At 42.5% G+C, this 288,358-nt stretch overlaps 2 protein-coding genes and 1 pseudogene across 4 annotated transcripts; 2 read left to right on the top strand and 1 right to left on the bottom strand.

Moving 5' to 3' along the window:
- Positions 1-26,026: 26,026 nt before the first annotated feature.
- On the bottom strand, positions 26,027-33,252 carry LOC140894802 (stomatin-like protein 2, mitochondrial; annotated as a pseudogene).
- Positions 33,253-55,121: 21,869 nt separating this feature from the next.
- Positions 55,122-250,044, top strand: PDGFD (platelet derived growth factor D). Of its 3 annotated transcripts, none has more exons than XM_073338478.1 (7): positions 55,122-55,792; positions 175,176-175,362; positions 181,795-181,975; positions 205,744-205,803; positions 213,302-213,503; positions 227,434-227,648; positions 246,965-250,044. In XM_073338478.1, the coding sequence occupies exons 1-7, from the start codon at positions 55,669-55,671 to the stop codon at positions 247,097-247,099; spliced, it is 1,104 nt and encodes a 367-aa protein (XP_073194579.1). In that variant the 5' UTR covers positions 55,122-55,668; the 3' UTR covers positions 247,100-250,044. The 3 variants fall into 3 exon arrangements, with proteins under 3 accessions (XP_073194579.1, XP_073194570.1, XP_073194587.1); XM_073338469.1 differs by having other exon boundaries at positions 175,158-175,362; positions 246,965-250,043; XM_073338486.1 differs by lacking the exon at positions 205,744-205,803 and having other exon boundaries at positions 55,123-55,792; positions 175,158-175,362; positions 246,965-250,042.
- Positions 103,765-105,485, top strand: LOC140901216 (myb/SANT-like DNA-binding domain-containing protein 7). Its single transcript, XM_073319681.1, has 2 exons — positions 103,765-104,336; positions 104,925-105,485. The coding sequence occupies exons 1-2, from the start codon at positions 103,778-103,780 to the stop codon at positions 105,008-105,010; spliced, it is 645 nt and encodes a 214-aa protein (XP_073175782.1). The 5' UTR covers positions 103,765-103,777; the 3' UTR covers positions 105,011-105,485.
- Positions 250,045-288,358: the final 38,314 nt, after the last annotated feature.

Below are 288,358 nucleotides of genomic sequence, written 5' to 3'. Positions count from 1 at the left end.
TTTTCCAGGGACTGAGGTGAGGCTGACTGGCCTGTAGTTCCCAGGATCTTCCCGGGATCTAGGGTCTCTGTTGGGCATGCACTGATGCCCTTCCATGTTGGCAGCAGAATGTTACCCTTCAAAGTCTTCCATCTCCCCCATCCTTTTTGTAGGCTTTAGTTTCAATCCAGAGCCTATAGGTCTTGCTGTGTCACACTGCCTCTGGGTCTGGTGTGAGTGATCACCCATCAATTGCAGACACAACTTTCAGCCTAGGACCTGGCTTTGATGTTTTTTCAGTTGTACTTTTGTTCTTTTCTTTTGAGGGTGGACTCTTCTTACTTTGTCATGTTGTTGTCTGCATCTTCAGCCGTTGGGTGTTTACACTTTATTTCATCAGGACAAGCTGGGGCTGGAGGTTGATTCCATCATCCATCCATACCTCATTCACGCATCTAAACTAATAAGATTACAGCAGGGTTTTGCAAAAATGAAGGTTACAGCAAGCTTTTACAAAATGGAGTGAGCATTTTAAAATGGAGTTGGGACAAGTTAAAATGAAGTTTGAATTACACTATGGACAAGTATAAGGAATGGCAAACAGTGAGCAGAAGTTACAATGTTGAAATAGGTTTCAGAGTAACAGCCGTGTTAGTCTGTATTCGCAAAAAGAAAAGGAGTACTTGTGGCACCTTAGAGACTAACCAATTTATTTGAGCATAAGCTTCCGTGAGCTACAGCTCACTTCATTGGATGCATACTGTGGAAAGTGTAGAAGATCTTTTTATATACACACAAAGCGTGAAACAATACCTCCTCCCACCCCCCTCTCCTGCTGGTAATAGCTTATCTAAAGTGATCACTCTCCTTACAATGTGTGTGATAATCAAGTTGGGCCATTTCCAGCACAAATCCAGGTTTTCTCACCCCTCCCCCCCACACACAAACCCACTCTCCTGCTGGTAATAGCTTATCTAAAGTGTTGAAATAGTATAAGTTTCAGCGATTTAAGCAGCAATTGGATTGAAAGTGAAACTCAATTAGCCAGTTATTGGGGTAACCGGTTTTATGAATGAATGTTGTTTCATTCACAAAACTTTGCTTATGAAGTTATATTAATAAAGTGAACAATTAAAAAACAATTTCATTGATCAGTTCTACATCACTCAGTTGTGAATAGGCGGGCATGTAGTTCATAAGGCTGTTTCTATTAAAATGTGGCCTGCTCTATGAAAGTACCAGTGATGTAAAGGTGTGTGTGTATTGCACCCCACCCCAAAAAAATAAAATGAAAGAAGCGCTAAGGTTGCTAAGTCAGGCACTCAAAAATTAGCAATAAGATTGCCTGTGCAACCTTCATTTGACACCCTTGTCTGTATGCATTGACCATGATTAATTACATAATCACATACTATTTTTTTCCACACGATGCCTGTCTCATCCAGTGCACGCTTAGTGAGCAGGTATTCAATAGTTTGTTTTAGCGTCATTGTTCAATGCATGGTCCAAGACCTTATTTATTAGCTGCTGTGATGCTTCCTAGGGCTACCTAGTGTCGTGAGGCACCTCCCTACCACCTTCTGTTAGTGTGAGGAAGCCTCCTTTCTGCCTGCTAGGGGTCAGTCTCATAACTCCACTGTCCAAGGCAACATAAACAATCCCCTCTAGCTCTTCACAGGCCCTCCTGCCTGTACAGGTTAGCGACAAGCACCATCCACCCCCTTAGCCCACCCAGCATCTCCGTGGAATGTCCAGGGCCTGCTCCACTGGACAAACAGTGTTCACAGATCTGCTGCTTCCAAGGACGCAGTGCAGCCCAGCTTACCAGTTACACCTCAGATCGCTGCTCTGCTTAGCACACAGCACTTAGGCACATTTATAGTGAAACCAAGAATAGGTTTATTTTAGCAAAGCCTAGAGAGTCAAAGTAATAGCAAGCAGGAGTACTGGAAACAAATGGTTACAGATGAAATTATAATATGCATTCTGGATCCTACACTTAATTAACACAATATTGTCATGTCTAAGAAAATATTGTTCACCAGTGCTTTACAGGCAGGCTGGCTGTGACCCTTTTCTCATGAGACAAACCATACTGTCAGCTTGCCTCACCAGTGAAAGATTCAGGGAGTCTCTTTGTACCCCCAGATATATCAGAACAATCCTTTGTCTGTATTCATAAACAGAATGCTCTCTGCTGATTGTTCCTTCCTGTGGCTTTCCTCTCTTCTTGATTTCACTTCTTGATTAGCATCTGGCTCAGTATGCAATAGACTGCCCCCTTTGTGAAGTGGAATACACATGACCAGACAGGGAGGTAAGGGTCTGTTATCTCCTGTCTCAAATGAGCATGTCTGAGGCATGTCCCTTTCTGGTCACCTGCCTCACCTTCAAGACCTTAAGAACATCATTTTCAGTATAGAGACATAACTGCTTAAATATTATCCTTACACACATTTCACAATGTTTATGATGACCAGCAGGCTACTGGCTCTTGGTAGAGATCTTACATGCCACCCTTCTGTGAACTAGTATACATATATCTGACTAGGGTTGCCACCATTCTAATGGCTGGTAACTGGACCCCTGAGGCCCTGCCCCGCTCCACCTCTTCCCTCAAGGCCCTGCCTTTTTCTCTGCCATTTTCCCCCAAGGCCTCGCCCCATTGCTTGCAGGGTCTTCACCAGCATGCAGAGGCCACCTTGCTCACAACCTGTGGGCTGCACAGGGCCATGCGCTGCCGCAAGAGCAGCCTGGCCCCGGAGGAGGCCGCTCCTGTGCTGCCTCCTTCCTTCCGTTTAGGGTTGCCACCTTTTACACAGATGATGATAAAAAAAACGGACATCAGGGCTTGTCAAATGACACCTGGAGACACCAGCCAAAACCGGGACTGTCCAGGTGAAAACGAGGCAGATGGCAACCCTCTGTCTGACCCACGGGATCCCTGTAAAACCCTATGCATCCCCTGTTTCCTCTGCCAGTTGGTACTAAGGGGGCCCTGGGCCATATTCACTATTCAAATTATTTCTCTCCAAGTTCCCCCTGAGTCTGGCCTTGCCCCCTTTTGCTCAAATCCCCAGCCCCCTGACTCCTGTCCTTGTCTCCTTCTGTCACTCCCAGTCCCATCCCCATCCTCACCTTTCTGCTCTTCACCCCTTTGCATTCAAGTCAGGATGCTTCCTTCTCCCCATCACTGCCTGGTCTCCAATGGGTGAGAATTGAGACCACAGTGGCCCCCAGCACCTGGGAGGAGTAATTGCAAGTATCGGTTGTTGAGTCCCTGCAGCCCCAGGATGGAGAGCATGCTCAGTGACTCTCTTGGAATAGCACATATGCAGTCCAGGGCTGGAGCATGCTTAGTGCAGATGGAATCTTTGAGCGTAATGCTCCTAGCCTCTAGCAAACCTCTTCTGAGCATGTGTAAACTGCAATTTTCAGAGGCTTATCTCTTGGCCAAATTTAGGAAGATTTTCATGGGGAGAGCAGAAATCACATTCCTGATCCAAGGATAACACTTCTGCCAAATTTCAATCCCCACTTCAAAGCCTGATAGAGCTTCTCAATGAAACAGTTGTATGAATTTATATATGAGAAATATTAGAGGGAAACACTTCAGTGTTACACTTGTGCATTTGACTTCCTTCTTTGGCTTTTTAAAAAAAACTTGCGTAATCAATATGAACAACATTCTTTAGGTGCTGAACAACTTCTTTGCTTCAATTTTCCCATAAAACGGGTAAGATTCAGTTATTTAAAATAGAGTATCACTTAAATAAAACCACACCTGCCATGATTGTCTTAGTAAACGCAAGACAGGTTCTAAAATGTCCATAAATGCTATATATTGTAGCTCGTTCTACATTCAACATTAATACTGAGTATTCCTTTGTACTCTCTTTAAATCTAATATTTTTTTCTGTTGCTTATTCTTATTCTGATCACTTATTTAATTAAGATTCAAGTTCCTTTTCTTTTGGTAACTTCTCTGCCCCAGCTTGTTCAAAAGCAATACTATTGACTCTTTAAAAAGAATCAGTTGATTTCTGGGACTTCCATTGCTGTTATTGATCATGGAGGTCATCTATAGGACTCATTACTAAGGCAAAGCCTGTAGGTCACTACAATACACAGTTAAGCACTGTAAAAACATGGCAGAGTGATAGAAATGAGTGGAATACTTCCAATTTGTCACTTGAAGGGGGTTTTGAGATCTGTCAGAACTTCAGCTTATTCAGCAGTCACTGATTCCAGCGAGAACAGGCCAGCAATTCTCTTTAATACTTGGATGGCCAAGTAAATCCTGTTGCCCCATTGCCTCACTTGCCAATTCTCCCATTGCTTTATTTTCAAGATTACAAGCTATTTGGACCTATTTCATGTACTGTGTATGTATATCTTCCTACTGTATTTTCCACTTCATGCATCTGATGAAGTGGGTTTTACCCCATGAAAGCTTATGCCCAAATACATTTGTTAGTCTCTAAGGTGCCACAAGTACTCCTCATTGTTTTTATTTGGACCTATGTAATTCTAAATTCCTTGACCCTATTTTCCTTTCATGAGGTTTTAGATGTCTGGTTATATTGAACTGGCTAATGTTGTGCATGCGGCAGACCAAAATCAACAAGCAGTTGCTTGGCTCTGACAAGTACCTGGCTTCTTCAAGAGTTTATGGAAATTAAGGATCATTTTACACCTTTGACATCTTTGGTTAGTTTCTGGCACTCTTCTTCAGGGGAACCATTACATACACTCTGCCTGCTCTTTATCACACTGTTAAATGTCAGATTCTATCACCATTACTTGCATTAAATCCACTTGTGCAAATAGCCCCATAGAGGTGGATGTGACTCAAAGTGGCAGAATCTGGCCCAAAAAGACAAACTACCACCTCATTTATAACTTCTTATTCCTCTCCCTAAGTTTTGTTACACTCCTGTGCCAGGCCCTTCAAGCAAATAAACTGACTGAAATTTTCCAATAAAGCTTTGGGCAGGGCCATATAACTGAGACAGCACTTGTGAAAGTCTGCATGCCTTCTACTCTTAGGTATCTGTCTTCAACATCTGACACGGTGCTTATGTATATGCTTTGCACAATAGTGTAATCCAGTAAATTAAGGGTAAGTCTACATTAGCAACTTTTGCCACTATAGCAAAGTCAGTTAGGAGTGTGATTTTGTGTGACCTTTCTATACTAGCAAAACCCCTAGTGTAAACACAGTTATTACTGGCATGAAAATGCATTTTCCAGCATAGTTTATTTCACTCACTGAACCAGTATAAGATACACCAGCAAAAGTACTTTTTGGCAGATATAAACTACGTCCACGCTAGGAAAGTTTGCCAGTATAGCTTTACCAGCAAATCTTTTCTAGTGTAGACCTGGCCAATGGGCTAATAAATTCTGAAATGTCTGAACATGGGCTAGATCCCCTGGGGGTCATAAAGTGAGAGCTGGTAGTTTTCTTTGCATCTGAAGAATCTAGTTTGAAAACGAGTTTAAAAACTAGCTTCTGCAGACATAATATTCTGCTGTATATAGTCTAGATGAAAAGTCATGAGACACTGAGAAGATGAACATGGTCTCAAGTAATGGTCTCAAGTTGCAGTGGGGGAGGTTTAGATTGGATATTAGGATAAACTTTTTCACTAAGAGGGTGGTGAAACACTGGAATGCGTTACCTAGGGAGGTGGTAGAATCTCCTTCCTTAGAGGTTTTTAAGGTCAGGCTTGACAAAGCCCTGGCTGGGATGATTTGACTGGGAATTGGTCCTGCTTCAAGCAGGGGGTTGGACTGGATGGCCTTCTGGGGTCCCTTCCAACCCTGATATTCTATGATCTGCCAGAGTTGGCATCTATATTGTTCTCTGAAACCTTTTGGTCTTTTCTTTGGTATTTAACCAAAACCCTTATTGAAAAGTCTTACAGATTTATATAGAGGTAAAACCAATATAACAGGAGTGGCCAGATGGCAGCTTGCAAGCAGCATGCGGCTCTTTTACAGTTAAAGTGTGGCTCGCAGAGCCCCCACATTCCCCACCTACCAGACTGGGGTGGGGAGCTTGGGTCTTCATCCCTGTGGTAGGGAGGTTGGGCTAGAGTCTTCTGCCCAGTGGGGACAGCAGTCTAAGCCTTCAGCCCTGCAGGAGATGCCTACCAGGGCTCGGGGCTTCAGCCCCGGGGGTCACACCTGCTGGGGCTTCAGTAGGAGTGGGGCTGAAGCCCTGAGCCCCAGCACGTGCCTACTGTGGGGCTGAAGCTCCGAGACCCACCTCCCTACAGGGTAGAAGCCCTAGCCCCAGCACGCTGCCGCAGGGCTGAAGCCCCAAGCCCCACCAGGTGTGCCCAGCTCTTGAACTTCAGAAGATTATAGTATGCAGCTCAGAGGGTCAATAATTTTGGCCACTCCTGCAATATAATATATACTTTAATAATGTTCTATAGAAATTTAATACAAAATGCTAACCTTTTTTAGATTTTGTGGACTTTGAGTTCTAAAAATGGGTTTTGATTCTCTATTAAATTCTGTAGAATGCTCAAAATAAACCTATGAAATAGTTATTTTGTGTTTCAATTCTATATGATTTGTATAAGGAAGTTCAGCATTGGTTATGAAAGTGTAAGTGGATGATCTTAGATTGGTGTGTATATATAGAAGACTCAATCTAGTTATTGATATGTATCCGAGAACCTCATAAACATTAATTTATCCTTGCAACATTCTTGTGAGTTTAAAAAGTATTGTCTCCATTTTATAGATGCAGAACGGAAGCACTAAATGACTTGCCCATAGTCACATAGGAAATGTGTGGCTAAATCATGAATTGGACCCAGATTTCCTGAGCCTCAATCCAGTGTTTTACCCAAAAGATTTCCATTCCCATCAACGGCTGCTTTTAATCACCGTCAACTAGTGTGCAGGAGTGTACCATTTGATTAGAAATACTCTACATTTCAGTACTGTAAATTCATCTCTTTTGCATTGCTATTTATTATCATTATACTTTATGATTATTCAGTAATTTGTGACTATCACAGTGTGGTAGCCTTGGGACTAATGCAGATTACCCGGTAATGAAAAGATATGTGACTAACTTGCAGTAATTAGTGTAGACACAAGCTGGTTAAATTCTTTTCAAGTGCTAAAATGGTGGTCACAGATACAGATGATATGTCTTAAGAGCCTTTGCCTGTATTGCCAGCTGAAAAGAGGAAAGTAAATACAAGAATTAGCAAGAGACCTGGTGGGTCTGAAAGGCTGATAACCATGAGAATTTTCACCTGATCACTAGTGCCAATATAGGAAAACCCATGAGTCTGCTCTGGAAAGCTTCCTGTGACAGTCTAAAATACTAGATCTCTTTAGTTTTGGAAAGAAAAGTTTCATCAATGAAACTAGTACCATGCAATGAAAAGCTAAGATGCACACCCCCGTTCATACATTTCATTTTGGATGAAATATGCTTTGCATACAAAAGACTGCTGAGATGAACCTGTGAAGCTGATCACTTTGTTCAATTGCAAAGCACTTACTTGGGGAATAGGTGCTTTGAACAATAATGTAATCCAGCAAATAAAGCCTTAATGAATTCTGAAATGTATAAACATAATTTAAGCTGGACTTCATGTGAGCTGTTGTATTATAATTAATTACAGATGTCCCCTGATTATAAAGTGAGAGCTGTTTACAAGTTTGCACTTGAAAATTCTAGTGTAAAAACTGCAGGACCCAGATACTATGGGAATGGAGGCCATTTTAAGATAGGCGATGTTGATATTAGAGTTGGAATACGCAGTTTACATAATGTGTTTGAGCATCCACTACTGGTGAGATGGAGTGAATGATCTTATTCTCTTATCAGTGAGCAGCAGATTCACATGGCTATAATGTAGCTGTGGTATTGCATAGAATGCACTTCCATTCTGAATGGTCCTTCACAAGTCTTCTTCCTTTGTCATGAGTCAGTGTGGGAGGATCTAGTCTTCTTAAATCCCTCAAAATGGCATTTTCCAACCTCACTCATGGCCGACCTCATGCTCCACTTCCTTTTACCTCAACTCTGTAAACATTCTGTAGAAGCCTACCTTCTTCTGCATGCTGGAAATGATCCCACCACTTCAGTCATCTTGTCCTCAGCTAGTTGTTAGGATATAGATATTCAGGCCTGTCTGTAAAGGCCTATACTCTAAGAATTTAGGTGTATTCTTATCACTTGGCTAGTGATAGAGGTATAAAAGAAAGAATCAAAATCACTGTCTGCTGGTGTAAGGGCCTTCTCTTACTGTAACAGTCTGAGGCCCTGTTCTTAGGCTAAGGCCTTTGGCTAAGCAGCAGAGGCAGCCATAAGCTGGGAAGCAAACAGTCACATCCTCACATTCCAAACTAGTCACACTGAAATAAGGTGCTATTGGGCTGTTAGGCACTATCAGGACAGGATTGTATTCCTATCACCTCCAGAGAAAGGGAAGTGCCTAGAAAATGTAAAAGGAAACTTAGTTTGATAGCATCCTGTCTGGCAAGAACTCACTTATCAATAGCTGGGATGTGAAATCCTCACTTCTGTATTGTCTTGTCATTATAGTTCCCACTTTGCTGTTGTTTGTCTGTATAATCTCTGTCTGGTTCTGTGATTGTTCCTGTCTGCTGTATAATTAATTTTGCTGGGTGTAAACTAATTAAGGTGGTGGGATATAATTGGTTACATAATCATGTTACAATATGTTAGGATTAGTTAGTTAAATTTCAGGAAAATGATTGGTTAAGGTATAGCTAAGCAGAACTCAAGATTTACTATATAATCTGTAGTCAATGAGGAAGTGACAGGGTGTGGGTGGGGGTGGGCATGTGGGTGTGTGTGATGGGAACAGGGAATGGGGGTAAGAAAATTGGAATCATGTTTTGCTAAAGGGGGAAATGGGAACAGGGAATGGGAGTAAGGAAGTTGGAATCATGTTTGGCTAAGGGTAGGAATGGGAACAGGGACACAGGTGTAAGGCTCTGTGGTGTCAGAGCTGGGAAGGAAGATAAAGAAGGAAACTGGAATCATGCTTGCTGGAAGTTCACCCCAATAAACATTGAATTGTTTGCACCTTTGGACTTCGGGTATTGTTGCTCTCTGTTCATGCGAGAAGGACCAGGGAAGTAAGTGGGTGAAGGAATAAGCCCCCTAACACTAGTGCAAGGCTGAAACTTGTTGGGATTGTTTCAGTGTCTCATCTGTAACAAAATCAAGCCAACGAATGTTAAGAGTATGCCATAACTTTTGATTTTGAAAACTTTCATTTTCTCTCAATTGTTTTTAATAGCCTTTTTTCTGCTCCACCACACTGAAGACTCATATCTTAGCTGTCACACAGACATCTTGCTGCCTAGAGGCTTTAGAAGACCCTGAAATGCCATTGATGCAAAACCAATCCGACTTGTAACTTCTTCAGTTATAGAACTTCCTGCTGTCAACTTACTACCCAAACAAATAAAACTATTCACCGATTTTTTATGTCATTACAAGCTATGTGCAAAGTTGGTAGACCATTCATTTCCATTTTATAGGAGGCATACACAACTTTACTTTTATCACCACTGATCTTAAGTCCCATAGATTGCTGACCAACTATAGCTAATGAAAAGCTGTGAAAATTGCACAATCTCTTCAAACAAGGTAGGTATCATCCACATACTTGAGATCCTCTAAAGATGAGACTTTAAATTTCACACTTTCTAGTTTGGACTCCATCAGTTTTGTCATCAGGTAATCTATTAAAACATTAAATAATGTAGATGAGAGAATTTTTTGGCATCCTCCTGATTCTACAGAAAACCAGTCTGTAATTCAACCATTGACCCTCATACGACTAAATGTACCAGGGCAAAGTTCCTCCACTAGGCACACTAAATCCTCAGTCACCCCATACTGACACAGCAGTAACTACAGTGCTGATCAACACACTGCATCAAAAGCAGTTGCAAAGCCTAGAAACATGATGTTCGCTTACTTTTGTCACTCTCTTGTCATTTTTCTGTAACATTCTGCAAAGCATATATGGCATGGACTGTGGCAAAGCGTATATGTGGCGCTCTCTCAGTTTATGGTTGAGACAGTATTTCAGTTGGTTCAGCAGTATGATTGCAAACACCTTCCCTGGCACTGACAGTAGCATTAGTCCCCTATAATTTGAGCAATCTGATCACTTTCCTTTTTTAAAAAATAGGATGATGCAGCCTCTTTTCTAATCTTCTAGAACATGGCTGCTTCGCCAAACTTTTATGCGGACTAATGTGAAGCCAGGAAACTAAAATCTGGACCTCCAATCTTAAATAGCACTGCTGGAATGCAGTCAAGGCCAGATACTTTATCCCTGCTTGACTGCAAGTATTGCTTCCTTTCCTGTCACTGGCCTGTTTGCTGCTGGGTTCATTTTTGAATGAAGTTATAGTTTACCTCTCGGTGGAGATCTGTTAATTAATTTGCAAAACTGCTTAGGCCAGTGGTTGAGCTGTGCGTCGATATCCTGGCAGTGTTTTCTATTCTTGTCCTTATGTGGTGGAAGCTATGATAATGGACATCCAATTAGGACATTCAGAGTCTCAAATACGCATTTCTGGTCATGTATTTTAGAAGCTTCCTCAGTGTGCTGTGCCATACTCTTCCACTATTGATTATGGTGATTCTGACAGGCACTCTTACCTGCTTGTTGAAGACATTTCTTTTCCTGTACTACTCATTTGCTTGGGTTGGGTAGCATCTTACTCCACAAGTGCTCCTAAAGTAGTACTATTTGTGAATAAGGTATTGGAATCTAGACCTGATTGCCAGAAATCAACTCCTCTCTCCTTCCCTACCACATACCTTGATTTATCCTCTTCCCCACAATCTCCCTCTCCCTTTGCTGCAGCCCCAAAACATTTTCCCCTGCCAGCAAGCATTTGCTGTATAATTTATTTTTCTTTTTAAAAAAATGGCTTGGGTGCCTTCTGAAGTTTCTGCTGTACTCGGATTACACTTCTCCAAAATATTTGTTTTAAATTGACAGATGCAGATTGTAGCAACATGCTTCTTTCACCCCTCCAAGACTTCTGCTGAGACTGGATTTGAACTCTCAGCACTGAGGTGTTGCACAGGTTTGATGACTGAAATGTTTCTCCCTTCCCCCCACCCCCCAGTTTCTCAGGGATAGCTATCAGCCCCCTCGGCCTCTCTTTCAGCACATGCTCAATGTAATCAGTTTAACTTGTGGGTGTTAAGGACATGCCTAAAATGAGAGCTAAACTCTTTTACTGATAACATTATGATTTTTTTTCTCCCCTCGGGGACTAGTGGGCGGCTGGCAGGCTGTGGGGGCAACTCTTGAGCAACTGAGACCCTAGTGCAATTACCACAGTCCTGGCTTGGTCCCGATCTGTGAGCAAAATTATGTTGGTAGAATTAACAAAATTACAAAAAACCTGTTTTTTTCAGGGGGACTGTATCTCTGGAACCCCTGGTCAAATGACCCCAAATTTGGATCACTCATCCTAGCAAGCGCCCCATTAGGCACGCAACATTTCAAGCACTCTGAGTAACTGCAGTTTTTGGAGCACTTAAGAGTCGAATTTGTTGCTATGTATATACACACAGCAGAAATCTGTAAATATGTAGATGTATCTGTACAATGGGTATAAAGGATTTTAGGGATGCATAGCATGACTTCACACTGCACGTATTCTAGCTCATAATCTTTCCCTAGTGTGAACTAGTATGACTGGAAGATATAAAAACATTCATTTTATACTGTCTTCCAACTGGACAAAGGCAAAATAACAAAAGCAAACATACATTTGGCCACATCTGTGAAATTCCGCTAGTGTCCAGATTACTATGGCATAGTCTCCATTGAATGGGATAAGCTAAGGGAAAAACATGAGTTTTACATATACATATTCCCTTTCTTATTGCAGAAAAGATGTCCTGTTCTCAAAGGGAAGTTGCTCCAGAGCAGCAAGCTGATTAAAGAGGTCAATGGAAAGGAAGTAACAGGGCATTGCCCAGATCTGTCAATCTGCTGCTTTACCCAAAAGACTACAGCTCTATGCTGAACTTTCAAGAATCTATTAATTTTTCCTACACCAGATTCAATGAAGCGGGATTGAATATGAAATCAGAGAATGACGTGCATATTTCCCACTGCATAAGAAATATAGGAATTATGGCAAGAGACCACCCTGGCTTAACCAGGAGATTTTCCAAGGTCCAAAACTTAAAAAAGAGGCCTAAAAAAAGTGGAAACTATGTCAAATTACTAAGGATGAATATAAAAATATAACGCTGGTATGTAGGGACAAAATTAGAAAGGCCAAGGCACAAAACGAGATTAAAGACATAATTGAGATAGGGACATAAAGGGTAACAAGAAAACATTCTACAAATACATTAGAAGCAAGAGGAAGACCAAGGACGGGATAGGCCCATTACTCAGTGAAGGGGGGAAACAATAACACAAAATGTGGAAATGGCAGAAGTGCTAAATGACTTTTTTGTTTCAGTTTTCACTAAAAAGATTAGTAGTAAAAAGATAGTAATGATTGGACATCTAACATAGTGAACACAAGTGAAAATAAGATGGAATCAGAGGCTAAAATAGGGAAATAAGTTAAAAATTGCTTAGACAAGTTAGATGTCTTCAAGGTCTGATGAAATACAACCTAGAATACTCAAGGAGCTGACTGAGGACATAGCTGAGCCACCAGAAGATGGGAGAAATTCCAGAGGACTGGAAAAGGGCAAATCTAGTGCCCATCTATAAAGAGGGAAGTAAGGACAACTTGGGAATTACAGACTAGTCAGCTTAATTTCTGTACCTTGAAAGATAATGGAGCAAATAAATAGCAATCAGTTTGCAAACACCTAGAAGATAAGATCATAAATAACACTCAGCATGGATTTGTCAAGAATAAATCATGTTAAACCAATGTAATACCCTTTCTTTGACAGGGTAACAAGCCTTGTGGATGGAGGAAAGCAGCAGCTGTGGTATATCATGACTTTAGTAAGATTTTGATACTGTCTCGCATGACCTCATAAACAAACTAGGGAAATACAACCTAGATGGAGCTACTATAAGGTGGGTGCATAACTGGTTGGAAAACCGTTCCCAGAGAATAGTTATCAGTGGTTCACAGACAAGCTGGAAGAGCATAGTGAGTGGGGTCCCGCAGTGATCAGTTCTGGGTCTGGTTCTGTTCAATATCTTCAACGATTTAGACAATGGGATAGAGAGTACACTTATAAAGTTTTGCAGGATGATACCAAGCTGAGACGGATTGCAAGTGCTTTGGAGGATAGGATTAAAATAAATGATCTGGAGAAATGGTCTGAGGAAAATAGAGTGAAATTCAAGAAGGACATGCAAAGTGTTCGTTCCTAAGTGGAGTAATCAGTTGCACACATACAAAGCGGGAAATGATTGCCTAGGAAGGTATCTGGGGGTCATAAAGGACCACAAGCTAAATATGAGTCACCGGCCGTAACACTGTTGCAAAAAAAGTGAATGTCATTCTGGGATGTATTAGCAGGAGGTTCACTTCCTAGATACTACAGTGCTAATAAGCAATGGTCACATAAACACCACCCTATACCGGAAACCTACTCACTGCTATACTTACCTACATGCCTCCAGCTTTCATCCAGACCACACCACACGATCCATTGTCTACAGCCAAGCTCTAAAATACAATCACATTTGCTCTGATCCCTCAGACAGAGACAAACACCTACAGAATCTCTATCAAGCATTCTTAAAACTGCAATACCCACCTGCTGAAGTGAAGAAACAGACTGACAGAGCCAGAAGGCTACTGAGAAGTCACCTACTACAAGATAGGCCCAACAAAGAAAGTAAAAACGCCACTAGCCATCACCTACAGCCCACAACTAAAATCTCTCCAGTGCATCATCAAGGATGTACAACCTATCCTGAAGGACGACCTCTCACTCTCACAGACCTAGGGAGACAGGCCAGTCCTTGCTTACAGACAGCCCCCCCAACCTGAAGCAAATACTCACCAGCAACTACACACCACACAACAAAAACACCAACCCAGGGACCAAACCCTGCTACAAACCCCAGTGCCAACTCTGTCCACATATCTATTCAAGGGACACCATCATAGGACCTAACCACATCAGCCACACCATCCAGGGCTCGTTCACCTGCACATCTACCAATGTGATATATGCCATCATGTGCCAGCAATGCCCCTCTGCCATGTACATTGGCCAAACCGGACAGTTTCTACGCAAAAGAATAAATGGATACAAATCTGACATCAGGAATCATAACATTCAAAAACCAGTAGGAGAACACTTCAGTCTCTCTGGTCACTCAATAACAGACCTCAAAGTGGCAATTCTTCAACAAAAAAAGATCAAAAACAGACTCCAACGTGAAGCTGCAGAACAGGAATTAATTTGCAAACTGGATACCATCAGATTAGGCCTGAATAAAGACTGGGAGCGGTTGGGTCATTGCAAAACCTAAACTTAATTTCCCCAATACTAATTTCTCTCTACTGTTACTCACACCTTCTTGTCAACTGTCTATAATGGGCCACTCTCTTACCACTTCAAAAGTTATTTCTCCTTCCTTGGTATCCTGCTGTTAATTGATTTATCTTGTTAGACTGACCGAACACTTGGTAAAGCAACCCCCATCCTTTCATGTATTTATACCTGCTCCTATATCTTTTACTTCATACATCTGATGAAGTGGGTTCTCGCCCACAAAAGCTTATGCCCAAATAAATTTGTTAGTCTCTAAGGCCTCCTCGTGTTTTTTTTTTATTAGCAGGAATGTTGTAAGCAACACGAGAAGTAATTCTTCCTCTCTATCCTGTGTTGATTAGGCCTCAACTGGAGTATCATGGCCAGTTCTGGGCACCAGGAAATGTGAACAATTTGGAGAAAATCCAGAGAAGAACAACAAAAATTATTAAAGGTCTAGAAAACATGACTATGAGGGAAGTTTGGAAAAAATAAATGGGTTTGTTTAGTCTGGAAAAAGGAAGACTGATGGGGAAATAACAGTTTTCAAGTACATAAAATATTGTTACAAGGAGGGAGAAAAATTGTTCTCTTTAGCCTCCGATAATAGGACAAGAAGGAATGAGCTTAAGTTGCAGCAAGGGCGGTTTGGGTTGGTCATAAGGAAAAACTTCCTAACTGTCAGGGTGGTTAAGCACTGGAATAAATTGCCTAGGGAGGCTGTGGAATCTCCATCATTAGAGATTTTTAAGAGCAGGTTGGACAAACACCTGTCAGGGATGGTCTAGTTAACACTTAGTCCTGTTGTCAGTGCAGGTGACTGGACTAGGTGATCTCTCAAGGTCCCTTCCAGTCCTATAATTCTATTATTCTATATTATATCTTTGGCCCTAAAGTGTTTGTCATTTTCTATTTCTCTGACTTCCTTCCTAATTCCTTAATTTAGATTATCAATATCCAGATTCCTTAGACTCTCTCAGAAGACTACTTTCTAAGTAGTTACCTCTTTTTGTTTGTTTTTTATTTATAATACAGTAGGACCTAGAGGCCCAACCAAGATCAGGTTCCCATTAGCCTAGGTGTTAGCACAAACTCAGATGGCTAGATCAGTATTTTATGATCTGCTCTGGACAAGGGGCAGCCTAGAAAATAGATTGTGACTCTTTGAGTCACAGTGTGCCTCCCTGTCTACCTTCTTCTCTAATGAGGATATAAGTATGGAACTATGCATTCCGTTTTGGCAGAGAAAATCACATTTTTAAGTTCTATCTTGGACGGCTTGACTTTTTTGGCAAAACTGAGCATGTGTCTCATTTGCTCTTGCCCAAAGGTTCCTCTGCGCAAATGGGACCCATCCAATTTTTCCAAAAAAATTTCCGTCGCATCAGCTCAGGCAAGCGGCAAGTCCAGGCAGCTCAGGCCAGCCCCACGTGGCGGGTCTCGTGCAAACAGTGATGCCAGGCAACTTGGGCGAGCGGTTACTCAGACAGCTCAGGTGAGCAGTAACTCCGTGTGCCATGCAGCTGGTCTGAACTGCCTGGCATCACCACTTACTGGTGTCCCATTTTCATTTAGGGAAATATGGTCAGCCTAGATATAACTGTGTTGGGCCTATACCTGGTGCAGGCCAGCATGCTAGCACAGCTGTGCTGGCTGGCACATTGGGGATGTGCAGCCATGGCTCCAGCCAGTCCCAGCCCCATCTCCACCCCTTTTTGCTATCCTTTCCTCTCACTCTCCCATTCCCCTTCTCTGCAGGGAAGGAGTGGGTCTTCCAGTGTTTTTGTATCGCTTCTAGCAATACAAATAAATAATAACATGCCATCCCTGTGGATTCTGAGCACTAACCAGGAGTATATAAGCATACAAACCGTCAAAAAGACTGCATTCCTCATCCACTGTACCTTGAGAGACTTCAAGCAAAGATCTCCATTCTCCCTTCTACTTTTTCCTACTCTTTGCTGCCACAAGATTATGATTTATGAAGGGAAGAGCAAGACAGCACAACACTAATTTATTGCATTAATAAGTGTCATCCAAATATCATTTTATTCTCCTCAAGCTATTAATCTGGGCCATGAAATTACTTTGCCTGGAAGTTTTTTATCTTGGCTTTTCCACAAGTGCATTGGATCTTACAAAATGGCTTTAGAATTCTATACACAAATGGAGATTTCTCATGGGCTCTCAGTGATGCCGTCCCAAAGTTAATAATTTTCAGTACAAGGACTGAAACTGGCTGTTGATAATGCTTCTTTGTAAAACCGTATTAAATCAGAATTCTCCTCTCCACTCTTATCAGGCCTATAGATACATCCACATACGTAATAGCCTTTTTTGTCTGTGTCTCTGTGTCCCTGTTATTCACTGATTCACAAGTAGTTTGCAGAGGAATTTGGGGTATAATGAAAGAGGGGAAAAAAGGGAAGGATATTGAAGTTGGAATCCTATCATTCAGCACTGAACTATTTACAAAGCAGCAGGGGGGAGAATATAAAGTATGAGAGGCAGGACAGACTGAGAAGAGAAAGGGGAGTGTCTCTGATGTTACAGTCCCACCAACCTGTGATGTTTTTCATCGGTGCCAGCTAATTCCATTTCATTACAGCAATGACACTCTTAGTAGCACGTTTCTAGGGTATCTAGCCATGTGATTTATAATGCTGCCCATGGCATGGAAAAATGACCCCAAATGCCATGCTTGTTTTGTCGTCTTCTTTAAGTATTTCACATCAGGTGATGATATTTGTTTTTCAGCATTATTAAAGTGCTGAGAGGATGGTTATTGGTGGGGGGGGTGGTTATTTTTTATTTGGCCATTTTGCTTGTCATCCATCTTTCTGGAGCTGTGTCATGGATCCATAGCAACCAATTCTTCCTGTCAGCTTACCTTGTAGATCCAGTGCTCGCCAAGAAATCCAGAGCTGAACTCTCCAGTATTCACTTAAAATGTTGTTGGTTTTGGGCCTAGGTTTTTGAAGCAAGCTTTCACTTTATTAGTTCTTTCTGATGAGCAGTTCATTGTGTGGGTCGTTCACAATAAAAACTAGTTTTTGGGTGAGGATTTGCAAAAATGGCAAAACCAATTAAAGCACAGAACTTAGCTCTTTTTCATTATCCAAACACCTAGGATTGTGGGGGGAGGGGGAGCAGGGGAAGGGAGTGAAGGCAGGAAGTGTAAAGACCCTTTTTAACAGGTTCTTACACATCCATATTGTCTATCCATCTGTCTCAAGGTTTTGTATAGCACCCGTTATTGTCCTAAGTATCATATGAAATTCTCTGTGTATTTTCAAAGAAAACTTGGGCCAAACACAATATATCCCTTTAATAACTTTTGTAAGCAACACTTGCTGTTGTGTTACAATACACATGTACATAAAATGGGGATTCCATCATCCTTCCTACTATGAGGGGCAATGGGAAATTAAATGTCTGCAAGGTGAACCTCATAGGAAATTTCTCCCAATTGTAGTTTATTCTGCCCAGGGAACAGAATACAGGGCCCACCCCGAGATGCCAGAGATCTGTCAGTGTTTAGGAAAGACAGCAAGGTCATCTGCATGGAGGCTCTGTGCGACCATGGTGGTTCTGAGTCTGTGAAACATTCTCCACTCACCACTAATCTAGCAACCAGGCAACACTGGAGCCAGGTCTGTAGAAGGTTCTGCAGCCAAAGGCTATGGCCAATCTCAAACATAGACATACTACAGCCACAGGCTGAGCTCTTATCAGGTGCAGGAAGCATGATTTGTTTTCCTCTTCCCTTCCTATATGGCATGCCAATGCTTTCCCTCCGTTTCGTGTTATCCCCCAGTCTGCTGGAGAGGTCTCTACTGCAGTCTAGTGTAGGAGACACCATGTGCAGAATATCCCCTCAACATATAGACCTCAGGGACACAACTGGGTCCTTTGAGATGAAGGCATCTGTAGTGAAAACAGAAGCAAATGTTCAGCGACAGATCCCATGTGTGTTCTGGCCAAAGTCTTCCGTGCATAAATTAACTTCAGTGACTTTGTCCCTTAGCAGAACTCATTCATCACTGAGATGTGAGCAAGTTCCAGATCCATGTATGATGCATGGTTTCTCAACACAGCTGAATGGGTTAACTTCTCTCCAGCTGGTCTCAGCACTAAAAAAAACCCAACAACCTTAAAATAAAGCAAGAACAAAATCTATCTCTGAGAGTGAGTGCAGTGCTCAACACACCACTTAAGCCTCGCACTTGTACTGTGTGGAAGAGTTGCAGGCAAAATAGCGAACCAGCTGAGCGGCGAACAGCAGAGAGGCTAACAGAGGGAGTTTGCCTGGGATCTGTCTGAGAGGAGGTATGCTAAGGGCTGCATTAGGGAGGCTGTGTTGGTGAGTATCTGAGTGTCTGTTGTGGGGACAGTTTGACCCTGTGCTTGACTGGTTGGTTGTTTGAAAAGTGTGATTGGGAGTGCTTTGTTCCTGGTGAGCCTTGAGTGGGCCTGATTGTTATAAAAAGCCAGTCAGCTGCGAACCAGCTGAGCGGTGAGCAGCAGAGGCTAACAGAGGGAGTTTGCCTGGGAGTTCACCCTGGGAGAGCCCACCAAGGCTTACATCTTTCTGGCTTCTCCGAGTAGTTACTACAACTCCTGAGGAAGCTCGTAGAAGGAAGGTAATATGGATGGGGAGTGCTCAGCTGTTGTGACCTGCACTGGATGTGCCATGTTTGTCTTTCTTGCACAGGACAGAAGCGACTTTGTCTGTACAAAGTGCAAGCTGGTCTCCATATTGGAAGAGAAGGTTCAAGGTCTGGAGAAACAAGTATCAACCCTGCGTTGCATAAGAGAAACTGAAAATTTCCTGGACAGATGTCAGGATATGCTTCTACGGGCACAATGTTCTGAAGATTCAGAGCAAGCTGCGCTGCGGGGACAGGAAGATGGTGAAGAAATTTGGCAGCATGTGACCTCCAGAAGAAGAAAGGGGAGCTTCCATGTACCAGCAGCGCAGATACAGGTAAGCAACCGTTTTCAGATTCTCTCCACAGGTACTAATGCAGAGAGTGGACTAGATGATACATCTGAGGGAAGGGAACAGAAGGAGACTCCGCCGATTGGAAGGCATGAGATGCACTGTCCTAGGGTTGGGAGTTCCATGACCACTGCTCCCAAGAGAAGAAGGCGGGTGGTGTCGTCGGGGACTCTCTCCTCAGGGGGACTGAGTCATCTATCTGCCACCCAGATCAGAAAAACTGAGAAGTCTGCTGCTTGCCAGGAGCTAGGATTCACGATGTGACGGAGAGACTGCTGAGACTCATCAAGCCCTCGAATTGCTACCTCTTCCTGCTTCTCCAATGATAATGGGAGCACCAATGATGGGCACCAATGATACTGCCAAGAATGACCCTGAGCGGATCACTGCAGACTACATGGCTCTGGGAAGAACGATAAAGGAGTTTGAGGCTCAAGTGGTGTTTTCATCCATCCTCCCCATAGAAGGAAAAGGCCTGGGTAGAGACCGTCGAATCGTGGAAGTCAACGAATGGCTATGCAGGTGGTGTCGGAGAGAAGGCTTTGGATTCTTTGACCATGGGATGGTGCTCCAAGAAGGAGGAGTGATAGGCAGAGACGGGCTCCACTGAACGAAGAGAGGGAGGAGCATCTTCGGAAGCAGGCTGGCTAACCTAGTGAGGAGGGTTTTAAACTAGGTTCACCGGGGGAAGGAGACCAAAGCCCTGAGGTAAGTGGGGACGTGCGATACCGGGAGGAAGCAAGAGCAGGAGAATGCCAAAGGGGAGGGCTCCTGCCTCATACTAAGAAAGCAGGACAAACAGCAAGTTATCTCAAGTGCCTATAAACAAATGCAAGAAGCCTGGGAAACAAGCAGGGAGAACTGGAAGTGCTGGCACTGTCAAAGAATTATGACGTGATTGGAATAACGGAGACTTGGTGGGGTAACTCACGTGACTGGAGTACTGTCATGGATGGATATAAACTGTTCAGGAAGGACAGGCAGGGCAGAAAAGGTGGTTGCGTTGCATTGTATGTAAGAGAGCAATATGACTGCTCAGAGCTCTGGTATGAAACTGCAGAAAAACCTGACTGTCTCTGGATTAAGTTTAGAAGCATTAGCAACAAGGATGATGTCGTGGTGGGAGTCTGCTATAGACGACTGGATCAGGGGGATGAGATGGACGAGGCTTTCTTCTGTCAACTAATGGAAGTTACTAGATCACAGGACTTGGTTCTCATGGGAGACTTCAATCACCCTGATATCGGCTGGGAGAGCAATACAGCAGTGCACACACAATCCAGGAAGTTTTTGGAAAGTGTAGGGGACAATTTCCTGGTGCAAGTGCTGGAGGAACCAACTAGGGGCAGAGGTCTTCTTGACCTGCTACTCACAAACCGGGAAGAATTAGAAGGGGAAGCAAAAGTGGATGGGAACCTGGGAGGCAGTGACCATGAGATGGTCGAGTTCAGGATCCTGACACAGGGAAGAAAGGAGAGCAGCAGAATACAGACCCTGGACTTCAGAAAAGCAGACTTTGACAACCTCAGGGATCTGATGGGCAGGATCCCCTCGGAGAATAACATGAGGGGGAAAGGAGTTCAGGAGAGCTGGCTGTATTTAAAAGAATCCTTATTGAGGTTACAGGGACAAAGCATCCCGATGTGTAGAAAGAATAGTAAATATGGCAGGCGACCAGCTTGGCTTAACAGTGAAATCCTTGCTAATCTTAAACACAAAAAAGAAGCTTACAAGAAGTGGAAGATTGGACAAATGACCAGGGAAGAGTATAAAAATATTGCTCAGGCATGCCTGAGCAATATCAGGAAGGCCAAATCACACCTGGAGTTGCAGCTAGCAATAGATGTTAAGAGTAACAAGAAGGGTTTCTTCAGGTATGTTAGCAACAAGAAGAAAGCCAAGGAAAGTGTGAGCCCTTCACTGAATGAGGGAGGCAACCTAGTGACAGAGGATGTGGAAAAAGCTAATGTACTGAATGCTTTTTTTGCCTCTGTCTTCATGAACAAGGTCAGCTCCCAGACTACTGCACTGGGCAGCACAACAGGGGGAGGAGGTGACCAGCCCTCTGTGAAGAAAGAAGTGGTTTAGGACTATTTAGAAAAGCTGGACAAGCACAAGTCCATGGGGTCGGATGCGGTGCATCCGAGAGTACTAAAGGAGTTGGCAGATGTGATTGCAGAGCCATTGGCCATTATCTTTGAAAACTCATGGCGATCGGGGGAGGTCCCGGACGACTGGAAAAAGACTAATGTAGTACCCATCTTTAAAAAAGGGAAGAAGGAGGATCCTGGGAACTACAGGCCAGTCAGCCTCACCTCAGTCCCTGGAAAAATCATGGAGCAGGTCCTCAAGGAATCCATTCTGAAGCACTTACAGGAGAGGAAAGTGATCAGGAACAGTCAGCATGGATTCATCAAGGGCAAGTCATGCCTGACTAATCTAATTGCCTTCTGTGATGAGATAACTGGCTCTGAGAATGAGGGGAAAGCAGTGGACGTGTTGTTCCTTGATTTTTGCAAAGCTTTTGACACCGTCTCCCACAGTATTCTTGCCAGTAAGTTAAAGAAGTATAGGATGGATGAATGGACGATAAGGTGCATAGAAAGCTGGCTAGATTGTCGGGCTCAACGGGTAGTGATCAATGACTCCATGTCTAGTTGGCGGTCAGTATCAAGTGGAGTGCCCCAAGGGTCGGATCTTGGGCTGTTTTTGTTCAATATCTTCATTAACGATCTGGAGGATGGCATGGATTGCACCCTCAGCAAGTTCGCAGGTGACACTGAACTGGGAGGAGAGGTAGATACGCTGGAGGGTAGGGATAGGATACAGAGGGACCTAGACAAATTGGAGGATTGGGCCAAAAGAAATCTGATGAGGTTCACCAAGAACTAGTGCAGAGTCCTGCACTTAGGACTGAAGAATCCCATGCACCGCTGCAGACTAGGGACCGAATGGCTAGTCAGCATTTCTGCAGAAAAGGACTTAGGGGTTACAGTGGACGAGAAGCTGGATATGAGTCAACAGTGTGCCCTTGTTGCCAAGAAGGCCAATGGCATTTTGGGATGTATAAGTAGGGGCATTGCCAGCAGATCGAGGGACGTGATTGTTCCCCTCTATTCAACATTGGTGAGGCCTCATCTGGAGTACTGTGTCCAGTTTTGGGCCCCACACTACAAGAAGGATGTGGAAAAACTGGAAAGCGTCCAGCGAAGGGCAACAAAAATGATTAGGGGACTGGAACACAGGACTTATGAGGAGAGGCTGAGGGAACTGGGATTGTTTAGTCTGTGGAAGGGAAGAATGAGGGGGGATTTGATAGCTGCTTTCCACTACCTGAAAGGGGGGTTCAAAGAGGATGGATCTAGATTGTTCTCAGTGGTAGCAGATGACAGAACGAGGAGTAATGGTCTCAAGTTGCAGTGGGGGAGGTTTAGGTTGGATATTAGGAAAAACTTTTTCACTCGGAGGGTGGTGAAACACTGGAATGGGTTACTTAGGGAGGTGGTGGAATCTCCTTCCTTAGAAGTTTTTAAGGTCAGGCTTGACAAAGCCCTGGCTGGGATGATTTAGTTGGGGATTGGTCCTGCTTTGAGCAGGGGGTTGGACTAGATGAATTCCTGAGGTCCTTTCCAACCCTGATATTCTATGATTCTATCCACCTACTGGTGCCTTTGCAGGCCTTGCATGCTGCAGAAGGAGTCTCTGTGCTCACCCCATTGAAGCAGGTACGGCGGGTTCAGTGCTTCAGACCAGGGATGGGCTATGGAATGGGCCTTGGAATCAACGTTTACACTGAAGTGGCCTAAATGCCACATATTAGTGGTATGGAGGGGCTCTGGCTACTGCTCCAGAGTTCATGGTCAGAGATACTGCAGATTTACTCCGTGACTTTAGCGCTGATGGTGGATTTCCCCTCTACAGCCCATGCATACTTCTCCCACACAGAGTCCAGTTAGTATGGCTTTTTATTGCCAGTCTTTGTCTCAAGAGAAGGTGAGCCTGGAGCCCCACTGCATCACACTAATGACACTCAAATAACATACATCTTGGAAGAAGGAATATAAGTCAAATTTACAAGATGGGGGGCCTGTTTCCAGGACTTCAGTGGGGGTAATGGTAGATAACACTCTGAACATGAGCTCCCAGTGTTGTGCTGCAGCAAAGGGGAAGAACACAATCCTTTGATGTATAAGCAGGGGAGTATCAAGTAGGAGTTGGGAGCACTGTTCCCTCTAAGCTGTGCGTGTGTGCGTGCACACACAAATCCTAAACCCCGCGTATGTGGCAAAATGCTGCACGCACAAAAATTTGCACAGAAGAAATTTTTTGCGCACAGGGCCTGTCAAAAATTAGAGGGAACATTGGTTGGAAGGTAGTGTTACCTCTGCATATGGCATTGTTGAGACCATTACTGAAATAGTGTGTCCAGTTTTGGTATCTACATTTCAAAAAGGATGCTGAGAAATTGGAAGGGTTTCAGAATAGAGCTACAAGAATGATTGGCGGTCTGGAAAACATGTTATAGTGAGAAACTTAAGAAGCTCAATCTATGTAATTTATCCAAGAAAAGGTTAAGAGGTGATTTGATGATGGTCTACAAGTACCTGCATGGGGAAGAGATCTCTGATAGCAGATGGGCAGGTCTTTAATCTAACAGAAAAAAGGCTAACAAAATTCAGTGGTTGGAATCTAAAGCACAAATGCAGACTGGAAATAAGGCGCACACATTTAATGGTGAAGTAATTAGCCATTGGAACAACTTACTGAGGCATGTGGTGGTGTCTCTATCACTTCAAGTCTTTACATCAGGACTGGATATCGTTCTAAAAAAATATGCTATAGACCAAACAGAAGGAATTACGAGGTGACTTTCTATGGTCTGTATTATACAGGAGGACAGACTAGGTGTTCATAATAGTCCCTAGTGGCCTTAAAACGTATGAATCTGTGAACTTCACTGAAGGCAGTGGGGTGACACCAGCCTTTAGCTAGTGTAACTTAGCGGAGAATCAGGCCCATATAGCTATATCTGTGCTAGAGCTTAATAGAAGCAAGCCGATGGGTTAGAATATCAATTATTTAAAATAAACTTGCACACAAAAAGGCACCTACCTGATTTACAGATTCACGATAAACAATCCAAGAGGTCATTCACCACTAACTATAGTGTAGCATCCAATACAGAGTCCGCCCTTTGCCCATCACTATGGGCCAAACTGTGGACCCTTTACCCAGTTTGGTGAGGAGTTAGTCACCCATTAATATCAGTGGGACTACCCGTACATCAATGCGAGTAAAGGGCTCACAAGTTACCCCAAGAGTGCAGGTCTTAATACTAAAACAGAAATATCTCAGAACATCTTACTGCAGAATTTTTTTCTTCTGTGTACACCCAGGAAAAAAAACAAGTGTCAGAAATATCTTGTGCAACACTTAGACTAATTATACTAAAGACTCTAATTAGTTGAGTTTGCTCACCTCTCCTGCCAAGACTAGCACCAATGACTGTGTGTGTGTGTGTGTGTGTGTATGTGTAAGATTGGATGATGGGATTTGAAAAATGAAGTGTTAAGGATTGTAATCAGTCACAACATAAATATTAACTTAAACCATGACTGAAAAGAGAGACATTCTGCTGCAATACATATAGGACATCCATAAACTCCACCCATAAACATACTTTCCTTTAACTTTTTTTAATACATCACATGAAAAATCTTGCTGAACTCTTACCAACTGAATTTCAAACTATCCGTCACAGAGCAAACTTTGTCAAACATTTCCCAGCTCCACTGATCTAAAGTCACATTAGATCTATGTCATCTAAAATTGTAGCTTTAACTATAGTAGTAGAATTTCATTCTGTCTGTTAATTAGTCCATAAACTCTTATCTCCCATAGTACGTTTCTCCTGATAAAACTTTCATCCTGGGGGATTTTGACATTCATGTTAATACATGTGATGGATTGTGCATAACTACTACGTTGATCTTTTAAATTTTACTGGAAAAGTCCCATTTGGGAATGAACTGACTAGTTTTTAATCATGAGACAGGGATATTAGATATGTTTCTAACACAAACAATTATATTGCCACTTGAATATTTTATACAGATCATTATTAATGAGTAATATGGCACTTAAAAATAATTAGGACACAAGAGGAAATTAGTTTAGCATGGAAACAAAGCTGATGGCATATTTTCATTGTTGTTGTTTGACTGCAATAGGAATACTGATTTCACTTTTTTTTCTGGTGCCATCTCCTTTATTATATGATTAAATCCAAATAAAAATAAGACCCAAAAGAGGGAGGAGAGACTCTGATTGGGGAGGGCAGCAGGTCATAACCCACATGGCAGGTGCCCTGCAGGGCTCACCCCATGGCAGAATCAGGGGTGCCCACTCCATGACAAGTCATGCCACAGCAGTTTGTTCACAGTGATCCATGCCTTCTGGACTCCTCTGCTAGCTGGAATTCACCTGGTCTGCATTAGACAGCTCTGTGTGGGTGGGGGCAAGTGGGGTCACTTCTGGCTCTTCACAGCTTGTGGTTTGGTCAGGGCACTGTAAATGCCAATGGTCTGCGTGCCCGTGCTGGTGATGTCCCTGGTGTTGGAGTGCTTGGCCAGCTTGGAGAAGGCACTCGCATACTGCTCAGCCACAGCCAGGGAGGCGGCTGCATTGCTATTCTGTTGTGTCAGAGCATCAGCCGGGAGCCAAATAGCTTCTGCTTTGGCCTTGGCCTTGACCAGCATGGCATTGGCCTCCCCAGCAGCTTCTTGATCTGTTCAGCCTTCCCGGCAGCCAGGCTGTGGACCTGCTTCCGCCCCTCTGCCACGTTGACGTCAGATTCCCTGGTCCCCTCTGATTCCACGCTGTCGCCTGTTTCCATCTCTTTGCCTCCACCTGCTTCTGCATTGACTCCTTCCCCTGGGGAGGCAGATGGATGTCCTATATCTCATAGCACAGGCACCAGATAACCAAACAGTCCTGAGGCCTGGTGACTATGAAATTATAGTGACTATGAAATGCTAAGGAGGATTAGAGAGGCTACCAAAATATAGAACTGAATAATAGTGGGAGATTTCAATTATTCCCATATTGACGGGGTACATGTCACCTCAGGACAAAATGCAGAGACAAAATTTCTTGATACTTTAAATGACTGCTTCTTGGAGCATCTGGTACAGGAAAACACAAGGGGAGAGGCAATTCTTGATTTAGTCCTGAATGGAGCACAGGATCTGGTCCAAGAGGTAACTAGAACAGGAAATAGTGACTATAATATAATAACATTTAACATTCTTATGGTGGGAAGAGCACCTCAACAGCCCAACACTGTGGCATTTAATTTCAGAAAGGGGAACTCTGCTAAAATGAGGAGGTTAGTTAAACAGAAATTAAAAGGTACGGGGACGAGAGTGAAATCCCTGCAAGCTGCATGGACACTTTTCAAAGATGCCATAACAAAGGCCCAACTTAAATGTATATCCCAAATTAAAAAAAACACAGTAAAAGAACTAAAAAAGAGCCACCGTGGCTTAACAACCATGTAAAAGAAGCAGTGAGAGATAAAAAGTCATCTTTTAAAAAGTGGAAGTCAAATCCTAGTGAGGTAAATAGAAAGGAGCATAAACGCTGCCAAATTAGGTGTAAAAATGTAATAAAAGCCAAAAAGGAGTTTGAAGAACAGATAAAAAAAAACATTTTGTTATTACCTTTTGAGTTTTTGGCTAAGTACATCAGAAGCAGGAAACCTGCTTAACAACCAGTGGGGCCCTTGGACGATCGAGATACAAAAGGAGCACTTAAAGACAATAAAGTCATTGCTGAGAAACTAAATGAATTCTTTGCTTCAGTCTTCACAGCTGAGGATGTTGGGGAGATTCCCAAACCTGGGCCATTCTTTTTGTAGGTGACAAATCTGAGGAATTGTCACAGATTGAAGTGTCACTAGAGGAGGTTTTGGAATTAATTCAGAGATTTAACACTAACAAGTCCCTGGGACTAGATGGCATTCACCCAAGAGTTCTGAAAGAACTAAAATGTGAAATTGCAGAACTATTAACTATGGTTTATAACCTGTCCTTTAAATCGTCTTCTGTACCCAGTGACTGGAAGATAGCTAATGTAACGCCAATATTTAAAAAAGGTTCTAGAGGTGATCCCGGCAATTACAGACCGGTAAGTCTAACATCAGTACCGGGCAAATTAGTTGAAACAATAGTAAAGAATAAAAAATTATCGGACACATAGAAGAACATAAATTGTTAGGGAAAAGTCAACATGGTTTCTGTAAAGGGAAATCATGTCTTACTAATCTATTACAGTTTTTGAAGGGGTCAACAAACATGTGGACAAGGGGGATCCAGTGGACATAGTGTATTTAGATTTCCAGAAAGCCTTTGACAAGGTCCCTCACCAAAGGCTCTTACATAAATTAAGTTGTCATGGGATAAGAGGGAAGATCCTTTCATGGATTGAGAACTGGTTACAAGACAGGGAACAAAGGGTAGGAATAAATGGTAAATTTTCAGAATGGAGAGGGGTAACTAGTGGTGTTTCCCAAGGGTCAGTTGTAGGACCAATCCTATTCATAAATTCATAAATGATCTGGAGAAAGGGGTAAATAGTGAGGTGGCAAAGTTTCAGACGATACTAAACTGCTCAAGATAGTTAAGATCAAAGCAGACTGTGAAGAACTTCAAAAATCTCACAAAACTAAGTGATTGGGAAACAAAATGGCAAATGAAATTTAATGTGGATAAATGTAAAGTAATGCACATTGGAAAAAATAACCCCAACTATACATACAATATGATGGGGGCTAATTTAGCTACAACTAATCAGGAAAGAGATCTTAGAGTCATTGTGGATAGTTCTCTGAAGACGTCCGCGCAGTGCGCAGCGGCAGTAAAAAAAGAGAACAGGATGTTAGGAATCATTAAAAAAGGGATAGAGAATAAGAGGGAGAATATCTTATTCCCCTTATATAAATTCATGGTACGTCCACATCTTGAATACTGCGTACAGATGTGGTCTCCTCATCTCAAAAAAGATATACTGGCATTAGAAAAGGTTCAGAGAAGGGCTACTAAAATGATTAGGGATTTGGAACGGGTCCCATATGAGGAGAGATTAAAGAGGCTAGGACTTTTCAGCTTGGAAAAAAGGAGACTAAGAGGGGATATGATAGAGGCATATAAAATCATGAGTGGTGTGGAGAAAGTGAATAAGGAAAAGTTATTTACTTGTTCCCATAATATAAGAACTAGGGGCCACCAAATGAAATTAATGGGCAGCACATTTAAAACAAATAAAAGGAAGTTCTTCTTCACAGAGCGCACAGTTAACCTGTGGAACTCCTTTCCTGAGGAGGTTGTGAAGGCTAGGACTATAACAGGGTTTAAACGAGAACTAGATAAATTCATGGAGGTTGAGTCCATTAATGGCTATTAACCAGGATGGGTAAGGAATGGTGTCCCTAGCCTCTATTTGTCAGAGGGTGGAGATGGATGGCAGGAGAGAGATCACTTGATCGTTACCTGTTCAGTTCACTCCCTCTGGGGCACCTGGCATTGGCCACTGTTGGCAGACAGGATACTGGGCTGGATGGACCTTTGGTCTGACCCAGTATGGCCATTCTTATGTTTTTATGGCACCCACAATGCTGGTGTTGAGGGACTCCTGTGCCGCTCCTAGAAGACTTTGTCCAGGGAGATTTTCCCCAGCTCAGACCTCAGGGTGGTCTGGGCCACCTGGGTCACTGCATACTCATAGGATCATCAACTGGCTTGTATTTAACCAGCCTGGCTGGTTTTTTATGGATTTGCCAGTTGCCAGAAAACTAATTTAATCTGCTGGATTTTTTTTTACATGGGTCTAAAGATTTGCATTATTATCGCAATACACTGGGATATCTAATGTTAAACGTTTCTGTGTCCATCTAAAGGTGCTGCAGTGTTCCCACTTTCCACAGTTTAAGTAAGAAAATGATGTTATCCATTTTATCTATATGTGGTCTCTCTCTAGATAGTATAAGTGGCAGCTGAAGGGAGGGAGGGTTGCGGAGTTGCCTTGTAGTTGGGGGTTGAGGTTGTGCCGGGCTTGCTTTGTGGGGTGATGGGTGCTATTTTTTTGCTTTTCAAAGATGGTAACCCTATATACTAAGCATCCTCCACCCCATAACTGGCCTTATAGGGGTCCATGATCCAGAGGAACAGGACACCATCTATCTGCAAGTTGACTTATCCAGCGTGATGGCTAACTGTTCCGGGACATTGATGATATCCCGTACTTGAGGCCCTGCACGTACTGAATCTGATCCAGCAGTGGGATGAAGAAATTCAAACGAGGCTCCAAGATGTGGTGAAATCTGCCCACTTGCTCCACCACCTAGACCTCCTGCTGGGGCATGAAGAGCACGACGGTGTTCGTGGGCAGGCTGGAGGGCAGGGGTCAGCCATGCCCAAGGCCCTAGATGCCAGGAGCTCTGCAGCAGGATGTCATTCAGGTATTTTTAATCCACTCATTGGGTTTTTATCACAGTTAAACAAAGTCTTTTTAAGATAACAGTAAATACCAGCTCTTCCTATTCAGTTTTGCACCACTCCTAGGTTGAAAATATTTAAAAGGGTATGCAAAAATTAAATGAGTAATTGATAAGCTCTTCTAACAAAGTAATAATATTAAAGTACAACACAAACTTCTCTCTACAATATTCCACTTGTTACATTTTCTCTCCAACATGTCTAGAGATGTTGGTGCTTTGATTACTTCCCTGGGTACGTTATTCAATTGCCGGATTGATCTCAGAGTTAGGAATATTTTGCTAATGCCTGATTTGACTTTTTCTGTTTTCTAATTTCATATTTTTAGTTTGCATCTTACACCTTTTGTTCCACCCTGCATGTTCCACCTCTCAAATATTTGTTTTATCCATCTGCTATATGCAACTCAGTCTAGCCAGGACATGATTCAGTAAAGGGTGGTGATACATTTAGAGGACGTCTGCATTTTCTTCCTGCTGTCATGTGGTGGTGGTTCTTTTTTTTTCTTTCTTTTTTTTTTTTTGTGCTACACCCTTAGCTTTATTTTAACTCAGTTTTGTAATTAATTCCAATTAACCAAAGGTATTTCAATATGCAAGCGATCAGAACTCAGTCTTGCTCTCCTGCAAGTCAATGTAAGCTTTGCCATTGATTTAGAGAGAAGTATAGGCAGGATTTTATGTAAAATATGTCAACTGATAATTGTTCATGCAGAAATAACATCTGAATGTAAAGGTTGTGTTTGTTTTCTGTTTTGGTTTTGTTTTTTTTTTATTGTTGTTTGTTTGGTTTTTTGCAAGACAATGTGCATGAATTGTTGGAAAAATATCCTTTAAAAGTACCAAGCTTTCCTCCATCAGTCACCAGTGACTCTTTCCACTCTGACACCAGTTTTCCACCAGTGTAATTCTATGGAAATCAGTTGGTGTTCTAAAAATAAATACATAAATAAAAGAGAGGGAATCAGGCCCAATGTGCATTAGGGGGAAAAAAGAAAAGAAAGAAAAACCCAAGTGTTTTTCCTTACCAGTTATGTCATTGATTTAACGGTGGAACATTTTTTTTTTTTTTTAAGATTGTTATTTTAAGGAAGTAGCTGCCCTATGTTACGCTGCTTACAGAATGAATAGCTTGCTGGTCCAAAATCTGTGCTCCAGTGAGGTGTCCTAGTGCTGTGCTGCCTTCTCAAAAGAACACCAAAGCTGGCATAATTAGCCATAGGGGGATCACTCCAGTGGCTTAGACACAGCAAAGGGGCTTGTGTGCCAGTTCAGTCATTGCTGCTGGGGTACAGCAGCCCACGATCAGGGGAGTGCAAAGGTAATCGTTACCGCTTCAACCTCCTCCCCCCGTGAATGGCACTGTGCACTCCTCAGAAAAGGTGAGGCGCTAACCCTCTGTATTTAAATCTGTAGAGGATGCATATCATAAAATTGATTATTAAAGCATAACAATACATAATGATTTTACAAATAGATTTAGACAGTAGGGGAGAATGCTTTATTAAAACTCAGACTAAGACAGTGCTTAGCAAATACATGTGATCTCAATCAATAAAAGGGGCAAAATTGGTAAAATGGGAACCGTTAAATGGAAAGTAACATGCCACAATAACACCGTTCAAAACAAAAATACCATAGAATACATGTCTGAACTTTAATTTTATTTGTATATATATGTATGTTCACTCTTGGTAAGTAACTCTCTTTCTGACATAATGGATTCCAGCTGAGTATAGAAATCACATAGATACAAACTATTATGCACTAGCACTGTCCTACTATCTGATCATGGGCTTCGAATGAAGAGTTTTTTCCAGGGTTACTATCATTGGAAAGCCCCTGTGACTTAGAGTGATGGTGCTTAAAATTCTGTTCACTCTTCCTCTTTTCTCCTTGATTGTTAACTTCACACAGCAGCAGTGAAAGCTCAGAAGATGTGTTATAAAACAGTCTTCACATTTTTTAAACTTTTTTTTTACTCTTTCGCACTTTACTTGATAACTGTCCCTTCCTAATGAATTCTCATTTGCATGCATACGAATGTTAAAAGTAATTACCAAAAATTGCATCTATTACATTGTCTGGATCCTTTAATAAATGTACAGTATAGGCGGAATTGGCAACTTAGGGCTTGTCTATACTACAGCGGCTTGTTGATTTAAGCTACGCAATTTGAGTTACATTAGTAGTGTAATTCAAATCCATATAGCTTACATCTAATTATAGCGGGATCCACATTATATGCTATGGAGATGGGAGTTGCTCTCCCGCCAACATTGCTTCCATCTCTCATCGAGGTGGAGTTGAGAAATCGATAGGAGAGCACTCTCTCATTGAGTGAGCGTGTCTTCACTAGACCCACAAAATCGATGGCTTTGCATCGATTGCAGCTGTGCCGATTTAGCTCCATAGTGAAGACCAACCCTTAGATTAGTTCTGTTGGAATATAGAGTAAAAGGCTCCAAGTCTTTGGTTCAAATATGGCCAAGTCAGCGGATAAAAGTCATTACCATCTGATGTATGCAGTGTAGTTATAGCTGTGTTTGTCCCAGGATAGTAGAGAGACACGGTAGGTGTGGTAATATCTTTTATTGGACCAACTTCTCATGGTGAGAGAGCCAAGCTTTCAAGCTACACAGAGCTCTTCTTCGGATCTGGGAAAGGTACTCTAAGCATCAAAACTAAATACAAAGTGGAATAGATTGTTCAGCAAAAATAATTAGCACAAATTCTAAGGGACCATTCACGATAGAGTACTCTCCCATCGGGTGACTATGTCTTCACTACACCATTTCATATAGGCCATCTGATGTCTATTCACTGGCCTATATGAAATGTGTTCATGTTTTGAGCCCTGTTTGTTATAGGTGTTCATAAAATAAAAACAGTCACCAGAGTTGGCATTATTTGGCATCCTTATTGGTGATCTGAGCAGAGAGCATAGGGAATACATTGCTAGAAGTCATGATAGGGTTGGTTGAGGTACATTGCAAGTAAGGACTGGGGTTTATTAAGATATCAATGTGGGAAACTGTACTCTGCTGCTGCCCGTGATGTATCTGTCCTGTAGATTAACCGAGTCTCTGGGACTCGGACTCTGACACATGACGTTTCTTTTATACATTCCCTGTTTGTGGCCTCACAAAGTTGCGTTAGCTCCTTGTCCGACTCCTGGCACTGGCCAAGATAGTTATACATCAGTCCAGAAGGAGAAAGCTTGAAAGGGAGGTTATCTGTGATTGTGGAGCCTTACTTTTGGTCTCTCCTTGCCTCAGATCTCTGGGCAGAGTTCCTCTGAGTGCTGTCCACTAATTCGTTGGGCTTCTTTTTGGAGAAGTGGGTGTGTCTGGTGTTCTTCACTCAGTGTCCCAGTGTAGTACCCTCACATTGAACTTTTGACCCCAACCCCTTTCTTGTTTTTATTATTTGTCATCCCATGGAACCTGTTGTTTCTGAGCTCTGCGGCCCCTCCCTCAACTGAGGAGGCTGGCTTTTTGTCCTAGGTGAGCTTAGACTCACCTTCTCAGAATGCAAATAAGCTGACACTTTTCATGAGCACCACTTTTAATTAAACTTTTCAGAACATCCATCAGTACATAATAAAATGACTCACTGAGCTTTCTGAAGATACTATTGTGACATTCCCCTCTGGTGTTATCCAAACTGGTCATCTAATAGGTCACTCCAATCCTTGACTCTGGGAGCCAGCCTTACCCTGCTCTGCTGTGAGAACCCCCACTCCTGGGCTGATCACACACAGCCTCTGGCATGTAAGCTGTTCCTTGGATAGTGCAACGGAATGACACTAGCCAATATCTCTGGTCCCAGACACAGCCCTAGGAACCTCCGTCTTGCAGTGCCCAGTTATGCCTACTGGACACTGCAAGCTTATACGAGTTGGTCAATTTAACAAAGAAATTGATATGTACCAGGCTTGTTATCCCAAGGGGAGTCTCTGACATGCTTCAAACCAAATACACTGCTTCAGGTAGAATAAACAAACAAATTTATTAACTACAAAGATAGATTTTAAGTGTTTATAAATCAAAGCAGAACAAGTCAGATTTAGTCAAATGAAATAAAAGCAAAACACTTTTAAAAAAAAATAAAAAAATAAAAGCAAAAAACAGCCATTCTAAGCTGATCTTAACACTTTTGATGCCCTTACAAACTTAGATGCTTCTCACCACAGACTAGCTGGTTGCCCTTCATCCAGGCTCTCCCCTTTGATCAGCACTTCAGTTACTTGGTGGTGGTGGTGTCTGTAGATGTAGGTGGAAGAGAGAGGAAGAGCATGGCAAACATCTCTCCCTTTTATCGTCCTTTCTTCTCTCTTGGCTTTGCCACCCCCCCACCTCCCGCCTTCAGAGTCAGGTGAGCATTACCTCATCACAGACCCAAACTGACCAAAGGAAAGGGGGTGAGTCACTCGAGAGTCCAACAGATCCTTTGTTGTTGCTTAGGCCAGTGTCCTTTATTCCTGTGAGGCTGGGCTGGGTTTGTCCCATACATGCCCTGATGAAGTGTGAACTTCCCCTCTGCTTCTGGAGAGTTTTTGCCTGGACTTGCTTTAAGTCATGAGGACACATTTTCAGCCTCATAACTATATACATGAAATTACAACCGATAACATTACTATAACATTACCATAACAATGCTCAGTACATCATGAGCCTTCCGAAGACACCCGGCATGACAAACTTTGCATTAGATACCACACAATCATATTATAAGGATGAACATGGGGGTGCTGGGTGTTCCCCTGAGGTACAGAACATCACAGCTACAGAACTACATCAGCTCATCATGTGTTTCAAAATACAGTTTTATTCTACCTTTCTTATTTCTAAAGCCACCCATGGATGTTCTCCAGCCTACCTCATGGACCTTGTTCATCCTCTTCTGTACTCACAAACAATCTGTAGTTTGAGTAAGAGACCTCTCTGGGGCACCGAGAGGCTAAGGGCCAGATTTTTAAAGGTATTTATGTATCTAAAGATGCAGAAAGGCACCTGGTGAAATTTTCAAAAGCACCTAGGAGCCTATTGGCATCTTTAGGCACATAAATACCTTTAAAAATCTGGATCTCCATGACTTATCCTCACTGACTGACTTTCCAAGACTGATTCTGCTCTAATTTAAACCAATGTAAATCTGGAATTAATAGAATTAACTGGTGTAAATGAGAGGAGATGAAGGCTCTCTGGGTTATATTCCAGATCCAAGCCCTTTAGGCTGCATAAGTGGCTTACTATGGTAAGGCCCCTGTACAATTCCTTTAACACAGGCCTTTCAGGAGATGCTGCAGAGAATCTAGCTCTCTGTCTTTATACCCTTGCCTATACCTCCTCATTTCTCTTTCTCCTCTCACAGTTGCTGTGTTCTGCCATTTGTTTTGTGTATATTTTACTATGTAAAAGAAGTGCACCTTCTATATTAGCTGGGCATGTGTCATAAATATAAAGGGAAGGGTAAACACCTTTAAAATCCCTCCTGGCCAGAGGAAAAACCCTTTCACCTGAAAAGGGTTAAGAAGCTAGCATCACCTCGCTGGCAGCTGACCAAAATGACCAATAAGGAAACAATATACTTTCAAAGCTGGAGGGGGGAGAAACAAAGGTTCTCTCTGTCTGTGTTGTTTTTTTGCCAGGAACAGAAAAGGAATGGAGTCTTAGAACTTAGTAAGTTATCTAGCTAGATATGTGTTAGATTCTGTTTGTTTAAATGGCTGATAAAATAAGATGTGTTGAATGGAATGTATATTCCTGTTTTTGTGTCTTTTTGTAACTTAAGGTTTTGCCTAGAGGGATTCTCTACGTCTTGAATCTGATTACCCTGTAAGGTATTTACCATCCTGATTTTACAGAGGTGATTCTTTTACTTTTTCTTCAATTAAAATTCTTCTTTTAAGAACCTGATTGCTTTTTCGTTGTTCTTAAGATCCAAGAATTTGGGTCTGTGTTCACCTATGCAAATTGGTGAGGATTTTTATCAAGCCTTCTCCAGGAAAGGGGGTGTAGGGTTTGGGAGGATTTTAGGGGGAAAGACATTTCCAAGTGGGCTCTTTCCCTGTTATATATCTGTTAGATGCTTGGTGGTGGCAGCAATAAAATCCAAGGCAAAAGGTAAAATAGTTTGTACCTTGGGGAAGTTTTAACCTAAGCTGGTAAAAATAAGCTTACGGGGGTTTTCGTGCAGGTCCCCACATCTGTATCCTAGAGTTCAGAGTGGGGAAGGAACCTTGACATGGTGGAAGAGCTTGTGGGATTAACTTGAAATCATTTTGAGATTTTTTTGAACAAGAAGCACAGATTTTAAAAAGGAATTTTTTTTCCCCTTTGGACTGCTGGAAAGCAGGTTTTCAGCTGAAAGCAGTTAGAGGTTTTTTTTTTTTTTTTTTGGTCTCTGCCTGAGGGCCAGAGCAGAGACAAAAGGGAATTGTCTTTTGTGAGCTGGAGTTTTCTCTACCTAAAGGCAGGGTAATTAACCTCCTGTAGGGAAATTCACAAGTCTTCACAGACCTGAAGAAGTTTTGTTTTTTTTTAACCTAAGAGCAAGTAGAGGAGTTTTCTGTCTATTTGCCTGGAGACAAAGGTGTTTACCCTTCCCTTTATATTTATGACAGCATGGGACTCTATTGTTAGACATGAGACTGCTTGAAATTGACTGTTTAGAAGGAAGCAACATGCTGTGCAGGCCACATGGTTAAATTTGCCAGTGTTTGTAAGGCAGGTGTACATTATTTGTTAATTGAAACCACTGGGCTGAAATTTGCTCTGTCAGTGCCATATGCTAACAATGAGGGGAAGGATGGTTTTGTGTCTAAAACTCAGGCGATCTGGGTTCAATTCCTGGCTCTGTCCCAGATTGCCTTAGCCTAGTCACTTAATCTCCTTGCTTCCCAATCTGTAAAATGGAGATCACACTTCTCTTTGTTATCTTAGCTATTTGTATTGTAATCTCTTTGGGGAAAGAAGGACTACTCCTTTGTGTGTATATATATATGTATAACAATGAATAACAGGCAGAGCGGGATAAATTTTTTGTGGGCCCCGGTGCCCAGACCATGGCTCTGCCTCCTGGTCGTCCACAATCCCCCCTGAAGCCCCACCCTCGCTTGGCCTCTCCCCCCCCCCCCCCGAGGCCCCGCCTGAGCTCTGCCTCAAGGCCCCGCCCCTGCTTGGCCTTTTCACCCCCAAGAGATGACCTGTGCTCCTCCCTGAAGCTCCACCCCCACTAAGCTTCTTCCCCCCTAGGCTTGCACGCTTGCACGGGGGAGGGGACAGAGAAGAACAAGCAGGGGGCAAGAGGGTGGAGAGGAGTGAGCAGTGGGCAAGGCCTCAGGGGAAAGAGGCTGATCAGGGACTGGGCCTCGGAATGGAGCATGGGGGAGCAGGGCTGCGCTCCAGATGGTGAACCCCCTTTTGAGTGTGGGCCTGGCACCACTGCGCCATTGTATACCCAGTACTGATAACAAGACTGCACTCATGATGGCAGCAGGGCCGTGAGGTTGTGACTTTACAGTAACTCTCTATAAAAACTGAAGTAAACTCTGTATGTGCTCCTGTGATATTTTGTGAGAACTGTTAAAGAAAAAATTAAAAAGAGGAAAAGAAATGCATTTGAGACATGAAGATCTGGAAAATCTAGTAGTTTTTCATAGGGTTTTGTCACTGAATTCAATCTTCTGAAAAGTATTCTCTTTTACTCATTAAAACTTCTATTAAGGTTAATAACTTGGTACCTTAACTATACTGTCTAAATTTCTGTATTCTTGCAATCAGTATAGTTCAACCTCCTGAAGTTTATTCAATGTACTTTTTTCTCTCCCCAATCAACTGCAGACAATGAGTCTTGTAGAGAAACCACTCCTTTGTGAGTTAGGTTTGGGTTATTGATCACTGTGGTTATCAGCTGCATTAGAGCTATTTCCTGACTCCGACAGGACGTTCTGGCCCCACTAGTTTCATCATCAGCTCAGATTCACGGAGTCTGTTGATCCAGGTTTCTTCATAAGCATATTAAATCTAGTGAACAATGGAATGTCCAAAATAAATAATAATGACACACAAATTGTCTTGTGCAATCTCTAGAAACAAACAGTGACAGCAAAACACTGTGAAGCCCAAGTGAAATATGACTGCTTTGGAGCATTTCATTTATGGCTCTGCCTAATTATCATAGTATGCAACAAAAGTAATTAAGAATCCAGCAAACATAAATTTAAATCATGTCATGACTACAGATTTTGACAAACATTAGCGTACATAGCTTCCTCCCATAATAAATAGCGCTATATCCCTCAGAGAGAGGAGGGGATTACGTCTACCCTCATTATCTTCCCTGAAGAAGTTAAAACTTATAAGGGCAGGTATACACTACTGCTGCTGGTCAATCTAAGCTATGCAATTTGAGTTATGTTAGTAGCATAACTCAGGTTAACATAGCTTAGATCTACTTACTGCGGGGTCCACGCTACGCTATGTCGAAGGGAGACACTCTGCTGTCGACTCCCCTTACTCTTCTCACTCCGGTGGAGTACCAGAGTCGACAGGAGAGCAATCTGCGGTCAATTTAGTGGGTCTTCACTAGACCCACTAAATCGACCCCTGGTGCATTGATCGCCACAGGGTGGATTCCCCTGGTAAGTGCAGACAAGCCTTCAGTCACATTTATCCCTTGTGTACCTCTCCAGCTCCTTAAGGTCCTCATTCAGCAAGGCACGTAAGTACTTGCCTAACTTTAAGCATGAGAGTCGGCTCACTGATTTCAGTAGGACTACTCCCATGCTTAAAGTTAGGTGCAGGCTTAACTACCTTGCTGAATCACAGCATAAATGAGTTGCTTCACCGTGATTTAGGCATGCTATATCTGAGTGCCACAGAACAGCTGTAAGATCCGCACGTCTTTGGTGGCACTACAGACTTCCTGCCATCTTATGTTCACCTGTTGCATGTAGCATAGAGGTAGAAGAGACTATCTCCAGGAGCAACTTTAACGTCCTTGATGTGATTAGACGTGGTGCAACCAGTCCACTGGTACAAAGGATCAGAGCACTAGTTTGTCCCAATTCTCCATTGCTGTGGTCTGTACCTGACAACTCCTCACCTATCCAGGAGATTTTAAAAATTTGTTTCTTATAAAATTAATAATTATCATGCATTGCATATAATTCATAGTGCCATGAGCATTAATATGTATTTGATACCAAGAGGTTGTTATAATTATTTTTGTAATTTGTAAGAACATTGGTATAAAGCTTTCAGTGGCCTGAGACAGACTCCACTACCCTTCCCACTCCCGTTTGTGATGTATTGAAGACTGTACTGAAACTGTGATCTAGAACTAGATAAGTTAATGGAGGATAGGTCTATCAATGGCTATTAGCCAGGATGGGCAGGGATGGTGTCCCTAACTTCTTTTTGACAGAAGCTGGGAATGGGCGACCGGGGATGGATCACTTGATGGTTACCTATTCTGTTCATTCCCTCTGGGGCACCCAGCATTGGCCACTGTTGGGAGTCAGGATACTGGGCTAGATGGACCTTTGGTCTGACCCAGTATGGACATTCTTATGTTCTTATCTATCACTTTACATTCTCTGGGGTTTTCCTGATCCTGCTTGCAGGCCAGGGGCTCTGTAGGGAAGCATGCAATCAGGGCCTGGCAGAGTCAGTTTGTAGACAGAAAGCCTAGAGTAAGTTGGGGTGAGTTGTGCCTCTCTGTGTTTAGTACTTAGTATTAGTATCTGCTTTGTCTCTCTCTGTTTTGGGGTTCTTGTGTGTTATTGTTCTGAAAGTATGAGATTAGGTAGCTATACCCTGGGGACAGAATAGATCATGCATAGCAGCATTATGTTCACCTGTTGTGCATAATAATGCTGTTACCATGAGAGTGAAAGTCAAGTAATTTGTAATGTCACCTGAAGGCTGGAATAGAATTTCAGCCTATAGCAGAGTTTTGCTATATTCTCTTTCTTCAGCTGCTGACTTATTTGCTTTGCTCTAATACTGCTGATCTGCCCTTTCTCTTTTCCCCTTCAACTGTACTGCCTTTCTATTTATCCCTTGTCCTTTGGAACTCAATCTACCTAGCAGTGCTTAGATATCAGGTTTGTAGGTGACTTTCAAATACTAGAGATTGTACAGGGTTTGAGTCACACTTAGTAGTGAACAGGTCATCTTTTCCCTTGCACTTAGTTTTTAAAATGCTAAATCGAGGATTTATAAACCTGGTTTAATTCATACTTGTTGTGAGTGGTTGTAGGACAGAGTGGCCAAATGGTGCATTCGGATGGTTAATTCAGATGGACTTCAAGGGTTTGGACCTCCATGACTCAAGCAGAAGATTAAAATCCACACTGGAACATTTGGCTTTAGGGCTAATATATATCTATTAAGGTGAATAAATAACACCAACCTGCCTCCTAAGCTTGTAGAGTAAGATAATGTTGTACAGTGCTATTTAGGTGCTAAATATTCTGATACTACACAAAGGATGGTTCAGTGGTTAGGGTAGTCGCCTGGGATGTGGGAGACCTGCTTTGCCACCACTTTCCTGTGTGATCTTGGGCAAGGTGTTTAGTCTCCCTGTGCCTCAGGTCCTCCATCTGTAGAATGGAGACGCTTGCACTTTCCTATCGCAGAGACATTGCGGAGATACACACATTAAAAATATTGTGAGATGCTCAGGTACTATGGTAATGTATTAGTACCTTAGTGAGATACATATTGTATTATTACTAATATTTGGTTTGTGATTATTTTCTTCAATATTGATAACAGGGAGAAAGCACAGCTCATGTTTGCAATGCACTTACCCATATATAGAACCCAGTGATCTTTGCATAATGATTAAAAACCAATATAATGGTAGTCTTCAAATACAGGCAAATGGTGTTGGCTGTAGTACATTCAGTTAATAATCCTTTTAGTGGATGGAATTACTACGCCAGCCTCTATATGTAAATTCTTCAGTACTTAAAATCCTAAAAACACTTCTGGACCCATACATCAAAATAATACTATTATCAAAATAATTATTGTGAACATCATGAAAGTTCAAAGAATAAAGCATTAAGGTCGTGCACTTAAGCAAATCATAGCATCATAGAATCGAAGGACTGAAAGGGAGGTTTAGAGGTTATCTAGTTCAGTCTCCTGCACTCATGGCAGGACTGAGTATTACCTAGACCATCCCTAACAGAAGTTTGTCCAACCGGCTCTTAAAAATCCCCAATGATGAAGATTCCACAACCTCCCTAGGCAATTTGTTCCAGAGCTTAACTACCCTGACAGTTAGGAAGTTTTTCCTAATGTCCATCCTAAACTGCCCTTCTGCAATTTAAGCCCACTGCTTCCTGTCCTATCCTCAGAGGTTGAGGAAAAGAATTTTTCTCCCTTCTCCTTGTAACAACCTTTTACGTACTTGAGAACTGTTATCGTGTCCCCTCTTGGTCTTCTCTTCTCAAGACTAAACAAACCTAATTTTTTTCATTCTTCCCTCATAGGTCATGATTTCTAGATCTTTATTTGTTTATATTCATCCTTTGTAATTTGACCTAGTTTCCACTTTTTGTAGGACTCTTTTTTGAATTTCAGATCATTGAAGATCTCCTGGTTAAGTCAGGATGGTCTCTTGCCATACTTCCTATCTTTCCTATGCAGTGGGATAGTCTGCTCTTGTGCCCATAATAATGTCTCTATGAAACTGCCAACTGTCTTCAGTTGTTTTCCCCCTTAAACTTGCTTCCCATGGGATCTTTACCTATCAACTTCCTGAGTTTGCTAAAGTCTGCCTTCTTGAAATCCATTATCTTTATTGTACTGTTTTCCCTCCTACCATTCCTTAGAATCATGAACTTTACCATTTCATGATCACTTTCACCTAAGCTGCCTTCCACTTTCAAATTCTCAACCAGTTCCTCCCTATGTGTCAAAATCAAATCTAGAACAGCCTCTCCCCAGTAGCTTTCTCCACCTTCTGAAATAAAAAAAATTCTCCAATACATTCCAAGAATGTGTTGGATAATCTGGGCCCTGCTATGTTGTTTTCCCAACGGATGTCTGGGTAGTTGAAGTCCCCCATCACTACCAAGTCCTTTGCTTTGGATGCTTTTGTTAGTTGTTTAAAAAAGAGCCTCATCCACCTCTTCTTCCTAGTTAGGTGTAGTAGACCCCCTACCATGACATCGTCCATGTTTTTAACGTCTCTTATCCTTACCCAGAAATTTTCAACAAGTCTGACTCCTATTTCCATCTCAACCTCAGTCCAAGTGTATACATTTTTACTATATAAAAGGCAACACCTCCTCCTTTCCCTCTGCCTGTCTTTCCTGAGCAAGTTGTATCCTATACTAATATTCCAGTCACGTGTATTATCCCACTGTCTGTCATGCCAACTTCATAGTTGTGTTTTATTAACTAGCATTTCAAGTTCTTCCTGCTTATTCCCCATGCTTCTTGCATTAGTATACAGATATTTAAGATTCTGATTTGATTTCCCACCTATGTTCTCTCTTGTCTCTCTCTTATCCCTGCTACAATGGCCCATGCTCCCCCCCCCCCCGATTCTGACCCTTCTCCCAGTTATCCATGTTTTTGACTTACCTGTGGGCGTTTTTCCCCTGCCCCGTCAAACCTAGTTTAAAGCCCTCCTCACCACAGTTTCCAACTTTCATGCAGTCAATAAGCACCCTGACTTTCACAATAAGCCAAAAATCAAGCTAATCCCATTTCAAGGCCAAAACAAGCCAGTCCCTAAGAACCCCAACACTCTGTGACTAGATTCCCCTGGCATGCAGTCTGGGACTGTGGTGGGTCCGCTGTGCACCCTTGACTCTCTCCCACCCCTTGCCCCTGCTTGCTCTCCCTTGTCCCTGCTTTCCGGGAGCCGATCAAAAAAAAAAAAATCAACAAGCTACAAGCCAAAAACTAGCCAACAAGCGACTCACAAGCCGATTAAGCCAAAAACAAGCCCAATTTCTGCATTTTTTTTCACAGGTTTGGCATGTCTGCTCCTCACTATGTTGGTCAGTCTGTATCCAAATATGCTCTTCCCTTTCCATAATAGGTGGACCCCATCTCTGTTTAGCAGTTCTTCTTCCTGGAACAGCATCCCGTGGTCAAGGAAGTAGAAGCCCTCCTGGAAACACCATCCTTGCAGCCAGGCATTCACAGGATGCATCTTTCTCTGCCTGGGCCCCTATCCTTGACCGGAAGGATCAAATAGAATACCACCTGCGCTCCAAACTCCTTCACCCATACTCCCAGAGCCCTGTAGTCACTTCTGCTCTGCTCAAGGTCACACCTCGCAGCATCATTAGTGCCACATGGATGAGTAGCACAGGGTAGCAGTCAGGGGCTGGATGATCCTTGACAATCCCTCTGTAAGTCTCGGATATGGGCCCCTGGCAGACAGCATACCTCCTGGGATGCCATGTCAGGCTGACAGATGGGTGCCTCCACCCCCTTCAGAAGAGAGTCACTAACCACCACTACCCTACGTTTCCTCCTGGGAGTGGTGGCTGCGATCCTCCCAGTCTTGGGGGTATGTGGCTTCTCCTCCTCCTCCTCATTGCTCATTACCAGGGCAGCATAATGGTTCTTCATCACTGTGGTGGGTGGGTTGGGAGTAGGGGTGGAGCACTGCCTGCTGCCCAAAGTAACCAGCATCCAGTGTCCTCCCTGTGCCATGTCCTCCTCCCCTGCGGTATGACAGCAGTCCTTTCTACCTGGATAGCTTCCTCAGCCTTGGACATCTCCATATGAATACTCTCAATGAATTCCTTGTGGACACAGGTGCTCCGCAGCCTAGCCACTTCTTCCTGTGGCTCTCCCACATGCTTTCTGAGATATACCGCCAGTGGACTCCTTTCCCACACTGGACAGTCCCCCCAGCCCAGCTTGCTAAGAGTGGGAAATGCAGTCTGCAAATCCACGCCAGAATCTGGGTAGAGGCATCCAGGGTCATGGTCTCTGTCTGGATCTGGGTGCCAGTGGAGGAGGCGGGAGCAGTGTTGGTACTGGCGATTCGGCTTTACTAATGATAGCAGTTATATTATGACTCCCTCTCACAAACGCCCTCTCAAACTTCCCTGTTTACAGTCCCCTTCCTGGTCACTTAGCCTCTGGCTTTTAAGGCCTTCTCTCCTATAGTCAGCCCTCATTAATCACACAAAGAAAAGGAGGACTTCTGGCACCTTAGAGACTAACCAATTTATTTGAGCATGAGCTTTCGTGAGCTACAGCTCACTTCATCGGGTGCAGACCGTGGAAACTGCAGAAGACATTATATACACAGAGACCATGAAACAATACCTCCTCCCACCCCACTCTCCTGCTGGTAATAGCTTATCTAAAGTGATCATCAAGTTGGGCCATTTCCAGCACAAATCCAGGTTTTCTCACCCTCCGCCCCCCCCCACACAAACTCACTCTCCTGCTGGTAATAGCCCATCCAAAGTGACCACTCTCCTTACAATGTGTATGATAATCAAGGTGGGCCATTTCCAGCACAAATCCAGGTTTTCTCACCCCCCCATCCCCTTTTTTCAAAAAAACACACACACAAAAACTCACTCTCCTGCTGGTAATAGCTTATCCAAACTGACCACTCTCCTTACATTGTGCATGACAATCAAGGAGGGCCATTTCCAGCATAAATCCAAGTTTAACCAGAATGTCGGGGGGGGGGAGCCTATTTCCCCTTGTTTTTTTTCTACCCCCCCCCGACGTTCTGGTTAAACTTGGATTTGTGCTGGAAATGGCCCACCTTGATTATCTTGCACATTGTAGGGAGAGTGGTCGCTTTGGATAAGCTATTACCAGCAGGAGAGTGAGTTTTTGTGTGTGTGTTTTTTTGAAAAAAGGGGGTGGGGGGGTGAGAAAACCTGTATTTGTGCTGGAAATGGCCATCTTGATTTTCATACACATTGTGAGGAGAGTGGTCACTTTGGATAAGCTATTACCAGCAGGAGAGTGAGTTTGTGTGTGGGGGGGCGGAGGGTGAGAAAACCTGGATTTGTGCTGGAAATGGCCCAACTTGATGATCACTTTAGATAAGCTATTACCAGCAGGAGAGTGGGGTGGGAGGAGGTATTGTTTCATGGTCTCTGTGTATATAATGTCTTCTGCAGTTTCCACGGTCTGCACCCGATGAAGTGAGCTGTAGCTCACGAAAGCTCATGCTCAAATAAATTGGTTAGTCGCTAAGGTGCCACAAGTACTCCTTTTCTTTTTGCGAATACAGACTAACACGGCTGTTACTCTGAAACCTGAAATTAATCACACAGTGGGAGGGTGATCACAAGGCTGATTGAGGTTGATCAAAGATGATCCAGGGAACAAAGGCTCAAACAGTCCCCAAATACTCAATCCCAATTGACCCTGACACTTTAAATAACCTGAAAGAGAAAGAAAAACACAAAAAGCCAAAAACCAAAGAGCCAAACAAATTCACTCACCCCAAGATTAGTACTCGGCACCTTGTTTGTTCAAGATTAGTATTCCTCCCCCTCTCAAACTCCCCTGTTTGCTAGCTAAAGTCTGCACTGATTCAGCATTGCATTTAAACACGTGCCTAACTCTAAGCATGTGGTTAAGTCTCACTGACTTCAAGTTAAGTATTTGCCCGACTTTAAGCAATGGCTAAGTGCTGTGCTGCATAGGGATAGATGTCTGAATCGGCCTAATGGCCTGATAAAGCTTACTGAAATCAATGGAAGCATTGACAGGAAAAACACAGGAAATTAAATATATCTGACTTTGTCTTGGTAAGTGATTGTAATAGAATTCTATACTTCTTTTTCAGTAGAACATTGTTGATTTTGTAGACCAGTGTAGCAAAGAACAATTATTTTTCCAATTCACATGGATTCTTTAGAGAAGTAGTCATCTTGCAAGAGGTGACAGATGAAGAGAAAGTTGTACCTTGTACATACAATCAAGTAAAGCTGCAACTCAGGGATTTTCTGTTGCCTAGGGACAGCTTTTGTCCTGTAAACTAAAAAGGAGTGAGATACATTAAGAGCCTTATAATGAAGATAAAAATGTAATTCTTTCTAATATAAAGCCAGCTACAATGCAAGTACATTAAATCCCCATTATAAATCATCTTTGTTACAGCCCATTTTACAGCAATCAGAAAGCTTCTCTTTCTTGGATGGAAACATAATGAGGGTGCAATGTTTCAATTGCAAATCACATTCTTTTCTTTTATGAATCAAATGGAGGAAAATATATAAAGTAAAATGCAAAGAACATTGAAGACACTAGAAGAAAGTCTTAGATGGCGGAAAGATCACTGAAGTACTAACTGGGAGTAAAATATATGAAACCTTTAAATTTCAGCTGATTAAGTAGATGAATGCAATGGGACAGCTATCTCAAGTGAAGAGTGAGCGAAAACATTAGAAAGGCTGAATGTTAATATCTGAATATTTGAAAGGCTTGTCCTAGCAGTTTACAGCACAAACTTGAGGGATGAAGGGGCAACATTCAAAGGCTAAGAATGCCATCTCTCAGCACTAAAAGAGCAAAGGAATAAGGAGAAGTCAAAGGATGACAGTAGTTGGATGCAAGCCAGTCACATAAAGATATCAGCACAGAATACTAGAAGAGACTGGCGAACATCCCAAATCAATGAAAGGAGATTACTGCAGCATGGGCAATATACTTATCTTCTGAAACCTAAAATGTAGATAACACAGCTTAAGAGCAGCTAAATGGAAATGAAGGGAAATTTAGGAAATGGAAAAAAATAAGGACATTTGAATTGTAAAATCATGGATGGAGTTGATCAAAAAGGCAAGTGCAATGCAGCCTGATACATTGTGTTTGACACTGTTATGTGAAATATACAGGTTCTCAAATTGCCATTTATAGATTTTGTGTCTAAGAAAGTAACTCAGAGGGTGTGGTACATATTGAAAACATCTGGATCTGCAACTCAAATAGACTGAGGATTACAGTATTCATGAAAACCTACATAATGGTGTAATTCCCCAAGAGAATAATCTACTGGAGCTGTGAAATATTCTTACCAAACCATGCATGTCTAACATCTGGATATGCATTTTTTTAATGTCTAGTGCATACTGGAGACTAACCAAAAACCGCAGAAAAACCTGTGTGTCCATGAATCCATTCTGCTCCTTACTAATCCCAATGACACTTCCGTCACTATTTCAATAAATAAAAGTGTTTTGGAGTAAAATCAGCAAGTCACTACTTCACATTCTTGGAGGGGATAATTATCACATAGGGTATCTTAAAACTAAGGCTAAAGTAGCCTATAAATGCAGTACTTGATAGTCCAACATACATTAATAATGAATTCTACATATATGGGCTATAATGAGTGGCCAGTGGTCATGCTGGGACTAGGGGTGAGAATCCAGGTCAGCACAAGGGCAGTAGAGCAAAGGGATTCCTGTTAAAATAGCCTACAGTTTATCTGATGGTGAATAATTCATTTAAATGTTTGGGATTCAATCCTTTAAGCCATAACTTCTTCCACTGAAAATATAGATTCAATCTCATCCCAGTTTATTTCTTCCCTTTCCTATCTTTTAACCCATTACTGATCCATGAGAGGAACTTCCTTCTTATCCCATGACTGATCATTCCTAATTACACTAGACACTAGTGCCCTACCTAGACAAGTCACCAAACCTACTTGTGTTACTTGCACAGTGCAAAGGGAGTTTAAAATGGCCACAGCTTGCCTCTGCTAAATTCCTCCTGTGTAAAGGGAATTGCCACTGGTATAAAGCAAGAGGAGATGGCTCTCCTGCATCCTCCACCAGCTTTGGTGCCTGACTCTGCTGCCTCCTCCACTGAAGCTGCTTTGCCCAATGTAAGGAGTGGGGAAGGGGCAAGTCTCGGTGTGTCGGGGGGAATGGGAGAGACGTGTAGGGTGGCTGAGCAAGGCTCTGCTATAAAATTACAGAATTGTAGGGTCTGGAAGGGACCTTAAGTGGTGATCTGATCCATCCCCCTGTACTGAGGCAGATTAAATACACCTAGATCATCCTTGATAAGTGTTTGTCCAACCTGTTCTTAGAAACCTCCAGTGACACAAACCTTCCTCAGTAACCTGCTGTGGTTGATTCCTTGCTGGCATAATATCTATGAGGGATCTTGGCCAGCATGGTAAATTTAAGGATGCAGCTCTAATGCATACTGAGACTCAGTAAGCCATGATCACTCCCTTTCAGTCCCTCCCTGTCTCTGCTGTGCCCAGGCTCTGAGAATTGAGTCCTTAATTTTTGTTTCTCAATTTTTTCATCTGTAAAATGGGGATAATAATACTGTTTTGTTTATCTTCTTACAGGAATACCCAGCCCATGGCCCTCTGATTAGTATGAAGCTTGCAACTGCAATTTCCTGACCTTCTCATTTGTCAACTTGGAAAAGATTACAGGAAACACATCACAACATACATTTAGGCTAATTGCCAGACCTGCAGAGCTATAGATGAGCATGCTCACTAGGCCAGCTGTGAGGGAGGGATTTTGACTGGGGAAGAAAGGGGGTCAATATTGCAGCAACATCAAGCAAGATGCCACACTTTGCATATACAATTTGTTTAAAAAAATTACATGCTGCAGATAATCTATTGCACAAGTAGTACGAAGCGCTAGGTGTGTAGAAGTCCAGTTCCTCTCCCGTCAGCGGTTAATGTGGTATGTGTGATATGGAATTGCCCAGGGAAATCTAAGACACAGAGAAATTAAGCAACTTTGACAGGACCTATGGTCTAATGGATTAGAATTTGGATTGGGTTTTAGTTCAGTTACTGATACTGATGTGCTTTGTGACCTTGGGCCTTTATCCTGCATTCCCCTATCTGTAAAATGGGACATTAACAAACACTTACCTAGCATATAGGCATGAGGCTGTGAGGATTAGTCCATTTTTGTAAAATGCTTTGAAAATGTAATGTACATATTATGCGCTAAAGGAGAAGAGAACTAAGGCTTGGGAGAGAAGTATACAGGACCATAGAACCTGGACTGGTTGAGAGTTTCTTAAGTTGTTACAGGCCTGGCTGGTAGAATCACCTGTGGTTAAGCCTGTTTGACACTTCCTGTTATACTACCCTGTTTTTAGTTGTTTATAACTTTGCCAAACCATTTGGGCTGGAATTTTCTATGCTGGGTATCTGGCTCAGGTTGTTTTTTCTTTATTTATAATTTCAGCCAAAACATCTGCAAGAATGAGGCTAGGGGAAAATATATTGTTTCACTCATATTCAAAAATTCTTGAGACCTTTTCTTTGTACAGCTCTAGCACTCTTATTCTTTGGAACAGGGACTTGAAATTTGGCAGGAGAGTAACCTTTGTGTTAGGGATGTGTCCTTTGCCATCCCTTTGAAAATCTCCCCAAATCTGGCCAAGTTATGAGCCTTTGAAAAATTACAGTTAGCACCTGCTCAGTAGAAACGTCTTTGACTTTAAATATTGTATCTCCAAAGTGTCCATCCCCTCTGAGCATTCATGAGGCTCCCACAGCTCCTAGAATAGACCAGACTATGCATGTGCCATTCCAACAGAGCAACTGTGTTAAAAGAACATTATTAAGGTTGCAAACTCAAGCACTTAGAATTTTGGAAGTGCCATAATTAAAGTTTCCTATGCAACCTTAATTCGGTCCCCTTGCCTTTGTGCATTATAAGACCATCTTTAATTACATGATTACATGCTATTTTTTCCACATGACCCTTACCTCATTCAGTGCAAGGCCTATATTAGTTGTGGTAAGGGGTGGGCGTAGGGACACCCTAGAGTAAAGGCCTGCCACCTCAGTCAAAAGGAGGGACCACAAGGCCCAGAAACCAACTGAGTACTTGGGACAACAAATGTGAAAACGGGTGTAAATGAAGGCCAAAGGTCAGAATTGGTACCAGATGGGAACACAAGCAGAGAACATCAGACCTCTGTGAAGGAGTCCAAGGCACCTATGAATGCTGCCCAGAGGAACTCTGCTTGGAGATGTGAGACAACAAGGGACAGGAAATAGGCCCCACAGTCACAGAGTATCTCCCCATCTTGGCCAGCACCAAGAGGTAGTTGATGAGGCGGTCTCCATACTTTGTGGACCCACCAATGGGGTGTGCAAAAATGAACAATTGAGGAGAAAAGTGCCTCCAGAACCTCAACAAGAGGTGCAGCCTGGTGCACTATAGGTAAGTGTGCATCAGAATTTCCCTTTTAATGCAGAATGGGCAAGTGTCAGGAAACTCTGTGAACACATCCATGCTCAAGGCTCCGTGGAGTAGCCACCAACTGATATCCTTGGCAGGCTGTGGGACCTTGGGTTCGCCACCCTCAAGAGGTGGCAAGAGATCCCACCACTTAGTATGGGGGCAGGACCTGAGGGAGAGGAAGTGGATGGTATGGAGCACAAATGTGATGAGGTGTGGTTCAGAGATGGACTGGCTGGACTTAGGTTGTGCATTGCAGTGAAGTTGACTTAGGTGATGCATTGGAGGTAGTTAGGGGCTCACGGTACAGGGACCTGATGGCCAGTACCCACTTGAGAGAAGAAAGAGAAGCAGAGATAAGGCTGCCCTTACCTGCTGGAGCACACAATGGTGAATGCATGGTGTGGCAACCCCATGCACTGAGCACGTGCCATGGGGTCCACCCACACCCTCCGACCATAGTCCAGGAGGTCTCCAACTCTGGTGATGTTGGCCAGGACCAATCTTTGGGGCTCTGAGGTGGCCTCCACCATCTGCACAACCAGGCATGAATTATGTAGCAGGGGTTCAGCGAGGCAATTTCCCCTCTCAGCAGCTGCAACTGGCCTATTTGCCAAGACAAGCTTCCAGGTCCTGAGGAAGTCCTGATGGGAGACTCTCAGCTCATAGAGATCTCACGGGAGACCCCTTCACTTAATGCACAGGATGGACCTGCTCTGGGGATGGAGCAGGGTAGGGTAGTGAAGGAAGTTGTTGTTCATAGGACCCTGCTTCATTGGTTGCAGGAGTTGGAATATGTACAGGGAATGAGACAGGTACTTGCAGGAGGAGAAAGGGCAGTCTCATGGTTAAAACAATCCAGTGCTGCCCTGGAAAACTCAAGCCTATGTGCCACAAAGTTCCTATCTGATGTTGGGCAAGTCACTTAAACCAAACTTTTCACAGGTGATCAGTAATTGTGCCCCCCTCACTTTCTGGGTACCTGTCTTGAGAAACACTGGATTCTGATTTGCAGAAGTGCTGAGCACTCACAGCTGCAATTGAAGTAAATGGGAGCTATGCTTTAAACATATTGTAGTAGGGTCCTAATGGGGCTAACTGGGTTACCCAGTGTATAGGGGATGGGGCCATACTCCATCCCTTCCCACTACCTGTTTGTCAGTGGAAGGAACTCCCACACTTTGATGTGATGCAGGTGGGTAAAGCAGCAAATTCCCAAGCCTGCAGTCCTGTCAGTAAAGTGTTATTTTTGTTGCACTGAGTGGTCCCTTTACAAGACATATAACATACTAGATAATGCTAAGTACTCTGAGAAATCAGATCCTAGATGTCTCAGATGGGGCAACCAAAATTAATGGAAATTGTTGACCTTAATCACTTCCTGCCTCAGTTCCCCATCTACAAAATAGACATAATAATACCCCTCACCTACCAGGTGTTGTGAAGATACATTTAATGTTTATGAAGTGGTTGGGTACTATAGTGAGGAGTGCTATACAAAAGCCCATGAGGAAATGAATAACTCTGTCTTGAGAGCAGGGTTTGAATAGTGTACAGTAAATAAGGCCAGGCACCACATATTGAAAAATGAGGATAAAACAAAATATGCGATAACTGCTCATTAAGTGAGAATTATCTATCCTCTGCACTGAATGAGGCAGGGGTCCTATGAAAATATAGTATGTGATCATGTAACTAAAAACTGTATCAAAATACATATACACAACGGGCTGAACTAAAGTTGTTCCAGTCACCTTAATGCTAACATCTCCTAACTTTTGAATGCTGTACTTTGCAACCTTAATGTGTTTTTAACATAGTTTTTGTGTGTGTGTTGGTGTGTGTGTGTGTTTAGTAAAAGATAAGATGAGAAGAAGAGTCAAGAGAATTTTTTGTCAGAAGCATTTGCAGCAGATACAATGATTTTTAAAAAAGGATAGAGAATGGAGCTTTACAATTCTGCTGGAGGGGATGATTTTGAGGCGTACCAGGTTTGAAATGTTTAATTTCTTCATGGAGCCATAGGCTCAAATCTAGAAAGGGTTGGCTCAGTCCTTCATCATCAAGGTAGGTACATTAAATTCCAAATAAAGAACCTTGTGAGCTTCTCTTTGTGGTCATTAAAATGTCTGTAATGATTTGTATAAGCAAACACAGGGCTTGATTTGGGTAAAATTACTCTCTTTCTCGCTCTTGCTCAATATGCTGTTTGGCTCTTACCCTTCAGGCCACTGCTGTTCAGTATTTAATTAAGAAAATGCTTCAGTATGAAGGAGCTAAATAAATGAAAAGTATTTTTACTGTACACTCTACTTAATGGGAACATAATTAATATGGCTGTCTTGTTGGGTTGTCCCCCGCAGAACTGAGATAGCTAGATAGTGCAAGGTTATTAGCACAGTATTAGCATAAATTCTGCTTAAAAGGTAAGTATTTAACTAGTGCCAGTTTGTTAACTGATGTATAACAACGTGTTATGTTGTGTGTGGAATTGTGAACTCCACTCTGCGGTATGGTCTAGTGGATAGGAAACTGAAGTGGGAGATAGGAGACCTGGCTCTATTCCCAAATATGCTACTGACCTGATGTGTGACCTTGGGCACGTCACTTCATCTCTCTGTGTCTCTGTTTGCCTTCTGTTTCCCTTCACATCCTCTGTCTGTCTTATCTATTTGTAAGCACTTTCGGTGGTGGCTATATCTTACGGTGTGTTTGTACAAGGCAGCCTTTAGGCACTACAGTAATACAAGTAATAATTGCAGTACACAAAGTAGAGTCTTCAACTCTGAGGCATCTGAAAGCTACAAATGAGATAATTTTAAAGCTAAAATCCTAGACAACATTCTCAAATACTCCTATTTTAAAGCTGATCTTAAAAAAAACCCATACCTGGCTGATTTTAAGTATTTATAACTTGAAAATAATTGACTTGCTACACCCTTGCCTTGGTTTATGCATGACTTAAAAAGCCAGTCAATTCTGAACATTCTGTTGTAGGTATTGTACCGTAACTGACTGCATAAGATAATCTTGTTTGTTTTATATGTGTTAAATTGACAAATTGTTGATGGTGAGGATGATGTAAACAGAGAGCTATTTCAAGGCATAAGCACCTGGGGGTGGAGTTTAAGATAAGTTTTCAGCTTTATCTCTATTTTTATTGCTTGAGTGCTTGACTTAACATCTTGTAAGCCCTGTGGCCTGAAGCCTACAAGAGAACGGAGGTAATTCTCTCTGATGGTATCTGCTGGAGAGCAAGGGGAGTTGACTGAGTGAGGCAGTACCTCCTTTAAATATCAACTGCAGGTAGTTTGTGGACATTGGGGGATAATTGGATTAAGTTTTGTATTTGGGACACTTATTTTTTAGCATACCCTGTTGGGAACCCACATGGGCAAAGCCTGGACAATGACTGGTATGAGATCACCTGATGAGAACTGATGTTTGCTGAGGTTGGGTAAAAGGTCCTGGACAGAGCTAAGGGGCAAAAGGAAAGAAGCTGCATTTTCCTGGCTTGGTGCTGGTAAAAGAGCTTTAGGTAGAAGAGACTCTGAGGGGTTTCTAAGACTACTGATTGTCTTGTATCAGAGAGAGCAGAGTAAAAAGCTGTAAATGCTTTATGTGGCCAGACCTTGCCAGAGATTGCAGTTGTCTAGCCCGTGGCAAACAAAGGTCAGAGACCAGGAGCAGTTCCAATCACCTGAGCAGCAGGCAGAGCATTGCAACAGTTGGTCCAGCCATAGCAGGCAAAGCAAAGTGGAAGGTGGATTCACCCCCAGGACATAGCTTCCAGCAGGTGAGCAGAAAAATGATAGCAGAGGAATTCAGAGCAATAGTCTATGTCAGCCTAGCAACTCTGGTGAGGCCTCGCTGTCCCAGCTGTTGAAATGCCGACAAGCTAGCAGGACAGGTGGTAGAGCCCCAGAACTTCCATTCTAGGAAACAGGTTTCAGAGTAACAGCCGTGTTAGTCTGTATTCGCAAAAAGAAAAGGAGTACTTGTGGCACCTTAGAGACTAGCTAATTTATTTGAGCATAAGCTTTCGTGAGCTACAGCTCACTTCCCTGATTTTCCTGGAACCACAAGCTGTGAGTGAGGAAGTTGGGGACCCACAAACTGAGAGTGGGAGGATGGGAGACTGAACAAATTGAATCAGCCATTCAGGGTCCAAATGTTTGGGACTGTGACTTATGCACCCTGAGGTATACGGTGGTGGAAGGTGTTAAACCGTAAATATTTGTCCCAGTTCAAACTGGTCTTCCCCTTTTCTCCACTCCCTTCCCCCAAAGTTCATTTGTTTTAAACCTCTGTGCTTGCAAGTGGGTACAGATTTGCTAGGCCAAGTAATCCCAGGGTGCCAGATTACTGGGTAGTGGGGCTTGATTAAAAAAAAAAAGACGAGGAGACTCCCCTAAACTAAGGACCCTACCCTTGTTACTGCAGGGGCACTGGCAGAAGGGTTGCCATCCACCTTCCCAGCCAGGCAGCCATGGGCACTCAGAGGGTGGGCGCCTGGCGCTGACCCCTCACCCGTGGCACAGCGGGAGGGTGCTCTGTGCCCACCAGGGGACGCTGCGGGGCAGCCGGGGGGGGACACACTTCGAATCCTGCCCCGTGCCCATGAGGACAGGCGAGAGTAGCTCGGCCGCCAGACGACCCCGTGAGCCGCAGGCACGAGCTGGCTGGAGCCGCCACCCCGATCCCCTCAGGCGCCCCCCGGCCGCAGCTGGCCCCACCTCTCCACCCCGCCTGGCCCGCCACGCTGCCTTTCCCTGGTCAGTGCCACTCCCGCCCCTGCCCTGCCCCCCAAGGCCAGAGCCGCCGCCTCCTCCTCCCCCCCCCCCCCGGAGGAGCCGCCGCCGTGTTCTTCCTCCCGAATGAGACGGCAGGAGCCCGCGCCCTCCAGACATGCTGTGCGCTGCCCGCGCCTGCAGCGCTGCACGGGGGGCTGCCGAGCCTGCAGGCACCAGCTGCCGCCGCCGCTGAGCCGCCACTTCAGCAGGAACAGGCAGCCCCAAGGCCGGGGAGAGTCCGTGTCTCCGGGCTCGGCTCGGCTCAGCCCGCCTGCTTGGAGCCCCGCTGCAGCAGCGGCACCTTGTGATCGCCTGCCGAGTTAGGGGCACCTCGCCAGCCTCTGCTGCTGCTGGGGTGTGGGCTCGCCCTGTCCTTCCCCTTTCCCTATCACCTGCCGCGCTCGGAAGGCAGCGATCCCCAGCAGAAAGTTCAGCAATGCAGGAAGTGTGGGGGCAGCTCGGAGAGTAGCTCAGGGGCTTTTGACTCAGCATCCAAAAACAAAACAAAACCCCACCCCACCCCATAGGGGGAAAGAGGTGAGGGGGGGGGGGCTTCCTTGGAGGAGGGAGCCGGGTTTCTTTGGGCAGATACGGTCCCCCTCACAGCGGATCCCAATGCAACTGTCCGTCCGCCTCCTTCTCTACGTTGTAGTCTGTGCAAACTTTTGCAGCCGTCAGGGCACCTCTGCCCAGAGCGGATCTATAAAAGCCTTGCGATCCTCTAATCTCAAGCGAGATGGTAAGTGGCTCTCTTGTTTCTTATCACTAGCATTTACAGGACTCAGACAAACCCAGCGGCGATCCCCCCCCCCGCTCCCCTCCATCACCTGCCCCGTTCGCTTTCAGACGTACACCTACTGGGAGCCCTGTCTCTGTACGCTGTACCTAGTGCATTGCGTGGATAGCTTACTAGGGTTTAATGTACATTACTGAGCCTAACCCTATGCATAGCTTGGCTTGGTAGAGAGAACGAACATCTCTCCAGGCGGAGGTGTTGGACTAAGAGATGAGAGTTGTCCTATCCGCTCTTCCCCCTCCTCTCCCCATGCTGTTTGAGTGTGACGCTCCCACTGCAGCATTTTGTAACCACCTGTAATTCCTCGTGTCCCGGGACGCCCAGGAACAACTGAGGGAAGGGAAAGAAAAGAACCGCTGCAAACTTCTCAGCGTAACTTCAGGGGGCTTTCCAAGGGCTCACTGGCTCAGGGGACTTGCACTGTTAGTTTTGTATGTTCCACCCTCTGACTTGTCTCTAGATTGTAAACTCTCCGGAGTAGAAACCTTGCATTCTTTGCTGTGTAGAACACCCAGCCTATATTGGGTGCTGCTGAAGACAAACAATAATTCTAGTCTGAGTTTTTGCTTCTTTCTGTGTCAATGGCATTAGCTGATTCAATGACCCTAAGCTACCTAAAGCTGACTGGCTCTTCTTCAAAACCCCTGCCTTGGGGTGGTCTGATTTTTATAAACACTTAGATGAGAAGACTTGAATAGTTTGATTTTAAGATTTTCTTGTTGGATGGTTTTGTTTATTTTTGAACCATGCAGCTGAAGGAGTGGCTCCTGTTTAATAGACTCTCCTGTAAGATTGCCACACCCAAGTTGTGTGTGTCTGTGGCTTTTTCCTTTGAGAGGGGGACAAGGAAGATAAGGGAGGGAGAATGCAACAAGCAGCAAATGAAACCCAAACCCCAACTGTGAATACAACTAGTGCTATTATTGCTGCTTCAGGGGTTTCCAGCTGCAAACAGCTGTGGCACACCTCTCCACAGCTGCTATTTGCTGCTGAAGCCCTTAAGGCAGTAGCATCTCTAAAAGGTTTTGGGAAAAGGCAGGGCTGTATCAAGCGTCCCATTGTGGGACTTTTCTTATGCAGTCCCCCCTCCGCCCCCCGTAATGGATTCCTTCAAATTAGTTGCTTTTTTTAAAGTGGCTCCAGCCCCAAGCACTCGTTACCCATTCTTTTTCTAGAGGCCACTTGTGCAACCAGGGAATGGTGGCAGCAGCTTTTTCCAGAAGTCTGTAGTTACAACCCTTGGAAGATGTGCCCCGCCCTATGTGTCCACAGTATCATAGTGAGACACTTGATCCCCAACTAGCTGCCCCTTCTTCCAGTGATCTGGTTGAAGGTGGTAATAATGTGCATCTATCAAGAAAAGCAGCTGCTCCTTCTGAAGGTGCTCATGTGACTCTAGAGTCATCAAGTGATGAATGTTCATAGGAGTGTGCCACTGAAGGGAATTTAGTGAACCCTGCTGGTTTGTAATAAAAAGATAATAATGGCAAAATCTCCTGGTTTGGGAAAGGTAGTTAGTTTCCTGACTGGGATGCCACAGTCTTTTGGACTGTTGCCTCTCATGTAGTTTTGAGTATGAAGTCCTGCTTTTAAACATTCCATTCTAGCTTCTTGCTGATAGAAATCCAAGAATGCAGGCAGACAGTTCTTTCTAAAAAAAAAAAAAAAATGAACAGAAGTTAAGATGACAACCTCTTTCAGTTGGCTGAATTCTTTATAGGCTGATCTTTAATATTCATTTTCTAATATGTCCAAGATCATGCTTTTTTATGTGTTAGTTTTTATTTTTCGTTGTGTCTTGAAGTGAAGTCAAGTTTTACTCAATTTAGGGAAATATTCAGTTTTGACTTGGGGCCATAAACCTGGTAATCTTTTGTATCCATCAGATGGTCACCATAAGAAGCCCTAGAGAAAAGTTTAGGCCTCTTCTGTAGAGCTAGGAAAATGGGTCCCAGAGGAGGAAAAAAGCATATAACTGAAACTATTTCTATCCCTGAAATCTAATGCACTCATTCATGTGTCCTTTTATTAAAAATAGTGTGTTTATAATAAAGACACACACCCAATGATTTCACTGAAACTGTTGATCTTTTTATTAAGCTTCATATTCTTTTTGTCTGCTCATTTCTCATCTTAAAAAGTATAGAATGGCCAACTATCGCTGAACTGTGCTAACAAGGCAGCTTACTTATTCAACTCACACCCCAAACAGCATCTTCAGGGGAACTCCCTGAGATAATTTACCTAAAACCTCTTAAAATAATCCTCTTTTCACATGGACAATAGGTGGAGTTTAGTGACTGATGGTATGCCGCTCGTTTTCTCCCAAGCTTATGATCAGCTTGAGAATAGATCATTTTTCCCCAAGTGAAAAAACCCTGTATAGGTTGGCACTGCCACTGTTTCTCATCTTGGGAATTTCCGAGGGAAGAAATAGTGTGTGTGAAAAGATTAGGAAATTGCTTTCCGGTCAATTTGGATGACTTGACTTGAAGATTAATCTTGGTACCTGTAAGGCTGGCTCCCATTGAAGTCAATGAGTCTGTTAATTGACTTCAATGTGAGTGGGCTCTTTTTTGAAAGCACTAAGTGTATATAAAGTTGCATGTTTATGATTGTAGCCTACTGGCCAGCCCTGCACAGGTGCGGAGGGGTGGGAGAGCACAAGGAATCTCTCTCTCCCTTGTGCACCCACACAAAAGCCAGACACAATTGTAGACTGCTCCTCCTTGGTATTCCTGCAGGGGTTACCTACATGAGTAGTGGTAAGAAGGGAATGGCCAGTAGAGATGTCCATAGAGGGGGAGTTCACACTGTGTCTTTTACAGGGTGTGACTGCAACTATGTGCCCCTATAGTCTGAAAAGCTCCAGGACATGCTGTTCTTCCACAAGGCACAATGCATCCTGGTGCTGCTGCTGGGGTAGGGCAGCTGTGTGCGCCCCTTCCTCCCCCCACACCCCAACAAGCAGGCCAGTGACTAATAGGCCAGATTGTACTCAAATGTTTATCAACAGAATTATTGCTTGAGCTTGTTAACTAAGCTCCTGTTTATGAAGCCAAAGGACATGAGTTACATTCCAAATGGATGCAATTAGCTGACAAGCATGGTGGCTGTCTGTAAGTCGCTACAAATATTTTTGTGTGCTGTTTTATTTTTTTAACTTGGTTTGGTCTGAAGTGGTGCTATGCAATAGCATTATAGATCTGTGGTTTGCACAGCTGAACTGAAGGTGGGCAGTATTTATTTTTCTCTGCAAATAATTTCATGAGTGATAACTATGAAGCACATGGTTACATTGGTGTTAAAAATGTTGCAATGCTGCTTTTCAAAGTACACCACAGAGACAAAACCTAAGGCAATATAATGCCCAGGGTAGACCATTTTGATGTTGTAGAATTAGAGATATCTAGACAGGAATCTAGGTCTTTTGATGTTTGAAAAAAATCCAGATTGGAGGTTGCTAGACCACTGACAACCTGTGCTTTTATTTGTTTGTTTAAACAAAAACCCCCTACATCCTTTGGATTACAGTTGTCAGTGACCTCAAGCAGAATGGACTAGCAATATTGAATGTGCCTAGTTATAATATGGAGACTCAATGTATCTTTTTACCAAAGAGGTTTGCTTTGGTCCAGTGCAAGATTCCAGAGTGTCTTCTTTTAGCCTGAAAGAAGTCAGCTTATGTGTAAATTGCTCTTAGCTAAGTCTGAGGTGGATTTCGACAAAAACAAATAGATGAAGGGCAGCACTTAACATTTTTGGAAATTGAATAACTATCAATCCAAACCAGACAGTGCTTCCTGCTAAGGATGTTAAGAATATAAAAGACCTATTTAAAGGCCACATCCTTGTGACTCCTTTGTCCTCTTGAAAGGACAGGTGTTGATGACTCGGCGGCCCAGTTTAGCAAAAATCATTTTTATTTATTTATTTTTAAATTACAGTAGTTTGGGGTTGCCTACACTAGTTATTGTGCACCTGGTGATATTTATTTAACATGTTGCTAGACTCTTCATAGACAATCCATTGAAGATAGAAATTGACACATGGTGGGCTTTCAGGACTGGACCTTTATCTTCTCTTCTTCAGTTTCCCCATCTGTAGTGTACAGATATTACCACCCACCTAGCACAGCTATAGTGTGCTTTTTGTAAAGGGATTTAAAGATTAAATGTGCTAAATAATAATACTTAGTACCTATTTATTACTTTGTAATATATATGTCTCACAACTACAGGTTGCTTACTCCCAGATTGTTGCTATTTCTCTGGACTTAGCGTAGGGTGACCAGACAGCAACTATGAAAAATCAGGACAGGGGGTGGGGGGAGTAATAGGTGCCTATATAAGACAAAGCCCCAAATATCAGGACTGTACCTATAAAATCGGGACATCTGGTCACCCTAACTTAGGGAGACCAACCATCCTGAATGTATGTGTGTGTGGGGGAAAGATGGTCTCAAAAATGCAGAGTTCAAGTCCTGGCGCCGAGTTGAATGACTCCAGGACAGCATTTGTCCTGGCTTCCTTGCAGCACTGCTCCATGCCTGTCCGAGGTTCAGGGGTGGCGCCAGCCTCTTCTGGGTGGAACGGGCTGAGTTGGGCCTTAGCTCCCCCTCACCATGAGGTCCTGCCCTTCCTCCTCTTCCCCTGAGGTCCCACTCCCTAGCCAGGCCAGAAGCCTGAGTCAGGCCAAGGTAAGAGCGGCCCAGGGAGCCCAGGCCACCGTGGGGAGCCCCAAACCCTCCACCTGTCCTGGGGGGAGGAAGGGGATAGACATTGGCTGGGGGCTGCTCTTGGGCACCCAGCACCCCACCCAGAGCAGGTGGAGGGTCCGGGGCTCCCCATAGCAGCCTGAGGGCTCCCTTGGTTTCTCTTACCATGGCCCAGATCCAGCAACTGGTCTGGCTAGGGGGCAGGGCCTCAGGGAGAAGAAAAGGCTGAAGGGGTGTGTGTGTGACATTCCCCTGGTGTTATCTGGACTGGTGATCTGTTAGGTCACTCCAATCCTCGACTCTTGGAGCCAGCCTTACCCTGCTCTGCTGTGAGAACCCCCACTCCTGGGCTGTTCAAGCAGAGCCTCTGGCATGTAAGCTGCTAGAATTGTGCAATCAACTGACACTAGCCAATATCTCCGGTTCCAGACACAACCAATGTTCCCTCTAATTTTTGACAGGCCAAGTGCACAAAAAATTTCTTCTGTGCAAATTGTTATGCTTCTGTGCAAATTTTTGTGCGTGCAGTGTTTTGCCATGTACAAGGGGTTTAGGATCTGTGTGCTCGCTTACACATGCATAGCTTAGAGAATAGTGGCACAACCTTAACAACCTCAGTCTTGAAGCATCCAGCGGGCATAACATATAAGCTTGCAGTGTCCAGAGTTTGTCAATTTAACAAAGAAATTGATATGCACCAGGCTTGTTATCCCAAGGGAAATCTCTGACATGCTTCAAACCAAATGCACTGTTTCAGATAGAATAAAAAAAAATTAACTATAAAAGATATAAGAAAAGGAGTACTTGTGGCACCTTAGAGACTAACCAATTTATTTTAGCATGAGCTTTCATGAGCTACAGCTCATGCTCAAATAAATTGGTTAGTCTCTAAGGTGCCGCAAGTACTCCTTTTCTTTTTGCGAATACAGACTAGCACGGCTGTTACTCTGAAACCTATAAAAGATATAGTCACTTAAAATCTAAGTCAAAGCACAATAAGTCAGATTTGGTCAAATGAAATAAAAGCAAACGCATTCTAAGCTGCTCAGTTCCCTTACAAACTTAGATGCTTCTCACCACAGACTGGCTAGTTGCCCTTCAGCCAGGCTCTCCCCTTTGATCAGCGCTTCAGTCACTTGGAGGTATTGTCTGTGTAGATGGAGGTGGGAGAGAGAGGAAGAGCATGGCAAACCTCTCTCCCTTTTACCATGTTATTTCTTCTCTCTTGGCTTTGCTCCTCACCCCTTTCAGGATCAGGTGAGCATTACCTCATCGTAATCCCAAACTGACCAAAGGAAAGTGGGTGATTCACTCGAGTCCAACAGAGCCTTTGTTGCTGCCTATGCCAGTGTCCTTTATTCCTGTGAGACTGGGCTGGGTTTGTCCCATACATGCCCCAGTGAGGTGTGAACTGCCCCTCTGCTCTTGGAGAGTTTTTGCCTAGGCTTGTTTTAAGCCATGAGGACACATTTTCAGCATCATAACTATATACATGAGATTACAACCTACAACAACAATGCTCAGTGCATCATGAGCCTTTTGAAGACACTGGACATGACTAACTTTGCACTGGATACCACACAATCATATTATAAGGATGAACATGGGGGTGCAGGGTGTTCCCTTGAGGTACAGAACATCACAGTGGGGACTCAGGGAAGAGGAGGGGCAGGGACAGGGCCACAGAGGGAGGTGGGGCTCCTGCATATGTCCCACTTTTGCCTTTTCAAAAGGTGGTCACCCTCCCTGAACTCTTTCCTACTTCCCTTCTCTATCTTCTGGCCCCCTCCTCTTTGTTTACCAGCCCAAAGTCCCTCCTCCTAGGGAGTAAGTCTGACTGCTCCCTTTCCTGGGCTTCTTACCAGACACCGTAGCCTCAAACACACCTCTTTTCTTCCAGGGAGAGATTGCTTCCCTGCTGTACCCATATTGTCTCAGCTTCATACCTTTATATACATCCCACCTGCTCCTTCCTGGCTGAACTCTCTCTTCCATTAGGCTTTATTGAGCCCTGGCTCTCCTCCAGGTGTGGCGTTTCAAGTTAATTGACCTAATTTAACCTCCTCTGCATTTTATGGGGTGAACACCCCATCACAGCATGTAACAGAAATTTAAGTGTATCTAATTATCTGTTATGAGAAAACATTTTTAAAGGTGCTTTCAATGTCAATATGTGTATCAGATATTAAATACCAAAGTTTAAAGAAGATACAGACAAACCAGAATGGAACAGAGCAACCTATTGTTCAACCGTTTCAATAAGATAATAGGCTTGGGGCATGGCATCAGATTCTGCTGTCATATATGCTGGCGTAAACTGGAATGTTTAGTGTAGTTGAGAGAAGACTCAATCTAGTACATTTCATTGAGTATTTATGTAATGAAAGTTTAGGTGTAATGTACACTGTATGCATCATGTCATAACTACTTTTTAAAGGACCCTGATAATATGAAATCTAAGTTGTTAAAAAGAAGAAAAAGGGAAAAAAGAGCTAAAAGTAGTTTCAAGTACTTTCTTCACTTATCCCTGAGATCCACTGAGCAATCTTGTGGCTTTTAGAAAAAAATATTTGTCTAAATATCAATTTTAAGGTTTCAGAGTAGCAGCCGTGTTAGTTTGTATCCGGAAAAAGAAAAGAAGTACTTGTGGCACCTTAGAGACTAACCAATTTATTTGAGCATAAGCTTTCGTGAGCTACAGCTCACTTCATCGGATGTAGTGAGCTGTAGCTCACAAAAGAATATGCTCAAATAAATTTGTTAGTCTCTAAGGTGCCACAAGCACTCTTTTTATCAATTTTAAGAATCTTAGCCATTACCTGTAATAATAATAAAACATTAAACTCAGGTATAACTTGTTTGTCAGTTGCTGGTGTCTCTACCTACATAATTAACTGTTTGGGCTAAAGAACAAGGGAAATTACAGGGAAATCATAACTCTGACTCAGCAGCAGTCAATATGATGGAGTTCTTCAAAGAGCCTGCAAATGTGTTTTCTCAAATAGATTTATAGCACATAGTGGGAAGATATTTCCACTGGAGACTTTCCAAATGGTGTCTGAATTACAGTACTTCTAACTGTTAAAACATATTGAATGATATTATTGGTAATAACCTTAAAAACTGACTTTGAAAACCTGCTCATTGTTTTTTTTTTTTTTAGTTAATAGAAATTGAACTTCATTGTTTTTAAATTCTAAAATGATGGCTTTTTTGGCCCAAATCCTGCCCTTCGAGAATGTTCTGTAAGTGACCTGTGAAGAGACATAAATGGGAAAATCACAGGGAATTATTAAGACCCTGATCTCACAAAGGCATTCATGTACTTATCTTTCATCATATTAGAACCCAGTGAGCCAGATATACTATGGATCTGTGACAATGAATCTATGAAAACATACACCAGCAGAGGATCTGGTCCACTGAAACTAATTGCATTCTTGAAGTTAAGCCTGTGTATGAATGTTTGCAGGATCAGTACCTGCATTTTTATATTCTATAGCATGTAAATGAGGCGGGAGGAAAGCGGGAAGGGTAAGAATAAGTGTTATGGTGGTTTACAAAAAATAGTATTGAAGTTAGAACAAAACTGCAGTTCTGTTCTTTCAGAGAGCAGCAAAAACTTAGGAATAACGTTTTTGAAAGCTCCAGTGGAAAACTGAATCGTATGATAAATATTTGTTTTGAACTATTCAAAGCAGTTGTCATCCTGTTTGCATGGTTATATGCTCTTATTGGCACTGGAACTTAAGGTATTTGAGTTGAAAGTAAAATTTATTTTTAAAGAAGTTGCTTGACAACTTTCCAGGTTGCAAGTGGCAAAAATGGAGACTGCACTTTGATGTTTAAAACATTATTTGGTGAAAAAACTGATATTTGTTTAAAACAAGAAGGAATTTACAGTAAAAGAGGGAGTCCAAGACAAGTAATCTTGCAGTGAAATAATACACACATTCAGGACATTGCACTGCTGGCTCATTTTACCAGGCCAAACATAAACCTTACCTAAAAGGAACAAAACTGCAAAAATACATATTACTTATACAGTAAAAAGTCTCTTCAGGGATTGGATTTTCATCTCACTAATAATATATGTACAAAAGGTGCAGTAGAGTATTTATCATGCTGTTGAATTTTCATATTTATGGTGGAATTAGCTATACAAAAATGCATTATACATAACTGCAGCAAACCAGAGTACAAGAAAATTCCCATTCATAACAAATGAAATTCCTAATACTTAGATTTTAAATTCTTCCGTGGATGCACCGTATCTCCATACTTTTCTGTAGAGTACATTGTGCTGTAGGTGAGACCCTCAGCAAAGGTCCCACATGGGGCCTATACACCATTTAAATCTTAAGTGGGACTTAAGAGGTGCACTGGCTCTGTGCTGGCCCTCTGCAAAGCCAGGAATCTCACACCTTATGTGTTTAAAAAAAAAACAACAAAACCTAACATTTTAGCATAGAAACAAGTTAAAGTAGATTGGTTAAACTGCATCACACAAAGATCCCCCTACTTAAAATCTAGCCATCAGAGTGTAAATAAGAGCTTTATTCCCCCACGTTGTGACAGAATTTTCTGAGGAAGGGACTGTGATGGTGCCCCCCATAAGGCTTTATGGAAATATACTTATGAAAGTATCTATGACATAACTAGAATGTGTTTTATGCTACATATGCCATGTAACATATCTCTGTAAAGGTTATGATCTACTGAGTCTATTAATCCTATTTGTATGCACCTATCATTTTTGTATTCGAAGTTATGAATATTGGCTGCATACTTGTTCGATTCTGAGTAGATTTTAGTGAAGCAGTTGGTCAGCTTCCTGAGAAAAGACTGTTCTCAGTAAGTGCCCAATCAAGAAGCCCTTAAGCCAACAATGAACTTGGAGATGCCAATTCACATCTGGGCTTTCCCAGGAAAGTGGCTTGGTTGGTAAGGAACTTAGTCATGCATGGACATGTGACTTGCCCCGGTGACTCCAAAACTCCATTTTGTAGCTGGACTTTGCATAGGAGAGAGGAGGAGGTCTCTACCCACAAGAGAGAGTCTATTTAAGAACATGGGAGACCCCTCCGTTTTGTCTTCAGCTGGCTAAAGAGAGAACCTCTCCACCCCCAAAGATACCTGAAAGAAACTGGAACAAAGGACAGTAACTGCAAGGGGTGTGAGTGATTGCTGGACCCAGACTAGAAGGAGATTAGTCTGTAAAAGAAAGCTTACTGGAACTGGTGAGGTTTTTATCTGTATTCAGTTTTATTACCGTACTAGATATAGACTTGCATGTTTTATTTTATTTTGCTTGGTAATTCACTTTGTTCTGTCTGTTACTATTTGGAATCACTTAAATCCTACTTTCTGTATTTAATAAAATCACTTTTTTTTTTTTTTTTACTCTGCACGTGTCCTTGTTGAACCTCATCAGATTTCTTTTGGCCCAATCCTCTAATTTGTCTAGGTCCCTCTGTATCCTATCCCTACCCTCCAGCGAATCTACCTCTCCTCCCAGTTTAGTGTCATCTGCAAACTTGCTGAGGGTGCAATCCACACCATCCTCCAGATCATTTATGAAGATACTGAACAAAACCGGCCCCAGGACCGACCCTTGGGGCACTCCACTTGATACCAGCTGCCACCTAGACATGGAGCCATTGATCACTATCCATTGAGCCCGACAAACTAGCTAGCTTTCTATCCACCTTATAGTCCATTCTTCCAGCCCATACTTCTTTAACTTGCTGGCAAGAATACTATGAGAGACTGTGTCAAAAGCTTTGCAAAAGTCAAGGAACAACATGTCCACTGCTTTCCCCTCATCCACAGAGCCAGTTATCTCGTCAAAGAAGGCAATTAGATTAGTCAGGCATGACTTGCCTTTGGTGAATCCATGCTGACTGTTCTTGATCACTTTCCTCTCCTCTAAGTGCTTCAGAATTGATTCCTTGAGGACTTGCTCCATGATTTTTCCAGGGACTGAGGTGAGGCTGACTGGCCTGTAGTTCCCAGGATCATCCTCCTTCCCTTTTTTAAAGATGGGCACTACATTAGCCTTTTTCCAGTTGTCCGGGACTTCCCCCGATCGCCATGAGTTTTCAAAGATAATGGCCAATGGCTCTGCAATTACATCCGCCAACTCCTTTAGCACTCTCAGATACACTGCATCTGGCCCCATGGACTTGTGCTCGTCAAGCTTTTCTAATTAGTCCTAAACCACTTCTTTCTCCACAGAGGGCTGGTCATCTCCTCCCCATGCTGTGCTGCTCAGAGCAGCAGTCTGGGAGCTCACCTTGTTCGTGAAGACAGAGGCAAAAAAAGCATTGAGTACATTAGCTTTTTCCACATCCTCTGTCACTAGGTTGCCTCCCTCATTCAGTGAGGGGCCCACACATTCCTTGGCTTTCTTCTTGTTGCTAACATACCTGAAGAAACCCTTCTTGTTACTCTTAACATCTTTTGCTAGCTGCAACTCCAGGTGTGATTTGGCCTTCTTGATTTCACTCCTGCATGCCCGAACAATATTTTTATACTCTTCCCTGGTCATTTGTCCAATCTTCCACTTCTTGTAAGCTTCTTTTTTGTGTTTAAGATCAGCAAGGATTTCACTGTTAAGCCAAGCTGGTCGCCCGCCATGTTTACTATTCTTTCTAGACATCGGGATGGTTTGTCCCTGTAACCTCAATAAGGATTCAGTACTTCAGCTGCATTCCCAGCTGATAACTGTAAGACAGGAGAAAAACCAAGGCCATTAGGGTAAATAACTGTTCCAAAGGCACTCTGGAGGATGAAGATGACAGAGAGTATCCTTCCCCTCCCCATGTCCATCAAGTCACCCTCCCTAATAGGAATAAGTGATGTGTAGAGTGGCAGTCCACTCTCCTCCAAAGTTACAGTAACCCCTCTCGTCTCAACTCAGAGGAGCACAAGGGTTGCTGGTGGTGGGGGAGCTGTATTGCGAGGGGTAAAGTATGAAAAAGAGCCATATCTCAGCATATATCCTGACACAGTTTTGCACAGTAAATGAGTCCCTTGGTTTCTAGATGCCTGTCTGAAAGTTGATTTCTTTTTGGTTGGTGGGTGGAATTAAAATGGCCAAAGAAACCAGCAAAAGCTTCCATCCTGGTGCCTGTTCCTTTGCATGTGTCTGGAGTCCGGTTGTATCCTGTAGCATAAAGAAATTCAAGAATGCAGCAAGGAACACATCACATTGCCTTATATAGACTGGATTAGATTTATAGGCTTTTAAATAAATACTTAAAGAGATTTTGTAAGAACTTGAATTCCGTCTCCTTTCACCTACCTACTAGGATCTCAGGTCAATATTTTCCCCACAAGCCTTAGTGAAACAAACGCAGCTCCCGACATTTCATTTTTGAAATGTCAACAACTCTCACCGGAGAAATATAGAACTCTGAATGCAGGTCTTGTCAGGTAAATTACCTTTCAGGTTACTTAAAAAGCTGATGATCAGAATATTGGCTGTGTAAAAAGTGTTGCCTTATTTCTCATGAACTGAGAGAGAGAGAAATGAATCGTACATATTTACTGTGCTTTTGCAGTGGAGTAGTTTAAAATTCAAGTATAAATTATTGTTTGGAAAAATGTAACTTTTTAGCGTTTTATTTTCAAAAAGGTGCCACTGGCAGGCTGGCCAGACCCGAACAAGCAACTAACTATCCAGTTTCCCTCTTATGGCAGTGACTGTGCTACCACAGCCCAACAGCAACTGCTTCTATTTTTCTTACCTTACCCTGGGGTGGAAGTTAACCCATTTCCTTCATTTGTTCCTGATGAATATAATTTTTTAACTGGGCTGCATATGTTTATGATCTAAAACAAAGTCTGGGCTCAGGATTGCTATTTTCAGGGACAAACTATCATGAACGCTGCACTATTATCCCCTTTATTACTGTGGTGGTTTTTATGTCACTTTAAAAATCCTGTTGGTCCCAATTAAAATGGAAAGTCAGGCGCCTGACTCTGAATATCAGAATCTAGGCAACTCTATAGTTGATTGTGGCTGAAGAGTGTTAACATCCGGTGTTCATTAGCCCATATGAAGTGAATAATCTCATCAGGTTTGGACAAGGATTGACCGGGGATGATGAAAGAACTGCTAGGAAGTGATCCATTCAAATCTATATAGAGGCATTAGCTGGGTTTTTATAAGGGAGCTTCCACTACCCTTGTTGTTTCTGATATGCACACCCGTGACTCCATCCATATCCATAGCGGGTACTGTTAGAGTTAACATTCAGCAACAGTTAACTATACAATGGTGTAGGGGATACCAAAGTTTTTCTTTCTTATATTTAGGCACTGTTTTTTGTAACAGCCAGTAATTATTGACTTATGAAGACCACTCTAACCCTAAAGAAGTAAATATGTTGAGGATCGAAGTCTTCTATTTCCAGCATTCTCAATCTAGTACCTTTCCAATCTCTGTATTCACTTTATTGAAGACAAACGGATTTCTTCTGATAACTTGCAGCCAATTATTTTTCTTACAGGCAAAATTCTGATTGTAACCACAAAAATCTGGAAGACATTTTAGCCACAGAAGCATTTTAATTAAAATGTCTGTAAAGATTATTAGATATTGCCAAAGGGACGGTATCAGAATGAAATCTAGTTCGTTTCATAAACTAAGTTAAAAATACTTTCAGTAACCAATGAAACAGACTATACACAAAATGCTGTTAGATGAATGAAGTAAACAAACTGACATAATTAGATAAATTTATATTTAATTTGTTTCAGTTATGGTCATTTTAGTTGTTTCTTGTAACAATTCAGAGATAACTAATAATTTTAATTTGTTAGTGGCTCTTTACAGGGTAACTGTCTGATTGTTTAGTCCTAGAATGTAGGTTTTGATTTATAAATTAGTTTTTTAAAGCATATCATGAACAAAAATTGTGATCATTTGTTAAAAAGAGAAATGCATAAATTCATAGATTCTAAGGCCAGAAGGGACCACTGTGATCATCTAGTCCAGTGGTTCCCAAACTTATTCCGCCGCTTGTGCGGGGAAAGCCTCTGGCAGGCCGGGCCAGGTTGTTTACCTGCCATGTCTGCAGGTTCGGCCGATCGTGGCTCCCAGTGGGCACGGTTCGCTGCTCCAGGCCAATGGGAGCTGCTGGAAGCGGCGCAGGCTGAGGGACATACTGGCCGCCTCTTCCAGCAGCTCCCATTGGCCTGGAGCAGCGAACCGTGGCCACTCGGAGCCGCGATTGGCCGAACCTGCAGACATGGCAGGTAAACAAACCAGCCCAACCCGCCAGGGGGTTCCCTGCACAAGTGATGGAACAAGTTTGGGAACTACTGATCTAGACAGACCTTCTGTATAACACACACCATAAAACTTCCCCAGAATAATTCCTATATCTATTAGAAAAACATCCAGTGCTGATTTAAAAATTATCAGCAATCAAGAATCTACCACAACCCTTGGTAAATTGTTCCAATGGTTAATTATCCTCACTCTGAAAACTTTATGCCTTATTTCCAATCTGAATTTGTTTCGCTTCAACTTCCAGCTGTTGGATCCTGTTAGACCTTTCTCTGTTAGATGGAGGAACACATTATTAAATATTTGTTCCCCATGGAAATACTTACAGACTGTAATCAAGCCACCCATTAAGCTTCTGTTTGTTAAGCTAAATAGACTGAGCTCTTTGAGTCTCACTGTAAGACATGTTTTCTAATCCTTTAATCATTCTTGTGATTCTTCTCTGAACCCACTCTAGTTTATCAACTTCCTTCTTGAATTTTGGTCACCAGAATTTTCACTAACTGGACAATTGGCTCCTTGAAGTGATGCTCATTTCTCAAGGTGCAGCAAGGCCCTATGGCTGCTCCGCTTCTTGGGCCTCTGCCTTAATGTGGAAAAGTCTACATTCATATCCACACAACAAATAGACTTCATCGGGGCTACTCTGGAGTCCATTACCACCCAAGTATACTTTCCCATAGACAAATTTGCCATGATGTCTAGCTTCATTTCTACAGTAAAAATGAACCCTCAAACCACATGGACGGCTTGCCTGCCACTTCTGAGTCATATGACAGCCTATACATTTGTAACACACCCTTAGCAAGACTACACTCCTGGTGTCTTCAAGCCTGGCTGAGAACTGTTTACACATTCCCCCTCCCACCACAATAAACACAGTCTATCCAAGTGGGTGTCCACACTTCAGAGGGTCTTTAGCTCCCTCAATTGGTGGAAAGATCCTGAAAAGATGTGTGTGGGAGTTCCATTCTCAGAGCCTCCCTCCACAGGGATCTTCACCACAGATGCCTCCCAGCTAGCTTGGGGTGCACACTTTAGGACTTCATAGATTGGGGCAAACGGATCCCGCAGGAGGGAACCTTTAAAATCAACATATTAGAGCTCAGAGCTTTCCATCACACTTTCCATCGCTTTCTACTCCATAGCAGGGGCCACCCAATCAGAATAATGCTAGACATCAGAACAGCAATATATTATCTCAGTTGACAAGGCAGAGTAAGATCCTAGTCCGTATGTGAAGAATCCATAAGACTTTGGAACGGATGCATATCTCACTGCATACTGATCTCAGCTGTTTATCTACCAGGACTGGAGAGCACAGTAGTGGACTCCCTCAGTCCGCATTTCTACCTCAGCCACAAGTGAGAGCTGAATGAAGAGATATTCTGAAGGGGTATGTCTTACTTGGAGCTAGATCTCTTTGTGACACCATCCAGAATCTTCAGCAGTACATGCTGGATGGTGTCACAAAGAGATCTAGCTCCAGATGACTCCAGATGCTAGCTCCAGATGACTCCAGATGCTAAAGTAAGACATACCCCTCCAGATTTCCACTCCAGCCTCTCAGCACATCACCTCAGGGTTTGGCTAATAGGTGGCTTTCTGGCATCAAACAGGACTGCTCTCCAGAGGTACACACAGTACTGCCTAACTAGGAAAACCTAGTTACAGAAGTGGAAAGGTTTTCAAGTTTGATACAGTACCTCCACTCAAGTCTTTCCCATCTTATATTCTCAATTATCTACTGAATTTAAAATCCACAAGATTGTTTCTCAGCTCAGAGTTCTCAGTCATTGTTCACCTGTCTGCTATGACAACCCCTGTTGAAGGTTTTTCCAGTCTTTGCTCATGAGGATTTGCACCATGAGGATTATTAAGGGCCTGTTCAACCTTTCTTACTCCTGATAAAGAACCTACTCCACCATGATGCACCACCTCATGGTGCAAACACGATAATATCATCCAGATAGCACTGAACTCCATGTTGATTCTTCAGAATCAATGACATAATTTTTTGAAAGGCACTTGGGGCAGATGTGAGACCGTATGGAGCATGTTTAAAACAGAATAGTCCTTCGTGTGTAATAAATGCTGTGAGGTCTCTGCTATCTTCATGCAACATAACCAGGTGGTATGCGCTCTGCAAGTCAAGAATAGAAAACATTTGAGCTCCACAGAGTTCTGCAAATACTTCTTCTGTGTGAGGAAGAGGATGGCTGTCAATCACAACAGCTTTATTTGGCTCCCTTAAGTCCACACAAAGGCGAATGCCTCCACCCTTCTTCTGTGTCACTACTATAGGTGAAACCCATTCTGAGGAGTTAATCTCTTCAATAATGTCCTCTTGAACAAGTTTTCTAAGTTCCTCTGAAACAGCTTCCATGGCTGAAAATGGTACGCGCCTTAACTTCTGTCGTACAGGCATCACATTATTCCGCATTTTAACTTTATGCAGAAATCCATAAGCACAGCCGAGTTTCTTCTCAACTTGGTGTTGGGTCCCAGCTAAAACTGGTGTATGTACCACAAGCGTGCTTTGCTGAAGAAGATCAATTTGTCCATTAACTACCCTGAGATTTAAAGCAGCCAATAAATCTCTGCCAAGGATAGGAGTGCTTTTGTGGACAATGTAGAACTCTGCAATTACACAGCAATCACCAAAAGTAACTGTTACTGGCAGGCAACCATGTACTGGAATATGGTTTTTCAAATAGCACACCAAATGAAGTTTGGGTTCAGTAAGAGGCACATCTTTAAAGTAATGCAAATAGATGGAATCAGGTAGTATAGATACTGCTGAGCCAGTGTCCAACATTAGCTGAATAGAGTGTGGTTTGCCCGAGGGTATGGCGGAAATGTTTACAGTGCACTTTATTCGTTCTGCAGTATGTGCAGTAGTGATTTTGTCCACACTCAGGACAGTAACATCTGGTATTGTAACTGCATGCACCTGTTGATTGAACTGGGTACTGCGACATACTTTAGCAAAATGCCCAATCTTTTCGCAATGATTGCACCGAGCTACTTTTGCCAAACATCCTGTGTAGCTTGCAAGGTGTTGTGGGGATCCACAGCGAAAACCTCCTTTTACTGTATTTTGAATTTGCTGATTTGGTGGTTTTTCATTAGTTTTCTTTTTGCAATTGTGTGTCTGCAGTGGTAGTGAACTTTTTTGCAAAGGAGTCACAGCCTGGACTGTGCCTCCTTTATCCATGCTCATTATTTTAGCTTCAGCTGTAGCTGGCTCAATCTGAGTAGCAATGGTGATTGCTTTTTCTAGTGTAAGTTGTGGTTCTAGAAGTAAACGTTCTCTTACATGAAGCATGGTTGTTTTCTCAATGAGCTGGTCTCTAATCATCTCATCTCCCATATTCCCAAAGTCACAAATTACAATCAGACTCCTCAGGGAAGCAATATACTGCATTATAGTTTCCCCTGGTTTCTGCTCATGCTGGTGAAATCTGTAGCGATTAGCTACTACGTTAACTTTTGGTACAAAAAAATTCTTTAATGCAGTGAGTGCAGTCTCATATTTATCATCTGCAAGGGGAAAAGTGTAAAATATACACTGCCCTTCTGCTCCAAGGCAGTGGATTAGCAGAGCACGCTTTCTTACTTCAGAAATCTTTGTAGCACTGTTTGCAAGCAGATAAGTCTCAAACATATGGATCCAGGCAGTAAAAGCAATTGGAGGCTCACCTGGGCTTTGCAGAAAGGGTGCAGGTGGGTTCAGAGGCAGAAGATCCATCCTTGTTGCCAAAGTGTTGTATCAACCAGGCAAGGTACTAACAAGCTTCAACAGGACTTTATTTTCAAAGTGGAAACCTCTTTACCAAGCTGCTGCTGCACCCTCTGTAGCTTTTTCCCAGCCTTTCAACTCCTCCCCCTACTTCCTGTTTCCTGTCCTTTCAGACTCCCAACAGCCAATGTTCCCAATTCTAATAATTACAAGCAACTTCTAAACACCACATCTATTCATGTGTACCATTTGTGGACAACCTCACTGCGGAGCTCCTGCACATTACGGGTAACTTCATTAATCCTTTCCACAAACTCAAAAGGTCCTTCCCATGATTTCTGCATTTTGTGCTTTTTCATTGGGTTTAACAAATAATACTAAATCCCCCTAAATACTAAATCCTGATCTTTCACAGGGATTTTGCTGTAATATTCTGGCTGCAAAAAAATTACAGTCTAAGGCAGAAGGCATAGCAGATTGCATAGTTGTTGTAGATGCAGGAGAGCTCTGGGTGGCTTCTCACTGCCACTGCTAAGTGGTGATCCATGGCCCACTGAAGAAAATAGCAAGACTCCAATTGACTTTTGTGGACTCTGGATCAGCCCTTAAGAACTGGGGCCACAACTTAACGTTAGTAAACATTTTCTGATTAACATCGTATTTGATTCCCCTGGCCTTCCCATTCATTGAGGACTGGACCTTTTGCATGTTTATAAAATAACATGATTAATTGATCTGTCTTATTTCTTACTAAAAACAGTGGGAGGGGCAGTCGCCCTGAGATAATGCTGGCTCTCATACTGCAGCGATGGAGGATAAGCAGTTAGTCATCCTGTACATCAGTTTTCATTTTTACAGTGCACAAAGACAGACCCTCTGAATACACACTCAATGTTTCTATATGTTCTTAGCAAGACTTGGAATTTTGCAGTGTATAACTTAGCGTGTTTGTTTATAATCTTTGTAAAAGGATTTACTGTATTTGTGACCTATTTAAGGAGAGTGCAACTGCTGTTCACCTTGTGCTAATGACTAGTAAATGAAATGCTAATTTACTTTGCAGCTTTGTGCTGCAAAAGCTCAGCTATTCAAATACTTTAATTAGCACCTAGTTTGCACACTAGACTGAATAACTGCTCTAGTCTGACAACTTTTAGACATCTTTACTGGGAGCCAGCTAATTAAAATGAAGCTGCTAGTGTCCCTGTAGTTAAAGTGGTGTCCATGTTTTCAATATTAACCTGTGTTTTCAGAGAGTTTGTGCCCCGGGGTTTGTGAATCACATTTGACTGATCTGTAGAGATGAGAGATCAAATGGTTTGGCATGTAACTGGTTAACCTGCTTAAATGTATATGGTTACCTAATCCCCTCCATGGTGTAGAGTGGAGGGGAACAAAACAGAAAAGCACCCAGACATGTGGGAGCAGTGCTTTCGTGGTGTGCTCCTTCCTAATCTCCATGATGGGATAGCCCTCCATGAAAAAAAAATATGGTGAGGTATGTGTGATTCCTGAAGCGATGAGAGAGAGCAGCTGTGTGACAGTGTTGCCCATAAATCTATTGAGCTCATCCAGCCAGTGCTGCCTTACTTAGGTTGCCCCTCCCATTACAGAAATACCCCATGAGGTTGTTTAGGTCAGATGTGGGTGGTCAGCATTAGCAGTCATGCTGCCATTCATACGGTGGTCAGAAGAGGGGTGGGGTGGGGTAGGGTAGGGGAGGAGGTTGGGATCCATTGTGGGGGCACAGGGCCACTCTGGAAACATTCCCGGGCCTCCAGGACTCTCTTGGACCCTGTACAGAGGTCTCAGAGCAAAGACCTCCCACACTTCCCATTACAGAGGGTAAATTCTGCCATCCCAACAGTTCTTTGAAGAAGTAAGTCCAGGAGAGAGGACTTGCGGAGATTCCTGGCCCATGTGATGTTTTGTCTTGTGCAGAGGACAGTATGCCAATTGACTGGCAATAAAATACAATAGGATGTTGTTTGGTTTTGGTTTTATATGCTTTTGCACACACTTTCCAATTTGTAACCCACCCACCAACAATGTTTGTGTTTTGTTGTTTTGGCTATCTCTGAGAGAAAAAAGTGCAACTAATCATATTTTTGCCTCTTTTTCTGTTTTGAAAGTTATTAAAATCCTTATTTATAAGGTACTATGGGCAAAATCCTGTTCCCACTGAAGTCAGTGGGAATTTCGCTATTTACTTTAATGTTACTAGGTTTTTTACTCTAAATAAGGACACAGTATTATTATTTATTCATTGTATCGCCAGTATTCCTTCCTAATAAATTGATAACCCAAACTGACATTCAACTCTATTTAAGTAAATGGGGCCTCATTTAAAATTCTGCCATCAGAACCACACAGTTTTGCATTGTGGTCCTATAACCCAGTATATAAATTTTGTTCAAAACATCAGATTATTCTATTAGAGGTAACTTTAAAGTGGGTTATGAATTTTTCACTGCAATTCTGGCTCTGTCTGGGCATGTACCTTTTTATGACTATAAATAAGGTTATTCTCAGTACCATTGTCAAACAGTATTAGTGCATGGGAGTGTTTTCTCTTCAGTCCTTTGCAATTTTGAAGAATTGCTATCATGTTCTTGGTAAAATTAATAGATAGTGTTGGGACCATTCATTTACACTTATATCCAGAGAAAAGGACCATTTTGAGAGCTGAGGTCTAATGCATGGTGTCGGGGGTTTGTATGTTACAGAACAATCTGTGCCCAGACCTTTATAATATCCCTGTATTTTTATTCTAGAGACCAGACCTTCAGTTGGTGTAAATTGCAGTAGCTCCACTGAAGTCAATGGAATGACCTCAATTTGTGTCAGCTGAAGATCTGGCCCAGATGGAATTTTGGAGCCCTGAGCGGATGCAAAATTTATATGCACATCCAATCCGGGATCTGCAAACGTGGTCCGTGGATATCCGCAAATTTGCAGGGCTCCACGGATTTTATTTACTTAATCTTTTGAAGTTTTCTGTAGGCCTTGGGTTTTTTTTTAAATAAAAAAAAAAACCCATAAAGCTTTTTGCACACTGAGGGCTCAGTCTTGCTTGCATTGATATCAATGGGAGTTTGCTATTGGCATTATTCAGCATTGTCAACCCCAAGGGTTAAAAAATCAGGAACCCCCATATTATTACAATAATAAATTGATTGTTTTGTTTTGTTGAATTCCTGTCTGGCTTTTAAGCCTTTAGGGTTCACATTTTGAAGCTCTTCTCCACAACAGGGCTAAAACTTTTTTTAAAATGAATGTTGAGATTCCCATAGAATCATATGCCTCCAGGAGCTGGGACTTCAAGAAGAATATCTAATATTTAATTCACAATTAAAATTGGGGAGAGTTTGCAACACCATTAATGGGAGCAGGATTAGGTCCATATTTTTGTCGATACACATACAGACACACACACACAGTAGTTAGAATATCATATGTAGTGCAATATACTGTACTCTAGGCAATTTTATATGTGTACCGTATGAATCTGACATTTAGATGTATCACCACTGGCAGCTGCTGCAGACCTTGCAGAGGCATTAGCCTCTGATTCTGTGCAAGAAGATTTTGGCAAGAACTGTAGTCCTTGTATGAATTGCTTGTAGGGAGATAGCACTTGATGGTAGATAGAAGGTATGTAATAATGAAAGCTGAGCCAGAAGTCGCCGTGGAGGTTGCTCTACAGTAGAGAATGAATCTTGACCCCAAAATGGGAAAACATGTTGTTTGGCTGATTTTTGAGAATTGTTCCTCAACATCAAAACAATTAAATGCTTTATCGGGATATTAGTGTAAATCATGTGGTTACTTCACTTTTAAACCCTTTGCAGTCATTTTAACTTTTGAGTCTTTATGTGTCTTTGTCTTGTACATAGAATATCAGGGTTGGAAGGGACCTCAGGAGGTCATCTAGTCCAACCCCCTGCTCAAAGCAGGACCAATCCCCAACTAAATCATCTCAACCAGGGCTTTGTCAAGCCTGACCTTAAAAACTTCTAAGGAAGGAGATTCCACCACCTCCCTAGGTAATGCATTCCAGTGTTTCACCACCCTTCTAGTGAAAAAGTTTTTCCTAATATCCAACCTAAACCTCCCCCTCTGCAACTTGAGACCATTACTCCTTGTTCTATATCTGCTACCACTGAGAACAGTCTAGATCCATCCTCTTTGGAACCCCCTTTCAGGTAGTGGGAAGCAGCTATCAAATCCCCCCCTCATTCTTCTCTTCTGCAGACTAAACAATCCCAGTTCCCTCAGCCTCTCCTCATAAGTCCTGTGTTCCAGTCCCCTAATCATTTTTGTTGCCCTCCGCTGGACTCTTTCCAATTTTTCCACAATTTTTCTACAATCCTTCTTGTAGTGTGGGGCCCAAAACTGGACACAGTACTCCAGTTGAGGCCTCACCAATGTTGAATAGAGGGGAACAATCACGTCCCTCGATCTGCTGGCAATGCCCCTACTTATACATCCCAAAATGCCATTGGCCTTCTTGGCAACAAGGGCACACTGTTTACTCATATCCAGCTTCTTGTCCACTGTAACCCCGAGGTCCTTTTCTGCAGAACTGCTGACTAGCCATTCGGTCCCTAGTCTGTAGCGGTGCATGTGATTCTTCCGTCCTAAGTGCAGGACTCTGCACTTGTCCTTGTTGAACCTCATCAGATTTCTTTTGGCCCAGTCCTCTAATTTGTCTAGGGCCCTCTGTATCCTATCCCTACCCTCCAGCGTATCTACCTCTCCTCCCAGTTTAGTGTCATCTGCAAACTTACTGAGGGTGCAATCCACACCATCCTCCAGATCATTAACGAAGATATTGAACAAAACCGGCCCCAGGACCGACCCTTGGGGCACTCCACTTGATACCAGCTGCCAACTAGACATGGAGCCATTGATCATTACCCATTGAGCCTGACAATCTAGCCAACTTTCTATCCACCTTCTAGTGCATTCATCCAGCCCATACTTCTTTAACTTGCTGGCAAGAATACTATGGGAGACCGTGTCAAAAGCTTTGCTAAAGTCAAGGAACAACACATCCACTGCTTTCCCCTCATCCACAGAGCCAGTTATCTCGTCATAGAAGGCAATTAGATTAGTCAGGCATGACTTTCCCTTGGTGAATCCATGCTGACTGTTCCTGATCACTTTCCTCTCCTCTAAGTGCTTCAGAATTGATTCCTTGAGGACCTGCTCTATGATTTTTCCAGGGACTGAGGTGAGGCTGACTGGCCTGTAGTTCCCAGCTTAATCCTTTTGCAATTCCTCTCCCCCACCCTCTGATTAGTCCCATTGAACCCTAATACCATCACCAGGGTCCAAGCCTGCCAGGAGCTACACACAGGTAGACCACTGCTCCTGCACAGAGATCATTGTAAGTTCTGCATCAGCTGCAGAGATGAAGTCAGTGGGCAGAATCAGACCCTAGTTCCTTGCTTTTCAGATGCCTATGGCCTTTGAAAATATCACCCTGGGGCTGCAATTGCTCTCAGGCCACAGGATGGAAAAGATACTGAAAAATAATATATGGTGGCATCACCCCTCAGTAGTGAGTGTGTGGAAAGCAAGTGAAACTCTATGGTAGCTTTGCAGACAGCATGCTGGGTAGAGCAAGACCCCCTATCAAGGTTCCTCCCCCACTCTGAAGTTACCTTTAGCTTCTTAACCCTTTACTGGTGAGAGGAGCTTTCCCCTGGCCAGGAGGGATTTCAAAGGGGTTTACCCTTCCCTTTATATTTATGACACCCCCCATGGCAGACATGGATATCATAAGGTTTAAAAAAAGGAAATACAGCACCAGGTACCCTTCTGCCTGTGACTGTTGGGGCCTTTCAACACATATTTCGGTGCCTAGAGCAGAGGTTCTCAAACTCCATTCAGGTGGTCTGCGGATAGTTCCCTCTAAGGTGCACGCCTGGGCGGCCACACACAAGAGAAACCCCCTTCCTTCCCAGCCCCAGCGTAGGGGCTGCCACGGTGGGGGAGAGAGGGCACCTCCATCGCATTAGAAAGGTAAGACTACTGATATTAAAATGTCAGGTTTCAGAGTAGCAGCCGTGTTAGTCTGTATTCGCAAAAAGCAAAGGAGTACTTTTGGCACCTTAGAGACTAACAAATTTATGCTCAAATTAATATGTTAGTCTCTAAGGTGCCACAACAAAATTATTTGAGCATAAATTTGTTATTAGTCTCTAAGGTGCCAAAAGTACTCCTTTTTCTTTTTGATATTAAAATGAGTTGTGTGCTTTTATTTGTAGAATAAAAAAAGTTAATTATTATTAAGTTCTTTTTTATATAGCACTTTTATCCAAAGTGCTTTACAATAGTTAGCAAATGGTACAAACAACATTTGGAAAGATCATTAAGTGGTCCTCCGAGACCCTCAGCAATTTTCAAGTGGGCCACGAAAAAAAAGTTTGAAAACCACGGGCCTAGAGCAATAAGATTGTTTACCTTGGCAGGTCACCTTTCCATCCTACTCTTGCAGGACATCACTATCCTTTGGGAGGAACTCTCGATAAAAACATTACTTAGGCCTGAAACCTGCAAGAAACTTTTGCGTAGGCAGGTGGGCCTCTGCATTTTCCCAGAGCCCCATAGACTTCAGTGGGGCTCTGTGAGAGTGCAGGGAGCATCTATGCAGAGCTCCTTCCTTACCAAATCCAGACTTTATTGAGGACTGTTTTCTACAGGCCAAGCAGTAACGCTCAGAATCTAATTCAGAGATGAACATCGTAAGAGCGGAATCCACAACTTCCTCCTGGATTTTTTTGAATAATCACTAATAACCTTTATGCCAAACATTACATGATTACTGTAAAAAGGTGCATTTTGTGGTTGTTGCCACACACAGTATTATTGGGTAACTTTGCAGAAATGACGAGGAGTCCGGTGACACCTTAAAGACTAACAGATTTATTTGGGCATAAGCTTTCGTGGGTAAAAAAAAACACTTCTTACTACGAAAGCTTACGTCCAAATAAATCTGTTAGTCTTTAAGGTGTCACCGGACTTTTCGTTGTTTTCGTGGATACAGACTAACACGGCTACCCCTCTGATACTTGCAGACATGAATTCAGCAAAGGCACTAAAAATGGGTCTGCCGTGCTTGCCTGTGTGTTTGTAAAGCATCTAGTCGGCAGCCTTTCGGAAGTGGTTGCCAAGTCTTCATTTATTCACTCTAATTTAAGGTTTTGTGTGCCAGTAATACATTTTAACGTTTTTAGAAGGTCTCTGTCTATAAGTCTATAATATATAAGTAAACTATTGTTGTATGTAAAGTAAATAAGGTTTTAAAGTGTTTAAGAAGCTTCATTTAAAATTAAATTAAAATGCAGAGCCCCCCAGACCGGTGGCCAGGACCCAGGCAGTGTGAGTGCCATTGAAAATCAGCTCATGTGCCACCTTTGGCACGCGTGCCATAGGTTGCCTATCCCTGATCTAGCACCTACCGACACTGCTCCTCAGTGGGGCCTTTGGACACTCCCATAATCATATAATAAATCATTATAATAATCCAAGTGGTCACTATATTCTGAACTTTACAAAGGGGGTAGGTTGTATTACAACATTATGAATGGCATTTTCCAAAGCTCTCAGCATTGGCTTAACTCTGTTCCCATTGAAGTGGGTGGTAATAACACCCATTGGTCTAAACAGGAGCTGAAGGTTTTTGGAAATCCCACGCTGTTTTTTTTCATTTTCTAAGGAATTACGAGCACTTTAGAGCAGTGGAACTTGGAACCACAAAACAAGAAGAGAGAAAGAGTGATAGGCAAAAAGGTAAGCCCATCATGAAAAGAAGAATGAATAATAATAATAACTATTAAAAAAAGACATTAAAGAAAGTAAAGGCCTAGAGAGTGCTCTAATGATCTGTGTCGTAATGATCTGTTGGCACAACTGGAGATCAAAGACGAATATCGAAGCTTTGCGAATAATAGCAGTAAGCATACAAGTCCCATTTGAAAGTAGATCATATACATAAACAAGCCCACATTACATATATCATAGATAACAGTAAACATATGGGAGGAGTTGAGGAATAAATCAAATTATGGATGCCAGGCAGAAATATGTGTTTTGGTATGAAAAACAGGAGTCTATGAGATCTATTTTGCATTGCTCAATAACTCTGTTGGATATAAAAAGCTACATCTGGAAAACTGTTGTTGTTTTTGGACATCTAGATGTGTTGCTTCTGGTTGATGTGCTCGAGGGCAAGAAAAACTAGCATAGCTCTCCTAAGCACAGTCACAAAGAGACATCTTATTCCGAGAAGAGTAACTCACTACTGTTCTTTACCTCTTTACCCCTTTCCTCAGAACTATTTGAATTAAATAGGAATGAACAAAGCCTTTCCCCCAAACATTCCAAACAAACAGTATTGTAAATAGTTTGATTAAAAAGCAGTTCTCATCTGAAAGTTGTGGTTTAAAAAACAAAAATATCCCAAATCCAGCAAATTCAAAGTCAAGGTTACACTTAAAAAAGAAGCATAGGGAAGTATGGGAACTTATAAGACAGGAACCTTAACTCTGTTTTGGAGGGTGGGGAGCCATCTCTTTATTTGTGTAAACAAATTGTACTTTAGAAATATGAAATAAATATCTGTGAACATAAAGCTATAGAAAAAGCCAGGAAAAAGAGCAAGATAAATAACTAAGATGAAGAGAGGAACTTCCATATAAGAAGAGATTGAAAAAGCCTAACAAATGGGAATATAAAGAATAAGAGGGATATGCAAAATGTTGCATGATATAAAAAGCTAAACTGAATTGTTCTTTTTACCCCCTTCCGGAATTAGGGTGACCAGATGTCTCGATTTTATAGGGACAGTCCCAATATTTGGGCCTTTTTCTTATATAGGTGCCCCCACCCCAGTCCCGATTTTTCACGCTTGCTATCTGGTCACCCTATCCGGAATACAAGATAGAACCTGATTTAACTGAAAAGCAACATCCTTATAGAGATAACAGTAAATATTTCTTTACACAATGCATTAGCTTACAAAACTTTAAGTTTCAGGATTTTAGGGCCTGATTCATAACCCGCTAAAGTCCAAGCAAGTCTTTCCAATTCAATCAGGCCATAAGTGAGGCAAATAATTCAGTACAATTTTATAAATCATTAGTCCCTACTGGGTTTGTTCCTGGGCCCATTAAAGACCAGGTCAATACTCCTATTGACTTCAGTATTGCAGAATTGATCTCCATATGAACAATGGAAACTGCAGTTACTGTTTCCAGGGCTGTGAATCCTGGTGCTTCAGAAATATAAATTAATCACCAGCTGGGTCAGCAAGAATTTCCCCCTTTGATATATAATATTGTGCAATCACTCATATGCATTATGGGAGTTCCGAGCCCTCCTCTGAAGATCCTGATGCAGGCACTGTGAAGAGACAGTATACCAAACTAAATGATGGATTGGTCTGTTCCAGCAGTTCCTAGTAAAAATATAAACCAACAATAATAAAAATCCCTTTGAGGCTTTGATTGTTGGACTTGAATTAATCAGAAAAACAAATGCAGCTGGATACAGTGTATTGAAGATAATGGGCTGTACATCAGTAAATGCAGTGGTTATTTGTCCTCGCCTTTGAATAGTATTCATTCTTTCATTGAATAAACCTTTGTTTGATCTAATCTTAACTGAAAGATACTGACATTCGTACTCTTCTGTGTGAATAGCACTGCAGTGTATGGTAGAGCTGATTTAGAAAAGGGAAGTTAAAATAATAACCATTTTCACATTAATATTACTCTGCATCTTCAAAGCCCTCTGCGAACATTAGCTACTTAATAAGCTAATAAAGCCAAGCTTCTCATCTCTACTCTCAACTCTCTCTGTAAGTTCCCTTGACAACTTCATCAGGCTCACAACTTTTGGATCACTTTCTGTTTCTTCTTATGGGCTTGATCCTTCAAGGTTTCTGGCCCAGGTTCAGCAAGGCATGTAAGCATGACTTTTAATCATGTGAGTGAGCCCATGTGTGAGTCAGCTCAGCATCTGGCAGGATCAAGCCTTTTCTCTCTAGGTTCTGTGGCCCTTTGTCTGTTACCTAAACTACTATAACCTTCTCTTTAAGAGCTTGATTGCCTCTTGATTGATCTCTTCCTGCTCCAGTCCATTCCGTACACAACAGCCAAAATGATCTTCCTCGTTTGTCCTGCAGACCCATTCTGTCCCTCTTCTCTCTTCCCAGTACTTCAAGCTCTCATGCCTTCTTTTCAAGGCTTTGCACTTTACCACACCAGCATGCATCTTTTCTCCTCTCTTCCTACAACCTTCTTTGAATAATATTACAATAGCGTGTTTCAAGCATATTATAGACAAGGCACTAAAGAACCAAATTAAAGCTCACCCAGTGTTGGCATATAACAACAGACGTCTGTTTGTGTGTGTAAGGCTAGGTGAGCAAGTGGATTGAAAGTTGGTCTCATCGCTACATACAGAACCACATCTGCCCTTTCCACGTAATACTTTGTAGAAAGTGGAAGTAATATTAAAATCCCTATGGTCCTAATCCTGTGTATCCCACCAGGCTAGTTAGTTGCCTGAGACCATGAGGGTTTTAGAGATTTTTTGAAATTCTTTCCAGTCCTGAAACGTCAATCTTGAAAATTTTCACAAACCAATAATCCTAAACAATTTTGGAGCAAGTCAGTCAGAACATTTTGTTTTGATTTAGAGCTAAAAGTCTGAAACAAAGTCATTTCAAATAAAAAAAACAAAAACCAAAAAACCCCAAACATTTTTGTTTAGAAAATGTTGAAAAAGAACTTTTTGACCATTTCAAAACTTTTTTTCAAAAAAATTTCAAATCAGGATTTTGTTGAAATTGACCCCTTCTTACAAACAGATTTTGTTTTGACTAATCAGCCTTCCCTGATTTTAAAAAAAAGTGTTTCATCAGAAAGTCCTATGCATGTGCATAAGCCCAATTGACTTCTTTGGATGTTAGACTCATTTTTATGTATTACCCTCAATAGTGATACTGTCCTAAATGTGGCACTTCGTAAGTTAACATCGGCAAACCATGGTTGTCAGGGTTGAATCTGGGACCTCTGAAGCTTAGTGCTTGAGTCTCTACTACATGAGCTAAAAGCCAGGTGGCTTTTAGCTCACGCTGTAGCAGACTCCTCAATCTCTGGCTGGGCTCGGTGCTGCCAGTAGTGGACAGAGCGCCACACCAAGCAGACGGGTTATATAAGCACTGGCATGATTTTAATAATTATAACAGCAATGTTACATAATCCTCTTGATCAATTTTGCTATGTTTTTCCCTGTGAAAGCAGGATTAAGCCACAATCATTCCAACACACTGTGGATTTTTCCTGATTTTTTTCCTGTGTACATATGTGCACACTGTGAGCTAGAATTTGACCTCATATGTTTGTCTGAATCAATTGCCTGTAGGCAAAACTCTGTTCAGTGAATTACAGCTCCCAAGATGTATTGTCAAGTAGTCATGCTCAGCAGATCACAGTATATGCAGCTACTTGTCACTGCCTAGAGACAGAGAGGAGAAGTAGAGACTCTACAGGTGAGAGCTACATGTTCATGCAGGATTGAAATGTGACCCACATTTACATTTGTTCAGTATAACCTAATATATTTGGTATTTAAATGTTTGGTTTTTTTATTGAGAAATTTCTTGTAAGGCAAGAATGCATACAGGCTAATAACATTCATAGGCTGTGTAATAAATAAAACATGAATAATCTTGTATATTGGAAGAGTCTTCCAAACTTCTTCATCTTAAATTTAAACCTGTTTCCCCTTCATATGTCCAGATTGCTTTCAGTGAAGTCCCAGTGCCCCATTCACCAGAGCATTACTCCAGTTTTATGCCAGTGTAATTCCATTGAAATCATTGCAGTTATGCTGGTATAAAACTGAAATCACGTAGTGGTGAATCAGGCCCATAATGCTAACTTTGACATTCCAAGCAATTTCATGGGAACAGAATTACGATGTTGTCATAAGCACAGGATTGCTCACCCTGGGGAAGTCGTTTTGTGAGAGATAAGGTCTTAGGGCTGGTCTACATTATAGAAGTAGGTCGATGTACTGCAGTTTACATTGGCCTAACTCTGTAAGTGTTAACAATAAAATGTTGCTCCCACCAGTGTAACTCGCCCACTTTGCTAACTTAATAACTCCACCGCCGCGAGAGGTGTAGTGCTTAGGTCGATGTAGTTAGCATGACACAGTGTCAGTGTAGACTCTGCACTGCTTACATGGTCTGTTGCTGCCTTTCTGAAAATGTGCCACAGTGCCCCACACAGACGGTTAAATCAGTGCAAGCGCTCCTAGTGAGGAAGCATACTGCTGACACACGAAGCACAGTGTGCACATGCAAAGACAATTCAATAACTGTGGTATTGTACATTGACATAACTTAATTCAACTTGATTTTGTAGTGTAAACTTGTCCTTACTCAGATTTTAAGGCCAGGAGGACCTGTTATGGTCAGCTAGTCTGACCTGTTGTATTGCACAAACCATCAAATGTAACCAAGTGATTGCTTCATCAAGCCCATAATTTCTGCTTGAGCTAGAGTATTTTTTTAATCCAATTTTGATGTAAAGACGTCAAGTGGAGGAGAATCTGCCACATCTGCTGGTAAGTTGTTCCAGTGGTTAATTACCCTCCTTGTTAAATATTTACATCTTATTTCCAGTCTGAATTTGCATAGCTTCATCTTTGAGCCTTGGGAGCTTGTGATGCTCAGATATTTATATTTGCAATAATAGCAGAGGAAACAGATGAAGAGTACTGGCTAAGAACATTTCTTTTAATGTTTGCACTATTGCAAACTCTCAACCTTCCTTTAAGTGTAATTAGGTGCAGTTGAACTTTTAAATGTAGGCCAACCTAAGTAGATTTTCTCAGTTATGTGACTAAGCATAATTCAGAATTTTAAAGACAATCTTGCATTTAATTAAGACATAATATAGCATATTGGGGCCATATCCAAACTCAAAGCAAAGTATGATGTAGTAGTGTAGGATTTGATTTCTTGCTCCCTGCAACGTTACCCCAGCACAGGGTTTCCCTTATATAGAAATTTTCTCCCAGCATGCCTTCCTGGGGCTGGACTTTTAAATTTGGCTGGGCCAAGCAGCTGTGATGCAGAGGTGGTTATTTTGCAATTGGCAAAGCCTCTCTCTTCCCCACCTGATAAGTAGCTGTTATCAGCTGTTCCCCTGATTTCGCCTCCCCCCTTTCTTATAGCTGAAAAGATTTTCAAACAAAACTCAAGGGTAGTGATCTCTTGCAATTTACAACTTTCCACTCCCCAACATCACATATCTATTATAGAGCAGCCACAGATCTACAATATCTATTGCACCGCAAGCATTAGGAGAAAGTGGGACCAAGATATGGGTGAGCAGATCATTTGTATTTAGGTCCCTGTTTCTTCCTCTTACTTCAAGCTCTGCTCTACAGGTTCTGATTGTGGAGTGGCTGCACAGTCCCTCCTTCCCTCCTCTTCCTTACCCAAGCTGGCCATCCTGAGGATCTGGAGTGGAACCACTTTATAATGGTTTATAAGGACCTTAAGAGTCCCTGACTCCTGCTTTATAGGGAGTGTGAAGTGGAGTCAAAGGAAATATTTTTTTTGGGGGGGGGAGTCAATTGGAAATAGTTGTTTTTAATGAGACATTTAAAGAACAAGCTATAGATCCAGAAATAGCTAATGGCTCCGGAAGAATCCTACAATGCTGTGTTTAAAACTGTGCCATTTTTTAAAATGAATTCCTCTGGTATAGCTTGCAGGGGTGGCAATTTTTGTCCCCGGAGAACATTTCTGACATTGCTATCATGCAGGTGACATGATAAAACTTTGGCAGAGGTCTCTGTGTGTATTTATGATAAGTGTGTGTTCTGCAGTTCTGGAAAATGTTAGCATGTGTTGTCAATTAGTGGTTACAGGAGAAATGCTACTTTTAAAGCATGCCAAAAAAGAATGAAAAATAGAAAATGATATATTCTTGTTTACAGGGAGATATAATGAAATTCAGACATTTGCAGAGATTACTGAGGCACAGGATCAGATGGCTGAAGGAGCTGTCTTCCAGCTGTTCAGTCACCCATTACGAAAATTATATGTCCCAATGAAAGGGTGCAAAATTAGTAATACCATGCCTCTGATCCAGATCTTCACAGCTATGTATTAAGTGCCCTGTGACCATTATTACTCCATAGGACTGGATTTTGTTTGTTTATTCACTGTATCATATAGCACCCCATAATGTTTAAATCTTTCTAGATGTTCATTTAAATAAACAACTTCTGTATTTTTGTCTTGATAATGGACTCTTTCTTGATCTAACAGAATTAGTACTTTAACAAAAGAAAATGATCTGACCATACAATTGGAAGTAAAGAAGAATGGCCAGTTATCATGCCTTCCTGCTGGTTTCATTCACTCTGAGGGAACGCTATCTGTGCTTGCATAGGTACAGAGAGCCCTCTGATGGCAGAACTGGTGCTGAGCTGCAGCACAAAAGGGAGGGCAGCAGGTTTAGGTGGAGAGCCCCTCTACATGACGGAGCCCATCCCAAGAGATATGTCCTGTCACAGCACGACACACAGGGAAGATTTAAGGCCCTGTAGTCTGGAGGAGATTATTCCTTCCAGCTTGTCTCCTACTTGAGTTATTTGGACTGGAGTCTGGAGAAGAGATTTTAGCCTGTATTCCTTTTTTTGTTGACTTTCTCTTCTGGGAGATTGGTGTGCCAGATTTGATCCTGCTCTGAGGAATTTACAGCCCAAGCTGGACATCACCCACAGGGAAAAAAAATCATAAGAGTTGAAGGGTGATCTGGAAAGGATGAAAGTTATGATGAGATGATAATTCATTTTATTGTATCTTGTTATTAAAGAGTAGTTTTAAAATTCTTCTAAGTTCATATATTTGATCTATAATAGTAAAGTCCACATTAGGGCACTGAGGATGTGTTAGAGTGGAATAGAATTTGGAATTTTATCCAGCTCCTTGCAAAGGACTAAGTTGCACAGCCAAGATAAAAAATACCTGTGGTGTTGTGTCCTCCCGCCCAAGTCTTTCCCCTATAAATTAGCAGATTTGAAGACCAGAGTGGACTCCTGTGTCAGACATCTTGCAGAATGCAGGTGGTAAAATATAACCCAGTAACAGAATGTAAGTCTGGTGTGCTCTTTTAATTCACACAGTTATAATGTAACATTGTCAAGATCAGGGTGAAGACATGGGCAGTAAGTGGTGGAAAGGAGGTCTCTGAGGCTGAGAAGGTGAACTGAGTTAGTGAGTGTAGATTGAGAAGCAATGTACAGGAGGTCATACTAGTCATTAGTTGATCACAATGGTCCCTGCTGATCTTAAAGTCTGGGTGTAGCTTAGTGGATAGAGCACTAGACTGGGCCTCGGGAGACTTTGGTTCAATTTCTAGCTTAGCTACTGGTTCTCAGGGTGGCCTTGGGCAAGTCACTTCACTGCCTTCTGCCTCAGTTTTTCCAGCTGTAAAATGGAGGTAATATCACTTTGTAAAGTGCTTTGAGCTCTGCAGATGAAAAGTGCTATATAAGAGCTAGGTATATGCATACATTCCCAGGGCAGAAGACCGTTGTGATGATCATCTAGTAAGACCTGCTATATAACACTTCCTCAGAATAATTCCTAGAGCATGTCTTTTAGGAAAATCATCCAGTCTTGGAGTTAAAAATTGCCAGGGATGGAGAATCCACCACAACTCTTGGTAACTTGCTCCAATAATTAATTACTCCAAGGGGATGGGGAGTGCTGAGGCGCTCCTTCTCCTACTTGGGCTATGCTGGGAGGTAGCCCTGCCACAGAGATCTTGTTGATGGGCCCTGTGCTCCATGGCTTGCCTGTTTCCTGGAGCCCCATTGTGGAGTCTGCATTTTAGACATATGTACTGTACCGAAAATTAACACATGCTATGAAGCAACCTCCCCATGCCCCCTCCATGCCTTACCTAAATGCCGCCCCTGCATTCTACTGTACATGAACGTATTTATTGCTAGGTAAAAATTTGTGCTAGTAATTTCCACTAGTGGCAACATTCATTAAAAAGCCATGGGCAAGATTCTGAAATCGAGTGGCACTGTGGTGGTGTATAGGGACTGTAATTTCATCATAAACTGCCAGCAGAGCATGCCCTGGTGTAGGAGGAACACTCTGTGCTTCTGTTTGGCTCTCCTTCTTTGGTAGGGAGGTGTTGGGAGCAGGAAGAGGGGATAGTGGAGCTCCATTAAAGACTTTATGCCAGTGGTGTAGCTTAGAGCTGACTGGAAGCAGATCTAAATGGGGACTATGGGTCCTCGGGTGCAGGAAGAACTTACCCCATATCTAGGGGTACTCATCTGAGGTAGCGCCGAGTTATGCAGCGTCAGATAATGGTTATGCAGCTCCATTTCCTCAATGACATTTCGGCCATCTGACCACTCCTTTTCTTTTGCACAAAGGAGGAGTTGTAATTGTAAACAGGGAATCATCATTAAACAGGTGTGTTTCTCATGGGGTCCTGTGGCAATCAGTTCTTGGCCTTGTGCTATTTGACATTTTTACTAATGACCCAGAAGAAAACATAAAAGCATCACTAATAAAGTTTGCGGATGACACAAAAATAGGGGGAGTGGTAAATAATGAAGAGGACAGGTCACTGGATCGGCAATCTGGATCCCTTGGTAAACTCAGTGGAAGCAAAAAATGTGTGTTTTCATACAGCTAACTGTAAACATCAAGGAACAAAAACTGTAGGCCATACTTACAGGCTGGGGACTCTGTCATGGGAAGCAGTGTCTTTGAAAAATATTTGGGGATCGTTTTGGATAATCAGCTGAACATGAGTTCTCCGGGCAATGCTGTGGCCAAAAGGGCTAATGTGATCCTTGGATGCATAAACAAGGGAATATTGAGTAGGAGTAGAGAGGTTATTTTATCTCTGTATTTGGCACTGATGTGTTCAGTTCTGGTGCCCACAATTCAAGAAGGATGTTGATAAATTGGAGCGGGTTCAGAGAAGAGCCATGAGAATGGTGAAAGGATTAGAAAACATGTCTTATAGTGATAGACTCAAGGAGCTCAGTATGTTGGTTTTAACAAAGAGAAGGCTAAGGGGGTGACTTGACTACAGTCTGAAGTATCTACATGGGAAACAACTATTTAATAACAGGCTCTTTAATCTAGCAGAGAAAGGTATAACACAGTCCAGGGCTGGGAAGTTGAAGCTAGACAAATTCAGACTGGGAATGAAGTGTAAAAGTTTTAACAGTGAGAGCAATTAACCATTAGAACTTATTAAGGGTCATGAAGGATTCTCCAAAAAGAAAAGGAGTACTTGTGGCACCTTAGAGACTAACCAACTTATTTGAGCATGAGCTTTCGTGAGCTACAGCTCACTTCCTCACTTCGAAGGATTCTCCATCACTGACAATTTTTTAATTCAGAATTAGATATATTTCTAAAAGATATGCTCCAAGAATTATTTTTTGGAAGTTCTGTGGTCTGTGTTATCCAGAAGGGCAGACTAGATGATCACAGTGGTCCCTTCTGGCCTTAGAATCTATGGATCTTGGACAGAATTTTAATACCTCTGGGATAAATGTGAGCTTATCTGTTTAATTCTTATTGATTTCCTGTTGCTGCTTGTAGCACAATAGTGCTACTAGCTTGGGCACATTGTTTTTCTCAGCAATAAACTGTGTGATAAACTACCAGGACTTTTGTCTCTTAATTTGTCTGGCAGATATGTTAAAGCCTCTTATACATTATTACTTTAATTAGTTGAATTAAAAATGTTGGTAGAAAGAAGTTACATGAAGAAGATGGATAGCAAAGCTATTTTATGTTTGACACACAAAGAAAATCTAGTACCCAGTATGGGGGGAGGAGGGAGAATTAAGTCTGTTTGACACTTGGATGGTCTCTGTCAGTTATTTTTAATACCATATTTTGTTACACACTTTCACAGCCTTGTCTCCCCTAGATACACATGGCTAATTCCCACTAACTTTAATAGGAGTTACATATACACACAGAAGAAGACAGCTTCCTAGGGTGCACTGTGTAGTCACTTTGATTGACAGATTAGCACTGTAATGGACTCTCCTGTAATGAATCCCTCTGGCAGGAAATGGAAGATGCCATTCACTTTTGCAAGTGCAGCAGTGTGTTGGCTGTGGGATAGTCTCTTCCTCATACTTAAAATTCCTGGGAGGATTGACTTGAGTTACTTGGGAGCACTAAGGACATGTTCCCAAGGTCCTGCCTTAGTTTTTAGTATTCAGTCCTTTAAGCTAGCGAGAGTTTTCCTGAGGGCAAGAATGCGCCTGCCTGCTCTGCAGGTACACAAGTTTGGGTGGGTAGGGTTGCCAACTTTCGAACTGCAGAAAACTGAACACCCTTGCCCTGCCCCTTCTCCAAGGCCCCATCCCCACTCATTCCATCCCCCCTCCCTCCGTCGCTCACTCTCTCCCACGCTCGCTCACTCATTTTCACCGGGCTGGGGCCGAGTGGTTCGGAGTGTGCAGGAGGTGAGGGCTCCATCTGGAGGTGCGGGCTGGGGATGGGAGGTTTGGAGTGTCTGAGGGGGCTGGGGCTGGGGCAGGGGGTGCGGGCTCCGGGAGAGAGTTTGGTTGCGGGAGGGAGCTCAGGGCAGGGAGCTGTGGTGCAGGCAGGTGCAGGCTCTGGGAGGGAGTTTAGGTGCAGGAGGGACCTCAGGGCTGGGGTAGGGGGTTGGAGTGCGGGAGGGGAGGAAGGGTGTGGGCTCCGGGCAGCTTACCTCAGGTGGCTCCTAGGAAGGCCGGCATGTCCCTCCAGCTCTATGCGCTGCCCCCACCTGCAGGCATCACCCCTTCAGCTCCCATTGGCCGCGGTTCCCAGCCAATGGGAGCTGCGGAACTGGCGCTCAGGGCAGGGGCACCACACGGAGCCCTGTGGCTGCCCCTACACCTAAGAGCTGGAGGGACATGTCACTACTTCTGGGAGCCACACGGAGCTGGGTAGGGAGCCTGGCTGTGCCGCCAACTGGACTTTTTAACAGCCCAGTCAGCAGCCCGGTCAGTGGTCAAAAATCAGAGGTCAAAAACTAGACACCTGGCAACCCTATGGGGCCTCTACTTACAGCCCTGCATAGCAGCCATGCATAACAGCAGTGTCTGCTTCTCTGCTAGTACTTCTGAGGGTGCAAGACAACCCAAAAGGGACATGAAGGAGGCAGGCCTTGGACCTGTCCCAACTCCACACGGTTTCATAGGGAAACCTGCTGAACCCATTGAAAGGCTACAGCAGTGGAGGAAAAGCAGCATCAACAGACCATCCAGCTCTTCATGAACCCCAGTAGGCAACAGTATGAGAACCTCAAATATAATCCATCTAATTTGAACCCTCTATGGAATACTCATTCAACTTTTAATAGAAAATTAGATGGATGGGTCAAACAACAATAGAAAGGTGGCATTTCTATTAAATTCTATAGATTTTTAGAGTAATTCCTATTGAAATCTTAAATTTCTATATATCTTGAAGGTAAAATACTTATTCTATAGGATTATCAATCTAATCTATACTGTTTCTATGGGACACTGGTTTCCATAGTGCTAGAGATATCCTATCACACCACCCCCAATGACTCCCCTCCCTCCTCCTCCAAGGACTAAATTCTGCCTTAGGACAATGACTGTAACTGAAGCCAATAACAGATTTCAGAGTAGGAGCCGTGTTAGTCTGTATCCGTAAAGGGAAAAGGAATACTTGTGGCACCTTAGAGACTACACATTTATTAGAGCATAAGCTTTAATGAGCTACAGCTCACTTCATCGGATGCATATAGTGGAAAATATAGTGGGGAGATTTTATATACACAGAGAACATGAAACAATGGGTGTTACCATACACACTGTAACAAGAGTGATCAGGAAAGGTGAGCTATTACCAGCAGGAGAGCACAGGGGGAGGAGCCTTTTGTAGTGATAATCAAGGTGGGCTTTTTCCAGCACTTTACAAGAACAGCAGGAGGAGAAATAAACAAGGGCATATAGTTTTACTTTGTGTAATGACCCATCCACTCCCAGTCTTTATCCAAGCCTAAATTAATTGTATCCAATTTGCAAATTAATTCCAATTCAGCAGTCTCTCCTTGGAGTCTGATTTTGAAGTTTTTTTGTTGAAGAATTGCCACTTTTAGGTCTGTAATCGAGTGACCAGAGAGATTGAAGTGTTCTCCGACTGGTTTTTGAATGTTCTAATTCTTGATGTCTGATTTGTGTCCATTTATTCTTTTACGTAGAGACTGTCCAGTTTGACCAACGTACATGGCAGAGGGGAATTGCTGGCACATGATGGCATATATCACATTGGTAGATGTGCAGGTGAATGAGCCTCTGATAGTGTGGCTGATGTGATTAGGCGCTATGATGGTGTCCCCTGAATAGATATGTGGACACCGTTGGCAACGGGCTTTGTTGCAAGGATAGGTTCCTGGGTTAGTGGTTCTGTTGTGTGGTGTGTGGTTGCTGGTGAGTATTTGCTTCAGGTTGGGGGGCTGTCGGTAAACAAGGACTGGCCTGTCTCCCAAGATCTGTGAGAGTGATGGGTCGTCCTTCAGGATAGGTTGTAGAACCTTGATGATGCGTTGGAGAGGTTTTAGTTGGGGGGCTGAAGGTGATGGCTAGTGGTGTTCTGTTATTTTTTTTGTTGGCCCTGTCCTGTAGTTGGTAACTTCTGGGTACTCTTCCGGCTCTGTCAATCTGTTTCTTCACTTCAGCAGGTGGGTATTTTAGTTGTAAGATGCCACAAGTACTCCTTTTCTTTTTTTGAAGCTAATAAGAGATTGATGATCTTATCCCAGGGTAGGATTTGGACTCGAGAGAGATTGCTGTGATTAACTGTCCTGCTGAAAAGACACTCTGAATGTTCCAAAGGGATGGCTCTATACCTTCCAAAAAGGCAGTTAAAGCACTGGAATGTTGGGTGTGTTTCTAATATAATTTGTGTTTAAGATATACACAGGCCCACCCTTGAAGAAGAAAACTGCATTAACAGAGCAGCTAACTCCTAGTTCGCATGAGGGAGGCGACGTGTTTCAGTGGGAGTGAGAACTAGTGACTGGTCTCAGTCCCACCATCGGTTTGGCATAGGCGGAGCTTCAATGTGGACATGTTCATGTTGCCATTTAGTGACAGAAGCCTGTTGTTTTAAATTATTTTTGTGGACCACTGTACATCCACACCGGCATTTACAAAGCCATATGGTAAGATAGTCCCTGCCCTGAAGAACGCCCTGATTATATCAGTGAATAAAAACCCTGAGACCATTACCCAAGTGTGAATGTTTCCCTGTTAACTCTTCTAGAGATTTCTGTCATTGTAGTACTTACAATGACTGGAATTTTTAACCAGCAGAGCCACACAAATTGGAAAAATTATTAATCTTCTGTCAGTAATAGAAATAATTATTCTCTCATTATGAGTGGAATGAATAATTCCTAATATTAGCAACTGGTCCTAGTTACATAAAGTAGCTCAATTTGAAGAGCTGTCTGTCAAGTAATTTGAGGGCCATAGCCAATGAACCAACGCAACTATCAGGCATGCATTAGAATCGGTCTGTCAGCCCTGTCTTTTCAGCATACAGTACAATGTCTCTGAGAAATGTTAGAGTAGTGAATGAAATGTGAATCAGTTTGAGGATATACATGTCAAGCTTCCCCAGTGATGATACTTTATCTCTCTTGTGCAGTAACACGGCAGAGCTAAAAAATGACTACATAACCGATTGTAGGGGTGAATCTTTTTTTTCCTCCAGATTGTCTACCGGGGGTAATAAAGAACTTGTGGTATTTTAAATTTACTGGTTTAAGTGTGCTAAGACAAAATAAATATAACACCATCCTGATCTTTAAAAGAAGACTGTTTTAAACTGATTTACTTTTTACTTACATACACATGATTTTTTATGTGTATAGGCATTTTTGTTATAACTACCGTTTACAGAATCAAACCCTGCTTCTGCAGAGAGCAGTTCAACAGAATGTTGAATTATTCCTGCCTATTGTTTTCTGTTTTTAGCTGTAATATATCAACCCACAATTCTTAACAATTACAAGGCACTTTCCATTTTCAAAGTGCTGTACCAACTTAACCTAAGCACTTCCCAACACTCCTGTGAGGTAGGCAAGTAAGCAGTACTGTTCCCATGCTATAGACAGGGAAATAAAGGTAAAGAGGCCCATCGCCAATAGCCACAGTTCAAATCAGTGACAGACAAAATTATGATGCCCGTGAGAAATGCGTTGTCAATAATATCTTGATATTCTTGGGAGTTCTTGCTTCCATCGTGGTTTTCCAGTGCATCCTTTCTTCTCTGTATTTGTCTGTTAGGCCAGATGCTACAAAGACTTGTGAACATGCTGAACATTATGTTCTGTGAGTGGCTCCATTGTCTTCAGCAGGACTACTCAAAATGCATATAATTGAACAAGTGCCCAGTTCTTTGCAGGAACAGGGGCTTCATTTGCAAGCTCTTTAGAATAGACTTTTTTTTTGTGGTCTTGTGCAGCACTGAGTACCTCAGCATGCTAAACAAATAACGGTATTACTGATCCTATTGCTAGTCTTTGTAAAAACTTGGGTTCCTGTTTCCCACCCCAATTTAATTGTTTCATTTACTAGTTGTATTTTGTCAGTTTTAGTATCTGAGCTTGTGGGAAATGGGGCTGTCTCTTACTACGTGTCTCTGAGCACCTAGCTCTGGAGTGCTAGTCCTGCCTTGTGTGACTCTCGTTCTTTTGCACAAAAAACCACACAGCCACTTCTACAGGGCTGTATTCCCTCCTCCCCCACGCATGTGTGTGCGCATGCACACGCCAGACCCTGTGGCGGCCTCTCCGTGTGGTCAGGGTTTTGTTGAATTTGAGGGTGGAGGCCAGAGGAAAGGAGTGGGTAGGAGGAGGACAAGAGGCTGTACATTATCCCCAGGCTTCACGGGGACTATTCAGAAAAGCATAATACAGTCTGGGACTGTTACATTGTCTAGGTAGTCCTTGCCCCTCTACCTTTAGGTCCAGGGGTAGCTGTGGCCAAGGGGCATCCCTGGTAGGGCAACTCCACTGGAGGCTGGCTGGCAGAATGATGATGGTTAGGGCCAGTGCAGAAGCAAAAGTCGTGGTCTTAAGGGGTCTCCTGAGATCCCTGCTGATCCTTGCAGACCTGTCTTGTTTGTCAGTGACCCCAGGGTCAAGCTCCACTGCCCCAATGGGATGGATTTTCCATGGACTTTTCCACAGGCATGGATGATTTGGGCCAATAGTTAGAACCCAGAAGTTCCTGGTTTTCGGACCCATGCACAACCCACCATAGCTGCAAGTCACTGCTGTATTTTCTGCATCGTCTGCAATATTTATAAATAACTTCAGCTTACCTCTGTGATGTACATTGAATATTTCCTGGCTTTAAAGTGTCCAGTCTTGGATGGAGCCGAAGAAAATGGACAGCGCAGTTTTCCTGGTGGTATACGCTAATTCACGGAAGCTGCTACTGTGTCAGCACATCCTGCAGAGCAAGAACGGATCTGTGAATAATTCAGTACATTATAGGAAGAGTGTGCCATAATATAGGGAGTTTTTTCAGCCACTGGGTCTCCTTCATTCCTGGTGGGGGGAGGGGTCGGGGGGGACATGTGTACCACAGGCTGATACATTGCTGCTACTTCTTATGTTTGCACTTGGTGTTTGCAGTATTACTCTCTTCCCACTTTTATCCGGCATTCTTTCATCTTGCAGTACACTGTATCTCATGATCAGCTGACGATCGTGGGCGTTGGTCATCAGAAACAACCAGGCGGCCTAAACCTGTCTGAAAAAGCTGTGCTGGGAAAACAATTGTTGAATGAGTTCCGTGGATTGAACAAGACTATAACCTGGATCAAGGGCAGAGGGAGAAGGATTGAAATAGTGAATTTCCTTTCTGCTTCCCATCTCCACCATTTTGTCTTTTACCAGACAGTAGGGTTGCCAGGCGTTTGGTTTTCGACTGGAACACCCAGTCTAAAAGGGACGCTGGTGGCTCCAGTCGGCACCGCCAAGTGAGCCCTTAAAAGTCCAGTCGGCAGCGCAGCAGGGGGCTGGGGCTAAGGCAGGCTCCCTGCCTGCCCTAGCTTTGCATGGCTCCTGGAAGCAGCCGCCCGGTACTTGCAGCCCCTAGGCGCATGGGCAGCCAGGGAGGCTCTATGCGCGTCCCCTGCCCCGAGTGCCGGCTCCACAGGTCCCATTGGCTGGGAACCTTGACCAGTGGAAGGTGCGGGGGCGGCACCCTGCGGGCACAGGGGCAGCACCTGCGGGCACAAGGGCAGCGCATGGAGCCACTGTAAGCGCCGCCGGGACCCCGCACCCCTCTGAACACCCCAACACCCTGCCCCAGCCCTGAGCCTCCTCCTGCACCCCAACCCCCTGCTCCAGCCTGGTGAAAGTGAGTGAGGGTCGGGGAGAGTGAGTGATGGATGGAGGGGAGAGGGAGTGAGTGCGGGGAGGGAGCGAGTGGGGGCAGGGACTTGGAGGAGTGGTGGGTTGGTGGGGGAGGCCCTCGGGGCAGGGACAGGGGTGGTCGGTTTTGGGTGCAATTAGAAAGTTGGCAACCCTACCAGACAGCTTCAACCAGCCTTCCATCCTCCTAGGTGCAAAATGTACCTAACCCCGACCCACACTCTGTACGCTGCTCCGGCAGCCCATAGGTACCATAAAAGAGGTGCAGTGGGCCTGGTGATAATTTCCCTCACACAGGCGCACCATAAAGTGAATATAAGTGGCCTCACCTTATCCCTTCACAGGCCTGAGCTTGGGGAGCTTGATAGGGGCCAGAGAGGATGGAATGGGGGCATTCCTGCCTGTGGGCTGCACCCTGGCCAGGAGTCTTGGCCATAGCACAGCCCATATACAGCCATAGGAAAGATGCCCTAAATTAGAGCAGAGCATGGGGACTTTTCTTGCTTACCACGGGGGCTGTTTTAGTCCCTGTAGCAGCCCTAAGTTTGTGTAGGAAACAATCCTTCATTGGCAGAGCCCTGCTGGCTGGCCCAACAGGTCTTTATTTTCTATTTATTCTAAAAACCAAATTCCTTTTGTGGTCTTAAATGGATGTTTGTTTTGAGGAAGGAAAAGGAGGACAGGACAATGGGCCTAGGCCACAGACCCGTTGTGTCTTCTATCCTACTTAGGAAGAATTGCTAAAGCAGGGCTAGTTGTGTGACACAGGTTACAGAAATGAATCTTTCTGATCAATAAGGCTCATTGAACTAATGCGTATTGAGTTCACCTCTTTGTTCAGTGTTGTTGTTTTTACAGTAATTGTGTTTAGCTCTGCTTTTTTCAGTATTGTATTGTTAAGATGTTTCTTTGCATCTTCCCTCTGACTGTTGAGAAATATTCTTGATGATCTTTCTTTGTCCAGTGTTAAAATGAGCAGTTGCCAAAACTCTCATGTCAAGTTTGCTTAGCCACAAGAACACTAACTGTACATTCCTGATGTCTCTGAAAGTTCAGATCTCTCCACCTTTGTCCCATCTCAAAGCTCTTGTGCTTGCTGCTCAGCATTGCAAGAGAGTATGCGCCAGACCCAAACCTTGCTGGGGGCTGGCAAGCTTTCTTCTGGTGGCTGGATCTACAATCTCTGCCTGTCTACATGCTGGAGCTCAGTGAGATTGAGCATACAGGGAACAGTACTGGTGTGGATGGTGGATTTCCTTTGGGCTGACGAGTTTTTGGAGTTTTTAAAAATAACATACCATTTGCACTTTCTGATCTCAGGATGACACCAGATAGTTGCAGTGAGTCAAGTTATAGAAGTAGGCAGGCAGAATGGTGGGCATGTGCCAATAGCAAAACAATATAATTTTTCCTGTTGTACTGCCTCTGCCAAAATGTGTTAGGTGTTGATTTTTATAAAGGCCTCTTGTCTGTTAAGCACACAAGAAAGGTGAAAGTAAGGGTGATCACAAGATCAGTCACCAGGCTGGAGGGTCACTCCAGCTGAAAGGTAGCAATTTGAATAAGATCCACAAACAGAGAGGACTGTCGGCTTAGGGTGCCTAGCCCAACCCTTCATGTATAACCATTTGTTGTTCCCAAAAGAATATATTTTACAAGTAAATGTAAGTTTTTCATAACTTCCCTGAAGCAAGAGCTGCTTCAAGCCTAACTTAGTGGTTGTAGCAAATAGCGTGTTTTGAATTTTTGTTTACATAGATTTTTTTTAAGTGTATTTACATTGCAGCCCACAATCTGATAGGCACTTTCCAACCACCTCTGTCGAAAGAGCTCATAGCCTGAAAAGATGAGAATAATTACCCTGGGATATTTATTTTTCTACTGTACTGACATTTGGGGCCCAGTCCTGCCACACTTTAATCAGGTGACTAGTAGCCTTCATTCCATGCAGTCACTGGGATTTCTCACCTGAAATGCATTCCCATTACAATCAGTAGGATTTCTCACACGAATAAGGGCTCATAGAAACAAGTGGCCTCAGGATTATATTATTTCCCATTTACCATCAAGAGTGTGTGTTTTACAAGGATCAGGTCCTGCAGTACAAAAATATCAGTGCAGGTGGTGGAGTGGATCAGCTGTTCAGCAATGAAAGAACAGCCCTTGAAGAGTGCTTCACAATGAGAAAACAAAAGAAAACAAGTTTTTTTGCATACCTAGAAACAAACCTAGCCATCTGGGATAGTCCTCAGTTCTGTAACTACTGGGTGTAAGATACAGCTTTCACAAAGGGCTTCTCCTCTTCTATCAAGTGGCTGTCACCCCCTGGCACTCTCAATGGGTCTTCACCAATACGTTGTTGTTGCTCTGCCTTCAAACATTTGTGTTAACTCCTTGTTTGTTAGCAGTATGGACTCTGCATGATGCTATAGTCAAAGCTTGGCTATCCCCTTGTAGAGAGGAAGGCCAGTGGTTAGGGCTAGTGTGGGGCTTGGGAGACCTGGGTTCAATTCCTTGCTCTGCTATGGATTTCCTGTGTGACCTTGCCCAAGTCACTTAGTTTCTCTGTGTAAAATACAATTCCCTACCTCACAAGGATGTTGTGAGGAAATGCTTTAAAAGATTGAGAGATACTATATACTGATGGCCTTATTAGTTCCTAAGATGGATAACCAAATTTCTTGTTTTGTTTAATAAATGGAAGGATCTCCTATCTGAATCTGTTGCAGAAATGTTTATTTTTCAATTAATGTGTGTTATAGTTTAAGGAGTAAATAATTTAAATATGTTTGTTTGTTTATAATATTTTTTGTTGACAGTGGGATAAAAAGAGATCTTTACAACATGCCTGAAGGTTTGTTTTATTCTCTTTTTCAAGATGTTTTGTTCTGGTTTGCACACAAGATGAATTCATAGGTGTCTTGTCTTTTTCCCTAGCAAAAGTTAATATTGCATTAATGAGTAATTGCACACAAGAGGAAATTAGGCCTAATGTGGATGTTTATGCAAAATCCATCTTCTGAATCACAGAAGGAAAATCTTAATTTAATTCATACCTAAACTTCGGAATCCACCATTTTAGAAAATGGCCTCTAAATGTATCACGAGGCTGTCATTTATAAAAGAGAACAATATTTCCCCTCTTAATAGAACACACACTCTGTAAGTCATTTTAGCACATGGTGAAGAGGAGTTGTAGATTGTACCAATGTCTGTTGGTCCCACTTAGCAAAACTTTAGTAGACCTAAGGTATTAACCCATTATGCCCTGGTGGATCTGGGGTGTTATAGCCGGAGGCAAATGTGAGTGGTGAAACTGGGACACTAAACTAATAAAATCAATATCAATCTGTATTTAAAAATACAGAGATATACATTACAGTGATCATGAAGGAAGGTCAAATGTCTGAAATGTGTGTGTTGTATTATGTGGCACTAACTTGCACTGTTACAATTGAGAATCTGACTGTGTTTCCTACATTTGTAAAAGGGGTGCTCTGGTTTAAAGGCTCTTGTATATCTTTGCATGATTTAAGCATATATATATATATTTTCTTAATCTAGAATCCTGCTATTTAAATAGTTAAATTACATTTAAAAATGAGCCATCTTCTGCCATAGAATACACCCAGATAATTCCCAGTGATGGCTGTGTAGCAGCTAGGACAGTGGACCCTCAAGCTGATTGATGCCTTGCGTGCTACTGGAATCCAATGAACAATAATAAGTCAATGGGTGCCAAGCATGTGCATCAAAAAAACAAAGTCTGCTTCAATATCAATTGCCTGTGAGCTTCCTCTTCTTTCCTGGCCAAAAGCCTAAAGGAGGTTTGAGCTTTAGATGGAGCTTTATGTCACCAGAGGAGTGATCCTCTTTCTCCACCTGCCCCAAATTAAAATCCGTGGTAGATTTCAGCGTGGATAAAAATCAATGATTTTTTTTTAAATGAAAAAAATTGGATTTTTTTTTTATAAAAAGTTTTTTGAGGGAAAAAACCTATCTAAAGATACATTATAGCTCAAAGATATCTCATCATGGAATAGGGGTTATAAATTCTAATTCTATAGTATGAGGCAATATATTCATGTAATGTTTAAGAAAAGTTTTGTAAATGAGTTCCAACAGTTCATGGATTAGGGACCCAATCTTATGGGGTTCCACAGGCTTCTGTATAAATTATTTAGGTTAATCTTTCTATCTACCCAGTGGGACTCAATGCTCAGTCTAGGAGATACCATCAGAGATACTTAGTTTTGCAGTTCTCAAACTGTGAATTTGTGTCTCCAGAGGTAACATGCTTGTTAACAACAAAAATGTTTTTCAATACATAAATAATAGCGGTGAGAAACAACAGACCTCAACTTTATTGTCCCTCTGCAAATTTGTGTACACAGAGTCAATCCCTTACCCCCTCTAAAAGTGCAAAGTTTCAAAAAGTTCAAAGAATAGAAGATTGTTGGGGGTAGAATAGGTCTGACAAGGAGAAGAAGTCTGGAGATAAATGTGAGAAGCTTTTATACCAATAAAATAAAAACCAACCAACCAAACAAAAATAATCCAGAATTTTTTCCTATTCTTCTGATTTTGACTGCCCTGCTGCAGCCACAATTTAAAAACATTTTAAATTTTGTAAAGCATTGAGTTACCTTTTAATGGTTAAATGCCAAATCCCAAAGCCAAACAACACTAATCACCTGTGTCTAGCAAAAAGGTCTGTCAGTTTTGGAACTTTGAATTAAACAGTCAAATGGATTTTTAGTGGCATTATTTAAAACAAAAACAAAACCAAATTGGTCCTTAGAACTTTACATATTCACACACACACAGATAGATACATACACATTTTCTTTTCCTTAACATCCCTTCAACACTGCTCTGTTTTTTATATCTTACATTCCCTTTATACATTTTAGGCAGTTAAGTTCCAATAGAACCCCCTTATGTTCTTTTAGCAGATTTGACTAAATTGTCCATAGTCAAATGATTTCAGATAGTTTATTTTTGCCTGGCTTATTTACACACACTCCTTTGGAAAAGGGCCTATTTTTTCTTCAGAATGGCTGTAAAGAAACCAAGAATTCTCTTTCTCTAACACGTTTCCTTTTCAACATTTTCACAAAGTTTAACTGCTTAATTCCCTCCAGCCTCTGCAGAGTTAACTTTTCACACTTTTCTCTTCATAATTGTGCCTGGGAGTGCCATACATAGGACCTTCTCCCCCTTCATCCGCTCTAATGGCTGCTAGTTGTTCAGTGGCAAAGCCCAATTTTTGTCTCAGCCCTGGTCTACACTAGGACTTTAGGTCGAATTTAGCAGCATTAAATCGATGTAAACCTGCACCCGTCCACACGATGAAGCCCTTTATTTCGATTTAAAGGGCTCTTAAAATCGATTTCCTTACTCCACCCCTGACAAGTGGATTAGCGCTTAAATCGGCCTTGCCGGCTCAAATTTGGGGTACTGTGGACACAATTCGACGGTATTGGCCTCCGGGAGCTATCCCAGAGTGCTCCACTGTGACCGCTCTCTACAGCACTCTCAACTCAGATGACTGGCCAGGTAGACAGGAAAAGAACCGCAAACTTTTGAATCTCATTTCCTGTTTGGCCACCGTGGCAAGCTGCAGGTGACCATGCAGAGCTCATCAGCAGAGGTGACCATGATGGAGTCCCAGAATCGCAAAAGAGCTCCAGCATGGACCAAACGGGAGGTACGGGATCTGCTCGCTGTTTGGGGAGAGGAATCCGTGCTATCAGAACTCCGTTCCAGTTTTCGAAATGCCAAAACCTTTGTCAAAATCTCCCAGGGCATGAAGGACAGAGGCCATAACAGGGACCCGAAGCAGTGCCGTGTGAAAATGAAGGAGCTGAGGCAAGCCTACCAGAAAACCAGAGAGGCGAACGGCCGCTCCGGGTCAGAGCCCCAAACATGCCGCTTCTATGATGAGCTGCATGCCATTTTAGGGAGTTCAGCCACCACTACCCCAGCCCTGTTGTTTGACTCCTTCAATGGAGATGGAGGCAATACGGAAGCAGGTTTTGGGGACGAAGAAGATGATGATGATGATGATGAGGTTGTAGATAGCTCGCAGCAAGCAAGCGGAGAAACCGGTTTTCCCGACAGCCAGGAACTGTTTCTCACCCTGGACCTGGAGCCAGTACCCCCCGAACCCACCCAAGGCTGCCTCCTGGACGCAGCAGGCGGAGAAGGGACCTCTGGTGAGTGTACCTTTTAAAATACTATACATGGTTTAAAAGCAAGCATGTGAAAGGATTACTTTGCCCTGGCATTCGCGGTTCTCCTAGATGTACTCCCAAAGCCTTTGCAAAAGGTTTCTGGGGAGGGCAGCCTTATTGCGTCCTTCATGGTAGGACACTTTACCACTCCAGGCCAGTAACACGTACTCGGGAATCATTGTAGAACAAAGCATTGCAGTGTATGTTTGCTGGCATTCAAACAACATCCGTTCTTTATCTCTCTGTGTTATCCTCAGGAGAGTGAGATATAATTCATGGTCACCTGGTTGAAATAGAGTGCTTTTCTTCAGGGGACACTCAGAGGAGCCCATTCCTGCTGGGCTGTTTGCCTGTGGCTAAACAGAAATGTTCCCCGCTGTTAGCCACAGGGAGGGGGGAAGGTTGAGGGGGTAGCCACGCGGTGGGGGGAGGAAAAATGCGACCTTGTAATGAAAGCACATGTGCTATGTATGTAATGTTAACAGCAAGGTTTACCCTGAAAGAGTGTAGCCACTGTTTTATAAAATGTGTCTTTTTAAATACCGCTGTCCCTTTTTTTTTCTCCACCAGCTGCATGTGTGTCAATGATCACAGGATCTTCTCCTTCCCAGAGGCTAGTGAAGCTTAGAAAGAAAAAAAAAATGCACTCGCGATGAAATGTTCTCCGAGCTCATGCTGTCCTCCCACACTGACAGAGCACAGACGAATGCGTGGAGGCAAATAATGTCAGAGAACAGGAAAGCACAAAATGACGGGGAGGAGAGGTGGCGGGCTGAAGACAGGGCTGAAGCTCAAATGTGGCGGCAGCGTGATGAGAGGAGGCAGGATTCAATGCTGAGGCTGCTGGAGGACCAAACCAGTATGCTCCAGTGTATGGTTGAGCTGCAGCAAAGGCAGCTGGAGCACAGACTGCCACTACGGCCCCTGTGTAACCAACCGCCCTCCTCCCCAAGTTCCATAGCCTCCACACCCAGACACCCAAGAACGCAGTGTGGGGGCCTACAGCCACTCCACCACAGAGGATTGCCCAAAAAAAAGAAGGCTGTCATTCAATAAATTTTAAAGTTGTAAACTTTTAAAGTGCTGTGCTTAAAGTGCTGTGTGGCATTTTCCTTCCCTCCTCCACCACCCCTCCTCGGCTACCTTGGTAGTCATCCCCCTGTTTGTGTGATGAATGAATAAAGAATGCATGAATGTGAAGCAACAATGACTTTATTGCCTCTGCAAGCGGTGATTGAAGGGAGGAGGGGAGGGTGGTTAGCTTACAGGGAAGTAGAGTGAACCAAGGGGCGGGGGGTTTCATCAAGGAGAAACAAACAAAACTTTCACACCGTAGCCTGGCCAGTCATGAAACTGGTTTTCAAAGCTTCTCTGATGCGTACCGCGCTCTCCTATGCTCTTCTAACCGCCCTGGTGTCTGGCTGCGCGTAACCAGCAGCCAAGCGATTTGCCTCAACCTCCCACCCCGCCATAAACATCTCCCTCTTACTCTCACAGATATTGTGGAGCACACAGCAAGCAGTAATAACAGTGGGAATATTGGTTTTGCTGAGGTCTAAGCGAGTCAGTAAACTGCGCCAGCGCGCCTTTAAACGTCCAAATGCACATTCTACCACCATTCTGCACTTGCTCAGCCTGTAGTTGAACAGCTCCTGACTATTGTCCAGGCTGCCTGTGTACGGCTTCATGAGCCATGGCATTAAGGGGTAGGCTGGGTCCCCAAGGATACATATAGGCATTTCAACATCCCCAACAGTTATTTTCTGGTCTGGGAATAAAGTCCCTTCCTGCAGCTTTTGAAACAGACCAGAGTTCCTGAAGATGCAAGCATCATGTACCTTTCCCGGCCATCCCACGTTGATGTTGGTGAAACGTCCCTTGTGATCCACCAGAGCTTGCAGCACTATCGAAAAGTACCCCTTGCGGTTTATGTACTCGGCGGCTTGGTGCTCCGGTGCCAAGATAGGGATATAGGTTCCGTCTATGGCCCACCACAGTTAGGGAATCCCATTGCAGCAAAGACATCCACTATGTCCTGCACATTTCCGAGGGTCACTACCCTTGATATCAGCAGATCTTTGATTGCGTGAGCTACTTGCATCACAGCAGCCCCCACAGTAGATTTGCCCACTCCAAATTGATTCCCAACTGACCGGTAGCTGTCTGGCGTTGCAAGCTTCCATAGGGCTATCGCCACTCGCTTCTCAACTGTGAGGGCTGCTCTCATCTTGGTATTCATGCGCCTCAGGGCAGGGAAAAGCAAGTCACAAAGTTCCATGAAAGTGCCCTTACGCATGCGAAAGTTTCGCAGCCACTGGGAATCGTCCCAGACCTGCAACACTATGCGGTCCCACCAATCTGTGCTTGTTTCCCGAGCCCAGAATCGGCATTCCACAGCATGAACCTGCCCCATTAGCACCATGATGCATTCATTGGCAGGGCCCATGCTTTCAGAGAAATCTGTGTCCATGTCCTGATCACTCATGTGACCGCGCTGACGTCGCCTCCTTGCCCGATATCGCTTTGCCAGGTTCTGGTGCTGCATATACTGCTGGATAATGCGTGTGGTGTTTAATGTGCTCCTAATTGCCAAAGTGAGCTGAGCGGCCTCCATGCTTGCCTTGGTATGGCGTCCACACAGAAAAAAGGCGCGGAATGATTGTCTGCCATTGGTCTGACGGAGGGAGGGGCGACTGAGGACACGGCTTACAGGGTTGGCTTCAGGGAGCTAAAATCAACAAAGGGGGTGTCTTTACATCAAGGAGTATTTCAGGCAGGACTTCACGGAGGGTTCCAATAAGAAATGGTGCACCTAAGTTATTGTTCTTATTGGAACAAGGAGGTTAGCCTGGCCTCTGATTGATACATGGCTAGATTTACCTCGCTGCACCTTCTCTGTGAGTGACTGCAGTGTGACCTAGAGGAATGAGTCCCCTAGACAGGGGAGGAGGCAAATGAGTACAAAACAAATCTGGTCTATTTCTTGTTTTGATCCACTCCATCTATCTTTTACATCTTTGGCTGGCAGCAGATGGTGCAGAAGGACTGCATGCCATCCACATCTCATGGCTGCTCGGCAGAAGATGGTGCAGTATGACTGCTAGCCATCCTCATCTCTTGCCTGCCTGGCAGAAGATGGTACAGTACGACTGCTAGCAATCCGTATCGCCTGCCTGCTCACCATAAGACGGTTCAATAGGACTGACTGCAGGACTAAAGAGAATGACCTGGTCAATTCACTCCAGATTTAGTCCCTGCGCCCATGTGTGGCCAGGCGCTCCCAGCCGACGTGGCCAGGAGCACCTCGGACATGACGATGACGGCTACCAGTCGTACTGTACCGTCTGCTGCCACAAGGCAAGGGGTTGCTGCTACTGTGTAGCAATGCCGTACCGCGTCTGCCAGCACCCAGGAGACATAGGGTGACAGTTACCTGAGTGGGCTCCATGCTTGCCGTGGTATGGCGTCTGCACAGGTAACTCAGGAAAAAAGGCGCGAAACGATTGTCTGCCCTTTCTTTCATGGAGGGAGGGAAGGGGGGCCTGATGATATGTACCCAGAACCACCCGCGACAATGTTTTAGCCCCATCAGGCATTGGGATCTCAACCCAGAATTCCAATGGGCAGCGGAGACTGCGGGAACTGTGGGATAGCTACCCACAGTGCAACGCTCTGGAAGTCAACTCTAGCCTCGGTACTGTGGAAGCACTCCGCCGAGTTAATGCACTTAATGCACTTAGAGCATTTTCTGTGGGGACACACACACTCGAATATATAAAACCGATTTCTAAAAAAACGACTTCTATAAATTCAACCTTATTCCGTAGTGTAGACATACCCTCAGACTCTTAATTAGTGACTCACAATGACTATGATTTGCAGGTGCTCTGCCCTGCTTCAAGGTTAATTTCTTTACCATTTTTTCAGAGGCTTTAGCTTGGTCTGCCAGGAATCTTTCTCTCTCTCTGCATTCCTGCAGTGCCTCTTTCACTATTTCCAGCTGACTCTGGGTATTTGTAACCAGCACCTTCCAATTGTCTGCTCCCTTTTCCGTTTGGTTTAGCTTTTCCTGTAAAGATGCTTTTTCCTCTTTACATGAAGACAAGTGGAGGTAGGAATCATTACATGCCTCCCATAACAATCAAATTGCTGCTGCAGCTCTTTTGGTAGCACTGGAAGGTTTGTATATGAGGACATGCTGAGCCGATCTATCCTCTAGGTCTGAAATAGTGCAGATATCAGCTAGGGCTTGTTTAGTCCAAGGACTGTGCCCAGATTTTAGAAGGATTTGTTTAAAAGGTGTAATTTCTTTAACAAAAGGAAAGGTTGGAGTTCCTTCTGACTCCATTCCTTCCTCTGGTACTGGCTTACTCTGTTTTCTTTTAAACATCTGAACACGAGTATTTCAATCTCTTTGTCACTCCTGGTATTACTCAGCGAGTGACAGCCTAGATTCTGAAATTGTAGCTTATCAAATTTCCTCGTCACACCTGGCACAGGTCAGCGAGTGACACAGCCTAGATTCTCTGATCCTGCTACTCCTTGTTCCAGCAAGCAGCACTGCCTGACCCTTAAGCCTTCTTGTTGTCCCTGGTGCTTCAGTGAACAATAGGACTTGGATTCTGTAATCATATCTTAGTAATATGAGCTCTGTATATTTTACCTCTGCCTCCTGGAGGCCAGAAGGCTGGTTAACCAAATAGAAATGCTGAACTCAATAGAGCTGGCGGTGTGCACACCAATATTTACAATAACTGAGGTTTTTTACCAATATTCCCCCTTTTGCAATTCTCCACCAAAATATTATACCAATAAAATAAAAACGAGCAGGATCTTATCAAAGGGGGAAAAGCAAACTGCCACATTTATTGTGAATACAGAAAGAATCATAGTAAGTAGTTAGAAAAGGAGTACTTGTGGCACCTTAGAGACTATCAAATTTATTTGAGCATAAGCTTTCGTGAGCTACAGCCAATGAAGTGAGCACCTCCCTGATCATTCATTTATTATCCACACCAAGCATCCATCCACATCCATCCTCTATCTCTATTTTAATCACAATTGTTAACAAAGCGAGATAAATACAACAAAAGGGCGGGGAGTTTCTGTGTGCTGTTTCTGTTGTTACAAAGTATCGCTTTGAGTCTCTCTCTCTCTCTCTCTCTCTCTCTGAGTAATGACAGGTTTCAGAGTAGCAGCCGTGTTAGTCTGTATCCACAAAAAGAAAAGGAGTACTTGTGGCACCTTAGAGACTAACAAATTTATTTGAGCATAAGCTTTCGTGAGCTACAGCTCACTTCATGGCATGCATGTATTATATTAGGTATGCATCTGATGAAGTGAGCTGTAGCTCACGAAAGCTTATGCTCAAATAAATTTGTTAGTCCATAAGATGCCACAAATACTCCTTTTCTTTCTGTGTGAGTAGTTTGTTGTTACAAAGTATTGCTTTGAGAACAGACTCTGTCTTAGGATGTACTAACACAATTAGCAGCCAAAAACCAAGAGACCTCCCTCTTAATTAGTAATACCCTGGAATTTAAACTATGAGGAATCAAACTCATTTGTGATTTTAATACAGAACTTCTTTAATATGATCCAACAAAGCAAGGGACATATGCTTGTTTTGTTAAAATATTATATGTTTGCTGTTGAAAAAAAATCCAGAATATGTAATGTTGTTGGTTTAGGTAAATAAAACAATTTAAATGTCTGTCCGGTAATGTTGTCCTCCTACAGCATGACAAGAAAATCCTCCAAATATTAATGATTAACCTGTTGAATTGGAGATATTTATGAAGTCATTGGGAGGTGAACTATCTACTTCAATTACCTTTGGTAAATGACATAACCAACCAATCCTTCATTTTCTGATATAGCTGTAAAACTAATCTGAAAAATTTTCAAAATAAATCACTGTTTAAAATGTATAGTGTGTACCCTCTAAAAATGAAACCTACATCTATCTCTGAGTTGTGAAGAATATGTATTAAGGTTATAAGACCCAACAAGAATGCACTTTTATGTAGAAAACCATGATTAAATCGAGTCTTCCTGACTAGTGATTTAAATCAATTTGATTTAAATCAAATCCACCCTGGTGGATTTTGCTCCACACTAATTCTCTGCTATCTACAGATCCTGTCAGGATGGCAAGTAGGACCCAGAAGAGGTTCTGATTCAATTCATTTTACAGGTTTGTCTTTTGTTTGGTAAGGGAGGAAGTTAGGGTCTTCAAAGCCCACTGTTCCAAAGACCTGCACTGACCAGGGGCAAAAACTGCTATTCTATTTATAACTGGCTTTCAGCTAAACATGAAGTCTAAAATATACAGGATTCAGGTCCCAGCTCTCACAAATTTTGTTTGAACTTTGACTTTGGTCTCTGTGTGTCTCCATCTGTAAAATGGAGATGACAATACTGTACTTCCCTACCTCTTGGGGTTTTGTGAAGCTATTAAAGATTGTGAGGTGCTAAGGTATTACTGTAATGGTGTTCATATAAATACCGTAGATAAATAGTTAAGTTCAGACTGGATTTTTATCCTCCGGTCTAAGGGCAAAATTCTCCTATTCAGTCCATGCTCTCATATCCAGTATTCTGCACTGATTCCACATACTCCCACTGACAGCAATAAAAAATTTGGTGTGTGGAATAAGTGTATACTGTGCTATGGGCTGTAGAGAATTATGCCCCAGGATGAAATACTTTTTTTCCTGAAAACTGGAGTGGGTGACAGGTTACTTGGAACCAATAGTAAACTTGAATAGAAACTATTTTTCGTATAAGGGTTTCCTCTCTTTCTTTTTTCGTTTATTGAAAAACGATGGGCAAACTTTTCCCAGAAAGCAGGAATGTTTTTATGGCCACAATGCCAAACAATGCAATAATTCTTTTCCGGTGCTGCGTTATATATTGTGGGTTCAGGGATGGGAAAATGGAGCCAGGGCTAGCCAAGTGCATGTAGAGCTAAAATTCTCAGAATGCACCTCAAACCTTTACCCCCAGTTTACAGATCCTCACCGTAGATCTATTTATGGAGTTCTTGGCAAGTGTCATCTCTATGGGCTTGTAGGGAGCCTGAATTAAGCCAAAAACACTTCTGTCCTGTGCCAATTTTTCCCTCCCTCAACTTTTCTGGTGTACCCGTAGCTGCTAATGCCAGCCAGAGTCTGGCTGGATCAGGTCCCTGGACTCTGTTTCACACCAGAGCCCCCAAAAGGAAGTTGATTTTTGTTTTCTTGCAATTTTTATTCATATATAAATACAACACACCTCCAATTATTAAAAATTTGCAATAGATAATGTTTACAGTATTTTTGGTGTTACAAGTCTTTGGTGTTACAATGCTTATTTTAGATCAATGACATCTGAATACAGTAGAACCTCAGAGTCACGAACTGACCAGTCAACCACTCACCTCATTTGGAGCTGCAAGTACGCAATCAGGCAGCAGCTGAGACAAAGGGAAAAAAAGCAAATACAGTACAGTACTGTGTTAAATGTAAACTACTAAAAAATAAAGGGAGAGCAGCATTTTTCTTTGCATAGTAAAGTTTCAAAGCTGTATTAAGTAAATGTTCAGTTGTAAACTTTTGAAAGAACAACCATAATGTTTTGTTCAGAGTTACAAATATTTCAGAGTTACGAACAACCTCCATTCCCAAGGTGCTCATAACTCTGAGGTTCCACTGTACATGACACATGCCATGGTATTGTTGTTTAATAACAGGCACTGCTGCAAGTCCAGACCAGTTTTGAACCACTTGAAAAGTAAAATGACTCATATCTTTATTATTTTTGGGATTTTGGTATGAACTTAGCACATTATAGGATAAGGTCATGAAATTCCAGTGCTCCAAGTTAAGTTTCATTCTTCTATTTGAATCTTCGGAACAGATGAAACAGCACAAAGAAGCAAAAACATTCTGCAGTTTGTACTTGGTCATGTCGTTGATCTTAGTTTAGCTGGTAATTGGCTTTAATGCACTGAATATTTCCTACTTTTGTTCTTCAATCTCACGTTATCCTCAATATTACAGTATTTATCACCCAAAATTTCACTCTTACTCTTTTGGGGCACAGCAGTTGAGAACTTTATATTGAACCAGTATATCATTTCCTCATTGATGCTTTAAAGAAAAAAAGAAAAACAAAAGCTGAATACGGTTTATGGGAGAAGATAATTCATCGTTTTCTCTGAATTCCAACACACAAATCCTCAGCTATTTTAAAAAAGTCATATAATTAATTACATCAGTCCATAACAAGCAATTATTACAATGTTAAAGGAATACTATCAGCTTAAAATATTTATTTTGATAAAATGACCTAACTTTCATTACTGACAACCTCTTAGATTTTTAAGGTTTCAGAGTAACAGCCGTGTTAGTCTGTATTCGCAAAAAGAAAAGGAGTACTTGTGGCACCTTAGAGACTAACCAATTTATTTGAGCATGAGCTTTCGTGAGCTACAGCTCACGAAAGCTCATGCTCAAATAAATTGGTTAGTCTCTAAGGTGCCACAAGTACTCCTTTTCTTTTTAGATTTTTAAGCCTAAAATAATCTTTAAAACATATATTTGCTGCATATGTTATTTCATTTCATTGCATTTTGCATTTCTGTCAGATTGAACTGACTAGAAAGAATAAGTGAAACAGATCAGTCTAGTCATCAGTCCAATTTCTGGTTCTTGGGCACTGAATAGCGTTATTATGCTTGTGTTTCCGACACATGAAAGGAAAGGTTAATAAGGTGCAGAATTTCACTATAGGAAAAAGTAAAAGCTATTTTGTACTTGGAGCCTAAAGTAGGAGCATAATAAATAAACAAACTGTCACAAAAACACACCTGGATTGTTATCAGACCTCCTAAACTCTGAATACACTCACAAACAACCTCTATTTTTGTTGGTAAATATCAAAAGTGCCTTAGGGCTAAGATTTTGTATACAACACTGCAGGTTTGAATTATAAGCCACTGAAATGTGTGTGTTTGTGTTTGCTCATGTGTGTATGTGTCAGGGGGTGGAGTTAATGAAATTGCTAGTTGACCTTTGAATACAGCAGCATTAGTGATTGCCTCTGTAATAATCATACTCTCCTGTATTATGCGAGAGTGGAAATTGCAGCATTACAGATTAGTTCTAATTTTATGCATGTGCTTGTTTAGCAGCAGTCCATCACTGAAGTGCATGTTGTCTATTTGTTTAGGTCTTTAAATAGCTAGTAGAGCTCATGTTGTATTTGATGCCATATAATGTTCAATGCTGTCTGGACAGATTATGCCCTTGTAGTGTGTGGAGATGTGGATCCATGCAGCAACCAGGTACAACTGCAGTCTTTGTGCCCCCAGAGGGGTACAGACTGTTCAAGGTTAGTGGTCCCAGTAGTGCTGACTTACCCAGAGATGTTTGGGTCTGTAGGCATGTGGGACTCATCCCTGCCGCTCCTCCTGCTGGTGTCCTGGGAATTAGCTCTACTTCCAGCCTTGGAACATGCTCTGCAGGCCGGTGTCCTGCTTACGCCGGGCCCCTATGTCCCTCCCAGACCTGTTGCCCCTTGTACGCTGGGGTGCTGCCCCCTGGCAGTAACCCCTCACTTGCAGGGTCTCCCCACCCAGGGGAACCCCTACCCCCTATCCCTACCATACCTCCATCTTTGGCTACTGCCCAGTCACTATCTAGCCACCGTTCACTGGGGCTGACTGCAGTATATAAGCCACTCATCACAGGCAAGGAAGGGGGGTTTGGACCTGCTGCCTTTGCCTACCCGTGGGCTGCCCCCTGCAACCCCAGTACCTAACTGGCCTTCATCTATGCCACAGCCTGGGGGGTTTCCAAGCTGGAGCTCCCCAGCTCCCTTGGCCTTCCCCCAGCCCTGCTCCACCCTAGGCACATGGTTAGGCTCCCCAGCAGCCAGGCCCTTCTCTCTCTACAGGCAGAGAGAGTCTGTTTGGACTCCTGGCTCGCAGCCTCCTATAGGGCCAGCTGGGCCAGATTGGGGCATAGCCCCAGCTGTTGCTGCCTTCCCCAATCAGCCCAGGCTTCTTATCCCCAGCCACAGCCCTCTCTGGGGCTGTTCTAAGCTCCTCTGGGCAGGAGCGGGTGTCTACCCTGCCATAGGGTCATTGTTCAGATGCAGGAGTGTGGCACACAGTGCTCTTTGTCACAGGATGGTACCATGGTTGTGTTCCCCGCTGTTCTCTTGGAGATGTTCTGGTGGTACATTGCATGTCTTTGGAAAACTGTTGATTTTGGACTGACAGTAAATCAAGTGTGTTTGTGAAATTCTGAATATGATTGTGAGGATGGGGGGAGGATATTATGACCCTCTGAAATACATCAGGTTAAGGGAAGGCTGTGAGTGGATTTGACAAGGGGTCTGGACAGGTTCAGAGCATCAGGCCAGAGAGATGAATGGACTGAGGGGGCTAAGACGAATGGTGCAGAGCTTAGAGAAGGAAATTTCAAAGCAGGTGTAATAAGATCAGGTCATGACCAAGGGATCTGAATTTTGAGGAACTCGACAAAAATAGCAGGATTTAGCATTGATGAGAGAAAAAGAAATGAAGAGGCCACTTCGTGTGAGGGAGGGTAATAAATACTTCATTGTGCTCAGGGGTTCATAATGGAAGAGAGGCGTCTTTGAATCTGCCCCAAATAGGGTGACCAGATGTCTCCTTTTTAAAGGGACAGTCCCATTTTTCTTATATAGGCACCTATTACCCCCACCCCCTGTCCCATTTTTTCACATCATCTGGTCATTTTTCACTACCATCTGGTCACCCTAGCCCCAAATTAATAATGATTAAAGTTACTATTACCTGATGCCTTATTAGCAACCTTTATGAAGACTATTCCATGTCTGTGCCATAGATTAGCATTGTCACCGTTGTTGACAGCCTCAGCTGAGAGGCCAAGGACTGAATGGCATAAATAATGAATTACTTCTCCACTGCAGAAGTGATCTCAACAGATCCATGAGCCTCTGTGTTAACAGAATAACATGGACGATGTTTGCACTGCTGGCCCTTGTCTGTGGACTATACTGCGAATAAACAGATTATCTCATTGTCCATGTTTTAATCTTTCACCGTCTACAAGGACTAGATCCACTTTTTTTTACGCTTTTTAAAGGAAAAAACAGTTCTTCAATTTTTATCATTTATTTCTTTAAATTCCAGATTATGCCTCTTCTCAGTTTGTCATTGTATCCAGTCTTCTCTGGCTTTGCCTATCGTCTGTAAATTCTTAGGCACAGAGGCTGTCTTTATTTTTGTGTCTGATATGGTATTGAGCACACAGTTGGCATTTAACTGAAAATAGCATACAGGTTAGAAAGGGGAAAGAAGCATGTGTTTTGTTCTACGTTAGAGTTAAACTAAGGAAAAGCACTTGCGTAGGAAACAAGTAGATAAAGCAGATTTACTTGTCAGGAGATTTCACACTAATATGGTGATTGAGATTGTCAGATACAAACTCCCTAATTTCAGAATTCTACATAGAGTGCTGAAATTTACATTTAATAAATCTTTTAGCAGAGGAAAAACCAACTTACAGTAATGCCATAGGCAGTTTTTAATTATTTGTATTGCAGTAACTCCTGGAAGCCCCAGTCATGGACCAGGACACCATTGTGATAGGCGGTGCAAAAATACAAAACAGACCGTGCCCCAAGGAGCTTACAATTACTGACTATGCAGTGCATTAGTGCATGCGTGTGTGTGGGGAGCAGAAACCCACATCTGAGCGGACCTGGGGGAAGAGAAGGGAATTAACTTTTTAAAAAGTGAAATAGAATGGTTTATCATAGCAGTTACGTAGCCAGGGTTGTTCCTGATCATGTAAGGCAGTTTTTGTCCTCTAGTCTGTAGCCATAAGCAGCAAGTGGGTTTTGGTTTTTGGTTTTTTATATTGCTTCAGTTTGATGATGCTTCAACTTGAAAGCTTCAGCTTTTGACCCTGCACCAAAGCAGAAACCTTTATCTTTAAAATTTCAGGCTGCTGAAACTGGATAAAATATGTGCAGCCTGGTGTTTACATGAACTAGGAGCTTAAATCTCATTTTCAGAAGTGGCTGAGGCTCCTATGTGCCTAAGCCATTTTTGAAAATGGGACTTGGGCTCCTAAATCACTTAAGTACATATTAAATTGTTTCCTGTTGGTTGGAGTTCAGGATTTTGTCTCTGCTTCTATGCATACAAAATTATGCACCTACAAACTTGCACTTTGGAAATGCAAACACCTTTGGGACAGATTTTGAAAAGACTTCAGTGGGGCCAGGATTTCACTCCTGGGTTTTAATTCCATCATTGCCATTGACTTGCTGTGTGACCTTGGGCAAGTCACTTCACCTCTTTGTCTCACTTTCCGCATCTGTAAATTGGGGTAATGATATCTACACACGTTGTGAAGTGCTGGGGGATCCATGGAAGAAAAATGTTATGTAGGCTTTAAGTACTACATATATTTATCACTGGCAGGCTTACTACAGGAGGAAAAGATGGGTTCTTCTGGCTGATTTTGGATACCTGTTGAGAGCTTTCCTTCCCTTCCTGATTGCTGGGTTATTTTTATAGTGAGTAGGTATAGTTATCAAGAGACATTGCTTTTCTCTTCATCTCAATTGCTGCCTTCTGCTACGGAACTGATAGCCAAGCAGAACTCAGTATCCTTGTTCTGTGGCTCCTACCAGTTATTCCCTAGCTGACTGGCATTCCACGACTGCTAGGGATGTAATACTTCCCCTGTGGGGGAGAAAATATTCTCTGCAACTGTGGATCCTAGGAGACTAGCAGTGCTTATATGGGGCAACAATTGCAGAAGATATTTACTTCTCAATCAGACCTTGCGCTGCTATCAGATACACACATTTTTAGTCGGCTTTCTTTCATAGCCAGTCACTCAACCCTTTCCAAGAAACTGTTTGTGATCATGGAAACATAAGTCAAGTTGAGAAGAGCAGGTGGTCAGCTCACTTCAGATCCAGTAGGGAAGTTAGATTTGTGGATCAGTCCTTTTAGCAAAGCTGGATTTAAGATTTTCAATTTGCCCCTATCTTTGAGACTGCTGCAAATTTCAGCCTGAATAGCACCCCTTATGGAAACAGTATGGATTGATTAGTAGTTTCTGTATATGCTTCCAAATACGGTACAGCATATCCATAAATATATCTACAACAAATAAATGTAATAGCTGGGTTCATAATGCATTCTCAAGATACTCACTATTGAATCAATACAATTTCTTTCCATATTTTAATATGAAATTGGACCTGTTTTATGTAGTGTGCGTGGCACATACTTTGCATGTGTGAGCACAGTCAATGTGACCAAGCATTTAAAAATTAACCTAAGAGGAGGGGAGATTGACTGTAAATGTGTTACTAAAAGTCCCTGCACAAGTTAGTTCCCTCTTCTTTCCTATTTGTAGGACTAAATTAAAGTCTAGGATGTTCAAATACATTCACATTACAGAGTAAGCACACTTTAAGAGTGCACCAAGGAAGTAGTATCCCCGTATTTTACTACACCCAAAATGGCATTGAATCATTTCAGCTTGTGAGTGTAGGTGCATAGGAAGGAACATGTAGGTTTGGAGATGGTGCATGCATAAACTTGGCTGGCCAAACCCATGGATCCATATGTGCACTCATGTTATATTTTTGTCACACCTGGATAGATGAGCTGCATGCCAAATACCGGAAGGTGCTGGTGGGAAATTAAGCACTGTATCACAGTTGTGCTAGCAACAAGGCCTTTAGTGCACTGGTGTCATTTAGGAAGAATTCATGATATGCACTTGCCAGTTACATGCATACTCTAAATATCAGGTCCCATTAAAGTATTTCAGGTTGGACACTGAAAATCACTAGACTCTCTTGAAAATCTTGCACAACGGTTTTTATACCATGACATTCTCTCCTATTATAGGTGATAGTACTTGTGTGCTTACTGGGTACCTGGTACCCATGACTAAGAGAGAGAGAGAGTGTGTATGTGAGTATGTGTGTGTATGGTACTATTCAGTGGGTCATGTATCTTTTCTTTTTTCCTACATACTGGATTGTTACCCATTGTTGAAAACGCTCAGACTTTTGTTCCGTTCTAGTATTATGAGTTTAGATCACCTCTTTGGCATTGTTTATGCTTGTGACTTGCCTTTTCTGTCCATCTCCTACTCGCTGTGTTCAATATAGGCTGTTATTTGACTGATGCTTGCCTTTGAAAAGCCACAGTCCACTACATATGCGCAGACAGACATCGATAATGCAGATTGCTGAGTTTGAGTTTGATGATGCCTTTGCCACTTTTATTTTCACCTCCTTTTTAGACTATGCACTCTTTTCCAAAGACAAATCAGTGTTTGGCCTCTTAGCTCTTTGGAAAATGCCAGTGGTGATATAAGCAGTTCCTTGCTGTCAGTATGTCAATTCTCAGTTGGCTAGTGCAGCAATAGATTAAAAACTTAAGTGGGTGGAAAAACAGGTTTAATTAATTAAGATCGGTCATAATTATTGCTAACGTTACTTTTCTCCAAGGACACGAATAGTCTCCCATTAATATGCTGTATTAGATTGAAAAAGACTTAATTTCTCCAAAAGAGAAAGATAATTATATATAAAATGTTAACCAGTAATTGTCCAGTTAGATATTTCTCTGAGGAAAAGAGGGAGTTAACTTTTGGCCAGCACTGTACATAAGTCATGGCATGCACTAAATAACACTGGTCATAATCCTGCTTTTGTTCATACCCATCCAATCCTATGGACTTCAGTGGGACAGCATGGAAGTATCTGAGGACAGCGTTTGTTCCATGGAACGTTGAACTTTTGTTTTCTTACACATACAGAGATCAGCCCACAGTATGGCGCTGAACCTGTATGTTATAGAAACCCACACAATAAAAGTATTTGCCTGTCACAAAAAGCATTTTCACGACTGTCTAAACTTTTGATTAAAAGCCTTTTACACCGTCATATTAGTTTTCTGTCTCCAGGGGCTACAGAGAGTTGAAAATCTGATATCTTCTAGAAAATTAAGCTCCTGCCTTCATCTTCAATATTGCTTTCTGCATCTGTGTCACTCCTTCTGGTGAGTGCTTGCTAGGAATGCTTTACTTGAGGTATTTATAACACTGTTTATCCTTAAAGATGTATTATTTTTGAAGACTAAACCTTTTGTGGTAAAGCTCTCCTTTTTATCTCACTTTTATGATCCATCTGTACCTGTCAGGTATGAGACATTTGACATGGCAATAATCTACTGTAATGAAAGCAGACTTGCAAAAGGGTTTAATTTATTGCAGATGTATTCAAGTTTTTTAGGTTTCAGAGTAACAGCCGTGTTAGTCTGTAGTCTCAAAAAGAAAAGGAGTAAAAGAAAAGGAGTACTTGTGGCACCTTAGAGACTAACCAATTTATTTGAGCATAAGCTTTCGTGAGCTACAGCTCACTTCATCGGATGCATACTGTGGAAAATACAGAAGATGTTTATATACATACAAATCATGAAAAAATGGGTGTTTACCACTACAAAAGGTTTTCTCTGCCCCTACCCCACTCTCCTGCTGGTAGTAGCTTATCTAAAGTGATCACTCTCCTTACAATGTGTATGATAATCAAGGTGGGCCATTTCCAGCACAAATCCAGGGTTTAACAAGAACATCAGAGGAAGGGGGGGGGGGGGGGGTTGGAAAAAACAAGGGGAAATAGGTTACCTTGCATAATGACAGTCTCTATTCAAGCCTAAGTTAATTGTATCCAATTTGCAAATGAATTCCAATTCAATAGTCTCTCCCTGCAGTCTGGTTTTGAAGTTTTTCTGTTGTAATATCGCAACTTTCATATCTGTAATCACGTGACGAGAGAGATTGAAGTGTTCGCCGGCTGGTTTATGAATGTTATAATTCTTGACATCTGATTTGTGTCCATTTATTCTTTTACGTAGAGACTGTCCAGTTTGACCAATGTACATGGCAGAGGGGCATTGCTGGCACATGATGGCATATATCACATTGGTAGATGTGCAGGTGAACGAGCCTCTGATAGTGTGGCTGATGTTATTAGGCCCTGTGATGGTGTCCCCTGAATAGATATGTGGGCACAGTTGGCAATGGGCTTTGTTGCAAGGATAGGTTCCTTATGCAAGGTAACCTATTTCCCCTTGTTTTTTCCTACCCCCCCCCCCGACGTTCTTGTTAAACCCTGAATTTGTGCTGGAAATGGCCCACCTTGATTATCATACACATTGTAAGGAGAGTGATCACTTTCTGCAGATGTGCTGCAGATTAGTAGGTTGTCTAGCTGATGATTTCAGTCTGCATTGGCTGACGCTAGGAGAGCACATTTTGTTTTGGTGGGGGCTTCTTTTTCTTTTTCCATTTTGCACAGTACCGCAGAAATAAGTTGTTCAAATGCAAGCAACTCCCCATCACTGGCAGCTCAAACATGTTCTGATGCTAAAGAAAAAGGAAGAAAGCCAGATTTAGGGCACAGGTGTACAGTGGTACCCAGAGAGCCATGCTGTGGTCATCCATCATGCTGGCTATGAACAGTCCCCTATTGATTCAAAGAAATGTCTCCCTCCACATGAGAAACCTTCAGTAGGTGTCAGGTGAGAGTCCACAGGGCAGCAATTATCTTAGCTACTTTAGGAGTCCTAACCTTTAGTCACAGGGTTGAGATTAAAAATTCAACATTTACCAATAGTTACCACACAGTAATGTCTGACATAGTAGAGTTGTTTCCTTTCTCGGCATGGATTTATATAAGGGCAATAAGATATTCTCTGTTTTATTCTCTATCCCTTTTTTAATGATTCCTAACATCCCGTTTGCTTTTTTGACTGCCGCTGCACACTGTGTGGACATCTTCAGAGAACTATCCACAATGACTCCAAGATCTTTCTCTTGATTAGTTGTAGCTCAATTAGCCCCCATCATATTGTATGTATAGTTGGGGTTATTTTTTCTGTCTCCAGGGGCTACAGAGAGTAGAAAATTAAGCTCCTGCCTTCATCTTCTATATTGCTTTCTGCATCTGTGTCACTCCCTTTGGTGAGTGCTTGCTAGGAATGCTTTACTTGAGGTATTTATGGTTGGGGTTATTTATTACTTTACATTTATCCACATTAAATTTCATTTGCCATTTTGTTGCCCAATCACTTAGTTTTGTGAGATCTTTTGAAGTTCTTCACAGTCTGCTTTGGTCTTAACTATCTTGAGCAGGTTAATATCATTTGCAAACTTTGCCACCTCACTGTTTACCCCTTTCTCCAGATAATTTATGAATAAGTTGAATAGGATTGGTCCTAGGACTGACCCTTGGGGAACGCCACTAGTTACCCCTCTCCGTTCTGAAAATTTACCATTTATTCCTACCCTTTGTTCCTGTCTTTTAACCGGTTCTCAATCCATGAAAGGATCTTCCCTCTTATCCATGACAACTTAATTTATGTAAGAGCCTTTGGTGAGGGACCTTGTCAAAGGCTTTCTGGAAGTCTAAGTACCCTATGTCCACTGGATCCCCCTTGTCCACGTTTGTTGACCCCCTCAAAGAACTGTAATAGATTAGTAAGACATGATTTCCCTTTACAGAAACCATGTTGACTTTTGTGCAACAATTTATGTTCTTCTATGTGTCTAACAATTTTATTCTTTACTATTGTTTCAACTAATTTTCCCGGTACTGACATTAGACTTACCGGTCTGTAATTGCCGGGATCACCTCTAGAGCCCTTCTTAAATATTGGCGTTACATTAGCTATCTTCCACTCATTGGGTACAGTAGCTGATTTAAAGGACAGGTTACAAACCAAAGTTAATAGTTCCGCAATTTCATATTTTAGTTCTTTCAGAACTCTTGGGTGAATGCCATCTGGTCCAGGTGGCTTGTTACTGTTAAGGTGCTCAATTAATTCCAAAACCTCCTCTAGTGACACTTCAATCTGTGACAATTCCTCAGATTTGTCACCTACAAAAGACGGCTCAGGTTTGGGAATCTCCCTAACATCCTCAGCTGTGAAGACTGAAGCAAAGAATTCATTTAGTTTCTCTGCGATGACTTTATTGTCTTTAAGTGCTCCTTTTGTATCTCGATCTTCCAGTCCCCTTTGCTGAGGCAGGACCAAGTAAACCTAGACCAGGGATCGGCAACCTTTGACATGCAGCCCATCAGGGAAATACGCTGGCGGGCTGGGACGCTTTGTTTACCTGCAACATCCGCAGGTTCGGCTGACTGCAGCTTCCACTGGCCGCGGTTCACCCTTTCCAGGCCAATGGGGGCTGCGGGAAACATGGTGGGCTGAGAGATGTGCTGGCCACTGCCTCCCGCAGCCCTCATTGGCCTGGAACAGCGAACTACGGCTAGTGGGAGCTGCGATCTTCCGAACCTGCAGACGCTGCAGATAAACAAACTGCCCCAGCCCACGAGTGGATTTCCCTGACAGGCCGCATGCCAAAGGTTGCCGATCCCTGACCTAGACCATCCCTGACAGGTGTTTGTCCAACCTGTTTTTAAAAACCTCCAGTGATGGGGATTCCACAGTTTCCCTTGGGAGCCTATTTCAGAGCTGATAGTTGGAAAGTTTTTCCTAATGTCTAACCTAAATCTCCGTGGCGGCAGATTAAGCCAATTACTTTTTGTCCTACCTCCAGTCGACATGGAGAACAATTGATCATCATCCTCTTTATTGGCATTAACATATTAGACTACTATCAAGTCCCCTCCTTTTTCTTCTTTTCTCAAGACTAAACATACCCAGTTGTTTTAATCTATCCTCAGAGGTCACGTTTTCTAAACTTTTCATAATTTTTGTTGCTCTTCTCTGGACTGATCCAATGCACTTTCCTCTACATCTGCAGTCCCATATTTGTTTGTTAGACAGTCATAAATAGTTTAGGATCATCATAATAAAAAAATAGAGCTTTTCTCTTTCAAAATAATCTGTAGCTGGCCGGGAATAAAACTGCCATCTCAGCAGCAATGATAGAAAAAACTGCCTTTAAAGATCAGAAATACATCTCTCTAGGTGTCAACTGGCATGCGATATTTGGGAATATATATTCCCTGAAATACACTGGGTGTTCACATGCAACATAGGAATATAGTTTATTCTTCCTATTATTCTAGCTTTCCTGTGACTGGGTGTGAAATCCATCTTCTCTGCTGCTGTCATGTTTCTAGCTCAGGAATTGCTGTAGATGCATGCACAACAGCACTTAGACATTTTTAGAAATTATTTTGTTTTCTCTTTTAGTTTTTCTTCCAAGCCCCATGTGTCTTTCTTATGCTAAGGTCTTTCCTGTTGTGAACATGAACTCTAAGGATTATGCTCACGTTGTGACCAAGTAATGCCACAAGCTCAGTTGTGACCTTCAGTTTCACCAAGTACACTCATCATTTTGGAAAGCAAAACATTACTTTATGAGCCATGAATGTAGTGGTAAACACAATCTTTGGGTGATTCTGAAACCCTTCCCCTCCCCCCGCCCCCAGTACAGAAAACAAAGGAGAAACACATTTCACTATTTTTATCACATTTTACCATTTTTTGTTGAGAAACATTCTGTAAATCTGTAGATTCGTCTGTCTCTGTGGATACAGCCTTCAGCGAGAGACAATGCAGAACAGCCTTTGGGCAGTGAGGAATGGGTTTCCATAGCTATATCTCTTTCCATGCATTCTGGCTCCTGTTTTCTATGGATTACTTCAGACCATTCAGTAGTGAACTGACTTGCAAGCCATAAAACTGCTTGCAAAAAATTACTCACATGACAACCAAGACTTAGGTAAATGCACATAAAAGACAAAAACAGATTTATAAGTAGAGGAATTGCCTTTTATATCCAACATGGTTCAGAATGATAGATTTGCAGCATTACATGGGACAAACAGGTAAAATTATGGTTATATATATTCGGAAGAGATTGTTCTGGGTAAGGGGTTAAACTTAAAAAATGCAAGTATTTTATATGATGTAGCTGTTTGCTGAAGGAGAGAATAGCGTCCCCTCTGTGGTGGCTCTGTATGTTACAATGGTCTTTTAGCTTCTTTAATACTCTTTCTGAAAGCTCTTGTAGTATAAAAAGTTCCCACACTGCTTGTATCATAATGAAACTGAGGTAGACCACAGAGAACTGATCATTCTTTTTTATTCCAAACAAGGAAATGTTTGCATAATAAAACTACGTGATTATTCAGGTAATCATACATGTATTACTTAAACTGTAGAAAGGAAAGACACTGAAAGTTAAGGGCACCTTAATGCTCTCACTCTGCCCATTTGTGCTTGTATAATGAAGCATAAACAATGCAGAACGTCCTAGTCATGTTTAGAATCTCCGTCAAATCATAGACATGAGGTAATGAGAAACTGTAGTGGGACATTTCCTGCATTGACAGAATCAGGAATATTAGAGATCCAGGTGATGGAACTAGGGGTGCGCAGCAAGCCCCAGCTTGAAGTGGTTTCCATCATATACAGGGTTTACAGTTTTTCTCATTGGCTTTCAGCACCCCCACTAAAAAATTGTTCCAACGTCACTGTTAGAGATGGGAAAGAATGGTTATCTAGTCCTTTGCCATACCATTGCAGGATTGTTCCAGGTGATATACTTTTCCCTCATCACTCTTGAAAGAGTCTATACATTGCTGTTTATCTTTAATTGTATTTGCCAGGCTCTCTCCATATGTTTTAAAAGATTAGAATCACATTTTCCTTAAACTGTGAGCCGTGGCTCCCCCAAAGAGCCATGAATGTTTGAAGAAAAAAAATAAATCAGTATGCCCCTTTCTGTTTTTTTCTAATAAAGAGACTGTTAAGCTAGGCTTAAAAATCACCTCCTCTGGGTCTGGGTCTCATGCTGCAGCTGCTGGGGCTGGGAGCCTCTCTGTGCCCTCCAATCCTACAGGAGGTTGTAGTGTTAATTTAGATTAAATAAATGGGCCCAAAGAGTCAAAGGCATTAGCATGACCCTGTCACTGTCCAACCTTAAACAATGTAAAAAAAGTTTGGGGTTTGGTATAGAGAGACCTCAGCCTGCTTAGTACAAGGGCAAACACACCATTAAATATTCTTTTAATCTTTCGTAGAAGGTATACAGAAAAAGAAGGAAAAACAATTCAAGCATTTGAAATGTAAAATAGTAAGTAGGGCATTCATTTTAACAACATCCTTTGTTTTCTTTCCCTTTACCTGTAGAGAGTTTTCAGAAGGCACCCCCACCCCTCCACGTGGCAGTCTTTTAGATTGTTTCAATGTTTTTTTCACATTATTTCAATACAGCACAAATGTAGTGCTGTCGGGCCAGATATTTCAAAATATTGAGGCACCTAAAGATGCGCATTGGCACCTAGAAGGATTTTCAAAAGCACTTAACTGTCATTTATTTCAGCAGGAGTTAGGTGTCTATCTGCATTTTTAGGCACCTTTGAAAATTTGGACCATAATATATGAGTGCTAATGAAACACTGACAAACCCTAAACCATAGAAGCACTGCATGTCAATATTAGATTAACTAATATCATGACATAAAGTCCTGTTGCTCATGGAATGCCACTATGGGGTTTTTTTTGGCAATTAATAATTTTCAGACCAAGTGAGATCAGTTGGCAATAAGTTTAAATACAGAATATCTTTTTGCTTCTCTTTTACTGTGTCTGGCCATCTGTTTAATCTTAACTGCATGCAACTATTCCTGCCCAAAACTAAACACACAAAATTTAACTTTCTGTTTTTCTAATAATGTTCTTCAATGTCAATCAAAGGTTCCAGACCATTATTAGAAAGCATACAATCCTTAGCATAAAGCAACACGAGGCAGAATTACAAATGAGGACATTTACATGAAAAATATGCAATAGGTAATAACTCCATTAATTTAATTGTTTCCAACAATATATAATTGATTTGGAGGTCACAAAGCTATTACGAGTTTGGAAAGCTTGTTGAGTGAATTCTGTATTTGGCACCTGCATATTAATGCTTTTAACACATTGAGGGAGTGACACTGAATTATGTTTCAAAATAAGATGTGGAGCTGGACACGGGGGAGAATAACTTTAAGAAAGCAGCTTCAGGATTCTGAGCTGAAAAGCCGGAAAGGTGTTGCATCTCTCTTCTCAGTATTTCTTTTACACTTCTCTTGATGTATGTTATGGAAGAAGAATGACACTGTTATCTCCTTTGCTTTATTCTTCTAGTCCTATTCCCCACCCTTGCATCCATCCCTCTCATGGAACCTACTTGTGCATCATAAGCTCATAACATTGAGGTTTTTGTATGAAAACATGAAAGCAGAATTTGGTGATGTTGCATAAAAATGTCATCATTTTGAGTCAGGAACCTCCATATCGATCCCACACCACAATGTGGCGATGTTTCATGGGTACAAAAGGTTACATTGTTACCAGTGAGTATCCCATAAGTACTATTTTAGCCCTGATTAATTGAAAAAATCCCTGCAACCTCAGGAAAAGTTGCAAACTGCACAACTTACATCATACTCAACATCTTAAGATCTTGAGAGGGGGCAGCATAAACCCTTATTGAACCTTCATTATTATGCCATTGTCCTTGAAGCTGATTAGAATTGCTTAGAGCTCAGGATAAGCTTCATGGTTGTTAACCATTGGTGAATTATTTTTAAATATCTGATAAATACCCTGGCAGTTCAGGTATGAGGCTACAGAGGTCAAGTACATACATAGAGGGGGCCGGTATGGAAAAGTGGTGTGTAGTTCCTGTAAAATGCCTATTGACTGTTATGGGGGTTGAAGGCACTTAGCACCTCCCATGAAGAGATTAGCACCATTCATGCCTGGACCCTGAGTGATTTAATATTTTAAAGGTCAATGAAACACAGTGGTAAAAATCTAAATATAACAAATTGACAGATATTTTTCAGTCCTTTCCAGTTGGCACCCTGCTGTTGTAGACAGGTCTCTGTTCTGCACTGAGACCATTGCTGTGGATCTCTGAGCCCTGGCTAAGTCACGTTGGATTCTATGGGACTCTGGAAGAGTCTTTGCCCCTCCATTTCTCTGACTTCCCTGCTCAGAGAATCAGCAGAATTAGGGGGACTCTGAAGCCAGTCCCGTCTCTGAATTCCACATACGCTCTACCCCAACCACACACACACACACACACACACATTCACACCCTAAAAGGGATCATTCCATGAAAAATCTGCAGAGTGATTGTCATGGAATAGTCTATCCCCTTAGCCACCTCATCTTGTATGAGTTTCTGTACAGTTGGGGAAATCTGGGGTCAATTCCTGATAGTTTCAGGAACAAGTTAAGTATTTAAAATCTGCCTTTGCACACTCAATCAAGGTTAACTCCCTCATCCTATGTCAGGATCATCTAACATGGACCTCTGGGCCCCAAATGTCTGCCACTGAATTATGGTTGTTTTTGTTTTTTAAGGCTGCAATGCCAAAGCATTCATCTACAGATTCAGACTTAAGAGGGCATAAACGTTCATATTGATTGACTCATGGTCTCCATGTCTAATATGGCAATTTCTACCTATTTCCTTTTATGAAAAGTTGCTTAGAAATCTATTTGATGCTAGCAGTTCAGAAAATGAGGCAAGTTGTACTTGAGAATACCACTTCAAAGGGTTTATTGATTTGGGGGGCTAATTGAACGTTTCATTAAGGGCCTTCAGTGAGATTCTTCCTTCAGTAATCTATTGATATATAAGGCTCTAAAAAGGCAAAATGTCTTCTTTTTAAATGATTGACCTTCTAGGGCAAAAGTGTCAGTAACTGAGGAGTTTGAAATCCACAGAGTAGGTTGAGGCATGTTCTAGTCAAGTTTTTCAGAATGTAGGTTTTAATGATGTTGCAAGAAGCAAAATGTTTGATATAGTATTGTGTCAGTTAGATCTAACTTACTTGAGATTAGATAAAATAATCCTTTTTTATTTGTGTGTGTACTTCAATCAATTCACTGGGAAGACAGAATCTTACAGTTTTTGGTATGCCTTTAATGTGGGTTGTTAGTCTTTAAAAAGCAACGCTGGCCAGAGCATTTATTTCTGAGATCATGGGGATATTTTGTTTTAGCACCATCATAGGACCCAGCCACACCGTCAGGGGTTCATTCACCTGCACATCTACTAATGTGATATATGCCGTCATGTGCCAGCAATGCACCTCTGCTATGTACATTTGCCAAACCAGACAGTCTCTATGTAAAAGGATAAATGGACACAAATCAGACATCAGGAATGGTAACGTACAAAAGCCAGTAGGAGAACACTTCAATCTTGCTGGACATTCAACAACAGATTTAAAAGTAGCCTGCCTTCAACAAAAAAACTTCAAAAACAGACTTCAAAGAGAAACTGCAGAGCTACAATTCATTTGCAAACTTAACACCATCAATTTGGACTGGAATAGGGACAGGGAATGGCTGGCACATTACAAAAGCAATTTTCCCTCTCTTGGCATTGACACCTCCTCATCAGTTATTGGGAGTGGACCACATTCACCCTGACTGAATTGGCCTTCTACATTGGTTCTCCACTTGGAAAGTTACTCCTTTCTCTTCATGTGCCCATATATATTTGTCTGTATCTGTAATTTTCAGTCCATGCATCTGAAGAAGTGGGTTCTTTACCCATGAAAGCTTATGCCCAAATAAATCTGTTAGTCTTTAAGTGCCACCAGACTCCTCGTTGTTTTAGTGAAACTGAGGTTTACTGACATTTACCAATAAAAATTAAATCCTTCCAAGCCTACACATAAAAGTGTGTTTGTGTATGTCAGTGCACATGCATGGTCTGGTAAAAGGGTTATATTTGCTCAAGTATGAAACAGCTGGATTATTCACCAGTGTTGAGCCATGACTAAATTATGCAGTCATCCCAAAGGAGTATGGATAAAATCAGTGAAACACCTCACACCATCAGGTATTCTCTATATGACAGATGGCACAGGAAGGCTATTACAGAGACATTTATAGAGCTTTAAAAATGGTATTGGATTGTTTATTATATCCCTTTGTCTGTAAAGGTAGGCTCCATTTATTACCTTAGGCTGGATTCATCCTCTTAGATCCATGCATGGAGGGGACAGTCTATACACTGACCTCCCCACTCCTCCCCACTCAGCTGCCACATGAGGTCCATTCCAACACCATAGAGCATTCCCAGAAAAGATCATTAACCTGCGTGCACAACCTGGGAGTCTCTGGTACAACTGCAGCCACGGGGAGTCCTTGTTAGCCCAGTTCTTTGAAGGTACATGACAGATGCAGTTTGGACATGATTTTGGAATTAAGATTTCTGCAATTTGTTATACACAGACCGCCACTATACCTGTGGACATATGTGATGGATGTTTGTGCATATTGTAGGCAGGGCGGATAGTACTGCCTGTTAATGTTGCCCAATATTTCCCATTACAAGACCCTGCTTTCAGTTGCTTATAACTTTGCCAAACTTTAAATGAGGCTGAGCAGGCTTTTCCTTGCAATTGCAGCATAGAGCTACTGTGGGCTGTGCAGGGCCAGACACTGAAAAGAAGGAGATTTGTCTCTTGTATGCGCTCTCTCTCTCTCTCTCTCCCTCACTCACTCACTCAGTGACACACACACACAGCATGGAGGAGGAAATGGCCTGATTAAATGCAAAGGGCTAAGAGATGGACTTAATGGGGGTGGGAGGAAGGTGGGGGGAGTAGATTGGGACAAGGAGCCTAAGAGCAGGGGAGACACATGACTAGGACTGGAGCCTGCTGGGGAGAAAAGAGGAAGACTAATAGTGGGAGCCAGGAGAGAGGACGATTCATAGATTTTTTTGAAAGGCCCAAAGGGACCATTTAATAATCTAGTCCGATTTTAGAGGAGACTTGGACTGTCTGGGCAAGGAGACTGGGGGATGGGAATGGAAATGGGAGGTAGGAGAGAACTGGGAACCTCCCAGTGAGTGGGGGGAGACTGAGATTGGATGAGGACTCAGCAGAGAAGACTAGGACTTGGTGGACAAGGACACTAGGACTGAGAACTAATGGGTGTAGGGGAAGGGAGACAGATTTAATGAGGAGTCAGGGTGACGGGGGAGAACTGGGACTGGCTGGGTAAAGAAACTGGGACAAGGAATGGGGGACTGGATAAGGGGCACAGGGATGGAGACTGGGACAGGGAGCCAGTGGAGATGGGGAATATGGTTTAGGGGTGGGGGAGGCAACTAGATGCTGAGGGAGGATGGTGGAAAGAGAGACAGGATGAAGAGCCTGGAGATCAGGACTGGCTGGGCAAGGTGACTGGGGACAAGGAACCAGAAGTGTGGGGAGAGATTGGGATTGAGACTGGGGTAAGACTAGGACTGCAAAGGCAACCTTAATTCTGGCATTTCCTAGCTTGACTTTGAGGCCTCAATATATTAATTTGTAGGTATGCATGAATCTTACAGAGCAAATAGATATATATGTGTAAACACACAAATACATACACACACACAGTCATCTACCTCAGACATATCTCAACATATCCTACATCACACAATCTTCAGACACAGATGCATCTCTCTACACAGATGCAACCTGGGGCCTGACTGAACTGCACATTTAAACTTGTGTGAGTGTACACAAAGACTGGACACATGGCATTCACATTTGTCTTTGTTAAATAAGGGAAAAGAAGTCAACTTTTGTTGCAGTCCCACAGCAGCACCAAATGGTGGCACAGAATTTGCTAATTTGCTAACAGAATTTTATTCTCTTCAGCCTCTTTATTTATTTCTCTATAAACTGTTTGGGTTTTGTTTCCTTGTAATCATAGAAGATTAGGGTTGGAAGAGACCTCATGAGGTCATCTAGTCCAACCCACTGCTCAAAGCAGGACCAACCCCAACTAAATCATCCCAGCCAGGACAAGGCAAGGACAAGGGTAAGCTTGCAAAATCTAAATATGTGCTTTTGAGCTAAGACAAGCAATCAAACCTCAAGCAGCCTGTATTCTTTGAAAACGGAGGCAGAAACAACCTCCTTCGACCAATCCCATAAAATTCTCTGTGGTGTTGAACCACAGAGCACAATAGTAGAGGGTGTTAAATCTGTGGGAGGAGGAATGAGTTTTGTGCCTTTGATTTTGAGTTAGTATAATAAGCACGCACAAAATACTGTCCTGGAAAGGAAGAATAAATAGAGTCTGATTCCCCTCCTCCTCCCCCCCAGCTAGAAAGGGAAAAACATTCTTGAGTTAGTTTCATCTGACTTGGTGCCTTTGGCTGAAACTTTTAATGCAAGCCTTTCTCTTTAAAATGCAGATGAGGAGCTATCCTGATGCCTGAGCGATAGAGTATCAGCTGCTGTGTGGGGAAACCAGATAAGAAGCTAAGCCCCTTTTCTCACATAAAGCAGGCAAGGGCTGTGCTTGTTAGAGAGGTGATGTTCTTGGCCTGCTACTAGGAAAAGCTTGCTAAGAGTTGCATTAAGTCATGGCACTTGTCTGCCCTGTTAGCTTTGAGGTCAGGTTCTGCCATGCATTTCGCAGCATGAATTCATGGAAGAAGCAAAATATACTAGAATTAAGAGGTCAGTGAAAGCCTTTTGACCCCTGCTCTCATGAGGGCTGGTCATTGAGGGAATGATCCCTAGAGATAAGTATCCTTAGGTGTTCTTCCACCAAGCTGCCTAGGATCATAGTGTCTGTCCTAGTGCTGAATTAGTTTGGGTCACTTACCTAAAAAAAAGTCTTGCCCTAAGTCTTCAGTGAAGTCACAAACCAGGACCTCATTGTGCGATGCACTGGAAAAACACAGAACAAAAAGAAAAGGAGTACTTGTGGCACCTTAGAGACTAACCAATTTATTTGAGCATGAGCTTTCGTGAGCTGACGAAAGCTCATGCTCAAATAAATTGGTTAGTCTCTAAGGTGCCACAAGTACTCCTTTTCTTTTTGCGAATACAGACTAACACGGCTGTTACTCTGAAACAGAACAAAAAGGCAATGCCCCAAAGAGCTTACAATCTATGGGTAAGACAAGAGACAACAGATAGGTACAGACTGATTGATGGGGACAGTTCAGTGGGACAATTTCAGAAGAATGATAGGCACAGGCTGCCTAACCATTGGCAAGTGTTTTGTTGGCATCACAACAGAGGAGAGTTAAGGAGAGATCTTAAAGAGGACAATGAGGTAGCTTTGCAGATGTTCACAGGGAGTACCTCTCAGGTGTGAGGGACAGTACGGAGGCTGTCATCATTGACCAACTGGAGGTAGGGTCAACATCTTGATGGCATATAGAGGATGATAGGTAGGGTGTGCATAGGCTGTAAAGGGTCTTGATAGCGAAGACAAGTAGCTTATGTTTGAAGCAATGAAGAAAAGGGAGCCAGTGAAGTGATGCAAAGAGGGGGGGGGCATGGTCAATGCAATTGGCTGTAGGAAAATGATCTTTGCAACAGCATTCTGAATGGATATGAGCAGGGAAAGATTGCATTTTTCATGGACAGAGATAATGAGAGCCTGGATGAGTGTGATGCTTCCCGGGGTGCCCAGAGTTCTGAGGCATTTCGCTACCATCTGTCCTTAGCGTGAGGAAGCCTCATCTGTATCTGCCACGGATCAGCTTCCTGGCTGCAGGTGGGACAAGTACTCCCTTCTCAGCCTTCGTGGGCTCTGCTCTCCCTCCCTCTGCAGGCGAGTGATAGGCACACACCATCCCCTGAGCCCCCAAACATCCCCTTGGAGTGCTCAACCCCTGATCCTCTGAACACACAGATTCTCTACTTCCAAAGGAGTAGCACACACCAGCTTACAGATTTACCTCAGGATCACTGCTCTGCTTAACACACAGCACTTAGATAGGTTTATAATCAAAATGATAAGTTTATTATCAAAGAAGAGAGATTCAAATGATAGTAAGAAAGAATATTGGAAACAAATGATTACATGTAAAATACAACCATAACACACATTCTGAGGCCTAAACTTAACACACAGGACATTACTATGCCTCCTATGTTATAGCTTACCCCAAGTCCTTTCTTCAGAGATTTTTCTTGGGGTTCCTTTGTCTTTGTAAATCCTTGGACCTACACCTGGCCCAGATAGCAAATGCAGCCTGTCCCCAAGTATGCCCATTGTTTTTATGCTGATTGAGTTGGCCCAGAGACACACAATACACAATGACAGGTTTCAGAGTAACAGCTGTGTTAGTCTGTATTCGCAAAAAGAAAAGGAGTACTTGTGGCACCTTAGGGACTAACCAATTTATTTGCGCATAAGCTTTCGTGAGCTTATGTAGATCACGAAAGCTTATGCTCAAATAAATTGGTTAGTCCCTAAGGTGCCACAAGTACTCCTTTTCTTTTGACAATACACAATGGTGTGCAGAGAGATAAGTGTTGATTATCCCCTTCCTGCCTAGAATCTGTTTATCACCTTCTGGTGACCTGTCTAAACTTACATACTTTAAAAACATCGTTTTCAGTATACATACAGAACTCCACATCTGCGCATACGTTTCACAATGATTGTCATGACATGTGATTTCATTAAAGACTTTACATGACCCCTTTTGGTGAACCCAGGGGATCCCTGTAATCCTATATACCTGTGTGCCCTCTGCCAGTGGGTATCAGGAAATCCTTGGGTCACAGCAAGAGGCTTAGTGTTGTGGATGGCGAGAAAGGGCTAAATCTTACAGATGTTATGCAGAAAGAATTGGCAAGAGTTAGACACACCTGGATATGAGGGTCTAGAGAAAGGGCTGAGTCAAAGATAAGCAAGTGGGAGGATGGTGGTCGAGGACAGTGACTGAGAAAGGGTGGGAGGGGCTATCTAAATATATATATATTCTCCAGATCAGTATATTTTGTGCTACTGAGTGACAAAATATGGCTATCAAATACCAATTGGCCCTTTCGCTTCATTAAGTTTATAGTCTGAATTTGGATCCTTTTCTTCACTCTGACATATATTCTAGCTAGCTCTTTCATTTGTATTTAATAAGTACCAATCCAGTCCTCTGGGTGCTGTGCAAAGCATTTAAAACAGGACAACTCAGTAGCTGAAACAATGACAAGCGCACATTTCCAACCCAACCCTACAGCCCATGTCAAGGTTCCTCCCCCACTCTGAACTCTAGGGTACAGATGTGGGGACCTGCATGAAAAACCTCCTAAGCTTATCTTTACCAGCTTAGGTCAAAACTTCCCCAAGGTACAAAATATTACCCCTTGGACAGGCCGCTACCACCACCAAACTAATACTGGTTACTGGGGAAGAGCTGTTTGGACGCGTCCTTCCCCCCAAAATACTTCCCAAAACCTTGCACCCCACTTCCTGGACAAGGTTTGGTAAAAAGCCTCACCAATTTGCCTAGGTGACTACAGACCCAGACCCTTGGATCTTAAGAACAATGAACAATCCTCCCAACACTTGCACCCCCCCTTTCCTGGGAAATGTTGGATAAAAAGCCTCACCAATTTGCATAGGTGACCACAAACCCAAACCCTTGGATCTGAGAACAATGAAAAAGCATTCAGTGTTTTACAAGAAGACTTTTAATAAAAAATAGAAGTAAATAGAAATAAAGAAATCCCCCCTGTAAAATCAGGATGGTATATATCTTACAGGGTAATTAGATTCAAAAACATAGAGAACCCCTCTAGGCAAAACCTTAAGTTACAAAAAAGATACACAGACAGAAATAGTTATTCTATTCAGCACAATTCTTTTCTCAGCCATTTAAAGAAATCATAATCTAACACATACCTAGCTAGATTACTTACTAAAAGTTCTAAGACTCCATTCCTGTTCTGTCCCCGGCCAAGACTACAGACAGACACACAAACCCTTTGTTTCTCTCCCTCCTCCCAGCTTTTGAAAGTATCTTGTCTCCTCATTGGTCATTTTGGTCAGGTGCCAGCGAGGTTACCTTTAGCTTCTTAACCCTTTACAGGTGAGAGGAGCTTTCCCCTGGCCAGGAGGGATTTCAAAGGGGTTTACCCTTCCCTTTATATTTATGACACGCCCCCCAAATCTCAGCTAGGGTGAAACACTGGCTGGGATTTCTTCCTGGAGCTCTAGGAAAACAGAGTTAATAAGACACATGCATCTCTAAATATACTACCAAGTACATAAAGACTAACAATATTTTCCACATCTCAAGGACGATTTTAACCAGTTGATTCTGGGAAACTTTCACGGGAGAGTGCATCAGCCACTTTGTTAGAAGCTCCTGAGATGTGTTGGATGTCGAAATCAAAATCTTGGAGAGCTAAACTCCACCGAAGAAGTTTTCTGTTAGTTTCTTTGACGGTGTGAAGCCACTTTAGTGCAGCATGGTCGGTTTGCAGGTGGAAACGCCGTCCCCAAACATATGGGCGTAGCTTTTCCAGAGCGTAGACAATGGCATAACATTCTTTTTCAGTGACTGACCAGTTGCTTTCCCTCTCAGACAGTTTTTTGCTGAGAAACACTACAGGGTGGAATTCTTGATCAGGTCCTTTCTGCATTAAAACTGCTCCCACACCACGCTCGGATGCATCTGTGGTTACTAGGAACGGTTTGTCAAAGTCTGGGGCCCTTAGTATAGGGTCAGACATGAGTGTCGCTTTAAGCTTGTTAAAGGCCTTCTGACACTTTCCGGTCCACTGAACAGCATTTGGCTGTTTCTTTTTGGTTAGGTCTGTCAGTGGGGCAGCGATTTGGCTGTAGTGCGGTACAAATCATCTGTAATAACCGGCCAAGCCTAAGAAGGATTGAACCTGTTTCTTTGACTTTGGGACAGGCCACTTTTGGATAGCATCCACTTTGGCCTGTAGGGGGCTGATAGTTCCTTGACCCACCTGGTGTCCAAGGTAAGTCACTCTGTTTAGGCCTATTTGACACTTCTTAGCCTTAACAGTTAGTCCTGCCTCCCTTATGCGCTCAAGGACTTTTTGTAGATGTTCCAGGTGGTCTGCCCAGGAATCCGAAAATATGGCCACATCGTCAAGGTAGGCGACTGCATATTCTCCTAATCCCGCTAGGAGACCATCTACAAGTCTTTGGAAAGTGGCGGGTGCATTTCGCAGCCCGAAAGGGAGTACATTAAATTCATACAGCCCGAGATGTGTGATGAAGGCTGACCTTTCCTTGGCAGATTCATCTAGCGGTACCTGCCAGTACCCCTTGGTTAAGTCCAAGGTAGAGATGAACTGGGCCCTTCCCAGTTTCTCTAATAGTTCATCTGTGCGTGGCATGGGATAGTTGTCTGGGCGAGTTACAGCATTTAGCTTACGGTAGTCCACGCAAAAACGTATTTCCCCATCTGGTTTGGGAACTAGAACCACTGGAGATGCCCATGCACTTTCAGAGGGGCGGATTACACCCATCTGTAACATATCCTGGATCTCCCGTTCTATAGCAGTTTTAGCTTGAGGAGACACCCGGTAAGGTTGGACCCTAATTGGGTGAGCATTACCTGTGTCAATGGAGTGGTATGCCCGTTCAGTCAGTCCTGGGGTGGCTGAGAACGTTGGCGCGTAGCTAGTGCACAGCTCCTGGATCTGCTGTCGCTGCATACGCCCAAGGGTCATGGAGAGGTTCACCTCTTCCACACCACCAGCACATTTCCCTTCATAATAGACACCTTCAGGCCACTCAGCGTCGTCTCCTCCCTGGGCTGTAAACTGACAAACCTTTAATTCTCTGGAATAAAAGGGCTTTAGAGAATTAATATGATACACCTTAGGCTTTCGGTTGGAGGTGGGGAATGCTATGAGATAATTAACAGCTCCCAGGCGCTCCTGGACCACGAATGGCCCTTCCCACGATGCTTCCATTTTATGGGCCTGGAGCGCCTTTAAGACCATGACCTGGTCTCCTACTTTGAAGGAACGCTCTCTGGCATGTTTATCATACCAGGCTTTTTGCTCTTTTTGAGCATCCTGTAAGTTTTCTCTAGCAAGGGCTAAAGAGGTTCGGAGGGTGTTTTGTAGGTTGGTTACAAAGTCCAGAATGTTAGTTCCTGGAGAAGGTGTAAATCCCTCCCATTGCTGCTTCACCAACTGCAATGGCCCCTTAACCTCACGGCCATATACAAGTTCAAATGGGGAAAACCCTAAACTGGGATGTGGTACAGCTCTGTAGGCAAAGAGCAACTGCTGCAATACTAGGTCCCAATCATTGGAGTGCTCATTTACGAATTTACGTATCATGGCCCCCAAAGTTCCATTAAACTTCTCCACCATGCCATTTGTTTGATGATGGTAAGGAGTGGCAACCAAGTGATTTACCCCATGAGCTTCCCAAAGGTTTTTCATAGTTCCTGCCAGGAAATTAGTCCCTGCATCTGTGAGGATGTCGGAGGGCCAACCTACCCTGGCAAAAATGTCTGCTAGTGCCTGGCACACACTTTTAGCCCTGGTGTTGCTTAGAGCTACTGCTTCCGGCCATCGGGTGGCAAAATCCATGAAAGTCAGTATGTACTGCTTTCCTCTGGGTGTCTTTTTCGGAAAAGGACCCAGAATATCCACAGCTACTCGCTGAAATGGAACTTCAATGATGGGGAGTGGCTGGAGAGGAGCTTTGACCTGGTCTTGGGGTTTTCCCACTCTTTGGCACACCTCACAAGACTGGACATAGGTAGAAACATCCTTGCCCATTCCCTCCCAGTGGAATGACCCCCCCAAACGGTCTTTGGTCCTGTTCACCCCAGCATGGCCACTAGGGTGATCATGGGCTAAGCTCAAGAGCTTGGCCCGGTATTTAGTTGGAACTACCAACTGTCTCTGAGGATGCCAGTCTTCCTGGTGTCCCCCAGAAAGAGTTTCCTTGTATAAAAGTCCTCTTTCTACAACAAACCTGGATCTATTAGAAGAGCTGAGAGGCGGTGGGTTGCTCCGTGCCGCCGTCCAAGCTCTCTGGAGGCTTTCATCTGCTTCCTGTTCGGTCTGGAACTGTTCCCTTGATGCTGGAGACATCAGTTCCTCATGGGATTGTGGACCTAGGCTTGGTCCCTCTGGAAGCGATATAGGGGATGGAGCTGTTTCTGTTGACTGTGAACCGCTCTCCGCTGGTGCACTATGTTGGGATTCAGGCTCCGGCTGAGCCTCTTGTGTAGGGTTATCGGCTGCTGCCAGTTCAGGTTCGGTGGGGCCCTCTGGTGTTGAGGTTGCAAGTACTGGATTCAGTGCTGACACGGGGTCTGGTGTTGGTTGTTTGGCTGGTTCCGGTTCTGGGACTGGTTCCGTCTGGGTCTCTGGGACTGGATCCACTACTGCTGTTGCAGACATTGGCCTGGGGTCCAGGTCCATCACCTCTGACTGGGTCCTGATAGAAGTTTCCGGAACAGAGCTAGGCCTCACGGCTTGTTTAGCCTGGTTGCGGGTGACCATTCCCACCCTCTTGGCCTGCTTCACATGATTGGCCAAGTCTTCCCCCAACAGCATGGGGATGGGATAATCATCATAGACTGCAAAAGTCCACATTCCTGACCAGCCCTTGTACTGGACAGGCAACTTGGCTGTAGGCAAATTGAAAGAGTTGGACTTGAAGGGTTGAATCGTCACTTGGATCTCTGGGTTGATTAAATTGGGGTCCACTAAGGAAGCATGGATAGCTGACACTTGTGCTCCGGTGTCCCTCCACGCGGTGACCTTCTTCCCACCCACACTCAGTTTCCCTCCGCTCCAAGGGTATCTGGGAGGTATCTGGGCCTGTGGACCTCTGGTGTGATTCCGGTGCAATGAACTGTAATCTGTTGGGGTTCTTGGGGCAGTTGGCCTTTACATGCCCCAGCTCGTTACATTTAAAACATCGTCCAGCTGACGGGTCACCGGGGCGAGGAGGGTTGCTGGAGAACGGGGTGGTGGGACGATAAGGGGTCTGGAGGGTTCTTTGGGAGGTAGGTGGGGCTTTGGGCGGCCCCCGGTAATAGGGTGTGGTCTGGGGTGGTCCCTTCTGGTCTCCGCTCCAACTGCGACCAGTTTTCTTCTTCTCTGCCACCTCCACCCATCTGGCTCCAATCTCTCCTGCCTCAATTACAGTTTTGGGTTTCCCATCTAGGATGTATCTTTCTATTTCCTCAGGAACACCCTCTAAGAATTGTTCCATTTGCATTAGGAAGGGCAAATTTACTGGAGATTCAACACTTGCTCCTGATATCCAGGCATCCCAATGTTTTACAATGTGGTAGCCATGTCGGGTAAATGACATGTCTGGTTTCCACCTTAGGGCTCTGAACCTCCGACGAGACTGCTCGGGTGTTATCCCCATTCTGACTCTCGCCTTGGATTTAAACAGTTCATACTTGTTCATGTGTTCTTTAGGCATTTCAGCTGCCACCTCAGCTAAGGGTCCACTGAGCTGCGGCCTCAGCTCTACCATGTAGTGGTCAGTAGAGATGTTGTACCCAAGGCAGGCCCTTTCGAAGTTTTCTAAGAAGGCCTCAGTATCATCACCTGCCTTGTAGGTGGGGAACTTTCTGGGATGGGAAGTGGTACCTGGAGAAGGATTGCTAGGGTTTGTTGGTATATTCTGCTGGGCCTTTATCCTCTCCATCTCCTCCACATGCTTCCTCTCTTTTTCCTTCTCCTCCTCCACATGCTTCCTCTCTTTTTCCCTCTCCTCCTCCACATGCTTCCTTGCCTCCATTTCCCTCTTGTGGGCAGCCTCTTGGTGTTGTTCTGCCTCCCTTTCTTGTTCCTTCTTCAGCTGCATGAGTTCTATCTGTCTTTCATGTTCCCTTTGTTTTTCCTCAGCCTGAAATTTGGCTAATTCCAGCTGTAGTCGAGCTGAGGATTTGGCCATTCTAACCTCTCTGTTTTTAACTAACTTTACACCCGAGGTTTAGAAATAAACAAACAAAACTTGGCTGTAAAATTTTGCTGTGCTGGAATAGAATACCTATTCTCTGATAGTGATTGTCAGCCTACAGAAAAAGACAATTCCCTTGTCTCTGCTCTGGGCCCAAATTAAAGCAAAAAACCTCCAACTACTTGGAAACCTGCTTACCCAGCCCAAAGAAGAAAAAAATTTCTTTTCAAACCTGTGCTCCTTGTAAAACAAAAAAAAAAAAAAATCAAAATCCTAAAAAAAAAACCCTGCCACTTTTGTCTCCAGGCAAATGGGTAGAGCACACACCCCCTATTTACTTTTAGGAAGAAAAGAAAAAAAAAAAAAAAACCTCTGGGTTGGAAGACTGTGAATTTCCCTGCAGGAGTTAAGTACCCTGCCTCCAGGCAAAGAAAATCTGCAATTCACAAGATAATCCCCTTTTGTCTCTGCTTGGCCACAAAGCAGAGAGAAACCAAGCTGCTTTCAGTTTCAAAGCTGCCTTCTGGACTTCCTAAAAATTCCTTTTTAAAATCTGTATTTCTAGTTCAAAAAATCTCAACTGGATCTCAAAATGATTTCAGGTTAATCCCACCACTGTGCCACCATGTCAAGGTTCCTCCCCCACTCTGAACTCTAGGGTACAGATGTGGGGACCTGCATGAAAAACCTCCTAAGCTTATCTTTACCAGCTTAGGTCAAAACTTCCCCAAGGTACAAAATATTACCCCTTGGACAGGCCGCTACCACCACCAAACTAATACTGGTTACTGGGGAAGAGCTGTTTGGACGCGTCCTTCCCCCCAAAATACTTCCCAAAACCTTGCACCCCACTTCCTGGACAAGGTTTGGTAAAAAGCCTCACCAATTTGCCTAGGTGACTACAGACCCAGACCCTTGGATCTTAAGAACAATGAACAATCCTCCCAACACTTGCACCCCCCCTTTCCTGGGAAATGTTGGATAAAAAGCCTCACCAATTTGCATAGGTGACCACAAACCCAAACCCTTGGATCTGAGAACAATGAAAAAGCATTCAGTGTTTTACAAGAAGACTTTTAATAAAAAATAGAAGTAAATAGAAATAAAGAAATCCCCCCTGTAAAATCAGGATGGTATATATCTTACAGGGTAATTAGATTCAAAAACATAGAGAACCCCTCTAGGCAAAACCTTAAGTTACAAAAAAGATACACAGACAGAAATAGTTATTCTATTCAGCACAATTCTTTTCTCAGCCATTTAAAGAAATCATAATCTAACACATACCTAGCTAGATTACTTACTAAAAGTTCTAAGACTCCATTCCTGTTCTGTCCCCGGCCAAGACTACAGACAGACACACAAACCCTTTGTTTCTCTCCCTCCTCCCAGCTTTTGAAAGTATCTTGTCTCCTCATTGGTCATTTTGGTCAGGTGCCAGCGAGGTTACCTTTAGCTTCTTAACCCTTTACAGGTGAGAGGAGCTTTCCCCTGGCCAGGAGGGATTTCAAAGGGGTTTACCCTTCCCTTTATATTTATGACAGCCCACAACAAGTTATTTGCACAGTTTTATTGCCCAAAAGAGACACTCATGCTTCACATCCCAACATTTCCCATACATCAAAATCCAGCTCTTCAATCAGCTACTCTCTTTACAGTTTATGCCCCTACCCTTTCTGTACCTTGTGTCATGGATATGTGTGTTTGACAGTGCACATTTAGAAACAGTAGAATGCATGAAAAAAGTCAACAGCTGCCAATCATTTCTAGTTAATTCCTCTTTGAATTATTCAGGAAAGCTGTGATGTCTCCCATACCACTCTGTAATAGTGGCAAATGCTGATTTACTAATGGCTACCATTGTATTAGGCTGAGGGAGACAGTGTATAGATTAAACTGAATCACCATTGCAAACAGAGTGAGATTTGATGATTTCCCCATGTTAAAACATTCATTTTTCTCTGACTCCAAATATCCTACACTTCTTTGTGAAGTCACTGATTGTAATCTCTCCTTTACAATGTGTATATCAGGTAAGCAGGTGCTTTGTGCAGTATTGTTTTGGAGTTGTCACATAGGTAAGCAGTTCAGCATACTGTCGACAGCCATGTTTCTTCAGTTAGGCTATAAAACGGATCTGACTTGACAGCCACTTAAAGCAGGTAACCTGTGCCGCTTTGTTTATACCTAATCAAATATTTATGACCAGCACGAGGTATTCAGAGCTATTAGATTGCTCATCCACATAGCTAACTGGCTGCCAATTAAAATGAAGCTTTGATCACCACAAATAAGGTAATGTCTTGGTTTTTTTAAACAAATCCAAAGACTTACAGTGCAGCGAGTCTTGTCTTTGTAGTTTTACAAGGGTGTTTAACATGGATGGGTGACACAGACTGCTCTCATAATAGATTAACGTTTTGTGGTATGTGTGGATGTTAATATGCTTGATTTGCCTAAGTGCCTAAGATGAAAGGCTAAAGTTAATGTTCCTTCTTCTGTATGCATACGTGTATGAATAGTATCGCACACAATCACGACTGCCTTCCCTGCTCCCATGGCTGGAAGGGGGCATAAGGTGCCTCCTAACTCCCTGCACAGGTTCCCAGCATTGCTGTTTCATGTGTTCAGCTGTAGCTGGGTGGAGGAGAGCTGCACTCATGGGGCTATTACGTCTATTGCTGTGCAGAAGGCTGGGGAATGGGTGGGGAATGGGCTCCAGGGTCATCCCCAGCGTGGCAGCCAACACAGCTTTCGAGGGGGAAGCAGTCCTAGCCAGATATAAGGCTGGCACAGCTTATTTCCACAACCACAGAGCGAAGAGGCAGCAAGGACCAAATTATGACTGTCCATGATCTGCTCCTGGGATGACACAACTGTACACTACTCCTTACAGGTCACAGTGACTTCACAATCTAGCCCTGAATAAGGTACCATTAGCAATGGGGAATTTCCACATCCCTGACAACCATAACGGTGGTCACAAAATAAAAAAAAAACTGGAACATGTTTGCTTTTAAGGCATCTCTAAAATGGCTATGTGAAGGATAAAGCTTGCAGTATTGAATTCTTCCCTTACAGTAAAGCAGGACAGTTAAAATTGCTGTACACACTTGTGGAATCTTAAAACTCCACCTCTCTCCTTTTCCCTGAGAGGTGAATTTCATTGAACAGCCCGTTCTTCAGCATAATTAGAATGTTAAGACATGGGATTGGAGGCTGAAATGTTATCCAGTTTTCTCCAGTACAATTCTTAAGTCATGTTCTTTTTTTGTGTTCCATCAAAACAACTTTGTCTTATTAAAATCTTGACATGGACCCTCGTCCCTGGAACAAGAAGGAACCAGGGAATGAATCCTAATCTGCTCCTGGGGCAGGACAGCCACATACAGCCCCTTATGCAGGGCACTTTGTAACATTGCCATTTAGCCCTCTTTCATATCTTTTGACACAATAAAATGCTTGCAAATAAATACATCCATGTTAGAAGGTGATTGGTGCAAGTAATGTATGAGTTTCAGAAATCATTTATGGACAAGGCGTTTAGGCCCCAATTCAGCATGTTAGTAGTTGCCTTGAAGGTTTTCAAAAAACCTTAAGTCACTTCTGAAAATGGCAGTTAGGCACTTTTGAAAATGTTAACCTTCGTCATGCATTGTCAAAAATATGAAGTATTGAAAAAGAACTGAAGAAGAGAACCACTCTTTTAAAAAAACAAAAAAAAAAAAAACTCTATTCCACATTCTGTTCCTGATCTCATATCTTTTGATTTAGATTTCTTCAGAATATTAAAGGGGCAACAACCCAGATCCCAAATCATTTATTATGGGAACTTGATTATCCTTTGCAAACTGTAAGGAAAGGCGAGAGTGCTGATGGCTGTTGGAAATCCTGGAAAGTCTTGGCATATTCCTTTTGTGGGAGGGAGAGAGGAGGCCATCTGCCCTGCAATAGAACTTATATCAAGTTTCTAAATCTGAGGTGTGAATTTCATTTTCAGTTAAACACCATTTTAAAATGAACGTTCATTGAATGGCAGAAAGTGAACCTGCAGCTTTTCTTATTTATATGTTGCTGCATGATTGCTGCGAGTGCTGCTGCTTTAAGACACATTCCAGATAATGCAAACCCCTACACTGCTGCTACCAAATTGGCAACATTAGGGTATTGGTCAGCACCAAATCTTATCCTATCTTATTTCATATTGCAGTTCCTATACTGCTTCCTTAAGTTGCATCCCACTTTTCTGAGTTTTCTGAGACTGGGCTCCATGCACATGGGTGCTTTATCATGCCCTGTGATGGAAAACATGTGATTACATTTTGTTATTCTCAATGTTTAGGCCTGTACAAATGGACGTTCTTCATCATTTACAAGCATGAGCTGTTTCTAGTGCACAATATCCAGCAAGCAGAATAAATTGTTATAATTGCCCATCAGTTTATTTTATATCTGTAAAAGCATATTGCAGGAGTCATGACTGGTGCCATAATGAATGGTGACAGGTAATCAACTTGTAGTGTGTCAGTCACACACAAATAAATGCTTTGCAGGAAACACTGACCTTGGATTAAATCAAAGGGTAGAAGCTGATTGCTTAGCCGTATGTTAACTTCTGGGTAGATAGTCACTGGAAATAAACTCAGTCACGAATTTTCCCCACCTCACCTCTCCTCCCCATCCAGTATTTGGCTGATTTGCAAAACAGACTGTCTGAATTAAAAGCTATGTTAAAACCCCTGTCTTGTACACCCTATGCAATCCTCCACTCCAGGAGCCTTTGGCCATCCTGCCTCCTCTCCATCTCAGAGTGGATTCCTGTAGCTGTGCAAAGTCCCACTTTCCCTACTTCCAATCTCCACATGCTCACCAAGAAAATTAGAGAATGAAAAATTCATACATATAACTTTGAAGAAGAAAAATGCAGTAGTAACTTTGTTGTGGAATTTCTGTCAGTTTTCCTCACTATATTATGGAGTGTCTCTAGGAATTCTAACCCATGAGCACAGCCCATACTCCTAATTGCTAGTTAAGTTAAATCAAGCATGGAGGTGTTATGTCCATTGCTGTTTGACCTATGAAGACTTCCCTACACAAAGGCAAGGTACCTTGCCACCTTCCCGTCAACTGGGTTTTGATTAGCACGAGAAACTCTAAGTAGTTATCACCCTATTTCTGACCTTAACTCTTTGGGGAAAAGAAACAGTAAGGTTTTAGCCAAGCAACTTTAGTGTAATCTAGACTCTTCAGATTTTCCTCATCCATTTCAGTTAGGCTTTCGACCAGAGTATGGCACTGAGACTGTGTTGTAGGAGAGCTTCTCCTATCGGTGTAGGTACTCCTCGAGAAGCCCTCCCAACCATCGACGTAGCCCTTAGGGCTTAGGTCAGTATAACTACATTGCTCAGGGGCATGGATTTTCCACAACGCTGAGCAACAGTGAATGGGGTGGGCCATGGCCACATCACTTTTACCGGGGGCGGGAGGGGAGGAGGCGGAGAGGAGGGTCTTGGGGGTGGAGAGGCAGCGCACAAGTGGGAGCGAGTGGGGGCAGGGCCTTAGAGAGAAGGGGTGGGACGAGGGTGGAGCCTTGGGGAGAAAGGCTGGTGCGAGGGCGGGGACTCAGGGAGAAAAGGTGATGTGAGGGCGTGGGCTTGAGGGGAAGAGGCGGCATGGGGGTGAGGCCAACATACGGGCGCCAGTGGGCCTCCAGCCCCCGCTTTTAGGGAGCTTCCATTGCTCTGACAATTCTACCAACATAAGTTTGTAGTGTAGGTCAGGGCTGAATCATACAATATCAGGTTTGGAAGGGACCTCAGGAGGTCATCTAGTCCAACCCCCTGATCAAAGCAGGACCAATCCCCAACTAAATTATCCCAGCCAGGGCTTTGTCAAGCCTGACCTTAAAAACTTTTAAGGAAGGAGATTCCACCACCTCCCTAGGAAACGCATCTGGGATGGTGGAGTAGGTTGTGGGGGAAGGAGTGCTGGCATAGCGCACCAGTAACTAAATTCCAATAGATACATGTACAGATTTGAAGCCAATAGCTCCGTATACGTGTATATTACATGATTTTATACATTGATGTAACATTTTCAAACCTGAGTGCCTCAAGATGCCTACATGGAGACAGTGAGGCCTCATGGATAGAGCACTGGACTGGGACTCAGGAGACATGTCTTCCATTCCTGGCTCTGCCATTGGCCTTGTAGGTGAACTTGGGCAAGTCACTTCCCTCCTTATACCTTAGTTTCCCCTCTGTAAAATGGGGATAATGATAGTGACTTCCTGTGTAAAGTGCTTTGAGATCTACTGCTGAAAAGTGCTGTATTAGGGAGGGGGGCAGAGGTAACTTTCTGTGGCCTATGGTAGTATCTAGAGTATCTTCAGTGCAAGTCAGAATAAGACCTTGGGGCCATTCTGCCAACCCTGCTTTTTGGTGTGTGCTCTGGCTACTCGCCCTCTTCTCCTCAACCTGCCACCAAAACATCCTTTCTGACAGAAGAGAGGGGAAAGGCTGGGAGTTGGGATTATGGAGCTGACTGTGACAATTTTGCACCACCAGGGATCCCTTTTCACCAGGAATGTGCCTGAGCTCCACAAAGCAACCAGAAGAGGGGCTGAGGGCATAGTCCTATCATTTCATTTAATGCTGACATGTAATAAGCCATTTCTCAACATATACATTCAGGCAAGTGCTTCTCTTCTTTCTTTCTTTTCTTGCATATTTTTAAAGGAAATTTGGAAGTCCAAAGAAGAAAAAAAGCAGTTGCAAAAGTGAACATTATTTCTGAAAGCTACTTTCTGATGTGAAAAATACCGAAATAATTCAAATTTTAAAAATCCAAGTTTAATGCCATTATTTTTCTTCCTTTATGGGTTTTCCAAAATTAGCTATTAAAAACCATGTAAGACTATAAATAATGATTGATGTAAACGATTGAGTCAGTATATTTGAGTTAAAATACACCTTTACAAAAGACTTGTTAGTCTCTCTCTCTCTTTCCCCTTTACATCCCGCCCTCCCCACTAGTTTTCTCAGAAATAGGGAGTCATTTTTCAACCTCCCTTCAAAGGAATTGAAACTACCGAACAGTCAATAGCATCAGTACTAATGCCACTGCTAGAATGTATTTATTTCTTCAACTTTTTAAGCATTTGCTGCTACTGCTGCTGCTGCAGAATGACACAGATTACTGAACAATAGCAAGATAATATGAGAATTTAAATCTCTCAGGATATTAAAAATATTAGAGTTCTTGTGGCTTTAAAATGGAATAGTGTTAGTGGGATATGTTCAACTCCTTTGATGTTGAAATAATGGCTTTTATAGCTGTTTCAAATAACATTAAACAGAAACGATAGCTTAGTTCAAATCTTGGCTGTTGGTAAAAATGCACTTTCTGGTACCCCTGCCCATCACTGCCACTCCAGTACTCCTGTAGAAGGAGGTTCCCTACCTTCTAGATCTCAGGAAGCCTGTGCATGATTCACTGTCACGTTTTTGATTTTGTATTTAATACTTCTCCTTGTGTGAAATAGCTTCTTGGGGCCTTTTCCAAAATTCATGGTAGTCTGTCCATTGACTTCAATGGATTTTGGATTAGATGCGTAGAACGTTGAAAACACAATGACTTTCCCAACCAATTGTTTTCCTTTTCCATTTGGGCAAATATTGATTTTCTCATTTCCTCTTCTGTGCTGAAAGGAGCTTGGATTAACATGACTGCTTTTGTTCAAGGAGAGCTTCAACACAGCGTTCAGGGAGTCATTCTAGAGCAGTGATACTCACACCTCAGTGATTCAGGAGCCAAATTAGTGATCCACATTACCCAAAAGAGCCACAGTAGTGTGAATTCATTGTTTCATTTACTATAGTATTATACGTTCATATTTAAATTGTATGACAGGGGAAGTGACTGACCAAGTATTATTATTTAATCAACTAATATTGGTTAATAACATAGTAAAAGCATCCTGATTGGTTAATAATTAAATTACACTGTTTTAATATTATGAGCCTCAGAGAGCCACAGCAGACACATTAAAGAGCCACTTGCAGCTTGCAAGCCTCCGTCTGAATGTCACGGTTCTAGAGCATCTCTGCAACAGCATCACAGCTGCCAGGATAGCTTTGCAAATTATATTTGTTCATGGTTGCTGAGGAGCAACCAAAAAAAAAATAACAATTCAGTTTCTGTTTCCTTGAAAAATAGGGTCCGGACCTCAAATTCTTTCTCAGTCCATGCTCAGGAGAGAAATCTACCATTTAAGTCTCATTTAACTAGAATTTCAATCCGCACTTCCACTCTGCGAATGATGCCAGTTTTCATTGCCCATTGGTTCAGTTTTTGTTCCAACACATTTGTGCTTTTTTCCCATGCTGACCTTTATGCATGGAAGGAGCCCCCAAAAAACCAGCAAAACCACTACAGAGCCCTTCTTAAAACTCACAGGTGTCATGATATCTACAAGATGCTGACTAGTTCCTCAGCGGTGGGAGGGTGGGGGGGTTCTGTGACTGCTGTTTATAATATTAAACATGGTTGTTTCTAGGGTGACCAGATGTCTCTATTTTTTAGGGACAGTACTGATATTCGGGGCTTTATCTTATATAGGTGCCTGTTATTCCCCACCCCGTCCCGATTTTTTACATTTGCTATCTGATCAACCTAGTTGTTTCACTGTTACCTTGTCCACTCTCCTTCCCTTCCATTTGCTTTCTTCATCTGTTATCTCTTGTTGGATGCCAAGATTTAAGCTCTTTGTGGCAGGGACTTATGTGTGTGCAGCACCTTGCACAATGTGGGCCTTGGACCCTCACTGGGGCCTCTAGACGCTACTGCAACACAAATATTTTAAGATCATCTCAGGGATAAGGGGGGGCTGCAGTGGCAGGCAGCTATCATCATTCCCCTTGAAGGCTGCCTCCAAGCCATAGGGGACTGCTTCATTTACAACCCTGTGGATCCCCCAGTAGCAGCCATGGATCTCCTTACACTGCACAGGAGACACCAACACAAGTTACTCTTCCGCTCCTCTGAGGAAAATCTAGCAGGCTGCATCAGCAGCTGTCACACCATACACTGGTGGCACTCAAAGTAGGAGCATGCTTATGGTGATTGCTACCAGGGATCCTGTGGCTATAACCATCCAGGTTCCATTGCCAGTGATGCAGGAGTGACAGCCACCAGCAGAAAATGTTTAAATGCTAAATAAGTACCTGAAACATTTAAAGAGCCACTATTCAAGAAAGGTTTCAGAGTAGCAGCCATGTTAGTCTGTATTCGCAAAAAGAAAAGGAGTACTTGTGGCACCTTAGAATGCATCTGATGAAGTGAGCTGTAGCTCACGAAAGCTTATGCTCAAATAAATTTGTTAGTCTCTAAGGTGCCACAAGTCCTCCTTTTCTTTATTCAAGAAAGGTTTTAGTTCTCCTCTTAGCCTAGCTTTACATAGGCATGATGACTTCATTCATGTCAATGGAGTTACTTCTGATTTAGAGCAGTGCGTGAGATTAGAAGCAGAAAATACCTTACTTTAAAAATTAAATTTGAGTCCTAAAACAACCTGACAGTGTCCCTTTATGGTGATTCAAGCTGGGTGCTAAAATCTTGTCCATATCTCTTTTAATTGTTCCAAGCAGAGTAATATTGAGAACTGTGATACCTGTCAGTACAGTCACAGAAAAGTTCGGGGGAGGGGGAGAGTTGTATAGCAGACTGGGTATGTTAATTAGTGTTGTAAAACCCCATAATTACAGATTAAATCTTCCCCAACCACAAAAGTTGGGGTAGAGGGAGAAAACAAAATCCATAACAAATACAAAATGGAGGCCCAATCCTGCTCCTATTTAAATTACTGGGACTTCAGTGGAACTAAGATCATGTCGTAAGAGAGAGGTTGCATTGACATCTTCTGCTCTCAGACTCACTTGTACTTGGCTGGTGTTGTTTTATCATCATCAAAGCCTTCCTTCTGAAAGTGCATGAACCATAGGAGACCTTTTGTAATGATCAGTTTTCTTATTAACAGTGGAGAGATCTGGTACAAAGGGTGTCAGAGCAGGGGAGCCTCTCCTGATAGTTAACACCTCTCTTAATTATTTTTTTTCACTCTTTTTTCTTCCTTCACTAGCCTCCTGTTTGGGGAATTCTCCTGTGCTGTCAGTTTCTGTCTTTTAACTGTAAGCCCACATCTGTTTTCTTTTTATTCAAGCTGGTGATGGTAGAGATGGGGACAGTAACGATAAATTCGTGACTTCCCCTGATAAGCTGTTCCAATGATTAATTTCTTCAGCTGTTAAGGGTGTGTCTTAACTCTCATTTGAATTTTCATTCTCGAAAATTTCTTCTCTTCAGATTGTAACCTCTACGGGCAAGAGCTGTCACTTACTACAGTACCTTTGTTCAGCACCTTGCACAATAGGGCCCTGAACTTAGTAGGGAATACTAGGGGCTATAATGCTACTACTACTAATAATAATAATAACTTCCAGCTCAAAACACTTCTATGACTGTAGAAGTTCACATTTTTTTAGAGAGAGCAAGGCAATTGTCTGTCTTTTCTGCTGCTGTTTGAATTTGGAGAGTAATAACACCATACCTCTTGCCTTCCACTAATTTATGGTAACTTCAAAATGTCTTGATAGTCTTTGCCAGTCACTCCCTTTGTTTCTTACAGAAAACACAATCTGCAAATCAAGAGTGGCATTATATTGTGGTAGAAAACCATTCTTTATCAACACCCTCCGCTCCAATAACCAGTATGCCCAGCTATTTAGTCCTTATCTTGAGCAGAAATGGTGAATTCTTACATACGCCTTGCACATTCTTCAAATGCTGTTTAAACAGCAATATAAAATCTCTCTTTCCCATTGACTAGCCTGTCTCCATTTCTTCTCGTCTGTTTCCTTACTAAGGCTTTGGAAATGCCAAGAATTTTATTTTATTTTTATTTTGTTTATTTAATTTAAAGTCTGCAGTTGGCCTAACTTTTTAGCATCCCCTTTTCATTATTCCTGTTAACAATGTGCAATTTGGGAAATAACTCTTCTGAAGTCATTCTTCTTGAGTTGCCCTGGAATTTCTTGATAAATTGTTTTGTTACATGTAGACGGATAATTCTGCATCTAGCGGTAAGCAACAATCTGTATGTAGGGAATGTGGAGAGCTCCACACATATCTAATTAATCCATAGACCCCCTAATGACTAGTTAGCATTCCTTTAATGACTGCTGTTGTGGGTATTGTTCTTTGAGGGCATATGGAAATGTTTTGTAGATCACTCCAGAGAAAAAAGCAGCAACTCACCCAAGAATCTCCAGTTACCAAACCCAAAGATGAATTTTGGACTTAAACCTATTTGTATCTTAAACTACTCCTCAAACACAGCACTTCATCATGGCAATAGCATTCAAGAAATAACATTGCTTTAAAAAAAGAGTGGGGAGGGGGAGCATAAGTGGTATGAAAAGAATCCTAAAGTAATTCTCTAATCTGGGAAATGATTCACTTTACGTGTAAATATGAAATGGTGATTTCAGCATTGACATTCGGGTTCTGCCTAATGCCATGGGGAGCTTTGTTCAAAAGAAAGCTGTGAACAGAAAAAAAGAATAACAGGCATTGTAATGCCCTTGTTTGAGTATATACTGGTAAAAGATCAAATGTTTCCTTCTGTGTACATGAGTAGTGGGAAACACAAAACCTTAGTTACTAGTCTACTGAGCGCTGGCTGGCTCAGCAGTCTGCTCATCTCCCTGCCTCAACCCCACCCTATAGCTCCAGTGAAGTCAGTTGAGTTATACCAATTTACACCTGTTAGTGATCTGGCATTGTGTTTGAATAATGGGAACTTCTCCAAGGTGTGATGGGCAAAATTTTCAAAAGGCCTCATTCTGTCTTTCAAAAGTGACTTAGGCACTCAGGAGTTTATGTCCCTGGGTTGATTTTTATTTCAATGAGACAAGCTCCTAAGTCACTTTTGAAAATGGGACTTAGACTCCTCTTCAGTTATGTGCCAGTGGTGCCCCTCTACCATGTGCATTGGCCGGGCCAGACAGTCTCTGCACAGAAGAATAGGTGGACGCAGGTCTGATCGAGAATTATGGCATTCAGAGACCAGTGGGAGAGCACTTTGGTCTCCCTGGAGACTCAGTGCCAGACTTAGAAGTGGCAATTCTTCAACAGGGAAACTTTGGGGGCGGGCTCCAGTGGGAAACTACAGAACTGGAGTTGGTTTGCAGGCTGGACACCATCAAATTGGGCCTGAATGGAGACTGGATGAGTCATTGCAGGAATTGATTTTTCCCCCTGCTGGTGTTTGCACCTTCTTGTCAGCTATTTGGGATGGGCCACCCTGACTACATTGAACTCATTGGCACTGCAGAGGTGATTTTTCCTCCCTTCTTGTTGGCTGTTGAGGGTGGCCCACTTCCACCTTGGTTGAGTTGGCTTGTTGGCACTGGTCCCCCGCTGGGTGGGGTGGCGCTCATCTTTTCATATGCTGTGTGTTTATACCTCTCTATTGTATTTTCCACTCCATGCATCTGATGAAGTGGGTTTTAGCCCATGGAAACTTATGCCCAAATAAATTTGTTAGTCTCTAAGGTGCCACAAGGACTCCTAGTTGTTTTTGCGGATACAGGCTAACACAGCTTCCACTCTGAAACCTGTCTTAATCCAATGAGTTTGCACATTAGCATATCTCATTTATGTCTCATGGGGCATTTACTCTTCCTTTTCTCTCCCATATTTCTTCTGCTCCTATGGTTTTTCCCACTTCTCCCTTTTTATCTTCTTGAAGTAGCTCCATTTAAATCCATGAGGGTACGCTGATTTACACAAGCAGAGGATCTGATCCCAGATTGTTTTCCTTCCGTATGTGTGAGAGAGGTTTCACTTTACTTGTCTTATTTGAGTTTATTATCATCTTTAGATATCTTAGACAATTGATTCAGGGGCATTTCAATTTTATTTCTTAGGAGGGTTTGATGGTTATTGCTTCTTCACTACTTTAATGCTGTTTTGGAAAAACAAATTGCCCATTGCTATGGGTTTACTGAAGCTTTTTTTTTCTTTTTTTTTTTAAGAGTGAATTCTCTATATCTACTAAAAAAATCTTTTAATAATTTTCAAGTTTCTCTTTAAGCAAAATAACCATGTAGAAACTTCCATGGTTGGAACTGAGGGGTAATTGTGGGGTCTGCTGCAGTTTCTTTATATTAAAATATGATAAGTAAAAAAGCTTGGCTGCTAGTACAGGTACTAACACTGGACAAAAGTCACTGCTGATCCTGCCCCCAACTCCTAGCAGATATGTGATCTAAGGATTTCTGACATGCCAGTGGAACCTCAGAACTTCAAAGGAACACCACCACATTCCACCAAAGCATCAGAGAAGTAAATATGCATAGGGATGGGGAAATGGAAGTTTCTCATTCTGAAATATTGATTGCACATGTTTTAGGAACCTTTGTTAATGCAGTTATACCTTCGCAAAGTATTTAAGGATCTAAAGATTCTGAGAGAAGTGCTTATAAGATCCTTAGAGCTGTCTTGTATGTGCTTAAGGTGGGAAGAGATAACAAAGGGGCTATATATGCAATTGCTTCCAAAGCCGTTATCCTTGAGGACAGTGCCATGTTCCCAGCAGTGCTGGGGGAACATGGACCTAACCAGCCCCAGTTTTACCCTTTTACAAGGTGCAGGGTGTGCTCCCATTGCTCTCGTCCAGTAACCTCATCTGGAGCTGCTCGGGCTGAATGCTGCCCCAGATCATGTGCACTGAAAGGACAAGGACTGGGATAGCTACAGATCCAGAGGGAAGGGTGAGTTGTGCCATTCTCTAACCATCTTGCACTCATAACCAGCCCCTGGAGTCTGCATGGAAGCATGGCCTTCATGCATACCTGCATAACCTTTTGTGGTTACTTGGCTTCCCCTACTAAGACAAGCAGTGTTTAAGGAAATGGTTGAGCCTGTGAATCAGTATTTCTAACAGAGTGAGATTTTGTGACATAGTGAACTTGTTTTAATAACAAATCAAAATTGACGGTTTGAGGAACATGGAATCTGTCTTAAGATGAAGAGCACCCAGGAAATATAAGATGGGCCACTTAAATAAATCATTAGATAAGGCAGCAAACTGCTATGGCTGTAGTGCAGAGCTGAGTAAATAAAACACTACTTATAACTGACTTTAGTAGCACACAGTGTAGCTGTTATTTACTGAAGATGTCGGTTATTTAATTATAGTTTATACTAGAAGATATTCAAGGTCATAGTTGTGGTACTTTCTTAATTACAGTCTAAGCTTTAAAAAACCAGGACATTTCACCCTAGGGAACCATCCCCCTCTCCCAAAAATGGCTGTTGCCACTTTCATTAATTAATTAATGCTCAAATAAATTTGTTAGTCTCTAAGGTGCCACAAGTACTCCTTTTCTTTTTGCGAATACAGACTAACACGGCTGCTACTCTGAAACCTTTAATTAAGTGAGCACTCTAGGCTATCTGCTGCAGAGATGGGTGTCAGTCTCTCAATCAAGGAAGGTTCAAGCTTTTCTTCTCCTGACAATTGCTGTTCCATAGTTTGCATTGTTGACTATCAGGGGGCACAGAATCAGCTTTGCAGGAAGGACAAAAGCTGGTTAGAAGTGCAAGTAAAAAGTTCTTCCAAATGTTGCCCAATAAATAAGCAAACCAGAAAAATATGATTTGACACCAGATCTGTTGTAAATCCTTTTTTCATATGTGGGCTGCCAAGCTGCATCAGTTGCTTTTCTTTCTTGTGTCAAACACGTGAACTTTTCTTTCCTCTGTGGGCAAGGGTTCAATCTGGCAAGAATAAACTGTCTTGTAGCTGTTATTTTCCTAACTTTAATGCAATAAAGAACCTTTTTTATTATTCCTCATATTTTTTGCTGGAAATTTTTTTTGACCAAAATATAGTTGTAGGTAGTATGGAGGTAAGTGTATTTTTTTCTCAGCACAATATCTGGTAATATCTGGCCCAAGGTTACTGAGGCTTCATTAAGGCTTCATTATAAGAAGCGATGGGCCAACACTAAATATTTAACTTAGTGAAGTATAACCTTAGATGCCATTAAAACATGGACAAGTAATGAAATAAATCGATCCACTGGGTAATCCAAAGCGTGTGAAGCTAGTGTTATGTATTTAAAGTAATTGCCTGAAAAAATATCTTCACGTGAAATGGAGAAGTATATCCCTGTTTGGCTTCAGCTTCACTGCTGTTGCAAGGAGACAGAATGAGATGAGGAGAGAGAGTACTGCTTCTTAACTGTTCATTGGACTCTTTCACTCTCTTAATCTCTCTCCACTTAATCCACTTCTCAGCCCCCTATTTCAAATAACTGATGTATGGTGTGGTACTGAAATGTTAAACATGCTGTTCTGCCTATCTAGAACGCAAGGGGCCTGATTCATTACCACTCTATTCTAATTTTACACACTGGCTGTACTGCTGTGAAACTGGAATAAGGCAGTAGTGGAAAAGGCCCATTTATCTCAGCTGTATTCATCACCACTCTAGTCTGGGGGAGAGAGAATTCCACTTACTGTGAATATATTTATTTCTCCCTCAGCCAGTCCTTACCTATATAATTTAAGTCAGATACATTTTGAGATTAATGTCTTAATTCTGTAGACTCTTCTCTCCCATCTGTAGACATTTCATTATAAAAAATTAGGCTTCCATCAATAGAGGTTCACAGAACTTAACTCTGGAAGAGACTATTGTGATCATCTAGGCCAGGAGTTTCTCAACCTTTTTCTTTCTGAGGCTCCCAACATGATATAAAAACTCTACCGCCCATCTGTGCCACAACAACTGGTTTCTGGATATAAAAGCCAGGGCCGGCATTAGGGGGTAGCAAGCAGGGCAATTGCCTGAGGCCCCATGCCACAGGGGCCCCTTCAATCTAAATTGCTCAGTCTTTGGCTTCAGCCCCAGGGTGGCATGACTCAGGGCCCCAAGTTTCAGCCCATGTGAGTCTAATGCTGGCCCTGCTTGGAGGACTCCCTGAAACCTGCTCGTGGCCCCCCAGGGAGCCCCAGACCCCTGATTGAGAACCATTGATCTAGGCTGCAGAACCTCACCCACCCACTACAGTCAGTTTGTTTGGTTAGATAGCCGTGCTCCATTGGAAATCGTAACACAGGAACATACTAACAGCGTCTGCTGTTGATGTTTAATATTTCTGTAGTCTTTTGTGTGTTCTGAAATCTTCAGAAAAGAAATATGCTATTTCATGATCCTACTCACAGGATCCAGAGAGAATCTTTGCCTGCTCTTGACAAAAATTAATCATTGTAATTGTGCAATGTCTTCCTTGTCAAACCTTGCTGAATTTGCAGTCAAAGGACAACTCTAAAGCTTGGTTCTATTTTCCAGTGTGATTGCACCAGTTTTACTTTTAAAAACGAGAGTGCATGACAGTGAAGAATTACTTAATTACTTGTTGACTGCCAACAGTGTGCTCAGCTCTGTGAAGAACATAAAGGTAGATTATTGTCCATTCCCCAAGGACCCTTAGCAGACTTGAGTCCTCAATACAGTTTCCCTCACACAGGTTGTCAATGGGCTTTCATCTTCCCATGCAATATCTCTTAAGGTGTTCATACATAAGCATAATAAGGCCTCAATTTTGATTGGAGCTTGTAAAGGGAACTCAGCACCCAAGTCCACATATAGGTGACACTGGCATTCACAAAACCACTGCAGAGCTGCCACCTAATTCTCTAGGTACCTAAAATCCCTACACACTGTGACGGGGCAAGGCCATAGAAAAGGAGTGGGAGATAGATATATTAGCTCCAGGCTAAACAAATCCCTGAAACCAGGATAAGTGAAATGGCAGCTGCTCCAGGTCAATTAAGACACCTGGGACCAATTAAGAACTTTCTAGAAGGCAGGGAGAACGCTAGGTTGATTGGGGCACCTGAAGCCAATCAGGGGCTGGCTGAAACTAGTTAAAAGCCTCCCAGTTAGTCAGGTGGGTGTGCATGGGGGGGAGGGATAGCTCAGTGGTTTGAGCATTGGCCTGCTAAACCCAGGGTTGTGAGTTCAATCCTTGAGGGGGCCATTTAAGGATCTGGGGCAAAAATTGGGGATTGGTCCTGCTTTGAGCAGGGGGTTGGACTAGATGATCTCCTGAGGTCCCTTCCAACCCTGATATTCTATGATTCATGTCAAGAGCTGTGGGAGGAAGTTGCGCTGTTGGAGAGACTGAGTAGTACACACCATATCAGGCACAAGGAAGGAGGCCCTGAGGTAAGGGTGAAGTGGAGCTTGAGGAAGTGAGGGCTGCTGTGGGGGAAGTAGCCCAGGGAATTGTACATGTCATGTTTCTGAAAGGTCAGCTACCATAGCTGATACTATTAGGGTCCCTGGGCTGGAGCCCGGAGTAGAGGGGTGGGCCTGGGCTCCCCCCTGATCTTTGCTCTCTGATTAATCACTGAGACTGGGAGACAACAGAGACTGTGCAAGGAAGGATAAGTTCTCCTCACCTCCCTCGCTGGCTTATGATGAAAATGGCTCAGTAGACTGTGACCCTGGTCTCTAGAGAGAGAAGGGTTACGTGGAGGGTCACAGTGAGCCTCTGAGGCTAGCAAAGTCCGCCAGGAAACACAGGACCCACAGAGGGAAGGACAGAGCTTTGTCACAACACTTAAGTTTCTACTTTTATAGTCCCCAAGGCACCTAATTTTCAACACCTGGGCACGTGCACAGCTGCCTAAATCCTGACACTACCAAACTGCTCAGCAGCAGCACCTAACTCACTCCTAAGCCCTAGCAGGATTCATAAACTAGGTGTTCCCCTGCCTGTTTTTCCTTTGGCCCCAGTCTGACCCTGAGCATGCCTGTAATGGAAGGAGGCAGCAATCGTGAACCTCCTTTAACTCAGTGCTTAGCGCATTCACCTTAGATATAGGTGTTCAACCTGTGTTCAATTCTCCCTCTGCCTGATATGGAGAAGGGGTTTGCTGGGGTCTTCCACTTCTAATAGACTACCCTAACTATTGAGCTATGGGGTATGCTCAGCTACATATCTCCCCTATTGAAGCTGTTCCCATTTTGATAAATAAATATTCATTGTGTCAAAGAGTAAGAGTCAGAATGACTCTGTAGTCTGGTGGTTTGGGGCTCTCGTCTAGGAGATGGAAGACCCAGGTTCCAGTTCCCCTGCTTCAATTAATATTTAATTATTTATACACAGCTTCAACCAGAGAGACTTAGACTACCCCATAGCCCATTGGTTGGCTAGTATTCACCTGGGAGGTTGGAGACCCAAGTTCAATCTCTTCTCCACCTCAGGTGGAACGGGGGTGTGAATCCAGGTCTTCCTCATCCTGGGTAAGGGCTTGGGCCCTACCCCTCTCATTGGCATTTCCGAGTTGCTGATTTAGGCAGGCTCAGCTGCTGACTTTTTGTGAATCCTGTTCCTAGGCACATAACTCTTCCCATGCATTGTACAGGGAGCCTGGGTGCCTGACTCAGGGTTGTGAAATCCAGTATGAGGCAGGGTGCCTGTGTGTTGTAGTGCCTAAGTACTACTGTAGTACAATTAATAATTATGCCTTCCTGGGTGGAACTGATTGGCTCAAGCAGGCAGAGAATGTGGGTAATAAGGCATCAGTTGTGGGGTAGGGCAGTTGAAGACAATAATACATTTGTCTTTTTGATCCCACATTTACATGCACATATATATGTCTCTTCATTGCTTTGGTCACCTCTCAAGAATTGTGTATAGCTCCGTAAAAATGCCTTAGAGCAAAGCCTCCTTTGAAATTAAAAACCAATAATTCATGCAAAATACAGCACGACATCACATATAACAAATTCCACTGTCTGAAACTAAATCAGATGAAAAACATATTTCCCTGTGCTGATCCTCAACTCCTTTGTTACAGACACTTCACAGCAGTAACCATTTCATATTTATAAAGTCCTGTGTCGATTATGTTTCTACAGTTATATTGTGCTATACTTGTGGTAGTGGAATCTTTGGGCAGGATTAGAGTTCATTTCCGCCTTTGTTTGCTGAGGGGGTTAAGACTGAGGCTTCGCACAGGAGACACCATCATAATTAGTTCCCCAGACTTTTCTTATTTTTGTTTAAATAGCCCCCACATAGTCTAAAAGAATATTTGGATCAGTGTCCTCTTGGAAAAGATTCGAGCAGATGTTTTCACAGAAATAGCTGTGCCAAGTAGTGAGATTGCAGACTAAAACACTACCTTGTGTGCTGTGCTGATCCGCGCCAAAGTTTACTTCCTGGCTGCTGCTTCATATATATCATCAGTGATGTGAACAAGACCCTTCCCTGTTTTACTCATACCAAGTATAGCTTAGTTCTGAGGTACAGGGCTAAGGAAAGCTGCGGAAGAGCCTTTGGTGCAAGAAACACAATAAGAAAAGTCAGCTGCCACTAAGCATTTTATGAATGTACCTGGAACCGTCGTCAGATTGCAGTATCCGCCCACATGGCAGCTCCGGGGCGTTTTGATTCCAAACCTCTAGAGAAAGTTGGTGTACTTATAGGAATCATACTCTGCATTTACAGTATTTAGCACTTTTAATATTCACCTCTTAAGATGCTTAACACAAATTGGGTAAGTTGTGGTGCAGAAAGAATAAAGGCCAGATTTTTAAAGGTCTTTAGGCACTTAAAGATACTAATGGGCACCTAGTGGGATTTTCAAAAGTGCCTAAGCGTCTGTGGACACCTAAATACCTTTGAAAATTTGGCCCCAAGTGACTATCTCATAGTCCTAAAGCAAGTCAGTGACAGATTTGGGAAGAGAAAACCAATTCTGTTGACTCCCAGACTGGGACATCCTTGTTAGTAGTCTTTCCATTGTTGAGAGCCATCTCAATTTACTTCTATAGGCTTTGGATCAAGTCCGTAAATATTGATGATAGGGAAAAGAAACTGGACACTTAAAACCATTGAAAAAGCACTGAATGAGAAAATTACCTTGATTCCTCTTGTGAAATAGCCCCTGTTTTCACCAACTCCTGATCTAACCTATAACCTTACATGTTGTAATCTTTATGTCTGACTGCTACAATATATTTAACATGAGAAGCCATTTCCCCTCTTTAATAATATTCATTTTCCTTGGACTGATATTCTTCCTTTAAAAAAATTCAGATCTTGTTTATTCCTAGGAGTGCTTGAGTATGAATCAGTTTTTAATACAACATCTAAAAACAAATTTTAATTTTAAGATCATTTGGCCACAACAGACTTCAGAGGCAAAATAGTCCTAGGGTAATAAAATCTTGTGAAATGATGAAGAAAAACAAAGAAGAAAATGTTATCTTTGAATCAAGAGCTATAAAGGAGACCCCTGCAATTGCCTGCTTATCTGAAGCAACTGCGTGCCAAGGAAAAATTAGAGACCTTCGGACTGCATACTGTACTTTTTTTCTGCTACAAAGCAGTATGGGCCAAGATCTAATACCCATACCCATGCTGTGAGTAATACTTGAATAAGTGGCATCACAACATCAGTGGAACCGTACATGTGAGTAACTGCTGGGGAAATGGCTGTAGAACCTGTGCCACTCCATCCACAATGACAAAATGAAATGCAGCCTTCAGCCCTCTGATTTTTCCCTTGTAGGCTATTACCTCCAGTAGGCAGTTATTCATCAGTTTCATTTATATCCTCTCTATATCAAGATAACCATTTCCTTCTTTATTTTTCCCTGCATAACTTCTCAAGATTATATAACCCTAGAACTACTTTGCTTCATCCCTCCGGTACCAATGAGTAAGTGCTTCTCAACGTCGTAAGGGTTACACAGTCTGATTTCTTTTTCATAACTCCTTCTGAAATCCCAAGTGCAGTGTGTGCTGCATTCACCATTGGTGTGAGAATCCAATAAAGAGATGTATTACAACATTATCACTTGTTAAAGTACTGAGGAGGAAAGGCGACTTTCACCAAATTAAAATACCAGAAGGCTTTTTATATATTGGCCTAATCTGTATATTCGTGTATTTTCTTTTTTTATAGGTGCTTTCTGGTTTAGAAGTGAACAGGTGCTCAGCCTGTTTCTTCGTGTAGAGTAGAAACCAAACAAAGGCATGGAATGAAATTCACTGTGAAAAGCAAACATGCTAGAGAGTTCAAAACCTGTGTAAAAATAAGTAAAAGCTGTTTTTTACTCACTTGTTTGAGCAGGTTACACATGAATGTCCCCTGACCGCCACATCACATAGAAGAAATAAGCAAGAGTCTAAAGCTTTACCTTCCTGAATTCTGTACCAGGCTGCACTTTATTCTGAGAATGCATCTCTTACTACTGTATTAGGGCAGGGTTTTCAAAATGCAGATAAGAAGAGGGTGGCTATTCCAGTGTGCAGATAGTATTAAATTAGAATAAAATGGTGCTTCTTATACCAAGGAGCACTGTAACAAGTTGTCGCTGTGACTCATATGCTCAGACTTCCTTATCAATTACCCACTTAATAGTCTCATAAATGGTAGCTGCTGAGATCCTCTTAAATTGTAGATTGGAATTAGTAATTCCAAGACTCGTGGAGCATCACTGCACAAAAGCACATACAGATTACTAATATGCATGGTGGCTTTGGAATTGAATTTTAGATCACTTTTTCTCTCCGCTGTTCACCAGCACCTGTGGTTCAGGAATTTATTTCTTTTAACAGCAGTTTAATTTTTTGTTTCTCTGGTATATCAAATGTACAACATGAACCAACTTCTTCCCTCAGAGACATGCGTATAAATCCCATGGAATTCAGAAGGTGGTGTGTGTGTGTGTATCTAAGTATTGAATATGGCCTAGTGTGCACAAAGCACTGGCTTTCGATAATACCTTAGTTATAGCATAAATAATACTTTGGAATGTGTGACATTCTATACCTTGGGGGAGCGTCCTGGAACCCCCATATTCCTCATTTTAATATAATCGTGATCTTACCTTACAGGGCATGCTCTATATGTATCAGGGGAAAGGTTATGATATGCTGAAAGTCATTTAGAATCATAGAATATCAGGGTTGGAAGGGACCTCAGGAGGTCATCTAGTCCAACCCCCTGCTCAAAAGCAGGACCCATCCCCAATTAAATCATCCCAGCCAGGGCTTTGTCAAGCCTGACCTTAAAAACTTCAAAGGAAGGAGATTCCACCACCTCCCTAGGCAACGCATTCCAGTGTTTCACCACCCTTCTGGTGAAAAAGTTTTTCCTAATATCTAACCTAAACCTCCCCCACTGCAACTTGAGACCATTACTCCTTGTCCTGTCCTCTTCCACCACTGAGAATAGTCTAGAACCATCCTCTCTGGAACCACCTCTCAGGTAGTTGAAAGCAGCTATCAAATCCCCCCTCATTCTTCTCTTCCGCAGACTAAACAATCCCAGTTCCCTCAGCCTCTCGTCATAAGTCCTGTGTTCCAGACCCCTAATCATTTTTGTTGCCCTTTGCTGGACTCTTTCCAATTTATCCACATCCTTCTTGTAGTGTGGGGCCCAAAACTGGACACAGTACTCCAGATGAGGCCTCACCAATGTCGAATAGAGGGGGACGATCACGTCCCTCGATCTGCTCGCTATGCCCCTACTTATACATCCCAAAATGCCATTGGCCTTCTTGGCAACAAGGGCACACTGCTGACTCATATCCAGCTTCTCGTCCACTGTCACCCCTAGGTCCTTTTCCGCAGAACTGCTGCCTAGCCATTCGGTCCCTCGTCTGTAGCGGTGCATTGGATTCTTCCATCCTAAGTGCAGGACCCTGCACTTATCCTTATTGAACCTCATCAGATTTCTTTTGGCCCAATCCTCCAATTTGTCTAGGTCCCTCTGTATCCTATCCCTACCCTCCAGCATATCTACCACTCCTCCCAGTTTAGTATCATCCGCAAATTTGCTGAGAGTGCAATCCACACCATCCTCCAGATCATTTATGAAGATATTGAACAAAACCGGCCCCAGGACCGACCCCTGGGGCACTCCACTTGACACCGACTGCCAACTAGACATGGAGCCATTGATCACTACCCGTTGAGCCCGACAATCTAGCCAACTTTCTACCCACCTTATAGTGCATTCATCCATCCCATACTTCTTTAACTTGCTGACAAGAATACTGAGGGAGACCGTGTCAAAAGCTTTGCTAAAGTCAAGAAACAATACATCCACTGCTTTCCCTTCATCCACAGAACCAGTAATCTCATCATAGAAGGCGATTAGATTAGTCAGGCATGACCTTCCCTTGGTGAATCCATGCTGACTGTTCCTGATCACTTTCCTCTCATGTAAGTGCTTCAGGATTGATTCTTTGAGGACCTTCTCCATGATTTTTCCGGGGACTGAAGTGAGGCTGACCGGCCTGTAGTTCCCAGGATCCTCCTTCTTCCCTTTTTTAAAGATTGGCACTACATTAGCCTTTTTCCAGTCATCCGGGACTTCCCCCGATCGCCATGAGTTTTCAAAGGTAATGGCCAATGGCTCTGCAATCACAGCCGCCAGTTCCTTTAGCACTCTCGGATGCAACTTGTCCGGCCCCATGGACTTGTGCACATCCAGCTTTTCTAAATAGTCCCTAACCACCTCTTTCTCCACAGAGGGCTGGCCATCTATTCCCCATGCCCAGCACAACAGTCTGGGACCTGACCTTGTTCGTGAAGACAGAAGCAAAAAAAGCATGGAGTACATTAGCTTTTTCCACATCCTCTGTCACTAGGTTGCCTCCCTCATTCATTAAGGGGCCCACACTTTCCTTGTCTTTCTTCTTGTTGCGAACATACCTGAAGAAACCCTTCTTGTTACTCTTAACATCTCTCGCTAGCTGCAGCTCCAGATGCGATTTGGCCCTCCTAATTTCATTCCTACATGCCCGAGCAATATTTTTATACTCTATCCATATATGTGTATCATTAATGCATATAAAGTTATGAGAATTGTGTTGTCTGGTGGTCACTAAAACATACTGTAAGTTGGGGAATCAGCCAGATATTAGCTCCCCAGAGGCAACAGCAAGGAAAGTAACCAACACCTGGGTGGGGTATCAATCAATCCATCCACAACCATTGTCCAGCAAGGAAGCTACAATGCAATGACTCACCCACATGAGGCCACACTATAGGAATTGCTCAACCTTGCCTGGAGACTCAGCAATGTACCCAGACATGCCTAGTCTTGTGTTTTCCAAGCACATGGACTGAGGTTATAAAACAGACACAGAGGCCATATGCTGGACTCTTCTCCTGCCCCCACCTATGCTGCAAGCAACTAAGACACTGAGAAGAAGACAAGACTCCAACATAGAAGATTGGCCCAGGTTTAAGGAACAAACCTGTATATTAAGGACTGCAATATCCAGTGGGGTAAGAAAAATTGCTTAATCTAGATGTTACCCAGTCTCAGAGGGTTGAGAGTTTAGACTGCATGCTTATATTTTATTTCTTTTGGTAAATAACTCTGACTTTTTGACTATCAATTAACATCACTTAAAATCTATCTTTTATAGTCAATACATTTGTTAATCTGCTCAGGTTTTGCAAAGGCTGGTGTATATCCACTTTCCATTGTTGAAGTGGTGAACCAATTAATAAATTTTCACTGCCTATCTTGAGCTGAGCAAGATAGTATATTCCTGAGGTACAGTGCTGGGAGCTGGGTGGGATTCGGCTCTGGTGCCTTTCTCTGTGTGATTCATGAGTGGTTTAGGAAGCATTTATGCAATCTAACTGGGTGTGTGGGGCTCCACATGCTGTTGTGCTGAGTGATCACTGCGCCTGGAGGGGCTTGCTGCTTGTCACTAACAAGGCATTGTGAGAGACAGCCCAGGCTGGAGAGAGTTCAGGGGGCACAGTGGTCCCACAGTCCCAGGCTGAACCCGGGGGAACCCATCACAGAATGCATACACCCTCCTTCACCCTCATGAAAAAAACGGCCAGTCCTTGCCGACCAGCTGGGTAACAGACAAATTGAGATGCCTATTTGGGACCTAAGCCAAAGTCATTGGGAATCTTTTTCCATTTACTCCAATGGGCTTTGGATCCAACCCTTAGTGTCTGTATGGATGAGCTTACCTGATAAGTGGCATATACGGTGCTTTTAAAATGTCACTCTTTCATTTAGGACCTAATCCAGTAAACCGCTTAAGTACATGTTTGACTGTACAGAGGTGAGTAATTCCAGTGAAATGAATGGGACTACGCAAGTGTTTAAAGTTAAGCAGTACTTTCACTCAGTTTACTCATTGATCTGAGCCATACGTTCTGACTGCAGAGTGGCTGTTTCCTTAGCTTAATGATGAAGTATGCTGTACATGGGTGCCAACCTCAGGGCAGACTGTCAAGAAACAGCACATGAATCCCAAACTGGTTGTGTGTTCTATACTTAGATTTCACCAACCAAGTAACAAGTGTAACAAGTGTGAACTCCTCAGACACTAGAACAGCCTTAATGGGAAGCCACAGACAGTCCCCTCACATACTCGGAATTCTGTCTTGCCACGCAGGCAAGCCTGCCTCTGTGATAGATTATCCCTTACACCCAAAAAATCACAACAATATTCAGGTAATTTCCAGTCCCAGTCACTTAAGCCAAGTCAAGTGGGTTTCATAGAATATCAGAGTTGGAAGGGACCTCAGGAGATCATCTAGTCCAACCCCCTGCTCAAAGCAGGCACAATCCCCAATTTTTTTTTCCCCCCAGATCCCTAAATGGCCCCCTCAGGGATTGAACTCACAACCATGGGTTTAGCAGGCCAATGCTCAAACCACTGAGCTATCCCCAGTGCACCCCAGATCTCTCAGCAAACGCAACACTTGTAGCCAATCCTATAATAAATTAACTAAAGGTTTATTAACGAAGAAAAGAAATGAGAGTCATTTACAAGATTAAAGCAGGTAAACATACACACACAAATGAGATACAGTCTTGGGTTCTAAAAAATGATAGTAGCTGCTTTAAATGCAAGCTTTATATGTCCTGTAGGGCTTACCCAAGCTAAACATCAGGGGAGCCCCTTATGCTTAGAAATCTTTGCCCCTCAGATTTCAAGCAGCATTGGGATAATAGTTTCTCCTTAACAGGCATTTTTCTTCCCTTCGCCAGCATTCAAGCTGTGATGGGATGAGGGCTTGTGCACATATCCTCTTCAGGGGTGCAGAGGAAGCAATTAGCAAAGTCTTTTGTCCACAATGGTTTGTCTGATGTCTGTGGACCTTTTTTTGTTGTGGAGGAGATAACACCTCTTGTGATAAAGTAGCATACTTGGTAATGCTTGTCCCCTGACTGTGAGGGGTTTACAATCTTAGCAAACATTTTGATAATTACAAAGCAAACATTTAAACATTACTCTTATAACGTGATACAGACATTATAAGTAGGATTGACACATGCAGCATCCTACAAGAATTCCATAAAGTCTAAAGCCTAAACAGATTCTTATAACTCCAATACCTATTTCAACAACACTAACACACAGGTGACCTAGACTGGTTTCCAGCTATGCATTTGTCAGTGGTCAGTGAGGCCCAGGGGCTTGGCATGAGCTGACACCTGGTCTGCCGCTGTCACAGATATGACTGTACTACTTCTAGCCTGGTAAATGGCTTGTTCTTTTTGTTCCACTTAAGAGGATCCAGGTTCTTTCAGTACCAAGATCTCATATGGCTACAGAGCCCAATTCTGCTTTCAATGAAATACTTTGCCATTGACTTCAGTGGGAGCAGTGTTGTACTCCTTTGCATGTGCCTTTTGCCTTTAAATGACAAAAAGATTATTAGGAGCAGCAGCACCATATGATATCCTTCTCCTCATTAGAGCACAGAAATGTAATGTGTTTATTGGCTATGATTCTTTTTAGTGTTTATAGTAACGAAAAAGTAACCATGTATTTTAAACAAGGCAAATGATTCTGCAGTATTGCACCTCTTCCCAGAAAGCTGTGACCAAGTATGAAATATGCAATTTTGACCATGAAATCTGTCATCTTTCCCTCTGATTTTCATATAGCCTTACGGATAATAAATAAAATTCCTGCTTTTTACAAGGGGGAATCTAGGAAAAATAAATGGACAACAGAAAGAGCTGCCATAATTACAGTTTGTTTGGCATGTCTGTGACCCAGGTGAACTGATTCATGGCCTGGATTCAAAACCACTTTTCTGTTCTTTACTTACTACTTTGTGGTTTCAACTATTTAAATCAGGCTAATTTTCAGCTCAGGGAACTGAAGAGTCATTATTCTCCAAAAATGTTATCTTTCATGTGTTTAAAAACTGGTAACAAAATACTGTGTTTTGCCAGATGGAACAGTGGTGGGGCAAGGAAGATAAATACAGTAGACCCTCAGAGTTACGAACACACTGGGAATGGAGGTTGTTCATAGCTCTGAACAAAATATTATGGTTGTTCTTTCAAAAGTTTACAACTGAACATTGACTTAATACAGCTTTGAAACTTTACTATGCAGAAGAAAAATGCTGATTTTAATCTTAATCTTTAATCTTTAATCTTATCTTAATTTAAATGAAACAAGCACAGAAACAGTTTCCTTACCTTGTCAATTGTTTTAAATTTCCCTTTAGTTTTTTAGTAGTTTACATTTAACAGAGTACTGCTTTTTAAAAAAAAATATTTATTTTTATTTTTATCTTTTGGTTTCCTCTGCTTGATTGTGTACTTCCAGTTCCAGATGAGGTGTATGGTTGACAGGTCAGTTCGTAACTCTGGTGTTTGTAACTCTGAAGTTCTACTCTATCTGGAAAACCACCACATGAGAACACCAAACTATTTTTCTAAAATAAAACAATCTAAGAAACATTAGAGACATGAAGTATGTTCTTTGCTACTGGCTATGTTCTTATACAAAATCTTCTGCTGAGTTCTTCATCTTAATGAAATACTTGATGTTCTTTGTTCTGAAGATGCCCAAAAGTTGATGTCAGAGTTAGCTGTAATTATCTTCTTTGTCTTTGTCTTCTTATTATTATTATTTTATTTTATTTTTCTTGAAGGAATTCACTTTTGGGTGATAGTCCTAAGGGTAAAAACACTTTTGTGGTAGGAACATTGCTCCATGTGATTTGAAGCTGCTTTAGCAAGGCTCCTCAAATTAAAATGCAAATAAGTCTTTAAAGAAATGAAAATCTTTGTGTTTCCATATCTCGCTGCTTGTACAGCATGGGGTGGAAGAGCATGTGAAAGCTGGGTAGGAAAAATAGTGAAGAAGGGCAAGATTGTCAGAAGTACTCATCACCCACAAAAAAGACTAGATTATCATAAAAACTCAGCCAGACTTACAGAAGTGTTTAGCATCTGGCATCTCCCGTAGAGAACAATGGGTGCTGAATAGTGCTGTGTGAATAACTGATTTTTCCATTCACTGGCTGAACCAAAAAATGGCAGGGGTGTGGGAATTGTTTCGGGCAGAATACATGTTTTATTTGAGCCAAAACAAAATGTTTCATTTGGTTTTGAGTTTTTTAACCTTTCTTCAATAAAATCAAAGTAAATTTTGAAACTAAAATTTGTTTTACATTGAAATATTTTGTGTTTTTTTTCTTACTGTAACAGTTCAGCACAAATTTACGTAACATATCAGTAGACCTGACTACATTTTTCAATGAAAAGGTTTTGTCCAAAAAATGTTGTCCCGCTCTAATGCTGAGCACTTTTGAAAATCGAGCCATTTTGTTTAGATACCTAAACAGGAGCAGAACTCTCTTGAACTTTTGACTCAGCATGTACATTAATACTTTTAAAGATGATTGTTGGAAGAGAACTGGGAGAGAAAAAAAACTTATTGAACTTCTCAGCTAAATCAAACACAGAATAAGCTGCTTCCCATTCATTTCCCAGTCTGTCCCCCTTGTTTTTCGCAAAAAGAAAAGGAGTACTTGTGGCACCTTAGAGACTAACCAATTTATTTGAGCATAAGCTTTTGTGAGCTACAGCTCACTTCATCGGATGCATACTGTGGAAAGTGTAGAAGATCTTTTTATACACACAAAGCATGAAAAAATACCTCTCCCACCCCACTCTCCTGCTGGTAATAGCTTATCTAAAGTGATCACTCTCCTTACAATGTGTATGATAATCAAGTTGGGCCATTTCCAGCACAAATCCAGGTTTTCTCACCCCCCCACACACAAACCCACTCTCCTGCTGGTAATAGCTTATCTAAAGTGACCACTCTCCTTACAATGTGTATGATGATCGAGGTGGGCCATTTCCAGCACCAATCCAGGGTTTAACAAGAACGTCGGGGGGGGGGGTAGGAAAAAACAAGGGGAAATAGGTTACCTTGCATAATGACTTAGCCACTCCCAGTCTCTATTCAAGCCTAAGTTAATTTGTATCCAATTTGCAAATGAATTCCAATTCAACAGTTTCTCGCTGGAGTCCAGACAGGAGAGTGGGGTGGGGGGAGGTATTTTTTCATGCTTTGTGTGTATAAAAAGATCTTCTACACTTTCCACAGTATGCATCGGATGAAGTGAGCTGTAGCTCACGAAAGGTTATGCTCATATAAATTGGTTAGTCTCTAAAGTGCCACAAGTACTCCTTTTCTTTTTGCGAATACAGACTAACACAGCTGTTACTCTGAAACCCCTTGTTTTTGCAACTCTATAGATTTCATCCATCCTACCTGGTCTCTCTGTGCTCCCCATCCTACTCATCTAATAATAGCCTCTCGTCTTTCTTATCAGATAGGGAAGTTTATGTGCAATAATTTCTCTATAGTTCCTGCCATCTTGAATAGCCTCCCTTTTTTGCAATTTCTTTAATGACCTCTGAGTTTTGTCAAATTATTTTATTCACAGTGAAATGCCTTTATATACTTTTTAGTAATTCTGCCATATGGTATATTAACCCCACTGTTGTCTTTTATTTGCTCCCAGAAAGCATTGTGGAATACAGTTTGCTTGACAATCACTACACAAAATAAAATTGCATTGCATTAACGCATGATGTTGAACAATTTAGAGATTTTTGGGTGAAAAGAGGGTGTTTGAGTCTATTCCAATGCCCACCTCTTCAGGGTGGACTTATTTAAATCACCAAGTGGAAAGCCTTGATTTAAATCATTGATAGTAATCAGCTTTTCCATTTGTATTTTAGGTTTTTTTTTAAAGAAAGGTGCATTCTTATTAGTTGATATAACCATTAAAATGTTGATTTACAGCTAAATAGAGCCTAGATTACTAGATTTTATACTAGATTTGGTGCATCTTTTTGCTGCCTAGGAGGCTACACTATTACTATATTTATTTAAGCAATTCTATAGCTTAATATTTTCAGATTCTTATTAATTGTATGTTTTTACTGTGTTAGAAAATGATATATTGCTTATTTACTACATGATAAACTTTTTGCTCATGATTTGAGTAAAACTGCATTAGAATGGTAACTGGAATGTAATTGAATACACAAAATAGCATATACAATTTATTTTTTTAAACAAAACAACCTTAAATATTTTGGATACATAAACTCCTCAAACCTTGTTTCACATTTACTGATAAATTATTTCCTAAACAGAGGGAATAAGTGTCATCAGTGAATTAAACTAAGTGAAACTAATTATTTCAGGTCGATCTGGGAGGATTTTCACATATACCTAAGCGAAAGTGACTGGCACTTCAATTCCTGCTCTCCTAGGTCTCTTGTAAATGAGACAACAGTCTCCTAAGTTACTTAGGCTGTCTTTAATGAAAGATTTCTCTTACTGTAACTGTTTAAATGATATATTTTATTCTAAACTCTGTTTTATAGGGAAAATAATTAATAAATCATAAAGATTATCTAAATCTTTATCTCTAGGAACATGCCAAATATATTGAAAAAACATTTTAAAATGTTAAAATTCATAAATACCTAATAATACTTTACCTTCGAACAGGAAATCTTCACCAAGGATGTTTGATTACACGGAGAATAATAAATTTTAGAAGGCCATCAGTAAAAACATAATTGATAAGTACTCCCACAACAAACTAACATGTCAATTACATTTTGAACACAAATATTTTGAAATTCATAAGTAATCCACCCAAAACATAAATTTATGACAATAATCTAAATGATTGTTAACTAGCTGAGTAAGATATGGTGGGAAAACCATAAGAATGGTGCAAAAATAAGTTTACCGACCAGGTTGATCCAGATTTTTCAGACATGTCCAAATCATCTTCAGAGTCTTTGACTTCTGAGGATTATTTTTCATAATGTTGTTTCATTCTGACAATGAATCCTTGCATTTCTTTGTTGCATTGTTTACATTTGGCCCATGTTCCTTTTTTATCCAGAAGACAGGGTTTTCTTGAAAATATTCCCAAGTAGGGTCTTTTTTACAACCTGCAGCCATGGCATTTTTCTTCCTCCAGTTCCCAGGTGTTGCAGTCAACACTAGAGGCTGCTCTCTGAAGTATGTTATCCATTCTTCCCACAGTGTCCTGCTTTGACACCAGTGTTGCTCTTTTCTGGTTGCACACTCTTCTCCTTCTTCCTTGTTTTTCAACTCTCCCAACCTCACCTCCTCCAGAAAAATTAAAGAACTAACAACAATCCCAGACTTGTGCTCATGTAACCAACGTGAGCTATTTTATTTAGTTAGAGGCAGAAGGAGGCAGTTGAGAAATTAAGGGATTTCTGTTTGTATCTCTGTTACACATGAAAGGAGACAGAACAAGGCCATTTACTCGAAGTGTCCAAAACCATCCAGAAGCAAGGGCTGGTAGTTACTAAGCAGATCAGTGTTTTTCCCTGAGCTGGAGAGTAAAGTTTCCATCATGGGTGGAGTCCTAAATATTCATAATTTGAGAACTGAGCCAATCAGCACTCAAGTAGGGAGAAGCTGTAAAATAGGAATATGAGATCACCCAGGTGGGCTCAGTGAATGATTCTGTTGAGATACATGATGGTGTCTCCTGGAGTCAGAGGCCAGGCCCCAAAACCTGTGATGACTTTGCCGGTATCTTACACCCAGTAGCACAGTCTCCTGGGTTCCCCACAGGATCAAGCCCTTAATACAGGGCTTATTGTGCCATATTTATAAAGCTTGACCTCAAAAGTTAGGTGTTCCCCCCCCCAATTCTTTTTTATATAGAAAAGCAGCCTTTAACCAAAGTTTTAGATACAGGATCAGTCATGTATTCAGCATATTCATTTTTTATTTAAAAGTTTTAAGAGATTATAATAAGTTTAGGCCTTAACATATGTTGTATTAAATTCAGATTTCATTTTAGGTTTCTTTTTTAAAAAAGAAAAAACTTATTATAATTTAATAACAAAATAAACACTCCAATTTAAATAAAAAATCCACTTTTTATTTTATTGTTTAAATAATGGATTTGTATGCATCCTGCATCCCTTTGTCCTGGACTAATATTTCTTTCTGCCATTCTCTCCCACGTGAATGGTACTTGATTGGTACGGGTGCCCCTGCTGTTTCCGGGTAGTCCTATGTTTACCTTCTTCTAAAGGCTTCATCACTTAAGCTTTGTGTATCGCTGCACAAGTTGTAAGACAATGTGACTAGTTTGCACACATCGCCCCAGCAGTTTCCTTAGTGCCCATCAGCCTGATGAGTCGTAAGTGGCAAACCTCCAAAGGCTCAGTTTGGATTGGATTGGATAAGCACCTCCAGGTTTCAGAGCCTCTCTAAACCAGTGATTCTCAAGCTATCTGACGTGGGGGACCGGCAATTTGTTTTTCCAGTGTGTGTGCAGACCGGCAGCCGATGGCTCACGGACCGGCACCGGTTCGTGGACCACCACTTTGAGTAGCACTGCTCTAAACCACTTAATTCTGCAAAAGGATGTTGAAAGTACCATGAGAGATCAGCAACATTCAGTCTTTGCTCCAGCCATTAAGCAAGGTAGCACATGGGGTTGTAACATAGTGTATGGGAGAGGGAGTCAGAAGAGTTAGTCCAACTATTTCAAAGCTCAAAAAGTGTTCAGTTCAAACTTCAGGTGATGGTTTTGAGTGGGTCCCTAGTGAAGAGTAGCAGACCCGGTGTTTATAACCAACTGGAGTTTCCTGCTTTGTACATGCACATGTGATTCAGAAGTTTGACCTGGATATTGCAGAGTTCCATCAGACATTTGTGTTTCAGTGCTGACTTACTCAAGTGTGGTTGATTTTCTGGCAGAACATCCCAGGCTTCAGGTTAAATAAAAAGAATGCAAGCAAGCCTATCTTCTGTGGAGTGGATGAATGTTAGCAACATATCTTTCTCAGCTGGGGGAAAAGGCAGACTAGTTAAAGCAAAGGACAGTTGTTTCCAACGTACTGTGAAGCCCGATTAAAATATATTGCCTCTGACATTCTAATCACAGCAAGTGAGAACTGCGGTGTAAACCTATGTAAAGATTGACTAGAGAAGGGAACATTTCAACTAGGAGCATGGACAGTGCTGGGTCAGCAATTAAATGTGATCTGTTAACAAGGGAATTACACTTCTTCATTATAGCCAGTGCTTTGCTGTGCTAGAAAAAGTACAAACACACCCAAATGTAGGTTGAATTCTGCCATCCTTAATCTAGTAAAACTCTTGTTGATTTTAATGGAAGTTTTGCTTAACTCAGAATTGCAGAATTTGGGCCCTATTTTTTTAAGATGAAAACTTTCCACTAACCATTTAATGTTATCCTTTTTACTGGCTGATTAGGACTCAGTCCTGCAACGTGCTAAGCACTGTTTGGCAGTACTGAACAATCCAAATTCTATTTACTCCAATAGGAGTTGACAATGCTCAACATTTCAGAGTGCTCCGTGCATTGCTGATTCAAGTCCTTATTTACTTGAAAAGTGTGAGTTGGGGGAGATGCGGGGAGAACAGTTCATCTTGAAGATTGTTTGAGTAAAGCATTTTTATAATAGTTATACCAGCAACCCAGGCTTGTATAAGTTTCAGATTGTTTTGCACCTAGAGTTATTCACTTCTCAGAAGAGTAGGTGATGAACTATTAAAATGTTTCCGTTTACTGTATGCAGCTTGGTATTTACAGTCATGAGCCAATGAAAAGCAACCTAAGGAAAAACAAAAAAAGATTTTCTTACCATGGAGTTTGCACCATTTCTTTTAGTTCCTGTTTTTCTTGGGTATCCTACAAAATTCCCCTTTTCCCCAAGAGCTCAGAAGTATTCAGTCAAACATGAAGTTGTTCTGTAAAAGAAGGGGAAAAAATAACTTTGGTTGCTGATATATGGACAATGTCTGGTGGTTCTTACATTTTTTTCTTGTCACTTTATACTGCAGATCATCTCTTTGTGCCATAGACCCCCACATTGCCCTGCAGCACACCAATATTTGTGGGGTGGGGAAGGATTTGCTATTAATAACTCTTTTAGAGAATTGTTTTCATACCATGGATTTCCTGTTTTTTGTACTTGGAGCTTGTCTACATGGTACGTTAGTGTGCACCAACTGGGGCATAAATTCTGCTGCGCACCACTGTGTCATGCACTAACTGTCCGTGTGGACCCTACTGGTGCACACTAAAAGTTTCATTAGTGCATTGATGTGACACTGTTTGAAATGGGACACACACATGCATGTTCACAGCCTTATTATTATTTCTGTCTTTCAGGGGGGATCTACCCCCTGATTCTTTCAAATTCTGCTTACAAAATTTGGGAATCAGGTTTTGTTTCCATCTTTGCCTCTGTCTTTCTCCCCTAGTTGTGAGATGTAAATTCTGCCTTAAGAGCAAAATGGTGGGAGATAGAGAATGTAAATAAAACATATAGATAGATTAGATATAATCATAACACAGAGATTATATGTAGATGGATGTTACTATTTCTGTTCTGAGTCAGGCCAGGGACTGTTCTTTACATTAATGGGAAACATGATTGTGCTTCCCTATTTAAACAACAGCTGCCATTAAACCCTGCTCCTTAGACACCTCCTATGTAAATAATGCTTGTTGTGTTGTTAAACTGTTGTTTTTTTGCCTTCCTGTATGTGGAGCATCATACTAATTTCTACAAGTTGTGACTACTAACAGAGAGCAATCACCTCACAGACTTGTACCGAAAAGAAGAGATCATCAGTGTCGGAGGAAATGGCTGCATCCACAGTCCTCGCTTCCCAAGTAGCTACCCAAGGAACCTGTTACTGACATGGCGGCTGCTCTCGACAGGGAATACAAGGATACAGCTGGCCTTTGATAATCAGTTTGGATTGGAGGAGCCAGAAAATGATATCTGCAGGTGAGAGAAAAGCTATCCAGAGAGCTAATCATGTCATTTTAAAAATCAGCTGACCAAATGTCTTGCATGGTGCTTTGGAGGGGTCCATTAGGGATTCCGTTTCAGATTAACGAGATATCTGGCTACCAACACTACAAACCAAACTCTCTGAATAAACTTACCTGCATCAGGCTTGAACTGTTTCCTGTGAATTGAAGTCCTCGCCTGGTATTTTAAATGCAGCACACTCGAGTCTTAGGCACTGCTGGCTCCCTGCACAAATGCTAAAAGAATGGGGTTTTGCCCACTGTAACTAAGGACAATGGATGTTTCTTTTTTCAGTTATGCGAAACACATTTTTCTTCAGTATGTCAGTTTAGAAAGCTGGGTATTTGCTGCGAGGGAAGAGGCAGACAGGGAAGAGCAGGGGTAGGGGAACAGTGTGCTGTGCTCTGGGAATTATATGGCCAGAATGATTGACTGGCTGTTAGCTCTCTTTAATTATTATTTGCATCTCCGTATAATTTGTTCTAGGTGGTTGAAATATAGCTCCAGAGTCAGCGGTATACTCTGTCTGCTTTGTACCACTGTGGTGATGCAAAGCAGCTATAAGCTCAGTTGACGGGGCTGGTTAGACCAGGTTTATAGCTTTTCATCACCAGAACATACAGTTGAATTTGGCCGATAATTAATAAAATAAACTAATACAAATGTTTCTGATGTTCATGTTTTTGTTGTTCAGGGTGTATTTAGTGTGGGAGGGAAGGCCTCAAGCCTTCCCAGACACTTTCCAGGGCACATCTTCAGAAGCCAGATTGCTGTGCAGCAGTATTGGCACTCTGTCTGACTGTTATTACTTATCGCTACACCTAACCAGAAAACCTGTGTTGTTTTCTTTCTACTCCCACCCGCTTTCATGTCTTCTCCCAGCATCTTATTCAGTTAATTTGCATTTAGAGGCTTTGGTGAGTCTGTGTGGTTTTATTATTATTTTTCAATTGGTAATGTTCTGCATTACCAATGAACTGAGAGAACCATTCCAGTCAGTTTGTTTTTCAGTTAATGACAAAAGAATGCAGACTCAACCTGGCCATCCTTCTCTGTATGTTTATGATCTTGGCAGCTTTTACTCTGCTCTGTCATTGTTGGTGTGAGAGCAATTACAGTGTAATAATAGTTACCTTCTAGGACCTCAGAGGCTATGCCGGAATGCAGAGACTAATGCCCATGGAAACGGCCTGTTAACATTTTACATAGAGTATAAACTATGGCTGACCTTAAATCATTTCAACCTTGAAACGTGGATCTAATTTACTGTGGAAAAGGATGAAATGTTCTCTTGTAAAGGGCTATTAAAGGTGATGACATGGTGAGGGGAAGTCAAGTCATTATCGACATACTGGATTTTGACCATGGCTGCGGAGAATCTGTCTGCTTTCAAAAGCTACAAATTTATGAAGCAGAGAAGCAAAAACCTTCCAGAATATGTAGTGCCTATAAATGCTGAGAAAATATCCCATTCTTTATAGAAATACAACCTTGCCCTGTAAGGCTTTTATTTACATGATATTACTACTAGAATGAGGAAGCTCCCAGGGTATTACTTGGAATGACTTCCAAGCTTGTTAAAGACCCTTTGGTAAGTAACATACAATATTACTTTACCACTCTGGAGAAATTTTTTTTTGGGGGGGGAGGGTATCTGATTTTGTCCTCAGTTTTACTGTCAGATGCTCTCTCTGGCCCTACTTCACCAAAACATCCAAGCACATTCTTACATTAAAGCATGTGCCTAAAGTTAAACACATACTTATGTGCTTTGCTGAATGGACAGCTGAATCGGGGCCTCTGCTCCTTAGCCTCCTTTCTCCTGCTTTGGCCCTTACTCTTTTCCCCAAAAAGAAAAGGAGTACTTGTGGCACCTTAGAGACTAACCAATTTATTTGAGCATAAGCTTTCGTAAGCTACAGCTCACTTCATTGGATGCATTCAGTGGAAAATACAGTGGGGAGATTTATATACATAGAGAACATGAAACAATGGGTATTACCATACACATTGTAAGGAGAGTGATCACTTAAGGTGAGCTATTACCAGCAGGAGAGCGGGGGGGGAACCTTTTGTAATGATAATTAAGGTGGGCCATTTCCAGCAGTTGACAAGAACGTCTGAGGAACAATGGGGAGTCGGAGGGGGGAATAAACAAGGGGAAATAGTTTTACTTTGTGTAATGACCCATCCACTCCCAGTCTCTATTCAAGCCTAAGTTAATTGTATCCAGTTTGCAAATTAATTCCAATTCAGCAGTCTCTCGTTGGAGTCTGTTTTTGAAGTTTTTTTGTTGAAGAATTGCCGCTTTTAGGTCTGTAATCGAGTGACCAAAGAGATTGAAGTGTTCTCCAACTGGTTTTTGAATGTTATAATTCTTGACGTCTGATTTGTGTCCATTCATTCTTTTATGTAGAGACTGTCCAGTTTGACCAATGTACATGGCAGAAGGGCATTGCTGGCACATGATGGCATATATCACATTGGTAGATGTGCAGGTGAACGTGCCTCTGATAGTGTGGCTGATGTGACTAGGCCCTATGATGGTGTCCCCTGAATAGATATGTTAGCCACGGGCTTTGTTGCAAGGATAGGTTCCTGGGTTAGTTGGTTCTGTTGTGTGGTGTGTAACAAAGTCCGTTGCCAACTGTGTCCATAATCAAAAAGGCTGACAAAGGAGGTGCTGTTGTCATCATGAATAGGTCGGAATATGAACAAGAGGCTTCTAGGCAGCTCTCCAACACCACTTTCTACAAGTGATTACCCTCTGATCCCACTGAGGGTTACCAAAAGAAACTATACCATTTTCTCAAGAAACTCCCTGAAAAAGCACAAGAACAAATCCGCATAGACACACCCCTGGAACCCTGGTCTGGGGTATTCTATCTGCTACCCAAGATCCATAAACCTGGAAATCCTGGGCGCCCCATCATCTCAGGCATTGCCACCCTGACAGCAGGATTGTCTGGCTATGTAGACTCCCTCCTCAGGCCCTACACTACCAGCACTCCCAGCTATCTTCGAGACACCACTGATTTCCTGAGGAAACTACAGTCCATTGATGATCTTCCTGAAAACATCATCCTGGCCACTATGGATGTAGAAGCCCTCTACACCAACATTCCACACAAAGATGGACTGCAAGCCGTCAGGAACAGTATCCCCGATAATGTCATGGCAAACCTCGTGGCTGACCTTTGTGACTTTGTCCTCACCCATAACTATTTCACATTTGGGGACAATGTATACCTTCAAATCAGCAGCACTGCTACGAGTACCCGCATAGCCCCACAGTATGTCAACATTTTTACGGCTGACTTAGAACAACACTTCCTCAGCTCTCGTCCCCTAATGCCCCTACTCTACTTGCACTACACTGATGACATCTTCATCATCTGGACCCATGGAAAAGAAGCCCTTGAGGAATTCCACCATGATTTCAACAATTTCCATCCCACCATCAACCTCAGCCTTGTCCAGTCCACACAAGAGATCCACTTCCTGGACACTATGGTGCTAATAAGCGATGGTGACATAAACACCACTCTACACCGGAAACCTACTGACCACTATTCCTACCTACATGCCTCCAGCTTTCACCCAGACCACACCACACGATCCATTGTCTACAGCCAAGCTCTACGATCCAACTGGATTTGCTCCAACCCCTCAGACAGAGACAAACACCTACAAGATCTCTATCAAGCATTCTTACAAATGCAATACCCACCTGCTGAAGTGAGGAAACAGATTGACAGAGCCAGAAGAGTACCCAGAAGTCACCTACTACAGGACAGGCCCAACAAAGAAAATAACAGAATGCCACTAGCCATCACCTTCAGCCCCCAACTAAAACCTCTCCAGCGCATCATCAAGGATCTATAACTTATCCTGAAGGACGACCCATCACTCTCACAGATCTTGGGAGACAGGCCAGTCCTTGCTTACAGACAGCCCCCCAACCTGAAGCAAATACTCGCCAGCAACCACACACCACACAACAGAACCACTAACCCAGGAACCTATCCTTGCAACAAAGCCCGTTGCCAACTGTGCCCACATATCTATTCGGGGACACCATCACAGGGCCTAATAACATCAGCCACACTATCAGAGGCACGTTCACCTGCACATCTACCAATGTGATATATGCCATCATGTGCCAGCAATGCCCCTCTGCCATGTACATTGGTCAAACTGGACAGTCTCTACGTAAAAGAATAAATGGACAAAAATCAGATGTCAAGAATTAGAACATTCAAAAACCAGTTGGACAACACTTCAGTCTCTTTGGTCGCTCGATTAGAGACCTAAAAGCGGCAATTCTTCAACAAAAAAACTTCAAAAACAGACTCCAACGAGAGACTACTGAATTGGAATTAATTTGCAAACTGGATACAATTAACTTAGGCTTGAATAGAGACTGGGAGTGGATGGGTCATTACACAAAGTAAAACTATTTCCCCTTTTTTTGTTCCCCCCACCCACCTCCCACGGTTCTTCAGACATTCTTGTCAGCTGCTGGAAATGGCCCACCTTGATTATCACTACAAAAGGTTCCCGCCCACCCCGCTCTCCTGCTGGTAATAGCTCACCTTAAGTGATCACTCTCCTTACAGTGTGTATGGTAACACCCATTGTTTCATGTTCTCTGTGTATATAAATCTCCCCACTGTATTTTCCACTGAATGCATCCGATGAAGTGAGCTGTAGCTCACGAAAGCTTATGCTCAGATAAATTGGTTAGTCTCTAAGGTGCCAAAAGTACTCCTTTTCTTTTTGCAAATACAAACTAACACGGCTGCTACTCTGAATCCTTTCCCCAGAAATCTCCTGGTTGTTTACTTTCACATTTTTCATTTATGTTACTAATTTTAAGTTACTTACTATGAAATTTAAATGGGCTTGAAACTCATTTGGGGCTGGGAGCTGAAAAGGTGAACTTTTTTACTTAAGGTTTCAGAGTAGCAGCCGTGTTAGTCTGTATTCGCAAAAAGAAAAGGAGTACTTGTGGCACCTTAGAGGCTAACAAATTTATTAGAGCATAAGCTTTCGTGAGTACTCCTTTTCTCTTTTTACTTAACTGTTTGATTTAATCTTAATCTGCTGTGCTGTAGTTTGAACCCATTGCCTCTTGTCCTACTCTCTGTGGCAAGAGGGGACAACTTTTCTCCATCTTTCTATGGCAGCCTTTCAAGTATCTGAAGACCGCTATCGCTCATAAACATCCTCTTCGCTCTCTTCACTAGACCTCACTGTCTTCCTTGTCTCCGGCTTTCTGCCACAGGCTGAATGGAACACTTGGGGCGTGACCCAGCTGCATTGAAATCAATTGTTGAAATATCATTGTTGTCAGTAAGCTTTGGATCAGGACTTTGATTGCTGCCCTTTTGTCATCCACAGGAAGACTATGGAAAACTCAATAAACTGTACAAGCTACTGACAAAAATATATGAACAGTCTGATCCTACTATAGCTATATGTAACCTATGTCAGTGATTCTCAAACTTCATTGCACTGCGACCCCCTGCTGCCAACAAAAAATACTGCATGACCCTAGGCGGGGTGGGCTGGAGCCCGAGCCCCATCGCCCTGGGCTGAACCCCTTGGGCTTTGACTTCAGCCCTGGGTGGCTGGGCTCAAGCTTTGTCTTCAGCCCAGACTCCAGTGAGTCTAATGCTGGCCCCGGCAACCCCATTAAAATGGGGTCACAACTCACTTTGGGGTCCCGTCTCACAGTTTGAGAACCTCTGACCTATGCTAACACAGTGTGGCTCTTTGTTTCCCTCTAGTGGCTAGACTATGTATAGAGGTTTATGAGTCAATGGACTTAGTTAGCTCAAGCAATGGAGGTCACGGGTTCAGTCCCTGCAGATGACCTAACTAGGGGGCGTCATTACATATACAGCCTAAATTCCCTGTGTCAGTTAAGGTAATCATCCCAAAATGCCTCATTGCTGTAACTACTATCTTGATCTAGTTTATGTCTGCCCAAAATCAAAATTGTTCTGTTCCTTAAATAATATTGTGTTAAATTTACAGGCTGTTTACTAGCTATATAAAACAAATGTGGTATGGTTATTTTATAGCAAGGAAAAATGTCTGTAAAGGCATCCTCATTGCAGCATGGTAGGGAATGCTGTACGCTTTCACTCCCAACAGCTAAAAAACCCGACAAACAACAATACATACCACCACCCTACGTATTTAATATTCTTAGAAAGTAACTTTGAGCTCAACATATCATGCACTATGCTAGTATTTTCACCATCTGTAATTTTTAATCAAGTGTTTCATAGTGGAAACCAATGTACATTTGACCAATTTTTTGAGCAGTGTTCCTGTGTAGCAGCAGCAGCAGCTTTATGTAATGAGAATTTATTAAATTATCAAACTGATCTGCAGGTATGACTTCGTGGAGGTGGAAGATCTATCTGAAACTAGCACAGTTATCCGAGGACGGTGGTGTGGTCACAAGGAAATTCCTCCAAGAATAACATCCAAAACAAACCAAATAAAGATAACCTTCAAATCCGATGACTATTTTGTGGCTAAACCTGGATTCAAGATTTATTATTCCCTTGTGGTAAGTAACTTAACTACTTAGTTGATACAAAACATTCCAGAGTGTGAAAGAACAGCAATACTTGGAGACTGGATGACATAGCTAACTACAGCTAATCACAACATTAATTAACTGTAAATACTTTCCTTCCAGCAAACTACATAAGGCATAGATAAAAGCAGTTTTGACATCCTGTTATTAAATATAAACTAAAGACAAGTCCATCACAAGACTTACACTAATAATATGTTTCAGAAACACTAACACTTTCTGCACTGAGGCTGCAATTCCAATGTACTGACAAACACCACAGCAATGACAGTTGAAATAGTTGCTGTTTAAACTCCATTTTGATTCTCATTTGACATCAAAGAAAAGTACTGTCAGGAGGTTTTGACTGATTCTAAGCAAGAAGTCAGGACTTTAACACACATGGGTCAGTCGGTCCTAAGAAATAGGCGAGCGCCGTTCCGAAGGGACAGGCGATGGCCTCTGTTTCCCTCAGCCGATCGAAAGGGAGTTGGGTTCAGATCCCCGAATCCGGAGTGGTGGAGATGGACGCCACGAGGCATCCGGTCCGGTAACACAACCAATCCCAGAGAAGCTGGCGGGAGCCCCGGGGAGAGTTCTCTTGTGTGTTAAGGTTCAAACTGTTGTTATAAGCTCTATCGTTCTTTGTATTATGTAGTGGTATTGTCATTGCAGAACACACCGACTTGATGAGATGAAAGCCCTCTGTTTTTAAAGAAGCAGGAATATTAATTAGTCTAAGTAGATTTTGAAACAAATGTGTTTTCAATGTATTGCCCTCAATAATATTATAATCCTTTGGGTGCAATATAGCTGAACAGAGGTGAGTTTTGCAATCAGGTGGCAACTTACTATCCTGACGTCATTATGTTTTCATATCCTTCACAATCCAGATTTCTTTTATTCAATCCAGTGTTATGTATTCAGGCTTTCTTATTCCTGTTAGCAATAAGGTTAAACTTGTCCTAGGAAAAATCCACTATTTACACCATTTCACTTCAGCTAATGGCTTTTGTGTGAGCGTATACTATTGTACACTGAGCCCATTCCATGCCTAAATATGGGAGATATATTGCAAATTCAGAGCCAGATGCTGCTTCCGTGTATTTAAACACTGGGCCTACTCATGGAGTAAAACACTACTCCATGTGAGTAAGGATGACAAGAATCTGGAGCTTGATTTGAACGTAATCTAGCAAGGCTAACATTTATGTTGTTGCAGTCCATGGAGTACCACAATGCATAAACATTTAAGCAGTGAAGCAGCCCCTTTTACATCATGTGTATTTAATATTTCCGGAAAACCTCTGTTACAATTAGATAGCTTTACATAGCGACTATGTATAGTTCATATAGGACACCTGGGTTTTGAGAAAATGAACATTATCATTCAAGCAGAGGATATTCCGCACTAGAAAGCTCGAAGTGTAGTTACTATACCTAATGCTTAGAGTGAGCAAACAGAATGTTGTGCCGTTTAGCTAGTATATGTGAGAGAATATTCTCCTAACACACTCTTAAAATGAAATGTTCTTTTTCTCAGAAGAGAGAAATCTGTAGGGGACAGGTGGTAGTCATGAGGATGAAATGGCTTTAGCTGCTGCTCAAAGTTTAAATTGTCCATTTGAAGATCCATAGGATTAATAGTCAGCAGACTCAGCCCTTAGTTGGTAGTCTTCACAGTCTCTCAGGACTGAGTACGTACAATGGATATACTGCACGCTGCTGACCCCTGAAGGTTGAACTCAGCATGCATTTGCAGGCAGCAAGTTAGAAAATATTATTGGACCATGCATAAACATATGATGCATCAGATGAAATAAAAAATATTTAAATTGCTTTTTTCTTTGCTCCACGGCCATTTCCATCATTAGGCTATTTTTGGAACTTCCTTGGGAAACCTTTCTGGTAACAAATGCGCACAACTTTATTTAAAAAAAACAACCCATGGACACTAGTTAAATTAATTTCAACTGGTGCATATAAGCTTGTTTGTCAGTTCACCACTCTGCGTGTGGCACATATTGAGGCACTGCAATGCATATATTGTTCAACAAGAACAAAGAGCTATGTTTGTTATCACCTCTTCTAGTACATTCCAACTGTGCTCTCCTTCCATTCTTCCCATTTGAAGAAACAAAAAAATAGCCATAAACAGGAAGGGGTCATGTTTACAAACAGGGTTTTGAAATGCAACTACTAAAGTTGCACCTATGCATATGGACATGCTCACGTAAAATGAGTCATTATACATAAACAGGTACTTAGGCATGTAAAGGCCCAGTTTGTGCACAGATGTTGCATGGTCACACTGCAAAACTATTATTGCAGTGCAATTGCCAGCTCAACACAGGCACCTCTTTCTCCCTATATTTTCTTATAAAACCTCCTTTTTCTTCAAGCTTCGCAGGCCTAGAGCACAAGCATCAAACCAGTCTAGATATCACCCGTGCCAGCTGTTATCCATGAGCTGGATTTAGCCTGCAAAATTGTTTGAAAAGCCTCCTTTCTTGATCTTCTTTTCCACTGTGTGGTTGGTTTTTGAAAGGATTTTTAGGTGGTGGTGGGGAGGGGATGTTGCTTCACTTATTTCCCTTAAAAATATAAATGCCCTGGTCCATGCTTAAGCGCATGCATACCTCTGGGGAATCCTTAGGCTCATCTGACTCCCATATTTTGTATAATTAAATTACTGCAAGTGTATAGTATTTGCATTGAAAATGAAGCACTAAACCTTCAGCCGTTATACCTGTCTTAACTTCAATAGAACTACTTCCAGTGAAGGATCTGACTCATAGTTATATTGAGTTGAGTAAGCATTAGGTACACACAATCAGGCACAATGTGATGTAGGGAGTTAAAATGAAAAATCACATTGCTACACATGCAAGAAATCCCCACTCACGTAAGTAGTTTCATACATACCAGTAGGACTGCTTGTGGAAATGAGCAGAATCGGGCCCTGAATTTTAAAAACATACTATCATGAATGTATAAAGTAATAATCAGGAAGTAGTCCATGAACAAATGCCAACAAAATTAAAAGTGGATGCTTTAAATTAAAATTCTCAATCTTGTATCTGATTTTGATTAAATGGGATAATTAGAAAATGTTTAATTCCAGCTGATAATTGAAGTCATTATTTTTGGCTTGTCTGTTTTACAAGAGGCGTATATCCGTTATATATTGACATTAATACATTGTTACTGTATACCCTAACTGGCCTCTAAATTCAATGCATATTTGGGAACTTTGATTTTAAGTATTACTGGCGACAAATGTTCCAACAAAGCTAGAAAATGTATTGAAAAAGGAAAGTCAACAGAGTAAGGCATCAAAACAAATTCTATTTTTATTTTAATTTTTGTTCTGCTCTTCTCTATAACACCATTCAAGAAATGTGAAAATTCAGGGGTTTTATACAGTTTTCATTTTTTGTGGCTAACATTGCAAAATAAATCTGATGTACCCCATTGTTAATGAGGAGTAACTCCACTGAAGTCTATGGAATTATACCAATATAAAACTGAATAGGGTGTCGCTACACCATATCCAAAGTGGTTTTTGTTTGTTTTAAATGAAACTTCTTTCAAGGAAGAGTCCAATAGAATTTCACAGAAACGAGAAATTTTGACCCATCCTAGGGAATTTGATAGAGAATTATATTCTTCCTAGTAATACAAGATACACACTCCCTGTCTGATTATCTAGTAATAACACTAGTCAAAAAACAGAAAGAAAAATCACAGACTTGTTCATGAAAATTAATTGCTGGTTTTTGTCAGATTTTTGATCAATTCTGATTAGAAGACAAATGGAGCCCAAATGCTGGATTTAAACAGTTCGGCTCTGTCCCATTAAGACTTTCAAAGAAACACCAACAAACTAAGCATATTTAGGTCATGTCTATGCTTACTGGGGAACCACGCTGTTGTGATCGATGCAGCGGGGGGTCAATTTAGTGGCTCTAGTGAAGACCTGCTAAATCAACCACAGAGTGCTCTCTGGTCAACTCCAGTACTCCACCAGAATGAGAGGAGTAAGGTAAGTCAACAGGAGAGCGTCTCCTGTCGACACAGAGTGTTGTAGGCATTGCATTAAGTCGACCTAAGTTACTTTAACTCCAGCTGGAGTAGGGTAACTTAGGTCGACTCACCCCAGTAGTGTAGACAAGGCCTCAGAAAACAAAACAAGGTCCTGATGCTGCCACTCCTACTCAAACAAATGTCTCTCTGTCAAATGATTAGTCACATTATCTATCTTCTGTGGATCTAATCATGCAAATGATGATTGCAGGATCGGGCTGCAAGGTGTTTAATTAAAGTAGTAATAACTGTCATCAATAACAATTTCCTTAAAATGTTTAACATGAAAGCAAAACAATTTGCTTATCTTAGTTGGCTAGCAGTGCAAATACAGATTCAAAGATTTTGAGCCCAGAAGAGACCTCATTAGCTTGTCCTCCTATATTTCACAGGTAATAGAATTTCATTAGATCAAATGCAAATTGAACCAATTTCTGTGTAGGGCTGTGTGAATATTTGTCCTCTCTGCTTTGGTTTAAGTTGTTACTTTTTTTTTCAGGACAGACACTTCATTGATGTCTTCAAGACAAAATAGGTTGTCTGGAAACCTACATAATATGTTGCATGTGAAAATATATATGATAATAGTGTGAAGTTATTTTCAATGCTTTTAAAATCCAAAGAAGGAATCTCAGTAGATTTTTTTGGGAAGGTGAGAGGGTGAGTGATTTTGGTTTTGTTAATGAAATGATCAGAAATGAGATAAATCACATTACAGGGATGTGAGATATTATATATATTACACACACACTTATCACTCATGCTCCTGATCATTTTTCACTGATTAAGTTTTGATTTCCCATGTATGCTAGCCAGGATGGATATTTTCATAAACACTGTACAACAAAAAAACAAATACTTCATGTGATGAAACTCCTGTTTCCTTGAGATGCTGGCAGATAACCAACATCTGTGTTCTTGTCTAGAGTGCATCGCCCTTGTATAAAATTGTCAACAAGGGGATCAGCTTTCTAGGGGACAAAGAGGGGAGAAATTAAGTTCTTTCTAATTACATAAGACCAACCCAAAGGCTTTAAAATTCCTTCCCCATTTATATGTAAACAAAGGATTTGGGAGATTATATGTGGTCATTTTGTTTAGGAGCATTTGTAACATTAAAAAGAAGCATTTAAAAAAGTACTAAGTGGTGTATACTCTTCGTGAAAAGCAAAGAATAAATCTCACACAAGGAAAAGGTTTTCAAATCTCTGTTTGCATGTTAAAAGAAACAGACTGCTCACTCAGTTAATGTTGCACTGACTTCGGCTAACTTCTACCTCTCTTGTACAGGAAGTGGGTTTTCTCTTCATAAGTGCAGAGGCTGAGACTCTGCAGTTCTAAATTCCATTCCTCAGTTTATCTTCTTCATAAGAGTGTTATGAAGAGAGTGAGGTTTTATGGCATATAGGCGCAAAGAAAACCTTTCAGATGTACAAAGCAGCACAGGAGAAAGCACAAAAGAATTGGGCAAAGGAAGCAAAAGTGAGAGTTGTGTAACCAGGATAAGTTGGCTGGAGTCATATGGGTGAACAGTGTCCAAGGTCTGGACTAGAGTTATGGCAGTAGGGCTAGAGACAAATTCATAGATTGATAAAGTTTTAAGGCCAGAAAGGACCATTACATCACTTAGTCTGACCTCCTGTACATCGCAGGCCACAAAATTTCACCCAATTTATGGATGGAAACAGCTTGGCAGTGAAGGTGAACAGAGCCAGCTATAGGTCTAGGCCTACCCAGGCTGCTGAGCACTTACAGCCTGGTCATCCCTGTAACAGCTCTTGTCAAGCTGTCCCTTGTCCTGTTTCAAGAGTCTGCCCCATTAATGGCCCCCCCACCTCAACAGAACTGCCAGTCACTGTCACTGAGTTGGTGCTCCCTCTGCCCCTAGAAAGTTTTGCTAGGGGGATAGCCTAGATGTAGCACCAACCCTTGGGCTAAAGAAGAGAGGAGAATCTCTTAGTTGGGGATTGGTCCTGCTCTGAGCAGGGGGTTGGACTAGATGACCTCCTGAGGTCCCTTCCAATCCTGATATTCTATGATCTGTCTGTAGCTCTGTCTCCATAGTATCTAAGTGCTTCCCATGTAAACTAGGTCTGCTTGACAGATTCACAAGTGGACTACATGAGTCTTCAGCTGTCCTTCTTTCATCAGTATAGGAGGTACATCTTGGGATGTATATATGGAGTCTTCTGTTTTCTTCTTCCTTCCCTGCATTGTTTTGATTCTGTTGGGAAAGGTCCTCTGAGTGAAGGGTTCTGCAGCAAGGCCAGAAGTGGTCATGCTCTGAATTAGTGTGACCTACTTGGGACGCTCATTCCACAACTAAATCCTCTTCAGCTCATCTCAGGATGATTTGTGTCCAGCCTCTTGTGCCGCATCATTCCAGGGACATGCAGGTGTCTTGGTGGCCCATAGTTGGATATGGGGACCATAGATATAGCTGGACTCTGATTTGATGATGACCTTGAAGGTCAGGATTAAGGCCTCCCACAGACAGCAGAAGAAGACTGGAGGTCTTGGAGGTCATGGAGAAGCAGCCAGCCCCATTCTGAAGAAGCTGGATCCCCTTCTCTGCTTATTCCTGCAGTCCCAGATACAGTGAATTATAGCAATATAGTCTTGTTATCACTGAGGTGTGGTCTCTCTCCAGTCACAAAAGTCTTTTAGTGCCACTAGAATTCTCCCTATGATGATTTTAAACCTGGTTACGAGTCAAAGATGACACTGAGGTTGGGGGAGGATGGAGGAATTATGTACTGTGGTGGAAAGCGAAGTGTGCTGAGAGGAGTTGAGGGGAAAGACATGAACAGGTCTGATTTTGCTGCTGGAAACAGAAGGGTTGTAGTGATACAGTCACAGATGTGACCACAAAGAGACAGATCAGGGGAGGACAGATTAACATGAGAGTCACTGGCCTAGAAATTATTTTTAAAGCAAGAAGATTAAGGCACCCCAGGGTAAGAAAGGGGCAAAATAGGAAGAAGAGGGAGCCAACAATGGAGGCTGGTGAGAGCAACACAGTGTGAAAGAGGAGGAAATGGAACCACCTATGGAGATGCTAATGGAGTGGTCAGAGGCAGGAGAAAAACCGTACAAGCAAAGAGACACAAAAACTCAGAGGAGATAAAGTTGAGGAGGAGGATTTGATTGACTGTGTCAAACTCAACACAAGACTGAGAAAGATGAGGATGGAGAAAAGGCCTGTGGGGCTTGGCCAAGAAAAAGATCATCTGTCACCTTTGTATCTCAGTGAAGCTGAGTGGGCAGCATCCAAGTTGCAGAGGACAGAATAGCAGTAAGTTTTGGAGTAGTCACCGTTGTTAAGGAGCATGGTAATAAAGGGATGGAGAGATGTGCCAAGGCAGCGGGCAGGAAGAATAAAGGGTGCAGGTTTAGGAAAGTTAGTGACATGCTTGAAGGCAGTGGGGACAAGAAGCAGGTGACCAGTTCAGTGTAGGTGTTTTCCTGGCAAGATCTCTACCTGATGGGAAGCATGGGAATTAGGAGGGCTGGGTTTTTGGAGAGTATCAAAGGTGGTGAAGAGGCAGGGGGGTGGGGGTTGTAGGTGTGGCAGTCAGTCACGGAGCGGGGGAGGAGGGAAATATAAAGCTTTTGGCAAGGTGGGTGGAAGAGCTGAAGGAGAGGACAAATAGACAACAGTTGTAGACATCTGTCAGACTTCCACTGGCAACATCATAGTTTTCACCTAAAAATAAATTTGAGTTTTCCCAGCTGCAGAAAGTGTGTACATGGTGACTCTGTTGTTGACTGAACAGAGTGGTGAAGAGTGGGCCCTTTTCCGTCATCATTCCCTGGTGCTTTGACTGCTTAGTTCACATTTGACTCACTTACCGTACAGTGTTGTCTACCTGTTTTCCCACAACAACAATCCTAATTGTGTCAGATTCCTGTTGAAAGTCTTCTTTATTGAGTTAAAGGTAGGGAAGGCATCATGTATGGTGCCTAATGGATTCACACCACTATAAGACTCTGGGACTCTGGGTAAAGGAATGGCAAGAATTCTGGTGCATGATGGTACTGTTTAGCCCTTACTATATACAGCACTTTGCATCATCCAAAGATTAGACAGACATTAATTATGAGCTCAAGTACACTACAATAATAAATAATAGAACGTAGCAACTCTTTAAAGGAATTGGTCAATAAGATGCATTAACAACTTTAGATTTTAAAGAACCAGAGTTCTCTGCTGGTAGCACCTACTGGTTGTGATAGTTAACTAAGAAGTTTATTGTGTATGTGATTTAAAGGTAAAAGAGGGCATGCTTGCTTTTCTAAAAGATTGAGGTAACTTATAGCCACAAGCAGGAAAATAGAAGAAGGGCTAACACACTACCAGGAGTGTATATGATATACATTGGCATCCAAGAAACGTGTATTTATTATTTTTTGCAGAAGTTCCCCGAGGCCTTATTCAGGGTTGAAGTCCACTTTTTTCTGGGTGCTGTACAAAGAAAAAGTCCTCCTCTGCCTCAAAGAATTTACAGATAGAGCCCTGCAAATCCACCTGTATCCGCTTTACATCTGCGGTTAGCCTGGCCATGATAAGAGCCTGGCGGGCAGCTGCGGGGAGCCGTGGCAGGCCCTCCACATGCCCTGGGTGGGGGCCCGAGCAGCCCCCAGACAGCTCCACAGGTCACCATGCAGCAGTGACCGGTGGCGCCAGAACAGGAGGCCTCGCCTGTCCACTTTTCACAGGGGTGAACCCCTCTCCCTTCCCCTCTTCTTCCTACCCGAGGCCCCACCCCCTTTCCCACTGGCCAGGCCAGCATGGATCCCAGCCGGGGAGCTGTGGGGAAGCTGTGGCAGACCCTCCACCTGCCCACAATGCGGGGGGGGGGGGGAGGAGGCTGAGTACAGCTCCCAGCTGTGTCCCTTCCCCCCAGGGGGTCCACGACTCCACACTGGCTTCCCACAGCTGCCTGCGCGACTCTCCCCGACCCTGCTCTGGCGGGGGGGGGGGGGGAAGGGGGGTGGTGCCTCGGAGTCTCAGCCCGGACACGGTAAGTAGAGCCCTGCAAATCCACAGATATCTGCAGACAACTTTTGCAGATCACGGATCAGATGCAGATACACATTTTTGTATCCATGCAGGGCTCTTTTTTATAGTCATGTTAGTAATGAGACACAACAAAGGGTATAGAACACAAGCATGGGGAGACAAGGGCATTTGTGCATACCAAAGATGCATAAATCTGGATAAATAAATAGCCATTGGAGCAGGGGGATTGGATCTGTGGGGTGGGGTGCTCTAATCACCAAGATGTATAGCAACCTCATGCCTATGTGCACTCTCTCTTTGGCCCAATGACTTGACTCTAATTACTTGGCCACAGTCAAACAGCTGCCACAGAGACTGAGGGAGCCCTACATCAAAATACCCCATAACCCAGTGGTTAGAAGTGGCAGATCCCTGTTCAAATCTATGTGTAAATTTGGGATTTAGATGCCTAAAGTGGCAGCTAGGTGCCTAAATCCTTTTATTAATCTAGCCCTATGTAAATTCTGTACAGAGAAGAGAAGGAACTCCATCTGGCTCCTTAAGGTTACTTCTGCTTGACAGATTTCTGCAGGAGATGACTGGTGAATGTAGACATATGTTGGACCCCCAACCTCCCTTTAAAACCATATTGAAAAACTTGTGAAAAGCCTTCACAGCAGGCTAGGTTATTGATGTCTTTTAAATGAAAACAAGACCTGTATGTCTTTCCAGTCTTGCAGAGAGGTGGGCCTCTGAGGCTCGACTTCCAGTTTTGAATTACACCAACATTATTTATTCCACTACATGTCAATGTTACCTTATAAAGGCTGACACAGACTTCTAGAGTGTTTATCTCAGGCTTGTACTTCAGTATCCATTTCATACTCAGAATTGCTACAAAGTGGTGTGTTGTCATTCTTTGGAATCTAGAAAAACATCTCTGCATGAGGTAAAATGTGGGTATGATGGTTTCCAGAATACATTGTTTAGAGAATAAATTATCACCTTATTTCTCGTAACAGATATAACTCAAAAATACGTATAGCCTTTGATTAAATAATAGTCCATGTTTTGAGAGTCGTTTTAGCTTAGTTTTTTGTGTTTTGTTGTTCTGTTATAGCACAGCTGCAGACAATCGTAAAATCTAACAATTTTTAAAAGCTCTCAGGTCATCTAGTCCATCTTTCTCCAAGTGCAGGAATGGCCTTTATTTATTGTACATTTATTAGTGTTTTGTCCAGTAAAGCTTTAAATATGCCAAGTAGAGATGAAGACACAGACTAATAAATCACACTGTCAGAAAGAATTTTTGCCTTGAAAGCCTTAATTTTCCCTGTTCTAATGTCATCCCATTCCTTGCTATTATACCTCCTTCCATTATAATAAAGAATTCTCTTTTTCTCATTGGTGTTTAAATCCTTCAGATATTGTAGAGTATCTTTGGGTCCCCAACCCCTTAGTTATCTCTTATTCAGGTAATAATGTCCATATTTAGCTTTTTAACTTTGCACATAGATCAGTCCCTACAACCGCCTCACCATTTTTGTTGCTCTTCTCTGAACTCCCAAATTACCCTCCCCACACGATTCCATTGTCTTTCTAGAAGTGAGGTGAGCTGAATCCAAAGATTCAAGTGAGATCGCACCAATTCCGTATAGGGAGACAGTATTGCCTCTGCTTCTGCATATTAAACTCAAAATTACACTGGCCCCTTCTACTGCCAGAAAACACTAGAAACGTATCTAATTTGCTTTCCACTGTCATCTTAGGGAAAGTTTACACTGCATGTGGAGGTGTGTTTGCAGCTTGGGTTAACATACCAATGTTATCTTTAATCTAGCTCGAGTGACAAAAAATAGCAACAAAGACACAACAGCACAGGCTGTAAGAGCATGTCTACACTGCCCCACTATTAGGACTAGAGGGGTGTATTGCAGTAGAGGCACGAACTTAATGGTCCTCTTTGAAGAGGACTACATTAGTATGAACTCTGGACCTTTAAGCTTGTGCCTGCAATGTCCACATAGGGGAGTTACAGTACAGCACCTCGGTGTGCACTGCTATTAACACCCCCTTACTCTAAACTGCAGGGCAGTGTAGACATGCCCTCAGCCCTACAGCTTCCAGGTTTTTCTTTCCCTTGGAATACCTGAGCCTGGAATGTATTAGCTTTCACATTTTCAGGATGAATCTTACTGTGGTATTTCTGACCATCTTTTTAATCTCTCTGTGTCCTCAGTGGTGTTCACAGCTCCTCCGAATGTAATATAATCTGAAAATGTTGTTCTTGTACTTCTTACTCCATTTTCTGGAAATAAATAAGGCTGGTCATAAAATTTACGGCTAAATGAAATCATACCCTATCGTACCCTAGCACTGACGCTTGTGCTACTCCACTAAACACTGCCTCGCGGCTGAATGCTTCGCTCTTTGCCATAACCCTTTGTGAGCCTTCCCTCCTCTGCTTTTGAATCCACATGACAGTGTTTGTAACCAGGCTGAACTGAATTATTTTTGAAATAAGTTTTTATGAGATGCTGTTACAAATGCTCTGTTAGAACAGAGCTATATCACATTTCCTGCTCTCCCTTCAGATCCACTAATTTTATAATTCCAACAAAAACACAATCCAGTTTGTCTGGGCTATATTCTCATTGTCTGTGAGAAGAACTTGGATTGATTAATAATTAAAGCCTTGATCTGGTAAGTCACTCTGCATAGGCACAGGAGTAGGCCCATACAAAAGTCGCCTGCAGGATCAGGGCCTAAAAATGTTGTTGTTGTTTAGAGCTGAGGAGTCCATGTACATGTTGTTATTCAGCGGTATCCAATGTGGATGTGGATGTCTCTCTCTTCTCTGACCTAGGGATGTCCTTGCAAACAAGATTAATTCATCTTAATGGCTTTTGCTTGATGAACTATTTTGAATATATAAAACAGTGCTATATGGGAAGAGAGAAACTGGTTTTCAAGGTCACGTTATTCTGTGCTGCCGGTGCAATAGACTATGGCTGTTGTTCCCAGCTGTAGAAATGCTCATTTTTAATCAGTGCTTGTTTCCCAATGTGTTTCAGTGTATACATGATGAGAAGCATTTCTTGCAATAAGAGTTTCCATATGACTGAAAAACTCAGTACAGCATTTCTCTCTTCTCACACCCTTGACTCCAGGCAAATTGCACATCGCTTTCCCCAACGAGGCCCCACCCTTGCAAACAAACACACACTTCACTTTACTCCTGTGAGTAGTCTCATGTTTGCAGGAGCGGGGCCCTAGTGGAGAAGTGCATGGGTCCTGATTGTTGGATTGACTGCATGTGGGTTCATGTTGCGTCTTGGTGTCAGTAAATTCTACAAAAGCTCTTATGTGGATGTTACTCACTTAGACCCAGATCCACAAAGGATCCATTGATTTCAAAGGAAGTGAAGATCCTAAATACCTTTGTGGATCTGGGCCTTAGTTATTCTCTTTCCACTCTCTGCCATCATCCTGAATGACAGAGTTAATACCACTGATGAGCTGAGTGGACCCATTTAACATCTTGTCCTTTTAAAGGAGAATCTCTGTTTTCTTTTTTAAGTTAAAATAAAACTAACAGTCTCTAGCCCTTTTCCTTGTGAAAATAGTCTTGAAATGTAGGGCCAGATCTTCTGCTGGTATAAATCAGAATAGCTCTGCTGTCTTCACTGGAGCCATGGTAATTTACACCAACTGTCTTGTGTGTTTGTCTTTTGTATGGCAACTTGAAAAGTAACATTAAAGGTCAACATCTGAGCTTACCAGCTGCTCAGTTGCTTCCAGTGACATGAAATGAATAAAGGCTGTCCCTCCAGAGAAGGGTCTTAGAGAGCAGAGGTTCACTAGATGTTGCATGTTTGGATGTCTTCTCCACATTCATATAATGGGCTGTCTTTCATTTCCCATTTGTGTAGGAATTGCAATGCCTATGTGAGGTTCAGATGTGGTTTGCTGTGATCCATGTCTTACGTGTCATCGTGAAGCCAAGTGGTTGTTCTTTAGGATCCATAATCAGGTCTTGGTTCTTGGCCCCACTGTTTTCCCACAGTGTCTGTCACTTGTCTTTTGGTGAAAGTCCTGAAATTTTGACAGCTAACCAGAAGGGGTTCCTGAACTTAAGGCAGGAGTTGGAGATCTTTGTAGATGAGCAAGTCTGGGTTTGTTATATGGTCATATTCTTGTATTGTGTCTGCTTGTCTTTGGAGGGATGGTGGTATGATACGCACAAAGATGGGGAGCCAGACCGTTGGTGTTGACTGCAGCACTCCTGTGACTCTCAGAGCAGTGTTCAATTGCATGTTGATAAGTTTCCAATCTATGCTACCTGCCCATAAGAGCCTGCAATATTCTGTTGCTGAGAAGACAAGGGCCAAGGCTGTCCACAAGGAAAATCTGCTCCCCACCTGATCCTGGTTATTTTGTGAATGTTTTAGGTGCTATCAGAATGGGTAGTGTTATATGCATTTACGGCTGAGTGCTTCCTGTCCTATAAGGGTGCATAATGTAAACAAGGCCCTGCATAATCATTTTACATATGTGAATAACAGTCAGATAGGCAGCGCCTATCCATCATGTTTTAGCTTATGACATCCATTCCCTTTTCTATAAACATGTGAATTCATAAGGAAAAATCAGCATTACTAAACCTCTGAGAAGAAAAGGCACTCAGGTCAGGTAATGCAAGGCAGCAAAAAATAGGACACTCCACTCCCCGTACATGTAATTTATCTCCATCACAAATGTGTGAAAGTAAACTGTCTGCCTTCTCACCTTAGCAGTAGCTTTTAGTGCTTGCACTGCTGGCTCAGTGCTGGTTCAAGTACATTTTCCAGGTGCATTAAGAAATAGATTAAAAACATGGAAATTTCTTATATTGCTAACTCCGTGATATCCAGGGGCTAGCACAAATGTGGGCTTTCTGCTTCGGCAGTGCCTATTTACTAGAGGTTCTCAGCCTGAACAAAGAAGGGCGTGGGGAAGGTAAGTTACATTAAAACAAATCAAAGTTAAAAACAAAAATGACCAGCTACAGCCTGAATGTAGTTAAAAAAACACAGGTGCTCAGTAAAAACTCAAAACTTAGGGCCAGGTAGTGAAAGGTTGCTGCCTGAAGATGCAGAGAGCCGCCTCCTCCCCATGTTCCCTTCCTTTAGTCTCCATGCAGGGACAGCCACAATGGCAGACCTTGCACTCACCTGAGCACAGTGACTGCTTCTCTCCAGCACAGCCATGGGAGATGGATGGAGACAGAGATGTGACCCCACCCACCCCTGCACCACAAAGGGGAGGGCATGCTACCGCCCCTTAAGGGGTGTGGAATAACAGCTGTGCTCCCGCAGTGTGCCTGGTTGCTCTGTGAGATACAGTACCTAAGAGCCATAATGCTTCTTAGAGCTCCTCATTAGACAATATGGTATCCCTAGTGCTGCAGAGAGCAGAGCTATCACCTCCCTGGTCTATGATGTGGTATCTGTGTGTATGCAGTGGCTTTTTGTGCCACTGTATCACACTGCAAACTAGCATCAAGTTTTTCCTTTGTTATTACCCCCAGCCTTTGTTTGGCATTAGTTCTTTGAATTTCCCCCTACCATTGAGTACAGTTTCTGGTTCTGATTCTTTTTTCTCCATTTACATTTTTTTAAATGGAACCTTGTAAACAAATTTGAAAAGGATAGAGACAAATGTTGTTTCTATGTCATCTGTATCAGTTATAGGAATCTTAAGTGTTACTTGTAACAATAGTAGGTAAAAACCAGAAGTTTGAAAAGTTTTAACATGAGTAATAATTTGTGGAAACACATAAAACTGGTGCTGAAAACTAAGTTGCTTTTTTCTCTTCTCTAATTATTAGGCTGATGTCAGGTTAAAATAATCCAAATAAGCAATATTCTTCACTGTTTGCACTAAATCAGCAGCTTTTGATCCCATTAGTAAACTAAAAAGCTGGCAGAAGATGATGCTTGTATTCTGCAAAATTGTGATTCTTGGGGGTTTTGGTGGTTGTTGTTTTTTCTATTGTTATTATCATAGAAAGTTTATATAGCATTTTTAGTCATCCTTAAAAGGGCCACATCTCCCAGTCAAAGTGGTAGGGTGAACAAAGTGTTTTGCTTTGCATTATCCCTCTGAACATGACACATGCTTCTGAGGCATGTTTACTGCAAAATTAAATGGAATCTCTTGGGACTCAAAACAAATGGAACCTTCAAAAGAAATCAATAGCTGGGGTTGCGGTTGGAGCAGCTAATGTCCCTCAGCAGTATATTTTTACATTGTATCCCAGCATTAGAGCTAAATCTGCTTAGATTCAATTAAAGCATTTTCCCCACCTTGTGTTTCATCCAAATCTCAGCTCAGCATTTACTGAGTACATCAGAGCACTTAATAAATCATCCTAATGAGAAAACAGAGAATTTGGAATATTAAATATACATATCTTATATTTGTAAGTGATTTTTATGTTTTATTTTCCACAGTATGTGGAATGTGCTTAAATTTCCTAGAAACAAGGGTGCAGGAATAATAATCTTGTTTCCTTTAATTTTTTCCCCTGCGTAACCCTAATTACAGGACCACTCAGTACGGGCACACTTTGGAATGAGTCACACCAAGGGTAATACTAGCTTAACTACACACGCTGTCATTGCTTTCTGTTAATTTGAAGGACTTCTTTGCCCACCTGGGCACTGTTGGGCTAGTAAATTGTCAACTGTTTGTTGTGGGCGGGTTGGGGAGGGGACTCCAATTTTGCTCAGGGCAGCTTCTCCTATTACCGAGGAAGCTGCCTCCAAACACTGTCAGTCAGCATAACAGAAGTTCACCAGAGACCTCTCAATGGCATTGGATTCTGCATTAAGAATGAGATTCCGACTCCTGGGGTCAGTGTGTTCAAGCAGGGAGAATTGGTGTTACAAAGCCACCTTCTCCACCACCGTTAGTACACAGCTTTGAACTCCTGCAGCAGAACTCATGCCCGTAAGCATCCATTCATCACAGAGCCCAGTATAGTGCTGAAATCTGCATCTCAGTTAAAAATGACCTCAGAGTGACAGCTGAATATTTACATTTAATGCTGTTGATTTACATTTTTTTCACAGTCATTTAACTTGGTGGCATGCACCCGAGTGCTTGATATTAGCAAACTGACCCTTATAGACCCAGGGCTGAGGATGGACATATTTTATAAATTGAACATAATTAAACCTAATGCAACAGTTTGTACATCATACCACTAAAGATTCTTGTGCCTCTCACATCGCTACATGCATCAGATGGGGAAGCTCAACAGCAGCTTAATGTTAGCTGGCATCTTGTTTTTCAAAGGCAGAGCTGTTGCCTTATATGGGATAAAATGTTATCCTGCTTTTAAGATGGTTCATTTAAATGTCAAGTGTTATGTGTCTTGGGCTTTCTTATAACATACCTATACCCTTCACCCCATCGCCATTATTCCAATAACAGGGGAATGAATAAGAGGAGTATTGACTAGTCTAGCCCAGTATCCTGTTTTCTGACAGTGGCCAATGCCCAGGAGCCCCAGAGGGAATGAACAGAACAGGTAATCATCAAGTGATCCATCCCCTGTCACCCATTCCCAGCTTCTGGCAAACAGAAGCTAGGGACACCATTCCTGCCCATCCTAGCTAATAGCCATTGAGACACATCAAATAGACACATCAAGCTGAGATTGACTTAAATCATAATTATAGTTGAAAACTTTAGTCTTCTTCTATAGAGTTTGGAATCTCAGACTTACTATTCTATTATAAAAAGTGAGTATGTCAGCACTGATCAGAAGTGATTCTGTAGGTCATTTCACACACGTATTAACATAGCCAGAATTGATTATAGGATCTATTCGACATTGGTGAGGCCTCATCTGGAGTACTGTGTCCAGTTTTGGGCCCCACACTTCAAGAAGGATGTGGATAAATTGGAGAGAGTCCAGCGAAGGGCAACAAAAATGATTAGGGGACTGGAACACATGACGTATGAGGAGAGGCTGAGGGAGCTGGGATTGTTTAGCCTGCAGAAGAGAAGAATGAGGGGGGATTTGATAGCTGCTTTCAACTACCTGAAAGGGGGTTCCAAAGAGGATGGCTCTAGACTGTTCTCAATGGTAGCAGATGACAGAACGAGGAGTAATGGTCTCAAGTTGCAGTGGGGGAGGTTTAGATTGGATATTAGGAAAAACTTTTTCACTAAGAGGGTGGTGAAACACTGGAATGAGTTACCTAGGGAGGTGGTAGAATCTCCTTCCTTAGAGGTTTTTAAGGTCAGGCTTGACAAAGCCCTGGCTGGGATGATTTAACTGGGAATTGGTCCTGCTTTGAGCAGGGGGTTGGACTAGATGACCTTCTGGGGTCCCTTCCAACCCTGATATTCTGTGATTCTATGATTCTATGATTCTAGCTACTGATATCTAGTGGCAGCTGGGCTTCAGGAACTCAATGTATGTCGGTCTTAAAGGGCAAGATTAATAATATCAGATTTGGGGTCAGGTACTTCTTGGTAAATTCTGTAGGGTTTTAGAGTATTTTCTGTAGAATTGTATTGGGTTCATCCTTGTTAAATTCTATAGGACTTTTCCACAGGGTCTCTACTAACACTGCCAATCTTGAGGTACCAACTCCGTAATGCTAACCCACTGTTTTTCTCTATCCATGAGGGCAATCAATGAAAGGAAGTCCTCATATCCCCTTCCTGCCTTTCAAATGTTTACTGCTTATTTTTATTGCTGCTGTTCTAATGAGTGCAGGAATATCTGGAAATGAACCTATCAACCCTCCTTATCAATAACCTTCTTTCTACATTTATAAGACACTCAAGAGTGCTCATTCAATCAGATTGATTGATTAGCCATGCATTATGATATTTTCTTTCGACAGATACATTATCTAATGGAAGGGAGCATCCAGTGGAAGATACCATTATACTTTTAAGGGGGTGATAAAAAGGGGGTTTTTTTAAATGTACCGCTAACTTTAATGGCCTGATCCAAAGTGCAATGATAGCAGTGGGCTTTGTATTAGGCCCTAAATCTGTAATTTGATTCCCAAATTCTGGGAAACCTTCTGGAAATCAGGTAGTAGGTACATCCATTCTGTTACTTACTCATGGAGATGATTTGCAGCTGCAGAATGGCAGGTCCGGTTTTATCATCCAAGTTGAGGCTTGTTTGAAAATGTGGGCAAGCAGCAAACTCAATCATAAATTCATGGAGTTTGAGGCCAGAGAGACTTGTGATAATTTATTCTGTCCTCCTGCAAAACACAAGTTATGGAATTTCGCCCAGGGATTCCTGCATCAAGTCTATAACTTGTGGTTTAACTAGAGCATATAATTGAAGAAAGGTATCCAAACTATGATTTGAAGATTGCAAGCAATGAAGAATTTACCATATTCCTTGGTAATCTGTAATCTGTTTCAGTGGTTAATTATCCTCACTGTTAAAATATGTACTTTATTTCCCATTTGAACTTTGCTGACTTCAGTTTACAGCCACTTTCTATGCATTTGTAAGCTAAAGAGCCTTCTAGTATCAGATGTCCCCTTGTGTAGACAATTATGGCTCATGATCAAGTCACCGCTTAACCTTCCCCTAAGAGTCACAGAGTCATAGTATTTCAGGCCAGAAGGGACCACCAGATCATCTAATCTGACCTCCTATACGTCTCAGGCCACCAACACCACGCATCCCCCACACACTGATCCCAACAATTGAAATTACAGCCCACAGAATACTAGGTATTACAGCCCACAGAATACTGATCTATTATGTGCCACAGGCAGAGAATAGGAGGGACCGAGGTTTACCAATGCCCAACAGTGACCTCCTTTAGTTTTACATTGCAAGGCATGATTTCCAGATGACAAACTATTCTTGTAGCTCTTCTCTGAACCTTCCCTGATTTTTCAGCATCTTGTTTATCGTGTGGCTACCAGAACAGGACAGAGTAGTAGTCTCTTCCCTGCTGTATACAGAGGTAATACAGCTTCTCTGTTCCTACTCAATATCTTATTTTATGGAAGTCAACATCTATTAATAAATACAGCAGGGATTAGAAAGTGAAAACACACTATGTGATGAATTGAAATTATGGTAAGTGCTCAAATTTACAGGCAGCTTCTAATTTATGCCTGTGTCATTTCTATTCATCTTCAAAACCAAAGTTGCTGTATGCTACAATACTTCCTGAAAAATTATCATGAAACAGCCCAAGTGCACAAGTGTGAGTATTTATCACAGTATTTCTTTAACGGAGTTGTAGCTTTTCTAATGCTTCTTGCTTGATATAACACTGTTCTTTCCATTTTTGTATTATTTTACTAAAATACCTGTCACTTTATTATATGATGATTACTGGGTTCACTTTTCTGTAAGCATATCAGCACTGATGCCAATTATGGGGGAGGGGAGAGAAGGGGGAAATAAAACCTAGTCTCGCCACAATTTGTGCCTGGAATATTAATGTTTAGTAGGGTAACTTCTATTGTGAGAATCTGGCTGCAGGAAGTTCTTCCATAATCTGATCCAATCTGTCTGTAAACAGGTAATATTCCCACCTTACATTTACTTCCTTGCCTTTATTCACTTAAATATTAACAGAACTTAAAATATTTTTCCTTATGGTTTGCTGTTTCAAGGGTTTTCCATGTAGGGCCTCCTCTGTCCCAATCCCTACTTCTGTATGTCATAGTAAGATGTTCCAACTACTTTTATGCTCCTAGACTAGAACTGATTGGACATTCCTTTTCTAATCTCTGATGAGTCAGAAAAATCATCTCTGACATCAGGATAATTCTACGCAGTCCATTTTATGATGTGTCTAAGACATTTATCACTCTGGCACCTGAGCACAAATAGGGCTCAACTTTTTCTGCTTCTCCATATACCTGACTTCGTTTTTTCCTTTTTTTTTTCCTTTTCTTTTCTCTCTTCCTCTGCCCTCTCACTTAGAATGACCATGGGAGGCGATGACTCTTCTGGGAGAGGGGATTATTAGAGAGGTGGGTCTTATGTTTAGCTATGTCAGGCTCAGGCTCTCCAAGATCTTCTGGTCCTTCCACCCCTGGGATATTTTCCCTGTACCTTGATCCTGAGAGTATCACCCTGGGTTTTACTGGCTGTATCATATCTGTGGAATGTGATCATCTTGGTGGTTTGTGGAAGGATAGGCAACTTTTGACTGAGGCTGGTCAAGTCCATTCGGGGCCCTGAAGATTGGGAGTAGGAGCTTTAATTCAATCAGAAAGGTCCAAATTTTTACCTCCCTATTTTTCCAATATTAAGTACAAATATAGTTTGGGTTTTTTTTAAACAAATGTTTGTTTATTGTTGCTTGAAAATAATGTCTGCAAAATAGCCAGAAGCCTAGTACTCATGTGCAAACCCTACAAAAGCAAACCAGCATGAGCTCATCGGATAGTATGTAGTACCTAAATGTGATACCTAAACATATCTCTCAGATGTCCATGGGATGTTATGAATACAGAAGGCAAAGGAGAAAAGAAACTACTTTGATGTCATTCCTTTAAATAATGGGGAGCTGGAGCCAATAGATTATAATTAACTCAAACCTGTGTTTGGGTTGAAAGCTCTTTAGAAGCCAGGAATGGCTGCAGGTGCTTTAAGGAGTGGTGGAACAAAGCCATCTAGCAATGAATGGTTTATACTGTGTTTTAGTAGATGAAGTATAATCACCAAAACAAAATGTGCAGTCAGTGAGATCCAAGAAACAGGTGGTGCACCTAATCATCTCAATAGCTTGGCAACAGCTATCTCAAAAAAATCACCGTTTCCTTATCTCTAATATTAGGTAACATAAGAGAGTAGAGTCATTTCAAGCATAAGAAGGTATCATGTCTGTAGTCTCTTCTGAACAGTTGAGAATACAAATTGTCCCTGTGTTAATTTAATGCTTCAGAACTCAATGCCACTTCTCTTGGGAGTACAGAAGGGTAATTAATGACAGAGGCGGGAGTTGGTTGCAAAGTTCTGAAACTGACAAATGTTATCAGGGGATCTGTGGGCCTGTTGAATTAGTTCCTAGGTAACATCAAAGTGAGATTATTAACTCGAGCTGGATGAACAATTTCAAAGTAATTTGGCAAATGTCGTCCTTTTTCCTGTGTTATTTGTGAACTGATTATAGCATTTGCTGTTTACAACAATAGATACATAATTTGTGCAAATAAATTGTCTGTGGATTGTTTGCAAATTGTCCACTTTAAATATTCATAGTTGGATATCTACAATTTCATTTGCCACCTAAATGACATTGTATAGTTTGTGTTCTCCAATTGGATAACCTAAAATTTATAACCCAGAAGGTACCTAAAGAAATCATTGTGGTTTTGATGATCTCAGGTAGAGGGTGAACTGAGGGAAAGAAGCACTTCAGGAAGAGAGGAAGAGAGAGTGAAAGCTTTGAATAAGCAAGCTTGTGAATTTTTGGACATTTAATATTTTTACTGTGCTCTTTAGCAAAATGTAGAGTATTATATTTAGCTATGCATGTGGACTCCGGATTTGAAAATAGCTAGGTTCCTTCCTGACTGTGGAAGAGAGAAAGCTATGACAGATTTATTAATGGTCTAGCAGGCTTTACGTTCAATTGTCTCCTGTCACATTCATGCCACGTTATTGTGTGTGTGTGTGCACCTGTGTGAGCCTACTTGCAATTGAAGTCAATATAGCAACGCTGATTTAAACCAGAGAAGAATCTGGTCCTCCAGTATCACCCTGTATTGACTACCAAATTAAAAAAAATTGTAGGGCAGAGGTCCCCAACCTTTCTGTGGGAATAGCACATTCCTATTCCGAAAAGACTGTGGTGGGCTCCAGACACCCCTCTGCCTAAATGCCGCCGAGAAACGGCAACGCTTCTCGGAAGCATTTCAGCGGGCGGTTCTCTGATGGCCGTGCTCAGCGGTGGCATTTCAGCAGCGCAGCATCCTGTGAGCGCATACAACTGTCCCGGCGGGCGCCATTGCGCCCGCGGGCACCACATTGGGGACCCCTGTTGTAGGGCATATTTTCAATTGGTGTAAATTGGTATCGCTGAGGATCTGGCCTGCAGTTTAAATGCATTTATCATGAAGTTCTGTTATTAGGACTGATTTATATACTTTGCACAAGCTGAATATCAGGCTGTGTTTGTGTTTCAAAATCTTTATATAGATTCATAGATTCTAGAGATCCATAGATTCTAATGCCAGAAGGGACCACTGTGATCATCTCGTTTGACCTCTGTACAGCACTATAGACCACAGAGCTTCCCTCAAATAATTCCTAGAGCATATCTTTAGCAAAACATCGAATTATGATTTTAAAATTGTCAGTGATGGAGAACCACCATGATCCTTAGTAAATGGTTGCAATAGTTAATTACTTTCACTGTTAAAAATGTATACCAGCCTCAATTTGAATAGTTTCAGCTTTGCCATTGGATTGTGTTATACCTTTCTCTGCTAGACTAAAGAGCCCATTTTTAAATATTTGATCTCCATTTAAATACTTAGACTATAATCAAGTCACCCCTTAACCTTTTCTTTGTTAAGCAAAATAGATTGAGCTCCTGGAATTTATCACTATAAGGCAGGTTTTCTAATGCTTTATCATTCTCGTGGCTCTTCTCTGAACTCTCTCCAGAGGGTTCCAATTTATCAAAGGCTAATGCATCGAAAGATCACATTCACTCTTTTGGCCACAGCATCACATTGGGAGCTCATGTTCAGCTGATTATCTACCACAACCCCCAAACCTTTTTCAGAGTCACTGCTTCCCAGGAAATAGTTCCTCATCATGCAAGTATGGCCTACATTCTTTGTTCCAAGAGGTATACATTTACATTTAGCCATATTAAAATGCATATTGCTTGCTCGCACATAGTTTACCAACCAATCCAGATTGCTCTGAATCAGAGACCTGGCCTCTTCAATTATTTTGCTCGGGACCAATGTCAGGCTGACTGGCCTACAATTACCTTGGTCACCCTGTTTACCCTTTTAAAAAATTGGCACAATTTTCTGTCCTTCAGACAACTTTCGTCCAGTCTTCTGGAACTTCTCCAGTGCTCCAAGATTTATTGAATATTGACATTATACAACCTTCATTTCTTGGTCTTTTAATGCTTCTAGTTGGAATAAATAATTTTTTAACTGGAAATGGACAGGACTGTCATGGAGCCAAATAATTCCTCAGTGTTATTAGATTTGTTTCAAACTGGCCTGTCCACCATTAAATAATTGTTTCCTATTACTGTGCAGACGTCCAGGCTATATTCCATCTGGAAGTGCCTTTTTTTTTTTTTTTTGGTGATAATGGTATTTCTAATATAAATGGCTTGTTCCCATAATGTTTGAAACAAGTATTGTTATCATTATTACTATTATTTAATATTTATATTACAATAGCACCTAAAGTCCTTAATCCCATTTTGCTAGGGGCTGTACAAACATAGAATACATAACTATCCCTGCCCCAAGAGCGAATTCATAAGGGATGGAGAAGAAAAGCAGAGATCTCTTCTATGGAAGAGGTTTCAAAAGGATGAAGGACACAGAACACTGAGACAGTGTTTAAGGTCTGGTAGTTAACTTTAGGACATTGCCATGACTATGATTTTTCCTATGGGTTTTTCCCCTTTAGGATGATTTCCAGCCTGCAGCATCAGAAACCAACTGGGAGTCAGTCACAAGCTCTGTCTCAGTAAGTAGCTTGTTACTATTTTGCCCATGAAAGGATTGGTAGAATGGCTTTCAGTCCGATGTAAATGCATCTGCACAGGGGAATCACTGCTTGACCTGTAAGCAGGAGATTAACTGAGACGTGTTCTTCAAACTCATTCTAGACTGTCAATAATTTTTAGGGAGCAGAGGGTGGAAGGCAAGAAATGTCAGCAGCTATTTTAACCACATAGGATGGCCAGTGCGTAAATACTTAGCACTTTCAAACTGAATCTTCCCAACAAAAGAATTCCTTTACATTTTGAGCTATAAAGTGTCTTGGTCTAAACACATGAGCATATTTTGCAATAATTAGCATTAAAGGCAAGCCGGTAGGAGAATGGATTAACTTTTTTGAATGTTCATTATTGAAGATTTTTTGTATCACCAGCAATTTAAATTAAATCTTAATTCGACACTTCATTTCATGTAACTAAATATGACTTTTTAAAAAAGAAAACCCAATTAAAAATCTCCCCATTCCTTCACTTTACTTGATTTATGTCACAGACAAAAAATCAGCTCCTGGCAGCATTTTTAGGCAAAACTTAGGGTGCGTCTACCACTGCAATTAAACATCCACGGATAGCCCAGGTTAGCTGACTGAGGTTTGCGGTGCTCCAGCTGGGGGGCTGTTCAATTGCAATGTAGACATTCGGGCTCAGGCTGGAGCCCGAGCTCTGAAACCCTCTCGAACGCAGATGTTTAATTGCCATGTAAACATACTCTTAGACTCTGGGACCACACCATGTGGGAGAGTAATGCAGGCATCAAACTTGGTAATGGTACAGTCCCTCTGCCATATGTTGCGTTGTCCAGTCCCACACTCTCTGTGTGTATTCACTTGACAACTCCTTTTATATAACAAGTAGCAAGACAGATAGTGATCGGAGTGGAACTGACCTGTTAGGTCAAAGCTTGGAACACACTGGATGATGATGAAACTGTTACAATACTTATCCTTCACAGTAAAATGCTTTGAGATCCTTGGATTAAATCTGCTGTATGAGTCCTAATTCTGAGTAATAGTATTATCAAGGGTCTGGCTCTAGTAAACATATTAGAGGTTACCATGCAGAGGATATTAGGCTGGTATTTGGTAAATCATGTTCTCCTTCTATGATCACTCTTTTTCCTCCTCCTAACATGTTTAGTTTTGTTTTTTAAAAAAAAGCTTTGTGCATTTTTATCGGACACAATATGTCATTTGAAAAAATGGGAAATTGTCTTTGAAAATGGAAGAGAAAAGCTCCCTCATCAGGTAGCTGTGATCCTAAGATCAAATTACACTGAAAACATTGTCACAGTGATTGCCCTCACCATAGTAAAGTGCCAAAGATGTAAAATAATAATCAACAGCCCTTTTCCTCTGGAAAGCCCTTCACCAGATTGTTATTTCTATTTGTTGTATTTGCTTATGTGGCCCTTAACACCATAGTATCAGAGCACTTCAGAATTATTATAACTGTTTATCATCTCAGCACTCCTATGGGGTAGGGAAGCATTATCCCCATTTTACAGATGGGAAGCCTGTGGCTGAGCCAGAAGCTGAGCCCAGGTCTCTTGGTCCAGTTCAGTGCCACAGCTACTAGACACTCGTTCCTTCCCCACAGAGCACACCACAGTTAGGCAATAAGAATCAATAACCTTATTTCATAGCTAGGGAAACGGAGGCGGAGAAGATGAGCAATTTGCCCATGACCACAGAGTCAGGGCGAGACCTCAGGGATGCCTAATTCTTCAGCATAAAGAGGTTCACAATTCTACTGTGCATCTTCAGTCAGCATGGTAGGGCAGAACTTTAACCTGTCAATCATGGGCATAGTTATACTTTGCTCCTACCAGCCTAAAGACCCACTGTAAGATCTTGCAAGAAAAAAAAAACATTTGGGCAAGCACATATGCATTTTCCTGTTCCCAGGTTTGAGCTCAAATCACTGAACCACACTTCATGCTTTTCCTCATGAGGTTTAGAGCAGCACATCCGCCATCTACCTCTAGCCTAAAGTGCTGGAGCCCATGAATAACCCCAGAATGAGATCTTTCCCCCAGCAGAGCCATTATGTCCAGTCCCCATGTCTTGTGGTTTAGTATATCATGATACAATACATGAAATACAGAAAGATTTCATCATCACTAATAAAATAGCAAGTATCAGAGGGGTAGCCATGTTAGTCTGGATCTGTAAAAGCGGCAAAGAGTCCTGTGGCACCTTATAGACGCATTGGACCATAAGCTTTCATGGGTGAATACCCATTTCGTCGGATGCATTTGATAGAATAGCAATGAATCATAATGGAGACCAAATGAACTAATGGTCTGGTTCGGATTAGAAAAGAGCTGCCAGTGTGTCTTATGAAACTCACAATATGTTTCAGAGTAGCAGCCATGTTAGTCTGTATCCGCAAAAAGAACAGGAGTAGTTGTGGCACCTTAGAGACTAACAAATTTATTAGAGCATAAGCTTTCGTGGGCCACAGGCCACTTCATCGGATGCATAGAATGGAACATATAGTAAGAAGATATATATATACATACAGAGAAGGTAGAAGTTGCCATACAAACTGTGAGAGACTAATTAGTTAAGATGAGCTATTATCAGCAGGAGAAAAAAACTTCCAACGTATCTGTATGTATATATATATATCTTCTTACTATATATATTCCATTCTATGCATCTGATGAAGTGGGCTGTAGCCCACGAAAGCTTATGCACTAATAAATTTGTTAGTCTCTAAGGTGCCACAAGTACTCCTGTTCTTTTCACAATATGTTGACTGTTTAAGTAACTAACAAGAAGGATAACTCTGAGCCCCCCCCTCACATTGTAATGTTCTTCTATGTCCTCTCTCAGTCACAGAAGCCAGATGGCACAAGCTTTTCATAAATCTAATAATTAGCTCTTGGCAGGACAAAACAGAGGCAGCTTTAAAGTTACTTTTGGGTCTGTCACATGATATAGCTGCCAATAGGTTATCTGAGCTACAATAATTCCTCTGCGTTGCCTATTGCTCTGAGAAAGTTGGGCTTTTTGTGTATGTGTGAACTGAGTTGAACTCCTTATAAAGTCCTGAGTAGAGATTTTAAAACCCAAGAAAGTGTGAATTCCCCCTGCTTTTATTGGTTTGACATATCCTGCAAATCCACAATCTGACCTGCAAGGCTCTCACAAAATGTAAGAAAATGTATGGCTAAACACATACAAACAGCACAATTCTCATCTAAATCTCGTACGTGTGCCTTTCTGAATAGAGCCCCTGACCTTTTTGCATAAAAAGTACTGGCTGCTCCTACTTGAGCTAAGGGATATAGTCTATTAATTCCATTAGCAGTCCATTAAGTCCATGAGAGTGTCTATATCCACTTTGCGGACCAGCCTCTAGAGGACAACAAGATCATATATACTTGAGTAGGTTTGATGTTCCTCCAGTGGAAGGCATGGGAATAGAAGGCAGTCGATTTGCAATTCTGCTACTTATGCCGCACCCTCACGTCTTTCTCCCTATCCCCCTTCCCTTTGTTCTTTGATGGGAATTTAGGAACTGATTTTCTCTTTTGCTATAATTACAAACCAGTCACTAGCCTCACTGATTTCTCTGTATAGTGGGTTCCTAGTGATAATTTAGTGTGTTTCTTTTTTTACCATAAAAGATTATGTAAGCACTGTACATGACGACTGTGATTAGAACACCGAATTTCATATAGCATTGTTTTATGTATCAGCACTTTATTCAGCTTACTGATGTGAGATATTTTGTTCTCATGGGGGTCCGATTCCCATCTTTTTGGCAATGTTTTTATTCCAAGGCACTTAGAAGTCAATAGAGGTTCTTTGCTGCGTGTCTTCCTTTTAATGAGTCATGAATTTTTAGAGCCGTCTGCATTGTGCCTCATTTAACACTGGATTGTAGAAGGGTTATGAAAGTGGGCCCACTGAAACTTATTTGTGATGGGTTCTGTGTTAAAGGCTTAATAATTTCCAGGCCAATACTGTTTAAAAAAGATCCTTTATTTCACATGTATGTGAAAAGACAGACGTTAGTAACACAACCCCCATTCTCATCTCCCCATGTAGTTATGATAATTAGCAAACTGCAGTCTTCTTTTCATGTCAGCACTGTATTATGATATTTTTATTTTTTCTTTCTCGTGTCAGATAATCTGGAAGGTCCATATTTGTAGCAAATTATATACAGTAAAATATCAAGGACTCTAAAGACTATGGCAACATTTTCTGGTGAAGACAAAGTTATATTTAAGTAGACTGGATTTTTAGTAAAACTAAACAGTTTTACTCAGGTTAATAGGCCACTGAGTCCAGTGGGACTACTCACCGGAGCAGTGCAACTTGCATAGATTTATAGAGTTACACGTGGAAGCATTTGCAGGATCAGGCTAAAATCGACCTTCTGGTGGGGAATTCAAGTGCTGTATGTCTCTGTGGGTATGTCTGTGCTGTAATCGTGGGATGTGATTGTAGCTTGAGTAGACATACCTGAGCTAGCTTGGATACTAGAGCTGTGAAGCCATGGCAATGCCGGTTTTATTCAATATCTTCATAAATGATCTGGAGGATGGTGTGGATTGCACTCTCAGCAAATTTGCGGATGATACTAAACTGGGAGGAGTGGTAGATACGCTGGAGGGGAGGGATAGGATACAGAAGGACCTAGACCAATTGGAAGATTGGGCCAAAAGGAATCTGATGAGGTTCAATAAGGATAAGTGCAGGGTCCTGCACTTAGGACGGAAGAACCCAATGCACAGCTACAGACTAGGGACCGAATGGCTAGGCAGCAGTTCTGCGGAAAAGGACCTAGGGGTGACAGTGGACGAGAAGCTGGATATGAGTCAGCAGTGTGCCCTTGTTGCCAAGAAGGCCAATGGCATTTTGGGATGTATAAGTAGGGGCATAGCGAGCAGATCGAGGGACGTGATCGTTCCCCTCTATTCGACATTGGTGAGGCCTCATCTGGAGTACTGTGTCCAGTTTTGGGCCCCACACTTCAAGAAGGATGTGGATAAATTGGAGAGAGTCCAGCGAAGGGCAACAAAAATGATTAGGGGACTGGAACACATGACTTATGAGGAGAGGCTGAGGGAGCTGGGATTGTTTAGCCTGCAGAAGAGAAGAATGAGGGGGGGATTTGATAGCTGCTTTCAACTACCTGAAAGGGGGTTCCAAAGAGGATGGCTCTAGACTGTTCTCAATGGTAGCAGATGACAGAACGAGGAGTAATGGTCTCAAGTTGCAGTGGGGGAGGTTTAGATTGGATATTAGGAAAAACTTTTTCACTAAGAGGGTGGTGAAACACTGGAATGCGTTACCTAGGGAGGTGGTAGAATCTCCTTCCTTAGAGGTTTTTAAGGTCAGGCTTGACAAAGCCCTGGCTGGGATGATTTAACTGGGAATTGGTCCTGCTTTGAGCAGGGGGTTGGACTAGATGACCTTCTGGGGTCCCTTCCAACCCTGATATTCTATGATTCTATGACTTCAGCATGGGCCATACAAGCCCACCTGGAACCATGGGTAATTGCTCGTGTGGCTAGCCTGCACTGAAATGCACACTACTGTGGATTCACTGCTCTGGGACCTGAACTAGCTTTAATCAGGTATGTCTATTCAAGCTGCAATCACGCCCCATGATTGCAGTATAGACATACCCTTTAGAGGACAGAGGGATTCTTTTCTTTCATTTTTCTGTCAATTTCAGTGTTTTAACTGAGAAAATAAAAGTCTGAGTTTTCCTGAATTTATATCCTGTGCTGTTATACATTGTCAGCAGGTGATTTAGTATGTCTTTAGAGAATGACACATCTGCAATCAGTTCTTTCTTGAGTATATTTTACACAGAAATTAGGAAATTTGAGGGTAGTTTGGGGGGAAGATGATATTAGGATATTGAATATTTGGGAATTGAAATTAGGACTTTAGAAATTTTGCTACAGTAAAAGTAAAACTCTTCTCTATAAATGCACATTAGTTATTAAAGGTCAGTTCTATCCTTAGAGGTGACTTAACTCCAACTGAACTCAATAGATGTGTATGCATCTAAGGCTGTGGTGTGCAACCTGTGGCCCATGGACCACATGCAGCCCGTCAGGATAAGCTGATTGCGGGCCACAAGATATTTTGCGAACGTTGACCATCCGCAGGCACAGGCCCCTGCAGCTCCCAGTGGTCACGGTTTGCCATTCCCGGCCAATGGGAGCTGTGGTTGTCCACCACTGATCTAAGGCCTTGTCTACATGTGTCATTCAGGAAACCTAAGGCAAATCAATTTAAGGTGCAAAGTCAGTGCACGTTAATTGAAGTGGTATGGTGACCCCCATGTGGATGCTCTCATTCAGGAGAGAACTGAGGCCATTTTACTCCTGGTGAGTGAGAGCATCCACATGGGATTTAATTTATGTGCATTGACTTCACACCCTCAGTTGATTTGCCTTAGCTTTCCTGATAGTCCCCCACATAGACATGGTCTATGGGTAGTATATGTTCCTAAATGCTTAGAAATATTAATCCCTCTTTGATGTGTGTGTTTCACCACTTACATTGTGTAGACCCTTACATTACAGTTTTCTAATTTCCTTCAGTATTTTTTTTCCAAATTCTGGTTTATAAACATTTGAAAACCAGAGTTAATTCTTCATTTCAAAGGGCCAAACCTTGAAGTCTTTGTTTAGGCCTTGCTTATGTTAACGCTCCAAGAAGAGGAAAGATTGTCCGTGGTTAGAGTATTAGCTTGAGCCTTGGGATAGATTCCTTGCTTTGCTGCAGACTTCCTGTGTGACCTTGGGAGAGTTGCCTTGGTCTCTTTGTGCCTTAATTCCTTATTGTACAGTGGGGATCTACCTCACAGGGGTGCTGTGAGGATAAATACCTTTAAAGCCTGTGAAGCACTCAAATGCTATGGTAATGAGTGTCATATATCTGTAGATACTTCAATGAGATTTTTGTCTCCATGCAAACTGAGGAAAGGACTACACCTTTTAGGTACTGCCTTACTTTGGGGGCAAGAGAAAAGCAGCTCGTGCCACACCCTGTATAGGAACATAACATACATGCTGGCTGGTGTGAAGGGCAGGATGTAGCTCTGCCTTCTTCCCACCCTTACTGGCCCCCTTTGGAATGGCTAGCACTGTCCAGCAGCATTAGACCGGCTCACTCCTCCATTCACCTGGCAGCACCTGTCCTTGCTTGGAAAGGTGGGCAGTGCTTTTCTCCCTGGCCTCCTGGCACAGCATGCCGGGGCATGAAGCCATCTGGCTCAGTGCAAGGAGCTCAAAAGATGGTCGAGGGTGATTAACAATACCAGGAGTAAGGTCACTGTGTCAAAAGACAGAATCTCAGTCCAATTTGGGGTCTTGCCTGGATTTTCTGTGTGAGTCAGCTGTGAGAAAAATCTCTCTGTAACTATTGACAGTTGTATTGAGTGGTGCTGTAATTTTTCAAAGTACACTGAGCTGTATGTCACTCTTAGGGGGTATCCTATCCCTCTCCATCAGTGACCGACCCTACCCTCACTGCGGAAGCACTAGACCAGACCATCGCTGGATTTGACACCGTGGAGGAGCTGCTCAAATACTTTAATCCTGAATCGTGGCAAGAAGATCTCGAAAATCTGTACACAGACACTGGACATCATTATCGAGGCAGGAGCTACCGTGACAGAAAGTCCAAAGGTAGGAAGAGACACTGTACATGTTCTTAATTCCAGGTGTTTGCTGTACACTTCTCACAAATGCCCTTTGATTGCTTATCAAGTTCAGATTCAGATACCATTACCCATGCCGGAATCAATGGGACTAACTGCAGAGCAAGGAATTACCCAGCACAACTAAGGATAGGAGAATTTGGAACCTTAATCATTTTCAGTCTGTTTGATTAAGCTGGCTTCAGCCTGTTAATATTCACAAATGAAAACACAGGCACCTGAAATTATGTATGTTAAGGACAGATGGTTTTCAACTTCACCCTAAAGTATTATTTTGCATGTAAGGCATAGGATTCCTAAACTCTCACATGCCTTTAAACATCCTGTTTTAGGATTGTTCTGTGTTGAGTGGGGGATAATTACTTCTATCACATTGTACTTAGGGAAGCATCTGGCACAAACACCTGTATGTGCAGCTGTTTTTTGTTTGGTTGGTTTTTTTCAGATGTGAACATCTGATCGATTTCCATTATGTAGATGGGGAACATTATCATGGTTTAGCATTTTTAACTGTAGTATAACAAAGTATCATAGAATCATAGAATATCAGAGTTGGAAGGGACCTCAGGAGGTCATCTAGTCCAACCCCCTAAAGTGTGCATCTCTGGATTATGTGTCTCTTCTTCCCCCTCCCTCCCCCCCCCCGCCCTCTTTGGTACAATCCATCCATCAAATGCTAAAGTAAAAGAATGTTAAGTTAATGACACAAACTAATAATGATGAGGATGCACTGAATAGAAGGTCCAGCCATGACCTTGAAGAAATAAGCACAATGCTGCCCACTGAAATAGTACTGTTTGGTGGAGGAGGTATCTTGAGAGTCTAGCTCAGTTCTTCTAAGTGGTCATCGCTGTAGATTTTAACAGCTAATCTACTGAAACGTTTAACTCAGATTATGAATTTTCTTAGTACTCTTATCCTACATTACATATTCAGTATACATGTATTCTTATGTGTTTTGCTGAATATTTTTCTTAAATAATTAGCAAATTATGGGTCTGATTCTGCAAGCCCTTCAACCTATGGAATTCCCATTTAATTGCAGTTTGTGCAAGGAGAGACATGAGTTTTTTCTGATTTTTTTTTTTTTAGGGTCAGCACTGAAAATAATATTTGCAATTAAACTTCAGCAGCTGAGACCTTAGTACAATTTGATTTGAAACTGGACACATATAGGCCTTCATTTTCAAAAGTGACTGACCATTATGGTAACCTCAATTTTTGCCTGCCCAACTTTAAAGGAGCCTGTCTTTTAGAAAGTGCTTAGCAGCAACCCTCTGAAAACCAGGCTGCTTTAAGGCACCCCAAAATGTAAGCAACCAAAACCACTACAATTTTTTGGAAATGTAGGCCACATTTCTTTTGTTTAGTTTGTATTAAATGCTGGGACCAATCTGATCACATTTGGAGGCCAGTGAAACATAATCAGCTATGTGTCTCCTATTCCCAGACTGGAGTCAGCGCTGACGGAAATGTACACAAAAGACAAAAAGGAGCTGATTTGATTTTAATAGAGGCTGACAGGAGACCCTGATCTCTTACTGAGTTTTCTATCCAGATTTCACGTGAGTCTCAGATTAAATCTGATCCCAGTGCAAATGTACTGTATCTAAAGCAATGTATGCTGTGTTTTATCCATTCTGATCAGATTGGCTCCCAATACTGATCCGACCTTTCTGGTTGTCTGCAGGAAATCTGGATTAATTAGGGTTTCTCCACTGAGTACAATGGAATTCAACTCTTTGGCCTAGCAAACTGCTATGAAAAAGTAAAGCGTTTGCCAATGTATTTCTTAATTCAGGATGTTTTTGTTAGCGCAATGAGCAAAAAGTGTTGTCGTTTTTTTCTCCTCCTTTCTTCCAACAAAAGAATGGTTCTCTGCTACAAACACTATACATTTCACTCCAAAATGATTATATTCATTATAAACCTGGTGTGACACTTTCTCAGGGTGCCCAAGACTAGGTCACCATGTTATCCTCCTCTCTCTGCCCCACAATGAGAGGGAGTCTTTCTTGTAGTAGCCAGATGTCAGCTCCCTGACACTGCCTGCCCTTCAGCCACTCCAGCGCTCTGCTCAAGGCTCTCCCAGCCCCTGCTTGATCTACTCTAGTCCCTGAACTCCCAGAAGTGTCCGTGTCATGCGGTGAACCACTGATTGCTAGACTGGCACCTCCTCCTGATACGCTTGGGATTAGCTTGCGGCCAATGTCCCCCTGTCTACGGTTTGTACACTGCCACTTTGTCTCTGCTGTCCACTCGCAGCCCCTCTCTCAGCTCCAGGAACTGCAATGTCCTCTGCATGGCACGGCCCTCTGGCCATGTCACTATCCATGTTCCCCCCTTCCAGGAGAGGTGGGCTCCTCACTAGTCCTAGGCAGTCTTCCCACTCACTGCCTTGGTGCCACTCAGCCAGTGGCTGGTAGGGGAACCCAGGCCTGCCCTCTTCTCCGGGTTCCAGCCCAGGCATCTTTAGCTCAGCTGTCTGGGCCTTCTCTCTCTGGCCTCACTGTTCTATTCCTGGGCTTCTTCCTACCACTGGTTCCCTTCTCTTCCTGGGCCTACCAGTTCCTAAGCCTCTTCCCAGGGAGTTACTTCAGTCTGCAGTCTCCACTCACTCCTCCCTTTCTCCTGGGAGTGTCTGCTGTCTCGCTGCAGCCCATTTTCCTTTCAGCTGCAGGGTTTTATAGGCCCTGCCTATTCCTGCCCAACTGGGCCTCCTTAACCAGCTGCCTAATGAGTTAATTGGCCCACTTGGCCCGCATTAAACCCTGCAGGGTGAGTGTGGGGTAGTCACCCCCTATAGCAGGGGTGGCCAACCTGATTCTGAGAAGGAACCAGAATTTACCAATGAACATTGCCAAAGAGCCACAGTAATATGTCAGCAACCCCCCATCCGCTACCCTCCTCCAGCCCCCAGCGCCTTCCGCCCACCAGCAGCCCTGCCAATCAACACCTCCCTCTCCCTCCCCACACCTCCCACCTGCTGTAATCAGCTGTTTTGCAGTGTGCAGGAGGCTCTGATGGGGATGGGGGAGGAGCGAGGGCATGGCAGGCTCAGGGAAAGGGGCAAGGGTCTTGGGGAAAGGGGTGGCCTGGTGGCAGGACCTGGGGCAGAGCAGGGGGTTGAGCAGTGAGCCCCCACAGCACATTGGAAAGTTAGCATCTGTAGCTCCAGCCTCGGAGTCGACACCTATGCAATGAGCTGCATATTAACTTCTGAAGAGCCGGATGTGGCTCCGGAGCCATAGGTTAACCACCCCTGCACTATAGTATCTAGCCCCTGTCACTAGACACTCGCAGAAATTGCCAGGTGAGCTGTCCCCAAAGAGCCAGTATATGCAGCTTGACTGGTACAACTCAGAATCAGGTTATTTATAACAACACATCACTGTAATCTACTTACAGCAAAAACAAAAATAAGGTTATTAATAAAGGTTGAGATTTAAGAGAGTTAGTAAGGATAAGAAGTGGAAACAGAACTGGTTACACATATAAAATAAAACATAAAATGCAATCCTAGATCTACATTTATTAATATTCCTATTTTATAAAGTAGATTTTCTCCCAAGGATTCAGTCTTTGACAGAGCTGCTGGTTTTCAGTGAAAACCAGTATCTAAGTTTTCATGAATATCCCCATGCTTTAGAAGGGTTTTCCTCAGTAAATGGATGACAAATGTCTTTTTGTTTCTCCTTATATTTTCCCAGACTCATTGTTTTGACACCCAAAGGATAACCCCCAAGGTTCTTTGGTTCCCCTACTTCTGTGTTTCCGTATACAAACGGACTTCCATTATGTTGACTTACCACAATGCTTAATTTACATATTACAGAGAGTTATACGTGTCATCTCCTGTGTGGGAGAAATCTGTTTGTCTGGTTGAGTTTTAACATACAGATTTAATACATTTAATACTTATACACAACTTCCTAAATTACATCCATATATACATCTCGCAAAGATTATGATGATCAATGTGATCTAAGCTTTTAATAGATACCTTATGCTATATTTTTTTTTATCAAATACCAGCATGTTGGGCTGTAGTGAGTTTGTCAGGTATGATAGGCATTGCTGTTACGGAACAGCGAACTCTTTGCCAGTTGGCATTGAGGGGGTTCTTAGGGACACACCAGGGCTAATAAGAAATGCTCAGACTTGAAATGTGACAGGAATACAGCCATGTTACATGTTGAAATCTGATTAGAGAATGGCTTCAAATAAAATCCTTTAAATTAGGAATATATTAGGGCTTCCAAACAAAGGCTCTGTGGAACACTAAGGAATATTTATAGGCATTGTAGTAACCTTGCAGCCGAAAGAATAGATTATATCACCATTTACATGCTTTCTCGGCTTCCAGGTTGGGTTTTATCCTTTGTTCTTGTTTAAAACTGCCCTGAGGCAGATTAGCACAATTTGATATAATCCCTGTGTATCTCTCATAGCATTTGCATAACATGTCACGTAAAATATGTAAATAAATTGCTAATGACTTCACTGTTATCCTACCCCCTGTGCATACCAAATGGTTCCAGGGAATTGAGTTCAGTGCAGTGTTGCTAGATTTTCAGTCCTAATAACAGGACCCACATGGTAAATGACACTTTAAATATAATATTTTTAGAGTTGGCAATCAATACAGATTGAAAGAAGTACAATACAGAGAAGAAGTAATACAAATACTGTAATTCCTTCAATGAACTTTTAAAGGTTGGGCTACCCTATATTAAATTTGTATATCTGACAACTGCAATCCATACACCAAATCTGATCTCACAGCACTCTTTATTTATTTATACTATTTATGTGAGATATCGGTATAAGGTGTATATCTCTAAAAATTGCATTCATTGTTTGAAATTTGATACTGTGTATATGTGCTACTGTTTACAGTTCACTACTCATTACATAATCTCAAAGAAATCAAATCTAGTGGAAGTTTTTTGGGTATAATATTTGCATTTTCAAAATCCATAAGTCATGCCCCAGGTAAAAACTCTATAAAAATATCTGGCACTTCCTCTGCAAAGAAATATAACAAGTAAATACTAGAAACAATCTTCGCTGTGATTTTTAAAAAAATGTGAAAGGTTTGATAGAGCTATATCTTAAAACAGGAAACTCGAAGCATATGAATATCCAGCCTTGAAGTTACCCTAAGTTATTATGAAGAGACGGTTGTAGAATATAGAGTAGATCAGTAGCAAAATAATTTTCTGTATATTTGCAATAATATTTCATGGTTGACCTCAATTTCATAATAATTGGGCCATGTTTAATAGACAGGTTCCTAGAGTGGTTATCACAACTAGCCCATTATTTCATAATTACTTTAGTACTGTAGCAGTGGATATAAAAAAAGAAGAGCCATCCTGTGCAAAGGAGGGGGTACTTCTAGACAAAGCATGTGTTCTCTATCATTACACAGCACTGAACTTTTGTCACTTAATCTCTTATCTATATCTTTATATTTAAAAAATCCTTACTAAGTATTATGTATATATGAAAATTGCTTCAGAAGTGAAAAAAAAAACCTTGCTTTACAGCAAAAGTATTGACTTTGAATTGGCCTTAGATACAAAGATCTAGGAAGAAGGTAGGCTTAAGCTATTTCTCAAAACAGAAGTAGATGCAAAAGTCTAGGGAAGATGTGTAGAGAAAGGGTTCAGCTTTAAAAAGAAATTCTAATTCACAAATAATCTCAGTGAACAGGAACATACATTCTGGCATTGGAGGAGTCTGCACAGGCCTGAGCCCCCACACTTTTTCTCTTTGCTTATTTGATTTTGGGACAATCATATGCAAAAAGCCTTTGGCTATCAGAAGAAATTAATCAGGTAGGACATTCCTGAGATAACATCTGTCTACACTGACAGCTTTACAAGTTACATAAATTAACAAACCAGGCTCTGCTCTGAAGGGGAGAAAGAGAAAGAAGCACAGGGACCACAAGACTGGATGGAATTTTCCCAACGTATATGAAGAAATGGCCAAATGAATATATCAATTCCCAAAATTTGGGCAGTTCACTGTGCATATAACCACAGCTTCTATTTATCATTAATTAAAATTATTTAGCAAGAAATTAAAATGTGAAGTGAAGAATTTCATTTCTCAGGGGTTTGCAAACAGTCGCCAATAAATTACCGCAAACATCCATGTATTCTTCCTTGAAAGGTTCTGGGATAGTCGCCAGCAAGTTACAGTGCATCAGACATTAAATACAAACAGCACAAATTCAAAATGCCTCTGCTTTAATGGCAAATGTGTATACTCTGAGTTCATGACATATCACCTCAAATAACTGCTAATTATCTAAATGCACGCATCCTACGGTAAGCCCTGACAAACAGAATAGCCTTGGCCTTGGCTACACTTGCGAGTTACAGCGCAAAAAAGGAGCCCCGGGCGCACTAGCTCACTTCCCGTCCACACTGGCAAGGCACGTAGAGCGCTCTGACTCTGCGGCTACAGCGCTGCTGGTACTCCACCTCGGCGAGTGGAATAATGTTTGCTCCGCCCCTGCTGGAGCACCGCAGTGCCAGTGTGGATGAGGTGTTGCTTTACTGCGCTCTGATTAGCCTCCGGAAACATCCCATAATCCCCTTAAGTCAAGTGGCCACTCATTTCATTGTTTTGAACTCGCTGTCAGAATGCAGATATGCCCTTTGAAAGCTCAGTTTCTGGGAGCCAGCTGCTTATCTGCCCTGAGACAAAGCAACCATTAGTGTGGAATGTTGTGTGTGTGAGAGAGAGAGGTGGGGGGGAGAGGGTGGTCTGTTTCTGTCTGAACTTACTTACAAGACAGCATGCTGAAATGCTCTCAGGCCCCCCAAAAACCCACTCTCTCTCCCCCCACATACACACAACACACTCCTTGTCACACTCCACCCCATTGCAGCCACTTGCATGCTGGGATAGCTACCACAATGCACTGCTCTTTGTGGCTGTTGCAAGAGCTGCTAATGTGGCCACGCCAGTGCGCTTGTAGCTGTCAGTGTGGACAGACTGCAGCGCTTTCCCTACTACGCTCTACGAAGACAGGGTTAACTCAAAGCGCTCTACATCTGCAAGTGTAGCCATACCCTTAGTAAGGAATTACTTTATCTGTACTTTGCAAAGTGCCTAATCATTTCATAATATAACTGAGGCCCAGTGATTATGCATACTCTTCCCCACTGTGGCAAATGGGATATTTCCTGTCATCGGTGCCAACTCCATGGGTGCTGTGGGGCTGGAGCACCCACAGGAAAAAAAAAAGTGTGCTCAGCACTCACCGACCACAGCTGTTCAGGCAGCTGCCACCAATCAGCTGATTGGTGGCTGGGAGGGATGCGTTTGGGGGAGGGCAGAGAGCAGGGAGCCGCGGTAGGGTGGGGCCTCGGGGATGGGGCTAGAGCAGGGCAGGAAGAGGCGAGCGATGGCGGAGGGAGGGCAGGAAGAGGTGAAGTGAGGGTGGAAACTCAGGGGAAGGGGTGGAGCGGGAGCAGGAAGAGGCGGAGCGAGGGCATGGCTTTGGGGGAGGGGGCGGAGTTTGGGCAGGGCCTTGGGGTGGAGTACCCCCACGGAAAAAGAAAACTCAGCGCCTATGTTTCCTGTTACTCTGTGTGAAGTTACTGAGGACACTTAGAGCAAGCTGCACGGCAACAGAAAGCTTTTCTTGTGAACCTTTTTTAAAGGCTGGTGAAGCCTGTGACGTCATATTTACCACTGGCGTGGCGCTGAATCCATTTTCAACAGCGATGGGTTGGGCCTGTTCATACTGCTTGACCCACTCTCTGGATGTAATTGGTGTCCCAGCTTGTAATAGGAACATGTATTGTGAACCTTTGTTCCCGTGGACAGCTATAATCCCTCTGAAATTTCTGCTCTCTCAAACTCTCTGTATCGGAGAGTTTTATCTGGAAACTGTGAGTAAAGTGGAAATCCAGATGCAGCATCCTTTTCTTCCAGTTGCCACTAAAAGATTTAATAAATCTTAAAGTTCTCAAATATACTTCATTTACATTGAACGAAGCAGTTAGTGTCACTGGATTAAAAATGTAAAAGACAATATCTGTTACTATTAGACATTTATTGAGGATTTACAACTGTGGGCCAGCTCTTTAGTTGGGGTAAAACAGAATAACTTCATTGAGACCAATGGAATTATGTTAGTTTACACCAATGGATGATTTGGCTCTGTTAAGTAAATATAGAGCTGAATCCTCAGCAACTTAAGAGTAGCTTCTGTGCTGTTGAAAATTGTGGTGGCTTATTGTGCCTCACATACACACCTGTGGGCTACATTCACAAAGGGAGTTAGGTTCCTAAATCCGAGAATCAGGCATCAGTGGTTTTCACAAAACCATGCACTCGGCTGCCGCCGAACCCTGTGTGTGCCTAAACTCAATCAGTGCCCAAGTTTTTTCAGTGAAAATTCCCTGTCTGCCTCCGTGTCTGCGTCTGAGCATGCGCAATGCTGCCTCACTGTAGGCATCTGGATGCCTAAGCCACAGAGTGATTCACAAACTGGGGAAGACTGGTATTCCTCTACCTAACTCACTTGTGGGGCCAGATCCATTAGCTATGCTCGGGGGAAGGGGACCTTCCTCATAACTTTTAGCCCAGTAGTTCAGGTATTCACCTGGAAAGTTGTTCTGCTTTGGATTAAGAAAAAGGGTTTTGGGCCAGAAAGAGTGAGCATATATGTATGAGAATGACTTTATTTATAGTTGGTGGTTGTGGGAGAGGCAGGATCCAGTCCTCCTGCACTAGTAACTAATTATTTATCCACAGGGGAACAACTTCAACAGGAGAGACTGAGGTAGCCCCACATCAGAATATCTATAGCCCAGAGGTTAGGGCACTCACCTGAGAGGTGGCAGATCTCCCGTCAGGTGGAGAGAGTTTACTTGAACTGCCAGGGATCTCTCACATCCTAAGTGAGTGCCCTAACCACTGGATTAAGAGTTCTCAGGAGGTGGTGGCAGCAGTGGCAAGAAATTCCCTAGGTGCCAGACTCCACCAGAGGATTCACAGCTGAATTCCTTGACAAGCTTTAGGACACACCCCTCTCTTTGGCATTTCCCATTGGCTAGTTTCGGTTGGGAGGGGCCTAGTGTTCTGGCTTTTGTGAATCACATTCTTAGGCACTTATCGCCCTCCATTTATTGTATAGAAACCTTGAGTGCCTAACACAGGCTTTGTGAATCCCAGTGATTTTTCTAGACACCTAAAAGTTAGGCATGGTGACACTGCTCACCGCCACACCTATGTCTCTTTGTGAATCTAGCCCTGTATGTCAAGGGAACCTGGATTTTAGGAATTGAAATGTTGGTCCATTAATGCAATGCAGTGTTCAGGTGCAAACACTGGTGTACGTACTGACACCTGCAAAATACTTGCTAACACTTTTCAATAATCTACTACCCGCATGTGTGCAAGTATGCTTGCACACAAACATATGTTCAGCCACTAAAATTAGGTGTGTGAGTGTTGGAATTTTTAGCCCAACAAGTGCACATTAGTGCACTCACGACAGGAGGTCAGAAGAAATGTCTTTCTAACTGATTGAACTATGAACTTGGATGAGTCACTCAATTTCCATGCACCCCAGTTCCCCAGCTACACAATGGGGAAACTAGCACTTTCCCACCTCACAGGGATGTCGTGAGGGTAACATGCTACAGTGATGGGGCCATATCAGTACCTACACCAGAATGTTTAAATAATAATAATAAAAAAAATGCGTAACAAGATCCTCCTTGGATTTGAAAACGGACTGTGGCTAGCAGCAGAGGTCTCTCTTCCCAGGTCCTTGTGACTCATACGAACAAGGCCCTTTTCAACTTAGCAGCAATAATAGCCTATGACCCCTGATTCAATAAAATATCCCTGTTCAGGATGGCATTTAATCACATGCTTAATTTTAAACAGTGCTTAAATCTGACTGAAATCAATGTTTCAAGTTAAGCACATATTTAAGAGCTGCCCTCAGTAGGAATGGATTTAAGTAGGTGCTTAAATTGGGGGGTCTAATGCTTTATTTCCAAGCTTACCGCTCTGTTGTAGTCTTCAATGTCTCCCTTTGCTTATAAAATGAAAAGGAGTACTAGTGGCACCTTAGAGACTAACTAATAAATTTGTGAGTCTCTAAGGTGCTGCAAGTACTCCTTTTCTTTTTACGGATACAGATTAACACGGCTGCTACTCTGAAACCTGTCCTTATAAAATTAATGCCATGGGCAAAAATTCTGTAATAATGTTTTGAAGCTATTTGCAGCCCATCTGAAGAACCTTTTAGTTCCAGTTTTAAAGTAAGGACCCCAGTGGTTTCAATCCCTTGATAGGGAAAGCACCAGGATTTCACACTAAGACTCAGTTACCTTTTAGTCACAGCAATGAAATGATGCATGAAGCTGTCTGTACTGTAAGATCTCATTGTTATATGAATGAGGAAAAGAATTGGCTCCAGAAAGTAAAACAATTCTGAGACAAAAGAAAAGCTCAGATCTGGGCTTTCTGGAGAGGGAGTTCTTTAGAGAACTTTCTTTCTTTTGCTACTGATTTACAAATGGTGTTTTACAGTCACTTAACCAGTGGGAGCAGTTCTTGTGTATCTCTGTGATAGGATCAGAATGTGGCATTTCTGTTAAGAGCATGTATGTTGCCTGCTCAGTTTGTCCCACCTTGCTAGGGTAGAATCCAAAATGAACTTCAGTATTATTTCTAGGTGTCATTTGTAGTGGGTGAACTGTACGCTTCTTAATCCCCTTATATCTGGACTGTGATTACAAAAGTATGAGATTCAGAAGTGCTGAGCATTTGCAATGCTAAATGAAATCAGTAGGTGCTTAGCACTATGGAAAAATCTAGGTGCGGATCCAAAGCATCTTTGTGCATGCATCTTGGAATATTCCTCATATTTTTCCCCAGTGGCTAATGCTAGAAAAATATAGTTAACTAAAATCTATTATTTCATCAATTAATTTAGAGTTCTTTATAAATTTACCCATCCAAAGCTGTGGGCAGATGCCTTTGCTATAAATAACCAGTCCTATCACTTTGCATCATTGTCATTAAACTACAACCCCCCGGAAATACCCAAGAATGCAATTATTCCACTACACCCTCCCATTAACTCAGCACTATCTCCCCTTTCTCTCCATGGTCCCTAGCTCAGAAAAAGCCTGAGAGAAAAGGCCTTCTAAAGTTTTAAAGGAAACCAAATCAAGGCTGTGGCAGGTCAGTGGGCGAAGTACACTCCAGAATTGAAGACCCTTATGGAGAATGCCTGGGCCTTTAAACCAGGGATCTTAAGACCTTTGGCTAGTTGTGGCTGCCACAATGTGACTCATGTAATATGCTGTCGTCCTTAATAAGTGGGCAGCCTCATTCTCCATCAGCTGCTGTCTGAATGTTAAGACATAATCCCATGATGAACTCATTACAGTAATAATCCAGACTAGCTCAATGTAGCCCCGCAGCAGTGGCAAATGCTGTGCCCCAGGAGAGATTTGACCAACGTGGAGGAAAGTTGGTGCGTCTACTGCCATACTCCCTGTGAGCGCCAGCAGAGGTGGGTGCCTTTAAAGGATAGATGCTCTACGGGTGGAGGCCAAATGGGTGTTGCAGTGAGTCAGCTCATTCTCTGGATGCCCCCTCCCCTGCCAGCTCATCCTCTGTTAGAACTGTGATGGCCAGCTGGGTGTGCCCTGTTAAAGAGTGGGATATGGGTGCACTGCGCTGCAGCAAGCCCTCTCTAGGTGAATGACCCATTGCTGGCAGCCCTGTGACCTGCATTATGTCAGCAGATGTCCCTGAAGCCCAGCGCTGAATCAACCATTGTGTATTTTATTCTAAATTCATCTACAGATATCCCATTCACAAATGCCACCCTAATGTCTTAAGATAACATTAAATAATCCATGCAAGACTGTTTCCCTCCTTATATTTTAAGAGTTTAGACTCCAGCACTGTAGAGATATTCTAACACACGTGTTGGATAGCATGGGTCGGCACCATACAAGCTTCCCCATTCCACACCTTCATTGCAGCTCACATCTATCCAGCCCATTCCAACCTTATAGTACTTGTTCCAGAATTCTCCACCTTGGATTGATGTAGTACAGTATATTGATGCACTAGGCCTTCCCCCACACACCCCCCGGAGATGCCACTGATAATGACTATAAAATCTGCACCATCTCCATTTGGTCAGTTTTTCTGATTGCCAGTTGGTTAAAGTAATGGTGAACAAACTAAGCTTTGCTTGATCTTTAAACAAAGCTGAGTGTGGAAAGTGCTGATGGGAATTATGGGAGCTGGGGGCAGAGGGAACCTTCTTCCCTATGAAAAAAATTAGCCTCTGGGAACCAGAGTGAGAGGGAGTGGATTTGAAGAGTGACAAGAGAGAACAAAATATTGTCTGTTGAAACAAAGAAATCAATATTTTTTTATTCTTCTGAGAACTAGCTATGTGCATTTGGAGTGTATTTTCCTCTCAATGCATGCGTGTACTGGTAACTCCCAATGATTTCGTGCTTCTCTCCAGAGGAAGCTATGCACCTTCTTTGTAGGGATACTAACTCTCTTGAGAGAACAGCTGAGCTTTCATGGTGAGATGATTTTCGTGGTATCACAACTGTTAAAACATGTCCAAAATCCTGACTTATCTGCTAACTTTCCCCCAACTGGGTTAACACATTGCATGAAATATGAACTAGACTTGATTGTGTCCACTGGTGCTAATGTCATTTACATAGCCACTGTGCATATGTATCTTGGATAAATAAATATTTCAAAGCCACAATTTAAAGGTGCATGCTATTTACCAGTCACTGCTTCCCCCGCAGATTGTGTAAATCAGTGCTAATGCAGTGGCTTGGTGGCTTCTCCAGTGCAAATTGTGACTCATTCTCAAGGTATAGATTTTACATTTTATCAATTAGAAATTAATTTACAATGCATTTTAATGTGTCTTTTCCTACAAGCTACAATTTTCAGTTCAGAGATTAAACTCTTGCTTGACACAGGGAAGCTGCAAAATTGTATTAGTCAGCTCCCTCCATCTATCAATATATTATTCAACTTTTCATCAACAAATTGAGGGGCAGAATCCAACAGAAAAGATGAAAAACTAAAAAAAGAACTTCCAAAACTAAAATAGGTAATTTTTAGTCCTCTCTTTTTTAATTATAAAATTGGCTTTAGGGAATTTTTATAATATTGTATGGATTTTATAACCATGAATTATAATTATTCTTCAAACCACTGTTGACTGTGTTTTTATATCAGATGACTCACCACAATGAAAAACCTGTGCATGGAAATTTCAGTGAAATAAGAGTATTTGACAAACATTTTAAATTATATTTAGACTTTGATATTATATTTTTAGTGGTATTACAGTAGCAACTATATGTCCTAACTCAAATTGTGGCTGCATTGTGCTAAGTGCTGTATAAATACATAATAAGAGACAATCCCTGTCTCAGAACATTTACATCTAAAAAGACAAGACAAATGGTGGGAGAGGAAACAGAGGCACAGAGCAATGAAGAGACTTTCCTCAAGTCACACAGCAGGTCAGTGACAGAGCAGGGAATAGAACCCGGTCTCCTGACTTCCATCCCAGTGCTTTACCCACTAGGACTCTGATCCAGCATCATTAAAGTCAATGGGTGTTTTGCCGTGGGCTTCAGTGCAACAGAATCAGGGCTGAGATTACCATGTGCAATCACATAAAAACTGGGTTCCTAATATTTACCTTTAAAGAAATCACACTGACAATTTATTTTCTGAATGATGCTGCAGGTGCACAACCCTGTGTTATAACTTCCCATGCAAGAGAGCAATTCACTCTAAGACACTTCCTACTCAACCTTACAGAGTCCGCTTTTGCTTTGCAGTTGACCTGGACAGACTGAATGATGACGTGAAACGTTACAGCTGCACTCCAAGGAACTACTCTGTCAATTTACGGGAGGAACTGAAGCTGACAAACGTCGTGTTCTTTCCCCGCTGCTTCCTGGTCCAGCGCTGTGGGGGGAATTGTGGCTGTGGAACAGTGAACTGGAGATCCTGCACCTGCACAGCAGGGAAAACAGTAAAGAAATATCATGAGGTATTTCATTCTTATGTGTCGTCTTTGTGATTGCTCTGTGGGTTCCATGCTAAAGCAGACTCGGAAATACTATTCCCAGAGCTGTGTGTGCTGCCATTGGTGATTATGGTGGTGCTTTCTACAGCAGAGGTGGGCACACTATGGCCCGCGGACCACATCTGGCCTGCAGGACCGGCCTGCCCGGCCCTTGAGCTCGGCCCCGGCCCCTCCCCCGCTGCCCCCCCTTCCCTGCAGCCTCAGCGCGGGAGGGGGCTGCACTGCGGGGGCGGGGAGAGCAGGAAGGGAGGCTCACCCACAGCCTTAGGAGAGCAGGCGGGTGGTGCGGGTGGCGGGAGCGCGGTGAACGCGGGCAGAGGACTCAGGAGGAGCACCAGGCAGCCACGCAGCCGGCTGGAGAGAAGCGGCACTTTGCAGGGAAAACCACCGCTTCTCTCCGGCTGCCCCTGCTCCTCCTGGCTCCTCTGCCCATGTTCGCAGGGCCACATTCTGAAAGGGGCTTTAGAGTGGAGGTTGGATAGGGGGTGGGGTCCCGGGGGGCCTGACAGGGGGCGGGGGTGTGGATGGGGTTGGGGCAGTCAGGGAGCGGTGGGGGGTTGGATACTGGGTGGGGTTGTGGGGGAGCGGTTAGGGGCAGGAGGTCCCAGGAGGGGATGGTCAGAGGACAAGGAATAGAGGGGTTGGTGCATTGGGGGTTCTCAGGGTGGAGAGTCAGGGGGCGGGAAGTGGGAGGGGGCAGATAGGGTTAGGGTTTGGGGAAGTCACAGCCTTCCCTACCCAGCCCTCCATACCGTTTCGCAACCCTGATGTGGCCCTCAGGCCAAAAAGTTTGCCCACCCCTCTTCTACAGCGTTAAGGATCGGCAAACTCCTCTGAAGTAATTTAAAACTGCATGTGAGATACAATAAGGCTCACTGTTTGGGGGCAACATGGTTGGTGAAATGTACCCTGAAATTGACACTTGCACACAATGGCAATGAGTGCAGTATTAATGCCTAGATGGGCAGAAAAACAAATAGGAGCTTTCTAAGTTCTACCTAAGTCACTAGGGAGCATGGCTAAGAAAAATACCTTATTCCATAGAAAAGAGCAAGGATCAGTGACACAGCCCAAGCAGAGATGTACTAATATAAGTGCAAGGAATGGCAAGGCATTATTTATATATTTAACACATATTAATAGCCTCTTATTCAAAGATGCTGAGCCCCCTCAGTCCCCAGTAAAATGAGTTGCAGCTAGAAATGTTCAGCAACTCTGAAAATCAGGCTATAAATGTATGTCAAACATATATAGACACAATCTAAGGTTATAGCATGTATATATGTCTAATACAATATACAGCACCCGCACTGAGAGGTAATGTACTGTAGTGTAGAACAGCCTCCCCTGTATTCACTTGGGCCGTGTCTATATTAAAAGGTGCACTAGTTGTGTTAGCACACCAAACAGAATTCATCTAAAATTATATAAGCTCAGTTTAAATTGATTTTAAGCATCCATAAAGGCCTTTGCTTTTAAAAACTATTTTAGTTAAACCAGTGTAACTTTTAACATAGATAAAGCCTTAGGCTTTCTGAGACCCACACACACCAATTCTATTGATCTGCAAGGGAGCCTAATTTGGTATAAATTTTATGCTAAGGGTTTCAAAAACAGCATAAGAAGATGCAAATTTCAGTAGGGTTGCAGCTGCCCTTTCTTACACCTTCCTGGTAATTACTTTTCTTGCCGCATTCCTCTGTGCTGCCCCCTGGCTGTGTGAATTGTGAATTACACCAATTTAGACTCAGTGAACCGAATTTAGAAGTGGTGATTAAGCAGGGTTGGGGAGGTGAGTTACATGTTGGAAAGTGAGTGGGACTCTATATAAGTCGCAGGAAATCTAGAAGAAGTCCCAGGAGGCTCTGATCCTGCAATTGGATTTCTCCGGGCTCCATGCAGGTGCACAAGCCCACTCTCCTGGATCAGATTGCAAGATCGGGGCCTAAACTGGTGTGACATAGCCACTGAGAGGGCCAGAAAAAGGTGTATGTTATACCAGTGCAAACTCCTTCTAAGCTCATTGGGACTTTCTAGTATAGGGAGAGGGGGCTGCTTTTCTCACAGCATAATTCTGTCTAACTGCTTTTCACCTTGCCGTGCCTGCCTCGCTTAAGACCACAACTGGATAGGACAAACTAAGCACCTTTGACTCGACTGCAGGATTCTTCCTTTCCAATTCCCCTGCATATCAGAGGCTTTTGATTCTTTTTGTCCTATCTTTTTCCCACTCAGCCATTTTGTGTGCGGCAGCATTTGTCCCATAAGAACAAAACTCACCGTATTCATTTTTTATTAATTTGAGTCACAAGTGGGGGGGGTGTTTAAAAATCAACAAGGAAAGAACACTTTATATTCAAGCTTCCAAGAGAGTATTTACAGCAACAGAGTGAAAAATATCATTGAAAGTTATCGCCCGTTGAAACAACCCTAAGTAGCCATGTGCCATGTTGAGTTCATGCCAGACACCACACTCACCTGTAAGAGTTTGTTTTCCTACTTTGTTTAGGTCACAAATGAAAAGGAGTTTGATGGACTCTTAATCTGGAGAGGGTGCTTGCTCACATCACAAAACCAGCTCAGTAGAGGCTGAGGGCTGGAATACCAGGTGGTTGTTGGAGGTCAAGACCTAGGTGCGTAGGCAGAGTTTGTGGGAAAGCAGGTGCTGTATCTTGCCGTAGTCAGCACCATTACTCACTTTCTTAGGCACAAGGTCTTTCCACAAATTTATTGCAAAGTACAGTTGGCTTCAATTCAGCTGCTATAAAGAACTGGAGCCTAGTTAAAATTGTACCAGTTTTTAAGAAAGATACATGGGATGACCCTGGTATAATTACAGATCAGAGAACCTTATCTCAAGGCTGGGTAAATTAATTGAAAAAATAATTTGGATAAAATAATTGAAAAAATGTCTACTAGCGTTATAATACCCCTAGATTAATATGAGCTGATAAAAAGAAGCCAGTATGGCTTATATAAAAATATTTATGTGACACCAGAACTTTGTATAACAGTTTAGAGAGAAATTTAAAAGATAGGCTCCTCCCTTCTAAGAGTTTACAATCTACACGACACGATCTGTCATGGATTAGAAACTGGTTAAGAGATAGACAGCAAAGAGTAGGAATAAATGGGCAATTTTCAACATAGAAGGAGGCTAACTTTAAGTTTTCCCAAGCTTTCAGGCTGGGTGTTATTTAATGTGCAGTATTTATTATTGATCTGGAAGTCGGCGAACTATGAGGTGGCACAATTTGCAGATAATACAAAATTATTTAAGTGAGTCAAGATTAGAGAAGACTGTGAGGAATTTCAGAGGTACTTAACATAATGGCTGATGAAATGTAGTGTAGACAAATGCCAGGCAGTGCATGTTAGAAGGAACAATGTGTCACAATGCCAGAAAAAAAAGATTGAAGGCCAATTTCTGACCTGACATGCAACTCCATGCACGGAATGAAAGTCAGAGGAGAATTTGGCCCCAGGTATCATTGTGGACAGCTTAATGAAAACACTTTCTCAATACCATGGTGGTAAAAAAAGCAAACAATACTTTACACTATGACAGGTTTCAGAGTAGCAGCCGTGTTAGTCTGTATTCGCAAAAAGAAAAGGAGTACTTGTGGCATCTTAGAGACTAACCAATTTATTTGAGCATAAGCTAGCTGTAGCTCACGAAAGCTTATGCTCAAATAAATGTGTTAGTCTCTAAGGTGCCACAAGTACTCCTTTTCTTTTTGCGAATACTTTACACTGTGTGAATAGAGAGTGTCAGAGAATAACACAGAAAATGTTAATCATCCCATTAAATAAATGTGTGGTTCATCCTCATCTGGAGTACTGCATTCAGTTTTGATCATTAAGTCTGAGAAGAATATGGCAGAAATAGAAAAGATCCAGAGAAGGGCAACAAATGGAAAACTTCTGTATGAGGAGAGATTGAAAGGCTTAGAACTGTTTAGAGAGGAGACAAGAGAGGATATGGTGGACGTATATAAAATTAATGAATGGTACAAAGAAGGGATATAAGGCCCTCCGATTTTACCTTTTTTCCTTTACAAAAAAACAAGGGGAGACTCAGTGAAGAGAAAGGCAAAACATTTAAAAATATAAATGACAAAAATGATTTTTTGCACAACAAACCTATAAAAACTACCCCAAAATATTATTGTAGCAGATGGCATAGAAGGATTCAGTGAGGATTAGACACACAGATATGAACTTCAGTCAAATCAACGTCAGGACATAAGACAACTATGGACAGCAGTTAGGAAGAAACTTCCCCCATAAGCATGCTATTGAATAATTGGTCATCATTGGGCATTTTGATGCATCTGGTACTGTTGTGATGGAATATTAGCCTAATAAAATAATGGAGAGACAAGGTGGGTGAGGTAATGTCTTTTATTAGACCAACTTCTGTTGGTGAAAGAGACAAGCTTTCGAGCTACACAGAGCTCTTCTTCATGTCCTGGGACCAACACAGCTACCAAAATATTGCAGATAATTAAACATTGGTCATAATCAGTTTGACAATGCCTATGTTCCCCAAAAACTTTACTCACTAAATTCAGAGTTCATATTTTCCCTTTTTCATTAATTTATTCCACTGTGCTTTTTGTCTGGCAGACCAGTATGGGTTAAAGACAGTGTTTCAGCTTTGAATGACCTGGCTTTTCTAAATATAAATTTAAATGTATCCCTTAGGGATGAATTAACAGCACAAAGAGCAGTGATTTAGCCATATGCCTCCCACTAACATTAATACAAGTTATGCAAATAAATCCACTTGTCATACACTATAGATATGTCCATTAATGTTAGTCCAAAATATTTTCATCTGTAAATAGCTTTAGTTCTTCTGTATCCGAGCATTAGCCAGACATCTGTGTGCTTTCTTATTCTTCTTCCGTGTTTCGCTGTCTTTTTACTTAAGAAACAGCTTGGGAGTGGAGGCAGTGTGAGAGGGACTCAGGTGTATCTGTTTTAAAGCCATGTAGCTGCATTGTACTTTAGAGGCCTAATCTAAAACCAACTGAGGTTTAATCAGATGATAAATCATGAATGGGCAGGGCTTCTTACCTATTTTTACATCACAAAAGCTGTTCATTTCCTTTAAAATCTCCACCTCCAGTTTAAGGTGAATAAAGGCTAAGGACCAAATTCAGAGGTGAGTCTAAGTCTAGTATATTTTACACGCCAAATAGAACAGAAGATGGCATGAGATGATGTAGTTCGTAAGACATTCGTAACAGGAGAAACTGCTCAAGGCCTTTGTTATTCCTGCTGTTAACTTTGCCTAAACAGTCTCTTGGAGCCTGAACTATTAGACTGCTGTTGGATCCACTGTCACTGTCATATGTGAATATTTTTCTACGCAACAGTGTCCATGAGTTGGCCACTCACACAGGAAATTGTGTCGTGTTTGAGGCCTGTCTCTCTTTCTGTGCGCTTGAGAAAGCCTTCCCTTCACCCTCAGTGAGCCTCCTCTTTCGGGGTGAACCAGGAAAGGCACATTTTTCAGCTACAACCTTCTGCTTTCCTACCCTGCAGTCAGTATCTCCCAGTTACCCAGCGAGTTGCATGCACTCAACCGAGGGGTTGTTTTGTACATCCAATACTAACTGTGCTGAGAGAGAGGTTTGAGAAAGTTATTTTTCCTGATATTGTTGATTTTTGTTTAGATCCCTTTTCTATTCTCTTCAGATTCTTAGACCATGCCCCTCACTGTGGTATCTGAGCACTCTCCACTAGTACACTAAGGAACATGACTAGCAGCTGTCATGTGGTCTTTCATTTTCTCAGACAACTGCTTTAGTTCCACAGAAGCTCCACCAAGAGTATAAAATTCTGCCCTTTCATGTCCATTTGCAAGGTATTTGCTACCAGGCAGCAGAAAATATGAAAATACCCCATTGTGGATACCCCCTCTACTCTAATCCTTTGCAAAATGTTAATAGTGAGACATAAAATTTTTCTTACAAATCTGAAATTTAGCGCAAGTTTGCCAAAAACCTCAAGAACCTTTGGAATTAAACAGGACCTTGATTTGAGCAGACTGCCCATTTTATGGTTTTGAACAGAAACCTTGTGAAGCAGGATGCTTTTGCATCGTTCCAACATGATATTAAAGAAAACTGGTTTGTAGGAGCCCAGAACTCAAGGCAGACAAGCACACATGAATCAAAATTTAAAACAGATTAGCATGAACCCCTGCAAACCAAATTGGCCAATCTTCACATCGTATGCATTAATTCCGTTTAAAAGCTTCTCTCAATCACGTTCTTCGGTAAGTGATTCCATCAGGCACACCACCGGGCTCCTCACAAATGAAAGGCAAATCAATAATCATTAATGTAAATGAATACAGCATACTTTAATCAAATGTCCGTGTCTGCTTTAATCTAACTTGCTGAGATAGACTGGAATTAGAATGATTGTTCCAGAGAGACATCTTACATTCTAAAATTGAAGCGAGCATAGGCGCAGCCCGTTGGGAAGAAAAATCCTGTGGATGATCTCAGTCCAATTCTTTATGCTGCTAGGACTGAGCCTGTGCCATCCACCCAGCATGTTCATACCTCTGAGAAACAAGAAATCAGTTTCCCCATCTCATTGCTGTAACTGATGAGATGTGAAATGAGTTTCCATGAGAGATGAGCACCCTTAAGGCAGTAACTAGAGTTTGTCACAGTATATAAACCTTCTGCACAAACATTGTTCTGTGCAAGACAGCTGAGAGACATTTAAGGAAAACGGAAAGTATTGAGGCCCATTCTTGCACCTTTTCACCTGTCTGTCATGCAAAGGCCTGTTGCCTTTTTCACTGTGTATCAGAATGTTAACAGATATTCTTTTCTCTTTCCTCCTGTTCTAACAATTTTAGAGCCCCTGTGCCCAAGTTTCATGATGGACAATGCATGGCTTAGGATCTGAGAGGTAGCAGAGAAGGGTCCAAGCCACAAGGTCCAGAGGATTATTAGCACTGGTATTTTTTATTTTGTGCTGCACTGAAGTAGCTGCTAGGCAGCTCAGAATACATCTGCCAAGACTGAACCTTGTCACAAGCTGCAGAAAAACGGATTTCACCAGACACAATGTAGTGGGGGATGGGGCGAGGTAACAAGACAATATGGAAAAGCATGAGGGAGAACAGATGAAAGTCACAGCAATAAAGTAATGTGGTCACTGATGTATGGCATGATGCAATAAATAAATGTTAGGTTTTCTTTAATAACCAGTAAAATGTCACCTAGTTGACTGCATTCTCGCTGCTTTTGGAGAAGTGAGCCTTAAGGTGGCAATGGACTGAATAAAGGGTAGTGGTCTCCTGTGTCCGTTCAGGAAGAGCTTTCCTTGCATAGGTGGTAGTATGGAATGTGGGAAATCATGGGAGACTTGGACAAATAAGGTATATACAGGTTGGTGGGGCAATGAAGTAAGAGACAAGAAGGGATCCCTAAGAAGGGATTCATTCAGAAAGGAATTGATAAGCTCAGATCAATGGGCAAGGAATGTGATCTGTTTGGGGTTTTTTGGGGGGATGTTGTATGAACTGGGCAGTGTGTGTGTATGTGAGAGAGAGAGACTTAAGGGGGTAAGTTACAGTGATCAAGACGGGAGAATGAGAGCTTTACAGGATTTATATACAGGAAGAATAGAAATGCAAGGAAGCAGCAGGAGGAATAAAGGATGACTCCTAGGTTACAAGACTGAGTGACAGGGACGATAATGGTGTGTTCCTCAGATATAGAGAATGGGTAGGGAGAGGAAATAAGACTTCAGTTTTGGCCTTATTAAAGTTTAGATTGATGGTGGTGAGGTCAGTGAGACAGGCTGTGATGGTTTAGGTAGAGTGAGAAAATTCTGGAGTGAAGAAAATTTGTAAGTTCTTCTTTGAGTCCCTGTGGGTATTCTTTGTTGGGTGCACATGCACTCTATGCGCTTGGGACCAGAAATTCTTCAGTAGCGGGGTCCATTGGGCTGCACTGTGCATCTCCTCATGCTCCCAACTAAGGGCATAAAGGACGGCACCACCTGATCACCTCTCCAGATCCTTTCTACTGCTTAAGGTCTGGGATGGAAGTCTCCTTTCTCTGTACTCTTTCCAGCATTCCCACTTGATCTTCAAACCTGTAAATAATTATAAATAGTTTTTATATTTGGATAATTTAGTTAGTTCAGGGACTGGGGAGTCTCCCTCCACTAAATCCCTCACCAGTTGGGGTGCCTACTATGCCCAAAGTTCCAGGCTTCAAACCTTGCCTGTCCTGCCTCCAAGTCTTCCTGGTGAACGACCTGCATGAGAGTTGCCTATGCTGCCTCAGGGAACACACATTCCCTCAAGGTACAATATTTATCATACTTTTCCCCCATGCACCAGGCAGTCTTGTGAATTCAGACTCTGGAGACACCTTGTGGAGCTATTCCTGAGGCCCCATTTTGACTCTGGGCCTTCCACTCCACCTCTTGCTGACCTAAGCCACTGGCTGGCGCCCCTCTAGCTTCAGCATCCACAGGTTCAGAGTCCTCCAGTCCCAAGGACTCTGTGAAACAAAGGCACGATGCAGGAAAGGGTAAACACCTTCACGAGAAGAGGGATAAAACAACCCAAAAATACCCTCCAATAAGAGGTCTACTTCTCCCATTCCTCTGGCACCACCTGAGAATTCACATCTCAGATCAGGGTGCATCTGGAGCTCAGAGAGAAGGGCCAGTACCAATGGTACAAGGAGCTATTAATGCCCAGAAATCACACTCTGAGAGGTCAGGTTCAATTCTGGCACTGTGCAGAGACAGAAGAGAACGTTCTCCCTCTACACTGGCAATACCAATCCAGCAAAAGTCCACTGCTTCTACCGTGGGCACCAGCGAATCTGGTCAAACTCAAGACACCTGCCAGTTCTCCTATGGTGAGCATTTGATACACTCTTCTTGAGGGTCCGCAATATATATGGATCCAGAATCTCTGATCCTCTTGAATCCAGTTCTTCTGAGCGATGTCCCAACTCTGTCAACTAGGTATTCCTGGTCCCAAGATCCAGCCATCTGGTGGAGGCCCCGGCATCATCAGCGCACCACTCACCAACTCCTGTCTCTGATCAGTCGGAGTCAGGTCATGTGATACCACTTACCCTGCCAACTCCTATTCGTGAGACAAAAATGACCTGGCACCAGCAATCTGGTAAAGAACTGTTAGCCCAGTCAGAGCTTCCAGAATTACCTGGATGTTGTCATGACCTCGCAAAGCTGCACTAATGCCCAAGGAACCAATGGGTCCCACTTCCCTATTCCTATGACCTCAGTCACTGGTCATATGAGGGCTTCTGGAATCCATACTTTGGGGCATCAGAGTATGAGGTCCCTGTACATCACCCCTAGCAATGGTTTTCCAGAGAGGAGTCAGAGTCCCCACAGGAGCCTTTGATTGAGGAGACCGTACAGCTGGTACCACTGGATCCACCAGGAGCTTGTTCTTTGTCCTCCCTGAATGAAGTAATGACACCAGTCTCTCCCTCACCTCTGCACAACTACAAGCAGTACCATGAACTCCCAAGGAGGATCACTGAATCTCTTCAGATCCCACTGGAGGAGGTTCAGGATCCTACCCACATACTCCTGGACATCCTCCAGGCAAACCTCCCTCTAAGGTGGCCCTTTGTATCAATGAGACCATTATGGAGTCCATTAAGTCAGTTTGGCACAGGCTTGCTACCTGTACCCTGACCCCTAATAGAGTCAAGACAAAGTATGTAGTTCCCTTCAAGGAAGCAGGATATTTGCTTTCCTACCCTAGTCTTAACTCAGTCGTAGTCCAGGCAGTTACAGAACAGAGTAGGCTGCAGTAGCCCAGGTCCACCCCTCTGGAAACCAAGAGATTGGATCTCTTTGGCAGAAAGAATTTCTCTTTGACCAGCCTATTATTCCACATAATAAATTACCATGTGTTGATATCAAAGCACAGCTTCATTAACTACAGCAAGCTGTTGGAATTTCCTAATAAATTGCCACAGGAATACAGTCCAAAAGAAATCTGATGAGGTTCAACAAGGACAAGTGCAGAGTGCACTTAGGACGGAAGCATCCCATGCACCGCTACAGACTAGGGACCGAATGGCTAGGCAGCAGTTCCGCGGAAAAGGACCTAGGGGTTACAGTGGACGAGAAGCTGGATATGAGTCAGCAGTGTGCCCTTGTTGCCAAGAAGGCCAATGGCATTTTGGGATGTATCTGTAGGGGCATTGCCAGCAGATCAAGGGATGTGATCGTCCCCCTCTATTCAACATTGGTGAGGCCTCATATGGAGTACTGTGTCCAGTTTTGGGCCCCACACTACAAGAAGGATGTGGAAAAATTGGAAAGAGTCCAGCGGAGGGCAACAAAAATGATTAGGGGACTGGAACACAGGACTTATGATGAGAGGCTGAGGGAACTGGGATTGTTTAGTCTGCGGAAGAAAAGAATGAGGGGGGATTTGATAGCTTCTTTCAACTACCTGAAAGGGGGTCCCAGAGAGGATGACTCTAGACTGTTCTCAGTGGTAGCAGATGACAGAACAAGGAGTAATGGTCTCAAGTTGCAGTGGGGGAGGTTTAGGTTGGATATTAGGAAAAACTTTTTCACTCGGAGGGTGGTGAAACACTGGAATGCGTTACCTAGGGAGGTGGTGGAATCTCCTTCCTTAGAAGTTTTTAAGGTCAGGCTTGACAAAGCCCAGGCTGGGATGATTTAGTTGGGGATTGGCCCTGCTTTGAGCAGGGGGTTGGACAAATGACCTCCTGAGGTCCCTTCCAACCCTGATATTCTATGATTCTATGATTGTGGACGAGCGAAAACTGGTCACGAGATCTTCCATCCAAGTGTCCCTTGTGCAGTGAACACTGTGTCACATTCTAGAGCTACCTCAGTAGACGTGAGATGAGCTTCATGGTTGCAGGCCTCAGGGTTCCTTACGGAGGTGCAGGTGATGGTAAAGGATCTCCCTTTCAAGGACAACATTTTTAGTGAAAAAATAGGTGTCCTTGCATACTCTCAAGGACTCTCGTGCTACCCCCACTCCCTGGGGATATATATCCCAGCAGCCCATAGAAAATATTTCAGGCTTCCTCCTCCTAGATACCACCTGAGTATTTTTTCTGGCAAAGACTTCTGAGCCCTCCAGAAAATGACAGAGGGTCCAGCATGGCAGACATGCAGCACCACACTCCTCCTCCCTTCAGCCCCAGCCAAGAAGGCATTTTGATGGGAGGTCGAAGAGCTATCAATAAGTCTCTGTAACACCTGTTACCTTCTCCCCATTTGGTGGCTGCCTAGCCCATTTTCTTTCGATGTGGCACCTTATCAAGTTGGACACATGGGTCTTGGACATCATATTGACCAGCTACACACTAGAGTCCCTGTCTCCCACCCCCCTCCAAAGCCCCAGTCACCATCTATTTTCAGAGACCCCCCCCCCCCTCATGAGAGGATTCTCAAACAAACAGCTGAGGTCAATACAGCCTGTACCCCCCCTCGTCAAAGGGGGAAGGAAGGGCTTTGACACCAGATATTTCCTTACCCCCACCCTGCACCTTGGATAGCTGAATGTCTCGGGATGACCACTTAAGCCTCAATAATCCCCTCCCTGAATGAAGGCTATTGGTTTGTGGCCCTGGATTTGAAGGACATGTATTTTCTCAATTAGATATTTACATAGGTCACAGGAGGGTCCTGTGGTTCACTTTGGGTGTAGAGCACTTCTGGTACAGTGCCTCTCGATGGGCCTAAGGGTTTTTACTAACATACTCGCTGTGATGGCTGCATGACTTCGCAAGCAAGGCAACCTAATATTTCCCTACCTGGATGATTGGCTTCTCATGGGTCAGTCATATCAAGCAGCGAACACCTCCTCACTTGAACTTTTTCATGCTCTGGGGCTGCAAGTAAGTGCAGAAAAGTCTACATTAACCCTTACACAAGTTATAGAATTTTTTGGAGTGAATCTCAACTCAACCAGGGCAAGAGCTTGCTTACCTCAAGACCAGATCTTTGCTATGAGGGATCTCATTACCCAGCTTCATCTCAGCCGTCAGACGACAACCTGGTCCTGCCTGGCCCTGCTAGGCCATATGTCCGCATCCACCTCCCTATTTACAAGGCTACATTTACAGTGCTTTCAGAACTGGCTTAGGATGGTCTATGCTCCAAGCAGAGACTCCTTGAACAAAAAGGTCTCTCTTCCCCCGAATGTGCTTTTGTCGCTTACCTGGTGGAAAGGAGAAAGTGGCGGGGGAGGGGGCGTCCCCTGAAAGACTCTCATCGTGGTTGCCTACCATGCTGGGATAGAGAGCACATCTAGACAATCATACAGCTCAGTGTTCCTGGTTTCTGCAGGCATGCATGTTGTATATCAACCTTTTCAAGCTTCAAGCAGTTCACGAGGCATGCGAGGCATTCCTCCTCATTAATCGGTCTACACACGTCCAAGTCAGATCAGACATGACCACTGTGTACCACAGAGGTCTGCCCCACTCTGCAGAGAAGTGGTCCAGCTGTGAAACTGGTGCATCTGGCATCAGACTATCCTTTTGGCAGTACACAATCCACCCATCAGTAATGTAGTACATTTTCTGTCTCTGGGATACCCCATCCTGAGACCTCTTTGCAAACCAGCAGAACAAAAAGTGCCAAGCATATTGTTCCCAAGCCACCCAAGGCTTCAGCATCAGAGGGTCACCTCCCTGATGCAATGGTCAGACTTGTTAAGGTACACCTTCCCTGCCATACCCTTTCTACCTCCCATCCTCGGGAAGATCAAGTTGGATGAGGCAGCACTGATCCTGATAGCTCTCTAGTGGCTGCGAGAATTCAGGTTCACCACCTTCCTACAGTTGGCCTCTCGCCCATGCATTCACCTTCAGTCGTTCCCGCACCTACTGTCTCAGAATAGAACACCTGCTGTCGCAGGGCCGTCCATCTCAGTGCAGCTTCCCTCCATCTGGTGGCATGTTTTTTGGATGGACGAGCATCCTTAACAATAGCAAAAGACCCTCTACAAGGAAGTGCTGTGCCACCAAGTGAAATGGGTTCTCCCTGTGGTGTCAGCAGCCCTGAGGAATCAGTAATCTCTCTAAATTTGGAATATCTTCTCTCGTTGAAGATATTGGGCCTGTCTATCCGGTCCCTAAGTATACATTTGGCAGCTATTGATGCCTTCCATCGTCCAGTGGAGGACGTCTCTGTGTTCACCCATCCCACTACTGTGAAGTGCCTGAAAGGTGTCATAAGCCATTCCTTCCTGTATCTAAACCTGTCCCTGTTAGGGACCTGAATATTGTTTTATTCCCCATTCTTATGAGCTGACCACTTGAATGCTTAGGATATGTCTACACAGCCTGCAGCAGCCAACCTCCCAGAGTTGACAGATTTGGGCTTATGGGGCTCACGCTACCATGCTAAAAATAGCTGTGTAGGTGTTATCGCTCAGTCACCTAGGGTGAGCTTCAGAGCCTGAGCTCCAGCCTTAGCCACAACTTCAAGTGCTGTCTACACAGCCATTTTTAGCGTAGTACCCCAAGCCCCACGAGCCGGAGTCTGTCACTCAGGGCTGAGAGGCTCACTACTGCCGGCTGTGAGGACATAGCCTGAGCCTCCTGCTCCCTTCTACACCTGTATATGAAGGTTGCCTTCCTGACAGCAATCCCATCTGCTAGGAGAGTAAGTGAGCTTGGGGCCCTTATGGCAGAGCCTCCATGCATAGTCTTTCACAGAGATAAAATATCTTTAAGGTTACACCCCAAATTCATCCGCAAGGTGCCTTCTGAATTTCACCTAAACCAAATGGTTCACCTTCCCATATTCTACCCAAAGCCTCACCATAGCTTGAAGGACAGGAAGCTCCACTCACTTGACATACACAGGGCTCTGGCCTCTACTTACACAAGACAAAACCTTTCTGGAAATCTCCAAGGTTACTTGTCACTCTTGCTGAAAGAATGAAAGGGGAAGCTGTCTCTTCCCAAGGACTGTCTCTTCCCAGTGGATTTCCACCTGTATCCTCTTTGGTTATGATCTTATGGAAAGCCCTCCTCAGGCTGTCGGGACCCACTTGATTAGAGCAGAAGCAGCCTCGGTAGCTTCCCTGCAGGGGATGCCTCTCAGAGTGATATAGAGCAGCAACTTGGGCCTCCGTTCACACCTTCACTAGGCATTACACACTAGTTCAGGCTTCAGCTGGAGCTGCTCCCTTCGGTTTAGTGATCCTCCAGTCCATGATGCAGGATGTTTCCTTGTACCGTCCTTCTAACTGATGCTGTTTGGGACTCATCCACAGCGAATACCCCTGGGGAGGAGCACTGGAGTTCACTGAGATGTGTGATCCCTGTGGGTATTCACGATCCACCCTCATTCCCCTCTGCTCAGGGTCTCTTTGGATTCATAGTAGAGCTGTGGTGCTTTGGTAGAGCTGTGGTGAGGCTTCATGGTGAGGCTGTTTGTCAGGAGCACAAAGATGCACAGGGTGCAGGTGTGGACCCAGGGACACTGCTGTTGAAGAATTTGTGGTCCTGTATGCATGGAGCGCATACATATCCACAGTGTATACCCATAAGGACCACACATCTCGAAGAATTCCAGTTACTATAAGGTAAATAACCTTCCTTTATCATTATAGAGATGGTAGCTGAAGCCATGGGAGTGGATGTGATAGTACAGAGAGAGGGTGGAAACACAGAAGAGTGTTAGCATCAATACAATTACAAAACAAATGGGTGTTAGTAGCTAGACACGGCCACTCTTCTTGCAAGTGCTATTAACTGTGTTCTCTTTCACCCTTTAGAACTAAAGTGAACATCTGTGAACTATGAGTAAGGCTAAGATTTTGTTACGGTTTTATTTTAAAAAAGCCAGAGACAGGTCATGGGCAATAAACAAAAAATTAATGGAAGCCCGTGACCTGTCCCTGACTTTTACTAAAAATAATTGTGACAAAATGGGGTGGGAGGGGGAGGCCAGCACTCACCACTGCTGCGGCTCTGGGGTCCCCCAGGCGCTCATGGTGGCTCGGAGATCCAAGGCCCACCCACATTGGCTGAGAGTGCCGGGGTCCTCCTCCAGCATCCCACGGCAGCTGGAAGCTGCAGGGACCCCCTACCATGGCTTGGAGCTCTGGGGCTGGCAGCTAGGAGCTGCTGGGGGCACTACTGCTTGTGGCAGCTGAGAGCTCCAGGGCCCCAGCTGACTGAAAGCCCCAGGGCTGAAGTGGAAAATGTGATGGAGGTCTCTGGAATCCACGGATTCCGTGACCTCCCTGATATAATCTTAGCCTTAACCATGGGTGGTGGGTATAAAAGGCCTTCGGGGGGGTGGGGGGGACTAAGCCTCCCCAAACAGGATGCGGTGCACCTCCCTCTGGAGGCATGCCGCCGGCCTGTCACCTTTGGATCGCCACCGCTGAAAAGGGGCCTGGGCCATGGCCCCACCTGCAGTCCACCTCGCTCCCGCATTCCACTCTTCCCCCATGGCCCCACCCACACTGCTCCTCTTCCCACCCCCAGTCTGCCTCTTCCCCCGAGGTCTTCCCACCCACCACTCGTGCTTCTCTTCCCCTTTCACATGTGCCCCGCCAGCCTGGCTCTCGCACTTCTCCACTGCTTCCCCTGTGGGGCCCATCCCGTGCCCGCCGCTCATGCTTCTCCGCCGCTTTCCCCGCCCGCCTCTCAGGCCTCTCCACCACTTTCCCCCTCATCCCCTCCTGCCCACCGCTCACTCTGCTCTGCCGCTTCCCCCACGCACCCCTCTCCCTCACACTTGCCATTTGTGCCCTCTTTGCCCTCTGAGAAGGCAGAGAGGTGCAGGTGATGGGCTGGGGGCCCTGCTGGGGATGGGGGCGAAGAGAGGCACAGGCAGCAGGGGAAGACACGTGAGTGGTGGGGGGCAAGCAGGGGGGGCATGCAGGGGCAGGCCTTGGCGCAGAGCAGGGGGCAGGGCCTTGGTCCGGTGGCACACCCCACTTCTAGGGAGCTTCCAGCGTTCAGGAACAGCCTCCCCAAATGTGAGATTCATGCACCGGGCATGCTTAACTATGAGATATTAGCGGGATATTGAATATGGCTACATTTATGTTTATCCTCAGAGGACATTCATAGATTTAAGACCAGAAGAGACCACTATGGTCCTCTAGTCTGATCTCTTAAGTAGCACTGGTCATAGAATTTCACCCAACGATTCCCACAGTGGAAGGAATTGCTCTTCCCTGCTACTTTGTCTACACTAAGAAATCCATAATCAAAACTCACCCCCACTATACTTTCACCAGTAGAAACTGTAGTGCAAGTAGGGCGTCAGTGCTAGATTAGACACTGGCGTAGATGCCTGAGTCCTGTTTAGACTACAGCTTCCACTGCTTTTATTATTGGTGGCAAGTGATTGCTATGAATTGCTTTCATAGAGTCATAGAGTTTAAATACAGAAGGGCTCATTATATTGTCTAGTCTGGCCTTCTGTATATCAGAGACCTTTAAATTCCACCCATTTTCCCCTATACCTAGCCCAATAACCCGTGTCTGGCTAAAAAAGTTTCCAGAAAGGCATCAGGTCTTGATTTGAAGCCATCAAGAGATGGAAATCTGCCCTTGATAGTGGATCCTTCCCTTGGTCATTTGTTCCAATGTTTAATTATCCTCACTTTTAAAAAATTGTGTCTAATTTTTAATGGAAATTTGTCTTCAGCTTCCAGCCATTAGCTCTTGTTTATGCATTTCTCTGCTAGATTAAAGAGTGCTTAAGTACCCGGGATTTTCTCCTTATGAAGGTATTTATACACTGTAAGCATGTAACCTCTCAATCTTTTTCATAAACTAAACAGATTGAATTCTTTAAGTCTGTCACTGCAAGACATATTCTCCCACCTTCGAAGCATTTTTTTCTGCATCCTTTCCAGTTTTTCAACGTCTTTAAAAAATGCAGCCATCAGAACTGTATGCAGTGTTCCAATATTGGTCAAAGCAATACCCTATACAGAGGTATAATCACCTCCCTACTTCTACTCATTACTTCCTGTTTATATTTCAAAGGACCACATTAGCCTGTTTTTCCACAGCACTGCAGGAGCTCTTGCTTATCCACTATGACCCCTAAATCCTTTTCCAGCAGCTGATCTTTTGGCCACATCAGAAGTCATTGCCTCAGAAGCTAGTGCTTAGACAGTGCTTGTTTTTCCCTTCTGAATTACTTTTTTCTCCTGCTTCTCATTAACATTCTGTTTTTCTTCAAATATTTTCAATGTATCCTAATTCCACACAAGCTCAGTGAGCAAGATCCTTTGGCAGGGTAGACCAGGCAAGCAGTCTTCCCCTCCCACCTGAGAAAAACTATGCAGGTGCCAGAGAGTCACCTGACCTTGAAATCTTTGAGCCATTTGAATACATCTACAAAGCAAAAATAAATAAATTGTGTAGCATGTTACTGTGCTGCAACAAAGTCACTTGTATGGAAAAGGTTACAAGGCTATAATAACCTTTTTTATATCGCCACTAAACACAAAATCCAGCTCAGTGGTTAAGTTTTCTATCTGATTCTGTTTTATTAGGGTAATGGTTTAATGGCCATGATTAATTCAGTGTTTTTATGTGATGAAGCGGGCATGGCTGTAGTTATACATGCTTTGTGAGAAAATAATCGGAAACGCTGAGCTGCCTTGCTTTGCTTAGTAGAGATTGACATGAAAACCAGGAGTTTATTACATTTTTCACCTGTCCAAAACCAAACACTTTTGGAATATTCTACTCCTTTTTATACCCTTAAATTCAGGACATGAAAAATACTATTGATGTCATGAAAACAAGAAGCAGGGAAGGGTGGTATCATGGAGTTACCTTCCTTGAATTATTCTAATTAATTGAATAGCACCTCACCTTTAAAGAAGTTTCGAGCAGGGGGTTGGACTAGATGACCTTCTGGGGTCCCTTCCAACCCTGATATTCTATGATTCTATGATTCTATGAAGTGACCAGCTAAACCCTAAAAATCTGTTTTATTGCCAGAGTAAAGGGTTTTCTTTCAACGACTGCGGTCACCAGAATTGGCCTTACTATTTTATTCTTTTCAGTTCTCCTGTATTTACCTGAACCTAAGATTATTTGATGGAAGCTAGACTGAAAGCTTGAAACATCAGCTCTGTGATCAGCTAGTAAAGCAGCCCAATTTCCATTTTGTTCAAACACTGCTTTCCTGTCTTGTCTGGGAAAGTGTCTGCCAATTCATTTTTCTCCTCTTATCAGCAAAGCGCATATACTGTGCTCATGTTTCTTAATACAAAACAGAGGGAAAATCCCCAAGCTGCCAGGAGGTCTGTTAGTGTAAATACTGCCCAGATCTCTGGTCTCATCCCACTGCATACACTTCATTTGCTCTAAAATGAAAAAGTAAATCTACCTTGCTGTGATCTTGCAAATGTCAATCATTTGAAATTGTTGGGTTTTGATTAAAGGCTTCTTTAAATAGAGAATTTTTATCGTGGGTTCAGCACCAGCAGCTGTATTTGATTTTAAAAGTGTGTTTCAAAATATCTTTGAAGCTCCAGTCCATTTTCAGCCCTGAAATAATCTCCACACGCCTATTGGAGTCTGTTCTTGAATGTTTCAAATGGCAACATGGCCCAGTAAAACTTCCTTTATGATGTATTGTTTACAGAGAGGCAGTTGGTATTTGAAAGCAGTTCAAACCCAGCAAACTTTGTGTTTTCTCTCTCGCTCATTCTCACTCTCTCTGTATGTATGTATATATATGGGATTAGAAGGAAGATAGAAGGGGGCTGGGGGAAGAAGGAAATGGAAAAAGCAAAGTCAGGCAGAGGAATGTGTGAATTCCTGAGAAGAAGGAGGGAGAATACAGAGGAGCATGAGAGGCAGTATGACCGCATGGGAAACGGGGAAGCAGACGTTCAGAGCTAGCAACCAACTGTCAGACAGAAAATAACGTCCTGAGTTCAACTTTTAGAATTGATTTCTTCTGGAATCATTAGTGTCCATGGGTTCTGAAGCGTTTTTCCCTGCCTTACGTCTGCTCCCTGCAGTCCCTGCTGCTCTTGGATGCTTGATCCACTCTGGAAGCTTCTGCTTTAACTGCATGACCCCACAGAAGTGGGGAGCGAGGCAGAGCTACGTGAGGCGGTACCATCTAGTGAAACACATTGGGCTGTCGTCTCCTAACTATGGGAGGTTCTGTACGTTTGTGCATCCAGAGGAACAGAGACACTTTTTCTAAAGTTACTGGAAGCATTCTGACAACTTTTGTGTTTCCAGGTGCTGAAATTCATCCCTGAGTCAGGCCATCCCAGGAGGAAGGGCAGAACCAAGAACAACATGGCCCTAGTGGATATTCAACTGGAGCATCATGAGCGCTGTGATTGTGTTTGCAGTTCAAGACCACCCCGATAAAAACAGAACAAAGCACACTATTTGCAGCTCACAGGACCTTTTATTTTAAGCAGGAGCCATCAAAGGACATTCTTCCACTGATAAGCAAACTTTGCTAGTAGCCTGCATTGCGATAAGCAAAAATGAATGCTGTGTTTCAGCATAGCTATATTGATTAGTGCCATGGCAGCTAAAAAGGTATATCATAGATTTGTGTTTTAGCAGCCAAGAATATAGAATTAAGTTTAGCAATATATGGGGACGGTTGAGATTTTCAAAGTTGACTATGGGACTTAACCGCACAGTTCCCACTGAAGTGTAATCAAAGCTGTGTAGCTAAATCCCCTTGCTGGCAGTGGAAAGTTCCACTGAGATATTTGAGCTAACCTTATATACCTGTCTCTCTCTCACTCTAACTCATCCACATCCAAATTCTGCACTCATTTATACCTGCTCAACTCCACTGAAGTCAGTAGGGCTACATGAATGTAAATGAAGACTGAATTCAATCCAATATTTATACATAATGGTTATCCAGTTTAATCCAGCTCCTAGGTGGAACATCCCCTTGCTCCTTTGAAACACACACATGGCAAATAGAAAACAACATGAAATAAATCTAGTGTGAAGTCAAATTGTGCAGATGGATTCAAGCAACACACTGAAATCAGCTGGTGATTTGCACAAGGATATGAACCTGAGTGCCACCATTTCCCATTGAAGTCCTGCCACCTAGTAAGAGTTGTGTATAATTTCTCAGGATCGGGCCCTTGGACATTTTCTTCTTCCCTGTGTTTCTAGGTAGACAGTCAAAACGGAACATCTTGGTTGCTGAAAATACCCACTCTTCTTGCATGTATATTCAAGTTGGAAACAAAACTTCAGTGTTCTAGCTTTTAGAGAACAGATGAAATATCACTGTTGTTTTGTTTGTATTTTTTAAAGTAAGGAATACTATAACCTTGCCAGTATATACACTAATCTTAGTTGTTTGACTTTAGTAGTATATCTTGCCATGATCAAACTCTTGGCACTGAATATCTCTTGGACTGCATTTTGCTGAGGCATATTAATTCATTACGCCACACCTGTCTTTTGAAAAATTTGTCAGCATTCATTAATTTTCGCAAAAAGAATTATTCACCTCTTGATAAAATAAGCACCTTAAAAGCTACAGCATAGCTTCCTATGCCTATTAAAATATCAACGGGCTCTGACTAAAAAAAAAGGGGGGATGGGGGGAAATGCTGTCCAAACTAGCTTTAAACACTCTGAGATACTGCTCTGAAAGTTGTCCAGTGTAAAAAGTATGCTAGGTATAAATCTGGATCTGGAAGAGAACTGAACTTTTGATTGTGAATGTAATAGAGAAAATGGAGTGGAACATTTAATGGCCATGGATCTCTATTTAATAGTATACTAAAGCTGCATTTGTTCTGTTTTATGTGTGTTGCCTCTGTGTTCTTGTCTGTCAGAAAGAGAGAAGTAGTCTTACAATAGTATTTCATACATTAGCTGAAATTGGCACATGCAATCACATAATATTGAGAACTTTTAAACTATTGGGTTTTAGTAATAAAATCAGAGCTATAGTTAAAAAAAAATGCCCTAAAGTTCTGAATTAGTTCCTTCATCAAGTAAAATCCGTTACCTGATCTTTGTTTTTATAACTTTATCAACCCTTTCCAGAAACGTACCCTATAAATATTGTGAGTATTACTTTCTCTACTCTAGTTGAACATTTGAGATGTTTTTGTTTTGATATTTTAAAAATATATTTATATTAATTTTTCCTCTCTGGCTCCCAAAAGTCTATTTTAAAAGGCACTTGAAGACTGAAATGGGAGGTGATTCATCATTTTTCAAAGCAATTCACTTTAAAGAACAGCATTGAGACCAAAGATTGCCAGATATATTAGTTATGTCAGGGTTGTTCAAAGGCAACTTCATTCTTTTTCTGTCTCTAGCTCAATAAGAAGTGTGGCCAATCTTACTTATTTTGGAAAAATCTGTATTTGACACCAGTACAACCACTCTCCTTACTGGGCATTCCTGACTGAGCTGTGGCAGGAACAGGCCTGGTCTTCAGTTTGTGGATTTTTTTTATGAGCACGTGGTTTCATGTTACTTTTTGCTTTGTCTTATTCATTGATTCCCAACCCTTTGGGAAGCTCTGCCAGTTTATCTGACTAAGTTCTCAGCTGTGCCAACCAAAGACTGCAAAAGCCAATTAAGTGCAGGCAATAATGGTACGCCAGGGCTCAGCACAGAAGCTTTGCATTTGAGTAAGAAGGAATCTAGTGTGAGACGTCAGTGGGACTACTTACTAGTTTAACGTTAGGCATTCGTTTAACTACTTTGCTGAACTGGGGATTAAGTGGAAAAAAAAGCCCTCCTGTTACACTTCGCACTGATTGAGAATCAGTGAGCAAATGGCTACCAGTTGTCATCATTTGCTATGAAGATCATGGTTTCCATGCCACAGGCCAGTGCAGAATAAATAGGATTCAAATTTGTGCTTTGTGTTGAAGTGGTAAGGAGAATAATGTGTAGCGTGACTGAACAAAACAAAGCTTCTAATAAACCATGATCCAAGCTGCAATAACCCATGATAGAGTCAAACAGCAGAAACACCCTAGCTTTTTATTTATTGCCAGAAAATGCAAAGAGGCATGTTTCTCTCTCCTTTATTTTTTCTTTCATTGTACTTTGTAATAGCTTCTACATTTGTAATAGCTTCTACACTGATTATGTATTATTTTTAACTTAAAAATCACCTTTCTTCACACACAAAAAAAACAGCTAGATTTTTTTAATGGTCCAAGGAATTTGAAACCCAAAATATAAATACAATTTTCAAAGGAACCATAAATAGAGCCATAATTTCAAGCAACTCACTACTTTTTTATTTTGTGTAATCTTCTAGGATAGATCGTACTTTCTCAAGTGCAATTTATATATATATTGTTATCAGTTAAATGCAGCTTTTATAGAAAGGCTTTTCTACCGCATTCAATATATAATATTTTTCTTTTTTTTCTTGATGAAAAATAAATACTGCTTTTGAAAGAAGCAATTTGGAGTGATTTTTGGGAGCATAATTAAAAGGTGCACAGATTAACTTGAGGTCAATAACACAAGATGTTTTTGACTGTTTGACCCAGAGAGGATGGAGTGATCTCAGCTAGTGCCTTCAGGAGTGATTCCCATGAGGAGCTTCAGGAGTCCTTGGGACATGAGGGAAGGTGTGACATGCCTTGTTGGAATGATCCAGCACGTTGTCCTCACCGCAGCGGGCCAGCAGAGCCATGGACCCACTGCCTCCCCAATAGTTCCCTGCCCTTCTTTGGGTTGACTGGAGCCCCTGGGGGTCCTAGAAGTGAGCATGTTCTCGAGGCCATAGCTGTGCCTAATTTGTGCCTGAGGAGGGTAAAGAGGGAAAGCTCCTTAAAACCTTTGCACCCCTGTCCCTCACTTAGAGTTGCTAACTTTCTAATTGCACAAAACTGACCGCCACTTCTCTGAGGCCACACCCCTCCCCCATCCCCCCTCCCTCCATCCTTGCTTTTCCAAACCCTCACTCACTTTCACCAGGTTGGGGTACAGGAGGGGGTGAGGGCTCTAGCTGGGGGTGTGGGCTCCAGGGTGGGGACCAGAAATGAGGGGTTCTGGGTGTGGGAGGGGGCTCCAGGCTGAGGCAGGGGGTTGGGGTGTGAACTCTGGGAGGGAGTTTGGGTGTGGGAGGGGGCTCAGGGCTGGGACAGGAGGTTGGTGTGGGCAGGAATGTGGGTTGTGGGTTCTGGGAGGGAGTTAAGGTGCGGAAGGGGGTTCTGACCTGAGGCAGAGGGTTCGGTGTGGGAGGTGAGGATTCCAGCTGGTAGTGCAGGCTCCAGGGTGCGGCCAGAAATGAGGGGGTTCAGGGTCCAGGAGGGGACTCAGGGCTTGGCCAGGGGGTTGGGGTACGGGAGGGAGTGCAGGGTATGGGCTCTGTGAGGGAGTTAGGGTGTGGGAGGGGGCTCAGGGCCAGGGCAGGGGGTTGGGGTGTGGCAGGGGGTGAGGGGTGTGGGCTCTGGGAGGGAGTTTGGGTGCAGGAGGGGTTCTGACCTGGGGCAGGGGCTGGGGTGCAGGAGGGCATTCGGCGTATGAGCTGCTGGTGGCACTTACCTCAGGTGGCTCTTGGAAGCAGCCATCATGTCCGGCTCCTAGGCGGAGCACCAGGAGGCTCTTCGCACTGGTGCATCCAGAGGTGCTGCTCCTGCAGTTCCCATTGGCCGTGGTTCCCAATCAATGGGAGCTGCAGAGCCGGTGCTCAGGATGGGGGCAGCATGCGGAGCCCCTGTGGCCACCCCTGCACCTAAGAGCCGGATGCCATCCACTTCCAGGAGCCACGCGGAGCCAGGGCAGGCAGGGAGCCTGCCTTAGTCCTGCTGCACTACCAACTGGGCTTTGAGTGGTCCAGTCAACAGTGCTGACTGGAGCCACCAGGGTCCCTTTTCAACTGGGTGTTCCAATCGAAAACCGGACGCTTGGCAACCCTACCCCTACTAGACGCAAATGCACATAAGCTGTCCTTCTGCATATAGTTCAATGTCAAACAACCAATTTAACAATGTTCAGTTACTGAAAATTGCTACATGAACCCCCAATATTAGTAGATGTGGGTGTAGCACTGAGACCTTTATTTGGTTTGTACTAAACCCTTACTCAGGCAAACTCCAGTGTTTGAGGGCAAACGCTGATTAAGGGCACCAGGATTTTGCCAAATTAATTCTGCAGCTTGTAACTATAGCATTATCTAATAAAGATACTGGCCTACAATTCTACAATCCAATCCAGCAGCCCTTGCTCACACAAGTAGCCCTTATTCACTTAAGTATCTCCATTGACTTCACTGGAACGAGGTGCATGAGACAGAACTACCCACATGAGCAAGGGTTGCATAATTAAACCCTTATTTTCAGGCATCCTCGTTCAAGAAGGGAATCATGCTTCCTCTTTTTCAACACAACCATCCAAAACTAGAACCATTTCCTAAAAGGGGGGTTATTCCTGGTCTACAATGAACTAAAGCAATGGTGTCACGGAGTCCCCAGGCAATGCTCTGGAACTGCTCCCTACACAAAGCCAGTCAGGACTCTGGTGAAGTCTCCTCTCTTGGAGCAGACTGTCTTCAGGGCAAGAAGCTCACACGGCTTCCACCTTCCTGGGTCTGACCTCAGAGCATTCAGCATCCTCTGCCCCTCCTTGCGCTTCCCACAGCGAGTCCACCCAGGCGGGGTCCTGGGGAAGCCAGAGGGTCCTGCACCCCAATGTCACAGTCAGACGTGACATCTCAGCCAGCCAGTACAACAGAGTTTATTAGATGACAGGAACATTTGTCTAAAACAGAGCTTGTAGGTACAGAGAACAGGACCTCTCAGCTGGGTCCATTTTGGGGGGCAGTGAGCCAGACAACCATGTCTGCACTTCACTCCATGTCCCCAGCCAGCCCCAAACTGAAACTCATTTCAGCCCCTCCACCTCTGGGCTTTGTCCCTTTCCCGGGCCTGGAGGTCACCTGATTCCTTTGTTCTCCAACGCTTTAGCTCTCACCTGCAGGGGGGAAGGGCCCAGGCCATCAGTTGCCAGGAGACAGAGTGTCAGCCATTTATGTACACTGGTCCTTTGCTTTCACAATTACACCCCCTTATCCCACCACCTAGAGACTTAAGAAATGCCTAGGGGAAACTGAGGCACCCCTACAGTATTCAGAGGAAACATTAAGAACAGTCCCACTTCGTCACAAATGTTAATTGGACTTAGAGAAAATATTTGCCCTTCACAAATGCATAGTGTCCCTCAGCTTGTCTGAAACTGAACAACAGCTGCCCAGTGTACAAGGATGGCATGTAACTCTGTCCTTACATTGTTACATAATGGATACACTCTCTAACTTTATCAGATTGTCCTTGTACGTATGTATGTAACAATGCTTTTATAAATATTCTACACCAGGCCAAGCAGTTATATTTCTATTCAGCTGACACAGTGTACGGTATCTATGTTCATTTTGTAACTGATGTCCTTTTGGAAAACTAACCATTTTTTGAAAATGCTGCATCTAGCTTCATTTAGAACATGCAGTATTCTTTCAGTCAACTTAATATACATTCAAAATCCTGTGATACAATAGCATCATACAAATGCCCTTAATATTTTTCTTGCTCTCTTAGGGAATGTGTACTTCCTCAGTTATAGTGCTGCAATGCTAATTCAACAGATGCCCAATTTGTGAGTAGTCTCTTAGGGACTTCAATGCAGCAGTTAATGAATATGCAGAAATTAGTATTGTGATCTCTTAATCTAGGAAATACAACTTTGTTTATTGACAATCCTGTTCAAATATGCTAGGACACAGAACATTTATAATTTATCTGGTTATTGACATTCCTTCAAAATCTGCCTTAAGTGTTTAAAATGCAAATTAGAGCCTGCATTTTCTTGCAAAGACTTCTCTGGCAAATGGAAATTCCAAAGCAGCTAATATGTGGCCATCAATAGTAGAAAAGGAATGTTTAGACTCTGAAGACAAATTAACTTTGGGAACCAGAGAAATTCTGCGTTTTTCTGAAATTCACTTGTAGCTGGCAGATATGCTGTTGGAAATGGAGTTTTCGGAAAACACCTTATTTATAGACATAGTGCTCAAATAAAGTTACTGCAGTACAGATATAATGGAACTAATTACACAGCACAAGCCTATTGTACTAGGTATTCCAAGTTCTAAGCCAAAGAAGGCTTTACTGTTCAGTTGAAAGAATTTGGGTTTCAAGATTATTATACAAAGAACTGAATACTTAAAAATAATTGGTTTGGTGACATGGGATGTCTATCTCCATCTTGGCAAAATGAAAGTTATCTCATGTACCGTACAAAGAAACAGTGCAGTATTCTTCCTGCAAGGGTGAAGCACTGGTATGTAACACACTTTAGTCGTGTCAGCACCTTAAAAAAAATTGGAAACACTATATTCACAAAGCTGCATGTCCGCTAATAGAGAAGTCGCAGAGCAAATGTTAGCAATTCAGAACATCAAGCAGCCAGTCCTTGTAGGCTATACCTTCTACAAACTATGAATTTGGGATGGCCGGTTGTGACAAGTATAATTAAGCTGCCATGTTTTCCATGGCAACTGTGCCCATTTTCCTCTGAAAAATATGTCAAATAAAGAATTTTGGTTGATATCCAGGCTTTGAGTATTTACTGGTTCTTTATTACTGCTCTTCACATTGTGTTTCAATATTGAGAAGCAGTCCAGGACACGGTGCATAGGAGAAGGAACAGAGTTTGCTTTGTTGAACTGAACCATAGAAATTAGAAATAGAGAAAGCTCTGACATGGGCTAGATTTTGCTCCCACTGAGGTCAATAGGTGTTTTGTCAATGGCTTCAATGGGGCAAGATCAGGCCGTAGGTCATCTAGTCTGCTGTTGTTTTTGGATTTTTCAGGAGTTAAAAAGTCTAAAGCCCTCCCACAGCACAACCAATTTTACCCAAATTCAAGGAGCAGTGATAAGGGTGAGGGGGATGAACATGGGGTGGTGATGAGGATATCCAGGGACTAAACTTTCTGAAAGGATGATTTTTTTCCTCTTACCTGCGTGGTAGGTGCCTGATCCACTAACCTAATGGAACCTGCTTGGCAAAATTAGTCTCCTGGGCCCAGCTCCTCAAAGGTATTTAGGCACCGAACTTCCAGTAGTTATTAATATTTTCAACTAAGAAAGGCTTTCAAAAAAGTTCTTTCAGGACTTCTCAGCTTTTAGAAAGTGGTTCTCATGCTAAATCCTGGGAAAGCAGATTCTCTAAAGTCAGAGTCTAAGATATGGAACACACTCAAGAGCAGACTTATAAGAGCATTCCCTAAAATATGGAGTAGATCTCTGAGAGTACCTAAAATATGGAACACACTCTATGGAACACTGAGAGTATTCCTAAAATATGGAGTAGATCTCTGAGTGTACCAAATACCAAAGAGACCTAATCTAAGCCATTTGGTTGTAATATACAGATGACATTCATGGTAACCTTTACTTATAACCACCAAGACTCAGATTCTGCCACTAATTTCTTTCAAAAGGTCAAACACGGATTCACATTCCCTCAGGAAACATATGCTAGCAATAGTTCAGAAGTCATCATTTCAATATTCATTAAAATACACATAAGCAAAATACTGTATTTTACTCAATTAAACTACATCTGAATTCCAATTAAACTTATGGTTATTAAATCAAGATAAAACCATGTAGGTTTATGTGAAGGACTGCTTGCTATTAAATCTAAATGAAGACCCCTGGGTCCAAATTAAAGCCTGTACACAAAAAGGTAAGCAAATTAGCTTTATTCATATATGCATCTAGCACATATCTAAAAACTTTGGACTTGAAAACCCAGACTAAGTCATCAAGTTTATTCATTGAAATAGTCCTCAGTAAATCTTTCCACATAAAGCTAATTCAAGGCACAACTAAAGATTAGTTTCTGGGTCGTGCTCTCACTATCCTATTGTACTGGGCTCCTTCCCATGGGAAGTACACCTTTTATTTTATCTGCAGACATAGGTACATTTGTCCAACAGACACGTTAACACTGTATGTAACAAAAACTTTATCAAGGATTAAAACTTCTGTTCTTCCCTTTGCCTGCCAAACTATAGATGTTGAGCCTGTAGCCCAGAAAGCAGTGACTAAGTATAAGGAGGTTAACTTGGATGTGTGAATTATTTTGGCATATGTTTGCTAACGTTTCAGGCACACAACAGTTTGCTTTCAACTTTTGACACATGTTGTTATCTTTGTACTTAGGAACAACGAGGAGTCCGCTGGCACCTTAAAGACTAACAGATTTATTTGGGCATAAGCTTTTGTGGGAAAAATCCACTTTATCTGTAATTTTCACTCCATGCATCTGAAGAAGTGGACTTTTTTACCCATGAAAGTTTATGCCCAAATAAAGCTTAGTCTTTAGAATCATAGAATATTAGGATTGGAAGGGACCTCAGGAGGTCACCTAGTCCAAAGCCACCCGGTGCCACCAGACTCCTCGTTGTTTTTGTGTGTACAGATTAACATGGCTAGCCCTCTGATACTTTTTACACAGGGCCATTTCAGCTGCTCATTAACACATACAAGCTGGCAAAATGAAAATCAACCTATAACTTGCACTTGTGGTGAATTGGCTAAGCAGAAAACTGTCATTCCCATCAACCCACTGACCTGTGACACTGTAGGTCACTGATACAAGTCACACTCCTGCCCTGACCAATAGTAGGAGGAGGTGGCCATCCACCAGACAAGGAGGAGGATGCTCAACATGGGGTTGCTCTGCAACTGTGGGCCTGTTTCTTATCACTCATTGCCTCACATCTTCAGGCAGAGTTGTTCTGGGCAGACTCCAACGGCTCCTTCGACTCCTCTGAAGAGCAGTGACCACTGTCCTATCCAGGATTCTCTGCTCAGGGTCCTCAACTAATTCATAGACTTCAAGTCCAGAAGGGACCATCATACTCATCTAGTCTGACCGCCTGTATATCACAGGCCACAGAACCTCATCCACCACTCCTGCATTAGGCCCATAACCCGCTGGCTGAGTTACTGTAGGGCTCATTTCTAGATTTAAAGACTTCAAGGTTCAGAGAATACACCATTTATTCTAGTTCAAACTAGCAAGTGACCCATGCCCCACACTGCAGAGGATGGCCACAAAATGCAGGGTGTCTGCCGATCTGACCTGGGGAAAATTCCTTCCTAACCCCAAATGTAGCAATCAGTTAGATCCCAAGTATGTGGGCGAAACTCTCCAGCCAGACCACATAGGAAAGAATTCCCTGTAGTAACTCGGAGCCCTCCTCATATAGTGTCCCATCACCCATCAGTGGAGATATTTGCTCATACCCGTTGTAGGTAACTTCATCATTACCATCCTCTCCACAAATTTATCAAGCTAAGTCTTGAACCAAGTTAGGCTTTCTCCCCTTACCCCCACTGCTCCCCTCAGAAGGCTGTTCCAGAACTCACGCCTCTGGTGGACTTCATCAAATTTCAAGCCTGAACTTGTTGATGGCCAGTTTATATCCATTTGTTCTTTTGCTAACATTGGCCTTTAAATTAAATAACTCTGCTCACTCCCTGGTGTTTATCCCTCTGATTTATTTATAGAGAGCAGTCATATCTCCCCTCAGCCTTCGTTTGGTTATGCTAAACAAGCCGAGCTCTTTAAGTTTTGTCTTGTGAGGGAGGTTCTCCATTCCTCTTATCATCCTAGTAGCCGTTCTCTGTTCAAATCTGAATTACCTATTTACCTTTAATAAAAGGAAGTCTAGGTTGGATTTTAGGAAATATTATTTCACTAGGAGGGTGGTGAAGCACTGGAATGGGTTACCTAGGGAGGTGGTAGAATCTCCATCCTTAGAGGTTTTTAAGGCCCAACTTGACAAAGCCCTGGCTGGGATGCTTTAGCTGGGGTTGCTCCTGCTTTGAGCAGGGGTTTGGACTAGATGACCTTCTGAGGGCTCTTCCAACCCTAATCTATGATTTTAAAGGCCTAGAGTGCAGAAGGCACCCCAGACAGTAGGCCTGAGAAGCCTAAACCCTATATTGGATAATTTCCCTATGTTTTATTTGGCTTTGAAATGTAACTGGGGGTAATTGCCACCTTTCTGTTTCCTGCCAACCCTAATAAAACAGCTTTTTACTTTGTCTGAATGATTATTGGGATTCACCAGGACAAGCACCTTCAGGGCCTACCAGCTGAAGCACCCTCAGCAGTTGCCTATGAGCCCTGGCATGCTACTGAGTACCTAAGAAGCTTGGAGTACCACAGCCTGGAACAGCCATAATAATCACACCTTCTTCAAATAGTATCCCTATGGGTGTGCCACTGTAGGTTTATGTGTGTCCTTGTGCTTCTGATCAGAGATCTTTGGTAGCAGTGTCCATTTGGCTCGCACATGCGCTCTGCCCCAACCCCTGTGTTCTGACTTGAGACTAATGAGCACTTCACCTGCCTCCCCGTCTTCCCTGTCCCTCCCAGGGACCCTTCTCACAAGAGACTGCTATGACAGGAGATCACCTTCTCCCCCTAGGAGTCATAGAACCTGTACCACTGCATCTCCAAGGCAAAGCATTTTACTGTCAATAGTTTCTGATCCCTGAGACAAAGGGAGGTTGGAGAACCATACTGGATCTTAGAGCACTGAAGAAATTCAAGATGGTCACAATAGCAGCAATTATTTCATCTCTGGAACAGGGAGACTGGTTCTCACCCCTCAACCTCCAGGATGCATATTTCCACATATGATTCTTCCAGAGTTCCTTTGGGTCAGAACCATTACTAGTACAGAGTACTCCATTTTGGCCTCTCATCTGCCCCCAGAGAATTCTCCAAGGTTCAATCCATGGTAATGGCCCACCTATGACTCAGGGGATCTTGATCTACCCATACTTAGATGACTGTCTCCTCAGGGCCTGCTCCTTCAAAGAAGCTCTGTGAGCCACCCACAGAACTATGGATGTTTTCACAAAACTGGGCCTGCAAATCAACGTCCAAAAATCAACCCATTAACTCTGGTACAATGCTTGGAGTTTATAGGGGCTGATCTTGACTCACTGCAAGTCAGAGTGCTCCTTCCACAGTACAGCTTTCACAGCCTGTCAGCACTTATAGAGACAGTGCAAACCAGCCCTCAAATGTTGGCCAGACATTGCATCCAGCTTGTGGGGCACATGGCAGCTGGCACATTTGTAATATCTCATTCCAGACTTCACATGAGGTGCCTGCAGACTTGGTTCAGCTTAATTTACTGGTTGAACAAAAACACATTAGACAAACCTCTCTTGATGCCTTCCAGGGTCAAACTCTCCTTGGACTGGTGGAAAGACCCAGAAAATATTTGCATTGGGGTCCCGTTCACACAGCCCTCCCTCTGACATTACTTCTCATTATTGATGCATCTCTCATAGGTTGGAGTGCACATCTCAACAACCTCACGACTCAGGGCAAGTGGTCACCTGCGGAGGCGACTCACCACATCAACCTCCTTGAACTCAGAGTGGTCATGAATGCTTGCACTCACTTTCCCCACTGATCAAAGGTACACACACGAAAGTCATAACAGACACCATCATGTATATGTACTATATAAATCATCAGGGAGGCGCCAGATCATCCTCCATCTGCACAGAAGCATAAAGCTCTGGAATTGGTGCATTTCCCACAAAGTTCTAATATCAGCGACCTATCTACCACGAATGCATAACACAACAGTGGACAATCTCAGTCACAATTTCTCCCACAACCATGAGTGGGATATGAACCCAGTAGTACTCCACAGCATATTCTCTCAATGGAGAACACCAACGATAGACTTATTCACCACTTATCCGAACAAGAAACGCCCATGCTATTGCTCCAGGGCCGGCCTCAGACAGCACTCCCTAGGGGAGGCCCTCCTTCTTCCATGAGACGAGGGCCTTCTATACACCTTTCCCCCATTCCCTCTGCTGCTGAAGTTCCTGTTAAAATTAAAAAGAGAAAAAGCAAACTTCATACTTATTGCTCTCACCTGGCCGAGACAGATGTGGTACCCATACCTGTCATGGCTGGCAGTGTGTCCACCGATCCTTCTTCATCCCACTCCTTACTTCCTCTCACAAAACGAAGGGTGCACTCTCCATCCCAACCTATGGATACTCTGGCTCAAGACCTTGCTTCTTCACGGTTCCAGAACATAGAGAGCCCCTGCTCTGAGGAGGTGCAGGAGGTATTACTACATAGTAGGAAATAGGCTACCTGTGATACTTACCTACAAAAGTGGGCCAGATTTCAGATTTGGTGCAATTTCAGGCACATTACCTCGGCATCTGATGCTCTCCCCATGGTGTTAGACTACATACTGACTCTCAAGAAGTCAGGACTATCTCTCAGTTTGCTCAAAGTATACCTGGTGGCCAAAGTGATTTTCTATCATCAAATAGAGGGAAATTCAGTTTTCTCACACCTAACTACAGAGAGGTTCAAGGGCATAGCAAACCTCTTTCCCCAACCCAGACATCCCACCCCAACATGGGACCTGAACTTAGTTTTAAAGAGCCTGAGTTGACTGCCCTTTGAACCTAAGGCCACTTGTTCACTCATATGCCTATCAATGAAGACGCATTTCTGGTCACATTCACCTAGGCAAGAAGAATAGGGGAGATGGCGGCATATATGGCACACTCCCCTTTAACAGTCTTCTTTCATGACAAGATTACTCACAGGTTACTCCCAAAGTTCACACCCAAGGTGACCTCCTCAGGTCACCTCCCATCTTTTATCCTAAGCCTCACCACAATAATAGAGATGCCATACTTCACATAGATGCCATACTTCACATAGATCAGGGGTGAGCAAACTTTTTGGCCTGAGGGCCACATTGGGGTTGCAAAACTGCATGGAGGGCTGGGTAGGGAAGGCTGTGCCTCCCCAAACAGCCTGGCCCCTGTCCATATTCGCCCCCTCCTACTTCCCGCCCCCTGATTGCCTCCCTCAGAACTGCTGACCGATCCAACCCCCCCGGTCCTTGTCCCCTGACTTCCCCCTGCTGGGACCCGCCGCCCCTAACCATTCCCCTCCCGGGACCCCACCTGCTCCATGTCTCCTGACTGCCCTGGCCCCTATCCACACCCCCGCCCTCTAACATGCCTCCCGGGATCCCACGCCTATCCAACGCCCCTGTTCCCCGTCCCCTGACCGCCCCCGCAGAACCTCCACCCCATCCAACCACCCCCTGCTCCCTGTCCCCTGACTGCCCCCTGGAACCCCTTGCCCCTTATCCAACCCCCCCCACACACACACATTCCCGCCCCCTTACTGTGCTGCTCAGAGCGGCAGGAGCTCGCAGCCACATGGCCCAGCAGGAGCCAGCCACACTGCCCCGAGCACTGGCAGCACAGGGAGCTGAGGCTGTGGGGGAGGGAGGACAGTGGGGGAGGGGCTGGGGGCTAGCCTCCTCAGCCAGGAGCTCAAGGGCCAGCTAGATTGTCGGGCTCAACGGGTAGTGATCAATGGCTCTGTCAAGGTTCCTCCCCCACTCTGAACTCTAGAGTACTAATGTGGGGACCTGCATGAAAACCTCCTAAGCTTACTTTTACCAGCTTAGGTTAAAACTTCCCCAAGATACAAACTATTGTACCCTTTGCCCTTGGACTTCCACTGCCACCACCAAACATTTATCTGGGTTTATTTTTATTAGGAAAGCGTCATTTGGAAACGTCTTTCCCCAAAAAAATCCTCCAACCCTTGCACCCCACTTCTTGGGGAAGGTTTGGTAAAAATCCTCACCAATTTGCATAGGTGACCACAGACCCAAACCCTTGGATCTTAGAACAATGAAAAAGCATTCAGTTTCCTTACAAGAAGACTTTTAATAGAAGTAAAAAAGAATCATCTCTATAAAATCAGGATGGTAAATACCTTACAGGGTAATTAGATTCAAAACATAAAGAATCCCTCTAGGCAAAACCTTAAGTTACAAAAAAGACACACAGCCAGGAATATTCATTCTATTCAGCACAGCTATTTTCTCAGCCATTTAAAGAAATCATAATCTAACACATACCTAGCTAGATTACTTACTAAGTTCTAAGACTCCATTCCTGTTCTGTCCCCGGCAAAGTATCTTGTCTCCTCATTGGTCATTTTGGTCAGGTGCCAGCGAGGTTACCTTTAGCTTCTTAACCCTTTACAGATGAGAGGATTTTTCCTCTGGCCAGGAGGGAGATTAAAGAGGTTATCCCTTTATACCCTTTTCCTCTGGCCAGGAGGGAGATTAAAGAGGTTATACCCTTCCCTTTATATTTATGACAGGCTCCATGTCCAGTTGGCAGCTGGTATCAAGTGAAGTGCCCCAAGGGTCGGTTCTGGGGCCGGTTTTGTTCAATATCTTCATAAATGATCTGGAGGATGGTGTGGATTGCACCTTCAGCAACTTTGCAGATGACACTAAACTGGGAGGAGAGGTAGATACACTTGAGGGCAGGGATAGGATACAGCGGGCCCTAGACAAATTAGAGGATTGGGCCAAAAGGAATCTGGTGAGGTTCAACAAGGACAAGTGCAGAGTCCTGCACTTAGGATGGAAGAATCCCATGCACCGCTACAGACTAGGGACCGAATGGCTCGGCAGCAGTTCTGCAGAAAAGGGGTTACAGTGGACAAGAAGCTGGATATGAGTCAACAGTGTGCCCTTGTTGCCAAGAAGGCCAATGGCATTTTGGGATGTATCTGTAGGGGCATTGCCAGCAGATCGAGGGATGTGATCATTCCCCTCTATTTGACATTGGTGAGGCCTCATCTGGAGTACTGTGTCCAGTTTTGGGCCCCACACTACCAGAAGGATGTGGAAAAATTGGAAAGTGTCTAGCGGAGGACAACACAAATGATTAGGGGACTGGAACACATGACTTCTGAGGAGAGGCTGAGGGAACTGGGATTGTTTAGTCTGCAGAAGAGAAGAATGAGGGGGGATTTGATAGCTTCTTTCAACTACCTTAAAGGGGGTTCCAAAGAGGATGGATCTAGACTGTTCTCAGTGGTAGCTGATGACTGAACAAGGAGTAATGGTCTTAAGTTGCAGTGGGGGAGGTTTAGGTTGGATATTAGGAAAATCTTTTTCACTCGGAGGGTGGTGAAACACTGGAATGCGTCACCTAGGGAGGTGGTAGAATCTCCTTCCTTAGATATTTTTAAGGTCAGGCTTGACAAAGCCCTGGCTGGGATGATTTAGTTGGGGATTGGTCCTGCTTTGAGCAGGGGGGAGGACTAGATGACCTCCTGAGGTCCCTTCCAACCCTGATATTGTATGACAGTCCCACGGGCTGGATGTGGCCCGTGGGCCATAGTTTGCCCACCTCTGCACTAGATGCTAGGAGAGCCCTGGCCTTCTACCTGGACAGGACAAAGGCTTTTCCACTGCAGATAGGTCTAAAAGTGTGGCAATATCGACTCAAAGGCTCTCCAAACTGGTCGCCAACTATATCAAACACTGCTATTGGGTTTGCAATGTAGTACCTCCCTATCTCGGAAATCTGCAGCGCGGTGACCTGTGCATCCATGCATACCTCTGCAGAACACTATGTGATTATTGAGGACTCGGCTTCCAATGCTATCTTCGGTTCCACAGTATTATCATCCATAACAGACTTGACTCCAAAACCCCAACCTCCCATCCAGGATATTACATGGGATTCACCTACAGAGGAGCACCTACAGGGACACTGTTCAAAGAAGAAGAGGAAGTTACTCAATTTCTGCAGTAATGATGGTTCTTCAAAACGTATGTCCCCATAGGTGCTCCATGATCCTCCCTCCTCCTCTCTACTATGGAGTTCTTGATAGGGACTGTGCAATCAAGAAGGAATCTGAGCGTGGTTTGCCCATGTAGCGCTAATTAGCCTCGAGGCAGAGCACGAGGGGGGGAGAGAGCATGTGCGAGTCGATGGACATTGCTACCTAAGATCTCTGATCAGAAGTGTAGAGATGCAGACACACCTACAGTGGACACACATCTTGAAGAACCATTGTTACTGCACAAGGTGAATAATTTCTATAAACTGACAGGAGCCCTATACTGCATTGCAGCATTTTTCCATGTGTCCTAGGCTAGAGCAGGGCTGAGTTCCCTAACTTGACTGAGACCCTCAGAGCTGGATCAGGCTTGATAATCTCTTAGCCATGTTATTGATCGGTGCCAATAAACTGGCCACCTCCGCTTGATCCAAAATAGAGATTTGCAGCTAGTCAGAAACACTGTGCCCCCTCCTAGATTTTTTTTTTAATTCCAAGGGTAAACAACCAAAACCCAAATTTCTGTTCCTTCAAAATAACAGCAATTAGGAATAGGAAAAGAGAAAGCAGCTCACACTCTGTAGTTGAATTTTACTTTCCTATTCTTCCATAGAAATCATAAAAGAATTTTAAAACAAATACCATGCATTCCCCATCTAGCTGTCTCACTACCCTACCCTCTGGGTCTCCACTGATCCATCACATCAAGTTTCAATTAATCCTCTTGACCCTGTGCATACTGTATCGCCACAGGATACTAGCTGTAGTTCATCTGGAATCATTATCTGAATTTCTTGCTATGTACATTATTATTCTTTTTCTTTTTCTCCACAAACTCTCAGAATATCGCTAATAACAATGCTATGACTTTGAGGTTTATAATCTCCAGGATATTGATGGAGGATGAGAGAATTTCCCTGTACAATTAGGTATTGTCCTTTCCATGGAGAAACCCCATGAACGAGACAAGTTCAACAGGAAATGCTGTCAGGTTTATTTGAGAGTTTCCTTTTAATTGTCCATTCTTAGCATTTCATTCAAAACAGGCAAGGGTTAGGTATCTTGAGATCCTGGGAAATCCTGAAAATCTCAGGGAATCAGTTGAGAACCATCCATTCAAAAGCCCAGAGCTCTTGCACAGCTCACATCTCCCTTCCCCCTGAGCAGTACAACCCCTTGAGTCACAGTGATCCTATGTAGGCACCTTTATTCTTCAAGGGCTTTCTTGAAGTAGAGGGCTTTACCATGTAAGATAATGCAGATGGGCCAATTCCTGTGTCCAGTAGATATCTGGGCCAGTTGTTGGTTCCTGCGCCTGCTGTGCTTTGAGCAAGGCCTAACCCAGTAGGTAAGCTCAGAGTATACCTCTCAGATTGGGCCCCAAAAGCACGATAGGCAGGGCATGCCTAATCTGATGCTCCTGCTGGGGGACAGGCACCTTGGCATCATGATTTAGGTGTCTATGCACATGCCCAGTGGCAGAAACACAGGCATGTAGGGGACTTTACCAGCAAAAACATAGGTGCCTAGGGACTTCCTACAGTGAAAGTTAGGTTCCTAAATCCCTTGGTAGAGCTAGCTCTTACTCCTTGCCCCAAAGACCTTACAATTTGAATCCCAAGACAGACAAAGAGCGGGAAATGAAACAGGCCCAGACAGTTCATTGTCCAAAGTCATATAGCAGTTCAGTGGTAGAACAAGTATTAGAATCTAAGTCTCCTGGGTTCTGTCCCCTATCCACTATGCTATTTATCATGCTGTCATATTAGCCAAAAAAACCAGGGGTACTTGTGGCACCTTAGAATCTAACAAATTTATTAGAGCATAAGCTTTCATGGGCTACAGCCTACTTAATTGGATGCATAGAATGGAACATATAGAAAGAAGATATATAGATATATATACATATACATATACATACAGAGAAGGTGGAATTTGCCATACAAACTGTAAGAGACTAATTAATTAAGATGAGCTATTATCAGCAGGAGAAAAAAAACTTTTGTAGTGATAATCAAGATGGCCCATTCAGACAGTTGACAAGAAGGTGTGAGGATACTTAACATGGGGAAATAGATTCAATATGTGTAATGACCCAGCCACTCCCAGTCTCTATTCAAACCCAAGTTAATGGGATCTAGTTTGCCTATTAATTCAAGCTCAGCAGTTTCTCCTTGGAGTCTGATTTTGAAGATTTTCTGTTGCAGAATTGCCACCCTTAAATCTTTTACTGAGTGGCCAGAATGCATCTGATGAAGTGAGCTGTAGCTCAGGAAAGCTCATGCTCAAATAAATTGGTTAGTTTTTAAGGTGCCACAAGTCCTCCTGTTCTTTTTTTAGAGGTTGAAGTGTTCTCCTACCGGTTTTTGAACGTTATGATTCCTGATGTCAGGTTTGTGTCCATTTATTCTTTTGCGTAGAGACTGTCCGGTGTGGCCAATGTACATGGCAGAGGGGCATTGCTGGCACATGATGGCATATATCACATTGGTAGATGTGCAGGTGAACGAGCCCCTGCTGGCGTGGCTAATGTGATTAGGTCCTACGATGGTGTCACTTGAATAAATATGTGGACAGAGTTGGCATCAGGCTTTATTGCAATCAGGTTCCTGGGTTAGTGTTTTTGTTGTGTGGTGTGATTATCACTACAAAAGTTTTTTTTCTCCTGCTGATAATAGCTCATCTTAATTAATTAGCCTCTTACAGTTTGCATGGCAAATTCCACCTTCTCCGTATGTATATTTATATCTTCTTACTATATGTTCCATTCAATGCATCCTAGGAAGTGGGCTGTAGCCCATGAAAGCTTATGCTCTAATAAATTTGTTAGTCTCTAAGGTGCCATAAATATTCCCGGTTTTTTTGCGGATACAGACTAACACGGCTGCTACTCTGAAACCTGTCATATTAGGATTTCTTTTCTCCCCTCGCTCCCTCTTTCTAATACATTATTTTAACATGGCATATTTGTACAAAGTTCAGTTCAGTGTACGTTGATATTTGCATGCATGAGAAGGAAAGTAAATTGTCCTACTTCATAGATAACACAATGCACTACAGTGCAAACACTGCATTGTAGACAAAGCAAACCTTTTCCCCATTAAAAAATGTCCAAGATAATCCAATAGTCATGCTGCCTACAAACTGTTCAGAGGCACTGCTTACCAACTATCCTGAAAATGATTGCTTCACCCACCCCTACATGCTACAACATGGTGAATCTAAAAATAAGTGTGTGGTTAATCATAGATTAAAGCAAGTCCCCTTCCCTGTCTATTGGAAAACAATACTCTGTCCACTTCTCATTGTGCAGTGAATGGCAGGATGCAATATAACAAAAAAGACAGGAACATTGCTGAAAGCATAAACTTCCTGTGTATTAATTCTAAACTGTTAAGACAGACCAGGGTTACAGACCTCCATAGAAATGTTCAATCATAAAGTGTATTCCTACTGTTCACAAGACAATTAAATTCCCATAAAAGAATCATGACAAGAGCAAGGAAAAGAATGTAATTGTGGCTATAGAACCTAGAGATGTCTGAGTACTATTTCGAAGACTATTTGTGTGAAGAGAGAAATGTGGAGGAAACTGTAAAAACTCTTATTTCCCCTGGAATGAGTGACAAATGGGTTGATCTCCCTTATTCAAGACTAATTCTTTTCAGACATCCAGCATCACGTAATCTCATGCAGGGACTGGATTCTTAGAATTCATTGTTTCTAGAGATGGGTCTAAAACAAAATCCCAGATCCACATCTCTGTTCAGATCCAAGTTCACAAATGGGCCAAATCCCAACACCATACACTTTGGGATTGTCCTGATCCAAATATCAAACTCCAAAATTCAGGAGTGTTCAGAACCAGGATTTTATTCAGGTCCATCTTTAGTTGTTTGCATTGGACACAAAAATAATGCCAAATGGTTACTTAAGTTAATCTGTTCTGGCTGCCACAGGTCATCAAAGAAATCATTCTCATTGCTGTTGTAGCCTAATGAAGGTTTTACATTTGATCTTGCACACAAGAATATCTAGGCTAAACGTCAGGGGAAACCTACCACTCTTATTCCTGGCAAATCCTTTTGTAGAATTCAGAGCGCACACAATCACAGCCAAAGTTTTCAGCTTGTTGTAAGAGTTTAGTTACAGGCATTGACATGGAACTGCTATGAGCTGGAAAAGCATTCTGGGTATCAGAATGCAAAAAGGAATACTAAGCATGCCGCCTATTGCTAAAGTTTGCTTTAAATTCTAAATTTAGCTGTGAAAATAATGACCATTACAAGGCACAGGTGAGATTTCCCCCCCGAATATTTGTATTCTGCAGATGTTTCCTTGAAAGAATGAGGATTGAGTCACACTAGAACCATTTTTCTGTAAACAGCTTCAGAATTTCAAGCACATTAATTTCCAGCTGCTGATCACTGAAGGCGGTTTGCAATCTCTGAGCACCCCTCTGATCACTTTAGTGACCCTGCTCAGTAGAACGGCAGTGGAATCATCTATAGTTCACTCACATGGAACAGATGCCAATAAAAATGATCAAAAGAGACTGAAATAAGGAACACTAGACAGGGAGGCTACAAATACTATAGAGACAGTGCAGACAAATTACTATTCACAAGATTTAAAAAAATCTGTTAAATACAATTGCTAATGCTAGGTTCAGAAAATTTAAAATGAGTAGCTAAGATTTTTTTTCACTGAGATTTTTGAAGACACCCAGTGCATTTGAATGTCCATTTTCCTATCCAAATGAATAGGAAATGGGACCAAAAAAAATGCTCGTAATCACCTCTGAAAATCTGATCCTTCATATTCACCTAACATGGAGTGCTATTCAGCATATGAACCACACACTAGTGTGTAATGAGCCACCCTTAACCTTAAAGGAATAGCTCAGCAGTACAGCTGATGTGTAAGTTTCAGAACAGAGTTCAGATCCTCTTACATACTGGCGGAAGTCCTGGAGTGAAACTGGGCCTCAGGAGAACTGCATATGGAATAAAACCTGTGATGATTAAATTCCCATACAAGCTCACTGATCCCTCAAGGGATCACATAGGGTGGGATTTGATGCTGTTACTGGAGGGCTAGACCAACAATTCTTTAATAAATTATCCCTTTCTATTTGCAAAATCTGCCCTGTACTTTCTAGTTCACTGCAACGTTACAAATGTTGGAAGCCTCTTTGCAATCCAAGTGCGCCAGAGTTAGTGTGAAAGCTCTGGAGTTGCTAGACAATGCTACAGAGAAGTTTTGTTTTGATACAGGGACACTGTAACCTTTTTAAGGATTTATGGTTATTTTTGTGCTATAGTAATTGTATATGTTTACTTTAACATTACTTGCTTTGGGTTTTAGTCCTTTATCTCTCAAAACATTTTTTAAAATTGTAACTGTAAAGGGAACTAAGGGAACTCCCTGGAAGATGCAAATTGGAATAACATGGGCTATGTTAGATCCTGATTTGGCTTTGTAGGATCGAGTTAATCCTTTCAGAAACTGGCATTGTTGGAATTGCACATATGTCAAAAAGGAGAATTTATGGTTCCAATTCAGCAAAGCACTTCAGCATATGCTTATCTTCAGTATCTTTGAAGTCAATGGGTCTTAATTATATTCTTAAAGTTAAGCATGTGCTTCAATGCTACTCAACTGAGGCCTAATCCTGGACAAGACCCACTGTCTTCAGTGGTAAATTCTTGATCACACACTTAGTAACTTTACGGGACTGTTTTAGCTTTCAACTACTTTCTAGTTATTTAAACCCCAGTTTCTGGTGCAGCATTTCTTAAGGAAGGATACCCCCATGCATCACTAGAAAATCCAAAGCCTACGAAAAATAGGCAGTATGTAACAAAATGAAGGCAATGAAACAAAAGGAAGCATTTGGAAATATCTGCAGGGTGATCCAAGAAATGCCAAGTATTTTTCATGGGTAATGGAATGATTTTTTTAAAACTTTTAACTTATTTAAACGCTGAATGCCCCATGTAGCCTGGTTAGTGGGAACAGTCAGTAACATATAAATGTGGGCTTAACACAGTTTTTGTTATGCTGTAGTTGATCATGATCTGCTATAAGGAAGAATAGCCAGGTGGGTCATTATTGCCATTAATAAAATATGAATTATTATGTTTTCTTGTTTTGTTCTGTGCACTCAAACTTGTCGGCATTTAAATCTGTAATTAAATGTTACCTGCAACCCCCATTGTGCTGCACTTAGTCTAAACAGTGCCTATTTCTCTGCAAATTTTATTGAAATAATGAAGTGCTGCAGTCAGCAAGTGATTTTTACTGCTCTGCAGCTACAAAAAATATTATAAATATTATGAACTTTATATAATCTTTTCAACAGGGTAGAAGGTTTAACCATTTTATTGGCTGCAAAAAGTATGCGTTACATTTTTGATTTTGATGACGTGCCCTGGAACAGCTTGCTGGACAGGAAATACCATCTGAGGAGCCCAGGACATAGAGATTTTAAGATTCTGCAGAACTTTACCACTCACAAGAGGGCTGTTTTTCATATCCAGTAAAATTGTGGTTTCATTAAAGAGTTTTATCATATGCAACATTACATAAACTACCTTCTCCTTACCACACAAATTCCCACTGAGATCAATTGGGCAGCTGTCCAATTCCCAGCACTGGGATTTTGTGTACTAAATAGAATATGGAATAACAGAGAAGGGCTATCGTTCAAACAAATTATTATTTCTAGTGGGCCTATGGTTAGTGCTCTGCATTGCTACATGAAGGACTCTTGTTCTTTTTCCAGGTCTGAAATCTCACTCCCTGCCCAAAGATTAGGTGGAAGCATGACAGAAGCAGCTTTAACCCTGGTGAGGAGAATATCTCAAATCACCATCTCTCAGGTTAATCCAAGAATGGCACTGATCAGTTTGACAGAGAGTACCATAGAATTATAGAATATCAGGGTTGGAAGGGACCTCAGGAGCTATCCTCCCTAGAACAGAAGAAAGTCACCAGGTGCAAGCCACAAAGAAAAATGGGAAGGAATCTTATGGAAAGAACCTCTGGAATAACCATGTCATGAAAAAAACAGTAAGATATTGTAGTTAATAAATACAGCTAGGAATATTTTTCAGCTGAATCATTACAATTAATTACAGGTGAATCATTTTTGTACACTGATAACCGCATTACTCTACCTAGGCAGGTATGAGTACTAATATGCAGAATGAACTCGGCTAAATCCCATTAAAATCAGTGGTGCAAGCTGTCTATTAAGTGCAATGGAATTCTGAGAAATGAAAACATGATTTAGAGACACTAATGCTAAAACTACAGCTCTGCAAGGAGTTCAACTTTGAACCACAAAAATACTCAATATCTGCCTTGGTATGTATTTAAACTGCATCTATTATCCTGTAATGGTTTGCTCAAATGTTGTTGTGTTCATCAAGTACCAATAGTAGTTTTCTGCATTTTTTTTCATTTATCTGGGTATCTGTAAAGATTATCATGCTGCTGTATACATGGTCTATTGCCATTCTGAAACTGGTTCTGAGGATATACCACATGCTATTGGTCACATGCTATTTGTCATTTGCCTAGGATTGGCTGATTCTATTCCATGTGTTTGAAAGTATCTGTCTAGCCCAGCTAAGCAGAAGCCATTTTTACTTTGTTTTCTGCTGTTCCCCGAGATCTTAGATCCTGCTGAAAGTTTGGGAAAAACACACATTTTCTCCAATCTCCACTATCTGATTTCTTTATAACGATCTGCAGTTTCAGAAGTTATTAAGACACTCATTATTATTTTACATTTTGGCTAAGATAATCATAGCTCAGTTTTGGAAATATTTAAATATTCTTCTGAGGTTTCCTGTTTTCATAGCTGAGTAATCACTTAGTAGTTTGTTTGCAAACCACTGACTTTCTCCCTCACCTATGTGGAGATGACCAAACTTTTGAAGTGAAAAACAAGGACAACTGTAGCAGAGACCGGTTTGGTGGAATGTGAGGAGAGTGCACATAGGAGGCTTTTGACAGCTGAAGCAGAGAGTTACTTGTTCTAGGGAGGCAAGAAAATCCCTGAAAGACCTTCTAGGGAAGGCAAAGGGCATGATGGCAACATATGATAGGCCTGATTGAGGTTTGTCTTTGAGGATCATATGTGCTCAGCAAGCCTGTTGTCAATTTCACTGGCTCAGCTGACCAGTGGCTTTTTAAAGGCCAGAATGTGCAAGGGGTTACAGAAACCAAAGAACAATCACCTCTTGAAAAACTGATGGAGGCCCGAGTACCACCCCTGAAAACCCTGGTTTTCAGGGACACATGATCACCCTACCTGTTCTCTGCCTTGCCCATAACACGCTAGCTCCCTAAAATTCAAAGCTAGCATATATAATAATGTAGCCAGACAAGTACTCCCAGTGCAAAACACTCATTTGCCCTCAAGTAAGGAATGTATGATTTCGGTCAGAAGCGTACGTTTCCATTCATAGCAATGGGACTTTTTGACCTATTCAAAACATTATAAAGAATAAATAACTTATGTAATATCATGCATTATGTTAAAAAAAAAGGAGGACTTGTGGCACCTTAGAGACTAACAAATTTATTTGAGCATAAGTTTTCGTGAGCTACGGCTCTAAGGTGCCACAAGTCCTCCTTTTCTTTTTGTGGATACACACTAACACAGATGCTACTCTGAAACCATGCATTATGTTGCAACTCCGTTTATATATGGCATTGATAGCTCAAAAATTGTTCCATGAATACTGTGGCCAAAATGTTCTGTATGAAGTCAGGCACTTAAGTCCACAGTCAGGCTTCTAAATGAAAGCTCAAATCATGTAGTTCCCCTTGACTTCAGTGAATGTTGTGGGTACTCAGCACCTCTGAAAAGCAGGCAACTTATGTTTATTGATCTGTAAATCTAGACCATTTTTAGTTGTTTTTTTAAAGGGCATGTGGGCTACCAAGCCTTTATACCAATGTGATTTGACACACATGAGCCACATGGCAAACTGCATGAAAAATGGGAATAATATAAGCCAGATCTCAAGATTTACTATACATGTCCTACACAAGGCTTCACTGTGGTGCCGATGTCTAGAAAAAACTGGAAATGCTCAGGAGTTAACTGTCAGATGTAGGTATCTGAGTCATTTCAAAACACTTTAAAAATGCTACAGATGATTAAACTAGAATGTGACCTATTTGTTTCCTTTTTTGTTTTATTTTTTAATATTGAGACATTCTTAGCCAACCCCTTTCTTCTGGATGATAGAAAGCACAATACGAGCAACAGTCCAGTAAAGCTCATTTGTTTAAACATGTCAACTGAGACAACATTTATGCTAGCATTAATTTTCCACCGCTGGTACAAACATAAAACAATGTCTTTCTCAAAATCTTTAGGACACCTCTTTGAAGGATTTATCAATTAATCTGGACTGAAGAAGATTTATGAATGTCCTCAGAGAGCAATGCCATAGTATAACTATTATTTTCTTTTAACCCTGTTACCTGAGTATTTTATGCTGATACCGATGATTATATATAATAGCTGCCCAAATAAATAAGTAAATACTCTAATGTAGCAATTTTAGGAAGGAGAAAAGACAATATTATCTGCATAAGTTTAGCATGCACTTGTGCTCTACCAAAAATATTGTAAGTCCACACAAGAAATCAAGTTAAAGGAATATTCATATGGCCCTGTCGAGCACTCAGAAGTAAGGAATTGCTAGAGTGAACAGCTGTATGTGCCACTTTCAAAATAAAAATATTAATTAATTAATCCTCATAGTCACTGCGAATTAGGCACAGAAATATTATTATGCCCATTTTCCAGAGAGGAAGAAGGTTAAATGGTTTGGCAAGGCTATGCGGAAAGTCAGTGACCTAGCTAGGGTGGGAATGCAGAAGTTTCTAGTTGTTAGTTCCATGTTCAAGCCACTAAACTGTGCTTCCTCCCAAAATGAAATTTCCTTTTGTTCTATAAAATATGACCCTGAATTTGCAGAGAAATTCATCTGGGTATAATCTCTTTAGCCCCTGTAGAGTCCCAATGAAGTTAGGGGATGAATTGGGGCCGGGGGAGGGGGTGGGGTATGAGCACCTAATATACTCCCAGTGAAATCAGCAGGTGTTTTGCCAATGACTCCTACTGGACCCTGATCAGACCCCATCTCTTCATAATCATAATCATGAACCTGGTTTTCTAATCCACTCGGAATACCTATACTGTCTCACTAGAGTCCTGAATATGTTTCATTCTAAAGCAAACTCCCTCCCAACACAGACCGAAACAATCAGAATAACTGACATTCATATGTGTAATCCGCCCATAAACCTGCAGAAGGGGAGAAGTGACTTCAAACTATCTGTCTCCTCCCCCACTACAATGATCCTCCTCACTATGCTGCACACTGTGGCTATTTGAAGTGCCAGGTCAGCCATGGAGCTAACACTCAGAGCCTCTTGATTCTAAAGCACAGGGGTCTGCAACTTGGAGAATCTCAGCTAGATGCTAGCAATAGAGGGCCCATGATACAAAGATAATCAGTGATGATCTGTCCAGCAGAACATGTTAATATGCATACACAAATTGATGTATATGCAGTGTCTAGTTGGCTACACTATTTGCATTTATTTGTATTTATACATGCATTCTTCCCAAGCTCTTTCAGGCCTGATCCAATTACCATTAATAGAAAAACTCCCACTGACTTCAGCGGGCAGTTCCTCAGAGAACAATTTATGAGGTCAAAGTAGTGTAAGCTCCAGTCACATTAGGCCTGTTTCTGGATGGTGGCATAAGAGAACACATACATTGCACAGTCTCATACATGGCTCCCTCAGGCATTAAAAAATCTTTGGAAAATATATATAAGATATATGCACAAAGAGATGAGGAATGTTCACATAGGAATACCAATAATAAAAGGTCACACTTGAAAGAGAAATACAAACACCTGAACCCGCATGCATCCCTACAAGCCAATCTTTGCATTTTGAACTTCTCTTCAAGAGTCTCTATCTGAAAAAGCAGCTGTTAGTGCTAAGTAAACTTCTATGACAGCAGTTCTATCTTCTGGAAATTGAGATTGATTTTCCACAGCTAACCATGTGAAGGCCTTTTGCCTGAGAGCATACAGTGATACCAGAGGCAGAGAATTTGAAGGCAGCAGCTTTCAGAAGGGTAGATTCTGCTGAACAATGTTTACTGGCTCCAATTAATGGTTGTCATTTTCCACCCTATAAGTGACTGCAGTTGGGAGACAGATGAAAAGAAGTGATCCCCACAAGTACATGGGAGATTTTTGAGAAGTGCTTTGAGTCCTGCAGTAGGCACTACATAAATCAAAAGCTAATACTAACTTCTTGCTGGACTTAGTGATGGATCTAGAATTCCATCAGGTCTTGCAGCCACAGGACATTGCATTCTTTACATTCTTGTCATTCTATCACTTGTTGACGTTCATCCTTTTGACATCACCCCCTTCCATCACATTATAGAGTCAATTTTAAAAACCCATCCACTGCATAGCACCTTTTAGGGTTTGAGCTTTTAAACTATCAGTTCCCCCTTTTTTGTCCGCCCCACAGCCCTGGAATTCTGTGCCAATTCTAGGGGGGGGATAGAGGACCATTACTGCCAGGAAATAACAGAATAACAGAAGAGAGAAATGCTATACAGCACTGCACACAGCAAATTTGAGAGAGAGCACCATTCATACAAGGCTGTAATAAAACACCCAAGCACCTGCAAAGTTAACAAACCAGGCTATTTTGGAGGTCCTTGAATAGAAATTCCACCCAAAGGGACATTCCCATCTTGAAGCACAAATCTTTTGTTTTTAATGCAAAGCCTTTCAGCAGACAAGCATGTTAGTTGGGACATTTATGTCCTTATTTCTTTTGCCCCTGTCAAGGTTCCTTCCCCACTATGAATGCTAGGGTACAGATGTGGGGACCTGCATGAAAAACCTCCTAAGCTTATCTTTACCAGCTTAGGTCAAAACTTCCCCAAGGTACAAAATATTCCATCCTTTGTCCTTGGATTGGATGCTACCACCATCAAACAAATACTGGTTACTGGGGAAGAGCTGTTTGGAAACATCTTTCCCCCCAAAATACTTCCCAAAACCTTGCACCCCACTTCCTAGACAAGGTTTGGTAAAAAGCCTCACCAGTGTGCCTAGGTGACTACAGACCCAGACCCTTGGATCTTAAGAACAATGAACAATCCTCCCAACACTTGCACCCCCACTTTCCTGGGAAATGTTGGATAAAAAGCCTCACCAATTTGCATAGGTGACTACAGACCCAAACCCTTGGATCTGAGAACAATGAAAAAAGCATTCAGTTTTCTTACAAGAAGACTTTTAATAGAAATAGAAGTAAAGAAATCACCTCTGTAAAATCAGGATGGTAGATACCTTACAGGGTAATTAGATTCAAAACACAGAGAACCCCTCTAGGCAAAACCTTAAGTTACAAAAAAAATACACAGACAGAAATAGTTATTTTATTCAGCACAATTCTTTTCTCAGCCATTTAAAGAAATCATAATCTAACACATACCTAGCTAGATTACTTACTAAAAGTTCTAAGACTCTATTCCTGGTCTATCCCCAGCAGAAACAGCATATAGACAGACAGAAACCCTTTGTTTCTCTCCCTCCTCCCAGCTTTTGAAAGTATCTTGTCTCCTCATTGGTCATTTTGGTCAGGTGCCAGCGAGGTTACCTTTAGCTTCTTAACCCTTTACAGGTGAGAGGAGTTTTACTCTGGCCAGGAGGGATTTTAAAGGGGTTTACCCTTCCCTTTATATTTATGACAGCCCCTTATCTGCAACTTGTTGTATGCCAGGCAATCTGAGGTCAGAACATAAGAATAAAAGAAAAGGAGTACTTGTGGCACCTTAGAGACTAACCAATTTATTTGAGCATAAGCTTTCGTGAGCTACAGCTCACAGTATGCATCCTCTCTAAGGTGCCACAAGTACTCCTTTTTTTTTTGCAAATACAGACTAACACGGCTGTTACTCTGAAACCAAACATAAGAATGGCCATGTTGGGTCAGATCAATGGTCAATCAAGCCCAGTATACTGTGGTCTTCTGACAGTGACCAATGCCAGAAGCTTTAGAGGGAATGAACGGAACAGGACAATTTTGTCCATCCCCTATCTTCCAGTCCCAGCATTTGGGGGTCAGAAGCTTAGGGACACCCAGAGCATGGGTTTGCATCCTGGGCCATCTTGGCTAATTGCCATTGATGAACCTATCCTCCATGAACTTCTCTAATTCTTTTTTGAACCTAGTTATGCTTTTGTCCTTCACAACATTCCCTGGGAATGAGTTCCACAGGTTGACTGTGCGTTGTGTGAAGAAATACTTCCTTTTGTTTGTTTTAAACCTGCTGCCTATTAATTTCATCTTATGACCCTGGTTCTTGTGTTATGTGAAGGGGTAAATAACACTTCCCTATTCATTTTCTCTACACCAGTCATGATTTTATAGACCTCTATCATATCCCACCCCCACTCCCCCTTAGTCATCTCTTTTCCAATTTGAACAGTCCAAGTCTTTTAAATCTCTCCTCATACTCTGTCACCAGGTGGGTTTTTGGACAGTAGCTAGCTGTAGAAAGAGAACTGGAGGGTATTTTAATGTATTCTCGTCATCATACAATGTAAACACATTATAGGTGCACTATGTGAAATGAGGCTTTTGTCATTTTAGGGCGAGCTGACTTGTATATGTTGTTTATCCAGTGGCAATGCATGCCCAGTGCAACCCTTTACATCCAAATATGGATTGGAGAGGCTTACAAAGAAGTGGATTTTTAAAAATGTGTCTCTGCCAGCTGGAATAAAGATGTAATGGAAGGACAGAAAACTGCTAATTATCTGAACCACTTAAATACAGGGATGTGCTGGGATGTGTATTTAACAGTTTTGCATTGCACTAATCTCTGATGGCAGCAGAGTCAATAAAAGCTCTACAGGGAGTCTGAACACAGTGTGATTTTACTAGTCAGATAAATCTTCCCCATCCCCACTATCCTTATTATCCTCCTGACAATGTACCCAACAACTGAAATAAACATGTAATCAAGATTTATGTTGCACAGGACATTTGCTCTGAAAACATTTAGCAAGAAATAGCCACAATTTATGGGAAACATTCCATCTGAATCATACAGGGAGCTAGATCCTGATCAAACTGATTGCTGTGGCCCTGATCCTGCAATTAGATGCACTCAGGCAGATCCCTACACCCAGTAAAAGCACCACAAAAGTCAATGAGACAGGGGTTCTGTGGAAGAAAATAGTATATGATCATGTACGTAAAGACCATAACTGGCCACTTCACCTTGAATGGTCCCTTGAAATATGTGTTAACTGCTTATGCTAAACAATCTGTTCCACCTCATACTGAGCTGTGACATTATGAGTACCTTTCCCAGACCTGAAAAAGAGCTCTCTGTATGCTTGAAAGTTTGTGTCTCTCATCAGCAGAAGTTGGTCCAATCAAAGATACTACCTCACCCACCTTGTCTCTCTACTATCCTGGTACCTACACAGCTACAACAACACAGCATATATCATAATACATACACACCAGGGGACAGAATTAAGGCTGCATAAGCAACCTTAATTGTGGCATTTACTAACTTTTGAATGCCTAACATTACAACCCAACAACACTCTTCTACACAGTTTTTGTATATAATTTTCTACATGTAAGTTTTTTTAAAAAGTAAATCCATGTTCTGTTATATGAATGTATGTCCCCACACTCATCAGTTTTTGTACCCTGGACCTTCAGCACAGATTTATAGCTATAAGAGCAGGCAGCACGATTAGGGTGTTATCCTCTGTGGACGTGCCATAGGATGAGGGGGCATAACACATTGAAACAGTGAGTTACAGATGTACTATGTATGCACCATTTTATGGACAGCACAGCCAAGCACATGGATGCAGCAGTCTTTCTTGCAGGATGAGCTAAGGGTCTGCTGTATTAGAGATATGGGCCAAGCTTTTCAAAGCTAGCTAAGGGATTTAGCCACACAACTTTATGATATTGCAATTAATATTGGCCTTGAAAACCTCAACCCTGTATTCTAGTCCCAGTATGTGTCAACATTCTGTGAGATATGAGATCATGCTTAATAATATGAATTTTAAAGGGCATTGAATTATTGACACCAGTTAGTGTGGGAGCATTTAGAATTCATAGTTCCCAGCCTGGTGTACCTTTCCTAGGCCAAAGACTATTTTGTAGGACAATGTTACTGCTTGAATGATATTAGCAAGAACCCTCTAGTAAGCTAGCTTTACAGAGAGGAATGCAGACAGCAAATGTCAATTTGTAAATTTCAATCTACTTTGTGGCCTGGTTCTACACAGCCATGCAGCAGCCCACATCTGAGCCAGATTAAGGCATAGGCACCACATCCCTGGATCATGTACGCATGTGACGAGATTAGAATCTCAGCTTTCTGTTTGTTTTGGGGTTTTTTTAAAGTTATTAGCTCTTGAGGATGTGAAGAAAAGCTTGAAAACATGCCCCACGTGTAAGTGATATAGGGACATCTTCCTGAGTCTTCAGTCAGCCTGAAACAATGAACTGCCCCATGCATCTTAACTGAGTGGTAAGTACAAGACTCACTGCCATGGGGAAGCCACCAAGAACACCTCAGCAAAGGGCTCTGCATGGTAGGATGAGAGAAGTTCACTGGGCCCAGCATACACATCTAAGCAGATGGTGTAAGCAGGCAGAGAATCAGCAGAAAGAGGTGGGGATTAGGCAAAGCCCTGGCTCCACCTCTCCTCACACCAGCTAGTGGGGTAAGGATAGGTTGTGTCTTGTGAAGGCCAAAAGCAGCATACTCTTCTCTCCTAGCAGAAGAGGAGAGCCCCAATGGAACTGTGCCTCAAAGGGATGTCTAATTGTTTTGTAAATCAATTTTCTCTGGTCCTGGTTATGAGTTAAAAATCAGAACTGTGTAAATAATGGATTTTTTTTGGTTCTCTGGAAATTCTGAAAAATTACAACAATTGTTTTTGGGTCAAATCAACTATGATTTTTTTTAAACTTCTGGCAAATCAAAAAGTAAAAAAAATAATAGCAGGTTAAACAAAACATTTCATTTTGATTTCAAATATTTTTAAACTTTAATTTAATTTTACTTTTACAAAATTAAAGGAAATTATGAAACCAAAAGTCGCTTCTAACTGAAAAATTGAAAATGTTTCATTTAAAAAATGTTGAAACTAAACATTTCAATATTTTCATCATTTTTTTTAAGGTTTTTTTCTTTGTTTTTATTTTTTCTGACTCAGTTCAGCTGCCACAAATTTGTAAAAAGGTTTTGGGTGAAAAACTACACTCAACTCAACTAAACATGATCTACTCCTCCACTCACTTTCTCATTGATTGTAGTAGCCTCTACAAAGGGAATTTTAGCTAATAATTGAGTCTAGTTTGTACATACACACACTTACACCAACACAAACACACCCTTCCCAGGAAAAGCAGATCTTATCCAAGGAACATGTCCATTTGATTTCAGCAGTCTCACAGTGAATCCCTGCACAAACTTAGGATTGTGAGTTACCTCACCTGTTAAAATCACAGCACATTTGTAAATTAATTGCTGCATTATAATAGAATTTGCATAAGGATACTTATGACAATCCATTAAAATCTCATTAGTTCATCATAATTAAAATGTTTCACTGAGCACCAAATGAATTAATCTGTGGGCAGTTTACTACACCTGTGCTCAGCAGTGCAACTTCAAAAAATATATTAGAAGCATCCATTGTTTCCATTGTATGATGACTTTCCAATGGCTATTTCAAACTTTATCAAACTGAAGGTGAGTCATATGGATTTTTTGTTGAGTAGAATGCAATTAATTATGTATTTTTACCGGAGTGGTTTTGAATGGTTCAGCCACTTTTGCTTTTGTGTATGACCAAAAAAGAAGACACTGTGAACATTTCCAAGACTTTCTGTGTGGGATTTGCAAAAATGATTAGCGTTGACCTAACTCTGATTCCACTGGACATCCATGGGAGTTTTACCATCGATTCGAGTGGGAACAAAGACAGCTCAATGCTGCATGCTTTTGAACATCCCTCCCTTTGTTTGTTTGTGATCATTAGTGCTAAATCTTTGGCTCAGGTTTGAAAGTGCAGCTATTGGCAGATAGGGCGGATACTAAGGTGGCATCTGTGCCTACTCAAACTTTCACTGGTGGCAGCTGTGGTTTAAGCAGTGTTTCATTTGTGCTGTGGCTTAGAGTGGCTGGGTCCTGGCACCTCTAGGCTTGGCAGTTCATAACCCCTGCACCTCAGGGCTTGCCGTGTCAGTTATGAAAGTAAAACAATTTCTTGAGCACCTAATTGCTTGAGCCCTGGCACCTCTTTCATTACAAATTAAGCAATGGGTGTAAGGAAACCCGGGCTCTGTGAAGAGTCCCACACTAGCTCTCTCCCAGTCCTTGACTTCTCCAAAACTGAGCAAAAAGTTGCCTCTTAAATATCCCCCAGCAGGCCTGGCTCATGGACACAAGTCCCAGTCAATTGACCCCTCCCTCTCCCCTGTCAAGGTTCCTTCCCCACTCTGAACTCTGGGGTACAGATGTGGGGACCTGCATGAAAGACCCCCTAAGCTTATTCTTACCAGCTTAGGTTAAAAACTTCCCCAAGGTACAAACTTTGCCTTGTCCTGGAACCCTATGCTGCCACCACCAAGCATGTTAAACAAAGAACAGGGAAAGAGCCCACTTGGAGACGTCTTTCCCCCATTCCCCAAATATCTCCCCAAGCCCTACACCCCCTTTCCTGGGGAAGGCTTGATAAAAATCCTCACCAATTTGCATAGGTGAACACAGACCCAAACCCTTGGATCTTAAGAACAAGGAAAAAGCAATCAAGATCTTAAAAGAAGAATTTTAATTAAAGAAAAAGTAAAAGAATCACCTCTGTAAAATCAGGATGGTAAATACCTTAAAGGGTAATCAGATTCAAAACATGGAGAATCCCTCTAGGCAAAACCTTAAGTTACAAAAAGACACAAAAACAGGAATATACATTCCATTCAGCACAGCTTATTTACCAGCCATTTAAACAAAAGGAAATCTAATGCATTTCTAGCTAGATTACTTACTAACAAGTTCTAATACTCCAGTCCTGTTCTGTTCCTGGCAAAAGCATCACACAGACAGATAGACCCTTTGTTTCCCCCCATCCAGCTTTGAAAGTATCTTGTCCCCTCATTGGTCATTTTGGTCATGTGCCAGTGATGTTATCTTAGCTTCTTAACCATTTACAGGTGAAGGGATTTTGCCTCTGGCCAGGAGGGATTTTCTAGTTCTGTATACAGAAAGGTGGTTACCCTTCCCTTTATATTTATGACAGCCCCAGTCTACCTTTCCCAGAATTCCAGGGCTCAAGATGGTCACAGAGAGAAAAGGAGAGATAGTGACTCTATCTCCCAGTGGTTAGGGCACTCATCTGGGATGTGGGAGACTCAAGTCCCTGTTCTGATGACTATTTAAGTACTGTATTTGGGGAACAGCTTCAACAGGAGAGAGTGAGAAAGAGACATTCTCCTCCCCATGCCTAGGGCTTAGGCCACATAACTGGCATGTAGGAGACCCAGGTTCAACTCAGGTTTTCTCCAACCTGGGTGAGTGCCTTTACCACTGGGCTATTGGGTAAAAGGGAGTCAGTATCTCCTCAGTGTTTCTTGAGAAATGACTGACCTGGCTTAGGCACCTAACTCCAGAAGGAGGTTTCATAGCTGTGAATCACAAGTGGAAGCAGGCACCTCCCTCCAGCCTGGAGTTAGACATCTAACTCCCCTTTAGACTTGGGGGTCTAGCCACACCTTCCTCCTCAGCATTTCTTACCGACAAGCTTAGGCTGCTCCCTGCTCAGCATTCTGGCTTCTGTGGTTCCCTTTCTGAAATGCTTCACTCTCCCCAGGCATTGTATAGGGAGCCTGGGTGCCAAACTCAGGGCTGTGGATCCAGGCAGCAGCAGGGTGCCTAAAAGTTAGGCACTACACTATTCAGCCCAAATCCCCCGGTGAATCCCATCCTCAGACTCCCACGCACACAGCATTTCTGCTTACTCACATAATACAGTTCTTTGTCCATATGACTTTGAAGGAAGATCACATTGTTTTGGTCTTTTTCATTTTGTCACCTACTGGGGTAGAAAAATGTTCAAGGTTGCTGGTGGGAAAATGGTATTTTCCAGCTGAACTACAGTGTTTCCCTTGTAAGCCAAAATCCTAAGGATTAGATGATGGTGAAAATATACAGTATTAAACTAAAATAAGAGCATCTACAACTGCACTCTATGGCAAAACACTGCAGGAAGTGGATAGAGTTAAATACAGGGCAGTCAATGCAGCTCCGGACACCTGGTGCACATTAATATTTACCCACAGTTCCCTGGTAAACTCTGCAACAGATTTCAAATTGGTCAAGCAGTTTGGATCTTGAAGGTTAATCCCTTGAACAGGGAGCACTGAGTTTTTGTAGGTGTCTGAAAACATTTTACCACTTCAGTAGAATACTACAGTGACATATTAATGTAATGAAACAACAAAGACCCTATACATCATACTTCACGAATGCTGCAAATAGCAGTACTATAAAATGGAAATTGTAAAAGTAGCAGAAGACAGCAACTTTCACTCTCTTTGACACAGAATTGGATGTGTTTGTAAATGCTGCTGATCCAGAAAATGGATCCAGAAATGAGAGTAACCAAGCTTAACCCACAATCCCCTGCCAACATGCCACAGCTAACACTGGGGAAACAATGCCCAGTTTAGGCATTTCAGATTTTTTGCTATTGAAGAAGTAACAGTGAACAGATGATTTCTATTAATTTATTTGCGTAAAACATTTATGCAATAATTTCAAAGCAAACATAGTTCAGCCAGTGACACAGCCAACTGTTCACTGCAAATATTGTTTTGAGTATTCAGCATTTGAAAGTTGAGCTGTTTTGACTGGACCTACAGACCATAGGTTATATTTATGATCCCTGACTGGATGAAGTGAACTCTTAGAATCAGATCTTCCCTGTGAACACTCCTGATGCCCAATTGGAACCTCTTGATGCTACTGCAATCGCTTATAATTCTGCATTTCAAATTTGTTGTCTGTGAATATCCTGCAATATCTGTTTAAAATTCACTATTTCAATTCACAAGCCTATTGTTCACTAGAATATTTGTGGAGAGGATATACAAAAGTGCCACAAACACAGAGTGAATTCAGTGAAAAATTCAAATGAATATTCAATCATTTCTGCAGTATTGCTCCGGCAGTAATCTCTATTCAATTCTAATGGGATTACCTATACCTGTAGGTAGATTAACCACCATGTCTATTTAGTTCTTGTACTCTGATGAAGCTACCAACAAGGTAGCCTATTGTAATATTATTATATTTGTATTTCCATCACATGCCTGGGGCTCTGTCATTAAAAGTATACTGGTTTTGGAAACATATTAGGAAATGTACTATATATATATAGCCTAGTTGTTTGCTCTCTGCTGAAGACAACTGATTACATGGTTGAATATTCTGGCTGCTTCTAAATGTGTTTTATCTTTAACTGTGTTCATACCCCATTTTATTCACTTTTTGTCAACATTCACTGGAAGTTTTGTTTCTGTGAATGGTCACTGAGAGCGTATTTCAAACACACCATCAAGGTTCATTGAATGACAAAATTAAATGAATCTGGGATGAAATTCTGCCCTTTGCAGAGCCCCAGCCCTAGGCATGCACTACATAACTCCTGAAGCTTCTAATGCATGTCTTAAAGAATGCATACTGTTTGGGGGAACACAAAGCCATACTCAATCAGGGCTTAAGGGGGACGTAAGAGGTGCTTATGGTTTGTGCTAGTCCTCTGCACAGGAGTGAATTTCACCTTTTGGGTGGAGCTAGAAGTTGTTAATAAATATTATAGCAGCTTATCTAATCAGGGAACAGAAATGATATTGAATTGTGAAAATCTAATGCTCAAAGGAAAAGTCACAGAAAACAGTTCACAAGCAAACCACATGCTGAAATTTCTTCATAAAAAATTGCATTGAACAAATGAAAGGTACATTCTTTTCACTGATAATTCACAACAAAAAGGCTAAATTCTCAAAATAAATTATTTCCTGTCAATTTTACTACTAAATGTTGCAGTTACAGTTGTAAAACAATATAAATGATTTTTATAAACTCCTGACTTTCTGAAAAATTCACCTTTGAGGCTGAAATTTTACATACTTGGTCTCTGGCAAGAAGGAAGGTTTTGGAAAATTTGAGCAAAATCCCTTCAAGTTGGTTTTGAACATTGCAAGAGTGAAAAAAAAAAATCTGCTTTTCTGGTTAAAAAAAAGTCGCGAACACTTTTCTTTAAAAAGATAGCTGAAAAAATGGCTGAACTTTCTAAGAATGAGCAGATATTTAATGCAAGACACTGTTTGAAAACTATATTGAAATCACCAACTCATTGCACCTAGGCCACCAAACCACCCCCAGTTAGTAATGAATATTGGAGTCCTCCAGTGAGGATGTTATCTCTTTTCTATGTTTGCACAGCACCCAGCACAATGGAGCCCCAATCCTGAGCAGACCCTTTGGGCACTAACATAATATAAATATTTACAGGTACTAATAACACTCTTAAAGATCTCCTATTACAAAAGAACATTGAATTATAGCAATGTAGGGCTGGAAGGGACCTTGATAAGTCATCAAGTCCGGCCCCCTTTGCTAATACAGAACCAAATACATCTAGATCACCCCTGACATATTTGTCCAACCTCCTCTTAAAAACCTCCAATGATGGGATTTTACAACCTCCCATGAAAGCCTAATCCAGAGCTTAACTAGCCTTATAGGTAGGAAGTTTTTTTTAATATCTAGCCTAAATTTCCATTGCTGAAAATTAAGCCCATTACTTCTTGTCCTACCACCAGTGGACATGGAGAACAATTGATTACAGTACTCTTTATAACAGCCCTTAATATATTTCAACACTGTTATGAGAACTCCTCTCAGTCTTCATTTCCCAAGATGAAACATGCTCAGCTTTTTTTAACCTTCCATCATAGGTAAGGAACCTTCCATCATTTCTAAACCTTTTATCATTTTTGTGGACTCGCTCCAATTGTTCAACATAGGAACTGCTGCGGACTCTCTCCAGTTGCAAAGGTCCAGACCTGAAGAAGTGCTCTGTGTAAGTTTGAAAGCTTGTCTCTTTCACCAACAGAAGTTGGTCTAATGAAAGATATCACCTAACCCACCTTGTCTCTCTCAAATGCTGGTGCCCACATGGGTACAACAGTACTGCGAATATCCACACCAGTATTTTAAGGATACTTTGTCAAGTCTTAACCAGAGTATTGGATTCCACCCACCTATCGCACCAGAGACAGTGAAGCAACATTCAGCCCTTGTTAAATATAACCTTGCTAAGCAATGAAATCAACATTTAGAAGGGAGATTTTTCAAAGGCACAAAATGGCATTTAAGTGCTGGACTCCATTAAAAGTCAATGGGCGATAGGTATTTAACTCATTTGCGCCTTGGAAAATCTCCTTCCTCCAATGATGTATTATTGTCCTAAATCACATTGGATATTCTTGTTGATTTTAGACTAAAACCAGGAGATTGTTACTGCAGCAGGCTTGTTACATTATTCTCCATCCCCTGTGTTCTGTGCCATCAGACAAACACTGCACTGTAATAGACAGAAAATTCTCTCAACAATACCTCCAAATAACAGAGATAATATTCAAAAGAGGTGCATCTGACTGTTTAATATATTACTATTCATGCCAGAAATGTGCTTTATCTCTTAACAAAAAAAAAAGAAAAAAAAAGAAATCCCCCAAAGTAACTGTGCTTACAAAACATAAAACAAAAATGGTATCATCCTATTCTCCACAGTATAGTAGTAAATGTGCTTTTGCTTCACTATATTATTAGCTGTCTTGCTGCAATGCAGTATGTTACACAGAGGTACTCTAGGGTACACAACACTGGCCTTTTTTGTCCTCTGAATTTTCTAAGGAAATGCTGATTATCTTGCAATGGTAATAACATGACTTTTCGATATATATGACGCATAAACAGCAATCATAGAATTAACAAAAGCTGCGGTTCTCAGCCAAATTGTACACTGATCACAATTATTCAAGCCTCTAATTAGTGTTTACTCTTGGGATAGTGTTGATTTAAATTTACGCTGAAAGATACCTTTATGGTTGGATTGAAAACAGAAATTTTAAATACATGTGAGTACCATACCTTTGAAGAGGAATTGCTAACACTGTCAGAGTATCACTACCATAAGAAGAATAAGCTATAGTAGTCTCCATATGAATGGGTAGCATGTGGCTGACTGACAAGTATGGAATTTTCTCATATTGTGAAAAAGAAATGGTAGTGACTACCTTTGTATCTGTCTTAGGGTTTTATACTGTTACCCAGCACATTAGTCTCTGAGCATCTTCCATGTAAAATCAGTAGTAATAACAAGTCCCTCGTGACTTTCATGGAGTCCCTGGCCTCCCTTTTCAGGATAAAAACTCTACTTGGGATATGAATACTATGCCAAATACACTAAATCACAGTGTAACTATATTTTTTCCTGTTCATAATGGCCTATATGGCTAAATGTAAATGTATACATCTAGGAACAAGGAACCTAGGCCATACTTATATGATGTCGGACTCTATCTTGGGAAGCAGTGACTCTAAAAAAGATTTGGGGGCATGGTGAATAATCAGCTGAACATGAACTCCCAGTGTGGCCAAAATGGCCAATGCAAATCCTTGGGTGTATAAACAGGGAAATCTTGAGTAGGAGGAAACAGGTTATTCTGTGTTTGTATTTGGCAGTGGTGCTACCCCAGCTGTGTCTAGTTCTAGTGTCCTCAATTAAAAATGTTGTTGACAACTTGGAGAAGGTTCAGAGAAGATCCAAGAGAATGATGAAAGGATTAGAAACCTGTCTTACAGTGATAGACTCAGGGAGCTCAACCTATTTATCATAACAAAGGGAAAATTACGGGGTGATGATTATAATATTGTCTGTAAGTACCTACATGGGGAATAAATATTTAACAACTAGCTGTTCAGTGTAACAGAGAAACAGTGTAATAGAGACAGGTTTAACAGTGCAACAGAGAAAGGTTTAAACGGCATCCCGCAGCCCACATTGGCCTGGAGCGGCGAACCGCAGCCACTGGGAGCTGCCATCAGCCAAACCTGCAGATGCAGCATGTAAACAAACCAGCCCGGCCTGCCACGGAGCATAATTTAAGTGGCATGCTCCCTAAAGATTTGCAACAGTCAGGATGCAGTGTGGGACATCAGCACAAGTTCTGCAAAGGGGTGTGGACAGGACTACCCTCTGCTGCAAAGTATAATATTCCCCAAAAGCTGCCTGTTGAAATCCTATTATAATAACTTGCCTACATTAGGCTCCTTCTCATGCATTTTGATAGTTGGACAAAGGTGGTTGGCTCTTGAGCATCTATCTACCTATCTGTATAATTGTTTGAACTTGACTGCACTGCAAGGTCAGTGAGCCATGGAAGGACTACAGATTTTTCTGCCTAGCCTATTTGTTGGTGCTAATGCCTTCTTGAGTCCCCTCGATCTAGAAAGGCAGCTTTATTTATTTTCTCTGTTGCACAGCCATCTACAAGGCATCTCCCAGATACCACCTTTTACTTATCAATAAACTGAACATATTACTTACTTGATCTTTGTTGCATTAGTCTTTTGAAAAATCAATGTTTCAGTCCTTTTGGTTTTCTTTAGCACATATCTTAGGTTGTAGAACAGAGGGTCTGACACACTGAGCTCTCATTC

The sequence above is a fragment of the Lepidochelys kempii genome, chromosome 1 (assembly GCF_965140265.1).
Source record: "Lepidochelys kempii isolate rLepKem1 chromosome 1, rLepKem1.hap2, whole genome shotgun sequence".
Classification (NCBI taxonomy): Eukaryota; Metazoa; Chordata; order Testudines; family Cheloniidae; genus Lepidochelys; species Lepidochelys kempii.
Note: the sequence above shows the minus strand (reverse complement) of the source record. Positions and strands in the feature narration are given on the sequence as shown.

Coding starts and splice junctions, on each gene's coding strand:
- PDGFD (XM_073338469.1), top strand. CDS start 55,669: ATGCAACTGTCCGTCCGCCTCCTTCTCTACGTTGTAGTCTGTGCAAAC. Junction 175,363..181,794: donor CCAGAAAATGATATCTGCAG/GTGAGAGAAAAG, acceptor ACTGATCTGCAG/GTATGACTTCGTGGAGGTGG. Junction 213,504..227,433: donor CCGTGACAGAAAGTCCAAAG/GTAGGAAGAGAC, acceptor TTTGCTTTGCAG/TTGACCTGGACAGACTGAAT.
- LOC140901216 (XM_073319681.1), top strand. CDS start 103,778: ATGATGGAGTCCCAGAATCGCAAAAGAGCTCCAGCATGGACCAAACGG. Junction 104,337..104,924: donor AGGCGGAGAAGGGACCTCTG/GTGAGTGTACCT, acceptor TTTCTCCACCAG/CTGCATGTGTGTCAATGATC.